Genomic DNA, 243,793 nt, shown 5'->3' with positions numbered 1-243,793 from the left:
GAAGTATCTTTCTTAAACAGACTCCTGTCCTGCTTAACTTAAAATTGTATAAATTAATATAAAACAATAGAAAGAAAGCGGAACATCCATTCTGTAATAGCGCACATTTTTAGTGCAATAACAAAAGTGTAAACAGAAAGTCTGTAGAAAACTTGTAAACATATTTGTGCCTCAAAGGCCATGTCTGTAGGCTGAAGTTGTAGTAAAACAAACTAATGAACTCAACAAGTCAATGCCATTTTCCATTGGCATTTTATGACTATTTTTTGACTCTCACAGTAATACGGGACAAAGTGCGTCCCTTTTCAGCTCAATATGGGACGCATACTTTAGTTTAGAAATACGGGACAATTCCGTTTTTCAAGGGATGGTTGGCAACCCGAGATACTGGACTTCGGCGGAAAATGTCCCTTATTTTTAAATCCCAAACTTGCCAGGTATGAACCGAACAGCTGTGGTTTTGTCCAGCCCGGTCCGTATGAGCAGATCCGGCAGCACCTAGTCCATGGGCCAGACCAGATATCAGTACCACTCAAGGTGACAACCCTTGCTTATAATTTTTGAAAATATCTATGTCTGTAGATGATATTTTGGTATGATAACTCTTCCTGAGTGGCAGCTGTATCATAGTTATCAGCTCCTGAAGTTCAGAAAATGACATTTTAGATGCTGGTGCATATCCTGGTTTAGACTCATGTACAGGATATCTGTCAATGTTTCACAATATTGTCTTTGGTATCATTTTAAAGGGGACCTTTTAAGCATTCATTCAAGCTACGATGTGAATCTTTCTGACCAACATAGAGGTCACTGCAGCTCTTTAAACAACCCCCATTTTTACACAAATCCTTTATCCATGTGTCATCTTGGAACAACAGACACACAAAATACAAAAACTGGAATACTCACAGGACCATAAGGATTCAGTAAATGTATAATATACCCCTACTATATCATTGTTGCAGGTCATTGTGAGCCTTAAACTAGAAGAGCATCATTAGGCTCCTATGAAACTATAACAGCCACTAGGCTAATGTCACAAACTGGTCTTTATCATGCAAATACAGGACATAAAGGACACCACAATGAGATAAGGAACCAACTTATTTTTATAAACAACATTATAAACATAACAATATTGTAAGCAAAATTAACATCGTTATTAATGGGAATATGTCAAGATCTGGTTAAAGTTAGGCTACCAAGTTCTATGTGTACTTAAAGGAGCCGTCTGTAAGAAATGGCCAAAACTGGTACTGCAGTCACTTTCAAAATATTGTTGAGCGGCGTGTACCCTCCCCCTCCTCCCCCCGACCAGAGGTTGCCAGGTAGGCTGCAGAATGCAGCAGGAACGTAGGCTGCCATGGCTGCGATAATTAGAGCCGAGCTGGCAACTCGGATGCCGAAACAATACTGACTTGGTGATTGGGAGATAGGTGGAGGGTGGAGCTTCAGAAACAATACTGACTTGGTGATTGGGAGATAGGTGGAGGGTGGAGCTTCAGAAACAATACTGACTTGGTGATTGGGAGATAGGTGGAGGGTGGAGCTTCAGAAACAATACTGACTTGGTGATTGGGAGATAGGTGGAGGGTGGAGCTTCAGGCCAAAACAAAAAATGACAACATAAACATCAGTTGAGGGCTGCAACTCCTCTTTTTAAACTGGAATATCCTGGCTTGAGTGCTGTTGTCAGTGACATAAGTATTTGAAATGAACATGATTTTTAAATGTCTGTTGACATATCGGGGTCATTTTATGATTCGTTTTATTATTGCTCTTACATACAGCTCCTTTAACATAGTAGACTAGACGGGATGTACCCAAAAAGTGAATGTAAGGAGCATTTATGGGTACAAGTCGGGAACCGGCCTACTTTACATATTTCAAGGGTGCTGAATCCAAAAAAAAATGGTACCCGAGCAAAATCTTTAGTTTTTGACCTTCTAATTTACATATCAAAATGGCCGCCAAACTGCCTGTCTTGCTCAGTCGTTGGACCATTTTCCCCAAGTTTTTTTGTAAGTAGGCATTCAAAGATGATGAATTAAGTGTCTAGATCTATAGTCTAGGGTCAGAGCAAGGATATAGTGGAGGCTCAGTGCCTTTTTATGCATATATATATGCAAAATACCAACTTTTAAGGTGAAATTAAGCATTATTTGTGTAATTTTTAAGGCCGACATAAATATTCAGTCAATATCACTCTTAAATGTTCCCAGTGTGTATATGATATGTGATGTATTCCATATTATAATAATCAAGAAAAACACCATTGCAAGTTGTCTGAGAATTCATTTTTTATATATAGTGTCAAGAAGGTTAACCAATAGAATGATCACATAATGTCACTCAAACTATGATACAGCTGCCACTCAGGAAGGGTTATCATACCGAAATATCATCTACAGACATAGATATTTTCAAAAATCATAAGCAAGTTTTGTCACCTTGAGAGTGGTACTGACAAGTGAAATGTTGGGCTCTGGCCCATGGACTAACCGTAATGCCTGGTGTTAACCCGCGGTGCAGTTCCCGTCCCGCCTGCGCGGCTGCCACCGGCATTACGGTAAGTGGCTGCGGCGCCGCTGTGTCCGACCGAGCCAGAGTTGAGCTGGAGACGCTGCGCCGAACAGGTAAAGATCTCACTCCGCCTTTACTACCCTGCATCTATCAGATCACAAAAATGAGAAATACTTGACAGAAAGGCGATTGTGACATTGGTGGTGAAAGGTAGCGACAAGAACAGACCGCGCACGGACATGTCAGTGAGGTGGAGCTGAAATGATGAGGTGCGCCTCTGTCTCTGATGGACGCATTGTCCGTGACCGGCAGAACTGGCTCCTGCTTTTGGTGAGCTGAGCTGCCGGCCAGGTTTAGGTGTTTTTATTTATTACATTTTTTTTTGTTGCAGATTGAGTCTGAAATTAAGTCAGAGCTGAGCAACAGATCTAGAAACCTATTTTTTTCAGGGCTATGAAAGACCTACTGATTGACCTCATTGCCTTGTGCGCTTTTGCTCCAATTACGCACTTGTTTTGTTCCCGGTTTGAATACATAATATCTGCATTGTGCTGCTGAAAGGCTTCACCTACTGCGGTGACTGCAGGAACTTGCCTCGCTGCGGTGCCGGTGTATGATAATCAGGCTGTAGACATCATATAGAACACTATAGAAAGATATAAGAATTGGTAATCATGAAAAAAAGAAAAAAAAATCATTATCCCCCTGTATAAATATGGTTGTCAGATCTAATTTCACTAAAGACAGAGAAAAAGAGAGGGATGCAAAAACAGGTGCTGAGTCATATTGGCGAGTCCCTTTCTTATTGATCAGTCACATTTTAAATCTATATATCTGCTATTATCATTTCCTTTGCAGTATATTATATGTTAAGTATGTCATTTCTGCATTGATGCTGCTTAGATTCATTACATTTTGAAATAAAAAAAATACAAAACATGAAAGATGGCATTGAGGCTTCTTGAACCTTCTGCTCCATCATAAATGCAGCTAAAGAAACTGGTGCTGTTTCACCTCTGAGATGATTTTTCTCTCTGTGAATGGACATGTATTGAGCTCATAGATGATGGATTTCTCACACAGTAAATGCAGGCCTCAGTCACATCTCATTTACATAAGGGGGGGTTGGCTATTGATTTTTCCCCTTGTGGAGTCCACTTGCTTCGGTGTGTGCACATACATTTAAACGCCTCATGCATTCAGGATGAGGCTGGAATTCATAGAGTCATGAACAGGCTGCCGGCAGCCGCTCGGCTGAAGGAATGTTGCTGGAGGATCTGATTGATTATTAGGGCAAAATTTTCTGATGCCTTTTCTTTAGCCTTTACGGAGCAGCTTGGATGATGAAAGGAAAGCTACTGCAAACATTTTGTGGGATTCACCGCATTTAGGATGTACAGCATCTCTGACGAAATGTCGTATTTTTGGTTTGATTGCTGATGTAGATGTTATGATTTCTACCATGGGAGTTTTATATGAGTGACGTCAAGGTTTTATGCGTTTATCTGAACAGAAATTAAATTTTTTTAGTGTTGAATACTACAACAATGCAGACTTTGGGAAATTCATTGTCTTTGATCGTCTGGGATGGGAGTGATTAGTGATTAGAAGGCCTTTTTTTTTTATTCAGAGCAGCAGAGCGTGTTTTTCCATCTATTTTTTTCAGCTATCCTAATTGAATCTGTACGTAGAAGTGTTGACATGACATGAATGTAACGAGTACTGGTGTTTACCGGTAATTGCGTCGTGTGTTTACTGTTTACCAAGTCAGAAGGTTAAGAGTGGCTTTAAAGACTGAATTTAAAGGTAGGGTAAGGGGTTTTCTGGATGACGTTACATTTGTTGATGCTTGGAACAAAACGTCATAAAAAACATGGAGTGCTAGCTCCTCCCATCCTCCACCCTCCGGTGCTCTCTGAAAAATCACGCCCCGTCATAAACAGTCCCCAGCCTCGCCAACACTACACATGCACAGGTGAGTCAATTGTTCTGGGTTAAAAAAATCATGTAAAACTGCTAACTCTATCTTTAACATAGTCAATAGTGGGGATATCCTAATAGAGATGTTTTTTTTTTAAATATTCTGTAGTATCTTATGGTTAACTATAACCAGACCAATATTTTATCAACATTTTTGAGATGGTAAGCACCTCCCACTCAAAATAAAATCCCTTCATATATTAAGAATCGACAACACTGCTTTATTTTTAGTCTCTTTAACTCTGGTGTACATTCAGTTGCAGCATGACAACATTTTACAAGCAAACTGTTTTGTTGCTGTATGGGTGACGACAGCACATGAACATGAGCAAAAAAGAAAAAGTGTGCCAAATAGCCTCAGTTTGGCCAGATACCCAAGATCAAATTATTGTACAAAGGGCCCCAAACTATTGTATTTTGCATAAAATGATCGTACGCTACAAAAAGGGCAAATGAGAAATGAGTTTGCTGATGGCGTGGGGCTGAGGACGCGTGGCTGTGTGTAAGAGAAAGTGAGGATGAAATAAATAAAACGTGACAAAACACCAGATCAATGGCAAACAAATGAAGCTGCTGAATCGGATTCCAAATCAGGCTAATAGTGAGTAACAGTTGTGAAGAAATACTCACTTTTCAAGTGGAAATTATCTATTGAACGTACATCATACAGCGATCCATATTATTGTACAAATATGGTAATTACGTATAATACATCTGCTAACACTGGTCTCAGTTTTGATGCAAAATGTTAGAGATGTTCAACAAAGATTCAATAAACAAGACAAAGGAAGTTATTTTTCTGGCCTTTTTTTTGCCTCTTTTTTTGGAGAAGAGCTCATTTGGAAGTCAACTGTGGATAAAACCATCTGCTAAATGAGTAACTGTAACTGCTATAGAAGTAAAGGGCAAGTTGGTTTTAGCTTGGCCATAATTGCTGGCTCTCTGGGATGTAATTTTTCACATGCTAATGTGTCCTCTGCACCATAAAAGAAATTCCTCATTTGACACTGTGACATAGTAACATCACTGTGACATGAGGCAGATCATCATGTTCATTTGTAAAATGCAGGTGTTGCAGAATAGATAACTCTGCTGGTGTTGTTTGGCATTTTTTTAATCATTGTCAATTGATATCCCTAATCCTAACCAAGTAGATTTTCTGCCTAAACTCCTGCTACTACAGGAGTTAAACTCAAGTCTTTTGGTTGGTAAAGCCATTACTGTATATGGTGGTGGTGGAGTAGTCACCCATGTAGTCATCTTAGCCACTCACCCATCAGTCACCCTAAATCATTTTTGTCATCGTGGATGTCGTTGGTGCGGGCAGACTAGGACACGGGGCTAGCTAGGTCCGTGACTTCCCACTTGTGTGGCCACACATGCTTTGGATCAGCTTTACGTAAGCCTCGTGTGTGAGCGAGTCAACTTAATCCTGATTCTTACAAGGATACTGAATTAGTTGGACAGGCACACACTCACGCACAAAGGGCCAGTCTTCATTTGTCACGTTTAAATCTCAACATAATGCTCTGTGCGTGTTTGTGGTCGTGTGTCAGACAAAGTCGGGGAGTGATAAACTGACACTCGGTGGTCGTTCAGGCAGCAGCTCAACACACCCGAGCACACAGCTGACATGTTTGCCAGCTAGCTGCCAATCTGAAATGGCTCTACCTTGATGGCTAAGACATGTTCTCTGTTTTTTTTCCTCAGGGATTAGTGCATTGGTCTGTGTTTGTGAACTCTCTCTTCCAAGCTCATTAGCACTCCCAACTGCAAGCATTGATTCATTTACCTGTTTCTTTCCTTTATAAATTAATTAAACATTTGGCCACTAAAATATTCTTAAATCATAATTTAATCTCCTTTAAACTGAAAACATTGTTGGTGTTTTCAAAGGTACCCTTTAAACAGTCTCATGACTCTCCACCTGACTGAGACATTTTAATGTAACTTTCTTGCTGATCTTTTTTTTTTTTTTGCAACCATGTCAAAGTCTGTCTTTTGTTTGCGGTTTTTCTCGTCTGTGTACTATTTTCACATCAACCACAGGTTTCAAGTGTTTGTCTCCCCTCGGCCGACCACTCACCACCTGCTGCTGTTTTGCATCCACCTGCATCCACTTTCCTAATCACCTTCAGCAGTAATTGGGACCTCAGGATGTTTTTGCATCTGCGTGTGTGTACAGATTTTGCTGAATTTTTGTACGAAATATATGAGAAGTACCTTGATGTTGTGCTACTTTTGATTCAATTTCCAGTGTGAAACTGACCCGTCTACGTCACATACAACATCCCACAATGCAATGCTACTGCTACTCAGATTATGGCTGTATCCGAAATCGCATACTAACGTGCTGCATGCTACATACTGCATCAGTATGTACTGTATACTGCCTACTAAATGAACGATTCAGTACGCCGCTCCAGCAGATCGTTCACGCAGCTGTAGCAGCCAAGTATCCCAGAATGCATTTCGCACCAAAACGACAGCGGAAGCCGAGAGCTAAAAGCTGTTTTAATTTCCGCTGTAGCGCTGTTAATATTCCACTTTATTAAGTTTTAATATTTTTTCAGGCGTAAAAGTAACCGTTAAGATCCCCAACCTGGGCTCAGTTTATCCAAATAACGGGGATCAGAAGAGCCGCCGGCCCCCGGGAACAGCAGCAGCTCACGTACAGACGTGATCGCCGGGTCAACCTGCGCCGTCGTCCCGGGGAGAAACCTGCAGCTCTGTGGAGAATTACCGCTGGCTGAAATAAATCATTTAGGAAGATAAATGTTGGTTTAAAGCAGCACAACGTAACTTTCAGCTTTTCTGAGTTTGGCGGCATCTTTTGGACAAAAGCGGTATTGTTTTACCAGAAAGAACACTACGTTTCCCATGAGCACCAGCGCGTACTGCCGGAAAACTCCTGTCCCGTCGTGTGCATTTGTTTTGATAGAGGACGGGACGCTTTTCTGTTTCACCAAGTGAACAGACGGAACGCAAAAAAAAAGATGTTAAACTGCTGGAAAGGAACTGGAATTTACCGGGATACCTTAAACAAGGAGGCCAGGGAGCGATATATGGAGAAAATAATGATTATTAACGGTCTAGATCCATATGAAATCACTACTAAAGAATGGAGCTCCTCGTTGGAGCTGCACTCTTTAGAAGGATTTACTGCCGCAGTTCTGCACAACCCACTTACTACCTTGTTTAGGAGTGTTTGGCAGCTTGTTTGGTAAATGTTTGACTCGCCATGTGTTTCAATAAATTAGTATAATAGTACAACATACAGTACATGTTTTGTATTACTCTTACTTTTTTTTCTTTTTTTTTGACTGCTATATTATGCTGAAGAGGCTCCGAGGCGTGAGCAATATTTTTTTTTTCCTCGTGAGATTATTTTTTTCCTCTGCAGCTACAAATCAAATAGTTAATATTTTTTCCTTAACAAAATTAATCGCACCGCAGAGAGCTGGCCAGCAACTGCGTTTAGCTGGAGTAGTGGGGAATAAAACCCGTTTGAATGATCCAACCCTGGTCTGTGAGTGTTTGTTTGTGGTTTAATAAACCCGTGTTTTGATCCGACCCCGGTCTGTGTGAGTGTTTGTTTGTTTATTGAGGAACGTTATGTTTGGTCGTTACAGCCGCGATCCAACCGAGCCGACGACTCTTTTACTTTGTTATCAGATACTTGGCCTCCGCTCCGTGGTTCTGCCTCCAAGCAGGAAAGCGGTGAAAAGTTAAACCATTAGCGATCTTTTCCCCACGTCTGTTATGTGTGGAGCTGCTGCAGCCACAACACAGCAACGGGTTACCAGCTTCTGCGGAGCTGCGCTCCAAGCCCCGCCCATTTTCGTCTCGACTACGAATCTGGTAGGAGGGGGAAGTGACCTATGCCGTCAAAGCCGTAAAAATGTGTAGTTTTTTAGTGTGGCAGGGTTCCTACCATGCTCCTCAAAGTTACATAGTGCCAGTGAAGGCGATACAGACCCCTCAGACCATGACAGAGGTGTCATTAAACCTGTTGGAAGTTGATGTACCATCACAATGACTCTGGAAATATGATATTAAGGTGGAAAAGTTACATAGTGCCGCTTTAAATCACTTTTATTTACCTAGCAAGCATGCTAAGATAACTAACAAAAATCTAACATTCTATTAAAAACCTAACTTACTCAAATCCTTTTTGGGCAGCATTTGGCCGCCCACTGAAGAGGCTTCGTTGGCGGATCGCCAGATTATCAGCTCTGTCCCTAATAAACAAAAAATAGATTTAAAGTTATATGTTGTTTTCTTCTTGACAGCTCGCTATCGTTAACGGTTTACTTTGGACCTGCTGGTCACGTTGAAATTTCTCCACTCAGCTTGTACCTTTTGATTTCTGTAAAATCAGTTTTATTACCTGCTGAAGTTGATTCCTTTTCTACCCATCAGCCTTTTTTTTAATTTAAATTTTTTTTTCTGTCACATCTTGCCACCTGGGATTGTCTTTTGTAAGGTGCACTAGAAGTGGTTCTCTCTTCAAGGCCAGGAAAAGGAAAACAAATAAAGAGGTTAGCACATGGACCAAAAATACCCACTATGTCACTGATACACATCTGGACTTTCCAGGTGAGGTGACAGCTTATATTCATTTTAAAAGTGGGCGTGCATGAGGCCAAGGATACAAACAACAATTTAATTGACAATGATGGGTTCAGGCTTTATATGTAGTTTGTAACAGCCTTGTGAGCGCCGTGTTGACATTGTGTTTCAAATGCCTGTGAGATAATGAAGTGACACACTTTCAGGTCACGGACAGTTGATGGGCAGCCATCTCCTGGAAGGTAGCGAGTGGCCTCAGGCAGACCGAGGAGATTTGAAATCAGGATTGGAGCTTTTGAAGTAACGGCGGCCCTCCAACTCATAGAGAAAAAAAGATACAACGATAACAGTTTTATTACGTTTTGTACTCAAATCTCTTGCCATTGTGTTCTTAGAGACTAAATTCTGTTTCTGGCAAGCAAGAATGGCTTATTAACAGTTCATCATGTCCACCTTGCGCTTTTCAAAATTGCTTTCAGCTGACCTGGAGTTAAGATCATAAACCCGGACTGGTCTAATCTCACATATCATTTTGCATTCGTAAAATCAAAACCACCTCGATCCCCCTATTATCAAAGGAAATAAAAAGCTTAAGTCATAATCCCTGATCAGATAATGGAGCACAGAATGCTGACGACGGTCTTTGTGTTCTTGACAGTCCTGTCAGAGGAAGATGCATCACACTGAAAGGTTTAAGTGAACTCATTTTCATTTGGACCGCTCTGCGGGAGGCGCATGCCTGACCTCTCATGACCTGCAGCTAATTGAGAGGGTTGTCCCAGCTGCACAGGGTAGAGATACTGTACATTCAGGTTTGTAGTGGATTTCTGTTCCTCCAATTTAATACACAAATAAAATTAGCACAAAAATTAAGGACATTTGTGTTTGGTAGATTATTTCTTTGTTGTAACAATGCTTCTTGGCAATACATGTTATACTGTTTATTTCCCTTTTAAATGGTGCCACATTTGTTAGGAACATGCATTTGTGGGATGAGCAGCAGAGCTGACATGACAAATTTGCCAAATCTTCTCTGCCAATGCCAAACAACTTATTTTGCCATTGGCTCTTGTTTGGTGGATTGGATGATTGAAGTTTGAAGAAACACCACATATTGGCAATTTAACAATTGATCCATATAACAAACGGGAGCCTCAGTAGTGTGTGAGAGAACCAAACACAGTCACAACAGCCTGGCACCTGCTCCTCCTCATGTTGGTCACACACTGCTGTGGGATGGCATCCCACTCTTCAACCAGCATTTGTCACAAGTCAGCCAACGTGGTTGTGTTGGTCACTCCGGCATGAACAGTACTCCACTCCCCAAATTATGGAGGTAGTCTCTGATAATCCCCGCTCTGTGGGTGGCGAGAGTTGTCATCTTGGAGAATAGAATTCGGTCCCAGATTTTGCAGATATAGGATTGCCACTGGTTGCAGAATCTCATCTTGATACCTTTCTGCATTGAGATTGCCTCCAATGATGATGAGCCTTGTTTTTCCAGTGAGGGGGATTCTGCCCCACACCATGACACTGCCTCCAACACCTGTTTTCTTAGCAGCACTGACTGCAGGACAGAAAGATGCCTATTATTAAATGCCCAAATCTTCAATGTGTGTGTGTGTGTATATATGATATATTAAAAGGGGTTCTGTCTTACGGTTAAGAGATTCAAACAGTTTTTTCGGGGGTGGGAATCTGTGGCCCAGATCAGATCAACTTGCATCTATGCAAGTTGATCTGATCACAAGTGGATAGTTTTACTTAGACATGTAAATGTGCCCAGGACTCATTTTAGGTTGTACTGAGATGTTATCAATCAAACCTCATTTACACTTTTATCAGTGTAATTGCAATGCCTCTTGGGCCAACACTTAGGGCAGGTGTTATTACCAGGTCTGAACAGGTCTAAATGTGCCACTCTTTCTTTTAAGATTCTTAAAGTGCATCCACTTAACTCAACATTATTTAAACAAGCAATGGTATTGACCATAGCTTTTGGCATATGAGAGCTCTCGTGTTAGATATCAGATGAAATGGGATCGAAGCACTTTGCATTTAAAGAGCTCAGTCCCTTTCAAGCGAGACATTAATTTTCAGCAAAGGACATTTGAGGTAAAGTTGAACTTGCTGTTTTAGAATTTTGTATATATATACTAGAACAAGAGGTTGGCAGACAAATAAAAGACAGACAGTATATAAAATATAACATTTTGTGGATATATTTGTTGTATTTGTATATGAAATGAGAGGTGCAGCCACAGTATTTCTGGCAGCTATGTCAGGATGATTTTTTTTTTCTTTCACTGCCACATTTTTTTCACCCAGCAGTGTACGACAGACCAAATAGATAGCAGATAGAAATAAATGTGTGGGCTGAACCGGGAAAAAAAACACAGCCCACTGTAACTGTTTCATTCTGTATCTCGTCTTCTCTCCAGTATATTCTCCTACATATGCTAGAATATTGGGAGGTGTGGAAACATACTGTATATGTACACGGTGTTATCGATAGCGTGTAGTTTTATACATCTTTGAGCTAAATGAAAATAAACTACGCCATGTTTTCCCGTTCATTTCATTCGTATGTCCAGCTGTTATTTTGATACACAACACCAGAATTTAGCATCTTTTAGATCCACCACCTTTATCCAGTTCAGTTCTTTCCTGGAATTTGCAAAAAGCTTTGTAACATTGTCCATAAGAGTCAAAATTTGAATTCAAGAAACATTGTTCTGGGACCAAAACATCAGGATTACGATAAAATATCTCAGCAGCATTAGCGTTCTTCCAGTCATTTCAGTTTACACATATGGACAAATTCTGCATCACTGTCCTTTTGATTGTTCATCAGCTCTATTTTCATAGAAGGAAAAAAAGAAGGCTTTCAAAAAGAGAGACACATGGAGGGGACTTGGTTATGTTTTGGAGCTGCTCTGCTCTGCTCATGTGTCTGTTAAGGGAACAGTTACGTTTCAAGATTATTAGGGAATGATTTATAGTGCACTGTACTTTTTAATACTCAATTTATTCAGATGAATTAAAAAAAATGCTTGAATATGGAATAACTTTTCAGGTTATTTCAGGGTTTTGGGGTCTCCTATTCATCGACGGTACCACCACGTCTTCTACGTCATTTGAGAACCCGTCTTTTCAGCTCGCCTATAACCACGATAGGTGTATTGATGAAAAAAGTAAAATAATTAAATTAACTTCAGTTAATATCATTATGGATGTCAGATATATACAAAAAAATATATATAATGACAATTATTTCGGTCAACATTGAAGTCTTGATTATTTCAAATAATCATCCACTGACTTTTGAAGCAGGGAACTTGACATCCAAATGTTAAAACTGGCACCATAAACTTAACTTACATAATAAATAAAAGTTCATAGGAAATAGAAATATTCCAGACCAGTGTTGGAAATTGTGGTTTAGGTATAAATGTTTTTGACCAGAAACACCAGTGTGACCTCAATATTTACTTGGTAATCACTCTCTCGGCCAAATGGACCGCCCTAATTTAGACAGATGAAAACCGTGTCGGAACCGTTCCGGATTAAGGAGCTCCTGTTCACAGCTTTGATGAGCGACATTTTGAAGCGTTCACCATTAAAGAGCCAAAACCCCTGAAATAATTCAAAGACCGTCATCGTCCCTCTGCGCCAATACAAATCATCAGGATCCACCGTTTCCTTGTTTGCAAGAGATTTTTGAATCGTCTCAGGAATATTTCTGAGTCTCTACATTTCCCTTTCATCTCTCAGCTGAGTAAGGATGCAGATAATCAAAGACAGAGTTAAACACACTGGAGGTTTTATGGAGTGTTATGATCTCCTCAGAATAGTTTATAGACGTGTTTTTAATTTTCCTTAAATGTAGTTTGAAACATTTTCTATGTTCATTCATCCCTCACTCGCCACCGAGTAAATCAGTAGGGAAAATAGCTAAACTTGCTGATGCTGAATGTTAACAAGCTTAACTTTGGAGACCGTCTTTGTCATGATTATTTAAATGAACATGGATTTAGTGGGCTACTTGGGGACATCCTCCAAGGTCTGCAACACCAAGCTGGAACACAAGCTGCTAAATGAGCACTTCACAGCAATGAAATCTTTGTTTCTTCTCCAAGCAGAGAGCACTTAAGTGAACAGCACATTATGAGCTTTAATCCACCTGCCCTGACACATTATAAAACAAAGCACGCTGTATCAGGAAAAAATCGAGTAGCCCATCAATGGCAGGTACAAAAGCACCTGAGATACATTAAAATCCCATTTATTCTAATGTGAAAGCCAGAAATGCATTTAATTACTTTAACAACAACGTTGTAATGTCATTCTGTTTTACAGAGTTAAAAAAATGCTGCATTTTCAAGAAGGTGAAACTGTAAATTATGTGGTTTTGCAATGATTCATTCGACACAAACACTTGATAAAATACTCGATCTAGACTCAATAAGCGCCTCCATTAGGGTTGAGCTGACTTAAAAACATAGCTGTTCATTGGCTGACGTGCTGGCTTTCTCCGTTTCCCACCGTGTCACGTCTTGTTGAGGATCTGTGGGATTTACAAACGGGAAAAGCTAACAAGTTAGACATGAGAGGAGAATATAAAATGTTTTGAAGTGTGCCGTTTCATCTTTTCAGCTGTTCTCTCCAGGGATGGAAGTGACTCGTCTTTCACTTATGTTTTAATATGTGGAAACCTCACACGGAGAGCCAAATCACCCACGCACGTCACATTTATACATAGACACAAACACATCGGCCATAGTTGTCTGTGACAGTAGATTACTCGACGATGCATTTGTTTTTGCCCTCGTGAACCCTTTTGAACTCGTGCTGTTGGGTTGTAGTACACTTTTCTTGACAGGATAGTCTAAATGAAGTCATTTCAGCTTCACTGCTATTAATAACGGATCTTTTCTGAGAGAACCGCCGGGTCATCTCTGCTAAATCAACAATGTTTTATTGTAAGTTTCAAGTGTGAATGTGAGCCTCTTAAGTTTTCAGTTGGAAACCAAACTCACTTTCTGTACTGTAAGTCTGTAATCTGTTTTTAGGCCAAATCTGAGTTCTGATATGACACGTCACTTCAAAAATAGACCTCGCTGTACTTATGCTGCAGTGCGAGCGCAGAGCACAGATGAATGTTATGTAAACCAATTATTCACAAAATTTAAACATCCTTTTTCTGTTGTGGTTTGTCAACCATCCACCTCGATCCTCCTTGTGGTCTCGCTGACTGAAATGGCCAGAAATAAAACAAACGTTGAGGGTTGCTCGGAGAGTTGCCATCGAAACAGACTACTCAAGAGGAATACAATGGACGGTATCCTCGTGCAAAACTAGCAAGGAAAGTGCTTTGCAGCCAAGAGGACCGTCACGGCCACCGAGACCTCGGTTCACTTTCACAGAGAGGAGTGTGCTAGGAGCATTTTTTATCATTACACATACTACAAACAGAAGGTTTTCTATATTTTCTCATACTTAAAACTCATTATAGCCTGGAGCCCCCAGGACATGGGGGGTAAATGCTATATAAGAACATAAGCCTGAGATTAAAGGGTTTTAAGACACTTCCTAGAGTATGGAGTTGTTTCTCTTCGCTGTCACTCTGCATACAATACCATAAATAACGCCATGAATACAAATCAACAGCAGGTTTATGGACTTTGTAGTAAAGGAACTTTTGGATCTCCCTGGTGATTAAGTTACTTTGTTTGGTCCATTGTTTTCTTTTTCATCATTCCTTTCTTGAGTTTCTTAGTGGCCCCTATCATGATGTTCACTGTCACTGTGGGAGCTAGTTGTAGTACAGCAGTTGATATGCACTTGTGACAAGCGATAACATGGTCAATTTGTTTTTTTATTGGGGACAGGAGACCATGAGACCTACAACACGCTTTCTTAAAGTAATCCAGTATCCCCCCGTCCATTATATATACGTGAGTCACAAGGATCTGCTTGGACTTTATCCCAGTTAATGGCCAAAGCTGTCTTTAAGGAAAAGCTGTATTTGGCCATTGAAGATTTCGTACCTGATTAAAAAGTATTAATTCAGAGTCTGAGCCAATGCAAAGATGCTATTGCTGAGGAAAAGTCATTCTTCTTGGTTGTTAATCAGGTTAAAAGATATGAAGTGCCTTATGGGCTCAGATGAACCTTAAAATCCAAATATCATCAATCAACGAGAAGCCAGTAAAAGGTTTAAGACAGGCCACTGAGGGGCACAGTTGAACTCCCATAAACTGAAAGAGATGGTGACCCGTTTTTGTGGTATACAAGAGCTGCCAAAATGTCGTAGATTGAGTAATTTGATACTTCAGAGGCCACTGTTGGCGTACGATATCCCATTGACCACTGTCAAGGCTTTGGGGGTAAGATTAGCTCTTCTGCGCAGGTTGTATAGAAACCCTGGCATCTCTGAATTCTGCTAAGCTGGTATAAAAGGTGGGGATGGGTATAAGGTGGATGTCTTAGGAAGCACGTGACCAGATTTGGCCTTGCAAGAAAGGAAGGCAATCCAAGTATGGGTGGAGTAATCCCCCAACGTCAAAACGCCGTTGAGAAGTGACAGAAAGGGCCTGGATCTGCTGGGAGGAGACGATGAGCTGGAAGGTCATGATCAGTTGCAGAAAGCTGAGCCACATCAGATCAGCCACATTTTAAAGTTGGTTCTGAAAGTTTTTGAATCAAGTAGATGTTTTAATGCTCTTCTTCTGCTCATTTTCTTCAAATAATAACACGGTGTAAAATATGGTGTTATTCATTGTTTGTTTTTAAAACGAGGCAGTCACAAAATTAATTCCCTCTTTATTTCCAGAGGTAATTTAAATATGGAGTTCTTTCTCTTGTTTTCCTTCAATTGTATAGATAACACCTGCAGAACTTGATTAACTGCCTAACTATCCAGACTAAAGCACTCCCTGGTGATACTTTCTCTGTGTAACCCCAGTTCACTCTCTTCACTCCATTCGATTCTAGTAATAAACTAACACCATGAGGTTCAAATAATTGCTAAAATTGTATATTGAGCCTTTCTCCAGCAGAATCCATTAGATCAAACCTCCCAGCGATCTCAGCCATACTGTATATGCACATTCACAGTATAAGGGCTCTTTTGAGGCCTCTAATCCAGGCTCCTCTTGCCAGTCGGCATGCCTTCTCTTTGATTTGCTCATTGCAGCTGTCTTCCATGATGCGGCACCCGATTTTATGTGCCATCTCTCGTTCTGAGCAGTAGGAGCTGGCGAGATGAGAAAGGATGAAAGACTTTCTGGAGGAAAGATGCTCACTCCAGCAGATCTGGCTCTTTAAAACACACAGTCAGTGCTTGCAGGGGAAAACCTCCACAACAAGGATGAAGAAATCATCACTTTTCTTTCTTTTCTATCACTTCTTTCCCCCTTTATGTCCTGCTATGTAAAGGCAAGTTACAGAGGGACGAGGTAGAGATACTGATTCTGATGAAATAAAAGGTTACCACATGTTTAATTCCAGGGTTTCTTAATTTAACAGATATTCTTGATTTGACATTAATTGGTGGTATTGCTGTTGGATTAGTACTTGGTGTCAGTTGATTGCCAAAGCTAAGGTTTCGGATTCACTCATAGAGGAGCATCTCAGAGTGACTATTCAAAACAAACAAGATGGCTGTCAATTGCTAATAACCCCTTGGATCGATGAGTTTTTGCTGCAGATCTAGCAACAGTCTTTCACAAGTGTTCCTACTCCACTGCATGCCGTTTTGGATGTATTTTGTACTTATTTAGTTGTCAGTCTACCTATTTCACATGTCGCTCTGATTGGTTCTACATCTACTCAGTTTCTTCTGTGTGCGTTGGTACATCCCCCAATTAAATGAAAGTAAAACCCAGAGGAACCAGACTAATGCCCCATTTGCATGGGGTTAAAATTATCTGGGGACCTCCGGTAATTTGTAATAATCACTCAGGACGTCTGTGATTTTAATCCCGTCTGAATGCGCCATGTTTGTGATTTGTAAAGTGAAAATTCCTCCACGGTAAGTTGCAAACTTTGCTTATCTAGCACAAATGCGCTGAACTAAATGCAGAAGTTGGGGTGTAATTTTACAATTACTGCAGGTCCACGGGTAATTTTAGGCCAGTTCGAATAGAACGTAAGTCTTGGTGATAATGAGGAAAGTAAATGGCAAGGCTGGCCAGACTAGCCAGACGTGGCAAAACAACACCCAATAATGAATACACCACTACCAGGCTTCAACAAAAGAATAAGGTTAATATGCTGGAATACAGTCAGTACGTTTACATGAAGCAGTTCAATCGGATTTTTGATCGTATAAGAGATCGTTCGGACTTTTAAACTGCATGTAAACACCTTAATCCAACTTCGGACCTATTTCGGACCAATATCGGACATTTAATAATCGGATCACAGCAACACCTAGATAATTCGTTCAGAGTCTAAAGTTTAACGCCATGTATACGGAGACATCGGATATTGCAGTCTGCGCATGCTCGAGAATTTCTTCTGGGGCATTCACCCGGAAGTGAAAGGAGACAGCACATGTTAAATAGTTGTTTAAAGACCTTTAAAAAAGATTGCGAAAGAGATGGCAGAAGCTTCATCAGGACACCGGAGCAGATCAAAATAAAGTGGAAAAATATGGAAGGCATACATTGGCGCCAAACAAAACAACCGTCAACCGGAAGTGGCTCTTTGTTGAAATGGTTACAATGGTTACAATGGTTACAGCGCCACATACTCAGTACGTTCACATGCAGCGATTCAACCTGGTTGCAGATCGGTTTGAGACTTTAAACCGACTTTAAAACTGCATGTGAACACCTCAACCTGGTCAAGTCAACCTGGTCAAGCCGGATTCATCAACCAGTTTGGAGCACCTATAAGCCAGTCGCAACCAGGTTGTTAACGCCATGTGTACGGGGACATGGATATTACAGTCTGCGCATGCTCGAGAATTTCCCCCGGGTGGGGTTTTCCCCCGGGGGAGGGGATTCACCCGGAAGTGAAAGGAGACGACGCGACGCGTGCTCAGCCCGCTCAGTAGTAGCACCCTGGGGTGTCGTTTGACTGCTTCAGGGGTGTCGTCAAAATATTTCCTATTCTGACATTTCATATATAAATACTGTATTTTCGCGACCATACGGGCGCCGTGTGGAAAGGCATAGCCTCAGTCTTGTGTCATTTCTGTATTTAAAACACACGGCGCACCGACCGAAAAGGCACACACACAAGAACACACACAGCACACAAGCGTGCGTATTTAAAAATACAGCGGGAGCAAAACTTTGTTTGATTGTAGGCTACTTTATTTCAGTTTTTACATTAATCAAACCCGTTAAGTCTCATCCTCTGTTTCTGCATTAAAGAGCTCCGCTAAATCAGCTGTGCTAGTCCGAAATTCCTCGCTGTCAGAGTCACTTTCCGTGCCGTGCGGCGCCTCGGAAATGCACGCTTTTGCAAAAGCTCGCAAAATAATCCCAGCAGACACGTTAGCCCACGCATCAACAATCCATCTGCAAACTGTGGCATAACTTGCCCGGCGCTGCCTTCCACTCCTGGAGAAACTCTTCTCCCTCTCAGTCATCCGTCGCTCACACGCCGCTGCAGCCTTAAGTCTGATTTATGGTTCTGCGTTAACCAACGCAGAGATTACGCCGTAGGTTATGCGGCGACGCACACGTACGGTGCGCTTTGCCGCGTACGTTACGCCGTAGGCTCTGCGTCGATTTAACGCGGAACCATAAATCAGGCTTCACTTTGAATGGCCGGTTCACACCGCCCGTTCAAAGTGAAGCCGGCTGGAAAAGTCTCTTTAGGCAGTCTTTCTTTTAAAAGTCACCATAGTTTCTGTCCATCAGCGTGGCAACTAAGCACAACAGTGAACGATGACTTCTACTCTGGTGCAGTTATCGTGTTCAAGTTATTGCTACAAAATAAACGGGACTTATGCATTTACAGTCAGAGCGATGCAGTGCGGTTTTTAATTATATTTTACTCTGGGGTGTCGTGAGATTTTATTCACTTTTGAAAGGTGTCATGACTGAAAAAAGGTTGAGAAAGGCTGTTTTAGACAGATTATTAATAGGAAAGCAGTTAGAATGCACTTTTTCCTTTCCTTGTTGTTAAGCGGAGGTCAACCGGAAGTGGCTCTTTGTTAAAATCGTTACCTTGGGTACAGCGCCACCTAGCGTCACGGAGTCAGCCATGCTCTGGTTACAGTGGCTTATTCAATCTGATTCAGTCTGATCTCAGAACAGCATGTGTAATCAGACAAGTGATCCAATCTTCTGCATGTCATTATCTGATCAGATCTGCAACCAGGTTGAATCGCTGCATGTGTACGTACTGTAGCGCCACGGAGTCAGCCATGCTCGGGCCATTTATCCGATTCTCTGAACAGCATGTAAACTCAGACAAGTGATTCGGTCTTCTGGATGTCTTTATCTGATACGATCAGAAATCCGATTTCTTTGCTGCATGTAAACGCACTGAATATTTTTTTTTTCTCTTCATCAAACACATCTTATTTTAACCCAAATTTAATTTTTAGGTTTCATCTAGTATATCAATAATTTTTGGGCTTCGTAGCTTGAGCATACAGTGTAGTTTTTGGAAAGGAATGGCTGCTACCTTGCAGCATTGTCACACCCAACAGTGGCGTTCGCTGTTGGCTGAGTCAGGAACAGTAACATTAACCAAAGTAGCCAAGGCCTTTAATTACTTAGAAGCTATCTCGGCTCTCTGGCCAGCTTTGCTGACTTTGTAGTATTAAGAATTAAACACCTCACTCTGAGAGTGATCTTTGTTGGTAAACGACTCAAAAGGAGATGAAACTATGGTCTTGAATTTCAGTTTTATCGTGTATGACATGTCTGATTTTGGATTTGGGAAATTAGATTTCTTTGAAGATGGTTTTATAACCTTTTAGTGCGATGTTTGTCATGCAACATTTACTTTTTTAGTCTCTTAAGACTCGTGATCTGGTGGTGTTTTTAGTCATATTTATGCAGATACAGAAAGTTAAAAAAGATAGATGATAGATACTCACAGTATGTACACTGCTGATCTAGTTCAGATAATTGATGTATGTTTTTACTTATTTAAAGGGGACCTATTATGGCATCTAATACCTATTTTAAACAGGCCTTGAATGTCTTAAAAACAAGCTTTTGATTGTTTTTGCTAAATAAATTAGAAATTCGGTCTCTGAGCCATGTCTTTATCTTCCCCGTTTCTAACCTCCTTCTCTATGCTGGATTCTGAGTGGGCGGGGCTATGATAATGAGGCTCTGTGCTGATTGGTTGCCTGACGCGATGACGTGAATGACGCGATACACCGCTACGAAAAAATGGCGGAAGGTCCGGCCGAGTTAGTTGTGGGCGTGGTTTCACGCATCACTCCTGTCGTTACGTAACGACGGGAGCAGAATCTGAACGGCTCGTAGAAGCCACGTGACACTGGATGGCTCATCCGGGCGGCTGTACAGACACTGCAGAATTTGGTTGCTTTCCTCCTTCTCTGAGTGGGCAGGCTGAGGGGAGACCACTTTATATATGTTAAAGCAAGAAAAAATGTGTTTTTCATAATAGGTCCCCTTTAAATTTGGGACTTTAAAGGTGGCTGGTCCCTCCGCTTCATCCTCGTTCTCTTAATTTACATCTGACTTCAAACGAAGGCCAGTCCAGTTGCTCCCTCTTCTGTTCTACTCAACAACAAATGCAGTGTAGGTAAAGGACTATTAAAAGTCGAGGCTCGGTTCTCCTTTTCAGTTAATTGTGTTTCCACTAACTGGGTTACAGAATAACCCAGTGATGTGGAAGAGGTGAATGGATAGCACTGCAACATTCATTGCAGTTTACGTTCAGTTTTATTAAAAGAAACACGCCCTGTTTTCACAAACTGACACACTTTCTGGCCTCAATGAAAGATCTGTGACATTTTTTGCTCAAAATATCACACAGAAAAACAGCTGTTTTCTTCACCCTACTTAAATAGCACATTTCTGAACTGTCCGGCTTACTAACTCCACTCCCTCTCCGAACGGTGCTTCTTATTTGAGATCAGTGGCATGACTTTGTGTTACCATGGCAACTGTTGATCATGAAGCCTGGGAGAAAAATGTCGGCCATACAAAGTTACTGACAAAAGCGGAGGAACTATATGAGACTGAAGTGGAGTCAGGTCTGAGCAAGAGGGAGCCTCCGAGTGTAGAGCACTTAAACATTCATTTCTAGACTGGAAATGATAACACCCTTTGCTTCCTACCGCAAATCCTTTTTGTTTTATTTTGTGCTTAAAGGTAGGGTAAGGGATTTCTGAGCGATGCCACTGCTGTTAGTATTAAAACAAAACAAAACGTCAGCAACACAGAGAGATAGTGTCTCTCTCCCCCTCCCTCCAGTACTTCCTGAGAAAACATGGCCCGTCTAAACAAGCCTCCTCCCCCACTGCACGTGCTCGAGCACGAACCCTCCCTCTGGTGGTGATCGCCTAAAGGAATGTTTGTTATGGTTTGGTGATTGGTTTCTCATGGTTCCTAGTTCATAGAGCCAGAGCTGGGATTTAAAAATACTTTTTTTTTTTTTTTTTCAAAGTGCACTTAAGATTTCTGCAGATGAATTTTTTCATGTTTTTAAAAGAGCGCAAATGTTACAAGATTTTTAAATATGATAGCGATACCAATATTTTGTGATGCATAGATTTGATATTCCAATATATTCCAATGTATTGGCTGATTATTGTTTTCATTCAGAATTATGAAACATTTCTTTAACATTTGTTATGTGTGATATTTGTTAGACCCTTGAGACATAATGCAGTTTAAAATAACTGTTTTATTCTCACAGCAAATATAATTATTTTTGAAGAATTAAACATAATAGAATTCTTTTTTTGTGTAAAATCTGTTACGTTCCAAATACACTCATAACATAGCTAAACTATGTTTTTTCCAGTCTCATCTTTCATTTTTAGGAAAATCATCCTGTTATGAATTGTGAGTTAAAACCGCCCAAATTGGTTAAAAATAAATACATAAATAAAATAAAAATAAACGTTCTATCTGCTAGGGTGTAATATCCTCTGAGGCTTGTGTTGCTGTGTGTGTATGTGTGTGTGTGTGTGTGTGTGTGTGTGTGTGTGTGTGTGTGTGTGTGTGTGTGTGTGTGTGTGTGTGTGTGTGTGTGTGTGTGTGTGGTTCGATGCTGCTGCCAACAGAATATCCCCCCACAAAGCTTTATTGTTTGAAAATGAAGCAGACCTCAGAGGGTCGATATCAAGCAGGAGGTTGAGAGGAACTGGTGAGACCGGGCCGATTGACTAGGAGATGTCAAAACGACATGCTACATCCCTACAAATCTGAATGGCATTCAAAACATAGGCTCCCCTAAACACAACAACAGTGTTCATCTTTTTATTTTTTATTTTTTTTAGGTATTGAGTGGGTTATGACTTCAAACACTTTAAAAACAAAAAACGGCACGTAAAAATTAATATTAGTATAATATAGCCCCTCTAAATTGCTTATCTTCATCTGCATCCGTTCTGTATTCTTTGGCTTTTCATCTGTATTTTTTTTATCCCACATTTTTAAACTTTAAAAACAAAGTTAACACATTTTTCACTTTTTAATGTCTAATTATGGTTCCTGGTGAATCATTGCCTTATCCAGCTGTTACACAGATGCACTCAACAAATTGTCTTATTTCATTTTCATTTTTGAGGAAATGAACCAGACTGCATGAATATGTGAAAACTGCTTTTACGTCTAAACCCACTTTCAGACTTGTGACACAGCCTACACCCAAAGGTGGTCTTGATATACCTAGTAGCCTCTAAACACCCTTTAGCAGTGATTTTTGAAAAAGAAAAGAAAATCCATTGGCCTCCCTCTGACATGAACCTTCATTTAGGCTGAATCAGCTAATGCTTTTATCAGTTGCCATGGAGACTGACTGAGTTACAGTGTTGCTGTGGAAACTGAGTGGCTGCTCATTACCACCCACATCAACCTTCCGCACTCCCTTGAGCAGCAGCTCACAAACACATGAATGCTTACACACTCTCTACCAGAACTACACACCAATCCCCACTTTCCTTTTGTCAGGTACCTGTTGTGTATGTTTATATTTACACGTAAAAGACAGACGGCAGCGGTGTATGGATACCCACGCAAATGTATAACAAGCTGTTTTTGTAATTATTTATGTTACAGTCACACCTATAATGAAGTGGGACCTACAACAAGATTGTCTGTTGATGTTCTTAGATGTATTGTTTATATAGCCTAAAATAGAAAAGCAGAACAGAAGTTAGTCAAAGTTGGTGACTTGTCATTTTGTTGGTAATGATATGGAGGTACTGAAGCCATAGGTGAAGAAACAAGAAGTGGTCTGTTCTGCAAAATAAGCTTGAAAGGTTTCCACAGACATTTGGTTGTGTATGAATCAGATATAGTGATTGGGCCCAAAGATCTTGGCCCCTACGAGCCTGGGGGCATCAAATATACCTGTCCTATTGTGAAAGGAATCTCCTACCCCTCCCATTCAGAGCAATTTACACCCAGTGCAAAAATGTATGCAAAAACCAATTGCTTTTTGTGGTGACTCATACAGGAGTCTCCACCAACTTACTTATGATTAAAGCCTTGGGTATGCAGGTTTTGACTGCAAAATCAACAAAAAGACTTGCCATGCTGATTCCGCCCCATCCAAAATCAAAATGTTGGTGCAGCACCTGGATTAAAGGCATTTAATAGCTCATTGTGAATTCATGTGATTCTGCCTTTTGAAACCAGTTCAGTAGTAAATCATCAAAGATTTCAGAGGAACTGTCCTCAAACCACTGGGAAAAGATGGTAATACCTTTTACTACTCAGTGATTTAGGCTCTGCCTGAATCTTGATAGTAGAGTTGTTGAAGAATCTCAAAATAAGACCACTTTATTGCAACATCCTTTAACTTGACGCTGCACTTCCCAGCAATACATCCGCCATGTTTGAGGTAGATTGGATGGTTTATGCAGAGACAAGATGGTCAAAGTAGTTATTATCTGGATGATTACTGTGTTGCTTAATCAGTAGTCACAATTACTTTTTTGATATCTTCATATCAGCATTGAAGTTGCAGATAAATCTGACCCACGCTCTTCAAATTCTTCATTATTAATTCAGCAGTTGCTTTGTTGCCTGCTGGGGCTTATCGCTTTCCTCCCCCCTCTGACACTTGTCCCTGGTACTGATACTTACACACAGCGACATACTGCACGCAGTCGGAGTCGATTACACAGGCTTTACATTGAGTCCCCTATGGTTATTCCTGCTGGATAGCACAGAGCTGGACCACATTCAAGTGTGTCAAGGTTGTATTCTAATGCAGTTTATGGGAACATGTAGGCTGGGCGACCAATATGATATAAAGGCAGTCAGGGTATAGAAATTACTTTATGAACTAATGTTGCTTATATACATCCCTGTGCATCTTGACTTCTGTTAGCTATCTTATTGACAATTTGGGATGCAATTAATTGACTAATACATCTATAAAAATGTGCCTTTCTGGACATCTATTCATCTATTATTGGGGCTATTCTCTTGTTTTGAAGGTATATGGTGCAGCCTAAGCCATCTGTCCCAGAAGGCTTTAGTTCAGATAACATACTTTTCACAGCTGCCGGATATAGTGTCATGACTTCATGAAAACATTTCCGTCTCTGCTTGTTCTTTCAATTTCTTTACCACTAGTCACTTGCTGTGTGCATGGTTGTCTGTCTGTATGTATATATGGCCCTGCGATAGACTGGCGCCCTGTCCAGGGTGAACCCCTGCCTCTCGCCTGTAATGAGCTGGGATAGGCTCCAGCAGACCCCCGTGACGCTGCAAAGGATATAGCGGGTATAGAAAATGGATGGATGGATGTTCACTTGGTCTCCTTCAGACACGGTAGGCACATTGTTGGGAGCCCAGCTAAGTAAAATCTTTATAAATTCAGATGGCTTTCTGCCATATTTAGACTAAAAGTTGTTTTTTATGACGCGTTCACGAAATATTTTAGCTGCATGCGATTGGAGCTCCAGTTGCGCCAACTGGGGAGATTAAAGGCAAACTGGATTTTGTGGATCAAAGCTATAATTTTGAATTCATGGACAATGTGATGTCTTGAGAGGAGTAACTTTGGTTACCACACAAGAAAAATTGAATCAGTGTAAGTCAGTAGCGGGATTCCCGTGTGGTTTTATGGGACTTCAACCGTTGGTGCATCTCTCCGTTATCAGGGACAGCCCCGCAGCAAGAGGTTTTGGGACTTTCTTCACATCCATCTTCGGTATTTTTTTTAAATCTCAATTTCCATCAACTGTACCTGCATCAAGTTTAAATTTCCAGTAAGTTTAAATGAGTTGTGTTCACATCATTTATGTTCATTTGAGAGTGCTGGACGTAATTTAGAAATCCTGATTAGCAGAGACCCCCCCGCAAGTTATCTCCTGTAGGCCAATCTGAGTACCTCTTCTACCACAGGAACGTTTTTCGCCCCATAAAGGTTCCTGAAGGCCACTTTTGCGAGGTTATATCTGGTAATGGAGACACGTCCCAATGATCCAGCCCTGAAAAAACTACCGGGGACCTCCAGTAATGGAAACGCACCTTGTGGTTACCACACAAGGGGAAACAAATGAGTGTTAGTCATTAGCAGGATTCCAGGGTGGCTTTACGGGGCTTTGACCATCTCTTCATTATCGGGGACATCCCTGCAGCCAGAGGTTCTGGGACTTCTTCATATCCAAGACATGTCCCTGCCATTGGGATTAGGTATTTCAGCACCATCCCGAAAAAGACTGCTGGGTGGAACCACAGTGAAAGTGGTCCTTTGCAACCACTAAATGGTATTGAGTGTTAATTTGCTAGATCTGTTTCTCTTACCAACGTCGATATTGTAATGGAGACACAAAAGCTCAGAACTCAGTACAATATTACCAAGGCAAGGTAATTCCTAGTTGTCCCAAATTCATTTAAAAACTGTGACTGTACTAATTCCAGAGAGTATACAGCTGGTAAATTTCACGCTCACACTCTTGAAAACACCAGAGCATTTGGTGTATCAACGCATAACCCTCCCATATCACACACGATAACACTTCAGGGAGTGGAAGCTGAATCCATCGGCACTCAAACAACAGCGAATCTTAGCAGTCCCAACCTGTCTCTCTATGTCTGACAGGGAGTGTTTGGTTAAATGTGTGCACTTGTGTGTGTCTGCAAGACTGAGGAGTGCTCATTAGCCTCCTGGTAACATACAGTAATTGAGCGGTGCTGTTCACAGTGCAGCCCACGCAAAGTCATATAAAAAGCTGTGAACAAACACTTGGGCTCCATCATCTGAAGCTACCCAACATCTGGCAGCGACAGGGCAGGCGTCTCAATCGACAGCACAAAAGGGTGTCAGACTGTCGAGAGACGGTGTTGAAGCAGACTGAAGAGTACCAGGAAGAGGCTGTAGGAAGGAGTGAGGCAAGAGAAGGAAAAAGTGTGAAAAAGAAATACACTTAAGCAAGGTAATTTATTCTTGAATGCGTCTGAAGCTTTTGTTATCACATTTACTCTTTTACCATTCTCTTTTTATACACAGTTCAATTGCTTCGAACAGAGAGGGGATGAAGAGAGGAGAATGACTTCCGTAATTTGATGTTAAAACAGCAAGTGTTCAGAGGCTCTCTTGCTTTCCCTCTTTTCTCATCTCCAAGTTGGTTTCTTTTCCACTGACTTCATTTGCAAGGGGAAATGAAGGGCTATTTTGGTCCACCGAGGAGAAAACAGACCGAAAAGTCCAGGACTTTTTATCCCACCACAGCATTCTCACATTATGTTTTAAGTGCATTTTATTCAGTATTCTTAGTATTTATTGGAATAATACGATCTAAGACTTGTTTCATTTGAATGGTTCCACAAAATTAAGCAAGGAAGCAGGCCTTGGTGGTTATTTGCCCTTAAATAATGTAATTTATCTACAAATCAGGAGGTTTATTTACAATTCAGGAGGTCAGCATTTCAGGACTGCAGCTCCTTCAGTGTGTTTTTCTTGCACCAAGCAGCATTAACGTGAGCGATTCCCGAGCTTTGGCACCATCTGCTGGCTGAATGACAAATTCAAATTATAATTAAAGCTGCAAGCAGCGATGAACGGGCCCTCGCACTCACGGCCACCACCCCCCATAAGCATATTAGAAACGATACCACCCACGACTTCCTATGTCAAACCATTCAAAAGTTATAGCAGAAAAAAGGAACAACCAATTAGAAGAAGGGGCGGGGCTAATTCAGGCCAATGAAGGTCAAGGACTCCATACAGAATCTGATGACACCACCCACGACTCTCTATGTCAAACCATTCCAAAGTTATAGCAGAAAATCGGAACAACCAATCAGAAGAAGGGGCGGGGCTAATTAAGGCCAACAAAGCTTAAGAACTCATTACAGATTCCCATGACACCACCCACGACTCCCTATGTCAAACCATTCCAAAGTTATAGCAGAAAATCAGGACAACCAATCAGAAGAAGGGGCGGGGCTAATTAAGGCCAACGAAGCTTAAGAACTCATTACAGATTCCCATGACACCACCCACGACTCCCTATGTCAAACCATTCCAAAGTTATAGCAGAAAAAAGGGACAACCAATCAGAAGAAGGGGCGGGGCTAATTCTGGCCAATGAAGGTCAATGACTCATTACAGAGTCCCATGACACCACCCAGGACTCTCTATGTCAAACCATTCCAATGTTATAGCAGAAAATCGGGACAACCAATCAGAAGAAGGGGCGGGGCTAATTAAGGCCAACGAAGCTTAAGGACTCATTACAGAGTCCCATGACACCACCCACAACTTCCTATGTCAAACCATTCAAAAGTTATGGCAGATAAAAGTATTGTAGGGGGCGCTGTTGAGCCGTTAGGCCACGCCCATTAATGCAAACCATGAAATATCAAATGTATCGCCAAGTCTGGCTTGCATGCAAAATTTTGTGACTTTTGGAGAACTATCAAATATGGACCAATCACATGAAGGGGGGGGCGCACCTTTTGGCGTCTAGCGTCGCCACGGTAACACTTTTGAAAGAGAAAAGTAATGCGTGTAGTCGCAGGATGTAGACGCACATTTTGATGTATAACACACCTGGGTGCACGTTACGGTTCGGGCTGAATTAACTGCCGAAGGAATGGCATAAATTTTGCCAAAATGACACAATTTATTCAAAATGGCCGACATCCTGTTTGGTTTCGGCCATGGCTCCAAGAGACTTTTCTTTAAGTTGTGCCATGATACAGGTGTGTAGCGATTTTCGTGCATGTACGTCAAACCGTATTGTGGGGCTTGAGGCACAAAGTTTTCCGGGGGGCGCTGTTGAGCCATTTTGCCACGCCCATTAATGCAAACCATGAAATATCAAATTTATCGCCAGGCCTGGCTTGCATGCCAAATTTGGTGCCTTTTGGGGAACTATCAAATATGGACCAATCAGATGAAGGGGGGGTGCGCTTTTTGGCTTCTAGCGTCGCCACGGTAACACTTTTGAAAGAGAAAAGTAATGCGTGTAGTCGCAGGATGGAGACGCACATTTTGGATGTATAACACACCTGGGTTCACGATACGGTTCGGGCTGAATTAACTCTCGAAGGAATGGCATAAATTGCGCCAAAGTGACACGATTAATTCAAAATGGCCGACTTCCTGTTCGGTTTCGGGCATGACGCCAAGAGACTTTTCTTTAAGTTGTCCCATGATACAGGTGTGTACCGATTTTCGTGCATGTACGTCAAACCGTATCGTGGGGCTTGAGGCACAAAGTTTTCAAGGGGGCGCTGTTGAGCCATTTTACTACGCCCATTAATGCAAACTATTAAATATCAAATTTTTCGCCAGGCCTGACTTGGGTGCAAAATTTTGTGACTTTTTGGGCATGTTAAGGGGGGCAAAAAGGCCATCACTTTGTCAGAAGAAAAAAAAAAATAATAATAATAATTAAAGCTGCAAGCAGCGATGAACGGGCCCTCGCACTCACGGCCACCGCCCCCCATAAGCATATCAGAAATGACACCACTCACGACTCTCTATGTCAAACCATTCAAAAGTTATAGCAGAAAAAAGGAACAACCAATCAGAAGAAGGGGCGGGGCTAATTAAGGCCAACGAAGCTTAAGAACTCATTACAGAGTCCCATGACACCACCCACGACTTCCTATGTCAAACCATTCCAAAGTTATAGCAGAAAATCGGGACAACCAATCAGAAGAAGGGGCGGGGCTAATTAAGGCCAACGAAGCTTAAGAACTCATTACAGAGTCCCATGACACAACCCACGACTTCCTATGTCAAACCATTCCAATGTTATAGCAGAAAATCGGGACAACCAATCAGAAGAAGGGGCGGGGCTAATTAAGGCCAACGAAGCTTAAGGACTCATTACAGAGTCCCATGAGACCACCCACAACTTCCTATGTCAAACCATTCAAAAGTTATGGCAGATAAAAGTATTCTAAGGGGCGCTGTTGAGCCGTTAGGCCACGCCCATTAATGCAAACCATGAAATATCAAATTTATCGCCAAGTCTGTCTTGCATGCAAAATTTGGTGACTTTTGGAGAACTATCAAATATGGACCAATCAGATTTCAAAATGGCCGACTTCCTGTTCGGTTTCGGCCATGGCTCCAAGAGACTTTTCTTTAAGTTGTGCCATGATACAGGTGTGTAGCGATTTTCGTGCATGTACGTCAAACCGTATTGTGGGGCTTGAGGCACAAAGTTTTCCGGGGGGCGCTGTTGAGCCATTTTGCCACGCCCATTAATGCAAACCATGAAATATCAAATTTATCGCCAGGCCTGGCTTGCATGCCAAATTTGGTGCCTTTTGGGGAACTATCAAATATGGACCAATCAGATGAAGGGGGGGTGCGCTTGTTGGCGTCTAGCGTCGCCACGGTAACACTTTTGAAAGAGAAAAGTAATGCGTGTAGTCGCAGGATGGAGACGCACATTTTGATGTATAACACATCTGGGTTCACGATACGGTTCGGGCCGTATTAATTCTCGAAGGAATGGCATATATTGCTCCAAAATTCCGCGATTAAATCAGAATGTTCAAAATGGCCGACTTCCTGTTCTGTTTCGGCCATGGCGCCAAGAGACTTTTCTTTAAGTAGTGACATGATACAGGTGTGTAGCGATTTTCGTTCATGTACGTCAAACCGTATTGTGGGGCTTGAGGCGCAAAGTTTTTTCTGTCTGAACCAATCAGATGAAGGGTGGGCGCGCTTTTCGGCGTCTAGCGTCGCCACGGTAACACTTTTGAAAGAGAAAAGTAATGCGTGGTGTCGGAGGATGGAGACGCACATTTTGATGTATAACACACCTGGGTGCACGTTACGGTTCGGGCCGTATTAACTGCCGAAGGAAGGCATAAATTTCGCCAAAATGACACGATTAATTCAAAATGGCCGACTTCCTGTTCGGTTTCTCGACTTGACGCCCAGAGACTTTTCTTTAAGTTGGGCCATGATACAGGTGTGTACCGATTTTCGTGCATGTACGTCAAAACGTATCGTGGGGCTTGAGGCACAAAGTTTTCAAGGGGGCGCTGTTGAGCCATTTTGCCACGCCCATTAATGCAAAACATTAAATATAAAATTTTTCGCCAGGCCGGACTTGCATGCAAAATTTGGTGACTTTTTGGGCACGTTTAGGGGGGCAAAAAGGCCCTCCTTTCGTCAGAAAAATAATAATAATAATTAAAGCTGCAAGCAGCGATGAACGGGCCCTCGCACTCACGGCCACCGCCCCCATAAGCATATCAGAAATGACACCACCCACGACTTCCTATGTCAAACCATTCAAAAGTTATAGCAGAAAAAAGGGACGACCAATCAGAAGAAGGGGCGGGGCTAATTCAGGCCAATGAAGGTCAAGGACTCCATACAGAATCTGATGACACCACCCACGACTCTCTATGTCAAAACATTCAAAAGTTATAGCAGAAAATCGGGACAACCAATCAGAAGAAGGGGCGGGGCTAATTTTCACCAATTATGGTCAAGGACTCAATACCGAGTCCCATGACACCACCCACGACTCTTTATGTCAAACCATTCAAAAGTTATGGCAGAGAAAAGTATTCTAGGTGGCGCTGTTGAGCCGTTAGGCCACGCCCATTAATGCAAACCATGAAATATCAAATTTATCGCCAGGCCTGGCTTGCGTGCAAAATTTGGTGACTTTTGGAGAACTATCAAATATGGACCAATCAGATGAAGGGGGGCACGCTTTTTGGCGTCTAGCGTCGCCACGGTAACACTTTTGAAAGAGAAAAGTAATGCGCGTAGTCGCAAGATGAAGACGCACATTTTGATGTATAACACACCTGGGTGCACGTTACGGTTCAGGCCGTATTAATTGCCGAAAGAATGGCATAAATTGCGCCAAAATTACACAATAATTTCAAAATGGCTGACTTCCTGTTCGGTTTCGGCCATGGCGCCAAGAGACTTTTCTTTAAGTTGCGACATGATACAGGTGTGTAGCGATTTTCGTGCATGTACGTCAAACCGTATCGTGGGGCTTGAGGCACAAAGTTTTCCGGGGGGCGCTGTTGAGCCATTTTGCCACGCCCATAAATACAAACCAAGAAATATCAAATTTATCGCCAGGCCTGCCTTGCATGCAAAATATGGTGACTTTTGGGGAACTATCAAATATGGACCAATCAGATGAAGGGGGGCGCGCTTTTTGGCGTCTAGTGTCGCCACGGTAACACTTTTGAAAGAGAAAAGTAATGCACGTAGTCGCAGGATAGAGACGCACATTTTGATGTATAACACACCTGGGTGCACATTACGGTTCGGGCCGTATTAATTCTCGAAGGAATGGCTCATATTGCTCCAAAATTACGCGATTAATTCAGAATGTTCAAAATGGCCGACTTCCTGTTCGGTTTCGGCCATGGCGCCAAGAGACTTTTCTTTAAGTTGCGACATGATACAGGTGTGTACCGATTTTCGTTCATGTACGTCAAACCGTATTGTGGGGCTTGAGGCGCAAAGTTTTTTCTGTCTGAACCAACCAGATGAAGGGTGGCCGCGCTTTTTGGCGGCTAGCGTCGCCACAGTAACGCTTTTGAAAGAGAAAAGTAATGCGTGTTGTCGCAGGATGGAGACGCACATTTTGATGTATAACACACCTGAGTGAACGTTACAGTTCGGGCCGTATTAACTGCCGAAGGAATGGCATAAATTGCGCCAAAGTGACACGATTAATTCAAAATGGCCGACTTCCTGTTCAGTTTCGGCCATGTCGCCAAGAGACTTTTCTTTAAGTTGTGTACTGATACAGGTGTGTAGCGATTTTCGTGCATGTACGTCAAACCGTATCGTGGGGCTTGAGGCACAAAGTTTTCTAGGGGGCGCTGTTGAGCCATTTTGCCACGGCCATTAATGTAACCCATTAAATATCAAATTTTTCGCCAGGCCTGTCTTGCATGCAAAATTTGGTGACTTTTTGGGCACGTTTAGGGGGGCAAAAAGGCCTTCCTTTCGTCAGAAGAAAAAAGAAAAAAAATTCCTACAGATACAATAGGGCCTTCGCACTGAAGGTGCTCGGGCCCTAATAATAATAACGCGAAGAATTCCTACAGATACAATAGGGCCTTCGCACTGAAGGTGCTCGGGCCCTAATAATAAAAATTCCTGCAAATACAATAGGGCCTTCGCACTGCAAGTGCTCGGGCCCTAATTATAACACTGGGCTAATTGGCTCAGCTTGGCAGGTGAGCAGGAAACTTGTAAGTTGTTTTCTTTCTTTTTTTTTTTACGCTTTGACAGTCCTCATTGCACAATGTTTGTTAAGCCAGTATTTTCTGCCAGTTTCATGAAATGCAACATTGTGCCACAAGAAGTACGAGTCATTAGAGCTCCATGTGGACAAAACAAATGAATAATCAACCATCACACTTGCTGGTGGCCGTCATTTCTGAAAACATGTCCAGCCTAAGAGCTGGGCCCACATCTTCCCATCGCCACCCAGCAGACGGGCTGAACCAACTGGATGTCTGTGCCCCACATTTTTTCCAAGATCTCAGCAACATCTGAGACATTCTGAGGATAAAATGGTGCAACGTGACACACGGATGAATGTTATCCCGAGAAAACACATGGAAGAAACATTCAAGACTCAAAAACACCACACAAAGTTTAACTTTGAGTTTCAACTTTGCAGCAAACCATAAGCCTACAAAAACATAATGTGTTCTGGTGCGTCGATGATGTCACAAGGCATCAGCGTTATGATGTATCCTCGGTCACCCTCTCGTGACATCCGTGTTAAAATGTTCTAGAATGCCGGGTTTGATTTTTGCTGCCATGTATTTGGCTTTGCTGTTGCCTAGCAACAAGGATGACATAGGCTCTGCTGATAAAGGCCCGCTGAGGATTCTGCTGTGGAAGGATCCCAGAACAGAGGGTCAAAGTAAAAATACGCTCATCTCAGTAAACACAGACTTGATTAAAGCTGTCCAGTAAAACCTTTTATGTGCCACGTAAAAAACGTTCAACTGGCTGTACCCTGATGTTTGTAGTTTTCTTTTCTTTTTTTTTTATATGAATGTAGTTACTGCGTTAATTACTTTGTCTTACACCCACTTTAAAGGGGTCGAACACACACATATCACATTAGGTGACTGGGTTGAAATATGAATTTAGATCTGAAACCAACAAACATTATTTACCAGCTTTGAACCAAGACAGGCCACACAGAGTTTTCCTGACCCCAACATGAGACTTTCATTCGATCTGTCCAAATGAAGATAAGAAAAAAAAAAACCAAGCACCTTGGGTTTCGTTGGTGACAAAGGGACAGAGAGCTACGCTGTTGTGCACTGGCTCCATGTGCTCTCTCTTTTTAGTTTCTACTTTCCTCTTGGCCTTTTCTTCACCCCAGTTATGTGTGTGCTTTCTTTGTCTCGCTGCCTCCTGTTGTGCGTATCCTCTTGCCGTAAGGAGCTTTGGTCCCCTTCCTGAGACGGCAGCATGTGTTCTTACCAGAGGGACTGTCTTTGTGCTTGACAGTGTTTCTCTATTTATTGTAATATGTCTTTTAGAAAAATACAGAGAATGATGACATGTTCTGTCTTGTTTTGACAAGCCTGCTTTGAAAGATACTTAGTAAATTTTCAGTAACAGTTCTAGTATTCTTAGAAAATAAGGTTCAATTTTAGTTAGAGTTTTGGAAAATTTTCTGTGATCAGAATTCATTTAATCATGTTTAAGCTGTCTCCGCTGCTCGTTATTGCATTCAGATTTTTTGAGGTTGAAGCCGGTATTCAGCACCAATCCATTCGAACAAAACCTAACATTTGCATTTAGTTTCTGTTAGCTGGCTGATTTTAGTCCTCATGGAAACCTTTTCTTTCTTTTGTCACCGATGGTATAAAGCAGTGTGGCCTTTGACATGATGGCAAATTATAGTTATTTCACAGCTGGCGAACAAGCGATGTCTCACAACCTGGAGTTGCAGTTACAGTACATTTGTTTCTTGTAGATGTAAAACAAGATATCTGCTGTGATTGTGGCTGACAGTAAATGCCCACAATCCCTGATGTTGAGCTTGAATAGTGGGGCAAGTAATTCCCAGCAGCTGTAACCCAGAACCCTTTTTTCTACATCAAGTGAATATCTCACCACCGTCTGTTAAAACCTTGTGCTCATACGCAGCCTCGGCTCCATAAACCAGAATCACACAGTGTGTGTGTGTGTGTAGGGGGCTAAACAATAACAAACATCGTTCCAGCCGATCACGGTCAAGGCGAAGGTCTGTGCTCATGCTCGTTCATATGATGTTGGAGGGGGGGATTAGGGAGAGTTCATGGTAACACTGGAGGGACGGGGAGGAAGGGGCTGACTCAGATGTGACGTCATCCAAAAATCACTTACCCTGCCTTTAACACTTAAAGGCAAGTGGCTAAAAAGGCTAGTTTAGGTTTTAATCCCTGACAGAAACAGCAATGCGTTTGGTTCTTAGCCGAAAAGATCATTACGGTTTGAAATGTCATCTTGTTCACAGGACCAAAATGAAATGACAAAATTCCATTCATCATTGAATTCAAGATTAGGTGGGTGAGGGATCATTAAAAGACAAGTGTCCCTTTAACTCATAGAAATCCATCATCTACAATTTGTAGACCTTTTTGAAAATCAAGAGAATTAAACACCAAATTCTACCTACGGTAAAACAAAATCCGCTCTCAGTCCTTGAACCTCGTGTGTATTTTCAAAACAGGCCCCCTTCTGCAGGTAAAAATTAAACCTTTCGTGTGGAGGAAATAATTTTTTGTGACACCATGACTGGTTTGATGGGTTAGTTGTGAGGTTCTTCATGTGTGGAATCCAGTGTCTTTGTCAAACTCCATTTAATCAGATTAAGAAAAGCTCCTGGTAATAACAGCATGACGGGCAAAAAGCTGTGCAGGACAGCTTACTGAGATGCTGTCACAGGGAAACTGTAAAGGTTAACACAGGCGCTGGAAGAGGGATCGCAGCCAAGTCACCACTAGTTTCTGTAAGCCATCGTGTCACATGAAGAATGTCCGACGGCTGATGTTTGCTCGTACAGCGAGTTCACATTACTACGAATGGTTTGAAATTGCACGTTTGTATATTTATTGTTCTCTAAAGCCTTTTGAGGTAAAAAGATGAGAAAGGATCCTGGAGCTGCTTTTCATTAGAGGTGAAACGTCAGGTCGCTGAAGTTTTCATGCAAGTGAGTGAAGCTTAAATGATGACTGAAATTTAGACAGACACTACGGTATAAAGAATATAAAAAAGAAAACTGTTGCCTTCCTGCCTCATTAAGCCTTCATTCTGGACAGATGCAGACTGGCATTTGATGGATGAGGGAACGTGCACAGACATTTAACAAATGACCCACTGATGGTTTTGACTGACACATTAGGTCTCTGGTTCAATTAAATTTACAGATTGAATGTAAAATCATGTCTGCCTTTTCTTAATGACAAATTAACTAATTGGTAATGTAGACTGATTTAATGCGCATTTCCGGCAAGTCCAGAGACTGCTGTCAAGATAAAGGCAGTGATTGATGATTGATTCCTCGTCCTTCTTTTTGGTTAATATTCCCTTCTCAGTATTTTTGAAGAAATCCTGACATGAGACATGAGAGTCTGATTAATCTGATTAGTACACAGAGGAAAGGTTCTTCTTTGCTTTCTTGTGGAGGGCTTGCAGCAGATTTTCATGATGTGGAATGATTGGGGAGCTCTGTACTCTTCCAGGCCAGATGTAGCTCAAGCTAAGGTCAAAGAGGGGGTGCAGGATCTCACATAACCGGTTCATAATACCATCAAATCACCTGCAAAACACAATTCCAACGCTGTTATTTTCCTAGCAGTTATTTCAGAAAATGGGGACACCCACATACGGTTGGTGGGGGTGTGGCTATCTTCCAATCTGGTCAAGTGCATGAATGTGTGAAAGAGAAACTGATTTTATGGGGGCTTTTTATAGAAACCAGGAAAAGAAAGGGGCAGGTGTAGTTCATCTAATTCTCGTGATTGGGTGTGAGACTTAAATCAGTGCGTGTTTGCTATTTTCTCTGGTTTTGTGTGATGGATGGCCCTGCTTGTTGTGAGAGTGTGAAGGAGAAGGGTAGAGCCTGTTGCCTGTTGGTGTTTGACTGCATTTGTGCATTTAACAGGCATAGACACGAACCCAGACACACACAATCTCACTGATAGCTCTTGTGTTCTTTCTGTCACTTGATCTTTTTTTTTCCCTCTTGTGTACTGTCACCAGCCTTTACTGGGCTTCCTGCCCGTCCCCAGCTGATTGTGAGCCACGGTTCATCATACTCTCCCGTCTCAGCTTCTTATTGGCATCTTTTTTCACACCTCTGCCTCTGCCGCTTCTTCTCCATCATATAACACATACAAATTGTGTGTGTTTGTGTCTTTACTGAAGTGTCACCTGCCACCGCATTACCACAATACTAGAAGCAATGTCTAATCTCTCTCTCTCTCTCTCTCTCTCTCCCCCCCGTCCTCATCCTTCCTTTCAGGTTTCAGATGTTGTCCTTTCTTCTGAGCCACAAGCATCATTTCATCTAGCCAGGTGAGTCTCCGAGCCCCCCCCCCCTTCTCTTTTTCTTTTGTCTCCTGTTTCCTCCCGTCTGCACTGCATGCCTCAGGGTGCAGTTGGAAAGATGCTGCGTCATTGTGCCATTTCATTTAGGCACAATTGATGTCTAATTGTAGCACCAGCAGCAGCAACGGGAAAGAAACCCCCCCCCCCCTTCCCAAAACCCCAAGAATTGCTCATTCGTCTCACCTTTTCTCTTTTTATCCTCGTCACCGTATGATGCTAGGTTGTCTTTTTACATTCCTGAAGATTCAAGTGTATTGGCGTAATGAATACTCCACAAGCCACATCCATGCAGACTAACTTGTTTGTTTCACCCGTGTAGTATTTCTGTATTGAGATCCTGAGTATGAAAACAACGGTCTCTGCCGGTAGTGTGTGCGTGTGTGTGCATGTCTAGACAGTCCCAGACACTCTTTCCCCCCCCCCATTTCTCTCTAATGGGCCAGTGCCACTTGCACTTGGTTCAGGTGCAGAGTGGAAAGGCACATTATACCCACCAACCGAGACCCTATAGTATCACTCTGTTTTCTCAAATTAATTTCTGCTGTCAAGTCTGGTCACCTCTCTGCCAGTTGGAACAGAAAATTCAAAAGGGTTCAGTACAACTTCAGATCCTTTGCATTTTTATATGTTTACGATCAAGCAGCATATTCTCTCGAGGTTGGTTAGTAATGGCTCTGTGCAGCTTCCTTAATAACTTGAGATATGTTTTTGTCTGTGTGTGAATACTAACACAGTGACATCAAATGTAAAATATTTAATACAAAACATTGTCTCAGAAAGGAGCTGCTTTCATGTCAAAGTGTCTCCTTCGGTACAACCGGAAATAAGAAAATATTTGGGACAAATAGTTTTAAAGCAGTAAAAAAAAACACAAAAAAACAATAATGTTATTCTTAGAGTTACTTTCATTTTTATTTCCTTGCAGTCAGTATGAAGCCCGTATATTTCACTTTTTCCTCGGGAGACCGGTCCAGAACCCGCACCCTGTCCTTCCTTAGTTATGCCTTTGTCATGGGTGCAGGTTGTGCCTTTTCATTGTCTGGTTTAAAACTGCATGGGTATGTGTGAGGGTGAGTGCACCCTTCACCAGTTATCACCACTCCCACATACACTCATGCACAGAAGAAAAAAAAAACTTGCAAGATCAAAATACATCAAATTCTATTCAAATGTGATGGTTTATTCAAGATGCCTCAGAACCCAGAGACGTTGATGCTGCCTCTAGAGGAGGTTTTGAATAAGGCGTTATTTTTGTATAGTCAGGTTTTGAGTGTCATTTGTGAATGTAACTTCATATTATAATAATTGACAAAGGTTTCTTGCAGTAATCCATTGACCTGCATATATGACTATATCGTTTTGTATAAAGGGTGGGTAAAATAAGTAATAATAACTACTACTAATACTACTGCTACTACTACTGTTGCTACTACTACTACTACTGCTACTACCACTGCTACTGCTACTTTTACTGCTGCCGCTACTGATACTACTGCTACTACTACTGCTACTAATACTACTGCTACTACTGCTACTACTGCTACTTTTACTGCTGCCGCTACTGATACTACTACTACTACTACTGCTACTAATACTACTTTTACTGCTACTACAACTGCTAGGCTACTACTACTACTACTGCTGCTACTGCTACTGCTGCTACTACTACTACTGCTGCTACTACTACTACTGCAACTACTGCTACTACTACTACTACTGCAACTAATACTACTACTACTGCTGCTACTCCTACTGCTACTACTACTGCTACTAATATTACTTGTACTGCTACTACTACTACTACTGCTACTTTTACTGCTACTACTGCTACGAATACTACTGCTAGGCTACTACTACTGCTAGGCTACTACTACTACTACTACTACTACTACTACTACTACTACTACTACTACTGCTGCTACTGGTGCTACTGCTACTGCTACTACTACTACTACTGCTGCTACGACTACTACTACTGCTACTAATATTACTACTGCTGTTGCTACTGCTGCTACTACTACTGCTGCTACTACTACTGCTACTGCTAATACTGCTACTAATACTACTGCTACTACTACTGCTACTAATACTACTGCTACTACTGCTACTACTACTGCTACTAATACTACTGCTACTGCCAATACTGCTACTAATACTACTGCTACTACTGCTACCACTACTACTACTACTGCTACTACTGCTACTACTGCTACTACTACAGGTACTACTACTGCTACTACTGCTACTACTACTACTACTACTACTGCTACTAATACTACTTTTACTGCTACTACTACTGCTAGGCTACTACTACTACTACTACTACTGCTGCTACTGCTGCTACTACTGCTACTACTACTGCTACTACTGCTGCTGCTACTACTGCTGCTGCTGCTACTACTGCTACTTTTACTGCTACTACTACTGCTAGGCTACTACTACTACTACTGCTACTGCTGGAGCTACTGCTACTACTGCTACTACTACTACTTTTACTACTACTGCTAGGCTACTACTACTACTACTACTACTACTACTACTACTACTACTGCTGCTACTGCTACTACTGCTACTACTACTACTGCTGCTGCTACGACTACTACTACTGCTACTAATACTACTACTGCTACTACCACTACTACTACTGCTACTAACACTACTTTTACTGCTACTACTACTGCTAGGCTACTACTACTACTGCTACTAATACTACTTCTACTGCTACTACTACTGAGCACTACTTCTACTGCTATTACTACTGCTGCTGTTACTACTACTACTACTGCTACTGTTGCCACTACTGCCACTACTACTACTGCTACTACTACTACTACTGCTACTGCTGCCGCTACTGCTACTACTACTGCTACTGCTACTACGGCTACTAAAGCCTGGATTATTATATTATATTATTAAATCGAGGCCGAGCGTGCACCGCAGATTGCGCCGCGACACGCACCCCACGCCACATGCCACGATGCACGCCATGCCTGACGCGCACCTCCCAAAAATTGTAACTACGCGTCGAGGCGACGCAGACCCAACGCAGACCGAGAGGGCTGTGATTGGTTTGCTTGGTAACAACGCATTTCCCGTTCCGGTTTGTGAAGCAGTCGTGAAACTTCAGCGCTCTTTTCTTCGTGTGTGTGTGATTTTTTTTGTTTGTTTTTTTTGCACAATAGTTGTCCTTATCTCTTTGATTCACTGTGACCGGAAAAGTCGGATAAATCATTCAGGAAAAGATCGCACCCCCCTAGCGCTCTCGGGGGGTATTGCACCGCCGCAAAATGGATTGACGGAGAAGCCCGGAGGGTTCACGACGGCGTCATGGCAACGGCGTGTGCTCTGCGTTGATGTAATGCAGAACCATAATCCAGCCTTGATATTACTGCTACTACTGCTACTGCTACTATCGCTACTGCTAAGACTGTCATTTAGCAGATGCTTTTATCCAAAGCGACCTTCTACTTTTTGGTCAGTATTTTTGCTTTTCTGTTATGCAATGAGATTCTGTTGTTAAACTTTGACCGTGTCTTGCCACCTTGAACTTACCAAGTGGTTTTTGAAATCCTTGAAATACATTTTTTAATTAATTTGGATCATTTGGACCACATTTCACCACATCCCCTCCCTTTAGCAGAAATGTGAAGCTGGAGGGTGATCCCTAAAACCTGACACGACCAAATAAAAAGTATTTTGGAAATCAAATATTTATTTAACTGTATTGATTATAGCATTCCCGCCTTGCAGAGACAAACAGTTTACCTTCGGATGATGGTAGCGGTCTGTTTTGAGCAACAACATGTACAAACACAACACTTCCAAGCCTTGCTTCTGTCTCTTCCTCTTGTTGTCTTCATGAGGCAAAACTTTAGCGACATTTCCCAGCAGGTCTGTTTGACCTTCTCCTGTTTGTTTAGCCTCTCCATGCTAATTTGCCCCTCACCCTCCATCACACAAGCTGGCCGTTGAACCAGAAAGGAAGGAGATCCTGATTTGGGTACATTTTTTTCTCTCCATTAGCTCTGCCATTAGCTGTAGGGTTGCCGTTAGTGGCACGGTTGATGGAGTATAGTGCTCCGTGGAAGTGAGGCTGAAGTAGGAAATTAAGCAAATTGCCAAGGAACTATCAGTCATCTGTTGTTTGGATTTAGATCCGGCTCTGTTCCCATTGAACCCAGTTTGAAGAACGTTTTACAAAGACGACAGTGACCCTCTTATTCATTTTCATTTCATTGATGTAGTTTCAACTACCCCACAAACTCTGGGTTTTCCAGCCATTTTTCATCACATTTTCACATCCTCACAACCAATTAGTTACTGCGGTAGCTGCGGACTGTATCTAGTAATATCTGCAGGGGTGCATGTAACAATAGAGAAACAGGCTTTTATAAAACAAGATTTTTATAAAAAATGTTGTTGCGGGGGGCATTTAGCCACGAAATGAAGACTTTTTAGGAAAAGGCACATGATCTTAAAGAAAAAAGAGAGTCACAAGAAAACCTGAGAACATGGCATGATGGGCTATGTTTTTAAAGCTGCAACTGAACAAACAACAAAATGTCTTAAATAAAGTCCTCTACAGATGAGACCAACCAAGATTTTTGGCCATAAAGCACTGGGCCATGTTTACTGTAAATGAAAATCATCGTATCAGCACAAATCACTTACTTGTCAAGCATGGTGGTGGATTGGTGATGCTGTGGGCCTGATTACTTCATGTCTTTGGGCCTGAGGACTTCATTTAAAGGTGGTTCTACAAGCGGTGGAATCATGAAGTGTCGCTTTAAGACCTTGACCAGAGTCCTTCAATTATGTTCTGACAAAAAAGTACAATTGCAAGACGGTGTTGTTTTTGATATTACTGTATACGTATGCTTTTGGAGCAGTGTATTTTTTACAACTAGAACTAAGAGGTTTTAAATGTCCAGATAAAACTGCATCTTAGACAAAGGAATGTGAGAACAGAAAACCTTCCAGTTGGAAAAAGTGATGAACCTATTTTGAGCTATATGTCAGCTTCATGGTTAATTTTCAATGTTCACTGTTACTCCAAAGTTATTAGTTTGATTACTAAATTATAAATTACAGTATTGCCTTTAATGAATATTCTTCAAATAATAAAACTGAAGAACTCAGATGGTATGATACGTTTCTCTGTGAAGAGACAGAAGAACAGAAGACAGGGGGTTGGGGGGGGGGGGGGGGGTAATGTTCATACTGTCAGGCACTGCAGCAGTGATGTAATGGTCCAGACTTCTAACACTCCTCAGGCTAGACTCCATCCATTTCCAGCTCTCCTCGTCTCTCCGCTCCTCACCATCCTTCCTGTGTGTCTTTTAATCCTCTTTTCTTGCTTAGTTTTTATATTTCTCAGGAGTGAAGGATTCTCTTTGAAACACACATTCATTTTTGTCTTTATGAGCTTTCTGACACCACCAGAATGATTTAGGGTGCAACAAGTTCTTAATTTTTGAAAATCCAGAGAACAATATTTCATATGATCATGGAAGGGTTTTTCCTGTTACTTTGCACACTTACTTTGCGGTTTTCTTGTTTAACCGCAACAGCATTGGTTAAGTCAAAAGCCTCCTGTCTAAATGTTAAAGATGTGTTCAAGGGCCGGTCTGCAGATGCAAATTCTGTCATGTGTGATTTGACGGTAAGACCCGCCCCTCGTTACACAAAACAAATGATTGATTTATCATTAAACGTATTGATTCAGCTTTAAATTTTTGATGAGCAAATCTAAGTGAGATTTGCCATTTGAATTGCAGACTCACCATTAATGGACAGAAATGTTGTCAGGGAGATCTGCCCAGAGAGAGTACCCTGCCTTTCTCCCATTGGCAGCTGGATAGGCCCAATCTTCCACCCTGTGTCCCTGTAAAGGATCTTAGGTTTTTGTGGCACTAGTGGCCTTTATTGAGAAAGTAGGTAGACGGGAAGCAGGTAGAGAGAGGGGGGAAGCATTGCAGTATAGAGCGACAGGCTGGGACTCGGACCTGCGCTGCCCGCACAAGGACTATAGCCCATAGTTCAACCCACTGAACTATCCAGGGTCCCTAAAGGATAATTAAAAAAAAAAAGAAAAGAAAAAAGATGGATGGATATCAGGCTTTTGGTTTCACAAAGTTCAGTGTTTCAACTGCATCTCACACATTAGACAGTGGTGGTGTTTACTCTTTTTCAGTCTCAGCTTTTCTAGAATCTGTATCTACATGCACACACAATATTCTCTTTCTGTCTCTCAGCATCCCAGAGGGAGAACAGGTTAATGAGGAATTGGATGATAAATGTGAAGCTATTGGAGAAGAATAATCACTTTTCCCCGGCTTAAACTCTGGGAAAACGGAACTGAATAGGGTAAATTTTTCATTTTAGGTCTCAATTACATTACATATTCCTCTTTGCAAGCGATTGTATGGACCATGGGGAAGCCGTTGTTGAACTGGCAGTACCATGCAGGGATTTATTTCTTGTAGGAAAATTTGCAAACCTGATATCAAAACATCCACACAGGTGCAAGCTAGTTTCAGTTTGATAACGTGTTTACGGTTACAATAGACCCTTAAGCAACTGATGTTAGCAAGTCGTTACAATGTTTGATTGACATAAAAAAAAGAAGAAAAAAAGTTAGGCGTTGCACTTATTGCCATACACATACGATTTTGGAAAACTTCACAAATGTTGACCTTTGGATGACAGTTGATGAAATGTCACAACAGTTTATCCTGAGGGTAAAATCAATGTGATGAAAAAATAACATGACAATCTTTCCGGTATCTGAAACAATTTTTCACAAAAAAAGAGGAAAATGTCAGCGTCATTAGGAAAAGTCAAAGGCTCAATTTTGAAAAAACCAAAAAAAAATTGATAAACAAAAACCCAATTTTAACAGTTATTCAGCGCTTTAAGTCAGTGGTGCATGAGCGTCTTATCAAAAATCCCCTCCCAGAATCCTCTAAAATGCTGCATGCTTATAAACGAAAGCTGAACGACTCCAAAACAGGCATCTTTAAACTGCAGCATTATACAGCCCTAGGCTAAAGCCTTAGCTTGCAGAGCATGCAATCATTTAAAATGAGCACTTTATATAACTGTATCATCTACAGTCAAACTTTCTAGGAGCTTATTTTACTGTATTACTGAATAATCCAAGCTCAAAACATATTTTTAAACTTCTCAAAGATTCAGCACATTTTTAACTCCTTGCATAGGTCACTTCACAATACATGGGGTGGTTGCATTTCAGAAGGCGACTGCTGGATGTGCAGTCTCCAGAGACAGAACAAAGCACTTTCAATGTGTGTGTGTGCTTAACAGGATGTGTGTTTGCAGGATCAGTTTGATATGTGTGTGTGCATGTGTTAGAAGCTGCATCAGGAAGGAGCAGAAAGGCTTAACACGGAAGAAGAGGGTATCCAGATAGAGGATTTGTGGCTAAAACATGAGCCACAGTTTGGTCTTTACTGAGTAGACCCAAGAGTGAATGTGTCTGCCTGAATTCAGCAACATGTCCACCTGAAATGGCCCATATCTGCTTTCTCGTGGGCCCTTTTGAGTCACATCTGTCCCACAAAAGTCAGTTTGTGATATTTGTACCATCACTACTATCGGGCCACATCCGGCTCAGATAACGTTTGCTAGTGCTGTAGGTGAGCCATAAGTGCTAGAGGTAGCCATGCTTGGCAAGGTGCAACATTCATGCCAAATATTGGGAGCACAACAAAACAAGCTCAGTTGCAATGTAGATTATTCTCATAGACAAATTTTGCTGTTGCAGCATCAACCCTCCCGTGAAGAACAAAACAGTGAGCTACCCACCAAGAGACCAGTCCACATGGTATTTTCTACATTCTCTACCTACGCAAGAGTCCCTTCTGTGCACACACAAGAGTATCTTCTTCTCTTCTGAAGTTAGACATGTTCAGTCTCATGAGTAATTCTGCTCTTGGTTTTGATTCCTGCTTGCTCCAATCAGTCTGATTTTTGTCAGTTTGGAGGTAGAGACTTCCCGTAATTTAACCTGGCAATCAAAGTAGTGTGTGAGCACACAATGCCCAATCATGAGCTGCGAGTGCAGTCATTGGTTTCCACTGGCAAAGTGACAGATGTCAGGGTGATTTAAGCACAGTCAAATGAACTTCAAGAGCAGAATTACCTGGGAGGGTTCAAATAGCTCACAGTGGGGGCCAGGAAAGGAGAAGGACTTCTGGCAGACATGGAGTCTGAAGTCCTGGGCAAGCAAAGATAGAAGCTTTTTCATGCCTGTGGCTGTCTCATAAGTAAGTTCTCCTGACGCAAGTGATGAACTTATCTGCTGTAATAATATAACTCCCTTGGGAGCAAATTGTCTTGCTCTCTTGATATTTCACATAAAAGTGACACCACACATTTTGCCCAAATGCACCTTATTCTAAGGTGTTTCTGAACAATCCACCTGGGACATAGGTGCTCTCATGGATGTGCCGCTAAATCTAATTAGTTTTATTGGGTTTCGCATTAGGCAGCATTGTGATTTGGCGTTAGATGCCATTGTTTAACAGCAAGGCGGTTCCCCCGCTGGGTTCTTCCTGTGTGGAGTTAGCATGTTCTCCCCATGGGTTTCTCCAACTACTCCAGCTGCCTCCCACAGTCCAGTCACTCTAGTGACAGTTGTAGAGTCCCCACGTTTCCATCTTCCACACAAGAGCACAACATCGTCTTAGATCAGTTCTCTGAGAATCACAGCCAATTAAAGGTCCTCCAGCAAGTCGGACTGGTTTATTTGTCCACTGATGTAGTTTAATACTATACTGCTCAACGAGGGGTTGTAATGCGTCCAATGACTCTCAGCCATCAATGAAAAATGAAACATTTGAAAAAGTATATAAACTTCTAATATGCTCACGCATATTACAGTAAGGGAAAACATTTCATGCCTCACTCTTTTCTAATAATCTCTGTAATGGTTCAGAAAAGTTTAATAGCTGACCTGTTGGCTAACCAGACTGAGTCTCTGGTTTCTCTTCACTGTCCAATGTCAGTCATCTTGTTTCTATTTTCAGTCATGTTCTACTTTTTCCTTTGGCTCTCGATTAATTATTACATTTCACTCCAAGGCATTTCATTTGCATTTTTATTGGAAACTCTTGGCCAGACATGATTAAAGTTAGCTTCATCATGGAGGGCAGCGTGGTACTTTTAATAATGAGCCTTTTCATGCAGATTTGTAAGCAGTTTTCTGGCCACATTTTAATCACTTTTCCTCCTCCTACTCAAGAAATAAAACAAAGACAATAGTGATGGCGCCATAATCCAGAGTTTGCAGTGTCATAAGATGCAGAAATGTGGAGAAATTGTTCTGTGGTGTCTTATGTACCATCTGTTTTACTGAAAATGTCAGTAGATTGATGTGACAGTAGTGTTTACATTTCAGTTATGTTTAGCAATTCAAATAGATTTATATTTCAGATTTGATGTTCATAAGGGCAGGAATAGACTGGTATTCATGTTTTCTTAGCCTCATTTCTCATTCAGAGCTCCCTTTTCCACGCTTTTATCGAGCGTGATAAACGAAGGTTAAGAAATGTCTTGTTATATGGTGAAAAACTGCTCTTCCAAGGTAAAGCATGTAAAGTATTTGCTAATAAAGATAAATCATGTAGTACATAACATTTGTGTTAGTTGTTTTGAAGTTGCCATTATTTATGAAATACATGATTGTAAATGAAATGATGAAGTCATCGGAGCAGAAGTAAGAGGTGATAGAATCATAGCTGGGGAGGAAGATATTAAAAATAAATATACAGCTGATGTGACTGAATGTTTCTGAGCCTCAATGAGAAATAGGGATGCATAAAAAAACAACTCTTCATCAATCCATGTATTATTTATCTGTCACAGCAGCCTGCTGGAGCCTGCAGCTATGAAACTGTTTCAGTTTTTTAATTTTAAACTCATTAAGCAATGTGTCTATGATTTTTATGATTCTGAATCACACTCTAGTGCAAGACTGCCAGGTTATTTCATTTTGGGAGGAGACATGCATAACTCATAGATGTGAAAAAGTCATCATTAATACATTAATACCCACTTGTTCTCTGATTTTTTTTCTAAGATTTTTCTTGGTGTGACGTCTTGCTGTTTAATTGACCTTCTGTTCTCCAGAGAAATGTTCAGAGGTGTTCAGGTGGGAAAATACAGGTTACATAAATTCCTGAAGTATTGATCTCCTTTGTCTTTTCTTTTATAATTAACAGGTGCAACTCGGACGTGGTCTCTCTTGGCTTATAGTACTCTTCTGACAATCTTAACAGCCTCGTGAGATCCGGCTTCCCTCGTCATCCAAAGTCCGGCACCACCCGAAGAGGTAAGGACATCACTATACAGTATCTGCATACACATGTGGCGTGAGGTTTGCTGGCTGGTTTCTAGTGACAGTAATTGACCAGTAGATACTTAGTTGCCAATGATTCTTATCGTCTTGCCAGTAATGTGCATATATTGCATCAGAACTGCGCCAAAGCATTGCTGCGTGCGTCAATGCAGCAATGCTTGAATGAATAAAGCCAGAACCTGCCAAAAACCTTATATAGCATCAAACTAATCCTGTTCAGACTCACATCTATCTGTCATAAAGCTTTGAAATGTGATGAATATCTGTCAGAGGGAGGAAAAGGAACAGCGAGTGAAAGAGAGAGACAGAAAGAATGGCTGCTACCTCCACAGATGAAATGGCTGTGTGGGTGGACGTACATGTGAGTGCAGGCTGCTAGGAGCTGTGAGTGGGAAGTGGGTACTGAGTGGGAAGAGAAGAGCTGTTTTCATGAGACAATCAGCACCAAGACCCACTGAAAAGGTAGTCACGCTTATGTGGCTTCTCAGTTTTGTGGATTTGTAGAAAGAGGGTTACAGGTATTGAGGTTGTTTGTGGTTGTCCTGATAAAAAGAAAAAAACGAGTATTTGCAGTTGCAGGTCATTAGATTTTTTGTTTTTCCATCTGATTCATGTTTCTTGTTCTCGTTACAAAACTCCTTTGAAACACAGTAGAATAGATGCTGGTCCAAATGTCGACAAATGCTTATACCACCCCCCCCCCCCCCCCCCCCCCCTTAAGGTCTGAGTTCCCGTCGTTCTGCAGAAGCTCTTTGACAATCATCTACTAGTTTATGTAACAGCATGATTCATATGCATTTGCATGAAAATAGCATGATATCAATCCAGATTTGCTCATTTACACCAAAAGAAATACAGTGGCACACTGTCATATGATCATTATTATTATTATGATCTAAAAAAAACGACATGTTTCATAGTGTGCTTTTATTTAAAAAAAAAAAAGAAGTGGAAAAGCAGTGTGTGAAAATTCAAAGTACACTTTACTACTACTATAAGTCTTCAGATGGTTTTTTTTTATAATCAAATACACTTTATCGGTTGCTCATTAGGAAGTTTGACCATGAGATGCTTTTCAGTTCATTGAACAGCAATGCTAAAAAGGAAGGATATCAGCAGTAGTCTTACAAAACAGAATCTGGACTTTGTCATTTTACAATAAAAAAGATTATTCGCAAGTGGCAAAACCATTGTTGCGAGTTGGGAGAAAAAACCTCTCCTTCCTAAAAGGAACATGGTAGCACGGTTTAGGTAAAACACAATATTTCTGGAACAATGTTCTTTGGACCAAAGTGGAGATATTTGGCCATCATTTTTAGTACCATGCTTGGGGAAAACCAAGCAGCCTTTCATTACAAACACGTCATTCTATTTGTCTATCATGGTGGTGGAGGGATGATAATTGGGGCTTGTTTTAATATCCTAGTACCTCGGCACTAGGGCTGTAATCTCCCAGTCCACTGGTCGATTAATTAGTAGATGTGGCCTGGCTCAACTAAAATTCTGATTGGTCAATTATTTAACTTAATTGAATTTAATTTCATCGGGAGGAAAGTACCAAGTTCTAAAGGGGGAGTTTACAGAGCACACCTCTTTCACAAGGAACTGTCTATCTTTGGACACCCCCTTGTTTTTGCTATTTTGGATTAACCCAACCCACTGACTAGAGACAGATAGTTTGTAAAGTAGAAGGACAAGGTCCGGTGATTTGTTGAACTCTATCATGTCAAAGACATCTGCAGTGTGGCAGAATTTCATAAAAATCAACAATGGAATAAAAGTTGAATGCAAAACTTTGTAAGCAACAGTTTGGATATCACAGCTCCACATCAAACATGGTGTATCACCTGAAAACGGTAAGCTGACTTGCCCCGTCTGTTTTGACAATATGAACATATCAGAAATTACGTATTTCTATGTTTTAGTCTAATAATTGTTTTGAACAACAACAACCGCGGCATAAGCCTCTCACTCCGACCCACCTGTGTGCTGTTAGCGTAACTAACGTTGTCTCTCGCCGCCACGTGTGCAGTGCAAAATGATAGTGTCGGTCAACTATTAAAACATGACAAAACAATTATTTTATAAAAATAATATTGCTCCTATTAATTACGACAGGCTGTATTGTGAAATTAACTTCAGTCTAAAACATTAGATCAACACCAATTAGATATATAGAAAATCGACAATGACAACCCCCACCCCCAAAAAAAAAAACAAAGTCAACTATGAACTCCTACTGTACGTACAGCGAGCCATTCAGTATTGGATGGATTGGGGACAGCTGCCGAAATGGAATCATGCGACAAGACGATGATTTGAACCCGACCGGAAACCCTGAAGAATGCCCGAAAAAAAGAAAAGAATAGACATTTTGCAGTGTCTGAGACAGCGACCAGACCCCCACCTGCTGTAGAAAAGCAAATCCCTGGAAAGCTGAATGAACTGATGCAGCACAAGGAAGTGCGAGGCCAAACTTTCTCCACGATAATACGAGGAGACACTATTCAGCACTGATAACGCATTACTGGATCAATGCTGCTTAGACACAGTATTTTAATGCTGCTCCACGTCTTTTCAGCCTTTCTTCCAAATGCATATTTTTCAGATGCAAAGCTTTTGAGGCTGCATTTCAAATACAACAATTACTCTGAAAGGAAGCTTAGCAGGGTGCGGACCTTAAAGCTAATGTAGAATGGGTTGCTTTTAAATGCTTTTTGAAGAACATCGTTGAAGTAAAAACATTTCAGTCACATGATTTTAATATTCCAAATTCTCCTATAGGTTCTTGTGAAGTTTATTCCATATTATATGAATTATTAATTCATAGATTTTCTGTATCAGCTGCACCCATGGCTCATGGAGGAGGACGGAGCCTATCCCAGCTAGCACTGGTTGAGGGGCGGTGGACACCCTGGACTGGTCACAAGACACAAATTATTCAGGAGAATTAATTTAATATTTATATTTTTTTCAGTTTGTGAAGATGAGACTCGTGGTTAAGCTATTTCTTACGGTAAAATCTGTTGGTTACTGAACTTCTCCGCTGTGTCAGAGCCACATATACAGTACAGAATGTTTCATACTGAAATAATAAACTGAAGAAATTTGAGAATCTTCTTCAACTATTCTTGTAAGACTGTACATGCACGACCTTGCTTCAAGTTCTTGCATGGCTGCCGATGTCCTCAAGCACTGATTATGAAAGTCCTTACTGAACACAGTGATCACGAGCATGTACACAATCACACCTGGAGACATGAGAACTTCCATGCCGAGTCTCTCTGGGTCTGTGGCTCCTGCAGCGATACGGCCCTCAGAGGAGAGCCCTGCAATGCAGCATCCCAGTGACTAACACACGTGCACACATACACACAGTGGAAAGGCAGCATATAAAGTGCTCGGATCGTAGGAGGGAGATGAGGCGGCAGAGAACGCGGCGAGGAGAGTGCTGAAGCCTGATGAAAGGTGGAGGAGTGAGTAGGAGGAGGAACATTGATGGAGGAAGGTGAAGAGGAGGGAGAAATACTGTAACAGGTAGGAAGACGATTTTAAGGTGCAAAGAAATCACACAAAAGAAGTAGAAGCAGATAAGATGGAAATGACAAATGGAGTTCTTAATTAGTGTGGTGGTTACATTGTTTAAGGAGGACTTTTAAGGCTGACATGTTCACAGAAAGTTTGTCAGCATTACCTCATTTTTTTAAGCTGCTTTTATTTTCTTAAATATTCTTGCAGAGGTATGGGGGAAACAGCTTCTTGAAACAAACTGACATAAACTTCATCTTTGGAATGTGCGGTTTGCTAAATAATCTTCAGAGAACCTTTGATAACTACATGATGTCACCATAGTGCTTTACTAATTGCTGTAATTATACTGAATAGATGTTTTACACAAAAAAAACCAGAGGCTGTAGTTACTGTTTGGTCTACTAGTTGAGTTAAAAAAAAAAAAGATAATTATAACAGTTTTGAAAGTCTCCAAACCTCTGCTTTGCATATCCATCCAACTTCAAAAAGAATTCACAACTATCAACAAAACAATTTTGAAGCATCTAATAATGCTTTATTTACTTTTAGGAGTAAAGTGATGCCAATCAATCAAATTAGGAGAAGAATTTTTAAATGTTTCTTTTTAATTGCGTTTGTTTTAATAATTATGATGAAACAACAACATGCAGTTCCACTCTGGCAGGCTTTTCTTGCTATGTGAGCAGAAACAGAATAAAACATTTCACAGTGTCCCTCTGCACGTACAGCCCACTTGCTATTTTGAGGTACTGGGTTTCACCCAACGCAGAGATGTGAAGAAGGAAATGCAGAATATCTTCTCCTGAGGCCATCTCTCTTGTTTGGGATGGAGTATGTCTCACTGGGAAAATAGAGATGGAAAAAGGAATTCTGTCACATTTTTGTCTCCCTTAACAATCACTTTGAGAATATGTTGTAAGTCATGCAGCGCTAGAAGTCCTCATAACCCTTGTACCCTTCCAAAAATGTGGAGCTTTTAAGTGATTAAAAAGCAGCATAAATGTATGAAACAGAAGAAAATCTAATTATGAACCTCTCTCTCTCTCTCTCTGTCTAACACACACTCTCTCTCTCTCTCACACACACACACACACACACACACACACACACACACACAAACATATTTTTAACCAAGAAAAGGGTTCCGAAAATACAAAGTAGAAGATTTTCAATTCTTCTTGACACATAAATGGCAGTAATGGCATACTACATGTGTACTGTACATGCTGCATGAACGTGTTGCATAGCAACAACTATAGTAACTGATTCTACTGTCTGCTATAAAGCAAGTGTCTTTAAGAGTGCCGGTTCTGGAAAAGCATGTTGTTTCTATTTACAACCCCTTCAACCTCACAGGAAGTGGATCCTTTTTCCTGGTATGGTTTTAGTTCATGTTGTATGTTTTGCTTTAAGAATCTTAAAGTGTGTGACGTGTAGATGAAGCCTTATCAAAATCAAAAGTGAAACTTCTGCATCTTTTAACCCACTCATGATCAAACTGCTCGTCTCGGGTTGGAAGGATGAGGAGTCGATCGACACTGCAGTTTTCAAATCATAGATGTTCACTAGGATTAAGATCAGTGTTTTGAGAGAGAGATTGTTTTTAATTACTCATTCTTGGTGCTTTTAGTTTAGCTGTTTTGGATTATCATACTGTGACCAGTGACCGTGCCCCAGCTTCCTGACGCTGGGGTAGCATGTTTCTCAATCTTGGGACGTCATGCACAAATTCAGGACCAGTCTTCTTCCATGGGATGAGGTCTAATTGCTTTTAACTTCTGCATAATTATTTCCAATTTTCTTCCTGAGCTCCTCAGAAAATGCATTCCTTTGCTTTGTCTTTGTTCAGCATGGTGCACACAGGGACACCAGTCTCAAGTGGTCACGTGTTCCCACTTTAAATGGGCTGAATGAACATATCGATCTGATTATTTTAAGAGTGCCAACACATTTTTTCAGGCTAGTTTAGAATATCCTTAAAAAATCAAAAAATCCTTTTGTTCGTGCTTTTATTGATTTGCTTTGTCACTCAGTACAGGGCAGTTAAGATCAGTGTACAGTAATCCCAAATTTTTTCGCGGGGGTTACGTTCCAAAAAGAACCCGTGATAAGTGAAATCCGCAAAGTAATAATTTTTTTTTTTTTTTACAATTATTATTCAAGGCTTCAGCAAGGCAAGGCAAGTTTATTTATATAGCACAATTCAACACAAGGTAATTCAAAGTGCTTTACATCAACATTAAAAGCGGCAAGCCATTAGACAGTAAATAACAAATAAAATGAAATAAAATTAGGAGAAAAGAAAGGTAAAATAATAAAAAGCACAAGTTGCTGAAAACTAAGGGCAGTAGAGTACTGCAGGTAAGTATTTAATTTAGGAGTATGCTTCAGTAAACAGTAATGTTTTAGGCCTGATTTAAAGGAGCTGACAGTTGGAGCAGACCTCAGGTCTACAGGAAGTTTGTTCCACCGGTGAGGAGCAGAATAACTGAACGCTGCCTCACCTTGCTTGGTTCTGGTTCTTGGGAAATACAATAAGTACAGTAAGACAAATTGTGACTGACGCGTATTTCACTGCTCTTCTGACTGCGCCGCTGCATCATGACTCGCTCTGTAGCGTCTTTTTCTTCTAAGGCCCCGTTTACACGGGGCAAAAACGGAGGCGTTTTCATGCGTTTTGGCCGTTCGTTTACACCAAAACGGAGGTCAAAGCCCCCAAAAACGATCATTTCTGAAAACTCCGGCCAAAGTGGAGATTTTCAAAAACTCCGTCTTCACGTTTGCGTCTAAACAGACAAAACGGAGGAAAACGGAGATTTACGTCACATTATGCGACAGAAACGTCACCAGCAGCGTCATGAGTGCAACCTGTGTTTACAATTTGTTTGGCCACCGTCAATATTTTATTTTATTTTACCTGTTTTAAATTCTCTCAGACTCTCGTTCCGTCTTGGAAGTAAAGCCTGAATTATGGTCCCGCGTTAAATCGACGCAGAGCCTACGGCGTAGGGTACGCGGCGATGCGCCGTAGGCTACGCCGTCGATTTTACGCGGAACCATAAATCTGCCTTTATTCACCCGCCCGAGACTCGCCTTTTATTCGCCCCACCAACCGCCCGTGCGCTCTTAAAAGAAACTCCTAAAAGAACTCCTAGACAAGGCGGCAGGAAGAAAATAGAAGCAGGTCTAACGTCCGACCAAAGTGGGGAAAAAAACGAACAAAATAACGGCGTGTGGTGACGCAATCAAACAGCGAACAGCTGGAGTGACCGGCGTGTTCGTGGTGTTAAAGCAGCAAACATGTCATTACTGGGATGTGGGGGAAAAGCAGAAGACACGAGAAATGATCAAATAGGTACCAGATCTTGTTGGATCCGGCACAAATTAAGCCCTAATAAGATTAAGATAAGATGATAAGATGATAATTCTTATTATATCTTATTATTTTATCAGAACCTTCCAGCTCTTTGGCGATCTCCCTCCAGCAGTTGCCACTTTATTGAGGTTCTTGTATTGAAATGACTGTTTCCTACAGCGCGTTCAACTTTTTTTTCAACTTTCAACCGGCTTTAAAAGCAAGCAACAGGAAGAAAAGAAAATAGAAGCAGGGCGTGCGACAAAAGTCCAGCTCAAAACGGCGCTGCGTCGCTCGCAACCAGTGTAGACAGTGCAAATAAAAAATAAAGCTCGCTCGCTCGCATGCAGTGTGGACATGGTGTAACGCGGAACCATAAATCAGCCTTAACTGGAAGTTACACGTGTCATTTGTTGATGCTCTTTCCAGGATTCTGATTGGCTGGCATGACGTTACCAGCGTTTTCATGCGAGTCCATGTAAACGAGGATATTTTTGAAAACGGAGAGGGAAAAATATCCGTTTTTGTAAATACCCGGCTACGTGTAAACGTGGCCTAAAGCTCGTGGTGCAGGTGTGTTCTTTTGAGAGAAGAACATGGGTTATGAGTCGTTGTTGTCCCTCTTTTTTCTTCTGGGCAAAAAGATTCTTATAAACCGACATGCCACCATTGGTTATATTTGAGAACTGTAATGAACGATTCATCAAAGGGTCCCGTTTTTGAGCTGTTCGCTGAAGCTCATTGGCCGTTCTCAGCATTGTTGCTAAGCGACCAACATTATTGACACAGGAAGTGAAGAAGCGGGGAGACTATTTAGCCAATCAGAATGCAGAACACGATGCACAATGCCAATCCGTGAAGCAGCAAGACCGTGAAAAGTGAACCGCGTTATAGTGAGGGGTTACTGTAATCGGTTTTCAGCAGGAAAATAAAAATGATTATCTGTAAGGTTATCGACAGATATATGCTCTTCTGTACACAGTATAACATATCTAGCGCTCACGTGAAGAGGAGTAAATTCAGACTTGTAACTATTGAAATATCCTTCAGGTGGCCACACCACACTTGGCCTGGCCTTGCCTCCTCCCTCATGAGCGATCCGTCACATCCTGAGCCCGGCCACCAGACCCAATGATCTTACTAAGTCTGGAAATTGGCCGCAGAGCTCAAAGTGACCTTCATCAACAGGCAGACAGCACGTAGACATGAGGACAGAGGGCTTAGCTTTATGGTTTATGGCTCTTCTAATATTAGAAGTGCTCTTGGAAGGAGGCTTTAGGAAGGGACACCGTGGGTTTACGAGCGGTAGAAGAGGTAGTGACAGAAAAAAGACAATCCAAATTATATGTGCTTTCAGACGGAAACAGGGGCCAGTGTTGTGAAACCGCCAGTGAGGTGCAGTGTTGTGAGTCTCTGTGGATAATTCATTTTGCCTTGATGGTCTGTTCAGAGTTGAGTCATGCAAAGATCCGCTGACTGCTGAGTCTAAAGCTTTCAGGCTGCGAGGGCTCACAGTCGGCTGCTTTCCTGCCCCCTCTGTCTCCTGTGACTTCATCAGAATATTGTAACGTATATGATACAGAACATCACATTACTGAATGTAATAATGATTCAAATCAACCCACCAGGCCAATGTGTCTGTTTGAGCACATTGACTCATTGACTCATGATACCTCGGAGATCATATGAATCACTTCGCACCCGCTGGTGAAAAACTCCAACAAGGAGGCCTCTGCAGCAGGAGACGAGATCGCTAGAAGTGAATCTAATAAATGTATTCAGTTGAGAATAGAGGTGGAGGTTGAGGTAAATCAGAATCTGGGTGCTGGAGGAGAGGAGAAACTGCCAGTCCTTGGAGGCTCCATAAAGAAGGCCATGTACTGTGATGTAGATCAGGAGGAAAGTACAGGAGCGGCCTGAATTATGGTACCTGGGATAACTTGGAGGTCAATCGCCAAAGCCGAGTGAACGCAGGAGTGGATACAGGACAGTCCTGCTGTACACCTGTACACCAGTGCAACATTGATGTGACTGTTAATAAATACAAGGTTATTAAACAACATGGTTGTTTACTGGTAAAGTGTAATTCATGTTCCCAGATAAAAACAAAAACCTTATAACTGTGATTACTCTGCAGCACCACCAGTGAGGAATGTCTGAACGTGTATCAAATGTATTTTGTACAGAGAGGGAAACACTACATTGTTTTGGATGGGGTTAAGAAGCTGACAAAACCCCCTTAAAGAGTGATGTGTTTTTTCTATACTTTACACTTTTGGTGTGTTGAGCAAAGTATTTAGAGAATGTGAACATTCCATGAAAATCTCAGAAATAGTGAGTCATGTTTTGAGAAAATAGCATCAAATGTCTCTTTAAATCTTTGTTTTTTTTCCTCACTTTCTTATACATCCAGTGTTCTGCCTTTCAAATGGATTCCCATTAATATTCAGTCAGCGTGAGACGATATCTTGAAAGCTGTGCTGGTGATTGATACTTATTTTTACAATAACCATTCATAATCGAATCAACTATTTGCTGTTTATTATCATACACTTATTCATATTTCCTGTGTTTATGTTCCTAATCAACAAAAACATGTGGGAGTATTTTTCTTTACCAGTAATTCCATGTTAGGGCATCATCGTACTGTTCCCTATTTAAGTGAATTCTGCTGCGTGCGATTCTGTTGTCTGGGATTGGTAGACTCGGCTGTGCTGCGCATGCAGTGACTAGTGTTCACTGTAGCAGCACCTTGGACTCGGGCTGCACTTATTGACTCCTGTTTTCTCCATTAAACTTCCCCTCATTCTCTGGATCTCTGTGGACTGCAGAGTTCCTTGACAAATTGCTTCTGCACACATTCTTCCACAAGAGACAAGACAGGTTGCTCTGCAAAACAAACGATTTAAGCCTTGCATCCACTTCCCCACCTGCAAAAACCACCACGGAGACCTTGTTTATCTCTACTTCTGTGTTTTTGTAGTTCAGCTGCGGTAAACTGAGCATTTGTGCTGTTATTGTGAGACGGAAGCTGGCTCCGATAATTATTAAGAAAGTGGGACAACAAAAAAACAGCCTTTAAAAAAACCTCAGTTATCCTGGCATAAAGGATAATTGAGGACCTTGCATTCACATTCTCCTGCCTCTGCCTAATGTCCACTAAATCAGTACATCTTACCTCCTATATCTGCTGCAGGCAGGTACATGGGCTGTTATCAGTATCGCACCCCCCTTTGGAACATGAGCTGTCCATCATCAGAAGTCTACTTCATCGGGTTGAGAATATTCCCACGAAGACAGAGGGAAAAGAAAAGACAGTGCTTCCAAACTGCAGACATTCAATCTGGGCCTTTCTTTGGTCAGCAAAGATTGCCAGAAAAATGACACTGCACTTAACAGAGAGTGGAAGAAAAAAAGAGGAGAAAAAAATGTAATCCCAGTGTTTTTGAGGACAATAATGTGCACAGTTTGCACAGGCATCACAGGTGGTTTGGTGACAGGTGGTGAAATGTCTTCAGGAACAAAAGAAAAAGAAGCCCATTGCCTTATCTGCTGCACATTATCTTTTGAAAATTGACCACATCTCCATCAGGAGCATTAGCCAGCCACTGGACTCTCAGACACAGTATTAATGCCACAGTAGTTAGCTGGTTCAGTTGGTCTAATGCTGGTGTGATTGATCAGAGCCCATCTTTGATCCTCCAAACCCTGCATGAGTCAGAAAAACACAAGGTTGGTCCTGTTCATTTTCAACCGGTTCCATTCCCACCTGACCCACGGGCTGTATGAGTCATTACACAAGCGTGCACACAAATCAATATGAAGCAGTTTATGTGGTGGTGGTTGTCATCTGCCTGCCGACATCCAAGGACAGTGATACACAACAACTCCTCACGCAAGCGCAGCCTTACGTTGAGGGCCGTTGCTGCTGCAGGGGTTCTGACTGACAGAAAGAGATGCCCAAATGTGACTGATGCAGCTAGGGTTGCCACCCGTCCCGTAAAATACGGAATTGTCCTTTATTTGAGAAAAAAATGTTGCGTCCCGTATTTAACTAATACGGGACACGATTTGTACCGTATTTTCATTAACTTTTACACCATATTGTAGTTGAATTATTGAAATAAATTAACTTTTACACCATATTCTAGTTGAATTATTGAAATAAATTAACTTTTACACCATATTCTTGACCTGTAGGCTATATTATACATCTGGGCTGATGTGGACATACAGAGAATAGGAGGCTATTTCAGCTGCTAGTATGGTTGGCTGTCTGTACGGTCATGAAAATTCAATGCTATTAAAGCACTTTAAACTTTAAATCAAAGCATTTTGTTTTTTCATATAAAATAAACACATTTTTATTCAGTTTAGAAGTTTTGGGGCTTTTTTTTGGCTCCTGCGCTGCTGAAATCAGGGCTTCCCTTATTTCTATTTCTGAAAGGTGGCAACCCTAGATGCAGCGCCTCCTATAATCAGCACACAGATGTTCCTTCATTTAACATTTCTAAAATTGTGGTTAATATCACAGTCGGAATCAGTTTTGATGACATTTCCCCCTCTCTCCTGTCTCTCACCCAGAAGTCGAGACTCCGTCCCGTTGCCCAGCCGCTCCAGCTGCTGACGAGCACCAGCATGGCCGACAATCGACAGCCAGAAGACAGCGCCCCCCAGTGGGACCCGTCAGGGGGGCGGGAGCCCGGCGGCACCCACGGAGCCAATGGCTACTCCTCCTCCGTCTACAGGGCCGCCGCTTCCTACGGCGCCAGGGAGAATGGCTTTAATGGGGAACTAACTGGAGCTCAAGCTATAACTGCAGGTAATATGCTCGTAATTTTCCGCAGTCATCCGTCACCGGAGGCTTTCATTTAGGCTCATGGATTGTAGAGAGACTGGATTTTGTACAAGGACAACAATCATTTCAAGAATTTGTTCATCCAATATGGTGTTATTTTGACTTGTTTATTTTACTTACCTATTTTAGTCCTATAATTGCCTTTAAATGCACATCTTAACAAATTGTATTAATTGCATAGCAGTAATAGCAGTTTGTAGTCATACATACAGTGAGAGTAAAAAGTATTTGACCCCTTGCTGATTTTGTTGGTTTGCCCACTAATAAGGACATGATCATTCTATACTTTTAATGGTAGATGTATTCTAACATGGAGAGACAGAATATCAAAAAGAAAATCCAGAAAATAACTTAAAATAATTTATTTTAATTTATTTGCATTTCATTGAGGGAAATAAATATTTGATCCCTCTAGCCAAAAGCACTTAATACTTGGTGGCAAAGCCTTTATTTGCAAGCACAGCGGTCAGACGTTTGTTGTAGTTTACCACAAGGTTAGCACACATATCAGGAGGAATTTTGGCCCACTCTTCTTTGCAGATCCTCTCTAAATCATTAAGGTTGGTGGGCTGTCGCTTGGCAACTCGGACCTTCAGCTCCCTCCATAGATTTTCAATTGGATTGAGATCCGGAGACTGGCTGGGCCACTCCATGACCTTAATGTGCTTCTTCTTGAGCCACTCCTTTGTTGCCTTTGCTGTATGCTTCGGGTCGTTGTCATGTTGGAAGACCCAACCGCGGCCCATTTTCAGCTTCCTTGCAGAGGGGAGGAGGTTGTTCCCCAGGACTGCAGGGTACATGGCTCCATCCATCTTTCCACTGATGCGGTGAAGTAGCCCTGTGCCCTTGGCAGAGAAACACCCCCAAAACATAATGTTTCCACCTCCATGCTTGACGGTGGGCACAGTGTTCCTGGGGTCATAGGCAGCATTTTTCTTCCTCCACACACGACGGGTAGAGTTCAGGCCAAATAGTTCAATTTTGGTCTCGTCTGACCACAGAACCTTCTCCCAATCACTTTGTGCATCTTTGAGGTGATCATTGGCATACTTTAGGCGGGCCTCCACATGTGCCTTCTTCAGCAGGGGTTCCTTTCGGGCACTGCAGGATTTTAATCCATTGCGGCGCAAGGTGTTGCCAATTGTTTTCCTGGTGACTGTGGTCCCAGCTGCCTTGAGGTCATTCACCAACTCCCTCTGTGTGGTTGCAGGACGATTTATCACAGTTCTCATGATCCTTGCCACCCCACGAGGTGAAATCTTCTGTGGAGCACCAGACCGAGGTCTATTGATGGTCATGTTAAACTTCTTAGATTTTCTCACAATTGCACCAATAGTTGTTACTTTAATACCTAGCATCTTGCTAATGTTTTTGTAGCCAATACCAGATTTGTGCAGGTCAACAATCCTGTCTCTGAGGTCCTGAGAGAGTTCTTTGGTCTTACCCATGTTGGAGGGTTTGGAATCTGTCTGATTGTCTGATTCTGTGAACAGGTGCCTTTTATACAAGTGATTAGTTGGAACAGGTGTCTTCAATTCAGGTAACAGGTTGATTGGGAGTGTATAACTGGTCTGTGAAAGCCAGAACTCCTAATGCATACTAGGGGATCAAATACTTATTTCCCTCAACGAAATGCAAATAAATTAAAATAAATTATTCTAAGTTATTTTCTGGATTTTCTTTTTGATATTCTGTCTCTCCATGTTAGAATACATCTACCATTAAAAGTATAGAATGATCATGTCCTTATTAGTGGGCAAACCAACAAAATCAGCAAGGGGTCAAATACTTTTTACTCTCACTGTATATTTATCATGTCATACATATATTCATACATACATGTATGTATAGTTAACTTGCTCATAGTAAACAATACTAAACATTCTCTTGTGTCTGAAAACACATGAACATAAACAACATTAGTTTTAATAGTGACATTAATAGATAGATATATATCACATATAGTCTAGTAATATCAATTAAAACATTCAAAAGACATCTGGGATGCAATTAAAGCTCAGTCACGATAATGAAAGCATTCAATACTCTAAAGTGGAAATAAAGCATATGACTTGAATATCATTGAGTAAAATTCATCTCAGACTTGTATTCCTCCCTGCAAATCTGCCAATCTGCAGGCCTTGGCCTCTTGAGTGGACGATCTGAACCGCATCTAGTTGCATATTCAGGTGGAAACACACACGGCTTCTGCATACTGCATGCCGTTACATATTTCATGTGTGGGACAGTCCAGTTTAGGAGCTGACGCCGTACAAACTGCAGCCTATCTCCAGATGAATCACCTGGTCTGATGTCAGCAAGATGACAGCAAGACACAGTTCTACAGGAACACACTCATGCTGTCATCACTATTTTAAACTCCTCCCTCAACTCATTCAAGTTAATGAAGCGTGTTTATAGGAGTGGTTTAAAGCTAAATGGTGTGGTAAAAGGCATTCAAACATTTAATGTTTGTATCATAAGAATCATCTGCTGATGTGAACCATACCTCCCAAAAAGGAGAACTCTGAAGACGTGCGATGCAGAATAGTTGATCTGCATGAAGCTGAAAATACATACCAGATCATCTACAGTATTTAGGGACCCATCAACCCACAGTTTAACAAATTGTCTGTTTAGTACTTTTGTTAGAAAAGGGCACAAAGCCAAGATGCAACACATAATCCCCTATGAGAGGTAAAGTAAAGCTGTAGAATCATGTTTTACTTTTATTATTGTAATCTACATAAAGAATAGAATACGTATTTCCCTGGAAAAATCTTCAGTTGATTAAACAGACTAAAGACTGGTTATCTGAGGGACGCTAACAGAGACACGTGGACGCGGCCGCATTTTGAACATCAAGGTTCACATTTGAAGGAACACAGCAGTGCAGCCAGTTTCATTCAGTCTGGTAATTACATTTCTGTTGTTCATAAACTTTGTGTTCAGCTCTTTGTGAAGACAATAACACAAAGATGGTGCTGAAAGAAGGACTTTATCAAAAAAGGTTGCATCAATACTTGAATCAAAGCAAATCAGTAGAGCTTCTGCATTTATAGGAAGTTGTATAATTTGGGTTTATAGGTAAGAATAAAGTTGTTTTTGTGTGTAACTTTTTAATGCTACGTTTGTATGTGTGTGTTTGCATGTGTGATTTTGTTATCATGTTGCTAAGTTTGTGTCCAGGATCATTTCTGTATAGTCTCTTATTCTATTCTCCTTCTGTGGGGTTACACTCTTTGCTGCAATCACAAACTGTTATTAACAATACCATAATTAACACATAATCTGTCTGTTTTACCTCCAACCCCTTCCCTCACTCACACCCCAAAAAGCAGACCAATAATCACTGGTGCCAGTATGGAGTAACCATGACAACAGCTCCCCTACAATTTGCTTTGCCGTGGGCTTTTGTTCTTTTTGGCTTCAGCTCGTTACAGATAAGGCGGTTTAGCGAGTGGTGACAGGAGCCCAATTAACCTTCCATATCCCGACCATTGGGGCTCCATAGATGCCGGTTTCTTTGGAGTGTAGATGCTTGTCACATTTTCATTCCAGCAGTGTCTTTAGTGATGTAGGATTGTTGAGTCAGCCAAATTACGGGACAAGTGATCAATAGTGTAGATGACAGTAAGATGATCATCTGCCTTCAGGACCTTTTTACAATGTATCATTTTCTACAGGTTGTTTTGTTTATTAAATGTTTCTAAATTCAGTTCGAATTTAGATGTAATATCAGATTCACAACAAATACTACACCATGCTATTCATTTAACAAGCATGTTTTGCTACAGTAATTACATTTTTTAAACTCACAATTTAGACTTGTTAAAATAATGCCAACTATGAAAGAAATCTGCAATGATCTTATAGAAACAGTTCTGGGCACAGTTATTAAACTATATCCAAACAATCTGGAATCTGTTGTTTGCGTTGAAAACAATTCTCACAAATGGAAAACATTCAAGGCAGAATTATATCTCCAATTCTACATTCTTTCTACAACTTTCAAATGCATGATGCGTGCATATTTTTGATGTCCTTTGCACAGATGACACTAGAATGAAATGTTTGGCCATAATTTAGATAATAAGTGTGAGGGGGGGGGGGACAACAACAAAACTCAGTATTATAAACAGAAATTATATCACAGCAAAATTAAAAAAATATATAGTAGTTTTATGCGTGGTGCCCTACAGTTTGATAAACAATATACAAATGAATTAGTCATCATATATATAAAAAATATGTGTGTGTTTGTATATATATATATATATATATATATATATATATATATATATATATATATATATATATATATATATATATTTATATATATATATATATATATACATACACACACACACACACACACATAGGACTGGCTACCTGTAATGGGTGTAATCCTGCCTTTTACCCGAAGAACGCTGGAAAATGTTTGCATGGAATAAGTAGGTATAGATAATGTATGGTTGGATATATATACACTGATAGTTAAATATGTTACAATTGAAAGAGAGTGTTCAGTTAGTTTTTTTTTATTTATTCATTTCATTTGAGGTATGAGCATGCTTGTTTCTCTGTTTCATCCATGTGATGGAACAGCCATCTGTCTGCCTCTTTCCTAATAGCAGCTAAAATAAAATAGAAAAATGATGGATGGGTAACCAAACCCATTATGTTGTGGCTTGTTGTACCCACTCACTGTTTTATGATGAAAAATGATTCAACACAAGAATTTGCTATTGTGTGCCTCATTAATCGTTCAGATCTAAGGGGCAAAAATTATAATCAGTATTAGTCTATAAAATACTAATTTACTTTGGGCTTATAGACAGATTGTTGAGTGTTTAAAGTAGTGGGCCATGTCAATGCACATAAGATTATTCATGAATAATAGAATAATAACACGTTTGTTTGTTCTCGGATGCCCTTATCAGACACATTTAGTTTAAATGAGAAAAGATGAATGTAGTGATTGGTTCCAAGTTGCCTGCAGGACTGATGCGATCTTCACTGTATTTTCATGGAGGAATCTTTTGGTTGCTTAGTCAGGATATTATCACGCACAAATTAAATTAGTCCACCGTGAATTCTTGTCCACCTCTGTTTTATAGTAATGTTTGCGTTCTGCAATAGAAGGAGACATTTGTCGGCCCTCTGTCTAAGAGACATCCTCTGTCAAATTTTGATCACAATAACGGTTCTCTGATGGGTCGAGCAGTCTGATGCCAGTTGGCAACTGTGCTCAGTACTTAAATTCTGCATTAAACGATTTATGCCATATCATGTCTAACTAAGTTTCTGGTTTTGAAGCTGGATAAAAGGCTGCTGCTGATTTGTGTTTTTAATGAGAGAGAAGCGAAGAAATCCCTGGTATTTGCTTTTTATATCAGCCAAGACTGAAATGACAAAAAAAACATTCATTACGATTATATTTGTAATATTTGAGACCTTAGTGAAGGTTATATAATATAATATAATATAATTAGTATATATAATAAGTTTTTTATACAGTGTGTTCAATTCATCAGAATTATTCAAAATTAATATACTTGATTGTGCTTACTGTTGTTATATTGCTGTTATATTAATGTGGTTTTTAGTAGCATTACTTTATAATTATAGTTTTACATTTCCAATAACTTTACAATTATTTTTGTGAATCAAAAATCCAATTTAATCAAATGTTTGTTGTCATTGTCCAGAGAACAATGAGACAGCAAGGCAATTTCTTGGCCACACAATGCAAACAAACAAATAATGTAAGACAAACAAACAAAAAATACAATATATATACGGGTAAATAAACATTATTTACAGTTGGAGCAGATGAGCTCTAAATGCAGCATAAGAATCCTAAAAGAATTAGTAGAAAGTGTATACATGGTATTCTTAATAAGTATGTAACAGCATAAACAGCAGCTTTTAAATGAGGCATGTCAGAGGTACCTTAGTGTGTGCGTGCGTGCGTGCGTGCGTGCGTGCGTGCGTGCGTGCGTGCGTGCGTGCGTGCGTGTGCGCTAGTTCTCGCTTTGATAGACCTGTGCCTTCTTCCTGAGGGGAGGAGGTGGAAGGGTCGTGGCCAGGGTGGAATGAATCCTTATTGATTCTGAGGGATCTGTGGAGGCAACGGGAGGAAATAATGGAAGAAATGGAAGCAGGGCTCCAATGATCTTCCCAGCCGTCCTTAACACTCTCTGCAGAGAGTGCTGCTCTGCCCTCGTGCAGCTGGAGTACCACTCGGACAGGGAGGTGGTCTGCACACTTTTGATCAGCCAGCGGTAGAAGTTTACCGTCAGCTTCCTGGGAAAGATGAGCTCTCCTGAGGCGCTGATGAGCTTTCCTGAGCACGGCCCTGGTGGTGTTGGCCCACTTCAGGTCCTCTTAGTAGGTCCTCCAGCTTAACGCTGGCAACCCTCTCCACAGCTTCTCCCTTAATAAAGAGGGGTGTGTGGATCTGCTGCCCTGTCCTGTCCACGGTCACCTCCTTCCTCTCAGAATCAGGTTGTGACCGTCGCACCATGCTGTCAACCGCTCTACCTCCCTCCTGTATGCAGACTCATCGTTGTTAGTGACAGATTATGATTAATCAACGTCTTTTACATAAGATTTTCTTGGCAACTGCTGGGTGAAACTACAAATTAATAATGTATGTATCACAAGAACAAAGTAATAAAAACATTTTCATATCGAGCTGAGAACAGCTTTTGAGTGGAATTATAAGCATTTGCATTGACTGTAGAATATCAGTGGTATATTGAAGATACTGCCTTGGTTGCATTTTTTAATCATTCAGTCAGTGGGTGGACTGTTTAAGATCAAAAATCAGTAGGTGGTGCTGACAGAAAAACAAAAACAAAACTGAATGTCCTGCAGCTATCCTGAGTCAGTGAGTGTCTGCAGCGATATTACAAAGACTGGTTTAGGAGGATTCATAATATTTGGTATTCAAAAGTAATGAAGAATTTAATAAGTTGGATTTATTACACCATGTAAGCCTCACTGGAGTTTACTGTGAAGAACTGAGTGAGTGAGTGAGTGAGTGAGTGAGTGAGTGAGTGAGTGAGTGAGTGAGTGAGTGAGTGAGTGAGTGAGTGAGTGAGTGAGTGAGTGAGTGAGTGAGTGAGTGAGTGAGTGAGTGAGTGAGTGAGTGAGTGAGTGAGTGAGTGAGTGAGTGAGTGAGTGAGTGAGTGAGTGAGTGAGTGAGTTAAAACAATGATGGGGATGTCCAACTGGTTACTTTTTGGAATTTAGTTTAGTATATTTAGTTTGTACAACCTTTTCTTTAAGACTGTGTAATATAGGGCTTTCAGCGTCTGCCTCTGAACTTTTAAATCTGAGTTCAGGTCCCAGCAGGGACTAGTGAGATTTCCAGTGAAGAACTCCAAGTTAATCTTTTTGATGAACAGCACGAAACAAATACAGTCTTTTCACAGACTCAACTTAGCCACTAAGCTGATGGTTATGTCCCGAGAACTTTTTAAAACAAACTGTTTCCCTGCACTGTAGTTAACTAGTGATATTTTAGGTTGAGGGTTAATTAAAGTTTTCCTTGCATATGAACAAGGGATGTCCCAAAATATCCTTTTATGGGCTCTGGAGCTTCAGTAGTGCGTTATGAGTATTCAGAGATTTAGTTTAATTTACTCCAACTTTTTATAAGGAGTAATCTTTCTCAGAGAGAATCTAATCAGATTCCTTCAGCAGCTGTGATTGTGTCAGCGTACAGTAGATTTGTTGGAGTGCAGTGCAGAGTCATGTCTAAGTGCTGGTGGCAGGGGAGCTAATGGTGGCTCTTGGTGAGTCTGCCCTCCCTCTCCCTGAAAAAGTGTTCAGACCCTAAAAGAACTGCTCAAGCACAAAATTGCCCTCTTGACTTTCCTTTGAAAGAAAGTTGAAAGAGTCAGTCAGCCATGTTAGAGGTGATCAAGAGAAAGAGACGGGGAGAAGGAGGGACAAACGGAGTGAGTTAACAAAAATCCACTTTCTAGTGAGCGGTTGGTTTGCATGAATAATCAAATATTAGACATACAGCGTTTAGTGTTGTCTGCCTTGTGTAGCTGGTTCGAGTAACAGAGTATAAGGTCAGGAGTCATACGCAAGGTGTGTGTTAGCCAGGTTAAAAGACAAAAAAGGAGGCAATTGACACATTCAATAGCACATTCAGCCTCAACACTAACTGACTGGAGATGATTGTAATTGTGGGTTTTTGAGGGCAACATGAGAAATTGAAATGAATGAATAAAGAATCTAAAAAAACATGGTATCTAGCCAAATAAACATCATTAAAATAATTAGCATAATTGGCAATATTTTAAACCCAACAAAGTCAAAACCTGATGCTGACAGACACACAAACACACACACTACATATACACACAGCCGCATACACAATAGTAGCAGAAAACACAGATTTTATTTTTGATATACAAATCAACATACTCAATATCAGACACAACCTCGAATGCACAAAGCTTTGCATGACTTCAGTGCGAACATGAGAGGAAATGCACAAATTGCACAAAACAGGGAAAGAGATTGACAGCCTGATGCCAGAAAAGTTATAATTATGTATTTAAAACACACGACTCGCATTGCAGACCTCTGCAGAGATCTGCGTAAATGGTTTTAATGCTTCATGTTCCCATTTTTCTGCTCTTTGTTAATGCCAACCGGATTGTACCTGCTATACATTTACCAATGTGTTATTATTTTAACATCTTTATAAAATGGTTAAAATTCTGCACTTAACTCTATCCAGGTTCTCCAAAGTACAGTTTAGGAGGCTGTCATGTACAGTAACTGGTCTCTTGACCTTACTTTAAAAGGGAAGAAAGCTTTTTAAAAAAATATTTTTTGTTGGAACAGTACTAAGAAAAGTAAAACATGGCAGGGCTGGGAATCAATACACCAACCTTTCAGTTGGAAGGTCACCTACCCAACCCACTGGTCCACAACTACCCACAAACCAGGTTTCCTCACTATTTTGGATTTTCAGTGGCAATTTCTTTTGTTGTTTGGTATTTTTTTTTATCGATTTATTTTTCTATTCAGATAATACATTCATGTCAGCTATCAAAGTCTAGTCCAGGTTTAAAAACCAGGTTTTGTTTCATCATGGATCTCACACAGTCTGTACACAGTGTTATTAAGGGCAAAAAAAGTGGAGGCTGGATTTAGTTAACTGTGGTAGATTATAGGAGTTGATGACTCTGCAAGTGACTGCTTTTTTTGACAGGCCAGTAACAAGGTCTCTCACTGCTGTGTCTTGTTGACCGATTGCGCAGACAGAGTTAAGCATAAGCAGCGATTTTTGGAATAAAAATCTTTTCAAAATGTTCTTTTTTTTTTTCTTTCTTTCTTTTTTTGCTTGAGCCGTGCATGTTTGTGTGTTCAGTAAGCTCCGTTGCTCGCTCAGGGTTTAGGCTCGGGTATTACAGTATACAGCAGAACCTCCCTAATGAGAGGAAGCTTGCTATGTAGGAAGTTAAAAAAGAAAAAAAGTTGTACATTTCTTGTCCTGGAAAGAAAAAAAATCACCTTAAAAATAAGACGTGGTTATAATTACCAATTTTATAATTTTTAAATTACCCAAAAAAAGAAGCCATCTGCTCCTGTTTATTGGTGGCTGCTGCCGACACAGAGACTGACACAGCCCCTTGACATGTGTCTCACTTCCGATTCACATATGTACCCAAGTCAGTGGCCCGCCAGTCTGTTGCTATGGCAACCACTTGCTTTCCACAGTTGGGTCGCCTGCTGGTATCATACCGAACACCCCTCCTGCTCTCTCCTTGCCCTCGCAGTCCCGCTGCGTGTGTGTGTTTGTCTGGATGTGCCGTGCGTTGACTCAAGACTTACAGCTCAGAGAGGCAGCGCTTATACATCGTCGGCGTGCAGGTAATTCACTACTCACTCAGAGATGATGTTGGCGCGTTTGCATGCTGTTACATTCATTTGCTGATGTAAAAGAAGGGGTGCGTTGCAAGTGTTCTGGAAATTGAAGCAGCTGTGTGCGCGACTGATTTATTCTGGCGTTACAGTTGAAAACGGGAAGCTGCTCTGTTCTTTTCACTCCTCAGTTCTGAGTCAACCAAACAAAGCTTGTTTTTCATCTCTTCCAGGCGGCTTTATGGATACGAGAAGCCTGTATTTTCTGTGCATCTGCTCTGTGAATGTGGATGCTTATTTATAAGGTTTCGAAGCAAGCTATTTTGCTTGCGGTTGACAAAGCATCTCTCTTTACAACTAATCCGGGCAACAGAAAACTTCATACAAGTGTTGAGGCATTCAGTCTTCACCAAACACCTAAGATAAAAATAAAATCAAGCAGCAGTGCTTATTTATCATCTCCTAGTGTATTTATCTGAGGGTTAGTTGCTATGCTGCACTTTAAAACTGTAAAGCTTCATCCAGGGGGAAGAAACTGCAAGTCATTTTGCAAAAAGGTGCAGTGGTGAAAATGTATAATTATCCTATAACCTTTTAGACATTTATTAGACATTTGGTCTCAGTCGCCACCCTCGAGGTCATTTTAACATCCATTTATGTGTCTGAAAGTACAGAGGGGTGTACTAAATAATAGCTGTGTTTTCACCTGAAAGATTGCTCAAAATTTTGCTTTGGGGATTTTCCTTGCATCCTAACCGGACTGCAATTTACAAGGACAAAAATAGCCTTTTAAAAAACGGTTGATTCAGCATTAGCTCTACAATGAGCTACTGATTTTTAGGGCAAGTAGCCTACAGCGATTCTGATGAAAAGTAAACAAGGAGGCGAGGCAACATCAATCCAAAAAATTGTCTTAAAAGCACAAAATTGAGGGAGTCCCTTCAGGGAAACTTTAATGAGAAGAGTGGCAAGTATTCAAGTACTGTATTAAAAAATAAGTTGCTCTTTGATGATTTGGCATCAGAAAAGTGTTGTTTCAATGTTATCCAACCTGCCTTCAAGCATTTTAGAAAGACAGTTATGATGCTTCACGAAATGTGTCTTCAGTCTTCTTTAAAAAAACATACAAACATCAATCATACATCTAATTTGTCAATCTTTCAGGACCATAATTACTTACAGTAGGTAGACATTAGTTGGACACCTGGTTTTCAGTTTTCATTTGAAACATTTCTTTATTGGCTTTCACACACAGCTGAACTCAGCATGTTATAAATTTAATTGCGCATCACCTGCAATAATGCTTGAGTTCACTTTGGCCATTAAAAGGAAGGCAACATGCTGCAGACCGCAGCTGCTTAGCAACGCTTTAAAATGAGCAATAGCAAATCAAAGGACGTCAGCCTGTCCTGGTAGCACAGCAGCCATGAAAAAGCACCTAGATGCCTCTGCTTCTGGCGCAATCATTAGATCAGCCCAGTCCACTGCTTACACATGCATGGCTAGCTGTTAGCACACTAGGCTAACACTTCTACAGCAGCGTGTGGTCTAAGTCTGACTGGACAAGAGCGGCGTACTGCCTTGTTTAGTTCATTTTGATGTATTAGTTTATTTTACTCAGATGCTGACATCGACGTATTTAATTAATGTGCTTAAGCAGTTTCAACGGTATAAAGACGGAGCTAGCTGCTAGCAGATTTAAGTTAAAGCTTTAGCAGTAGCAGTTGTAGCATGTAAGCAGTTACAATAAACATCAGTATCTCATACATTCCTAACCTTTTTCCTTTGTCTACACAAATTATGTTTTCATTTAGGACTAAACGGCGCACTTGAAGCAACGTGACAGCAGTCAGCGTAGTCATTGGTCAACATAACGGTTGTTTCCATGACAAACAACGTAAATTGAAGCACTGAAAAGCATGGCAACATAACAACTTTCGATTTTGACCCAAAGTTGGATTTTTTAATGTATTTTTTTGGTATCACTTTAGGTAAACTATACAGTTTGTAAATGAAGCGCGACTACGACTCAAAGTGGTTTGTCCTCGACTGTTTGCGTTACTTTCATATCCCAGGTTTGTTCATGAGCTGCCTCACAGCTTCCACTACCGAACCGTCTACAGAAGCTTTTTCAGCTCAAACCTGTGGAATGCATCAGGTAGCTGGATCAAAATCTGCTTGTTGCCAGTTGATTTAAGTTGGTTCTCTTTGTCTTTTTCTTGATCAACCTTCACTTCAGCGTTAACTGCTCTATGAGCAGAACCTTTTCCAATTTACCACTTTTAATGACATATTTCATTATCACTAACTAGTATTTTGTGTTATTACTGATTGATTGATTGATTGATTGATTGATTGATTGATTGATTGATTGATTGATTGATTGATTGATTGATTAAGCTATATAACATAGCTGTGCTTCTACTATGCTCTAATATTCTCAAAGTAGTAAATTTTCTTTTTAAAGGAGCTTGAGGCTCCTTTTAAGAAATGAGACTCTCTAGCGCCACCCTTCACCACGACGGCCGTCAGGGGTACTGCAGCCAACAGTGAAGCCGGCACGGGAGAACGGGGAGAACGCGCATGCAGCGTCATGTGACGTCACATCCGCAGCCCAGCGCGGAAAATTCCGGCCCGGAATTGCAGCACATTTTGCAGCACACAGCCTGTTCAAGGCAACGGAGAGATACACTAGAGGGCTCATTCGTTTTGGTTTGGAACGCTTCATCTGACATTATTACTAGAAAACTTAAAACATATACGAATTTTTTTCATAAATTCTGCCTCAATCCGGCCTCAAGCTCCTTTAAGGGTTTGTAGTGGCAACTCTGTCAACGTCCATATCCATTGGTCACTGTATAATGTTGATTTCTTTTTTTTAATTTATTTTAAGAAAAGCACCCATCAGATTTCAACTTTGAGAAGTAATTCAAAATATCTTAAAAGTCAAAGTCATGTCTAAGCTGTATAAACGTAATTGTTATTTCACTCTAGAGGCTGTTGTTAGGCAGAACCACTCAGTGGGGTTCGCATGAACAAATTTCCTCTTTTTTTTCACCATATGAAGGAAGGATTTTTGCCTAGAAACAGCAACTAGGTGTTGCACAGTTATTGCTCTTTGCTTTTGAAATCGGGAAATGGCTTCCTGAGGTTGGTGAGCCGGTTGTGTGAAGTGTTTCCAGAAGAAACGAGTGTATGTGTGGAGCCTGGTTGTGGGTGTGTGCGTGCCTGTCAGATTGTTAATGTGTGGGTGATGTTGGATGGAAAAAGATCCTAAAAGAGCAGCATTTAAAAATAAATCTCAGCGCCATTCAATCCTATAACCAATGTCACAGTTAAAATGTAGGCTTTGATTAGGAGCTGCTGCATGCCAGGGAGTTTTTAACACGAGGACATGTAAATGAAAGTGTGAATGCACAGACTGTCCAGCAGTTTAGGACACTATTCCTTTTTGTCTCCGTATTTCACAAATTTATAAAGGCACTGTAACTGAATTAAAAAACACATGCATACATGGATTTACATTTTTTTTTTTTTTTTTTTTTTTTTTAAACTGGTCAGTGTTGTTGCTTTTATTGGTTCATTTTAGGTTAAGCAACTGCTGCCAATTAGCTTTGGACAGATAGTGATATAAATGCCCTCAAAACCAGTATTCATCTAATATTAAAGCAGCACTATGTAACTTTTCCACCTTAATTTCCACCTTAATATATAGTAATTGTGATGGTACATCAACTTACAACAGGTTTAATGAACCTCTGTCATGTTCTGAGGGGTCTGTATCGCCTTCACTGGCACTATGTAACTTTGTGGTGCATGGTAGGAACCCTTCCACACTAAAAAACTAAAAAATTTCTACGGCTTTGACTGCTTTACGGCATATGTCACTTCCCCCTCCTTCCCAATTCGTAGTCGAGACGAAAGCTGGGCGGGGCGTGGAGCGCAGAGCTCAGAGCTCATGGCCGAAGCAGCGAAAAAAAGGAAGAAAATAAAAGTTTAATCGGAGGAGGCGAAAAAAGAAAGCGGGAGAGTAACAAGCTAAATCCCGGACAAAAAAAAAAAATTGCCCAGACAAGAATAAACATTGGTTCACTTGCTGGCGTGAGATGAAAGACGAAGAGGGATGTCCGACCGATGGGGATTTATGGGGATAAAACAAGAGACAGAATTGTTATGATACAAATGTAAATGTAGAGTTCTATGTTCAATAAGACTCAAAATTAGAATGTTTTCACATACAGGGGATTCGTCTTGGGTTCATTCCTTTCTTTTCTTTCTTTGGGTATTTTTCCTGAGAACTGTAAAATTGTGCAGGGCTGCAATTCTGCAAAATATAAGGAATGGGCATTCAGTTATTCACAGGTTATAAAGTTTTTTTTTATTTTGTCAGTAAGTATGTTGGACTACTAATTTATGACGAAGTCCCTCTAAAAAACGTGACAGGAAAAAGGTGCAGAGCGTATGAGTTTGTAGGGCGCATTATCTCGCTGAAACAACTTAATAAAACCAAGTTGAACTTAGTGTTTTTCAACATCGTCATTGTCATGGTTTGACACTTCCCCCCAGCTTGAGTTTCAGTTCTGTCCCTCCTGTTTCCCATCTGCCCTGATTGTGTCTGCACCTGTGTCTCGTCGTGTCTCGTTATCCCCTGTGTATATCTGGTCTTGTCATTCCTTTGTTCCCTGTCGGTCTCTATGTGTCTACCTCCATGTCTCCTTGTAGTTTTTGTCCTTCATGATCCTGGTTTTTGTGGATCCTGCTCTGCAGCGCTTTTAGTTCTTGTTTTTGTAAATAAACCCTTTTTGTTGAGAACTCCTGCCTCCGGCCTCCTACTCTGCTCTCCTGCGCTTGGGTCCTCATCTAACCCATCACAACAGTCATATTATATTGTTTAGCCAAAAATAGATACATTACCTCTTCGCTATCCATCCTGCAAACGACCGCTGAAAACAGAAAAGTAGTTTTGAAAGTCCGTCCCGTCTTCTCTCATCAAAACAAATGCACGCGACGGGGACAGGAGTTTTCCGGCAGTACGCGCTGGTGCTCATGGGAAATATCGTGTTCTTTCTGGTAAAGCACTACCGATTTTGTCCAAAGGAGCCGCCAAACTCAACAAAAGCTGAAAGTTACATTGTGCTGCTTTAAGTCAATTATCTTGCAGAAAAAAATACATTTAATGTTACATTTCTGAATCTTGAAGCAGCTGAAAGGATTGTCTGTTATTCCTAGTGCAGTTGGTCTGTTTACCAGTCTGGATGTTTGCATAAAGGTTTGTATATAAAAAATCCTATTAGAGTGATTCCAGACTCTGGCAGCCCTCCTTTTTTTGAGCGAATCAGAGTTTGAATGTCTTATTCTTCTGTTCAAGCATGCGCCTCTTCTTTTCAGTATAGATTGATCCAGTTGTAATCAAGCAAACTTATGTTTCATGTATAAAATTATGTCACTTACTTAGGTACGATTGAAGAAAGTCCTGCATCAATTGGAAAACTTCACTCATACAGCCTTCTTTTGGCTTTTCCATTCAGGGTCACCAAAGCAGATCATTTGTTTCCATCTTACCCTGTCTTCTGCATCGTCCTGTGTTACACTACCCATCTTCATGTCCTCTTTCATCACATCCAGTAAACTGACCTTCTATCAATCTATCTTCTATCAATGTTTTCACTTTTCTTCTCTTCTGTGTTCAAACCATCTCAATCTACTATCTTTCATGATCCAATCCATCCTCATCATTCCCAAATAAAATCTGAACATTTTCAACTCCATCAGCATTCTCAAAGCCAAGGTTAGATCTGTGGTGGTCTTTCTTGTCATGAAAGCATAACTGCTACTCATGATTCATTAATGATTTTTCTAACTTAGTTTCTACTGCTTTTTTTCTAGATCTTCAATGTGCATTTTCACCCTCCGAACTGAACAATCCAGCTAAAAACTCTATTCCCTCCTTTCCTCTCATACGTCCACTTGTATGTCATCAGGAACAAATGCCTTTCAACTCTTCATTCTCTTCAAAGCTGCTCTCACCTCAAACTTACTGATTACTTCTTGGTCTACAGCCGCTGCACTTTCCACCTTTCTCCCGCTCTCTTTTTCATCTTCATCAGTTCTCTGAAGTGCCCTTTCCGTCTTGCCCTCACACATTTCCATCTCTATAACCTGCTTCACATCCTTTCCATCTTGATCTCATTTCAACTTACTTTGAGTTTGCTATGTGCAGTTGTTTTAGTGTTGGTTGATTGATTGATTGATTGATTGATTGATTGATTGATTGATTGATTGATTGATTGATTGATTGATTGATTGATTGATTGATTGATTGATTGATTGATTGATTGATTGATTGATTCATTCATTCATTCATTCATTCATTCATTCATTCATTCATTCATTCATTCATTCATTCATTCATTCATTCATTCATTCATTCATTCATTCATTCATTTTATGAAAGCATGTTCTCTCCAAACTGAAACTGCATTTTTCTGTAGAGGATAGAGGGGGATCGAGCCTTTACTTTAAAGAGAAGAAGCTGAAATTTTAATATATACTGTACAGTAACAGTGATGCAGTCCTCTTTCATTTTGCATGAGTCGGTATGTGCAAACATTTGACTGTCACTAACTGCTTTGCTTCTGGCTTTTTCCAAAGGGAGAACAGCCCACCTTATCTCAGATTAAGTCAACATCCATGAAAGGATGCAGACTATGTAGCATCAGGAAAAAAAAAGATGCATATCTTTTAATAGACACTGAGCTGAAATGGTTTTATGTCTTTTTTATGATGTGTTATCAGACTGAGTTGGGATGTTTGCTCAAAACTGTTGTTTTGCTTTAGCCCTTCCTGAGCTGTGTTTGTGGTACGATGGTGGGCTGTACTGATTTTGCAGGAACCTGCTGCTTTTTCGGCAGTGCTTTTGTCCCAAGGAATGCTTGGCCTGCAGCAGACATTAGGTGGTTTCTACTGCACATGTCAAAGTAGCATCCATTAAAATGCCGGGCCTCAGTGTTTCCAGGAGGGACTTTTAAAGATGAATATGAGTGCTGTTACACCAACCTGTCGGCACTTTTAATGTTGTGGCTGAGTGATGTAAATACCTGAGGTGTTTTCTGTAAAGATAGGAGGAAACACGTTTTTGACACTTTCCAATAAAATAAAAATAAATAAATAGATAAATAATGTATAAAAAATAAAATATGTATACAACAAACAAACAAAATATTCATTCTTCTGATGTAGCTGAATGGAAAGTCAGTGTACATTTTGCATGGAGATAAAAAGCAGCAGTAGTGCTGAGCAACTGAAAGCGCTGCACACAGACAGTTCCTTCATGTATTCATGTGTGAAATATCGTCACGCCATGAATCATTAGTTCATAGAATTTCACGTATCCTCTTGAAGGATGAAAACAAAAAAAGGGAACTTCACATACTGTTTTTTTCAGAACAGTAGAGGCACTGGTGCAGCAGCAGTCATGGAAATGAATTTAGCTGCCTGTCACCACATGTCCTTACAGGTGGCATTGTTAAAAAGCTGTGTTTATACAGTTTTTACATCAATATGTAGTATAAAACTTGATATTCAGGTATCCTCCAGCTGTAAACCGCCTGGTGCAACTGCATTCCTCTTATTTACTCGAGAGGCTGCAGCGTCTTTGGATTTATAGCATCAGATGTATTCTAAGTCTTAAATTTGATTAATCTGAACCACTTGCTTTTAAGATGTTTTTCTACAATAATATTCAAATTGACTGTGTGCATCTGGGTGACTTTCCATTGCCAGAGCAAGTGTCTGCAAGGATTGTGCAGGAAGTGACAGCAGAGGCGGTGGCAGTACTGAAGGGAGAGCAGGAGACACAACGGCTGCCATCAGGTGAGACGCAAATCCAAGCGGTGGTGCTCGTCAGTCATGTGGAGGCAGCAGTTCACATGATTCTGTAATCCAGGCATTATTCCACGCCTGATGTTCAGAGGCGAATCACAGTACGGGGTATTGTGGAGTCACACAGTTCATGAAAAGACAGAATATTTACAGAGTAAACAACCATCCCCAGGAAGCTTACACTGGTCCCACTACAGCAAAGATTGTGGAGTGATAATCATAGTCCCCCGTCCTTGTAGACACAAATAGACTCCAAACAACCTGATCCTGGGGTTGAAGTGGTCTGCATCAGTGATCAGTCATTAAGTGGATTTGGCTGGATGTTCAGAGGTAAGAAGTGCAGAAATAGAGTAAACTATTGATCACCTAGTTTATTTAAAATAATTCAGATCCTGTTGCTCTTAGTACAGTCTGAAGTGTCTACAGTCGGGGCCAGAAGTGATACAAACGTTGTTCTCTGCAATGGTGATTCATATCGTTTCTAGATTGTTGCTAAAATGAGCAAAAATACATAAGATGCACTGATCAAAGGGATTAAGACATTGTCTGGTGTTAGAGATGGTTGTCTACAAAAAAAATAAAAAAAATAAGCCATCATCATCCTGCATCATAATGGATTTAAATGCAAGGATATTGCAAGGATATTGCTTAATAACCATGTACTGCATTAAGAGGCTCGATGAGGTGCTCATCTTCAGTGGAGAAAACCTCAGGAGGTTTGAGATTTTCCAGCAAGCACCAAGGCAATTTGCGAGTGGGAATCTGCACACGCAGTAGAGCCAAGACTTGGACAACGTCCAGGACGGACTCCATTTCTGATTCTGAAGAAAATACAAACATGAATTAGCACAAGACTGGTGAAGGTCGATGAAGGTCCCTTCCAGCTGTTTGGGAATCTAAAAAGCGATAGCCCACGGATGAAATGGTGTGACTGCCATGAGTCCTGCACCATGCCAAGGGCGAAACATCCTGAGAACATCCATGTTTGGGGTTGCTTCTCATCTGAAAAAGTCGGTTCACTTACAGTCCTATCCAGAAACGCTGCCATGATTAAAGTTGCATCGTCCAAGAGCATCTTGGCACAGATCGGATCTGGGCATTCGTCAGCAGGATGGAGCACTGTGTCACAGTTGATAACAACTCGCACTATGTGATTGTAATATTTAATCTGCGGCCAGGAAACTCACCAGATCTTAATCCCGGCAAGAACATTTGATCAGTCCTCAAAAGGTGTTTGACCAAGCAGAAAATCCTTGTGATCAACTTAAGGAGGTAATACAGTAATTTGGATTTCTGTCAGTCGGCATTTGGCCCAGAAATTGATAACCATCATATCAAAGCGAACTGAGGAACATTTTGAAGAAGTAAGCTCAACGGTGGAAGTAATAAATCTGATGTACAGACCAATAAAAAACTTTCATTCTTATAAAATACTCTAAATATTCTTCAGTATATCACAGAAACATGTGGAAAAACATCACCTAATAATACCAAAAGGCAGCATCCATCCATCCATCCATCCATCCATCCATCCATCCATCCATCCATCCATCCATCCATTCATCCATCCATCCATCCATCCATCCATCCATCCATTTTCTATACCCGTTTTATCCTTTGCAGGGTCACACCTACGGGCAATTTAGAATCATCAATTAAGTTTTTGGACTGTGGAGGGGAACGAAAGGCAGCAAAAAAACTATACCTGAATAACTACCAAAACCATTGGTCATGATTGCGTTCATCCTCAGATAAATGCATCTCTACTGTGTATTGGTATATGTATATGGAAGCAAGTTCCCAGAGTCTTATTTGATCTTACTTGTCTGATGAAACTGATTGTCTGTCTGCATCTCTTTGCAGTTGAAGATACCACCAATTTGCCTCCCTCCCCTCCACCCTCACCTGCAGCTGAGCACTTTGGTCCTCTGGAGAGAGGTAAGCTGAGAAAAACAACTCCAACTCTCTTATAAATAAGAGCGTGGCTCGTTTCTCTTCCTTAACTGTAGCGTCTGGACTTCTGTGATCGCCAGCACACAGCTGACCAGGTGTGTGTTGGCTCTGGAGGCCCTCCTCCATCCCTCTCGTGATAAACATTGAGAACTGCTATGAGCAGGAAAATGTTCTCTTTCTCCTGTCATCCATTTCCTCTCAGATTCTCCTTCATCCCTCTCATCAAACACAAAAACAACACACTTTCATTATCTTCACTGTCATCGGCATTTATCCTGAACACACCCACATGCATGAGCACCACGTTACACCAAGTGCACTCTTTTTTTATCATCCTCCCCATCCACTCCTCTTTTTAACCTCCACACCTCACTGTCTTCCCACACACTAATATGACGGTCAATTAAGATAATCCTGCAGCTTCTTGTTGTTCGTCCTTTCAGTTCTCTTAAATTTCGCATGTCTATAATCCTGCTGTTGTGTTTTCCGTTCATTGTCTGTCATCTGTTTTTTGGGGGGGATTTGTGTTACCATGGCTGCAGGTCAGAGGTGTAACTTTATAAATATGATTTGAAGTGGTGCTCAAGCTAAGACTAAAGATTGAAACCGAACAGTAGAATCTCAGTGGAATAGAGTAATAATTACAAAAAGTCCTTTTTAGAAAGGACATTTCACTTGATGAGTTTGTTGATTATGCTCCAGTTTGCAAGTTAGACCAGTGAAAGTTTGGTTATTTGTGACAGTAATTGTATAAAACTTACACTAACTGTGTGTTGTGCGTTTTGGACCAGAGACAGGTTTAGTCACTCAGGCTGTTGTTGTATTTTTGCATTTTGTATATTTTGTTAAACGTCTGTACACCCTTGGCTGGATCTGGGACTTGTACAAGTAAAGAGGTTTGTTTCTGTCGAATCTGGCAAAACACATTTATTCAGACTTTCTTGGCTTTGTCACAACTGCTGCTGCATTAGTCTTATACCTGTTGTTGTAACTGTTTATTTAAATGTATTGTCCTCACTGTGGAGTGGAGAAAGTGTCGTCCCTAAATGATGGATTATGCTCATTTTGTTGTTCTCAGAGGAAGGTTGGCCCTCAAAACTTTCTTATCTTTGAGTTGCTTGTTAATGTCCATCTGTTGCTGCCCTGTGTATGTTTTGTCTTCTTAATTTCCTCCTAAAGGCCCCCACATTTTTATTGTTTTATTTTTTTTCTTCCAATATCCACTTCAGGAAGCTACCTCAGGCTCTTCGTCTTTGGCCACCTTTTAACCACCTAAAGATCCACAGCCGGCCCCATGTAGACTAGTGATGCATTTATGCTTAGCATAGTGTTAATGAAGCGCTAACCAAAGGAAAAAAAACCCAACCAAAACCGACACACAAAAAGCTATGCTTCAGTGTTATGTTAACTGTAATTCAGACTCTTCAGGTTTATATATATATATATATATATATGTATATATATATATGTATATAAAAAAAAGGCAACACAGAAATATAACCATTACAACTCATGAATCCACAACTATTTAATATACACACAAAGATCTATTCCATCAGTTCCACAAACATGAAGACTATATTGTGTCAATTTTTGTGGATTCTTTAAATCTATTATAATTAGATTTTTTGAAATTGTTATCCATTATCAAAATCTGTACAAAAAACCCTTCTCAGCACTACACGATATTTAGGTACATTACGTTTAAACATATCACTTGCGTTTGGCCATCTTAAGTAAAACTTAAGTAAAACAATGAGCTCTGGCATGAGCTGTGTAGCGTGGAGCACAGTGAGTTTTAAAAAGGCAGGTTTTCCATCATCTGAATATGTGAAATTTACCTGATGCCAGTATATTGTGCATTCACACACATTCACAAAACATTTTTTGCTTGAATTTTCTAAGATTTTTGGTCCTGGTTTTTTAAAGTAACACCCAAAAGCACCACCTTTTTTGTACAAAGTGTTTACGTGTGATGCAGTTGAATGGTTTCCATTATCATTTGAGAGAAATGAAAAATGACGAGTGAAAAAAGACGTGGGCTAACGTTGCTCCCCCATCCCCGCACACAAAACAGATCTAGATCTGGAAACTGAAGATTACCCTGTGTGTTCCCCTTCGAGACTGTCATTCTTCAGTGTGCTTTCCATTTTTTTTTTTTTTTTATTATTGATTTTGTCTTCTTTATCTCTTCTTTCCTTCCCTTTCACTGTCTCTCTTTCAGTCTGTGTCCAGATTTCCCTGCAGTTTTTCTCCTTGTGTCTGTCTTGTTTGTAGATGTAGGGGATGAGGAAGAGGCGGGGCCTCTCCGCCGCTTCCAAAATTCTCGGGAGAGGTGCAAGTTCCTCGCCCCCTCCATCTCAGTTTCCGTGCCCGAGGACGACCCCTACCACTCCGACGAGGAGTACTATGAGCACCCATTGTTCAGCCCAGAGTGGACGCACTCGGGCGCTCGCCCCATGGGGCACGCCGTGGCCTTTAGACAGATTGAAGGTGAACCACGCATGGTTCCTCTTTGCCATTTCTCCCCTCATCCCTTCTCTCTTTCTTTCCTTTTCCTATGTGATTTGTCCTCCTCCCTTCATTCATTCCTCCCTCCTCGTGTCCCTCCGTCTCTTCGTCCGTCAGTTCGTCTCTTTGTCTGTATTTGCGTGAGGTTTGTGTGCCATTGTGATGTTCTCCACTCAAAATCTGATGTTTCTATCACTGTCATTTTTATTTTCATTATTTTATTTCATCTTTTGAACCCAATCTCCATTGCTACTGTGGTTCCCACGGCACATACTCCATACTCCACATAGCAGTGATGATTCTTGGATTTAACAGTGGTGTTTTGTGAGTCACTCGGTGAACATTGTCATCAGTAAGACCACATGGCCCCCAAAGCTGACTTTTTGAACACAATTCCCCACAATGCATTGCTTTCATAAAATGTCTCAGAGACGCTGTGAATATCTTTCGATGCACAAATAACGCCTTTTCCATTCATCACACAGACTTTTACTTTGGTTCATTCTTCAAGTACACCTCTCATTTCTTAGACGATGGTGTACTCCTCTCCACACATCAGCACCACCTCCAACACTCTCACTGTGGACACAAGGAAGACTTTTCAGCTCCCTCTTAACTCCATACTTAAAAAACAGAAAAAAAAAAAAAAACCTGAGCCTCATACATTCTTGTGTGTAGTCTCAGTGGGCCTCATTAAATCTTCGATAATTCATGTCCACGCCAATGCCAGTTAAAATAACCATCCTCCAGTGATTATGTAGTGTCATCAGCAGTGTGTGTGGGTGAGTGTATGTTTTTAAGCTCTTCTTAAACTTAACATCTCGTTGGAAAACAAGTAATCTGCTCAAATTGATCAATTGTGGAAAACTAAAGCTACAAAACTTAATGTTCCTTCAAATATCAAGCAACCATCATAACATAAACTTATCTAATAATTTACATCACGGTATTGTTAGGCAGTTGTATTTACTTTAAAGCGAAGTATTAAAGCATATGCACATTATTCTCACATTGGTAAAAATCCTGCTTGTCACTTTTTTATTTATTCTTTTTTGTATCACTACTGGAATTCTATAGTCACATGAAAAAGAAAGTACACCATGCTTTGTTTTTGAGATTTTATGTGAAGGACTTTAAAAAAAAAGCTCCATACCAGGGCTTAAAATTATGTAAATTTGACCTTTAACATCAAAAAAGTATGAACAACAGAGCGTTGACATATTCCCCTAAAAATTTATCCAGTCATAATTATTTACTTCGTGAAAATAGCACCTCTAACATTCACAGTCATTTATACTGATATGTAATGTACCGAACCAATCACAGCAGAGTGGAGGCGGGCTTTATGCAATGACTCATACCGTAGCATCCAAAAGACACTATTCAAAATGACTAAGATTGCTACAGAATTGCTAACAACATCTAAGCACCTATATGAAAAGAGCCACTTTCAGTTATGTTATTAACACAATGCCAAAGAGGAGGGAAATCAGCATTTTTTAAGTTCCTCATTCTGCAGTCAGATGTATTCATGAATGTGAATCATTCAAGTCAGTTGCCAAAGATTTCAAGAGTTAATGTCCCTAACCTAATTTCAGCCAAAGGTCTGACCATACAATACATTAAGAAATCAAAAAAGAAAAAAAAACTTGAACTAATTTATGAAACAATGTTCTTTGCACAGTGAATACTGAAGTTTTCGGTTAAAACGTGTGGTACTATGTTGGGCAAAGTCCAAACACAGCGTATCAGCACAAACAGGCTTCTGATATCCAGTCACTGATTACCTGAGGTTGTTTTGCCGTGTCAGGATCTGGGCACCTTGCAGTTGGTGACTCAACCTTGTGTCTTTTTAGAGTCAAATGTGGGGCAACCTGTCCCAACAGCTACAGATTGGCCACATGTAGCTCATGTAACTTGGAAATGATCCCAAACACTCCAGTCATTCTACAAGAGCTCCGCCTCAGTCCAGACTCAATTGAAACACTGTGGGAGGACTTCTTAAGAGGATTGTGCAAATGCCCCCAAAACTCAACAGACTGAAGCAATTTTGTAAAGAAAAAAAGCCAAACTTCCTGATAAGTGAAGAGAATATTTTTTTCTACTCAACGTTGTGGTTCTAGGAGGCATTCAGTACATTATTGTCTTAGTGTTTCCTATATAAATAATGACAACCTCTTAAATGTCACAATGATAGTCCTGATTTTAAGACCTGGTAAGGACCAAATTATCTTTTTAATACCATTCCAACATGTAAATTGTTTTTTAAATGACTATAGTTACCTCATTACAGTAAGGACAACATTTTTTGTCATCAATAATATTCAGTTTAAGTTGCAGGCATGTTGTGTGTATGGGAAAGGGAAAATGTTAAGACTTACAATTTTTTTTCTATTTTCCATTGGAACAATATTTATGGAATTGTATCTGAAAAAAAAACATATATTGACAAATATGCTCCTTTCGTTGATGCCTTAAACAAATATACCTTTATATTTTGATCCTGTTTGCAAGATGAAGCCTCTGTAGAAATTTAAGACCACTCACTTATGGTATATTTGTAAAACACTTCACTTAATCTTTTCACAGAGCTGAAAGTGTCCCCTCATAAGTTGTGTTCTCACATAACCCAAGTCTGTGTTGCCTGTAGTCTTAATGTGTCCCCCCCTTTCACCCTGTTTTTGAGAAGAAGAGACCATGGAGGCTCTTACAGCTGAATACGAGGAGGAAGAGGTGGAAGAGGAGGATGAGGAGGAGGAGGAGGAGGAGGAGGAAGAGAGTGCAGAGGCAACAGAGTCCGATGCTGCTCTTGATGAGCAGCAGTGGAGTGGGGAAGAGCCCGAGCTGGACAGCCCCCAAGCTGAACCCTTAAATCAGGCAGAAGCCATTGACCAGGCCCAGGAAGTACAACTGGAGCCGGCTGAGGCAGCTAGAGCTGCTGCAGAATGCTTTATAAACAGAAAGGAGGATGAAGCAGAGGGTGAGGAAAGCCCTGAGACGGATGTGTCCTGTCCTCTGCTCTCCCCGTCTGCATGCCATTTCATTGTTCACTGTACTATAACGCAAAATGTGTTAGAAGGAGGTGAACAGAACAAGCACTATAGTTCAAGAGGAATGGCCAGAAATGATCCCTGCCCTCTGCTGCGGCTGCAAGGCAACACAGGCTTGTTGGTGAAAAGAGCCACATTGTTCAACTTGGCCTGGTTTTATTGTGTGTTGCCTTTGCTTGTATTTTCTTTGACTTGCTGTGGTTTTCGGGGCCGACGGTGTTGTGTTGGTATGATGACGTGAAATGACGCTAAGCATAACATCGCTTCCATGTGTTTTGATTTTACCAGCTCATGAGCTTACTGGTTTCTTACTACTTTTAGACATAATAGCATGGGGCTGGTATCCTTGCTGTGTATTTTATGTTGCCAGTATTCATAATTAGTACACGTGTCACTCATGATTACTATTATAATTCTATGCCAGGGGTTCTGTGTTGGCTGTCTGTTGATTAGTGTGTCGCGGAATCATATCTGAACATATAAATGACCTTTTCAGCAATATTTCCATGAATTTTTATCTTTTGTTTTTGTTTTTGCCGCCTTTTGCTGGTGACAGCATATGGCATTTCTCTGTCATTCACAAACCAGATGCTGGTTGGATGACCCATTGGCATTATGAAGTCTTTGGTATCCCATCTGTTGCTTATGCTTATGAAAATGTAAAAACAATGGTTGTGTTTAAATAGCCAAATTCTCCAAAAAGAAATTGCATTGCATTCACAAAGAATGACAGAAATGCTATGTCCTTTGTACCTGATGTTGATGTTTGATGCATGGATGTTCCTGTTATAGCTTGTTTCCCGTAAATCAGCATCACAGTTGCCTCATGCCGGTTCCGTCACATATCATCCCATTTTTTCCATCCATCTGTGACTTGGTGGACCCCATAATCTCGCCGAACCTCTTCAATGATGGCCGTGTCATTGTGCTGTAAGTTTCTGAGGAGAGCTTTGCCTGTTTCTGTCATAGCTTTCCTTGACCCTGGCATAACGAAAAAAAGAAAAAAAAAATTATTCACAGCATGCTAAAAATAATGTTTTTTTATGGTGACAGAAACAGCCAACTCATAGATATCTTTTCAGCTTTGAAGATGGATTCGGACAAGGGGGACAGTGGGTCCATGAGCCCTGACAGCATTGGATCGGAGAAACGCCCTGAGGAGTTTTTTGAGCCCCAGATGCAAGGGTTCTTTGCTGGTGAACGACTTGTACCGGAGAGCCCTACCATGGATATGCCATCCTTTGCGCATCCAGATGTTCAAAACCAAGGAAAAGAATCAACCAAATCACTCACACTAAAGCCCACATACGGCGAGCCGATCACGGTGTCTGAAAAACAGCCGTCGGTGGAGGTGGTGGAGTTCAGCAGTATCACTGCTCCTTCAGATTTCTCTGCTATGGGAGTTAAAGTCCAAGGAGGAGACTCGGCAAGAGATGGCCAAGACAGGTCGGGCATGTCAGCATATTTTGAAACATCAGCCATGGAAGTTGAGGAAGGACACCCTTGCAAGGGTGAGGGTTATTACGAACTGAGTCGCGCTGGTGAGAAGAAGACCACAGGTGACTCCAGGTCTCAGGAGATCAGCTACAGCACACTCACTGAAGTCCAAGATAAACCTGAAACTCAAAAAGGTACCACTGAAGACACTGGAATGTTTAAAGCCCCAGAAAAGAGTAATGAATGCAGGCTTTCTCCTGGTAAGCTTGCCTTGGAGCAGAGGAGTTACTCCCTCAACATCACCATTGGAGCACTGGATCAGAGTGGGCAAAGCAGATCTAAGAACTTCTCCCCTCTGGCCACAGATATCATGTCCTATACCAGTGGAAGTCTGGACGAGGCAGCTGATTACCTCCCGGTTTCCACACCCTCTGTAGATAAGCCTCCATCATTCCCTCCTCTCATCTTAGAGACCGCAGCCTCCGTCACCTCAGATTCCTCATCACCTCCACGGACGGCTGAACCACTTTCAAAGATCAGCTCTGAACCAGCATCTCCAGAATCACCGCAGCCTCCTAAGACCGCCTACAAAAATGGCACAGTGATGGCACAGGACTTGCCAGAGATGCTGGATCTAGCTGGTACCCGCTCCAGATTGGCTTCAGAAAACACAGAGCCAGAAATAGGCCAGAGGAAGTCCAGTCAGCCTGACGTTCCTGCCTTCATGGATGATGAGCTGACAAGCCCAGCTTCTGGGGAACAAAGCCCTGGGGCTAGAAAGAGTGAAAGCCAACTGGAAGAGATGGGCTATTGTGTGTTCAGTGAATATTCAGGGCCCATGCCATCTCCTGCAGATGTTTTCAGCCCTACAGATACCTCTGCACAAAGCTTCACCCCCTCTGTCCTCGAGGAGAAAGTGGCTGAGCAGGCAAGAAAACTAGCAGTAAGAGATACATCTATGGAGGACAAAAATGAGTCATCTGGAGTTGCTGATGTTGATGAGAGAGTACACCTAGGGCAAGGGGAGAGAAATGACAGTATTGAACAGGAAAGCAAAGATGTTATGAAGGATCCATCAAGAAAATCTGCAAGCGAAACCCAGCCTGCCCAACTAAGTGAGTCCTTTGTGACCCCGACCGTCACTGTGACTCTAGAAGAATGTGAGAGGACTGCGAGCCTCACCGAACGCCAAGGTAGCGGAGAGGGTTCTGCATCAGAAACCGAGATCGCGGACTACGAGAGGCAGATTCGCAAATTGGAGATGGAGGACAGGCCTCTCAGTATAGAGGAGGAACGAGAACTGCGGGAGCTTAGGGAGAAGGTGAAACTGGTTCACCAGGAAGCCTACGAGGAGGTGGATGCTGAGGACGTGTACCAGCTGACCGGCGTGGCCAAAGACCGGATCGCTCGGCCCGTCAAAACGTCGCCTGCTTCATCCGTTGATAGCAACATCGATGACGACAAGCTGCTCTCCCCGGTACTCTCACCCTCCAAATACAGACAAAAAGAAGCATATGGATCCCCGAAAAGAGCACCGTCACCTGTGTTAGCGGTCAGCAAAGATGAGAGGGACGAGGCAGAGAAGAGAGGAAGGGAAGAGCAAGAGAAGGAGAGAATAAAGAAGGAGGCGGAAGAAGAGGCAGAAAAAAATAAAGAAAAGGAAATAAAAGATAGGGAGGAGAAGGAAAGACAAGAAAAAGAAAAGAAAGACAAAGAAGAGGCGGATAGGGTATTAAAGGGAGAGGAAGAAAAGAAGGTGAAAGAACTGGAGACGAAAGAGAGATTAGAGAAAGAGAAAGCAGAGAAGGAGTTGAATGAAAAGGAGGAGAAAGAGAAGAAAGAGAAAGCAGAGAAGGAGTTGAAAGAAAAGGAGGAGAAAGAGGCAAGGGAGTTGAAAGAAAAGGAGGAGAAAGAGAAGAAAGAGAGAGAGGAGAAGGAGCTGAAAGAAAAGGAGGAAAAAGAGAAGAAAGAGAAAGCAGAGAAGGAGCTGAAAGAAAAGGAGGAGAAAGAGACAGAGGCAAGGGAGCTGAAAGAAAAGGAGGAGAGGGAGAAGAAAGAGAGAGAGGAGAAGGAACTGAAAGAAAAGGAGGAGAAAGAGAAGAAAGAGAGAGAGGAGAAGGAGCTGAAAGAAAAAGAGGAGAGAGAAAAGAAAGAGAAAGAGGCAAGGGAGCTGAAAGAAAAGGATGAGAGAGAAAAGAAAGAGAGAGAAGAAAGGGAGCTGAAAGAAAAGGAGGAAACAGAGAAGAAAGAGAAAGAGGAAAAGGAGCTAAAAGAAAAGGAAGAGAAAGAGAAGAAAGAGAGAGAGGCAAGGGAACTCAAAGAAAAGGAGAGAGAAAAGAAAGAAAAAGAGGAGAAGGAGCTAAAAGAAAAGGAGGAGAAAGAGAGGAAAGAGAAAGAGGAGAAGGAGCTGAAAGAAAAACAGGTGAGAGAGGAGAAGGAGCTAAAAGAAAAAGAGGAGAAAGAGAGAAAGGAGCAAGAGGAGAAGGAGAAGAAGGAAAAGGCAGAGAGGGAAAAGATGGAGCAAGAAGAGAGAGAACGGAAAGAAAAAGCAGAACAGGAAAGAATAGAACAAGAGTTGAGAGAGAAGGCAGAAAAGGAAAAACTGGAGAAGGAAGCGACAGAAAAGGAAGTGCAGGAGAAAAAAGAGCAAGAGAAAGTGGCTGAGGTGGAAAATAAGGTCGCAGACCAGCCAGAGGAAGTGGAGTCAAGACAGCATGAAGACGGCGCTGCCATAAGTCCTGCGGCGGCAGGAGCTGCGTCCGTGAAAGAGAAAGAGAAGAGCGAGGAGGACGTGCTGCTGCAGGCCGGCGCAGCAGAGACCTGCACCGCCATCGAGTCAGTGGTGGTGGTGGAAGACGACTTCATCACCGTGGTCCAGACCATCGATGAGGCCGAAACTCCGGGCCACAGCATCCGCTTCTCGGCCCCACCGGAGGACAAACCCCTCTGTGTTGCTCCCCTCAAAGGAGGAGAAGACGAAGAGGAAGATGAGGAGGAGGAGGAGTCGGTGGAGTTGGCCCAGGAGGCAGACATGGAGGCTGCCAGTCTAGAGGAGATTGTTGATGTTCCCGAAGCCTCCGCTTCCCCAGAAAGGCAGGCTCAGACCGAAGAAACCGAAGAACCAACGGAAAGCTTTGACAGAGATGAAACCACGGTGGACGACTCCATCCTGGACAGCTCCTGGGTCGACACACAAGGTAAGAACATTTCACCAGCTGTCCTGTCACAACGCTAGGGATGGGCGGTATGGACTAAAAAATTTATCACGATCATTTCTGGCATTTATCCCGATAACAATAAAAATGACGATTAAAAAAAATACCAATTCAACTCCACCTCCATTCAACTCCGCCATGTTTGTTACACAAAAACATCATCAACTGGAATTTATCTTTCTTTCCTTCCTTCCTTCCTTCCTTCCTTCCTTCCTTCCTTCCTTCCTTCCTTCCTTCCTTCCTTCCTTCCTTCCTTCCTTCCTTCCTTCCTTCCTTCCTTCCTTCCTTCCTTCCTTCCTTCCTTCCTTCCTTCCTTCCTTCCTTCCTTCTTTTTTCCCTTCCTTCCTTCTTTCCTCCTGCCCTCTCCTTCCTTCTTCCCTTCCTCTTTTCTCCCTTCCTTCCTCCTTTCCTTGTTTTCTCCCTTCCTTCCTTCCTTCCTTCCTTCCTTCCTTCCTTCCTTCCTTCCTTCCTTCCTTCCTTCCTTCCTTCCTTCCTTCTTTCCTCCTGCTCTCTCCTTCCTTCTTCCCTTCCTCTTTCCTTCCTTCCTTCCTTCCTTCCTTCCTTCCTTCCTTCCTTCCTTCCTTCCTTCCTTCCTTCCTTCCTTCCAAAAATCCGACTTTGCACAAAAAGTCATCAACAGGAATTTATCGTTTTTACCGCGAGATGACAAATTCTTACCGTAGGGAATTTTTTTGACGGGAATTTCCTTCCTTCCTTCCTTCCTTCCTTCCTTCCTTCCTTCCTTCCTTCCTTCCTTCCTTCCTTCCTTCCTTCCTTCCTTCCTTCCTTCCTTCCTTCCTTCCTTCTTTTTTCCCTTCCTTCCTTCTTTCCTCCTGCCCTCTCCTTCCTTCTTCCCTTCCTCTTTTCTCCCTTCCTTTCTCCTTTCCTTGTTTTCTCCCTTCCTCCTTTCCTTGTTTTCTCCCTTCCTTCCTTCCTTCCTTCCTTCCTTCCTTCCTTCCTTCCTTCCTTCCTTCCTTCCTTCCTTCCTTCCTTCCTTCCTTCCTTCCTTCCTTCCTTCCTTCCTTCCTTCCTTCCTTCCTTCCAAAAATCCGATTTTACACAAAACGTCATCAACAGGAATTTATCGTTTTTACCGCGAGATGACAAATTCTTACCGTGGGGAATTTTTTTGACGGTATATTGTGAACGATAAAATATCGCCCATTCCTACACAACGCTCCTCCTCTTCTCCCATCCTCATATAAACTAATCTCTTTTTCATGCCTTTTTTACTAGATGAAGATAAAAGTATGGCAACCGAGCAGATCGAGCCCTTGCCCCTGGTGCCTGGTACCATCCAAAACTCTAACGTGGTCCAGAAAAAGCCGACTCAACAACGGAAGACGGAGAAACAGGAAAAGCCCGTTAAACCCAAGACCAAAGGAGGACGACCCAAGGGACGGATCTCCACACCCGAACGTAAACCTGCCCGTAAAGAACCCATCTGCATCCCCAGAGAGGAGGTCAAGAAGAAAAAAGGTTCTAATTTAAACTATGTTCATACTTGAAGAAACGATTGTGTTAATAATATCCATCATGTAATAGACTTAGTCTTTATCACCACCCTACTGTGGTCTAAACTGCTGTGCTGCTTCTTGTAGAAGGATTCTTACGACACACGTCTTTTACTCTGTTGTGCTACGATAATGCCTACGATTATGACCTTTTTTTAATTAGAAAACTGTGCTTAAACTTCACCAAAAAAGTACAGTAATTTACACTTAAGTCATGTGATTCGCAAAAGGTTTTCTGGGCAAGTTTGATCCCATAATAGTCAACGTTTGACTCAGCAGTTATTTCTTATTGTTGCATTCCTCTGCTCCAGTTCTCATCTCCTTTGATCATGTAGCTCTCATAAAGAAAACTGAACTCACAAAAAAAGCGGGGACTCCGACTCTGTCCCCATCCAAGAGGAGTGCGATGAAGCCGGGAGTCCGCCAGGCCCGACCCATCCAGCACCACTCCTGCCCCCGGAGGAGACCCACAGGTCGGGAGACTCAGCAGAACATTCATCATCACATCCTGCCGTGTTGCCGTTCCTTTGGTTTGGGATTCTTTTTTTGTTGTGTTGGCTCCATTTATTTATTTATTTATTTATTTACTTACTCACTTATTGTGGGGGGATTCTTTGTTTTTATGCACAAAGCTGTTCAAAGTGCTCCATTTGACTGATTGCATCTCTTTGTTTTGCTTTATTTTTTTACTACACTATCTTTTATTTGATCCTTTAGCGCATTCTGTTTATTTTGCTTCACCTTAAAGAATAAATAAACAAGCACAACAAGCTAAAACCCATAGCTGCACGATCATTTGTGTAAATATGCAAATATTTAAAATGTCATTTCTTCAGTCAGTTGAAAAAGTAAGTACACCCCCTGACAAATCGGAGGTTTTATTTATCATAGTAAATGTGTAATTAACATATATAATCCTACTTAATCACTACATCTTAAGAACAATTAATGTCCCTTACCAGCGATTAAGATTTAATGTAGCACATAATATGGTAATATACCACATTATTTATTTCAAGTAAAACTAAATCAAACTGTAGAGACTGTAGAAAACAAAGTATTCTCCATGATTTAGCAGTTTTTAATATCACTTTTAGCAGGCATTATCATGTGGCTGAAGTCACTTTTCCTCGCTGTGCACAAGGCAGATTGGGAGATAATTTATGCATTGATTCTCTTCTTTTTTGCTGTTGTGTTTTATCCTTTATTTGCCGTGTTGGGTCAGTCTCCTGTGGACTGGCCGACCTTTAACCAAGCTTGAGCCTTTGCACAGATCGGTTCATATTTGCCACTCGACTACTTTAGTTTACAGAGAAGTTTGTGGTCGACTCAATAAAGACGAGGCGTTGCGAACCAGAGCCAAGCCATCACCCCTCCACCAGGTTATACAAGGCATTCGTGCTAATATGTTGTGTTTGGTTCTGGCCGCTGTCCTTATTGTTTAAAAAAGTAATAATTCGATTTAAAATGTGCTGTAATATGTCTGTTTGTCGTAGCTTGTAAACCACTAGAACAGAGGGAGGGTGTACTTACTTCTCCAAACGCCCCTCAGCTGGTGTTCATTTTCCACTCAGTTAAAATACCATCAGGCTGGTGGCAATTCTATTAAATACTGTATATATGCTTTGCACTTTTGATTGTTTTGTTCTTTTTTCACTTATTCATTTTCAATTTAAATGCAACATATTTTGAAAATGTATTTTCTTGAACATATCTTGTATGATCTTGTACATATCCATTTTATTTAAGTATTTGTTCATTCATTCATTCCTATTCTGTTGTTAATTTAATTATGTTTTCTAATTATTGTTACTTGTGGACTAGACATGGTGCTATAAACACTTGCTGCTTTTCCCCGGAGGCTAATTGCACCCGGTTGACCCTGATAGACAGAACTCTGCGTCACCAGCGATGAAAGCTCAGTGTACTCTTGCATTGCCCCAATTAGATTACTTCCCAAGTTTGCCGTACATGAAACAAAATCCCCTATTCTGTGTGATTTCTTGTGCCAGGTCTTTACTGAATAAAACAACGGCTTTGTTTCTTTCTTTTGAGCAATTCCAAAAGAATTGTTTGATTTTCCTCAAACACCCGACAATGAAGTATTTATATTGGAGTCTCTGACGGTGAGGCCAGCAGGTTCTGTTCCAGCAAGCGATGACAGCCCAGAGCTTCAAAGCTGGTATGGCTTCTTGTGCTCATGATGTCTTTGGTTTTCACCAGGCATGTCCCCGTTAGTTTCCATAAAATTCAGCTTTAGATTGATGTATCAAAGGCACCTTGGGCCTGTACTGGTCTTTGTCCCGGTGCTCTACGAACACCTTCCCCTGATGTTCTTTTTCCACAGTTAATGTTTCCACTTTGAATCTCCCATGAAGAGGAAACTTTAAAGTCTTTAAAAAACGTCCCCATAGATCTCATGATGTGATTGGAACAGTGCTTGGAACATCTTGCAGTTCATTCTTGTGCCAAACTTGTTACGACTACCTGACCAAGGTTTATTTTCCAGATACCGGAAGTGCAGATTTCAGATTCTTTTGAGATCTTATTTTTATTCTTTTTCTCATCCCAGATTCGTAGCATCTTCTTCATGAAAGCATCAGAGAGTGCTTGTGATCTCACCGTTGTGATGTACCACAAACAAATAAAACACGCTTATCCAATATGCATCTTAACAACATTTTGACGAAGTGTACCTGACAATGTGCACCTGAGTCAGAGTCACTTCTCACTCAATTGCATTTCTAATAATATTACTCAACAAATAACTTTAAAAAGATATTCCTCCAGTGGTTTAGTTTAGTTTAGTTTACGTACCTTAATCCATCATTATTGTGAGAATCAAGATGAAATATCTTCACTTTTGTTGAAAATGATCCGATTTTCATGTGGCGTTCCAGTTTTTCATCCCCCATGCCTGCACTTGCGTCCTTAAAAGGACATAATTATGGCGATAATCATTCCTAGGTGGACATCTGAAATACTTTCACATCTCCTTTCATTCCATGAAGGTTACATGTACATGTACTGTACATGCCTCATTTCCTTCTCTTTGTGTCCTTCAGAGGCCCTACCAGACAGCCGCCAGCCTCTCAGCGTTGCCAGGCAATCGCGTGACAGAGCATCGGTGAGTATATGATCCAGCCTTTAGTGCAGACAATGTAACCTTAAACAACACACATTCAGATGCTTCCCTTTTCTCTTTAGTGGTTAACAAATAACATATTTCATGTGAGGGAGTTCTCCCACTCCTCCTCGAAGCGCTAATCCATGCATGATTGTTCATCTCTCTGATGACGCCTGTACGTTGTTATTTGTCCATAGCTTATGAAAAAAAAGCATTTATTTTGTCTTGTGCATGTTTAATGTATTTTTCACATGTAATCAACACAGATCCATTGAGAGTGTTTGTTTGTCTGAGTGGGCGTCGAATCACCCTGTGACACATCCCCGGCGACTGCGGTCGTGACTCCGTTTTACTCCTCCACCACGCTAATGGCAGTTATTGTAACTAAAACAACACGTTTCTGCATTTCTTAAATGTCATTTCACTTAACAGCGCGCTCTAAATGACTCCTAACACACCTATTATCATGTCTCGTCCTGTAACTTTTAACTGTCGCTTGGCCATGGTTTTTGTTGACTATTTGGATTGTTGTTTGTTTTTCTCTTTGTTTTTTGGGGGTTATTTTGTCATCTGATCAAAACAGCAACTCATGAGCATCGCTAGCTGTTTTGAAATGTCTGAGATCGTGTGCGCTGAAAATGCATGTTGAAGCTCTGTCACTTTCACCGCTCTTTGGTCACCGTGTTGTTTATTTTGGCGCCGCTGCATGCTGCTCCCCCACTGGACCCGTCCACGTCCCATCTCAGTGCCATGCACGTCGCCCTCCACTCACAAAGATTCCCACCTCCATATCCAGAGCAGCTACCAGATTAGATAGACCTCAGCTTTCCCCAGCAGAGCCTCGAGGCTCCGCAGAGTTACAGAGACACGTGGCCAAGGTAAGAGGACGGTAGGCAGGTGGTGTAGATGCACACGTTCTGGATCAACCAGCAAATATGTCCTTTTATTTCATAAAAGTTTGAAAATCCCACAAACGCTGACTCACTGTCCGATGGCTGTGTTGTTTTCCACCAGGATGGGAGGTCACGGAGTCCAGAGAAGACATCCTCTCTGCCGCGCCATCCCTCCATTCTGAGTCGCCGTGGATACCACGAGCACGAGGAGAGCTCTACCTCCATCACCAGCTCCGGCTCCACGGCTCCCCGCAGACCCACATGTAGGCTGATCCGCTTCTCCCGGCATGAATATTCTGATGGCAGAGGGCTGCTGGAAGGGATTACGTTTAGGATCAATAGTTTCCAGGGTCGACGTCAAAAACTTTCCCTGATATCTTCTAGGGCTGGGCGATATATCGAGATTTTAATATATATCGATATATTTTCAAACACGATATGGTACGAGACAATATCTTTATATCGATTTAAAAAAAAAAAAAAAAAAAATTTTTTTTTTTTTACATTTTTTTTTAATGATTTTGATATAGCTTATTTTGTGACAAATTGACTTGAATGTTTTATTTGAGATTTGCACAAATGTTTTGTTATTTGTCAACCTCAGTGGAAATGTCTGCCTGTTACTGTCTACATTGTATTAATTGCAGTGTATTTTAATTTAATTGTTATGCAGGAAAGGGATATTTGTTTTATTTTATTCAAGAAGCATTTTTATTCTATATATGCAGGCAGTTTATTTTTATTTAATTTGTTTTATACATTTTGATATTGTGCAGACCTCTGTTAATAAAGGAACCTGTGTGACATTTGGCACGAGGCATTGTATTAAAACTGACTGTTTTTTTAAGGGTTTGCCTCAGAAAAAAATGAAGCTAACAGAGATGCTATGCTATAATGCTTTGGGGGAAACCCCAATTAAGGCACAGAAAAAATATTGAGATATATATCGAGTATCGCCATTTAGCTAGAAAATATCGAGATATGACTTTTGGTCCATATCGCCCAGCCCTAATATCTTCTCACATATATATTTGATGCTGTTTTAACTAGCCAGGCTTCCAGCATGTGCTGTATCATTTCCCCGTATCTTGCATCACCTTCCTGTACCAGTCAGTTAAGCTTACGTTTTTTCCTCAGCTCACTCCCTCCTGCTTCTTCCCTACTTCCCTACTTTTATGTTCCTTTTATGCCTTTAATTCAGTACAGATCCAAGAAGCAAATTTGATTAAACTCAAACCCCAATCTTCCCCCTTTTTCTCCCTCCTTCCTCCTTCACTAAATCCTAAAACTTTCATCTCTCCCCTCTGCAGCATTTCACACTGAGATGAGGGCAGAGCACAGAATAGGACGAGCTCCCAGTATGACAGGTAGGGGGAGATTTTAGAAACCATCATTGAAACAAAGAAAGATGACATCAAAGCTGTTGCAGGGTATTGTATTAATTCATAACGCCTCATTATTGGAGACTTTTTTTAGTGTATTTAATCATTTTCGACCGCTTTTCCCTCCACATCAGCTACAGAATCGATGCGCTCCCGCTCGGCTCGCAGCGGCCACTCCACTCCCCGCACCCCCGGCTCCACCGCCATCACCCCGGGAACCCCTCCCAGCTACTCGTCGTCCTCCAGGACCCCGGGGACTCCGCGCTCCCTTAGTTTGATCTCTCAGGAGAGGAAGGTGGCCGTGCTCCGCACCCCACCCAAATCCCCTGCAACCACACCGAAGCAGCTCCGCATCATCAACCAGCCGCTCCCCGACTTCAAGAACATCAAGTCCAAGATCGGCTCCACGGAGAATATCAAGTATCAGCCTAAAGGAGGACAGGTGACCCGTCTTTTCTCATGCCTTTCCCCCTCAAACCTGAAGCTTCTGTCTTACTGCTTTGCTATTTCTGTTGCTGCTACATTTGACATGTTTTTGTTTTTCCTGTGTGGATGTTACAGACGTCAGAGACAAATTAAGTTTTTGGGGTCATACTCTTAAAAATGAAACATACATCAGCACTCTTTTAGTTCACATAAACATTACATGCTTGGAAACAAAGCTGGTAACTCTGCCGGACCACGACCCACTACTACTCCTTAACCATCAAGGAAGAGAGATTTGTAATGTTTCCATGTTGTTATGTAAACTTGTTCTTCTAACTTTGGTTTTTGACATGTTGTGTGCATTTTCTTTTGCCGCTCCTTCCCTTTGTCCATATTAATACCCAGATTTACTAACGCTTAACGGAAAGGTGCGTGGGTACTTCATTATCTGAGTACCAGCAGAATTTCAGGTTTTTAAACAAGTAAACAGGCTCATTGATACGGTGTTGTGTGCTACGTAAACAACTAATGATTGAACCACAGACTGTGAGCTTCTCAGAAATCCTGGTAGCTTACAGTAGGCTGCTAAGATGACAGGTAAATCCAAAAGGTTTACGTCTGTACTCTGATCAGTGCTGGCCGTGGTAAACTGATCCGGTCGGGGTTGAACTGGGCTGGCCGTGGCCGTGTTTGCAGAGCTGCAGTTTTAAACCCGCAACACTGGGCATTCCCATCGGCTCGGTTTGTGATTTGCAACCATTTGTAAGTTTAGTAAATCTGGGTCTATACAGCTTCTTTAGCCTTCTAGCTCCCATCACCCCAGTAGTCCATCAGTCCTGCTGCAGACCCTAAAAATGCAAAGAATACCAAGTTAAGGAACAAAAAAAGAAATATATGTTTATTTTCACAATAAATGATGAAAAACCAAGCCTCTTAAACCCTTCTGACAGCCCCTGTCTGAGATGTCTAAGTAACACCTCGCTGTTCTTTTAGGATTATAGGTGGATTCAGGACAGTGTTTGACTTACCAGTCAGTGAGGCTGGTTACATTTAATCAGCATCAAGTCCCAAATTGGTTGTTTTTTCAATTGAACCATTTGGGAAGTCCTCTTGAGGAAGGGTTTGGCAAGCACAAGTTAGTGGTTTTACATTTTAATGGTCTAACTAAAGATCAAAGGCTGATGAAAGAAGTTTTAACATGTACAGAAGGAAAAGGGCTTAAAGTAGCTTAGTACTCGCCTCGCCTGGATTCTGACAATCCTGAGGATACACACTCAGACGAATGCCTTTATTAGAAGGATTTCAAGGCAGTTACAGACTCCTGTTATATTTGTTGGTTTTTTTCCCTTAAAAAAACAAAACAAAGCAAAACTGCTGAACTGTAAAGTTCAATTCTGTCACACAACTTTGGCTTCCCAGTGACCGCTCGAACCGAGTGCAGTACTTGTTCTTTAAATTATCTCCCTGGTTCTGTGACGGGAGGCAGCGACTGCAGTTCAGTCAACATAAATACGCATTTCAAATCTTGCTCTCCATCGCCGCACAGAATCTGCATTAACAAGAGTGTCTGGGAAGTGCGTAACTCACGCTTTGGTGAATATCTTGTTATGGCTGGAGTCCTGAACACAAAGGCGATGCTTCAACATGCAGTAAAGTGGTGAAAAACAGCAGTGTGTTCGTAGCTGTCAGCTCCTACAAGCCTTCACTGATGACCTCATTAGGAATCTGAGCGTTTGGTCACCATCTTTATGGCTTTCCAGGTCTCTGAGCAGCTCTGCGCAGTCAGCCAGGAAATAGGGAGGGATCATGTTCCGATAGCTGGCCTGTCATCTGCAGGAGGAACAGAGGGCAAGTTCTGTTTTTATGCATGTGTGTTTGTAGGGGCACACATGATTGGTCGTGATTGTTCACAACAAAGCACTAACACGTACTTCAACATCTCCTCTCAAGCTGGAGAGGTTTTAGTTGTGGTCTTGTAAAGTTGGGAATTGATTATTCTTGCAATTATTTAATTTAACCTCAATTTATTTATTTATGACAAAGCCTTCTCATTAATTGTAACGATGTCTGGAAATGTCTTACAAATTACAACCTACAGTTAGAAAAAAAACTTACTGTTACTTTACAGTCTAACTATGGCAGACATTTTTAAAAAAAAAAACTTTAAAAATCTCTTCTTATTCTTATTCTTTCCATTCATTTTTTGCATTTCAGTCCATTTTCCAAAAAATACAAAACCTTGTCTCAGTAAGGCTTTTACCACTTTGAAATGTTGCTGTTGAACCTCCTGACATTTATAAGATGTCCAGATCGCAACCAGGGAACCGTTCCTGTTTTTATTTTGTCCCAGTCTTCCTGCAAACACAGTTTTTTACTTTAAAATTCTCCACACGTTCTCTGTTTGTGAAGATTCAGGACTGTGGGCTGGCCGGTCCAGCACCTGGACCTTCTCTGTCCTCGGCCATGCCTTTGTAATGTTTGCAGAACATGGGTTTTAATCGTCCTTAAAACACGCGGATGCTCCTGGAAATGTGCTGTATTTTTTTTGCATTAATGTAGTTATAACAGAAATAGAAGTGACCGCACAAAAACTGTGTATACGCTCAGAAAGATTTTCAAAGGGAGATCTTTTGCTCATGTTTAAAGACTCATCATTACAACCTGTTAATCGTCTGTTTGAAATATCACTCTTTTTTCCCCTTCACCTCTTTTCTTAAAAGCAAGGCACATTTATGTGTATAGTACATTTCCTGTACAAGACAATTCAAATAAAAGTTGATTCAAAATTAACACCGTTGGAGATCGGAGATCCAGATACATATAAACCGACACCAGGAAACTGAATAACTCCATTACCAACTTTATAAAAGTGTCAGTCCTGACATACAAAAATATAATAAAAGAAAAGTTGATGTATGTTTTCCATTTCGGGTGTAATTTCCTGGCAGAATGTTGTTATAAATGAGTCAACAACATTTCTCGACATGCTGTCGTACCAGCTCATGCAACAGACCTTTCCTTGATGGTGAATTTTGGAAACACTGGATAATAGATGCTGCTGGTAAACTCTGTCTATATTTTATTTACAGTATATCCCTCGATGAATGCCCCTTTGACTACTTTGGCTCCATCAATAGTCCCTCTCCAGTTTGAAGAGATTTAATCAGAAGTGTCTAGACGAACACTCGACCTAAATGTTCCTCTTTTGTGTCTCAAAAGTGGATTCAAGAGCCCTTTGGAGAGGAATGAATTAGTCCTGAAGATAATTAATCAAAAGAAAAGACAACATAGAAAAGCAACAAAGATGAAGCGTAGAAAACAAGCAGGACGTTGTTCGCTCTGCAGTTGTTTATACCGTGCACTCGGCGAATGTTTTTAACCAAAAAAAGCACATATAAAGTCAAGTTTTCTTTTTTCTTCTTGAAATGCCAATAAATAAAAAGATAACATTTTCCATTAGCTGTTCCTTTGTCAAATAAAGCAATTTAACACACATCAAGTATAACTATTCATTTTGTGGTAGTTTTTTCTGTGATTGTAAATAGTTCCTCTTCTAATCTTTAGTACAGTAGGTCCCAGAGACTCCAAGGTTCAGGTAGTGCTGCCGTAGTGAGCCTCCCTGCACCCGTCACACACCTCCACCCAGCTGCCTTTTGCCTGACCTGTACATTGACTGTGCTCTTAGAAAAACAAGGACCAAAATAAACCAGCAGAGGCCAAACGCAGAGGCTCATTGATCTGGAAGAAGGTGCTGCGCCTCATCTCCGTTACTGTTTGTCTGTTGGGGGTTCACAGTGTGACCTGCACCCACGACCTGCTGGTACCTCATCACTGCATCATTATTGATTATAGCGCACTTTATCAAGGACTAACGCTCAAAGTCTGCAGGGAAGAGCATTTATACAGTTCAGGTCTAAAGGAAAATGGCCGTTTTGTTCTCTTTGCACACAGTAAATTAAATGAAAGAGGAATAATGTAATAAAGAGAGCACCTATCAGGAACACTGCTGCTTTAAAACCTAAAACGCACCCACGTCATGCTTTTCCTGACTTTAAATAGCTCAGAAATGATTTGCGGTATCATATAGTCATCTTTTGTGTCATCTGATTGTATTTTAAATGATAGATTTACACTATCTAGAACCCATGTTTTTTTCAGTGTTTTGTTCTTGAGGTCATGATCCACATCAAACTGGTTAAATATGGCGCTAGTCAGAATACATGGACTTCAAAACTGCAAATTATTACAGCTTTAATACCTATTAGTCACTAGTTGGGACATTATCGTGCATTCATCCATGTAAGCTGTCTCTATTTTCCCATAGACTCATATTTTGAACAAGGAACTGGACTTCCCAAAATGCGGCTCCAAGGATAAGCTGAAGCACTCCCCCCGCCGCTCCAGCGTACGTACCGTCGTGGTAACCCTCCTCGACCGAGGAGGAAGGTCCTCGTGTTTCTCTCTAGTTAGTGCGTCTGTTCTGAGGTGTACTCTTGGACATTTTGATCACTGAAGTGTTGTGGTAGTTTGTGCTCTCATACTACATCCCAGTTACTTACTGTAGTTTGATCCTCGCCTTTAAATTCAGCCTCAGTCCTTTTTATTCACTCAAGCGTTGAGAAGCAAGGCATAGGGGGAAAAGGAGTAAAGTAGACATGATGTATCACTGGAATTTCAAACCTAAAGTGAAGTGGCATTTGGTCTGTGAGCTCCTAGTTTTACCCTGACACCCCCACCCCCCACTCCACCCACCCTCCACCCCCAAGTCTGCCTGTTTATTGAAGCTAAACGTTGTAATTTTCTGCTGTTAGAAAAAGAAAAAGAGAGAAAAAAAAAAGAATTGATCAAGTTTAAGTCCCACGAGCTGCTTGTGACAACAGATGTCAACTGTAGCTTGTATTTCTTTGGATGAATGTTATTTTAAAAGGGATTTTTCTGAAGTGGGGATTTGTATAAAATACAGCACTTGTAAGTACTTAGTGTCTCACTTGCTGCTGACAGCGGTCCTCTCTCGTTGGGAGGAAGTCAGACAGCGTGCGACAGCTACACAAAATGGGGAACCATAATGAAGCCAATCTTCACCGTGAGAAACTCAAACCTCGTAGGTTTCACAGCAGATTAACCAGACGCTGTATGTGGTATAACGCCCGTGTTCCTCTGCATCACATATCAGTGCACCACAATTCCTGGTTTTGGCAGTCTAATCCCTAAGCTATGGGATGGCAAAATTGAGTGATAGTCATACCAAAAACGAAAAGAATAATTTTGGAACGGTCTGAAAAAGGAAATCATGCATCATCTATGCTAAAATATATGCGGGTGTTACACATCCAGGTCCTCCAGGTGGCGGTCATCTTCAAACGCTTGAATCGAGGTGACTCAGCTTCCTTTTCTTTGGATCAGCACTTCCATCAAAATAAAATTTAAATAAAAGATTGAGAAAAAAATAGAAAACCCCTCTAAGAATGTTTATCCCTAACATCTTACTTTTTCATTGCCTTTATATTCAATCCTGTATTTTGTTCTTAATGTACCTCTTTATCAACATTGATATAAGATTTGTATCCCACAAAGTTATATAGCATGAATCTTATGAAGGTCTGTTGAAGGAATAAACAGTTGCCTCAAATGCGCACGAAAGAAAGTAAGCAAGTTGTTAAGATTATCTTTAATTTGTGTCATCATCATCAATGGTCTTAGTTAAAGTTGCTAGGCTATACAGTTGCTACAGTTGCATGTCCAGTTTAATAGGTTGTTCAGTACTGGTTTGTTGTGACACTTACCTGGGATTATCACACCAACCAAATATGAATTCACATAAACCAATTCCTTCATTTGTTATTATTGATATTGATGTAAGTAAGTAAAATAGAGCATTTTTTAGGTGTGAATAAATGACTGGTGCCGTTTTATTTTCAACAGGCTTTTTATCGAACTGAGACTTGGATATTGAAAGTTCAGTAAATGTTTCTGCATATTCTTGTTTTGCATGTCACAACATTGTTTTAATCAGCAAAGATAGGAAGTTGATGTTCCACACAGCTTTTGGTCTCTCCTGTTCAATCTTTTCCTCATGTATGAACAGTGGGATGTGTATGTACAAATGTATGTTTACCCATTGGTCCACATCCCATTGCTTTTCATGTGCTTTTCGATCAAATGTGTGGATTTATGGCAGCATGGTGGCTTAGTTGCCTCACATCAAGAAGGTTCCTGGTTCGACTTCTAGCCGGAGTCTTTCTGTTCGGAGTTTACATGTTCTCCTTGTTCTTGCGTGGGTTGTCTCCAGGTACTCCGGCTTCCTCGCACTGTCCAAAAGCATGTATATCAGGTAAATGGACAAATCTAAATTGCCCATAGGAGCAAGTGTGTATGTGTGAGACTGTTTGTCTATTTGTGGCCCTGTGATGGGCCGGCCACCCATCCAGGTTGTACCCCTGCCCTTTTCCCGGGGAGAGCTGGGATAGGCTCCCACGGAACCCCGTGACCCTGCATTGAATTAAGTATGTTCGTATTCATTTTGCGAATGCCAATTCTTTCCAATAGCGAGAGTTTGGATCACATAGCTGATATGATTGTGTCCCTCAGTGGAGTTGCACTCTGTCAGGGCGGCCCGTGCATCCAGGGGAAAGAAGTAGTCCATCCTGGAGTCCAACACTGCCTTTTGCAGATTACTTAATCCTGTTGGTCTCATCAAGCTTCTTCAGTTCTCAGCGGTATGCAGGCAGGTTTGAGGTAGACACAATGAGAATCAGTACCTTCAAATCTGAGGCCGTGGTTCTCTCTCCAAAAAGGATGGAATGTCCTCTCCAGCTTGGAAGTGAAGGGCTGTCTCAGGTCAAGGAGTTCAAGTGCCTCCGATTCTTGTTCATAAGTGGAAGTAAAGTGGAGCAGGAGATCAACAAGTTTGGTGCAACGTCCGCAATCATGCAGACCAGCAGACTGTCCCAGTCTGTTGTGATGAAGAGAGAACAATGCCAAAAGGACGAGGTCCCTGATATAAGCAGCTAAAATAAGTTAAAAAATAAGTTTCCTCTGCTTAGTTCCTCAACGCTTTTGTAAAGATAGGGTGAGGGGTTTAGTAATCTGGGAGGAACTCAGAGTTGAGTTGCTCCTCCTCCAAGACAAGAAGAGCCAGCTGAGGTGGTTCAATGTTTAGATGGGTATGCATCCATCCTGGACAACTCCATGGGGAGGTGTTTTGCGTGGGAACAGGTCCCTGGACAGACCTAAGACATGCTGAGAGAAGCCGGCCTGGGAACACCTCTGTCTCCTTAAGGAAGAGCTAGAAAAGATGGCCAGGGATAATGAGGTCTGGGCCTCTCTGCTTGGATGGTTGGATGGATGGATGGATGAATCGATTGTATTTTTTTGTATTATGTTGAAGTTTATTACAGTCTTTTGTCATAGATAGGTAGACTTTTATATGAAATAGTGGCTATTAAAGCAAAAGAAACCCTAGCAGGGAAAAAACCCTACAAATGTACTTATTTAAAGACATAAATGGTAAATGTATGTCTTTAAATAAGTACCTTTGTAGGGTTTATTCCCTCTTTGTATTCAGTTACATCAATCAGTTACCCTATGTAAACCCTGTATAAATTTACCTTGAAGGAAGGTTAGATTATGATTAGTTATTATTTTTTCGTAAAAAAGCTGAGGTTTAAATGTATTAATCTCCCTTGGCCTTTAATTTCCAGCAGGATGGTTACACTTACAAGGTCCCAAACACACACTTTTTTGTTCCCTGTTGTTGAAACAGACTCTGAATTAAACCAAAATTAGATTATTTAGCTGACCTGTACTGCAAGGAAATGAAAAGTTTTGTTGATGCAGCTGCATCAGGATCAGTGCTCCACTCAGTGAGCATACTACTGTCCAGGAGTAAAGCAGTACTGTACAGCTGTTAAAAAGACTTAAATGTTATTTAAAACTAGCATTTATCTCCAGTATTACGCAAGAAAACCTAAATAATGTCACGACTTTGAAAAGGATTCTGCTGGTCTGGTTGGTCTAACCCAGGGGTCGGCAACCCGCGGCTCCAGAGCCGCATGTGGCTCTTTAGCGCCGCTCTAGTGGCTCCTTGGAGCTTTTACAAAAATGTTTGACCTTTTTTTTCCTTTTTTTTTCCCTTTTATTCTCTTCTTTTTTTCCTTTTTTCTTTTTTTTCCCTTTTTTCTCTTCTTCCTTTTTCCTTTCTTTTTTAATCTCGACATTTTGGCTTTTTTCTCGAAATTTTGACTTTTTTTCTCAACATTTCGACTTTTTTCTCAAGATTGTACTTCAACATTAATCTCGACATTTCGACTTTTTTCTCTGAATTTCAACTTTTTTCTCGAAATTTTGACTTTTTTCTCGAAATTTTGACTTTTTTCTCGAAATTTTGACTTTTTTCTCAAAATTTCGACTTTTTTCTCAACATTTCGACTTTTTTCTCAACATTTCGACTTTTTTCTCAAGATTGTACTCCAACATTAATCTTGACATTTTGACTTTTTTCTCAAAATTTTGACTTTTTTCTCGACATTTCGACTTTTTTCTCAAAGTGCATAATAATTCCCCCAGTTATAACTAGTATAGATACATGCAGCATGTGTTGCCTTCTTTCTAAGGCTTATACAAGACTTTTCATTTTTTGCGGCTCCAGACATATTTGTTTTTTGTGTTTTTGGTCCAATATGGCTCTTTCAACATTTTGGGTTGCCGACCCCTGGTCTAACCGATATCACTGGTGTCAGTCGAGAAGCTAAAATAGGAACTGTTAGTCCTTTTTCAGTCGACTGAGTCACACATGTAGTCAGGGCTTAGGTCAAGAGTTACTAGAGTAATTTAAAAGAGTAATCGCATGTGCATTCTGCTGGCTCATGATTCAATACTAGCAGTAATATAAATGTGGTCTCCCTGTTAGCTTGTAGTGTTTGTATGTGCTGAATGGTGTTTTTCCAGGGCCGCAGGGGAACCACTAAAGCTCAAACAGCAGCCAAACAAGCTCTGAACTCAAGAGCACAATATTGAAACAACGGGAAGATAAAAAGTGTTTACAAGATTTGCCAGAAAGCCCAAGCCTTTTCCAACCTCACTCCTCACCTCCGCCCTTGCAGGTTCTCATCCCCAGTGTTAAGCTGGACTATAGCCATGTTCAGTCTAGGTGTGGGTCCTTGGACAGGCGGGGCTACTCAGCAAGAGGTGGAAACGTGAGTCTTGTCCTGCGAGCCCATTGTCTTTGTCTTACTGTCAGTGTGATTCAACTGTTTTGTGTTATTGCTATCTTGTCCACCTCACTCGACAGTTATTTCACTCAGCAGTGTGGGAGCTCTCTACACTACTGCTCTTCATCAACACCACATTGTCCAGTCGTGGTTTGTGTCCAGCAAATTTGGGTACCGAAGGCTGATTGTCTACTCCTGCAGCACTCGACAACAGAATGAAAGACCTGTTCTTTGTTGAGGTTACAATGCCTTATCGAGCAAAAGTAGTTACTGTGGCTCGAGGGTAATTTGGTGACTCACAGTGCTGTGCGGTGGGAGGATATGCACATAATGGGAACTTATCAAGTGGTGCCAAGTAATGTTGGTATCCATATTAGGTCCATTTTGTGTAGCATACTGTACTCCCTGCCACCTCAGGACAAGTCAGCAACACATTAAACCCAACAGGCCCATGTTCTGTAGCATTCGCTTTCATCACAGGAGGCCCACCTTTAAACTTTTCTCACATTTTGCTTGTGTTTCACATCCAATTAGTATTTTATAATCAGAGGTGTCAAAAGTATTCACATTCATTACTCAGGTAGAAGTATAGATACTAGAGTTTAAAAATACTCCTGTAGAAGTTGAAGTATCAACTCAAGTTTTTTACTCAAGTAAAAGTATAAAAGTACTGGTTTCAAAACTACTTAAAGTATAAAAGTAAATAATGTAAGGGGGAAAAAAGCCATTAAGGACAAAAGCCATTGAAAATGAATGCATCTTAGTATAATGCAAATATATTAAAGAACCATATATGTGTACTATTGAGCATTAACATGTGTTTCAGAGAGCAGGAGATATGATGACTAGTTGTAGTAAGTATTGTAATGGTGCAAAAAGTCAAACTTCAGAGGCATGTTATCATTTATCCTAACCTTTATTGGAATGTACATCCAAGTTTAGTTACAGGAATCTGAGGGCAACGGATGTAAGAACAAAACTGGACAAGAACATCTGTGCATCAACCACAACCAAATTCACTCTATCCTGATGGCGCAATTTAACTGGATAGTTTTTTTTTAAAGGCCGAAATGAAATAGAGTAACGAGCCTGTTTTAAAATGTAAGGAGTAAAAAGTACAGATAATTGGCTGAAAATGTAAGGAGTAAAAGTAAAAAGCTGTCTGAAAAATAATTACTCCAGTTAAGTATAGATAACCAAAATTTCTACTTAAGTAAGGTAACAAAGTATTTGTACTTCGTTACTTGACACCTTAGGTTCCAGTTTTTACTAGGGAGGCTGCTGCCGGCATGTTTATCCACAAAAGGGAGCAGACTGCATGAAGCACTTGCTAAGGTCCAATTACACTTCTCTGAAGACAGTAGGCGCAGATTATGCTCCATACGCAGTTCCTGATTTGAATGATGTGTTTCATCCATTCATCAGAACACAACCCTAATAACGATACGACAAGAAAGGTTTTTGCTGGACTTTTCAATACTTTACTCACACCAAGCATCGCATGATATAATGAAGCGCTTATATCTTGAACTTTTAATCTGAAAATACCGGTTTACCTGAGCGACAGCTGTGTTCAAACAAATGGATGTCCATATTGTACATCCATACACACACAGCATATTTAAAAAAGTTGTTTTATATTGTTTTAGAGTTAAAAGGGACATGCATTGCAGGAATAACAAGATGTCATAATAACAAAAAAATTCCTGTGTTAATCACAGATGCATAATGTAGCAGCTCATTACAGCACCTGACAATACAGGGGTTGCTGTTGTGATACCAACCAATCAGGTCGTTAGAGAAGTTTTAAAAATTGTCCCATTGTCCAATACAGAGTTTATGTTTCTCTTTCACAAATTGAGTTCTAATTTAATGCACTCACTCTACTATTCAGAATCAGAATCAGCTTTATTGGCCGAGTTTGAACATATCAGACAGGGAATTTGATTCCGGTTAACACCGTTGGCAACCATTTTTTGTTGTACGGCGCCATCTTGGAGAAAGGATATCATGTAACCCAAACCAATTATAAAATTTTTTTGATTATTTCAGTTTAGTTTTAGTAAGTTTAACAAGCTCATCGGTAGTTTTAGTTTTATTTAAGTTTTTGAAGTATTGACTCATAGGTATTGACAGGTATTGAATCCCAACCACAATGCCATACAGTACAAAAATCCTTTGCTCTTTTTTGTTAATTCGAAAAAAAAATTATGAGAAAAATGAAAGTTATTTTTACCTGCAATTCTATTTAGTATCAGCTATTTTTGCATTGTTAATTCTAGTTTTTATTTAGTTTTAGTTTTATAAAAATCTTTGGGTTTTATTTTTATTACAGTCAATTGAGTTATTTTTTCTCACTTAGTTTCAGTTTTAGTATTAGTTTTTATTAACTTTAATAACTGAATGCCACTAAGATCCTGCTTTTTACATAAAGGAAGCCTCTAGTTGTTGCTCAATGTCTGGGCTGTTTCCTTTGTCGTAACCTCTGCTACCTGATAGTTTTATGAAGCATTCAATCACACGAGCTAAAAGAAAAAATGTAAAACACCAACATCAGGATTTATCTGACTTTTAGAAGACAAAATCGCTGGAGATTTAATAAACTGCAGTCTGAAGTCTGACCACAATGACACAGAGCGCATCTCAAGTCTTGCCTTTAGACACATGCTGTATACCTCTACTAGTAGTAAGCATGCATGTCTCTACGTTGTCGTCCATCAGTCCATAACCTGGTTGACCAACACGTCTGTTTAAAGCTTAAAGGTGCATATTTTACTTCGTGTCGTTCCTGTTACTTTTTTTCCCTAAATGTTATTGTCTCTTTTTCTTGGTATGTTTATCGTAAAGGGCCTACAAGAGAGGCAACCATAGAAGACACTGATTGTACTTAGAGGAAGACCTAAATCTGTAACCTTGGACATGTCCAAGTGATTCATCTCAGAATGTGGTGTATTTCTCCATCATTCATTGTGCTGTGTCTGAAGCTTTATGGCTCCACTCTGTTTGCTGTCTCATCAGTTTACTCCTCGCGCATTTCTTTGTGGATTTCTCGTCTGACCCCCCCCCCCCCCCCCCCCCCCCAGATGTGTCACATGTCTTTATATCTCCGTTCTCCTTATGCCTGTGCCTACTTTCAACTTTGTGTTTAATTAAGCTTACACTTCTCAATGTCACGGTGTATCTGACAAGTTTTTAAATGTGCCAAAACCTTTTAAAGTTACAGCATATACATGTAGCTAGTAATTCTCTTTGAAGTCAAACGCAAAGACGGCAGAAAAGTACAACCCTTCATTTCCATCTGATACCAGTCATCTTCTTTGAGCAGAAGGTGTGGTTACAGGTGTAGTGTTGACCTGATATGCCAAAAAACTTTAGAAACATTTGGAAGTATTTAATGTGAGCAGAATTAGATTTGAATGTCAGCTGGAACCCCACATTGACTTGTGAGCTCTGACCTTGTGTCCCAACTGTGTTTCTTCCAGGTGCAAATACAGAACAAGAAAATAGATTTGAGCCATGTGACCTCCAAGTGTGGCTCTCTAGACAACATCCATCATCGGCCAGGTATGGTATGGAGAGGGTAGTACGTTTAAGTGATTTATGTTTCTGCATCAAACTGACCACCCTAGCTGGGGACCCTGTGCCGTAACCTCTGCCGAAGCCTGATGTGCACCTGCCACCAATTTTAAATATGGATCGGGCCCAGTTAGCAGTATTCAGTTCAATTCACTTCACTTCACCTGACTTTTATAGCGCCAATTTGCAACAAAATCATCTGAAGATATGAACACAAGAACACAGAAAGCCTTCTAAGTTTGTGATTTGTGATTTGTGATTTGTGATTTATTGATTTATTCCGAACATGCAATGATATATAACGTAAATATGAACAAGTAAAACAGAAATAATAATACAAAATGGCCGATCAAGACAATTTTACAAAACAAAACAAAATAAAACAAAAAAACAGCACAGTAATTTCACTTGCATGTCCGAAAAGGGGTAGGGGTATTAAAAAGTTTAAAAAGAAATTACATTTATTGTAATTCATGCATGTTTATGAATTCAAATTCATTATCCAGTTCATTCCAACTGGGTCCAAATTTCAAATTGCATGCAATCCCAATTCATGAAATTGTTGCTTAGTTGAAAAAAAAAACCCCAGCAACAATCAAACCTTCACTTTGATGCAATCGCCCATCCTGACCAAGCATGAGGTGACAGTGGAGAGTAAAAAAAAAAGAGTAAAAGAAGTACCAGAGGGTCTTCAGTGCAGTCCACATACCTTGCAGGATGACTTTATGCATGGGATGTCCTGCACTCCTTAACATTGCTGAGGTGAACTTTGGTGAGGTATCTATATTTCATGAGTTGATGAGTTCAAACTGCATTTGCTTTTGACAGCCTTAAAGGGTTATAGGAAATTGATGGTAGTGCATAAATTGTTTGGGGGAAAAAAAGTTCTGATATTGAATCATATTCCAGTTAACCAGGAACATCACATGTTAATACCAGTTTGAACAGGAGCCAATAGTCTCAAATGTAGTTCTGGGATTTGTTCACTCATCAGACAGTGAAGATGCACTCTTTCTATGAATGTTAAATGTATTTTGCAGTTTAATGTGAACACCTTAAATAGTCAGTCAGATACAGCTCCTGCCATCTCCAGCATCCTGGTGAGCTGAAGGAACAACAACAGCGCAATCAAGCCGTGAACTACATTTAGACTGACAGCTTGATGGATCTGTCCACAGGCGGCCGACCGTCAGAGCTAGTTTTGGTTCCTGGCAACATTACAGTGTTTTCTGTCATTCTGCCTTGAGTGTGTGAGATTGGAGAGGGTTACGGATTCAATTTGGACTTGTGTCAAATGATCAGGTCAGGTCAGCTTTTGTGGTTATGAAGGTTTCTCACTGAATAAAATTACTCAGAAGTATGCAAGTGGCAACCATGGCCATGACTGTGCCATGAGAGCTGGTTAAACCCTCAAAATCTTTTATTTTTTTATTCTTTATCATGTCCATCCTTTACAAAAGAAAATGTGAAGGTAATTCCGTCCCACAATTACTTGAAGATTCACCTTTAATATTTGTAAACAGATATGAGAAATGGGTGAACGTGAAGGAGGTTTTTTTTCTTTCTTTCTTTCAATTACTTACCTTGATCAATGAACTGATACTTTATAATATATTTTATCAAGATAACAGGATACTTTCAGGTATTTCTTTCATTTTCCCCTTAACCTTATGACCCTATGTACTGAAGTAAAAGTGCACAAAGTATTTTTCTTATTCAAAATAAGAAATTACATAGTGCTAAATTACACCTGCAGCTTTTCCCTTCAATGTGAATGGAGCTCTAAAAGAGCATTAACTTGATGGTTAACCTGTGCATGCACGTTGTTTAGAGAAGTTCTGATTAAGCCTTTTCAGGTTTCTTGCCCTGAGCAAATTATATGAATTCCAAAACTTTCAACTTATTTGTTGATATGACTCTTTGTAATGGTCGGATAAAAACAAAGAACAAATAAACAACTCTGAAATTAAAAGCTAAACCATTTATTACAAATCATTGTTGTATTATTATGTATTATTATGTTTATCTGGCTTTTGAAGTCAGACTGGCACATTTAGTTTTTTTAAAGGATTCCAAAATTCCATGTCTGCATGTCATGGCTACTGATCTGTTTTGTTTTGCAAAAAGACTAGTATCCACTATGCCTTTTTCTATTGCTTTGAGATGTGGGCACTTCTTTATTCCTGCCTCATGGTGTTGCAGTGATGCTTCATGCCTTTAGAGCTCCACCTGCTGGTCGGATTCTGTAATTTCTACTGTATCATTTTATATCCTTCAGCATAGATGGGTTTGTTTTTTTGAGGAGGGTCTCAGTTGTTGTCCACCTCCTAGGACTCCAGATAAGCATCTTTTTCACATGAATGTTCAAGCTGTCTAGTTTTGACCCACCTTTGCTTCTTCCTAGGTGGTGGTAACGTTCGTATAGAGAGCGTGAAGTTGGATTTTAAAGATAAGGCCCAAGCGAAAGTGGGTTCCCTGGATAATGCTCATCACATTCCTGGTGGAGGTCGCATCGCGGTGAGTGTCATACTCAAAATTGATCATTTAGAATAAAACATCAAATTTATGAGGGATTATTGAGAGAATCTACATCAATAATTTTTGAGTTTAACTTTAAATACTTAAAGAGATTGTAATGTATTGTAATTTGATTGTCAATGTATTAGGTCTTGTTATGTAACCAGACCAATCTGCAGTTGTTATAAATTTGTTTCATTGCCATAGGATTCTCACATGAACCCACTGGCCCTTTAACAGATTGAGAGCCACAAGCTATCATTTCGTGACCATGCAAAGGCCCGGGTTGACCACGGGGCTGAGATTGTCACCCAGTCACCCGGTTTGTCGGGCTCAGTGTCACCTCAACGTGTCCGGGAAAGCCACGTGTCATCCTCTGGCAGTCTCAACATCATGGAATCACCACAGTTAGCCACCTTGGCAGAGGATGTCACTTTAGCTCTGGCCAAGCAGGGTTTGTGAACAATGGATCTCTGGATTGACATTCCCACCCTCCCCCAACAGACATCCTCATCCTCACCCTTTTGAGCTTCTCTGCCCTCTTCTGTCACCTTGACGCAGAGTGGTCCCCACTCCTTCTGCAATACTCCACAGCCTCTAAACAAATGTATTTCAAGATCTATCTCTAAACTCCTGGTAGAGACTCAAGTTAGGATCTACAGCAATTCAGTCCTTTGTCAACTATTTCCTCTCTACTTTAATCTCCAAACATGTGCTTTTTTCTGATACATCTTGTGGATCTCCTTTTTTGGATGAAGTTGCATAGAGTAGATTGACAACTGATATATCCAGTAAAGGATGCAGACCAAACATCAGCTTTAATGATTTTGGATCAGTGTTTTAAAGAAGCTTCAGCCTTTTTTTCTACTATGAATAACAAATATTTTGACCCATACCATGCAGCGCGTATTATTCTTGCTAAGTAAAAGTGCATGGATGCCAGATCCCCTAACAAAACAAGCATCCATACATACGAGTCATAATTGTCACCTGATATATGATATATTTAACTAATATATATAGAATATGTGTATAATACAAGTTATTTGCCATCTCAATGTCCTTAAACACATTTTAAAAGGAAGTGACAATATGGCTATAAAATATAATAGTAAAACTGCATTTATGAAACCACTAGGTCATGTTATGACAAGCATGTATGAATTCAGATACTGAAAATGCTATTTTGTATTTTAAAACCAGGATTTTAGTAAGTTATTTCCTCATTTATTGGATAAAGGTTAAAAAAGGTTCATGTTTTGTAGTCAATAGTTGTTTACCGTGTAATGGCTTGGTAATAATGTCAGAGAGCTGGTTTAGTGTTGCTGTGGAATATATTTCAGTCCTGCCGAAGATCATCAATTCACTTGTATCTGCTCAGCAGTTAACTATAATGCCTGTTTGTGCATCACAAGAATGTAAAACAGTGGAAGTCATTCCACAAATGATCCATCTTTAAAGAAAAGGTGTCCAGTCTCTGCAGCTGCAAATAAAAAAGCTCATACTAATGAACAGCACAGATGTTTCTCCACTAAAACGGGATGACAGTACACTGACCAGGACTGACTATTGTTTGTTGTCTGAGCCACAGGGGAGGATGCTTTAGTAAAAGATGCCTCTACTTGAAATCTAAAGTGTGTGTGTGTGTGTGTGTGTGTGTTTGTTTTTGTTTTTGTTACCTCGTTGGGACCTCTTTGGTTGTAAAGACCGACCTTGTTGGGACAAGTAGTCACTGTGGGGACTGAAGCCTGGCACTAATAAGGCAGAATGTCATTTCTGGGGTCCTGGTTAAGGTGCCAACTAAGATGTGAATTAAGATTATGTTACAGTTAGATTTAAGAGTCGACTGGTTTTAGTTAAGTGTAGAGTTAACATTTGGGTTAGACTGTATGAAATGAAAAGAGGCCAATGCAGTTTCCTAATAGGGATAACTGCATGAAACTCTCTGTGTGTGTGTGTGTGTGTGTGTGTGTGTGTGTGTGTGTGTGTGTGTGTGTGTGTGTGTGTGTGTGTGTGTGTGTGTGTGTGTGTGTGTGTGTGTGTGGGTGTGGGTGTGTATGTACTTGTATGGATTCAGCGTAGACCCTGTGCCATTTCACAGAGGACACTACCATATGTGGATGTGTTTTTGCACTGTGTTGGATGAAGAAATCGGAGGAGAAAAATACATTGAAAAATACTAGAATATTAAAAATTTAAAAAAAAAATTAAAAAAGACACAAAAAAGAAAAGACAACTGACTAAATTCCTGCAGTCAGACCTTCTGTTTTATCTGTTAGGATGACGTATTTGGATGACCTAGTTTCTTTTGCACCCACTGTTTTGTGGAAAGACCTGCCTCCTGCCTAATTGCTGCCCTCATCTGCAACTGTTTGTTTGCTTCGGTGTTTTTTCTGCATCCTGCACCCCATCTCCGTGTGACCTTCCCCCACCTCCTGCTTTACCCTGCAGCAACTGTAAATGTATTTAAAAGGTCAAGTAGATGTATGCGATTTTTCTCTTGTTGATATGACATCAATTACAACAATTAATGACAATAAAAACTCCAGAAAGCGATACTGGATTTCTTGTCTCATTTTCAGATGGCCATACAAGGAAACAGGCACGACTGGTATGAACATTCTTGGTTCAGCTTTGATGTAAAGATTTACTTTACTATAGATGTGCAGCTCATTTGAGTTACCTTAGTTTAGCTGATACTAGAAGTCTGCCCTCCAGCAGCTGTTCACTATCTATCTATCTATCTATCTATCTATCTATCTATCTATCTATCTATCTATCTATCTATCTATCTATCTATCTATCTATCTATCTATCTATCTATCTATCTATCTATCTATCTATCTATCTATCTATCTATCTATATTTTTTAGTATGGTTAATGAATAGCTGATTGACGTAATCAGGGCCTATCAGGTGGGCATTTTCTCAAAATGTTAAGTTGTACTATAAAAAAACATCTGATTATATCTACCTCTCCTATGCCAACATAAGACTGAGTCAAAAATTGGATAATAAAATGGGAGTGTGGAAAGTTTATTGTGAAATGGCAGAGGATACAATAAGTTAAGACTCAGGGATGGGTTTGATGAGGTGGGAATTCATTTTAATGGCCAGTCCTGGGCCAAACCAGTCACTTTACCGGAAGATAGACAGCCAGCCAGACAGTAAGCGGGAGGGGATGGTCATCATTACTCCACCTCCTCCATCTCTGTTCCTCTGAGACACCAAAAACCCCAATGACGCCGGGGAACCGGATGAAGGTGAGGACCTTGTGGGTATCGTTACAGCTTTCCAAGTAGCAGAAGGAAGAGAGTGGTTGGGGAGGGGGAGAAAAAAGCACCATTTGGACAAAGGAAAGAAAAAAGTATAGGACAAACGAAAAAAAAAAAGGCTTCAAGAAATGACATCTCATAGTCCTTTGTTCCCCCTGATTCCACTGATGGTGCAGGAAACAGCGAGTGGATGTCGCGACACCATGGGGTCTGCACTTATTCGATGTTCACCACAGCAGTGGCAGGGTCCTTACACAGACATGATGTGCTTGACAAAGGCTACAGATGAGGAGCAAGGCAGCAGACAGAAACAACAGAGGAGCAGAAAAATGAGAAATGAGGTCGGTTAAAGGGCTTCTCAGACCACAGGACATGAAACGTAACTTAGAAAATACTGCATAAGAATGGGAAACAGCGGAAAGAGCTATATGAATAAAATAAAATTATGGTTGACTAGCGACTACCTGACGTGAGTGTGTTGCATAACATTTCTGAATATCTACAGGACCTGGTTGCTGGTTTTTAACCCTTTAGCAGGCAAATAACCATATTTGGTAAGTTCAGCAGACATGCATACTAGGAACAAAATAATGAAACTCATTTAATTTAGTGAACCCCTACAGTTGGAATTTTAAGTATTTTATATTCTATTCAATAGAACTGAACATGTTAGAATATGGTCTAGTATTGAATAATAATAATAATAATAATAATAATAATAATAATAATAATAATAATAATAATAAAAACGTTTAAAGTGGAAATTTAAATGTTTACTGCATAGGAAATCTTATCAAAAAGATTTATCTTTTTAAATCCAGCATTGCTGTTTTTGTTTTGAGCTATTTACTCCACTTAAATTGTTAGGCTTTGGGCTTTAAAATGAGGCAAATAGCAACCAAACTACACCACCAAACCGTTAACCTAGCCTTCATTTGACTTGGTTATTCTTAAAAGGATAAATATATAGTAAATACCTAGTTTAGTTCTTTAAATAGGTTCCTACGCTTCCTATAATATAGCTCAGCATTATATTTCCTTGCATTTATGTCAGTGGGATCATCATTACATCAGGGATGTTTCTTTCCAACTGAGGAAATGTACGATTCCTTAGGACTAATTTTAGAAAGACACCTTCACATGTTAAGTCGATGAGTTGCCCATTCTTGAAATAAAAGCTAAACTTGGTTTAACTGCTTAGCGGCTCACCCTCATAGTTGATACAGCCGTTCTCATCCTCCTGTCCCGCCATGAGAGCGTCAATCTCAGTCTCATTCATCTTCTCTCCTGAAGGAGGAGGCAGAATACTTCCCGTATTAACAACACACAATGTGAAACAAGCACACACAGATACGTGTGGCAACAGAATCCCAGTCTGACTCACCCAGTGTTGACAGGACAATGCGCAGCTCAGCGCCCATCACTGTGCCATTGCCCTCTTTGTCAAAGACACGCAGACCCTCAACGTAGTCTTCAAAACCTGCCTTGTTTGGGCTGTTGATGATGGTCTGGAGCATGGGAAGGAATCCCTCGAACTCTACTCTTTTGCCAGCCATGTCTGGATGAAGACATAAAGAATTTAGAAGGTTATATCTAGAGGTTAATGAGCCAGAGAGGTTGATGACAAAAAAAAACAAAAACAAAAAATTGTATGGCATTGAATATTATATCTACATAGTAAGTTTAATTCAAACTGATTAAATTCTCAATTCACATCTTAGTTGGCGCTTTAACCAGGAACCTAAAAAGGACATTCTGTCTTATTAGTGCCAGGCATCAGTCCTCACAATGCTTAGTTGTCCCAACAAGGTCAGTCATTACACCCAAAGAGGTATTAGTGAAGCACAAAAAACAAAAACACACACACAAACACAGATTTCAAAATAACCTCACTGCACTTTACGTTCATAGGTAGAATATCAAATTATTGTGAACTTTTTCACTTTTTTCTTTCTTTTCAACAACCTCTAATAGAGTCATGAAAAAACAGGTTGTGTGATAAAAAAAATGTTATTTTGGATGATTTTAGTGCTTTTTGTTCAAATGTAGGCTATAAGTTTCTAGTTGACATTTTGAAAATTTGGCACAATTTTGTCAAGTCTGGATTTGTTTGTATACCACTCTGCATCCGTGGCACCTTCATATACACATAATTATCTTCTCACAAACATTCAAGTAATACACTTTTTCATGCAAACGAACAGACTTTATTTATGTAATACTCTAATTGTCCACCAGATGGTGTTAGCAGCTATGCATGAAGCTGTTTAGGCTACCATCTCAATAGAAAAATTTATCTCATGACAGGAGTCTGACTGACACAGTGCCATCAACGTCAGGTGTTACAAAAGTGTCAGTGTCATAGATTTTAGTGATTATGATGATGTTGATTAAAAACTACCAAAAGATTGTATCTGTCTTAAACTAAAACTATTTTGCACACTCGTGCACCAGTAGGCTACACTACAGTGCAAATGTTGAACAAGAATTAATAAAATGGCCTTTATCAACAGCCTCTTGGAGAGGGACCTGCTCATAAGTAGGAGTCACAGATGCTGGCTTTTTCATCTTTGATTTTTACCAAGTCTGTTTCATTTTTGTCAAGTAGGACTCAGTTTCAGTTTTTTCCAGGTATAAGTGTGGTTGCACTTGGCCAAGTATCACAAGTCCATCATCTTTCTTTCCATCTGTGATGAGTTTGGGCACAGTTGACTCAGCGCCATTTCTGCAGTGTTGATATATGGCTTCCTCCTTGCGTAATGCAGTTTTAGGTTACATTTCTGGATGTAGCAGAAGACTGTTAAATGTCATTGGTTTGAAGCACTCCAAAGTCTATGTGGCTGTGTTGATCATGGTGTTATGCCTCAGGGTTCATAGTTCATTGAAAAGTCATCCCCAACCTTAACCTTCAGGGTTGATATTTCTCTGAATCTTCTCACAATATTAAACCACTACAGAATTTGAAAAAAAACAAAGTTATGTGTAACATTTGAACTGATTATTGATTATGGAACAAAGACTGGCACAACATGGTGATCCAATACTCATTATTGACTGGAAAGACTCAAGCCTAACTATGCTTCTGCGTAGCAGCAATATATGTAGGGTACACACAAGCCCCTACAGCCTCGCTGGAATTTATACTTATGCATTATTGGTTTCGTTGTTTTGTAATTAAACCACCAACCACTAGGCAGTGAAATCTACCAATCACATTTCTTGTGGTCCACATAGAGGCGATACATAGTCAGAACATTTTGAAGGGTCATGTCGGCTGACACAGAGCTCTGCGGAGGGGGGGGCACAACAGCTGAGAAGCATGAATTGTACTTAAGCCTTTCAAGAGGTGTTCCTTTTACACCCAACTCTGACACCCTCACCTCTTACCAGTTCATCTACTGATTGGACAGCTCATTAGTTACATAATCTGCAAGCGTTTCTTGATTTTTTGTTGAGTTGCTGACATGAAAATTGTTTATATTTCTATAACAGTATTAAAAATAGATATTTTATTTTTGCCATTATCCCTAACAGGAATAAGGTTAGCATAATTTGTTGTATATAACGTCAATTCAAATTAGACTGAGCTTATAGGTTGAAATAAAATTAATAAATAAAGGGGAATGCAACACATTGCCCAAAATGCAAACATCTATCCAAGCAAGTAAAGCATGTACATTGCCACGAAAACTCTTTGGGCAATTCAGGGATAAATACTGTACAATAAGAGTTACTGAACGCGTTACTTGCCATCAGGAGAGGGGCTCCCCAGCAGGTTGTTCACCTCCTTGTTGGTGGGGTTCTGTCCCAGGGCGCGCATGATGTCAGCGATCTGGTTGTAAGCCACCTTGTTGTCACCCACCCTGTCAAACAGACCGAAGGCCTCCTTGTAATCTGTTGAAGAAGGCAAGAAAATCATGACTTTCCATCTATTTCTTTCATCACCATCAACGTATGTGTGTGTATGTGTGTGTATGTGTGCGTTAGAGCTGTTCGTTTTCCTCTCTCATCTATTTCATCTGAGAGTCTTTGAACTATTCATCAATGACAGTATTGATTTCATTATCACAAATGTAACTTCAGTTACATAAACAAAGTCACCTTATAATGTTACTTCAGTGTGTTTGTTCTGCAATATTATTTTTAACAGTTCTTCAGAATCAGCTTTATTATAATCTTTTAAGGTGTAATTATCTGTGGCTACCACTTCGTGACTCAAAATATATTTATGTTACCTGACTAATGCTTTTTTTTTTCTCTCAAGTGGACTGAGTCTCGTTTTGACAAAGTTCTATCTGTAGCGGTTGCAAACATGCCAGCAGGTGGAGGCAGTTACTCAAGCTGACAAGGAAAACATGCAACAGGGCTAAGACATCCCACAAGGTTGTGGTATTATTGGCTGAATGGACTGGCTTCTGCAGAGCTCCATCACCCCCTCACACCATTTCCATCTCAGCTGTCTCCTTCTCTCACAGCGAGGCTCTTTTAAAAGACCACCTTGGAATTGATAAACATAGCTGAGCATGTGAGCCCCTCCTTTTAAAGGCAAAGCCTTCTGCGGGGGAGCTGAGTAAAAGTAAGGAATGCTGACGGCAGCGTAACAAGCAGCCAGCCAGACCACAGGTCTTCTCCTGCGGAGCCCAGTGGGATCCGCCAGTGCACAGGTGTTTCTTTCCGTCAACCACTACACTATCATTTCATTATTCTGCTTTCTCAGGTTTCTGTTTTGAGCTGCTTGCTTGGGCTCTTGCCTCATGGTACAGAATTTGATTTCACTAATCTCCAGAAAGTATACAGTCTGGAGTTCATGTCAAGATGCTGCAACGGGTTGTTTAGATTCGTGGCAACAGGCTCTTTGGTTATAAAATGAGCCCTTTACATTATTTTTTTTAGATATAATCTTGTGCTTTTTAACTTAACATCACCTATCTCACCACACTTCTTCTACCTGCACATGATAATTATTTAAATCAGCCTGCAGGAGCTTAGTGCTGGAAGCTTATTGTGATTTATTCAAACTATTTTCTGTGAACTGTTGCATAGAAATCAGCTGAAAATACTACTAAAATTATCAATGCATTCAGCAGGATTTTTCAAGTATGCTTTTTTTGTTTTTAACATCAACTGTTTTGCAAAAAAATACATTTTCTTTTCATTCCAACAACCCATGGGAACATTTTCCTCATTTAGCCATTCTCATGTTTCTCAAGGCATTTGATATTGTCAAAACACCAAAACGATTGAGGAGGCCACCTGCCACGAGCATTTCAACACGTTACTTCATCCAACGCAGGTTTGAATTGAGCAGTTTCTCATTTTTAAGCTCTTCACTCTGACAAACTTGAGTTTTTTACACTTTTGCCGAGAGTCACCTGACAACAGGGCAGGGCACGGGCAATAAGAAAGGTTAGTTTTAGGGGTGTGTGTAATGTCATGTGATTGCAAAGGTGAAACGAAGTTTACATACCTTCAATCTGGTCTGGGGTGAACTCTATCTACAAGCCAAAAAAACAACAACAACAAAAAACAGCTGTGTGAGTATAAAACAAACAGATCCAAGGTTTTAATCTGACATGTCATTATATACGCTGACATTTCCACTCAGAACCAACAAAGCCAGACACTTTCCAATTTATCTCCTGTCCACAATTCCAGTGAAACAGCCATTTAATTTTTGCCACTTAATTAAACGGCATGTAGTGGCACCTGATCTGTGGGAGTCCATCTTTAGCTACTTTAACATGTCCACATTTGGTGTCCCTGTGCACTGGCATCACGTATGAATCATCCATCTGATGGTCCAATCCTGAGAGACCTGGGTGTGGTCTTGAGATGAGCTCTCCATGGTTCTGCTCTGCTGTGCAGCTGTGCTGCTCTCGCTGCCTCACCCTGAGCTGTGCATCTGCTTAAGGATGTTCAAATAAAAGTGTCTGTGTCTCTCAACAGTCCTACAGTATGTAACTGTTGTGTAGAAAATAAATGCTTACACTGATACAAATATTGTGCTTGATCTACTTAAAAAAAATAAGTCAACTTTTTGCATGAGATTATTATGTAGATCAAGAAAGACTAGTCTTTGTATAAACTACTTCATTTTTTGTATGTAAATAATACATTTTGCAAGTACAGTCAACTTAATTGTGTTAAGTTTACTTTATTTATCAAAATTAAGTTGACTTTCCTTGCAAAAATTAAGTTGACTTTACTTGCAAATGAATTTTGTACATACTAAAAATTAAGTAGACTTGTCTTTCTTGATCTACATAAAAATCTCATGCGAAAAAGTTGCCTTAAATTTTTTTTAAAGTAGATCAAGCAAGATCTTTTTTACTGTGGTGTTCTACTTAAACAAATAAAGCATGTTTCATCTAAACGTTGGTTAATCTGCCCAATAGATTAAAATTGTTAAAGGAAAAGTCAATACAACAAGATCATTGCTTGTTGTTTGTGTGTAAATGAAAAGATTGCCTGGGGGATTACATAAATGCTGCTTGTTAAGGAAAAAAATGCACAATGTCTTGTTTTTTTTTTTAAATGCAGATTAAGTTCAAAACTAGATGTATTCATGTAAAAGCAACACACTTCTTTTTTAATTGTTAATATCACAGATTTAAATATGTTATATTTACATGCGCTTAGATTTATTTATTTTTTTCAGTGTATTTTAGGCAGGTACCTCCCGAGATGTTGTCTGTTTAGTCAACCAAAGTGCAGGAGGTCTGGCTCTGTCATGCAACTCTGAGTGGAAAAGTCTACAGGCTGATTTATGGTTCCGCGTTACACCAACGCAGAGCCTACGCCGTATGGGACGCGGCGACGCACACCGTACGGTGCGCGTCGACGCGTACCCTACGCCGTCGATTTAACGCGGAACTTTGACGGCCTCTGTACCTTGACGGCGGACAGGTCGACGGCGGCGGGCTTGGGAGGCGGTGCGGGCTCGGGTGCGGGTGCCGGTGCGGGTGCGGGCTCTGCCTTCTTGGCGGGGGCCTTAGCGTCCTTCTTGGGTGCCATTTCAACTTGGTTGTAGAACTAATTTGGCCCTGAAAGCACAGACAATTCCCGGTTCGGGGTGACACACACGGAGTGTTGCAGACTTGGAGGGGAGACTCGGAGCAAGAAGGCGCAGTTTGCGCTTATATGAGGCTATTTTCTCCTCTCGACCCCCGTCAGGGCTGTCCCCGGGTTAGGATTGGATGGAGAGGGTGAGAGGGAGGGCGTGCGTGTGTGCCCAGGGCTTCTCTCTAAACATGGAATATAAGGTGACAGGCCAGAGTGTGTTAATTCGTGCCACATAGCTCTAATCGCAGAAACGAAAACACTGGACGCGGTGTGGGGGGGTTACCTGCGGAAACTATGGAACTATGCGCAAACAGCGCGCTTTTACGCACGACCCAACTCCGTCTCGTTCGGATTATCACACTGAAGATGGGTTAACACTTTCAGGTTCATATCTGGGCTAGGAAAAATCAGTTTTGTCCATTTTCCCAGTCTATAAGCAAACGGATGAATAAGACTCAAATCGCAAATAAGGCCCAGATGGAGGAAGAGAACTCCTTCAGCCACTGTCACGCAAACATGAATGAATGAATGAGCAGAAATAAGATGCTTAAAGTGAGTTTATCATGGCATGATTTGCAATATCACGTGGGTTTCTATTTCCTCTGTGATAATCAGGACTGATAATAGTTCTTCTTTGACTGCAGTTTTGATTAACTCATTTGTGTCTCCATCTACAGTAAAATCATACATTTAACCTAAATATATTTGATCTATAGCCTATACAGAATGCTGGAGTTTACAAAAATGGGAAATAAAGTTTACCTGATAATTGTAGAATATCTGCATATATATGACAAGACATATTGACTTGACAATGATTTTTTTCATCAGACTTTAATGATTCAAAATTACTTATTAATCAGTGCAGAGTCTCAGGAGGACACAATTCCTGTGTGATTTGACTGGAATACGTGATTGAGTTGGAGTTACTGTTTGGGAATCTTTCTGGAGACCAAACTTTGTCTGGACAGCTTGTTAACTGATTATTTCAGGTCATTGTATGTGTTGTGAAAAGCAGCATGTGTCCAGTTTGAGACTCAGTGGGTGTCACCAGCAGCCCCCAGGGTGGATGTGATGTAAAAACACAGGGAGATGGAGCTGCAGGGCAGCGTTCAGCTGCTGGTGCCAGTTACCGCCTCAAGGCTAGGAGTGCAAATGCTGTTTCCTTAATTCTTGTCTATATCAGTCTCTCTGGCCCAGCGGTGCAGCCCTGCCTTCACCGCCACTACAGAGCCTGGTGACGAAGGAACTGCAAATTCCCCCAACCCCCCTCTGCACCCCGACCCCCCCACGCGCTTGCTTTCGCTGACCCCATCTCCATGAGGATAAGCCAGAGAAAGCCTCAGTGCCTCAGCTGTCATCTAGGCTCACCCCCCCCTGGCACTTCACTGCGCCTTCTGAGTTTGACTTCCCTTCCCTCCCTCCCTCTCACTATAGAAACCCTGGCCCAGATCTTGCACCTGTGCTGCCAGACCTCCACTATAGAATCTAAATGGAATCAGCGGCGTGCTGAAGTTTCACTAAGTCATGATGGTTAGCGTTTCAGAATGGAAAAGGAGCATGATCAAATATATTTGGCAGCAATGCAGGCAGTTTTCATCTGTTCTACCAACAGTGAGCACGTCAGTTTTATATAACCCAGAATTATGAGCAAACTGAGCGCGTTCTCGTGAACCGTCATAATCTTTTACACAAACATGCTGACATGCTGTGATCACATGAGTCTTCTCAGTACATATGTAGCCCTGCATCCATCATCGGTGCCTCAACTCTTACTGTACTGGAGATGTGAGGTCAGATCTTTAATAGGAGACGACGGGGTTTCAACTGTTTATCAGAACGTCAGAGACCTTTTAGAGTCAAGTTCAGCAACCTGCAGCAACCAGGGCTGCCCATGAGAAGAATTAAACAATAAATGGGATCGGAAATTCAAATTAAAGACATACGAGTTCATAATGTCTCCAATATTTTGGTTACCGAGTGATACTGTTGCATGTAAGGTGGATATTTTCTGCAGCGGGCTTTATAAAGGGGGGAAAACATAGTTAAATCAAAGAAACGCGGATTCCAAAAGTTGTTAGAATTCTCTCAATCAAAAAGACTTGTGTTTCATCTTTGCAAGCTTCTCAGAGGCAGATGTACAGTGGTGTTTAGCGAAAAGGGAGAAAAAGGAAACTTCATCTTCTTGTAGTCACATCAAAGTTAAGTACACAGTCACACAGCGTTTTAGGTTTTACGTATGAGAACAAATTGACAAAAACAAAAAAAGAAATCTGGTCCTCAGAAGGTCTTAAAAGGTAAATACAGTCTCTGATGAACAACAATGCATGAGACAGAAAACTCACATTATATAATTACAAAAAGAATGAAGGAACAAAAATTCAAAAGCTGTAGGTGAAAAAAATCAAATCCTTGCTGTTTCCTAAAGAAATAAACTAAGTGTTGTTTGAATGTATGTGAATTGTTAAAAGGGCTTGTGTTGTAAAGCCACATTCCTTCAGTGTTTAACCAGATTAACACTATAAAAAAATGCTGATTTCACATTAAATTGTCAAAAAAGCAGAGGTAGTGCAACATGATAAATATGGAACAGAGAAAATCAGTCAAGGTGCCCTCAACCCCCCTGAAATTGTGTTTCAGCACTTTAAGAGGATTGTACAAACATAAATGCCAGTAAACTTCACTGAACTGAAGTAAAATTACTCCAAAATGACATCATACAAAAAAGAAAAAAAATTGGTTATACAAGCTATTGAATCAGATGGGGTTTTTTTTTTTTTTTTAAAGTCTGCTCCTGCTTTTTGGATTGCTTAGATTTTAAGTAAGTAGGTAAGGTTGCAAATGTAAGTAGAGCCATGATCTTTGGCGGCATTGCAGTCTGTGGTGTTGACGGCTAACTATCATCACTTTGGGTACTTAGTGCCTCTCATTTTTCTTAGAATTTGACATCTGAGCTGTGATTTAAGGGCTAAGACCGCATAATGGCTCTTATTCTAAAGATTTTATGACCTGTGCTGTTTGCTGCATCTGACTCAGGGTTGGCCTGGAGGCTGATAGTTGAGCCAGCAGCGAAAGGCTAATCTGGACTTCTGAAGGCTGTAACTGTCAGGAACTAGCTGGCCGTTGTCCACACACCAAGGTCTTCCTGCTTCAGGTGCTTCCTCTGGGTAAAAGCTAACGTTGTCTCTGGACAGCTCAGAGCCAACGTCTAACGGCCCGGGTCTGGTTGGAGTCCGACAGCTGCTGCTCTGCAGAGCTGGACTGAGGGGACACCAGCACCGGACAGCCATAGATAGATAAATAGATCAATACCTTATTGATCCCCAAAGGGAAATTCAAGTTAAGCATAATGTTTCTGCCCGGTTTCGAACCGGGGACCTTTCGCGTGTGAGGCGAACATGATAACCACTACACTACAGAAACTCATATGAGGCACTGCAAGAAATGGAGCACTGATTTCAGCTCTGGCAGTTCCTGTTTCAGATGTTTCGGCAATAGCTATAATGAGGACAGATTAAATTAGAATGAATTTACGGTAATGTCAGTTAACACCATTACTTTACAGGAGATAGGTAGCCCATGGTAAATGAACTACGCTATGGTCCTTGTTCACTCCACCTCTTTCACCATTTTTGGATTAATAAGGTTGCTTGGAGTTGCTTCCTGCAACATGGCATCCCCTGTTGGCTTAAAACTTCAAAATGTTTCTTCAGAAAACTATGTGTGATGTCACCGAGGGTTTGACATGTTCTCTTTAAGCAGTTGGTGGTTTGATCCCAATTGTGTCTAACTACTGTTTGAGATTTCCCTCTTCCCGTATACCCATCTTATGCTTTTCTTAAAGGGGACGTATAATGAAAAACACGTTTCCTTTGCTTTAACATATATAAAGTGGTCTCCCCTCAGCCTGCCAACTCAGAGAAGGAGGAAAGCAACCAAATTCTGCAGTGTCTGTACAGCCGCCCGGATGAGCCATCCAATGTGATGTGGCTTCTATGAGCCGTTCAGATTCTGCTCCCTTTCGTTACGCAATGAAAATGCGATTTACATAGGTTGGTCTCCGATGCGTGAAACCACGCCCACAACTACAGTAACTCCGCCGGCCGGAGCTTCCGCCATTTTTTTGTAGCGGTGTATCGCGTCATTCAGGCAGCCAATCAGCACAGTGCCTCATTATCATAACCTCCCCGCCCACTCAGAATCCTGCATAGATAATGAAGTTAGAGAATGGGATGCTAAAGACATTCCTCAGAGGCTGAATTTCTAATTTATTTAGCAATAAAAATCAAAAGCTTGTTTTTAAGACATTCAAGGCCTGTTTAAAATAGGTATTAGATGCCATAATAGGTCCCCTTTAAGCTGTTTCATGCCCTGTACCCTCGTCTCATTATTAATATTCCTTTTTGATGATAAATAATTGTTTTATTTGGGGTTGAATGCAATCTCACCTTTTGCTTATTTGCTTTCTTGTATTTATTTCACCTGTCCATTTCTAGACTCTTTAAAACGGGAAACTCAACAGTCACATCCCTACATTATATCAAATTATAGCATTCAGATATTCATTGATTGATCCTTGCAGTAATTTCCAAGAAAGGTCATTAAATATTTATACATGGCTCTCCTTGATTTTGCAGACCATCTATGTGGCTGTGCACGAAAAAAGAAAGAAAAAGCACAAAAAAGCTCAACAATTTTAAGAATTTTATTTGTAACTTTATATTTTATTACTTTGACTCCAAATCGATGTCTGCTTGGAGCTCTGTGTTGCCCACATGGGAGCAAATCTAAAGGACCAACTAGAAAAACAAGACTATTTTAGAAACCACATACAATAATGTATACGGTATTACTAAGAGAATTATGACTAGCTTATAGTGTGCCACTGTAACAGCCATTATCCTGAGGCATAACCACAAATGAGCCATGTGAAACTGTGATGCTTTCACTGTAGTGATCTTAATATTACAGTACCTGAGCTGGAGACTGGAGATGTTCCTGGAAGCAGCACATCGGAAGTGTTTTTCACATACTGAAGATATAGCTATTGCTCGCATACTGTAAACTGCATACTACGTCCATACTGGTATTTCTAAACATAAACCGTCTTAGTATGTGATTTCTAAAAACAGTGTAACTCAACGAGGTGTAGCCCTCTACATATTTCTTAGACTGCCCCCCCCAAGTGGCAGTAAACAGGTTAGAACGTGTTTGCAGAGCGCAAGTAGAGAATTTTTAGAGACATTTACGTGGCTAAATCTCCACATGTGTGTATCTCATGCTGATGGCCACATTGTGCAAGTTTTATGTTTATATAATGAAATGTTGCATTTCGGCTAGGTGACATTTCTATGCAAGTTCACCTGGAACTTTTTGCACCGTAAATCTTTACAATCCACCCTGTTCTGGTTAACTTTTATCAATGTGGACAAACCACACCACACCAAGAAAACTAGAAAGTTGAAAACACACTTCAATATCCACATGTCATTGGAATAAAGGTAGGATACACCTGCAAAGGTCACCTGCGTCTTAATAAATTGACAGCCACAGTATAAGTCACAAATCAAGAAATTAAGCAATACAGGCTTCAGATGGATGGTTGTTTACTGAAAAGCATAAAATTATTTAGTCTGGAGGAAATAAAAAAAGTATTAATACTATTAGCTAGTTTTATTGTACCACTTCCCAACCTTTTACAGCTTTACACTTGCATGATGGGGTGGGAGGTGAGGTCTAGGAGGTGTCTTACAATTTTCCCTGCTGGGTTTGCACAAATACTGTCACTTGAAGCGCTCGCTGAGATTCTGCACTTCTCGCTCCTTCTAACTCAGATTCCAGTCAGCGAATATAATGTGTTACCGGTAGGAGATCTGAAACTGTGTCCATGGAACAGTGAGCTGCAATTAAGGCGGAGAAATGGCCGGGGCAGGCACCGATTTGGAGACACGGCGTCTGTCTGAGCCTCGGGCCACTCCTGCTTCAAGGTTGATTAATGAAATGTGAAGAGCCTGAGCTTGAGAGAAAAATAATGTGATGAGTGGAGTGTGGTGTAAGATTCCAAAGATGGCACGAGCTCCGTGGTCGCTGACATTTTGCTTCTGCATTGAGCCCACGTGCCCAGAGAGAGCAGTTGTACAAAGTGAGATGACAGAAGCATACCTATAGACTTCCGTTGCCACATGGCTTGCAGCACAGGTCACCCATGTGTAATGACTAGACAGGGGCTTTTGGACTCCGGGCCTGTCCACTATCTCCCTTTTTAAACCCCGAGTGGTTCCTTCCCTGCCCTCTATCCATACCAAAAGGAATGAGGCTGTAACCGAGCCTGGGGGGACAGATGGTGCCTATTTATAGTCCTTACATAGAGGTGTGAAGTTTCTTGGGATTTCTGAGAGCGGGGGCCATGACTCCTTAAGGGGGCTGATGCTGCCTCTGTGGCCTGGATGGTCCTGTTCCCTCCCTCACACTCAACGGGATTATATGGGGGTGGGCTAAACAAAGCTGCCCTTCTTACTGGGGCACAGTACACTTCAGAGGAAGGACATGCGATACCAGGGATAAAGGACACTCTTCACCTCCTTTTTCTCCAGCTCGTCACATGTTCCCTCCTTTGACAAACTGAAAGATGAAGTGCGTCACGGCTGTACAGTCTTACAGGCACGACAGCGCTAAACGCAACACTGGTGACTCTGGTTGCAATTCTATATAGATAAAGGGTGATTCACAAATTGCGTTCCTTTTGCATTGGCTTACGCACATGAGAAAACAGACAAAAAATGTCAAGAATTTGTCAGCATATGTCAGTGACCAATCATCTGAACCTCTTTGAAAATATTACCAGTTATCAGTGCAGATACTGTACACTCAAGTGACACATATTAGTCAACAGTTAATCAACATTTTTGTATTCTAAAATCTTTTCTTTTTTATCCAAACAGTCATATGGAATATTTGTACACTCCTGCACTAGTCACACCTTCAAATGGATAGGATTTGTGATTCCAGAACACCTTTTACAACGGACAGGAGGACTGTGCATCATCTATTGAACATCTGGCATGTACAGTAGGGTCTGCTGGTTTCTTTGCTGATGAAATGTGTGACGCCTTCAAGCCTTCAAGCCTTCAAGCCTTCAACCAGGGGTCTAAAGAACTCTCCAAGTGCTCTCAGGAATATGGTAGTGAATGCTTATGACTGGCAGAGGATCTCAAAAGTGAACCCCGTGACTTAAAGTGAAGCATTTCATCGTACGTAAAAATCACCCCCAATATCTGGTGATTTCCAAGGATGTTGCCCAGGGGATTCATTGAAAGAACGGATAGTTTGATCTGCAAAATGAAATAAGAAAAAGAAAAAAGAGTCTTTGAGGGCCCACTAGGGGAGTTTTTTACGTTTATGTAATAATTGCTCGGGGGTCATGTTCTGGGTCTCTGGAAAGCGCCTAGAGACAACTTCTGTTGTAATACGAGCTATATAGATAAAACTGAATTAAAAAATGGAATTGAAGGGCTGATATGTACAATTACAAAGAGATTAGTTGTCCTGCTATAGGGATTGACTAAAGAGAAGCCACCAGTGTCCAGTGTCTAATGGCCAAATAGCACAGGCCATTAGAAGGGATCAGGGATCAACTCTTTTATTATCACATGCTTTCAACGGAAGAATCAAAGATGGAGTTTTTCAGCCACAGTAATGTTAGTTCTATTTGGTGCAAGACATGTTTTCAGCATGAGGAACATCCATCCATCCATCCATCCATCCATTTTTTATACTTGTTTTATCCTTTGCAGGGTCACGAAGGTCTCCTGGAGCCTATCCCAGCTCATTACAGGCGAGAGGCAGGGGCATGAGGAACACGATTCTTTTAAAAGTGAATCATGTCGAGTACAGATAAGCTAAGGCAGGGCAAGGCAAGGATTCTTAATAGGACTAGCTGTTAATATCCCTAAAATATATCAGCACAATAACTCCTAGCGGACATATAGGTGGGGTGGAGTTTGGACAGGATCGCGGGGCACCACCACCACCGCCTTGTCTTCATCAGGTGTTTCGGCCTCTCATCACAATACACCCTCTTCCAAGGTTGGCCCGCCACAGGCAAGTTTATTTATATAGAACAATTCAACACAAGGTATTTCAAAGTGCTTTACATCGACATTAAAAGCAGCAAGACACAATTAAACAGTAAATGACAAATAAAATGAAATAAAATTATAAAAAAAGAGGTAAAATAATAAAAAGCACAAGTTGTTAAAAAGCAAGGGCAGTAGAGTACAGCGAGTAAGTATTTAATTTAGGAGTAAGCTTCAGTAAACAGTAATGTTTTTAGGCCTGATTTAAAGGATCTACAGTTGGAGCAGATCTCAGGTCTACAGGAAGTTTGTTCCACCGGTGAGGAGCAGAATAACTGAACGCTGCCTCACCTTGCTTGGTTCTGGTTCTTGGGAACCACAACAAACCAGATCCAGATGAAGCTCAGGGGTCTGGGAGCTTCATAGGGAACTAACAGATCAAGCATGTATATCAATCTAAGACCAAAAGAAGAAGATGAACCGGATGTGGGTCTTTGAACAGGACACTGAAACTCAGCACATCAATGAACCAAACAAAAAAGAAAAGAGGTCAAAGTCCAGATCTGAATCCCAAATTGCAGCCCAGCATTGTGGCTGGGATTTGAAACTATTGGTAGAACCTTGCAGCTGAACGAACTGTGCATACAAACGCCTTCCAGAAGTTATTCCTGCTAAAGAGAAGAAAACTTACTTGTATGTTCAAGGTTGTTCTTTCTTTTTCCAAAAAAAATAATTTGTCAATTTTTTGGGGGGGTATTTGTGCTAATGTAACAGATATAGTGACATAAATAGAGTATTTTACCAGTAAAGACTCAATAATGGTAAAAATAGACGTGCTTGTTTGTGATCTTCAAAGCACTTCATCTGATCAGCTGTGCACAGAACAGGCATTTTCATGCATCCTTGAAACCGCCCATCTATTATTTCTCACATCTCGGGGGGCCAAGACTGTGTTTGGAAAGCTGCCGCAGAACAGTGAGGCAGCCTGCCTGACTATTTGCGTCCTCCCTTAAGCTCAGTCACCATCTGAAACTTCCAGTTGACGCCCCAGACAATGTGGGATCCCTCCACGGAAGACAGGCGCTGGACCTCATTAGAGCTTGCGTCAGCCAATCATTGACGGAATTTAGGAGGCAGCTTTGGACGGGCCTCCAAGCAATAAATGGCCAGTCGGGCACTGCAAGGGCTTCTCGTGTTCTCCAAATGTTCACGTAACAATTTTCCAGTCTATGGGATTCCATCAGTGGAGACAGCAGCTCTCCAAGGCTGAATTTGAAGATTTAAACAAAAAAAAAACCTTAGAAAAAATAAAAAAAAACATCTTCAACTTTAACAAAACACTCAAGGAAATCTGAGATGTCCTGAGGTATTTGCTTTGGATAGAATCTATGGAAATATTATAAATTATTTAGATTAAACCGAGCAGCAATGAAAGGTTAAGTGGTTAACTGGCTTAATTTTCAAAATACCACAGGTTCCCTCTCCCCCCACACTGTGTCTCTGCCAGAGGCCGACTGTGCTCCTGGCCTTTTGTGAATCTATCTTCTGCATCATTTCTCATCTTTGACTTTTACTTTTGCAGCCAGTGTAAAGTTCATGTGAGTGGACGTGCGCTCCAGCCAAATTCTGCAATTGCTTCTCGCTTTTATTTGTTTAATATGAGAATTAAAATTATCTAATGATGACAATCATATGACTTTAAAATGCTGTTTTATGTTTAATTTTAAGCGCAGAAGAAAAATAATAGTAAATGTTAAAATTCTATTCATCAGACCAGATTTTAAGATACTGCCTTGGATTTGAGATTTCAAATCTCCAGAATATACTGTAAACATAGGTTCTGCTCTACAAAGGCATTTAGGTAACGGTGTCATGTCAACTATAAAAAACTGTTGCAGCTTCGTCTGACAAGTTAGCAGCCAAATTATCACCAGGGGCCTCTAAAGTTGAGCCTGAACAAGTGTGCTGTCATCTTACCGTTGAGACAGCTGCTGTACAGTTGCAAGTGGAAACACCAGTAGTCTTATTGTTAGGTTAAAAGGAAGTTACATAACCGTGTTAAAGGGAGCTGCATAATTTGGAGGTAGATTTAATCAGTTTCTATAGAGCGTCTACTGGTGCCCAGCCAAACAATCACATCATGCCCTGGCAAAGGGTCATCAGGTCAACTAAATGACGTATTATCATCCCTCGAAACAAATAAGCTTATTTTAATGGAAGCAAAATGTCATAATAACCACCAAAAAGCTGAAGAAAGTAAGTGGTATTTCAAAAAAACACCTGTAGGATCATCCTACAACTAATTTGGTTAACTGGGAACAGATCAATGACATGATTGGATATAAAAAGAATATTTCAGAGAGGCAGTCTCTCAGATGTAAAGATTGACGGAGGTTCACAATAGTGTGAACAACTATGTTAACTGATTGTGAAAAACTTTCAGAATACTATTCTTCAAAACAAATTTACAAAGAATTTGAGTGTTTCATCTACAGTAAAAACAATTTTCAAAGATCCCCAGAAATTGGAGAAATCTCTGTGTATATAGGAAAGGGCCAAAAATCAACATTGCAGCATCCTACAATCTCATGATCAGGTGGTACTGCATTCTAAACAAATATAATTTTGTTAAAGAAACCACTGCATGTGCTTAGGAACACTTCTGAAAGTCACCGTATAGAATACAATTGGCCAAGACATCAACCCATTTCAGTTAAAGCTCTGCCATGGGAAGAAAAGCCTGTGTGTGAACATGAGGAAAAAAACAAAACACTTCTTCTCTGGCTCAAAGCTAATTTAAAATAGACTGTGCCAAAGCGGAAAAAAGGTTTTATGGACAGCAATCTGAAATTCTTTTTGGAAACCATAGATATCATGTCATCCAAACTTATTTAGTGATAGCACATCAAGCTTGTTTAAAGTGCCCAGTTCCAAACCTGCATCTCTGATTAAATGAGGTTATGTTAGTGTCTGTAGGGGGGAAGCTTGAACATCTGCAAATGAAACAACAATAATAAAGGGTAAATACAGTTTTTTTGGGCAATTGTGCCCTGAAACAGACACCTTTCTTGGGGAAGGCAAGACAATGCTAAATTATATACAGCATTCATTACAAAAGCAAAGCTTCACAGTAGAAGAGTCCAGGTACTGAACTAAACTACCTGCAGGCTAGATCTTTCACAACCAATTGCATTTGAAGTGTCATAAAACTGAGAATACTAAAAAGAAGACCCAGATTGATTAAGAACTTTTAATGACAAGAATTGGACAACATTCCTCTCCAAAAACGTTCCCACAGTTCCCACATGAATATGGACGCTCGTAACAAATACTACTCCATCCCAACTTTTTTTTAGACATTTAGCTTCCATCTAACTCAAAACTTTTTTCACTTTGCCTTATTGTACTATGTTTTTCTTAAGATGTAAAATGCCCTCATTTTTTTTTTTTTTACATTTGGTATGTTTGTTTTTAACTCTTATTTAGTTTTTAGATATTGTACATTTTTACTTTCTACTTCAACCTCACCACATTTAAAAAAATGCAGTATATTGTACAATCCCAATCTCAAAGCAGTTGGGACACTGTAACTAAATTAGTATAGTAGTATGTACGTTTTGATCACAGTACTTAAGTGAACACAGTAGCTACAGTAATTGTTTGTTTCCTTATTAAATCCCAGTGGAGCCTCTGAGAGAAACCTGCCACTGGATGTCAGCAGTGCTCCACAGATCTTCAGCAGAGGCACTGCTCTATTTAACCAAGTGATATCCTCCTGACTACCACTAGTTCAAATTTGTCCTCTGTGGAGGACATTTGGAAACCGGAATATCTCCCACCCACTGCATACAACTGAATGAACTCCTTTTGTTATCTATAGAGGACATATAGGGCTTTTCAATGATACCAAATGTGAAGGGGTGGGGCTTTGGTACGTTCTCTTCCTCATTCAGGAAAATGGCCTCCATCAGTACAAGCGCATTTTATGGGAACAGGAAAAGTAAGTATATAATACTTTTTATTGAGCAAATTTTGGCTTGAAATGTTGTTGGCATATTTTCTATTAGTCTCTTTACAACACATTAAAACATTGTTTGAATTATTTTAACTATATTTGAGCATAGTATTTAAGTGTTTAAAAAATGTCCTTCGAAGTGGACATTTGTAGTTATTTTCTCCATTTTGTTGTTTTTTTTCAAATTACAAGAAAGGGAATCATTCTCAGAAGCAGATAGAATTTTACTGCGAATTGTTGATGGACACTCAGATTTTGAGTTGTCTGATCTTGACTAAAGTAAGGCAAGGATGTCTGAATCTGCCTAGAACCGGCAAACTGTGCATTGACGAGCAAATGGTTCCATTTACTGGTCGATGCCCAGTGCACCAGTTTGTACCGGGCAAACCAAACCCAACTGGATTGAAGGTGTTTGTCTTGGCCCCACCAACTGGTCTGGTCTTTGACTTTGTGGTCTACCAAGGCAAGACTACCTTCAGCGTTACAGGAGGAAAGGGCATTGGAGAACAAGCTGTTTTTCACTTGGCAGAGTCTGTTCCCCAACGAACCCACCTGTTCTTTGACAGGTACTTTACAACGATCAACCTCCTTGACACCCTGATGACAAAAAGGCTGGTAGGGACTGGAACCCTCATGACTAACAGGGTTCCAAAGGAGTGCAAGATCATAGGGCAGTGGTTCTCAACTCCGGTCCTCGGGACCCCCTGCCCTGCATGTCTTAGATGTTTCCCTGCTTTCAGCACACCGTGATACAAGGAGCTGTGTCATCAACAGAACTGTCCAGACTTTGATGACAAGCTGGTGATGACTGTTAATTAGAATCAGGTGTGTTGATGCAGGGAAACATCTAAGACATGCAGGGCAGGGGGTCCCGAGGACCGGAGTTGAGAACCACTGTCATAGGGGATAAGCCCTTCAAAAAGAAAGGAAGAGGCGCATCAGAGATGGTAGTCAGACGAAGCCCTCCTGAACTTGCTGTCATAAGTGGTTGGACAACAAGCCAGCTGTCATGGCATCCTCTGCCTATGGCATTGAACCTCAGGACACACGCAGAAGATGGTCCAAGAAAGACAAAATGTTTGTCCAGGTGTCAAGGCCACTGGCAATTGCTGAGTACAACACCAACATGGGTGGCGTGGACTTGGTTGACCGAATGTTGAGTTTCTACAGGACTAGGAAATGGACAGTGCATGCAGTTTTCCACTTTTTTGACCTGGCAATCGCCAACTCGTGGCTTCAGTATAGGAGTGACTGCCAGTTTCTGGGGAAGAAACCACTGAAGTTCCTTGACTTCAAACTGCTCCTTGGTGAAGAGTTGATTACTCGGGCCCAAGCAGGAATCGCAAGTGACAGCGAAGATGACTACACTCCCCCACGTCAAAAGTGGAAACCGCAGCCAAATGCAGCTCTGAGGCACTATGGCACCATCCATCTTCCAGAGATGGTGGACGAAACGCATGCATCAAGGTGTCGTAGATCCGGCTGCAAGAGCAAAACGTATGTGATGTGCACAAAGTGCAAGCTATTCCTTTGCGTTTCTAAGAAGAGGAATTGCTTTTTGAAGTATCATGCCAAATAAGCACAACAAAGCAAAACAAAACACAACAAAAGAGATGATGGACAGTTATGTGGATGTTAAACTGATTCTTTTGGTATTTTCTTTGGGACTAACTGTTTGCCATCAAGGTTCAGTTTCACATGTATGGCGTTCCGATGTCCACTGTAGTGGACACATGATATCTTAAAAATAAAAAATAAGATTTCAAAAAAAATGTTTTCAGTATTCTAATTACCTTCAAAATAATGGGGAATTTAAAAAAAATTGTGATTGGGGCATATTTTTTTTGCTGGTAGTCAGGAGGATATAAATCAAATGCAGGGGACCTACCCAAAGCTAAAACATAGTAAAAATCAAGCATTGCAATCACATTGAAACATATGTTATATTCTATCATTTAATACACTTAAATGCATGAAAGCTCAGCAGATTGCTGCACTGGGGAATGGGTTTCCTTTTTCTTCTTTAACGCTTATGATTCACCAATAACTTTTACAGAGGTACCACAAGACAATAGACTGTTGTTTCAAATGCAATTTGTGGATTGCGGAGGTATTTCATGATCTACTCAGGTCATGATACTCAGTCCCACTTTGTTCAGACTGCTGAACGCAGCAGAGTGGCAGTCAGACAGCCTTCTCCACAGAGGGCCAGTCTTGCAGCCATCAGCAAATACACACACCGCTCTAATCCTACCACCATGCAGCCTGTTCACGGACAGTTTGCGTTTTTCTGTGCAGGCAATTGGCCTCAAAGAAAAAAGGCTGTAAAGAGTTAGTTGCACAGAAAGCACTCTACACAAGTTTGCCATCAGCAGGTGCAGTCATTCCCATGGGGCGTGCATTTTGCTTTTGTTCCTTTTCCAACTTCAGAATCTCAGTGTATTTAATAATTTGTTACTCTTGGCAAGATGTATTTTAAACCTTACAATAAATCTGGAGAGGTAATATTGTTTAAAAGGGACATTTTTAGTTTCCATCTTGGTGTACCAAAAGGCATATGGCATCACAGAAACATTCCTATTCAACTGATAAACTGACAGATGAAGCAGGATTGGTAAAGATTTTTGTTTTTAAAAGGTAAAACATGTTGATGCACGTCTTATTCGTTGTAAGCATTTAGACACATTGGGTTCTGATGTCTTTTGACACAAAAATGGGCGTTTTCCTAAGAGACCAATCAAAACCTGGTGCGCTTCATGTGTTGAGAAAAGCACCGCTCCGGCGGCCAATCCGCGTGAACATATCAAACGCCCACTTAAACTTTTTGCGTGGCCGCTTTCCACGAGGGCAATTCACGGGTAGTTCATTTTAAATCAATGACTTAATTTAGTAGCTAAAAATAGATATTTTTTTATTCATCCTGCAAACCCGTGCGAATTTACTTCAAACAATAACTTCGGCTAATATGACAAACATCCTCTCGGTTTACGGAGTTGTTAAATCTCTGAGGCAAGGATGCATGGTTGGCAGAAAAGTGGGGAACATTGGCTGGATGAGACTTCAAACTGCCAAATATTTCAGCGTGAAGGTAAGCAATCACACAAAAGTCGCTGTTTTCGTGCATAAATGACACGGTTTGGTCAGCCGTAAGACTTCTTCGAAAGCGCTGTTAGTGGAAACCCGCGCCGCGTCAGGCCAGACTTCATGAGAAAAACATTCAAAATTCAGTGGCACATGCAGTACTGATAGTTAGATAACCTACAGTCGGTGTTTTTTGCAGTTTTAAAAAAGAGCAAGGACTGCTCCTATATTCGGCATAGAATAAAATACAATAAAAGTTTAAAAAATGAACATAAAGATGCTTAAAGTACGAAGTGTGAAGTCTTTCCCATCAGAAATGGGCCTCATTTCAGAATGACAAGATAGTGGGAAAAAAGTTGAAGTATTTAAATACACTCTGCCTGCTGGGCTGTCATTAGAAAAATACAAGTGAGCAATGGAAATGTAGTGCATTTTAACCAAGAAACAGTTTATAAGCTCATAGTTCATATGATTTATAGACAGCAGCTGCTTAACTTGCATCACAGAGAGTTGCATCATGTTTGGATCCAGAGACACTTTCTTCTTGCATTTTGTCAGAGATGTACTGGTAGCTGATCCTGTCATTGTTTTCAAGCACCATTTAGCCTACTACATCTTTGAGCCATAATCCCTTCATCATTTCATTCACATATACATATACATAGTACTGGAGTTGAGGGGGGATGAGGGGGGATGGCATCCCCCCCCGAAATAAAAACGGTCAAAATCACCCCCCTGTAAAACTGCCATCCTGCCTTTCCATCCCTTATGCCATTTCATCAATTAATGTGGTTTTACTGCTATTTCAACATTTAGAGTCATCACCAGAAAAATAACACCAGAAAAATAACTTATTTGACAATTTTCACCTGTTTCAAGTAAACTTTCACTTGAAATAAGTAGGAAAAATCTGCCAGTGGGACAAGATTTATCTTCTTATTACAAGCAAAACAATCTTGTTCCACTGGCAGATTTTTCTACTTATTTCAAGTGAAAATCTACTTGAAACAGATGAAAATTGTTGTTTTTTCCAGTGATGAGTCTTGTTTTAAGTGTAATGAGATTTTTTTTTAATAAAATGAGACATTTTAACTAGAAATAAGACAAATATTCTTGTTAAGATTTTGAGTTTTTGCAGTGATCCATTTTACTTATCCTGTGAAGGACAGAGGAATATCGATAAGTTCAGAAAAGTGTTTTTTATTGTTGTGTTTTGATGTATTTGATGTAAGCCCAGTGGATATTTAAAGCTTACAGAAGGCTGCATTTAACTGCTGCTATGTCATTCCTGCAGTATTTCTGCAGGTGTTTTGGTCACTGCTATTATTTGTAATATATTTTATTATTTGTAATCAGCGCAAATTATTTGTCCCCATATGATAAAATCCACCATCCCCCCTGATTTTCTTTTACAACTCGAGTACTGCATATACATGTCAATATTTGATGTATTTGCACCTCTTTGCAAGGTACAGTAATTCTGGAGGGTGCAGTTGCACCAACCTTAACGTTCACACGCACTCTCACCAACTCAAATACAGACACGCACTAACGTGCACTAACGTGCACACGGGACCGAAGAAAAAGACATTTGTCTGCCTCAGCATTCACAGCACCTTGCACAATGACTTGCAATTTCAGCGCTGACTCACTGGTTACCACCTTTACACACAAAACCTGAAATGCATCTTATTTCAAACTATTGGCTTTGCTCCGTCCAAACTTGGTTCATAAAAAGGGAATATAAAATTCCTGGGCGAGGATCTACTTGTCATCTTTCTACTGTCTTTTTTAACTTTCAGGCTCAGACAGCCCACCTGGTGTTGGGGGATGGTACCAGGATGAAAGGGTTTTCCTTTGGGCACGATGTCTCTTCAGCCGGGGAGCTTGTCTTCAACACTGGCCTGGTGGGGTGAGAAGACTTCCCGACTTGTCCTGTAACACTAATAGATCTGGAACAAAACACGTTAACAAACTTATCCCATATTTAAAAATACTTTGGAAAATTGTCTGACTTTCCCTGCTCATGTTAACCCCTGGGAATAACCTGGTTTTCTGCAGCAATTTGCCTGTAAATGTGATCAGATTTTCACGTAAGTCACAATAACAGACAAACACAATGCGCTTAAGCCGATAACGTACAAATCCTCTTAATTTCACGTGGCTTTATCCGACACAGCCATCAAACATTCACATTGCTGTTGGAAAAAGTAAGTTAACCCAGAAACTAATTATTTAAATAAAAGCTGATTGTACTTCTTTCAACTAGAAAGAAGAACTCAAAAGTAACAATTCAAATGTTTCACTGGAAATGGCAAATGTCTTCCCGAGCGCATGAGGTTAACATGTGCAAGTTATTGAACAGGCAGGGCGTCCATGGTAGAACTCCATGAACGACGATGATAAGCTCAAAAAAACACTAATTATGACACTAATAGGACACAGCTTACCGATGTAGAAACATTACCCAAACAGTAAAGTATGGTTGAAGGAAGATCATGGTTTGGGCTTGCGTGGCCGCCTCAGGGCCCAGACCCAATGCCATCATCAGGAAAAAAGGAATTCAAGATCTTAGAAAAATACACTGCAGGGTAACGTCAGGGTGGCTGTTGGCCAGCTGATATGGCAGGACCATGACCCCTAAACATCACAGCAAATCCCCCACAGTAAGGCTTCAGAAAAAGAAAATCCACCTCCTGGATTTCTTCCAGTCAGAGCCCAGACCTCAATCCCGTAGAGATGCTTTGAAATGACCTCAAGAGAGACGTCCACACCAGAAATCTTATAAATATGTCTCAGCTGAAGCGGTTCTGGGCCCGGGAATGGTAAAAAATAAATTCTTTGTGAACATTGTGCCGATCTGATCCAGTGCTGCTGAAAGCCTCTGCCTTTTGGTCATTGCTCTCAAAGGAGGAAGCTGTTAACACCAAGCGTTTGATTACTTTTTTCCAAAAGTGCTGTGAATTTTTAAAAGGTGTCTCTAAAAAAACATGATAAACAATCTTTTTTTTTATTATTGACTTAAACACACTATGTTTGGTCATTGTTGCTACTTAAGCGTCTTTGAGATCTTTTAAAAGCGCTCTATAAATAAAATGTATTATTATTATTATTATTATGAAGTGAATATTAGATCACGTTTTTGTGCCAAATTAATGTCAAACACCAGTTAATCCCAAGGGGTTCACAAACTTTGTCTTGTCATTGTAAGTTTATTCATAGTTAAAGGGGACCTATTGTGAAAAACATGTTTTCTCTTGATTTAGCATATATAAAGTGGTCTCCCCTCAGCCTGCCAACTCAGAGAAGGAGGAAAACAACCAAATTCTGCAGTGTCTGTACAGCCGCCCGGATGAGCCATCCAGTGGGATGTGGCTTCTACGAGCCGTTCAGATTCTGCTCCCGTTGTTACGTAACCAATCGATCGGTTGGCCTCCGATGCGTGAAACCACGGCCACAACTAACTCTGCCGGCCGGAGCTTCCGCCATTTTTCCGTAGCGGTGTATTGCGTCATTCAGGCAGCCAATCAGCACAGTGCCTTATTATCATAGCCCCGCCCACTCAGAATCCCGCATAGATAATGAGGTTAGACACTAGCCCCTTTCACACAGCCAGTTCGAGGCGGGAACGTTGCGCCTTTAAGCCGCCTCGCTGTTCTGTGTGAAAGTCACGGAGGCGGAATGGGGGGGCCAAGTGGCCCCACCAATAAGCCGGCAGCGGAGGTAGTCACAGAGCCGTCACAGAGACGAAACGGGGTCTGTGTGAATGACACAGCCGGCATGCCGCTGACATGACGGTCGGACTGACGCTGTCGTCACGCCTCTGATTGCGGAACGCCGGCATGCTGTGTGAATTTACAGACGGGAGCGGCGTTATGCCGGCGTTGTATGGTTCTGTGTGAACCAACAAAGGCGGCGTATTGGCAGGACTTCTTTACACCAATATTGCGGAATCTCTGTGTGAAAGGGGCTACAGTGATGATAAACACATGGTTTAGAGGCTGAATTTCTAATTTATTTAGCAAAACTTGTTTTTAAGACATTCAAGGCCTGTTTAAAATAGGTATCAGATGCCATAATAGGTCCCCTTTAAGTTTGTATTCATAGCACAGAAATGTGCCGCACTTCAACACCACGACATCTTGCCATGTTGGTCCTGTGGTTTCCCTGACTTCAGGTATCCTGAGGCCCTGACGGACCCCAGCTACCGAGGTCAGATCCTCACCCTGACCTACCCGATTGTTGGGAACTACGGTGTACCCAACACCCAGGAGCTGGATGAACTGGGGCTAAGAAAACATATAGAGTCTGACCGCATCCAGGTACGTTTTGGGGGGATTTATGAGAGCCTCAAATCTCCTATAAATCTGCTAGACATACTTGTTCTGATTCAATTTTGTTTTTGTTTTCACTGCTCTGATCGTAGTAATCACAGCACAGTGTTTCATTACATAATCAATTAATTAGTTTAACAAGAGAAAATTGAGCATGTCCCTGAGGAATTAATTAAACCCCCTTGATAAGTAAAAGACAGATTTTTTTTTTTTTTTAAATTTAATGCAATTTAATTTCTGTTGTCTGCAGGTCGGCCAGACAATTGCTACTGATAGAACCTTTATGCAAAATCTTTCTAGTTGCGATAAAAAACAAAATACCAGTACTGTGCAATTAACTATATTTTTTCCTTGTGAAAAAATAACTTTGTAACTGTGTTGAGAATTTTCTGTTTATAGCAAAAAAAACAAAACAAATTGAGTGTTTTAGCCTCTAAATCAGTGGTTCTCAAACTTTTGGTTGATAAGAATTTCTTTGTTTTACTGTGTAACAATATTCAACATTGCTATCAATACACTTTTCAAAAATGCTTCTCTGTGGAAAATGTGTTTAAAAACGTGAACAACTCCCAATTGAAACAAGCCCCATCAAAAACCCGTCCTTTATGCCCAGAGGGGGTTCTAGAGTCTCTTGGGGCCCTGGGCAAAAATTCACAGGGGGCCCCTCCAACTAATTAATCAACCTTATATAGTAGATAATCTGACACCAACGAATAATGTGAAAGAATTTTTTTTTTTTTTTTTAAATAGTGCACATTTGTATTGTTTCAGAGTAAAAATATAAACACCACTGGCACGCAAGGCACAATTACTTCCATCCCTGCACCTGAGAAGCACATTTTCTAAATTTCCTGCTGATGAATTCACTAACTTGGAATTCTTAGCTTGACAGTTACGTTTAGTTGGACACAGCTTTGATTTGATAGCTGAAGAGAGAGTTTTAGCCATTTTATTTGCTGCCTACCAGCTGAGTAAACAAGTTGATTGCAGGTGTCTTTACTGTGACGCTCAGCATTAGCAGGACAGACTGAGCTGCTCTGAGCTAAATTAGTGAAGGTATTACCTGCACTACTTATTTTTGCTCCTCCTATGGTTTTTCTTTCGTTGGGTTCGTTTGACTGACCAGCTCTCATCAGGTTTGTCTACGTAACACACAGCCAGAGTGAGAGGTCGAGGCGGGGCCCTTTCAGGGCGTTCTCCACTGGCCGAACACTATCATTGCAAATTCTCCTCATCACTGCTCTGATGCAATTCAAAGTTGCTCAGCACTCGGGGCCCCAAGCAGCCCCTCTGATTATGCTATCAGTTTCCAAGCATTTATTTTTTCATTCATTCATACCGCCCCCCCACTTTGGGAACCACTGCTCTAAATTTTGATAATTAAAGGTGGAATGAGGGATAATTTTATTGGTTAACATTAATGTTGTCCCGATCGATCGGGCCCGATCACGGCATTTTGAAAACATCGGTATCAGCCAAAAAAGTATCGGGACATACCTAGTTATTCATGTTTTTAAAAATGAATTGGCAAAAACTGAAGGGGCCGAAGTGTGATGCTGTGGTAACTTTGTGTCTGTTCGACCTGTAATTTTACACGATTGTCTGTTTTATCCATATTACATACAGTTCAGGTGGTTCAGGTAATTAAATCTGTGAAAAAGACATGAGAAAGTGTGCACTGATTGAAGTGAGTGGAGTTTTGCACTGAAATATGATTTATGATGGTGAAACTTCAATGTTTAGCCCAAATACAGAATTGAGCTGTAGGAAGTGATCTGGTTTTTTGCTCTTCTTTAACGGGCTCAGTGAGTTTTGTTAGAGTGCTGATTCCAATCTCTGGGGTCTTTGCTTTCAAGCGATAAATGGCTTGTTTTTTTTGCAGCAGCTGATCACCACTGCTGGCTTTCTCAGGCCCGTCATGTTCTGGTATTCTATTCTGCTTTCACTTAGCAGTGTGCTGTTGGAATTGTGTTTTGTTAAGATGAAAGTGGCCGTTAAAAAACAGTGTGCTGGATCGCTGTGTCATCTCCGTTGAGCTGCTTGTTAGCAACAGGTTGACAAAATCGGCATCAGCATGTTTTATGTGTGATGAGGGACTTGATTCTGCAGGTGTGATTTGTGATGGAAGTTGAAAGGAAGGGACTCAGTATTTTGGTTGTATACTTTCAAAATTCATCTCATCCGTGCAAATTTTACAGGCATGGCCTCTTTCATCCCTTAAGGCACCGAGAGGTATTATTTTCCATCTTGCCTAAGGAGAAAGATATTGTTGAATTTGGTCCTATAATAAGTTGTACAATTAAAAATTTCAGAATAGTAGAAAAACAGGCTAAATGTGACATTAGAGCCCAATCTCACACTCCTCTCTGGAATAATCATGGTTTTACCTCAATATCAGTCATGAGCTTGTGGTGGTTTTCATGCACTGGGGGACATACTGTATATGGCTCAAATGGACTTATGAGTTTTCAAGAACTATGTAAACCTTTTGATATTCCCAAATCCTCTTTTATTCTTTATCTTCAATTGCGGTCAGCGTTACGTACTTACGGAGTGCCACGGATGTCAAATATGCAAATGCACCCAATTATTAAAAAGCTATTCATCTCCCCAAATAAAGGATTTATCACTTTTTAATATCAATGGCTCTCAGAGGTAAACAACTCTACAATCCAAATACAGACTAAAAGGGATTTAGTAGTAGATTCTTTAGACTGAGAAGCAATGTGGGATAATGTTTCAATGGATCAAAAAACCCAAATCACCAATTGATTCAGTTCAAATTCTGTCATAGAACTGATCAATGGGTTGGACACCAATTGATAGGTTTCATGCCAAACGAACAACTACCTTGGATTGTAATTTATGCCATAATGTTTAAACGTATGGTTTTAAATGTATGGTATGGGACTGTGAGGAAGTCTCAGTCTTTCTGAAGGGAGGTAACTTTGATTTTGATTTTGATATTCCTTTACAACCAAGCTTATTGTTGCTAAATGATGACTTACAGATTGAATGTAATGAGAAACTAGGGCTGGGCGATATGACCATAAATCAATATCATGATAATTTGGGCATTTTTACTTCGATAACTATAAATGCACGATAAACCAAACTTGAGAACTTGAAAGCCTTGTTATTTCGTCAGCAGGTATGTCAGCCGCTTCTTTGTTTGAACCATCAGCCATTTTCTTGGGTTTCCCTTCTCGTTCAGACGCATGGAGTCACGTGATTAGAGACACACACGTTGTATACCGCCTAAATGACAATAGCCTATCAGCACACACAATCAAAACAGACAGTTTATTTTTCTTTTTTTAATCAAAACACAGAATTTATCGACATAGGAAAATGTATGTCGGTCATCGCAGTGAAAGTCCGTAACGGTACATTTTTGGTTTATCAAACAGGCCTATGAGAAACTGCACAGAGATGGCTAACCCCACATAAGCTTCCTATTAAGAAGTGGTTGTCGTACTTTCAAGATATATATATATATATATATATATATATATATATATATATATATATATATATATATATATATATATATATATATATATATATATAATGTTGGTGGTTTCTGGTGCAAGGTGGGAGAGAAGTGCAGCGGTGGTTACACACTTGCTTGCTTTGTAATCTGTGCACCAAAATCTAAATAACATGCTTTGAATATTACAGGTTCTACTTTCTTCTTCTTCTTTTTAATGTATGTCTTGAGTCATTGGGTCAGATGTTTGGTATCTGAGGTTGGTTGGTGGTGGTGTCACTGATAGGTTGTTTTCCCACCCTGGGATCCTGTCAGGGCTTTTACAGGCATCAAGTCAAATCATCTTTGCAACCAAGTGCTGCTGATCAAATCCAGTTCATAAAATGATCATCAAGTACCAGCACTTCTATAAAAAACATAACTTGAATCAGTTTGTGGATCTGAAGTAGGGATTTTTTTAAAGGTAGGGTAAGTCATATCTTGATGAGAGCATGTCTCTTGAACAAAACGTTAACAGAAAGCAGAGAGGTAGCCCTTCAATGGCCCTCCCTGGCTGATGAAAAGAAAAGTACCATCATAAAGTTTCTCAAGCCTCTCCTTCCATCCCCCACTTCACGTGCACCAACATGAGCACAAACCCGCCCCCTCTCAGTGATTGGCTGGAGTAATGTTTATTATAGTTCAGAGGGCGGGCTGCTATATGGAGCCAAGCTGGTATGAAGACCAGTTTTTCCCACACGGTGCCCATGAGATAGGCAGCTAGTGGATGGTGGGATTCTCTGAATATGACAGAAACTGTTCTGGGTCAGAGCGTGGAATCCCCTACTTGACTTTTGGCACATATTTCCACAGAAATAATCTTATAAATTATTTTAGAGAAATAATTGTTGCCACTCATCAGTCTGGAAAGTACAAGGTCAGCAAAAATGTAGCATTCATTATTTATCCAATTTGTGAAGATTATTCATAAATGGAAAAGTTCACAAGTTCAAACCCTGCAACGCTCAGAATGACTGCAAAACATCCAAACTGTAAGCCGAGTTGTAAAGGAGTGATGATTTGGGCTCGGAACACGGCACCTCGTAGTGAATCAACCATGAACTCCTCTGTATAGTAAAGTATCCCAGAATAAAATGCGTAACCTGGTGTTCAACAACTAAACGTTTGGTCATGCAAAAGGATGATGATGCCAAGCGCACCAGCAAATCTACAACTGAATCGGGGAGCTGCAATGACCCCGTCAAAGTACAGGATTTTGAGGAAAAAAGAGCCAAAATGAGAGGAATGGAAACAGATGGAAAGTGGACAGTGCGAAGGCCCTATTGTATCTGTAGGAATTTTTTCTTTCTTTATTCTTCTTTCTTTCTTCTGACGAAAGGAGGGCCTTTTTGCCCCCCTAAACGTGCCCAAAAAGTCACCAAATTTTGCACGCAAGCCAGGCCTGGCGAAAAATTTGATATTTAATGGTTTGCATTAATGGGCGTGGCAAAGTGGCTCAACGGCGCCCCCTAGAAAACTTTGTGCCTCAAGCCCCACAATACGGTTTGACGTACATGCACGGAAATCGGTACACACCTGTATCATGTCACAACTTAAAGAAAAGTCTCTCGGTGCCATGGCTGAAACCGAACAGGAAGTCGGCCATTTTGAATTAATCGTGCAATTTTGGCGAAATTTATGCCATTTCTTCAGCCGCTTCAGAGCCCGAACCGTAACGTGCACCCAGGTGTGTTATACATCAAAATGTGCGTCTCCATCCTGCGACGACGCGCATTACTTTTCTCTTTCAAAAGCGTTACTGTGGCAACGCTAGACGCCAAAAAGTGCGCACCCCCTTCATCTGATTGGTCCATATTTGATAGTTCCCCAAAAGTCACCAAATTTTGCACGCAAGGCAGGCCTGGTGATAAATTTGATATTTCATGGTTTGCATTAATGGCCGTGGCAAGATCGCTTAACAGTGCCCCCTAGAAAACTTTTCTCTGCCATAATCTTTGAATGGTTTGACATAGAGAGTCGTGGGTGGTGTCATCGGACTCTGTATTTGGTCCTTGACCTTCATTGGCCTGAATTAGCCCCGCCTCTTGTTCTGATTGGTTGTCCCTATTTTCGGTTATAACTTTTGAATGGTTTGACATAGAGAGCTGTGGGTGGTGTCATCAAACTCGGTTTTGAGTACTTGACCTTCATTGGTGCAAATTAGCCCCGCCTTTTCTTCTGATTAGTTGATATTTCATAGTTCCTATTTTCGGCCATAACTTTTGAATGGTTTGACATAAAGAGTCGTGGGTGGTGTCATCGGACTTAGTTTTGAGTCCTTGACCTTAATTGGTGCAAATTGCACATGCGAGGGCCCGTTCATCGCTGCTTGCAGCTTTAATTATTATTATAATTTTTTTCTGACGAAAGGAGGGCCTTTTTGCCCCCCTAAACGTGCCCCAAAAGTCACCAAATTTTGCAAGCAAGCCAGGCCTGGCGAAAAATTTGATATTTCATGGTTTGCATTAATGGGTGTGGCCTAATGGCTCAACAGCGCCCCCTAGAAAACTTTGTGCCTCAAGCCCCACAATACGGTTTGACGTACATGCACGAAAATTGGTACACACCTGTATCATGTTCCAACTTAAAGAAAAGTCTCCTGGCACCCAGGCCGAAACCGAACAGGAAGTTGGCCATTTTGAATTAATCGTGTAATTTTGGCGCAATTTATGCCATTTCTAGACGCCAAAAAGCTTTCTGCCATAACTTTTGAATGGTTTCTCGTGACTCGTGGATGGTGTCATTGGATTTGGTTTTGAGCGTGAGGGCCCGTTAATTTATTTAGAGTTTATAGCTGCTAATGCCAGTTCCACAAAAACACTGCCATATATATATATATATATATATATATATATATATATATATATATATTATTCTTAGGTTACTTTAGCGCGAGCCTTGGAGGAATACCTAACATAGTCCGCCTTTAAATCCCAGTGATCACCTGAATATATTCACCTAAATTCCTGATTTAATTTATTAATAAATTACTGTTAAATACAGCCCCGTATATTTGAAGTCACGCTTTCAGAATTGGATTTAATGGGCTTTGTTATTGGACTTGAATGTTTCTTGAATGGAACGTTGTTTTTGAAGGTTTACACTGTGTTTTTCTGCTCCTGTTAGGTTTCTGGTCTTCTAGTTCAAGACTACAGCCACGAGTACAGCCACTGGAACTCTGTCAAGTCTTTGAGTCAATGGCTACAAGAGGAGAAGGTTTGATTTCAGATTACCCAGGACCTGGTGTGATGTCAGAGGTGAATGGGACTCTTCTGTAAATGATCATTTCGCTTTCCTTTAAAGGTTCCCGCACTGTTTGGGATTGACACTAGAATGCTGACCAAGATCATCAGGGACAAGGTTCTTGCAAAGTTCTGCTCTGCTGCATCTTGAAACGGATCAGTTGACCACAAGCTGATATCTTTATGTTTCTCCTCAGGGTACGATTTTGGGAAAGATTGAATTTGATGGTCAGCATATAGAGATATGTGACCCCAACCAGAAAAACCTTGTAGCAGAGGTTTCAACCAAGGTAACAGCTGCAAGATATTCATATTTCACATCATGATAAATAAAATTGGACTCAGAAAGAGTCCCGTCTACTAAAAGAGTATAACCTCTATTTGCTGTTTCACTACTTTTTTAACCAGGAAATCAGAGTTTTTGGAAAAGGCAACCCATTCAAAGTGGTGGCTGTTGACTGCGGGATTAAACATAATATCATTCGGCTCCTGGTCAAGGTGAGAGTGCATGCTGTTGGAGTCACAAAACAGGCTCTTTATTGAGTCTGCATCCTACCTAAACTACACAGCTGGAGACAAACTGTGTTGCTCTGCTTTTGCACCAGTCAAGCAGAGAAAATCAATTTTAGTGTTAGTTGAGAATCAGGGATTAGATACTGCATGGTGAGTGAAAATTTGGGGCTTTGGCTGATCATAATGCAGCATCTCTGTAGGAGTCCCAGCTCTAATGATGACTTTTTGTGTTTGGTGATGTCTTCTGAAGTAAAGATGCTTGTGTGCACTGCTGGGGTGATGATGTTCTGTGTGTGTCGTCGCTGCAGCGCGGTGCGGAGGTCCACCTAGTGCCGTGGGACCAGGATCTGCTGAGTTTAGAGTACGACGGCCTGTTCTTATCAAATGGACCTGGAGATCCATCGCTGGCTGAGACACTCGTCCACAACGTGCGCAAGGTATGAGGTTCCAAGGAAATTACATCTTTCACCTTTTTATTGCAATATATCATATTTGACCATCTCACTTGAAAATCAGCACGAATTAAAAAATTATTTCAATTTTAATTTCATCTGAAGGAATATTTTACAAGTTTTCGGAACGGTCAGCTAACTTACTTTCGGTTTGCAGAGTAACTTGACTCCTGTCTCAGCCATCTTTTGTGATATAGTGTATGTAACTGTCTTTACGGCAGTAAGTCACACATTAATGACAATGGTAAAAACGTCAAAGCAGAAGTAAAAAGAAAGAAAAAAAAAAATTAAAAAGTGATGACAGAAGAGAAAACAAGAGAGTGACCAACAAGAAACCAAACAAGTAAATCTTCACGCTCCCTGAGCTAAATATGTCAAAAGTTCCTTTGTGCCGTTTGACAAAGTCAGTTCACTTTATTTTTACAACGCCAATTCACAACAAAGGCAATCCTCACAGAAACCCCCCCCCCCCCCAAAAAGCATGTTGATGCATTCCAGTTGAGTCCAGTTCATTGTACTTCAGTAACGTTCAATTGATTGAAATTGAATCTAAATTCATAAAATTAAAATTTGTGAAAAAAAACACCCAAAAAGTCAGGAAAGGTGGCTTTTTCCCTCAACTATTAGGGATTTTGGCTGATGGTTCAACTGAATTCTTCAAAAAAATAGTCTCTTCAGGAGAAATGCCTGTTCAAAAGTGTTGTATTTAGTTTTTCTAACATCGATTGGTTAAATACTTGTGTTGTGTGAAGGTGCTGGAGAGCGACTGTCCACAGCCGGTGTTTGGGATCTGCATGGGCAACCAGATCACCGCTCTGGCTGCAGGAGCAACGTCCTACAAGCTGCCTATGGGCAACAGGTGAACTCCTCAATATCCAAGCGTAGACCAAGGGCCAATCCCAATGTTCACCCTACTTGCTACCACTAGCCCTCACCCACTACCACTTCACCCTCAAAATGAAGCCACAAGGGGTAGGGCTTTGTAATCTTCCCTAGGGATTGGGACACCACTTGCTACGTCACTGCGTGGTTTACGTTTGGGTACGTAAGCGACTGTGTAGTTACGTTTGCACATACGTCACACCATATCAGGAAGCCGAGAGCTAAAAGCTGTTTTAATTTCCGCTGTAGCGCTGTTAATATGCCACTTTATTAAGTTTTAATATTATTATAATATATAAGTAACCGTTAAGATCCCCAACCTGGGCTCAGTTTATCCAAATAACGCCTGTTAAGAAATTTGCTCCGATGTTTTCGGGGATGAGAAGAGCCGGGAGCAGCAGCAGGTTCTGCGTTAAATCGACGCATAGGGTACGGCGTAGGGTACGGCGTAGGGTACGGCGTAGGGTACGGCGTAGGCACTGCGTTGGTGTAACGCGGAACCATAAATCAGCCTTTATTCTGGCGAGATCTGAAAAAACTTTGCAACAACAAGCAAGCAAGTGATTATGTACATTCACTGAGTGAATATTATGAAAGTAAAATATATATTTCTCGCTAGAAATGTAATCAAAACGCATTTTTATGCAGAAACTAACTCAAAATATTGATTTTATTCACTAAAAATGAGAAATGTCCGCCATGTTTTTTTGTTTGATTCAGTCTGCAAATGATGACGTAAAGCATTCTGGGAAATTTTCTCTAGCCCTCGGACGGCGAGTCAGCATCTGAAATCCCTCGCGCTCAAGGGCTAGATTAATACCCCCTACCCCTCGTTATGCCCACTACCCCTACATGCAAAGAGGAATTGGGACACCACTACCCTCAAGGGAACGCGCAAAATTTAGGGGTAGGGCTAAAAAGTAGGGCTAGGGGGTGTATTGGGACTGGCCCCAAGACATCTCCGTGAAGGAAAGTACAGATGGTTTAAATGGGATGTGCTATGTTTTGGGTGTTTGAAGTCACTAGAAGAGGCCACATGAACTATCACCTGAACTATAATCATAGCAGCTGGTTTTAGGAGGTGGAGTAAATCAAGTGGCTCAATCCAGTCCCCCAAAGCTTTTGTGCTTCATCTATGTGGTATTTTGACTAAAGCAGGTCACTGACATTTAATTAAAACCTCAGGAAATTGTGCTAACTTTTGAGAAAAGGTCATAATACGTATCCTTTGATATGCTTCTCTATCCTGCGAAGACATTATCTATTTTTATAGATTTCAGGATGTAATCTCCCCTGAGGAATATATTATCAAAAAGGAAAAGACAAAAAGCTTACTTTTTAATGCATGGCTGTGGTTCCCCAGGGGCCAGAACCAACCTGTGCTGAATGTGATGACAGGCGAGGCCTTCATCACGGCCCAGAACCACGGTTACGGCATTGACAGCGAGTCGCTGCCCCCAGGCTGGAGTCCACTCTTCGTCAACGCCAATGACGGCACAAATGAGGTTCATTTTACATTTTTTTTTATTTTATTTTGCACATTCATTCTGTTTCAATATGACAGTCCTGTAGTTTTCTTCTGTCTTTGATTTTAAAACCATAAAAAACAGCTTTTTTTCAAAAGTAACATTAGTCAAGCAAATAGAAGGAACCTACAGATCTCTTTAGACAACAACACCTTGGAAAGACTCACTGCTTTCAGTTTTTTTATGTCCTTATATATAATATGCATAATTTCCAGGGCATCATGCACAACAGTAAGCCTGTTTTCACGGCCCAGTTCCATCCAGAGGCTAAAGGCGGTCCCACCGACACAGAGGTAATTAAAGACTTTGATGGTGCTGCATAAAGTATCTGAATACTATACTGCCACTAATTAAAGGTGTATTCACAGGATGCAACTGAGGTAAAAGTTAACATATTCTGGTGAAGTAGCACTTGTGCGGATGATAGCGTTGAAAATTAAAGCTACGTTCCGATAACAGAAGTTTCCAATTAGATAAATGAACACCGGTGTATTTCCGGCAGGGGCTGGTCTAAGACGCTTTCTGACAGAACGTACTTTGTAAGAAAGGAATTGGCTTTAGTAGGGACGAAGCCGCTCCGTTTGATTGATTGTCGGGCCATTCCCAGCTGACACATTAAAGTTGGTCCTTGGTTGGATACAGGTTGCAATGGTAGATAACTAATTATGTAGCACTGCAAGTAACCATCATCCAACATCTAATCAATGTTAACTTAAAGGGGACCTATTATGGCATCTAATACCTATTTTAAACAGGCCTTGAATGTCTTAAAAACAAACTTTTGATTGTTTTTGCTAAATAAACTAGAAATTCAGCCTCTAAACCATGTCTTTATCATCCCAGTCTCTAACCTCATTATTTATGAGGGATTCTGAGTGGGCGGGGAGGCTATGATAATGAGGCTCTGTGCTGATTGGCTGCCTGAATGACGCGATACACCGCTACGAAAAAAATGGCGGAAGCTCCGGCCGGCAGAGTTAGTTATGGGTGTGGTTTCACGCATCGGAGGCCAACCTCTGTAAATCGCTCCCGTCGTTGCGTAACGAAAGGGAGCAGAATCTGAACGGCTCGTAGAAGCCACATCACACTGGATGGATCATCCGGGCGGCTGTACAGACACTGCAGAATTTGGTTGCTTTCCTCCTTCTCTGAGTCGGCAGGCTGAGGGGAGACCACTTTATTATGTTAAAGCAAGAAAAAAAAACATGTTTTTCATAATAGGTCCCCTTTAATATAATTAGACGTCATTTTATCATGCGCCTTATAACCCCCAAAATACGGTATTCTCTCTGCTAACTCTGCAGACCTCGCTGCGCCAGCATGATCTGCAGATGTCTTTCAGGGAGGGATGGGGGAGCTCCTGAGTGACCTGGTTCAATTTATATCTTGAATCCCAGTCCGCCGTGTCAGACTATTCTTTGGCAGTGTTCTGTCTGCAGGTCCAGCTCTTATTATCACAGAGATATCATCAGAAACTGCTCAAAGAGGAACATTGATCTTGCAAGCTCGAATCATCATTGCAGTTATTATCGTCACCTTCTTCTCTGAAAGTGTCCACCACTTTGCTTGTGTATAGCTTCTACTGTTTAAATGTTCTTTTCATCCAACAAAAAAATGCATTTAAAACCAACATAATGTATTTTTTTTCCGGTTCCATATGTTTAAGTCCTTTCAGCATGATCGAGTGATGCAATCTTACTCTGTAAAGTATTACAACATGCTAAATTCCTGCCCTCCCAAGTATTTGGACAACTCAGCTAAACAGCTTCTAACTCTGCATGGCACTTCTGTGGAGCCACTAAGTGTTGGGTATATCTCAGACAAGACTCACCCGTTCAAACATTAGGGCCCCTTTATCTCAACTCAAAAGCCTGAATGAATCAGCCAATGAAAGAGAAAACTCAATCTAGTCCTCATCAGGACTCAAAATGAGGTAAAAACAACTGCAGATGAACAAAACTTGATTATACAATGTCAAGCCAAAAAAAATACCAACCTTTAAACATGACTGAACATGCAAACAGAAAAATATTCCATCATATATGCATTAGATTTATATGTTGGCCATAATTATAGGATGTAAATGCTTATTATAACAAAATTCTGCAGAATTCTTAGACTGTATAAAAATACGTAGCGTATTATGTGGGGGAAAAAAGTAAAGTAGGACTCTACTGTGAATAAAACTTCCTTTGGACTTGACATATGGCTATTACGTCATTCTGACGTCTGGACTGACCCGGATGTGAGCTGCAGCTCGGCCGTGTGGAGGCAGCACACAACAAGGACTCATTCCAACGCCTGCTTCGTCTCAGTCACCACAAAGTCCTGCAGCAAGCAATCAAGCAACCAGACCATAACAAAGCTTTTACCTTTCTAAAATCTTTTGTGCTACAGTCAAACGGATGTGAGAGTTTTGATTTTCTTTGTTTCTGCAGTTTCTCTTTGATACATTCATATCCCTGATCAAGAAAGGGAAGGAAGCCAGCATCGTGTCGGTCATGCCCACAAAGCCCAGCATCCCTCCCAGAGCCAAGGTACAGCCATGCTGAACAGTAATGACACTGACAGAAGACAGGATAGCCTCAGTAATTAATATTCTTACAGATCTCCATGTGACTGTTTAGACGTTTTTTTTATGCTTAATGAAAATGAAGCTCACTTTTACACAGCTGCACTTCAGTTTCGTGTAAATGCTATCATTGCTGTGTTCATTGACTACCGACTTTGTGCTGACGCAGGTGTCAAAGGTGCTGGTACTCGGGTCTGGAGGTCTGTCCATCGGTCAGGCTGGAGAGTTTGACTACTCTGGATCTCAGGCCATCAAGGCCATGAAGGTGAGAGAGTTTGCTGATTTTCTCTGGTCAGAACTGAAGCTAGTTGGAATCAATTATACTGAAGTTGGATTTTTTCCAAGTGTGACCGACCAGCATCAATATAAATACATGACTGTATTTTCACAGAGCAAGACTTTCTTACTCTTGTTACAGTGATCACAGGCTTTTTAGAAGACTTTAATATTCTGTGATTCATGATGAGTCTTTCTTCTCTTCTTATTCATTTGGCCCACTGGACATAAAAATGTCCAGCGAGCTTCAACATCAAACTAAAGTACCAGGTTGAACTCTCTGATAACTAGATGATCGTAATAATTTTTACAGAGTCCACACTCGTCTGTGGCCGCGCTTTCCTCTGTGTAAATACCACACATCCTCCCTTTAATGCTTCTGTCAGTACTGGTTAGTATTTAATTCACCACTAAACGGCAGATTCACTGGAGAAAAACATCCTAGTAAAGCTTCATTTAGAAGTTACTTTTATGGAAGTCTTAAATGAACACTATTTACTCTCAAAGAAGTTTGAATAATCTGCCGTGCGGACAGTATGGTTGCCATGTGTTTTTGCTGCAGGTATTATTAATGCATTTCTGCACAGATGCAGCTGGGACATTTGGCAAAAGCCCGGGGGCGGGGGGGGGGGCAGTGCTCGGTCACCACTGCAACAAGTCAAAACATATGGATCATTATTCAAAAATATGTTTTTAACGACCCTGAAATCAATTACTGACAGAAATACATGCTTTTGAAATAAAATAACAATGCACTGAACCTCTTTTTTTTTTTTTTTTTTTTTTTTTTTTTTTTACTTCCTTTCCATAAATATATATATATATATATATATATATATATATATATATATATATATTACTAGTGCGGTCAAACGATTACATTTTTTTTGAGCGAATAATTAATTAAGATCTGTAATTAATTAATCTAATGAATTGCTTTTTTAATTGCACCTAAAAATTGATGAGAAAAGCCCTCAACTTGAGGTGTTTTCCTTTGAATTCATCACCTTATTGTGGCAGATCAAAAGATTGATATATATAACAACAAAAAACAACGGGAGCCTACCAGCGTAAAGGCAACTCGCAAACAGAAAAAAGTTAAATTAGAGATTAAAAAATAGATTAAGCGCTAAACCAGCCTGTAATTAATTAATCGCAATTAAAGCGCTAATTTGACACCCCTAATTTATATTTATTTATTTATATATATATATATATATATATATATATATATATAATATGTATGTATGTGTGTGTGTGTGTGTGTGTGTGTGTGTATATATATATATATATATATATATATATATATATATATATATATATATATATATATATATATATATATATATATATATATATAATATGTGTGTGTGTATGTATATATATATATATATATATATATATATATATATATATATATATATATATATAATCAATCCTTATCAGTCATCGGAACGTGCATATATATACGTTCCAATGACTGGTAAGGATTATGATATCAAAGAAATGTTTTTGATGTCGTTTGATGTTTTCAAATGAAACTTTTGCAATAAAAGTTCAAAAGCATTAAAAAATTCCAACCAGCTAAAAACAACAATGCTCCATCTGAACAGAATAACTAACGGGAGGATTTAAAGCTTTGAATTTGAACAGAGTTTCTGATCCCTGCTGACATTTTGATACGTGGTCAGTGAAACATCCCAGCACAGCCCTCAATACAGATATTGGATCAAAATGATCCCCTCTCTCCTGTGATGCTTTCAAGTTTGTGGAACCTTTGTGATTGATTTACTCTTTTGTAAGAGTAAATCTGTGTTTTCTTTTGCATCATTAAATGTGACTCTGTTGGACATGCAGGAGGAGAACCTGAAGACCGTGCTCATGAACCCAAACATCGCTTCGGTTCAGACCAATGAAGTGGGCTCCAAGCAGGCAGACCAGGTCTACTTTCTGCCCGTAACTCCGCAGTTTGTCACTGAAGTCATCAAAGTGGAGCGCCCGGACGGCATCCTCCTCTCCATGGGTGGACAGACAGCCCTCAACTGTGGTGAGATGTGCAGAGTGGTTGGCTGTAGGGATGGGCGGTATGGACTAAAAAATGTATCACGATCATTTCTGGCATTTATTCCGATAACGATAAAAATGACGATAAAAAAATACCAATTCGACTCCATCTTTTTAACTATAAATCACCACATTCAGTCTTTGGAGCCCCCAAAACACTGCTCTAAAAGAATACTAAAAAAACTACACCAATTAAATTGAATTTTTCTTTCTTTCTTTCTTTCTTTCTTTCTTTCTTTCTTTCTTTCTTTCTTTCTTTCTTTCTTTCTTTCTTTCTTTCTTTCTTTCTTTCTTTCTTTCTTTCTTTCTTTCTTTCTTTCTTTCTTTCTTTCTTTCTTTCTTTCTTTCTTTCTTTCTTTCTTTCTTTCTGGCTCATTTCTTTCTTTCTTTCTTTCTTTCTTTCTTTCTTTCTTTCTTTCTTTCTTTCTTTCTTTCTTTCTTTCTTTCTTTCTTTCTTTCTGGCTCATTTCTTTCTTTCTTTCTTTCTTTCTTTCTTTCTTTCTTTCTTTCTGGCTCATTTCTTTCTTTCTTTCTGGCTCATTTCTTTCTTTCTTTCTGGCTCATTTCTTTCTTTCTTTCTGGCTCATTTCTTTCTTTCTTTCTGGCTCATTTCTTTCTTTCTTTCTGGCTCATTTCTTTCTTTCTTTCTTTCTTTCTTTCTGGCTCATTTCTTTCTTTCTTTCTTTCTTTCTGGCTCATTTCTTTCTTTCTTTCTTTCTTTCTTTCTTTCTTTCTGGCTCCTTTCTTTCTTTCTTTCTTTCTTTCTTTCTTTCTGGCTCATTTCTTTCTTTCTTTCTTTCTGGCTCATTTCCTTCCTTCCTTCCTTCCTTCCTTCCTTCCTTCCTTCCTTCCTTCCTTCCTTAAATCAGCTTTACACAAAAACGTCATCAACGTGAATTTATCATTTTTACCCCGAGATGACAAATTCTTACCGTGGGGAATTTTTTTGACGGTTTATCGTGAACGGTAAAATATCGCCCATTCCTAGTTGGCTGTGTCAGAAAATATGGAAAACATTTGCATCCCGGATGAATGCATTACAACAATAATGTTACTTACTCGCATTTGCTCTCAGGAGTCGAATTATTCCACAGTGGGGTCTTGGAGCAGTACGGGGTAAAAGTCCTGGGAACGCCGGTGGAGTCCATCATGGCCACAGAGGACAGGCAGCTCTTTGCTGACAAACTGATGGAGATCAATGAGAAGATTGCACCCAGTTTCGCTGTGGAGTCGGTAAGAGTCCACATCCAGTCGAGTAAAAACCAGAACATAGTTTTAGCCACTTTTGCAACTTATTTTTTGTATTCAAAGAAGTTAATTCTCCCTCCAGATTTATTAGTAATAGGTTATGTAATGAAGGTCAGAAGCGTGTTGTGCAGCGGATGTGCTTGTTCCAGGTGTCTGATGCGCTGCAAGCTGCAGAGCGGATAGGCTACCCGGTGATGCTGCGGTCTGCTTACGCCCTTGGAGGTCTGGGATCTGGTCTGTGTGCGGACAAAGACAGGCTGGAGGAAACTGCCCAGAAGGTCAGACTAAAACACAAACAACCGGGCATCGGCGAGGCATTGCTGAGACCTTTTCATCTACATTCATTTCATTTACTCGATAATTGATATTCATTATGAATCATTCATATGAATTAGTCACAGCCATAAACTCAATCATTGTAGCCTTAGAGACTTTTTCAGAATTTACTTGCATACCTAAAACAAACTCAGGATGTTCAAACAACTTTGGTCTCTTGCCAATAAAGGAATCCTTTGCAGTTGCTAGGCAACTTTCTTTTTTTGTGCTTTTCCCTCTTTCCAACATTATGTCTAACGGCTCAATTGGTTGTAATATCTGCTCACAGACGGGGCAGGTTTGTATAGATTGCTGCATATCTTTTATGTGCCTTACCTTTCCTTTATAAACTGTTTTTATACTGCTTGCTTTGTTTGAATAGTTCAATGGCAGATGCCTCTTATGCTCTGCAGCTGCTCATCTCGCTAAGTTTCTGTCAAAGGACAAACATTTATGAAAAATCCAATGCAACCTTTCCTTTAACCCTGTTGATCCTTGTCTGCTATCACAAAGAGATGTTTTTCTTTTTTTTTTTAATCATGGAATATTTGGCAGTACAAATTGTCCTTCAAACAAGTTATTCAATTTCATTTAACTCAACAAAACATTTCGGCTCTCAATGATTTAAACAAAGTATTATTGCTAGTCTTGTACAGTATAATAGCCGACCTTTTTATACCCCTTTTTTAAGTGGTAAATTTTCTTTAGGAGTCTACTTTGGATGTTGTTAATGTAAAACCACCATAATAATGAGAATGTTACATAATTCCTCCCTGCAATGGAAACAACGGCCTTGTTTCCGTATTGCACATAAACAGACGTGAGAACTCTGCACTGGCAGTAATAACTACTTCATAAATGAACATGCAACTGTGAATCTTTAAACGTCCATAAAAGATTCCTGGTGGAGGGCAGCAGGGACGTTGTTGAGCTCCTGCGATGAATATTGCATTAATGTGGATGTGTTGTGCGTTTATTGCAGGCTCTGGCCATGAGCAGTCAGATCCTGGTGGAAAAGTCTTTACTGGGCTGGAAGGAGGTGGAGTATGAGGTTGTGCGGGACGTGGCTGATAACTGTGTTACCGTCTGCAACATGGAGAACTTTGACCCGCTGGGCATTCACACAGGTGACTGACTGACTCTCTAACTTTGGGGCGGCTGCTTTTGTTCCCACCATTGACGATGAAGCCTGGCACGGCGTTTTGCTGGCGGCTCTAGTTTCTTTTCTTTGTGTTGTCTTTTCTCAACAAATACAGAAAAGCAATGAAAACTTGATATTTGAACTGCAAACTGGAGTGTTTAGGTTACGTTTATATCGTACCATCAAATGACATGGATAAGCATGTTTTTGTTAACCTGGCGTGGCTCGTGTGCTTTCCTTGTTCTACAGGTGACTCTATCGTAGTAGCACCGAGTCAGACGCTGTCCAACGAGGAGTACCACATGCTGCGCGAGACTGCTATCAAGGTGGTGCGTCACCTCGGGATCGTGGGCGAATGCAACATTCAGTACGCCCTGCACCCATCCTCCCTGGAGTACTGCATCATTGAGGTCAATGCCAGGCTTTCAAGGAGCTCAGCTCTGGCGTCTAAAGCGACCGGGTAAGAGTATGTAGATAGATAGATATAGATAGATACAGACAGAAGACAACATATGACGTGGGTACACTGGTGTAATTAGCTGAGAAAGGATGACACTGGTAAAGAGGAGGGAGAAAAAGCCATCTTCACACTGTGTATACACTCACCAGCCACTTTATTAGGTTCACCTGTCCAAGTGCTTGTTAACACACATTTCTAATCAGCCAATCACATGGAAGCAACTCAATGCCTTTCGGCATGTAGACATGGTCAAGACCAGGGGTCGGCAACCCAAAATGTTGAAAGAGCCATATTGGACCAAAAACACAAAATACTAATATGTCTGGAGCCGCGAAAAATGAAAAGTCTTGTATAAGCCTTAGAATGAAGGCAACACATGCTGTATGTATCTATATTAGTTATAACTGGGGGAAGATTTTTTTTTTCATTATGCACTTCGAGAAAAAAGTTGAAATGTCAAGAAAAAAGTCAAAATCTTGAGAAAAAAGTCAATGTTGAGAAAAAAGTCAAAATGTCTAGGAAATAGTAAAAATTTTGTGAAAAAAGTCAAAATTTCGAGAAAAAAGTCAAAATGTCGAGATTAAAAAGGAAAGGAAAAGGGAAGAAAAAAAGAGGAAAAAAAGGAAAAAAAAGAAGAATATATAAAAAAAGGAAAAAAAAGGTCAAACATTTTTGAAAAAGCTCCAGGGAGCCACTAGGGCGGCGCTAAAGAGCCGCATGTGGCTCTAGAGCCGCGGGTTGCCGACCCCTGGTCAAGAGGATCTGCTGCAGTTCAAACGGAGCATCAAAATGCGGAAGAAAGGTGATTTAAGTAACTTTGAACATGGCATGGTTGTTGGTGCCAGACGGGCTGGTCTGAGTATTTCAGAAACTGCTGATCGACTGGGATTTTCACGCACAACCATCTCTAGGGTTTACAGAGAATGGTCCTAAAAAGAGAAAAAACCCCTTTGCGGCAGTTCTGTGGGCGTAAATGCCTTGTTTATGCCAGAGTTCAGAGGAGAATGGCCAGACTGGTTGGAGCTGATAGAAAGGCAACAGTAACTCAAATAACCATTCGTTACAACTGAGGTATGAAGAAAAGCATCTCTGAACACACGACGCATCGAACCTTGAGGCGGACCGGCTACAGCAGCAGACGACCACACCAGGTGCCACTCCTGGCAGCTAAGAACAGGAAACTGAGTCTACAATTCACACAGGCTCACCAAAACTGGACAACAGTAGATTGGAAAAACGTTGCCTGGTCTGATGAGTCGATTTCTGCTGCGACATTCGGAAGGTAGGGTCAGAATTTGGTGTCACCAACATAAAAACATGGATCCATCCTGCCTTGCATCAATGGTTCAGGCTGGTGGTGATGGTGTGATGGTGTGGGGGAGATTTTCCTGGCACACTTTGGGCCATTAGTACCAACTGAGCATCGTGTCAAAGCCACAGCCTACCTGAGTACTGTTGCTGACCATGTCCATCCCTTTATGATCACAGTGTACCATCTTCTGATGGATACTTCCAGCAGGATAACGCACCATGTCATAAAGAATCATCTCAGACTGGTTTCTTGAACATGACAATGAGTTCACTACTCAAACAGCCTCCACAGTCACCAGATCTCAATCCAATAGAGCAGCTTTGGGATGTGGTGGAACAGGAGATTGGCATCGTGGATGTGCAGCCGACAAATCTGCAGCAACTGCGTGAGGCTATCATGTCAATATGGACCAAACTCTGAGGAATGTTTCCAGTACCTTGTTCAATCTATGACACGAAGGATTAAGGCAGTTCTGAAGGCAAAAGGCGGTCCAACCCGCTACTAGCAAGGTGTACCTAATAAAGTGGCCGGTGACTGTAAATACACAGTGTGACAGTGCAAAGAACACCTCAGAACCAGAAAACAACATACGTTGATGATGTATTGTGAAAGTATTCACCCCTGTGGCACTTTACTTGGAATTAAAATTCTTGTCCGGGCTTGCAGGACGCTTTGGGAGGAAATTCTTATGCGGGTCTGAGCTTGAATCTAAAGGTTTGATACATATGTTAATAGGGGCTCCTATCAATTAAACACCATGGTCAGAATCTCTTTGATAGAAACATTTATTTGTAGAGCACATTTCACAGACACCAGTCACAGAGTGCTTCACGATAAAACCATGATTGAAAAAAAAAAAAAAGCAATGGTGTTTAGTTTAGTTTTATTTAGCACATAACATAAAAAAATAACATTACACAAATAAGTGCAGTTAAAAGAAACTGTGCAGGGAGGAGCGAGCAAGCCAGTAGGCTTATGAGGAGCCCCCTCCTAATAACATTTAACAAAATAGTTATGAGGATACAAAATCATAAAAATAAAAATAAATCATATATCATAAAAATTGCATGTAGAACATGAATGAAAATAAAATAATAATAAAAAAAAATAAAAAAAATTACTGTAGACATGATCATGAAAATATGAGTATTATGCTGAACAAATGGCAACACAGAATATGAAGTGCAAAAGAACATTAACAGTGGGAAAAGCAAGAGCTTTCTTGATTACATTGTTGAATTAAATGCTCTCTTGAGTGACTTTTGAAAATGGATAGGGACCTACAATTGTTTACAATATGGTACCAACTATTCCAGACTTTGACACCTCTAAATCTAAACAAAAATTGGCTTCTTGATTCCAGACATTTAGGCGGATGTAGGGCTAGGGCCTGCCGAGTTGAGTAGGAATGATATCGAGAGTTAGTGGCAAAGTATGACCTGAAGTGCTCAGGAACATTTTTTTCTGAGGTGTAAAACAACACAAAACATCACTCAAAAGCCTGTTTGAATAAAAATGTTTTCAACTGTTGTTTTTTTCCCCCAAAGTGTCCTCTGAGGCTATAAAACGAGGAAGAGGTGGTGGAGAGCTCCAGAGTCTCTGTGACACCACCCCTAACAGAACGGCCGCGTGTTTGAAGAAGAAAACAAGGCACCTCCAGCAATCTCTGCTCAGATGACCTGAGAGATATACTGGGGGGGCCATACCACTGCCAGCTTTTGAGTGTTAAAATAAGGGTTTTAAAACGGATCCTAAACCCGACTGGAATCCAGTGGAAAGTTTTTAAAATCGGAGCGATGTGGTCTGTCTTCCTGGAGCTGGATAAAAGCCGTACAGCTGCTTTTTGAACAGACTGCAGCCGATTCAGGGATCTTTATATTCTGCCGCGTAAAAAGAGCATTACAGTAATCCCACCGTGAAGAGATTATCGCATGAATGACAATAATGAATGTGGGTGAACCTCAGTTTAATTTCTCTGGAAGACTTAAACTGGTTTTCCTGGGAAAGAAAATCTATATTGAGACCTGACCAGCATTCATTCAGTTTGGATCAATTTTCCACACCCTACTGATGAAAAACAACAACATTTTGATGACCAAAAGATTTTTTGAACAAATATCTCCAGAAAGAACCTTGTTTCTGAGTTGTCCTTGGTCTTCCTTGTTCTGCTTGCTTGCTTGATTCTTTCCATTGCGGTGTTCCAGTCTGTGCAGGCTATTTCATTAAGAAACACCAAAAATTCATGTTCATCCATCCGTTTGCTTTACTCACTTAATCCCACAGGGTCGCAGGGGTCTGCTGGAACCTGTCCCAGCTCATTACGGGCGAAAGGCAGGGTTACCCCCAGGACAGGTCGCCGTATTTTATTCCAAAAAGGTTGTATTAACCTTTGGTTGTACCCGTGGGGCGCGGGTCGCTTACTCACAAGATGCACCTTCCTCAACACAAGGGACAAAACATGCTGAGCTCTGACCTCCTCCACACATCACACACTTTACTCTGTGGCTTTATGTACGTTCCTCATTTCTGAGTGAGTAATTGGAAACTAAGTGCACACAAATATATCGTGCAAGCACATGAATCAGGTTTTGAGCAAAATCTAAACAGGAGCAAACTTTTACTCAGTTTGTCTGGATGCTCTCCCATAAACTGTTCCTCCCGGCAGGGGTGATGAATTCTGCTGCGGCTTCAGTTAGATTGCAGCATCCCATAAGTTTGAGTTAACTACAGGCAGGACTGCCGCAAGGGGTGTGCGAACCGTGCGACCGCACGGGGCCTCGCGCTATGGTTCGTTTTTGAAAAAAAAGAAAAAAAAAAAAAATTTGAATTTTTTTTTTTCCTTTTTTTTTTTTTCCTTTTCCCCCTTATAAATATTAACATTCCATTCCATTACAGACCTAAATGTGTACTAGTCTGTGCATATCAATAAATATATGTGCAATGATGCGCGTGTCTGTTGTTCAACACAACTGCGTCAGACCAAGCGCAGACACAAGGTGCTCTGATCCAGACGGGTGGAGTTGGAACAAACTGTCACACAATGTCGAGAGAACGAGACAGAATCAGGAAGTTTCCATCAGGGGATGAAAAAAGAAAAAAACTAAAGACAATGGAAGAGTTTAATGCCTCTCTGAAAGGCTTGTTTGATAAATTTGTTACAAAAATCACCGATCCGACCGGGTCTCAAGCAGCCGTGGGGCCCCGCGTCGAGGCAAGAGATGATGATGAGGCAGGGGAAGGTATCCAGTATTTTGCTAATTGGAGAGTTAAAATTGCGCATATAGACACCCGATCCGACCCGAAAAACCCAAACATTTTGGGTTTTTGGAAAAACCCAAAAATTTCGCGTACGCTCACGCGCGAGGGCCCCCCCCCGGCCATTTCGCACAGGGCCTCGCAAATCTCCCAGACGGCTCTGACTACAGGTGTATGGAAATGGCGTAACTGCAACTCCTGATTTTTCAAAATCAAATTTTAGGAGGAAGTGTCATTAAATTGTAGATTTATAGAATCAATTATACATACAAGTTCCCTGTCTGAGCCACGAGGAGATCGTTGGTAACTTTCACCAGTCCAGACTTGAATTAGGCTCAAGATTTTCTTGATTTATAATAGATAATCAATGAACGTACTAATATCTGGTCAGCTCAGGCCACTCCAGTCCCCCTCCAAGCAGGGACTGGAGTTTATTGTAGTTTTAATCGCTCAAAGAACCTGAATCCAGAAGATGGGAAGCTTCTTGAGATGTTTCCTGTTCTTGAACATGGCCGGTGGTTTGCGACATGTCGTAAACTTGAATGCATCTCTTGATTGTAGATTTTGACGACGACGCGGCTACCTCTTCCAGAGTATTCTTAACTTCTGTTCATGTGGCCAGTGGCCTTTTCTTCAAAAAGGAAGTGATTCTGCGAACATCCAATAGGGTTGAATTCTGTGATGATCTTCTTTTGATGTTCCTAAGCTCACCGTCACTTTATTTATTCCTTTTTATTTCTTTAAAGAATGTACCTATGTTTTTTTGTTTTTTGCTCTCGCTCTTAGACTTAGATTGTTCTTCTTTTTTTTTTTACTTCCTTCAGCCCAACAACAGCTAAAACCAGTTAACCAAGTTGAATTGTTCTCACACTGTTGTCCCCCATTGGTTGACACCGGTCTCCGTGTCCTCGTCTCCCGCAGGTACCCCTTGGCGTTTGTAGCTGCTAAGCTGGCTCTGGGAATACCTCTGCCGGACATCAAGAACGCGGTCTCGGAGAAGACCACTGCCTGCTTTGAGCCCAGTTTAGACTACATCGTCACCAAGATTCCCCGCTGGGATCTGGACCGCTTCCAGGGCATGTCCCGAGAAATAGGCAGCGCCATGAAGAGCGTCGGAGAGGTGCGGATGAGCCAAACCAGCCCTTTCTGACTCCCTTTATTACCACGTCAACACAGCCACGCTAAACGGACGTATCTATTCCTCCTCTGCATTCAGGTCATGGCAGTGGGTCGGACGTTTGAAGAGAGTGTGCAGAAGGCCTTGAGGATGTGTCATCCATCTGTGGATGGCTTTGTTCCCCGGCTGCCGCTCAAGAAAGCCTGGGCTGACACCCAGGACCTGAAGCAGGAGCTGGCTGTGCCTTCCAGCACACGCATGTTCTCCCTCGCCAAGGTGCACAAATCCTGTCAATGATAAATAAGATATACTGACTACAGTTTGCTCCTTTTAGAATGGTATTTTATAGTGTGAGTGAAAAATAAGAGCCTGTCTTTGAGACATTGATTTAACTTGATAGATGCACAGAAGGATGTAGTGGCTTTTTAAATCTGTCAAAATCTCATGATCTGAAAAAGGTTTGTGCTGTATCCACTTTAGTGCTTTACCAGTACATTAGTCTGTATTTTTGAGGTAAGGTAAGACATCACTAGTACTCGGGGTCAAGATCTCAAACGCGGAGATTTTTCTCGAGTTGTCGCAAAATGAAAAACATGTAAAGGTTCGGCGCTTCAACATGCTTTCGTCACGAGCTGAGAGAGCAGAACGAGGTCGCGTCACTGTCAAATCCTTCAACTCTGTGAGCTCGGTGTCATGGGAGCGAAGATATATTTCCTTTTAGTCTGGAGTGAGATCATCAGGGATGATGACACTGCGTTACAGGGATTAATGATCCTCATCCTATCTCCGGGCTATCAAAAATTCTGCAGGATGATCAGCACTCTCACTGTCACTCTACGCTGAGCTACTTACCGTCTCTTTCACTTCTATTTATAGGTAAAGTGCAACAAAATAAATCAGTGCGAACTCCAAACACAGACCTACTTACATAAGCAGGTATTCAGATATACATATATGCTAATTAGGAAAGACATGTAATGAAAGACATCTAATTAGTTGTGTCACTTGCTGAAAAGCAACACCGTAAGCACATTTCTCAGTCGCCTTATGCTTTTTAAAGTTTAAAGTTATCCCTTAGAGATTAATTGGGGGGGGTTCAGTCTTTTTCAGTAATACCTGACAGAGATTCCAGCTTACATCTGAAAACATTTTAGCTCGTTATTGATCAAATATAAATACAGTATAAAGAATATTTGGAGGGTGGAGACTCAATGGATTTTACCCAGGATAGTTGTTTAATGAAGGACTTAACAAAAGCGTGGAATTAATAGTGATCAGTTTTAAAGGGAATGTTGACAGGGTCTGTTTTGTGTATTCGCCCTGCAGGCCCTCCATAATGGCACAAGTGTTGACCAGATCCACAAGCTGACACACATAGACAAGTGGTTCCTCCACAAACTCCGCAGGATTACGCTGCTGGAGCAACACCTGGGGAACTTCAACAGGTAACACACTCATGATTGAGATGCCAACCCTGGACGAGCAGCGGAAACATTCAGCAACAGTTACGTTTATTCTGTTTATCCTTCAAAATCCGATGGTAAAAAGAAAAACACCCGCCAGGCGTCTTCAGTTTCATTCAAAGGTTCTAGAAATAGATAAAACTATCACAGTTGTACAATTGAAACAATAAATGTAGGAGTTACATGTTTGAAGAAATTATTGGTAAAATAATATTTCAAGGTGAAATTTAGTATTTGATGTTGTGAATCAGAGGGATGATAATCAGGAATGAATGAGTTATTCCTTTTATTGAAAGAACTGAGCAGAGGAGTGTGCGGTGCCATGAAACAAGGGATTCTTTGAGCACTTGACAAAGAACAAAGACCTTGTCAGAGCAGCCCGCACAACTCAAATGCAACTTGTAAATCCAGAAGGTTATAACATTTATAGAATAATCTTCTGTTAAGATTAATATATTGCCACTGTCCAAGGTAAACATACGACTACTGGACCTTGAACTACCTGGACCTTGTGAACGGTCTTACAACATACAGTATGTGCTACTTGGGGTACTTTTAGAAACCTTGCCTGTTCTGGGCGTCGTTGTCCTGAATCCTTCGTTTTTTAGTGAGTGAGCAGCGGCAGGGTTGTCGCCCGGACAGGGAAAACCAAGTTTTCGCAGCGTCGCGACTGTGCACGGTTATCTCCTCTGTTTACATAGAAATGGCAGAAACAGACGAGATGGTGCTGGCACTAACTTAGCATTTTAAATGATTGCAAATATTAATTAGTTCCCAAACATTAATGTGTACATCGATTAAACATTATCTGCAGAGGAGCAAATGCTGCACAGATTTCACAAATCATAGAGAGCGAAAAAGTTTGATCTCTTGCTCGTGTTGTCATGCACACCGTGCTATCTAGTGATGGGACATGCTTGAAAACAACACCTTTGTTTTGCCAGAAGAGGTATCTTGGGATAAAGAGTATTTTGCATTTTTTCCATTTCTGTTTCAACAGTTTCCTGTCACTTGTGTTTTTGTTTAGAAAGAAAGCACATGTAGATTAGATCTTGAACAGCGTTAGCATAGCACAAGCTGAGCGAGGGTGTAAAGGCAGTTCGCTTGAGCAGGGACTACACGGACCTTTACGGAGGGAGATCTTAAACGTTTGACAAGTGATTGGTTCAGCACGGGGAAGCCAACTCCTCAGGTCACAACTCACAAGTCCAGATGCATCTAAAGAATAAGTTAGAGATGAATGAGGAGTAGGGCTGCAGCTATCGAATATTTCGGTGATCGATTATTCTATCAAATATTCCATCAATTAGTCGAGTAATCGGATAAAACTTACTTTTGCTTTATTAAAGCCCAATTATAAATATGCAATAAAAAACAAGACAGATCACTTCATAAAAACAACCAATTTGTTTCGTTTATGATAATAATTGACATTTATTTACATAGTATGCAAACTAGTAAACTGTTTCTTATATTTTCCAATAAAAATAAACAAAATTATTTCAAACTTAACATTTCCTGACACATTCCAAAAAAAAAAAATGTTTTTCTAAGTATCAAAAATAAAAAATATTCTTAAACACTGCTTTTAAATTTTGCAACTTCGCATTTAGAACCAACACGTTTCAACAGAATTGCTTGGTTGTGGACCGGGACTCGGAACAAGAGTCTTATACCATGCGGACCTTCATTTTTAATTTTAAATGATTACACACCTTCGACATCTTCTATCTCTTCCTCTTATTTCTTTCGCTTTGCTGCGTTTTGTCATTGCCACTGTCACTGTTGTCAGTCCCGGGCCGGTGTCTGTTCAGCTAAACTGTTCACACACGTTGACACGCGTGACGCCGGTTTCTTCCGCTTTATAAGGGACACATTAGCACATTAGCACGTTGTGTCACATTAAAAAGAACCCGTGCGAAACGTGAAGTTTAAATTCATTTTTTATTAGTTACTCAAGGTACTTGAGGAATTATTGCAGCCCCAATGAAGAGTACAAGAAAAACCATTTAATGTTGGGTTACCATGCAGCTGCACATTAGATAAAGATAAAGCTTTATTACGCTATAGTAAATATTGAGATGAGTGACCACTTGCATCATCCATTTATATGTAACAATCAGCCAAGCATAATCACAACATTGTTTATTTCTTTATTTAAATTGTTATTAGTGGGTATGTTCCACAGGTGGGATGTGAGTTAGAAAAGAAGGAGAAATGATGGAGTCAGGTAGATGAAGTGATGAGATCACCACAGATGACAAAATGGTGATTGATTCAGGTTTCAGCGGACATGTTGGAGAAGGCAACAGAGGTAACGAGGAGGTAATGGGCCGGTTCGGTATCCAGGGTAGAAGATGTTGGAAGACCTTTCAAAAAGGATGGAAGTGACTGTAGTAAATCTTTTTTTCCAGAATAGTATGTGTGGTGTGTAGGCCTGTGACACAGGAGGGGGTGGCGCTCTGGAAACATGTTATACATATATAACTTTACATACTTATTTACATACTTACATATACTTACATACCTTTTTACTCATAAGTTTATATACAGGAAACAAGATCTGCCTATTACTTTTCACAATTTCTTTATTCTGACAACAGACTTTCACTCATATCAAACAAGGTTTAGTAACAATAGCTTATCTATACCGTCCTCCCGAACCTCAAGTCACCAATTCAACATTACTTATAGAGGCCCCAAGCTCTGGTCTGACTTACACTCTTCACTGAGGTCCACCTCCTCCCAATGCATTTTCAAAAAAAACCTAAAGGAATTTTTACTTTCCACAGGAACCTAATTTACTTTCTCTACTCGACCTTTAATTTTATCGACCTTTAATTATATATTCTTTCTCATTGTTCTGCTTTTGTCACATTTTTTGTTCTTTCTTTGTGTTTTTTACTATTAGTTGTTTCAAGTACTTGAATTCCTGTTGCTATTGATCTTTGTCTTTTGTTGTTGTTTAGCTCATGCATGCTGTCTGCTTGTCCTTTGTTTTGTTTTTTTGACAGGGGTGGAACCTTGTACAAGTTCGCTATAGAACTTCGTTCCCTCCTTGCGCAGTGCTTCATGCATCTTTTTGTGCAAAATTAATAAACGAACTAAGTAAACATATGTGAACGTACCAATATGAATGTTTTCAAATGCAGTCAATAATTCATATGTAATTCCATACCCATTTATATATAGACGTATCCAGATGTATAGAAGGTGGTGTGCAGGATGACTCTGGTGGTGAGGAATATGAAGAGGACAAAGGAAACGCAGAGGACAGCGTGGTGAGAGGTTAAAAAGGAAGGTGTAGTTTTCAGAGTTGAGACAGGCTCCGGGTAGTCAGGAGGCGGTTCCAGCTGACTGGACGACTACAGCTAATGTGATCAGGGAGAGAGCTAAGAGAGTGTGTCAGAGGTTAGCTGAGAAGAAATGGGACGTTGAGAAAGTAGACAGGAGTACAGCATAAGGTGAAGGTAGAGGTGGCAAAGGCCAAACAAAGGGCTTACACTGATCCGTATGCTAGGGTGGACAGCGAGGAGGGAGAGAGAGCATAACTTGTACAGGTTGGTGGGGCAGAGAGAAGTTGGAGTTGGGAAAGACATGCAGCGGGCGAAGAGTGTTAACGATACTGGTGGAAATGTACTGACAGGTGGCATCAGTGTGGCGGCAAGATTGGAAAAAGTGCTTTAAAGAGTTGACGAATGAGTAAAATGAAGGAGAACAAAGAGTAGAACAATTGACCACTGTGGACCAGGAGGTGGCAAAGATTAGAACGGTTGAGGGGAGGAGGGCTTTAAAGTAGTGATGCACCGAAATGAAAATTTGTGGCCGAAACCGAAACCGAAAATAATAATAAACACTTGGCCGAATACCGAACAATACCGAACATGGTTCTTCGCAGTTTTTCATTTATTTTGCCAATTTTTTCACCATTGCATAAATCAAATAAATTTGATTTAGGCATGCTTTTAAAAGAAAAAAATCTTTTACAAAATTACAAGGTAGAAAACATTTGTTGAACATAAAAAACTGAATTTTTTTTTTATTTCCCAGCATTTCTTAAATATTCCAGCAGACATTATACCAGCAAAGAACAATACCTTAAAATAAATAAATTAGCAAAATACATTTTTTGGCCATGTTTGAGCTTACGTTAGGCTTAACTTACTGAACATTGTAACATAGGCCTTAAAACAATAAAAATGCATTAAAGCGCTCAGGGTTTTTTATCATTTCAAATGATAAATCAAACTTGTTGTTGGAACGGGTGGAGAAAAGTGTCAGCAGTAACGAGTGATAAGAGTATCAGCAAGAATGAAATGAAAGGTCTGCGAGACAGTGGTGCGACCAGCAACGCTGTATGATCTAGAGACTGAGGCACTGAAGGAAAGACGGGACACAGAGTTGGGGGTTTCACAGGTTAAAATATTAAGGTTTTCTGCAGAAGTGATGAGGATGGATAGAATCAGGAATGAGTGCATGTTAGATCTGTTGGAGAATAAAAGTCAGCGAGGCCGGACTGGGATGGTTTGGACACGCACAGAGAAGGGATGGTGAATGTATCGGTGGAAGGAGGATGAGGTTGGACTGGAGATGAGATTTCTGAATATGGTGAAAGAGGTTGGTGTGACAGAGGAAGACGTAGAGGACGGGGTCAGATGGAGGATTATTCAGACTACTGTTACTCCTGTTATTGGGCAAGACTGCCATTCAAAAATAAATAAAATGGTATTATGTGGAGCTTTTTGAAAATGAGGTGCATTATTTTGTTTTGGGGTGATAAAATTAAACTAATAAGGGAAAGAACCTTCAATCTATAATGAAACAGAGGTGTTATAAAACTCCTAGGCGTTGAGTTTAAGCTTGAGTTTAATGTCGGGGGTTTTTCAATTCCATGCAACACGAGTCCTTCCCAGAATCCCGCTGAAAAATGTTCTGAGAGCTTTTAAAGTTGCCACTGCAGCTGTGATTCCTGTAAACACGACAGCTTGAGCGCATAACAATGTTAGAGTAACAGAAACTATCAGCAGATGAGTAGGAAACGTTGTTAGAAGGTTGTTAAGAGCCTTTAAGAGATTTCTGACACTCTTGTTGTTGGGAGAGATCCTTTCTTTTCCTGTTTGTTTTTTTTCTGAGTAACCCTGGTAATTTTATTCAAATATTCTGAATGGACTTTTATAATTGGCTCATTTGCATTTATTCCTGAAGAGATTCTGAATTATGTACTTGAAATTCAAGGTGCAGATATTCCAGACAAGGACAGTGTGTCTCCCCCGACACACTGTTTCTTGAAAATCCCTCTCTCATTGACACATTAAGAAGCTTCAACTGGCGAAAAGCTGAGACAAAAAAAAAACATGTTAAAAGACACAGATTAGCATTCTTCACCCTGAGAATATTGGTCCTCACATATTAGATGAGCCAAGGTCTTTTTCCCATGCCGCCCTCTTCCTCTCTGAGGGTTCACCTCCTCTTCATCGTCTCTCTTCCTTTGCCTCCGTCTGCCCTCCGGCTCTTACCTGGACAGCTCAAATCAAAGCCACAGTGAATTATCGGGGGTCAGCCACAGGTCAGCGTCTGCTGTCTTCTGACTCTGCTGCTTAATAATTAATGGCTAACCATCCGGTGGGCTCCCGCCGCCTCACCCTGACACACCGAGGGTTTTTCCAGCCCTCACTGCCCGCGGTGCAGGGGACTATGGGATGAGTGCACAGCATTAGGCTGCTGTCAAACTGATGGACCACGGACCTGAATACAGGTGGGCTTCAAGCTCTGTTGGTCAGCGGCTCTGTTGTGGCCGGAATACACTGGCTGTAATTAAGACGGAAGGATAATTACTATAATGTGGATAAAAATTAAATAAGGAGATTTTTTTGGGAGTTATTTGTATGTGTATGTGATTTATATGTGAGCAGTTGAGGGGAAAATGAGCTTTTGGTCATGGAGTTACCGTAGTTTTGCTGCAATGACTCATAACTTAATCACTTAATCTTGTGTTTTATCAAAATAGTTAATAGAGTTTTTTTAACCCATTTTGTTAAGGTATGGAAGCCCAAAAGGGTTTTACATACATACATTTTCTCTGTTTTCCCATGATAACAATATTATTTCCCCGTGATATCGAGATAATTCCTTCGTTTTTTCATTATAACAAGATCATTTTCTAAGGGAGAACGAAGGAAATAAAATGTATGTACTATGTATGTGTGTATGTATGTATGTATGTATGACCCTTTAGGGATTCCGTATTAAGGTTAGAGATAATGAAAATCTTCTTTCGTACCTACATAAGGACAAGAGTCAGGTAAATAAGGTATGTAACTGATTAACTCATGTTGTAAGGACATCATATTTCCAGCATCATTCTAATAAACTCAGAGGTTAAAATGAGACGTTTGACCAGATGAGGCACTACTTTTATTTGATTTATTCTACATTTTTTGTTTAGTTTGAGTTTATTTCTGTGTGTAATTGAGAGTATCTAGCACTATAAGGTCATAAATAATTCAGATGAGAACGAGAGAGCAAGAGCCAGTTTTGTTTTAACGGTTGACTACCTTCCCCTGGTTTTGTACTTTTAAGATTTACCGATTCTGTTGAATTATAGGAAATACGTTTGCCCTGTTTGTGGTAGTTGGATGATGAGATCAATATTAATATCACCTCTGTGCGATCATGCGTTCACTTCCACTTGGAGCTGAATCAGAAAGCGAAAGAGGAGTTTGTCCCCTCCTGTCCTAGAAACCCTTTAAGAGCTGCATCCAGGAGATTTGATATTTATTGAACGTAATTGACAGAATATTTATACAGAGAGCTGTCACTTGGTCAGTGAAAAGGAGTCCAAAACGGTTTCAGACATGTCATCCAGCGTTTGGCAAAAGATGGTGGTTGTTGTCAGCCAGTTGGCTGCGTTAATTTCTCTGTTAACGGAGGGGCTTCATGTACAATGTGGCACTGACGAGTTCCTTATTCAGGATGCTTGGCCAACAAAAACATCTAGATTTAATTTAACATTTACGGTGTAAATTGATTAAATGTAAAGTAAAGTTAGAGCCTGACTGATGCAGAATATTGTTTTCCGTCTCTTAAAGTTCATTCCTCAAGTAATTCATGTTGTCATTAAAGATGCCGGAGTTGTGATTTTTGTTTTTTATTATTCATAACTTTGTCCTCATCATTGAGTGGGTCAGTATTTTTTTTTTTTCCTCCACAAATGTACAAGAAATGGCAATAATTAGAAAACATATCTATCAATATAACTGTTGTTTTTAGGTGCGAAGTCAGAAAGTTCAGATGTTTATATAAAATGGTTTTGCTTCACAACTGGATTTTTTCCACAAAATTAAATAGCTGAAATAATATCCTCAGAGAGATGGGGTTTTTTTTGCCAGGTTTTGTAATGTATTTGAATGATTACAAATCTTTAAAGTAAATTTAAAAATAAAACAACAACCTACAAGAGCTTCACATCTTTTAATGTTCAATAAACATGTTATTGTTAGTAAAAATAGACTTTCTTTGGTCAGCAAAGGCCAACAAGGTGTCATTTCTGGATACAGGATGTGAACAATTCATTCTCATAGACTAAGTTGTTTGTTTACACGTCTGTTTTTTCTCAATAAGATAAGTTGTTAATTTGGTGCAAACATAGTGAGAAGTTTTTTGCGTGTGAGCCTGAAGACTAAAGTCAAATACTGCAATAGATCAAACCGCCATTACTCAAATCTACTGACTGAAAGTACGTCTCATCAGTTGACGTTTGATCTGTTGTGTCTGGTTCTGCATGGTTCTCGCTGAGTTGGTAACATTTCTTCTTGTTTTTCTCTCTGGCAGTGGCACCGTACCCAGGGAGCTGCTGCTGAAGGCCAAGCAGGACGGCTTCTCGGACCAGCAGGTGGGCCAGATTCTGGGCTGCAGTGAAGGAGGAGCCAGAGAGCTGCGGCACGGCCACCGTATCAAACCCTGGGTCAAACAGGTGAGCAGCTGCTTCTCAGTCAGATGAGTCACAGATACGAATGAGGGTGGTAGAATATGTAGAAGCATTGTCTCCTAATGTAAAGACATGATATTAAAATTATACTAACAATGTTTACATTACCTCAGTTATGCTAGTCTATAAAAGGTAGACCATTTATGGATTCAGGGTGTAAAATTTATTATTTTTAAAGTGTTAAAAACTGTGGAATTGGGCAGAAAATTAACTTTTTGTATGTTTTCCCTACGTTGAAAATGATTTGTTCCCGGTTCTTTTGGCCAAATGAGAGCATCTTCAATGTCCCAAAGCTGTTGTTAGAGTCCAAACAGTACCTTTGAATATGTTGCCAGGGGCAACCTAGACTACTGTGAAATAGAGGTGGGTGCAATTCATCGATGTGTCGATGCATCGCGATGCGTCACGTGACGATTTGGAATCGATTAATAAAAAAAAAATAAATAAAAAATGTTTTTTTTTTTTTTTTTTTTAAGTTATCTTATCCAGATTCCAGACTGAATAAGCTGCTGAATCATTTCATTTTCAAGAATGCACATTTCTTATTGTTCACTTGAAATATGGCAGATATGTTTACACTAAATAAATTTGATGGAAGTACATATCTTGTTTACTTGAATTAATGAACTCATTAAATCCAGGGCTTGACCGTTTTCAGTGTTTTCCGCCAATAGAGGGGGCTCTCATGCAAGTGCAGCTTTCCCTGGTCAAAGTTAAGTAAGTCAAAGAGCAAATGTTTACATAGGCATAAAATAAATTATTTTGTGTCTTTGAAAAATACATGTCAAATGTTCAAAAAACCTTGTAATTTACTTAATGAGTGTTGTTAAAGGAACTGAGTTAATTGATTGGCTATTTATTTACAAATGACAAAATCAATCTTGTATGGAAAAAAGCATAAAAAATCACAGTAATCGAAGAATCGTGGCACCAATAATCGAATCGACAATCGTTATAATCGAAGAATCGAAGAATCGATGCTCCAATAATCGAATCGACAATCGTTATAATCGAAGAATCGATGCTCCAATAATCGAAATCGAATCGAATCGTGAGGTACCCTTGTTTGCACACCCCTACTGTGAAACCTGACCCCACAGAGCAAAACAACAGCCCCAAATAAAACTGCTCTTCAACCAATAGTTCCCAAAATGCATGGGGCACCTAATGAGCACCCAAGAGATACAGCCTAACCCTTCATCTCAAGATAGATGCAGAATCAAAACTCCACCATTTATCAGCATGTTATTAGTGGAAAATAAAGAATGTAAAATACAATTAGATGAATTTACAAACTTCTTTAACAATTTACATTTATCTAATTGTAATATTTTTTTTATATATATATATATATATATATATATATATATATATGAGCTTAAACACAACCTTTTTTGTGGTCTTTGAAACGGCAGTTGCTTCTTTGAGATCGTTGCTGATGACCTTTCTCCTTGGCGTTGTGTTAACAGACACCTGAATGTCTCAGACTATAAATCTGTTCAAACTTCTGATTTAAGTCGGTCGCACGTACCGATGAATAATCAATCAGACATTTCATTAGCACTACCTGCCTGCTCACCCTCTTACACTTATTTCACCTCCTTGTGACTTTTCCACACACTTCCTCCTTTTTCGTTTAGCTTTAGTTAAAGCTATAATCTGACTACATGTTATGAAATATAAAATTTGCTGTTTTTCTTTTGAGGTTGTTTGTCTACCTAATTTAATATCTGTTAAGGACCACCTGAAAACTTTAATGACCTGATAAGTCTGAAAGAGGGTGAATTTTCTCTTTCACTAGATTGTACTTTACTGTATTGTCCTGTCGTGCTGTCCACCTCCTTTTGTCCACTTTAGGATGCAGGCTGCTGCTTGCTGGATTTGCGGACTCCACAGGCAGTTTTCTTTTTTTATTGAATTTATCTTTGGTCCTAAGTATAGCCCTTTTATTGCTGTCTGCCTCGCCAGATTATTGCTTCAGAACATACGGAGAACACCGGGAGCATAAATTAAATATTTAGGGACTTGAAAGAATATAAAAATAATAAAAAGCAGACACGTCAGAACCTTGTTTTCATGCAGTATCTTTGACAATATTCCAGAGAACTGGAGAGCACCTCCAAAAGGAGATCCTACCACAGTGGGGGAATCTGAACAGCTCCTCCGAACATCTCCGTGTGGACAACGGGTTCGCTTAGGTTTGGTTGTCTGGAGAAGCAGAGAACAGACAGAAATGCAGAGATGACACATGGTGACCTCTCAAATCTCTCTTTTTATAGATCGACACCTTAGCAGCAGAGTACCCAGCAATGACCAACTACCTGTATTGTACTTATCACGGTGAGGTACGTCTCAAAAACAAAACTTTTTTTTAAAATTCATGCAAAATGTCTGCACATGTGTATTTAACAAATTGTGCTATCTATACAATTATTAAAGCAACTAATATATTTGCTTTGAACATAATGTTTGACAGTTTCACCCCCATTTAAATGATTAATACGATTGTTTTCCTGCTTAAATACTTAAAAACTACAGATATGCTCAACATTTCCTTATAAACATAGTTCTGTTCATCTATCCATCTCACCAGGAGCACGACCTGGACTTTACAGACCAGGGAATTATGGTTCTTGGTTGTGGACCGTACCACATCGGTGAGCAACACCAATACCAACTTATGAAAACAGACACTCAATGTATATTTGTCTTGTTATCTTTCTTGGAAATTATTACAAATGTGTGTTTTTGTATTATATTTATAAATGCGTTCTCACTGTGTATCTTATACAATGAAGGTTTTAATCATCGCAGCTTTTAAAATATACAAAAGTTATTTGTTTGCGGTTATTTGAATTTTTTGACCTGCATCTACAGTTTCATGGAAAAAAAACTTAAGTTACCTGCACCGTATGTTTTCAAAAGTTAGTTCTCAGCTTTCGTTCAGAAGCATTGGTCAATAATCAGTAGGATTGAAAAGACATCATATTTCAACATAAATTCTTTTACCTAGAAGGTAATTTGGATGAAAAGGCAGCTTTGCTTTGGATGCTGAAGCCGTCAGCTCCAATAAGCTTATCTCATCTCTGCTCTCTACATCCTCCACCAGGCAGCAGCGTTGAGTTCGACTGGTGTGCCGTGTCCAGCATCAGAGCCCTGAGACAAATGGGCAAGAGGACAGTGGTGGTCAACCACAATCCTGAGACCGTCAGCACTGACTTTGATGAATGCGACCGCCTTTACTTTGAAGAGCTGACTCTGGAGCGAATCCTCGATATCAGCCAACAGGAGGTCAGGACAATGCACTCTTCCAAGAAAATATAGCAACTTGGGGAATTTCGTCTTTCATTTCCACCATGGAAATGAGTATGGATCGGTACACCGACCCTGAACACGATTATAGGAAAGGGAGGTCACTGCCTGTATAGAGCCGGTTATGTGTGATCATATCCTAACCACTGAGATTCAGGCAGAACGTTCTCTCACAGGGTTAAATTAATGCAATATTCATGTGTTTCAAATTGTGCTTTGATGTCACGTGATTCCAGTTTGTGATCCAGAATTTATTCAAGATTCAGGACAATTATTGATTCATAACAATTCACGATTCAGTGTAATAGAGCAGGATTTCAATCTAAATGAGATGTAAAGTCGTGGTTTTGCGCTAAACTGTCTAAATGTACAAAGGTCTTTTTCAAAGAAACAAAGTGGTTGCTCGATATTTTCTTTGAAAACAAAAGAAAAAGCCATCACCCAAAAGGTGTAACCCAACAAGCACTACAGGATGGGCGGATGGTGCGTATGAGGTAGCGATAGTGTCATCCACATGTTGGGAAAAACATGAGAGAGCTGAATTTTAATTTATTTCAAATTACAAAATACTTTACTAATCATCAAAGGGAATTAATTAAAAAGGTGCTAAAATTGGGAAGTCGCCTCTGCTGAACAAACAAATTATTTAGATTTTTTTTTTTTTCTTTTAATATAAGTTGTGGATCTATTCGGAATCAGGCAGAACAAGAACTGTGATCCTTCCTTCTATTTTCCATAAAATCAAGATGTGGAGCTCAAGATTTGCAGCATAGATTTGCTTGAAGTGGACATCACATGGCCATTTCCAGCCATGTTTGTCCCATCTAGGGTACTTCTACATCATGATCGCAACCCCAGTCATACTTCCAAACACTTTGTAATATTACATCTTCTGTGAGAGTCAGTGGGGGTTCATGCTTGCGAAAGAAACAGGGCTCCAAAATAAACAAAACTTTGAGAGATCAATGTTTTTTTCCAGGAATTACAAGTTCTAGAAATACAGTGATACATGTTTGAGCTCGAATCGGATCAGGAAGACGGAAGGAACAGCAGCGATTACACACGCGTGTCTGTTGGGAACGGCTGCTTCTAACACTCAGTTTCTGATATAGTGTTTTTGAGCGGTTTATTATTGAAGCATCAACACTTTTGTTGTCGTCTGACCTGCCTGTTCAAAGTTTTTCCACTTTTTCACAAATATACACAAATATTTTTACATCGCTGACTTTTAGTCTATTTTATAAGAGTCGCTGTTGCTGTAAGAAGTAATTTGTAAAAAGTTATACTATAAATACGCCTTCATGTGTTGGTAGAATTAAGGGGTCCTGCCTGACCCTGAAGATGTCTCAACATCTTCAAGCAGATCACTATCCTCATATTGTCTGTGTTTACATTTGTCGGCGTGGCATTCTCATGTCCACTAAATTTCCTCGGCAGAAGAATTGCATCCAGTTAAGGTTGTGATGGGATCACAGTGTGATTAAGTGTTTGTTTGCCCAGGTAGATAGCCTCACTATCAATACCTCTCCTACAGCTACATTTGACTCTTGTTTTTGTACATACGCGCGTGTGTGTGTGTGTGGTGTGTGTGATAAATTCGGCAATAGAGCATGACGATAAACCCTGGACAGGAGCAGGGGAGCAGGCCCATGAATAATGAAGAGATATAACCTGGCATTGCCATGGAAACAGCATCCCCTTTGGATCACCCAGACAGGAAGAGGGGCTATATGAAGTTATTAAAAGGCGCACACACGCACAACTAATCGCACACGGATGCCTTGACTCACATGCACACACGGTCACGTTTTCATGATTGAGAGAACATAACATTGAAAGACATTCATTTCTTGGTGCCAATTGAACCTTAACTGTGATAGTTAGTAGCTGAAATGCCAAGTTCACATGACTGATGCAAATGTATGCTTCTGCAGCGTTTTCCACTCACAAGTGCACAAACATTTCACGAATTGTATCAGCAGTGCTGATTATTATTTCTATTGTGAGTGAACAGCAGTCAGAGTAACTGGTTTATGGGAGAGCGTGTCCCATCCTGCTGTCATTTCTCCCCCTGACTCTTCTTGTTCCGGTTCCACATCCGAATGCGTGACCTTTCCTCTCCTTGCAGGGCTGCTCTGGTAGCATTGTGTCGGTCGGAGGTCAGATTCCCAACAACTTGGCCGTCCCGCTGCACACGAATGGGGTGAAGATTTTGGGGACGAGCCCCCTGCAGATCGACCGGGCCGAGGAGCGCTCCGTCTTCTCCAGCATCCTAGACGGCCTGGAGGTGGCCCAAGCCCCGTGGAGAGCGCTGAGCTCCCTGGTGAGAGGAAACAAAGATTTAAAGAATGACTGATTTATATAGTTGCTAAATATAATTCAATTCAATTTTATTTATATAGCAGGGCTCCAGACTAACTTTTTTCACTAGGAGCACAGTAGCCCCTAACTGAAAATTTTTAGGGGCACAATCAGAAATTTTAGGAGCGTTTATCGACACGCTAACCAAATTTTTACATTTCTACTACATTTCAGTGTATTAGTAATACGTATTTCATAATAGATTAATGAATTACCACGATGTGCTGTTTCAAATGCAGTGTTACATTTTATTGTGCACTTTTAAAGATGCTGCAACATAAAGTAAACTGACAGCACCACTGCTGTCATTATATATATAAAAAAAACATACATTCACATGATAAAAAAGTGCTTGGTAACAAAGTGCTTAGTAACCTTTCAGCCATGAATTTAACTGTTAAACACAGTACTTAACAAATGTACAAATATTGGGGGTACTGGCCAATAACATTTCCCTTTTGTGTCTTTACTAAAACCCTGAACTTACACCAGTCGACCAAATTCACTGCCTTCACTCAAATAACTAAGGATCTTACCAAGAAATATTCTTATTTCTAACCTAAAAATGCCATTACACCTGATATCACACATATCTTAAAAGGTTAGGTGTTTTTCCCACGTGTTAAAATTTAACTTTCATTTGTGTCAAGCAAATTTTAAGTTCTACTTACGTTTTAAGTTAGAGTTTTGGCAGTGTTCAAAATAAAATTATGAGACCTGCTGTATTGGAGAACATTTCTTTTTTTTTTTTTTCTTTACCGAGTGAAGGCTGATTTATGGTTCCGCGTTACAACAACGCAGAGCCTACGCCGTAGGCTCAGCCCCCGGGTCTGGCACTCAGAAGGCGCGCCGATTTTTTCCAGTGACCAACCGCGGTACTGCAACCAAAAATCCCATGCGGCCCAGAAAGCTTTTTTCCCATAGACCGCAATAGTAAAAGAGAAGCCTCTAAAACTGTTCACAGGACACCTCCAGCTGTAATCCCCGGCAATTACTAATCTTTGTATTCTATATTTTTAAGTCATGGACTTTATATCCGTCAAAAATGTTTTATAACGGCCAGAAAAGTAAAAGAAAAGTCTCTTTCTGGGCGTGACGTCACGGCTGACGTCACAGCCGTGTCCGTGCATTCCACAGATGTTTATATTAATATATATTATATAATTATATTATATTAATACATTAATAATATATGTAATGCTATACATTTAATAATATACATTAATTAATATATTATATTAATACATATTATATTAATATTCGCGTCATTGCCCCGGGGCATGATGGGAGACCCCAGAGCATCATGGGAGGTGACTCAACTGCGCATGCTCTATGGGCCCGTGTACCAGGAAGTAAACCCGGAAGTCAGAGATTTTTTCGGCGGATGCGCTGGCTGAGCAGAATGCATTGAAATGAATGGGCGGCCATTTTTGACGTCCGATCCAGTTTTATAATAGATCCATGCGTAGGCTACGGCGTGGCTCTGCGTCGATTTAAGGCGGAACCATAATTCAGGCGGGGGACATATCGGAGAACAACCAGAAGAATATAGAGTGGATTAAAAATAAAAGTTAAGCACTGAGCTACATGTGTCTCCCGTCTGGGCCATTGCAGACTCATTGTCTGAGCAAGATGTTACTAAAACCAAACATACCCGCCGTCTCTTTCTTATGTGCGCGCCGCGGCGGCAGCGTGTTGTGTCGCATTAAATGTGGTCCGGGCGTAATACCTGCTTTGAGCTGGTGAAATTAAACGAAAAAAATAAATAAATAAATAAATAAATAGATCCCCCAACTCATTCCCTTTCACACTCATTGCCCTGCAATATGCGGGTTCATTGACGCACCCCTTCCACGTTTAACGTGTAAAAAAAAAAAAAAAAACTGGCAAATTTACTGGTCGCACGTGTGCGAGTGGACATGAAATTCAGTCGCACATACTCAAATTTTGGTCCCAAAATGCGAGCATTTGGTCGCAGTCTGGAGCCCTGAATAGCGTCTATTACATCACAAGTTATCTCTAGGTGCTTTCCAGAGACCCAGAACATGACCCACGAGCAATTATTACATAAACATAAACAATGGCAGGTAAAAACTCCCCTAGTGGGAGAAAAACCTTAAGCCAAACGGTGGCAAGAAAAACTCCCCTTTAGGAGGGAAGAAACCTTGAGCAGGACCTGGATCATAAGGGCGGACCCTCCTGCTGGAGGCCAGCTGGACAGAACAGGAAAAGAGAGAACAGACAGAGAGAATGAAGAACGGAGACACAATGGCTAACTGGTGCACTACAGGGATGACTATATAAACAGATGCAGACAGCAGACACTGAGGGGGTCAGAAGCGGTGGGGCGATCAGTGGGTGGGACTGCAGGGCAGCATGCAGCTCCTGAAGCTCTGGCCTGCAAACATGCACAGAAGAGATAAGGGGGGGGGGGCAGACCAGCACAACAAACTACAAGAATAATGGAGAGCAATTATGATTATGAGAAACTTATAATTAATATTTGAGGGTAGATCTACGGAAAGGAAAGAGAAGGAGGGGTGAAGGGCACCGCTCAGTGGATCAAGTGTCTCCCTCCAGCTTAGGTCAATAGCACCATATCTACAAGAAGCTGTGTTTGAGATGAACTGTTTTAGTTTTGTCTTGTAGCTGCAGCTATGACTACTCGCCCTAACACACTAGAGTTTGCACTAACAATAAGCTTTACTGAACACTAACGTTTTAAGTTTGGTTTTAAAGGTGGAGGTGGTGTCAGCCTCCTTAACCCAGATTAGAAGTTGATTCCATAGTAACGGTTCCTGATAGCAGAAAGGCTGCCCTCCAAATCTACATTTGGATAATCTAGGAACTACAAGTAAACCTGCACTCTGAGAGCGGAGAGCTCTGTTAGGAACATAAAGTTATTTTAGGTCTTGCAAATATCATGGAGCTAGGCCGTTTTGGACTTCATACGCAAGTAATAAAATTTTGAATTTGGATTCTTGAGTTTTACGGGGAGCCAATAGAGGGAGGTTTCCACTGGAGAGACGCGGTCTCTCTTGTTGATTCCTGTCAGCACTCCCGCTGCTGCATTTTGGATCAGCTTGAGGATATTCAGCGAATTACTTGGACATCCTGCTAATAATACATTACAGTAATCTAGTAGAAGATGCAAACGTGTGAATTAGTTTCTGCATCACCGTGGGAGAGGATGCTCCAAATCTTTGTGATATTATAAGGGTTATGTTTTGTGAGAATACTGCCAAAAACAGCTTAAAAGCGGGACCCGATACTCAAAAACTGCTTTTGTGTTATTGTAAGTCTTGCAAGAATAATAATAAAAAAAAAAATGAATTTTTTTTTTTTAAATCAGTTAACATTGCCTCTTATTTACATGCACTATGTGATTCAAATGTTTCGGGCTTCCTCACACTCCCTTTCCCACTCAATGTTACGAACTCGCCGCTCCTCTTCACGTCTCTTTCCAGCACTTTCTTGAACTCGGCTGTCTGAATCCGCTTCCGGCTCCATGTGAACGCAGCAGACCCTGTAGAATATGCGGAGCGCTGCGATGCTGTATGTCTACAGTCTGCTAAAATATGCCTCTTCCATTAATGTTGTTCACGTGTCGACATACCACCGAGGAGCGATTATCTAGTACACACAGATAAGTTCAATGTCTCTCCAGAGTCTGCCGACAGATTCTATTTCCATGCCATTTTTGAAGAGGCAGTTTGTTTTTAATGGGCTGGAATAACTCCGAGAGAGCCGTGGGGAGACGGTTCCTGCGTCTCCGAGAAGCTGTTTTGTGTTTATAAATGGTTCCTCGTCTGGTGAGTGAACAGTGGGTAATGATTGAAAGAAAAAGACTAGACCTGAGGAGATTCAGAGCGGGGAGAAGGAAAGATGGTGCTAATGATAATGATGAGAAGGAGAACGTACAGTCTTTTTCTAACCGCTCGACTCTTTCTGCAGCCGTACTCTTTCTTCTTTTACTCTTCAAGTTAAGAAAGTGAGATGAGGGAAAATGTCAAAATCCAAATGAATGACCCACTCACTAACATACTTTTACAAGAAACTTCTTCACGTTGTTGTAGTCATATGAAGTAGAGGGTTTTGGTAATTAAGCTATCAAGTTGAGGAATCACACTTCTCTTAAAACTGCCTTGATGACCATTCATCTTGTCTTCCTCGGTCCTTTGGAGCTTGTTTGATGGAGATTGAGTAAATGTAGTGAGGAGAGGTAGTCTCTTTTACCTCTTCTTTGTGATTGTAGCGATTTAGGATGGAGTGTTAGTCGATCAACAGCATGGATTTTAGATGTAGCGCCCGTCTGTTTCACTGAAGGCACATGCTACATCTAAGATTATAGCCTTAGATCCAGGGGAATGTTGCTTCCGTCTTATTTGGGCTCCGTTTACGGGGAAATCGCTTCACGTGTGCTGATAAATGACCGGGCCGTGACCAGAGCAGCAGGCACCCGAGGGTCAACCGCATACACGTACGCCTGACATCCTAACTAGTGCATGTGCCTGATGTCACAGGGATATCATCTGAATTGACGGCATGACTATGAGGTCACAGAGGATTCTGGCATCATGTGTGAGGTCACAAGCTGAGACTCGAGTGTGACGTCTGTTAGGTCGCAGGAGGAAAGGAGGAACCCAAACATTATACTATGCACAACACTTATCCAATCCCACATCAATAGACCGATCGGACTGATGGATCAGATTTAGTCACTGTGAATGCCGTTGGAGAAAACAGTCAGGTCACCAGAGATTCCTAGGATTTATTACTAAAAAAAATTAAAAAATCCAACATTCATTCCACTGAGAGTGAATGTGATATTTAAGTCGGAGAAAAAAGCAAAACTTTTGAAAGATATTTAAAGTAGAAGCTTCATTTGGTGTCCATAGGAGCCTGAAATGTGTGTTTTTGTTTCTGGGCTCATAACCGATGAAGTTTGTATCAGGATGATACTCGATCTTATTAAAACACCCGTTGTTCCTTCACAGGAAGACGCCTTCACCTTTGCCAACCAGGTGGGATATCCCTGTCTTCTGCGGCCCTCCTACGTACTCAGGTGAGTGTTTTACAGCTCACAGCAGATGATCATATTTATCTTTTCAACTCGCTGGTCTGAGGTGCTTCAGAAACGCACACTTCAAGGACAAAGAACCTCATCAGTCATTTTATCAAATACAGTTAAGAAGATAATCCTCCCCTATTATGCCGAGCCATTTATGAGCCACACCTCTACAAAAAAGTATTTGTTGCAGATCTTTAGACAAAGTATTAGAGGAATGTATATATATATATATATATATATATATATATATAAATTGTTTATTTTGATTAATCAGCTTAGTGCTCTCCGGATGCTCCTTCCCATGCAGCGACACTTTTGGCCAGTAGATGTCAGGAAGACTGCTCGAATGAGCAGGAGGGCAGTCTGCATCATGGAGCTTTGACTGTTCTTTGCTGTTTTTGTTTTCATGTTCAGGATGTGGTGGGGAAAAAAAGGATAAATATCCTCAGTTCAGAAAACTGTGAATGACCTTGAGTCACAGGTAAAATGGAAATCTTAACAATATTAAAAGCTGCTGAAGTCAGTGAACTATTGAAGTTCAGTGCTGTTTCAAAAGTAAGAGTAATCACGGTGTTAAAAATTTCATCCGTACTGTCAATCCTTTATTTATACTGACTGAAGCTGAATACTGTTAAAGAGGGAGTTCCTCTCCTCCTCTGCCTGCCATCAGAGCGTAGTGAACCCTCTGATCTTTGCCATCCTGGAGCTCTTTTACTTCTTCTCTTTGACATACTTGGTAATATTTTTTGAATGTTCCTCTCATCCTCTGCAGATATGCACAGTTACTCACACATTTACACACCAAACGCCCTCTTTCTTGTCACATTCGTGCTTCACATTCTCCAACCAGTGAAATCCGCACTCGGGGGAAAAAAAAAGGATGTTATTTGCATATTTAAGTCATTCTTTCCTTTGCTTATGAAAACATTTACAATCATTAATATTGCTGTAACATGCCACGCACTGCCAGACGCAGCTGTATAATGGCAAACACCCGCATGAAGACAGGTTTCAAATTTCAGTTTTTAATAAATACTTAACCTGCGTAACCTCTTTTATAATTAAACCAGCTTTTTACATTTTCGCACTATGTTACAAGTGTTAGGGGGAAGCCGTAGTCGATGCGACAGAAATCATTTGCAAAGTCGCTCTGAGGAATTTCCATGTAAGGTGTAACCGTGTGGGTGTTTACGATCCAACCCGAGTGATAAGGTCACAAAAAAGTGACATTAATAAAATTTTCATTATGTAAGCAGATAATATTCTTATCCGTCCAAAAATAGCCGTGAAAACATCAGCCAGCCAACAAAAATGGTAATCGTATAATAAAAAAAATGTAATTATTAGGAGATATTCCTGGTAACTTCTTTTATTAATTCAACAATAATGAAAAAAAAAAGTGTAAACGTCTTTAAAGGAACAATAATGGGATCAAAGTTATTCATAGACTGTAACATCTGGCCTGGTCAACCAAGTACCCCCCCTCCCCCGTGTCGTTACTCATCACATTTATATTATTATAGTTTATATAATTTTCGGTCATTTACTTTTGGACATTTATACATTGGTTCATTCGTGCGTGCGTGCGTGCGTGCGTGCGTGCGTGCGTGCGTGCGTGCGTGCGTGCGTGCGTGCGTGCGTGCGTGCGTGCGTGCGTGCGTGCGTGCGTGCGTGCGTATTTTCAGATAGCAGTGGCCAGTTACTATTAAGACAGCCAAGGTGTTAAAATAAAAACCTGACATTTTCAGGCAAGCGTGATATCCCGGTCGTACTGTTTCGACCTCCATCATCCCTTTAATCTCCGCTAACACCTTGGCCAGCGGTCCTGCTGGACAGCTCCGGAACCTGCATTTTACTGATAATCATATTATAGCACACTCATTTTACTCTTATAGGCTTTAAACATATAGTGCTGACTTCACAGGGACCAACACGGGACCATATTCTTGATTTGGACTTGATGGTCAAATTGTAAAATAGCTGTGCAGACGATTAATTTTGGAATTTAGAGAACGCTTATGCAGAAATAAGACGGCATCCAAGTCGAGTCAGAGATATGTTTTGATTCAGATGCATCATGAGTCTCTCACTAGAATTGAGATGAGTGGTCAGTATTCCTCCGGGGTTTGGCCATATGTCTGCCTCTGAGCTGAGGAATAAAGAGATGACCAAACCCTGTAGCCTTGCTTTGACCCGTTTCTCTCAACCCCCTTTTCCCCAACAGGATTACCCAGATTAAACCCAAAACAACAACAAAACTAGCTTAAATCTGTTTTGTTTTTTTTGTTTTTTCTTTAATGATGAAGTTCTGAACTCGTTTTCAAAAGCCCGGAGTGCTTTCCGACCTAAATAGCTGTTCCTCTCCCTCTCTTTCTTACTCGTTATTTTGAGTTTCCAGACCTTGTTCCCCATGGAAATAGTGATGCAATGGTGAGATAATGAGGGTTTTGAACAATCATTTGAAGCTTGTGTCTTCTCCTATTGGCTGGCTTCTCTTCCCTCTTCTGTGCCCTCTTGTTTTCTCTCCTACATCCTCCTTCACTCCCTCCCTCTTCTGCTCGAATCTCACCAGTGGCTCTGCAATGAACGTCGTGTACGGAGACGAGGAGATGAAGCGCTTCTTGGAAGAGGCTACGCAGGTATCCCAGGTGAGATCAGTGGTAAATTCAAGTGTTTATGTTGACACTTGTGGGACAGACGTACTTCTACAGGTTTGCTTCCTAATGCGTCACCTTCTCTATATTGTTTTAAATCTCTTGAATTTGGATGTGATGGTCTTTCAACATCCATATTACAAACACACTCACTCTCATTTTTAAATCAAATATATAACAATTGTGTTTCCAACCTCCACTTTATGAAACAATAAGGTTGTCTGAGGGCCTCTTCACTGGTAGTATTACACATGTATGATAAAAATGTGTCTATTTATAATAGTTTAATAACTTTTAAACATATACAAACAACTTAATGGTGTGTACCACTCCCTGGTGATATTATATAATGCATACAGTATCAACAAAGACTCTTTGTAGATATGAAAGATTCAATCAAATTCAATGACAACACAACTGTGCAATTTGATAAAGTTGGACACATTTAGGGACAGCTGGTTAACGTATAGAGTTATTTTTTATAATGAATCACAACAAGGTATTTTAGATCACTTTTAAGTATTTCATCGGTTGCTCACTTTCAAACAGATTCCATTAAAAGAAAAGGGTAGGTGGTGTTTTAGAAATAACACCCCATTGTTCATTAATCCCAGCAAACAGAGTTAGAGCAATGTAAACAAAGATTTCAACAGAAAGATGTAAATATATGCATCCAATGCTGTAATTCCCTCTGACCCTGCCCAGTTATGGGTGCAATATGATGATTGCAAGTGTCTTTATTTAGTGTGTTTTCCTCACTTCTGCTGGCTCAGGTTTCACCATGCGTTCCCCCAGATTTGTACTTTCGATTTTGGATTTCATGGTGCATTAAGTACATTTCAGCAATGGTCATAAGATTTTTTTTTTTTCCTTATATCCACCAAGCAGTGACACTCTCATGAGTTTGTGCAAGATCTGAACTTAAAACCTAGAAAAGCATCTTTTCTATTAAAAAAAAGGTAAATTCACTGATCTATGATACGTTTTAAATGCATACAGATGTCTGCGTATGGATGTTATAGCAGCTGTAATGTTAAAGCTGGGTTTGGGTTTGTATCTGTGAGTCTCAACGCCCCTAATATTCATAAATATAAGCTTGTAGCTGTGCTATGTCTCTCCTTACTTTCATTCTCTTAATACTGACTTTGATGTTTGACATCACCTTTGATGTAACCCAGTAAGTATGGGTAATGCAGGGTAAGTCACTGTACAGAGGAACCCCCATCAGATCCTTTTTTCAGTAAATTACCAGCAGTTTGAAGTCTATGACCCAAAAATATAAACCAAAAAGGGAAAAGCTTTTCAGGGCACCAGTGCAGTGATCTTGCGATGCCTTGGTTTAGTCTTGAACTGGAAGTTTATTGTAAGCATTTTTAAGTATTTGTTTGAAACACAGCATGAAGAAAATAATACTTTGCCAACACAGCCTGAAAGTGATGTTCAAGCTTTACTTTGAAGCTAGTGTAGTATATATTTCATGTAATTAGAATGTACAAAGTGGCTGTATGAAGACGGTGCCATATCGTGAGAAGTGCACTTGACGTTGATGTCGTGAAGGACCTACGCAGAGTAAATCTGCTGCTCCTGTTGGCTTTAATGAGCTGCTTTACTGAGTTTCATCTTATTGTTAAGCAGTCTAGGCAGTAATAAAGTGTTATGGTGAACTGTCACCGCTCTAAACAGCATCATTTTCAGCCACAGCAGAAATCTGAGAAAGCTTATAAACAAATTGTACACTACTGGTTCTGCCCATAGGCCCAATGCCAGGGTTTTTTCTTCAGGTTTACAACAAATCAAATTACAACATATAATTTACAACACATCACAGTTTACAGAAGTCTAAAAAATAAACTAAAGGCAGAAAAACAGAGAGAAACAATATCACGCTTTTATAGTTGGACACCAAAAACTATATATTTATTTTTTTATCTTCATTTTTTTTTTTTTTTGATCCCTTCCTTTTTTCCCCTTTTTACATTCTGCCCACATCAGTAAGAAGTTACACCCGTGAGATAAATGGACACAGCTCATCATAATCCCTTCTTATTCCACTTTCTGTATCATTTCAGTTTAAAGGTAGGGTAGGAGATTTTCTGGAAGATCAGTTGGTTGATATTTTTGCAAAACATCAAGATAACATGGAGAGCGAGCTCCTCCCTCCCCTTCCCTAAAGAACATACAGCATCATAAATTTGATCAAACTTGAGTACGAACCCTCTCCTGTCTAGGGATGGGAATTGATACGATTTTTCGGTTTCCGATTCCATTTTCGATTCTGCTTAACGATTCGATTCTTTATCGATTCTCTTATCGATTCTCATTTGGAAAAAAGGAGAACAAACAAAATTATTTGTAATATAAAACATGTATTTAATATAAAATAATAATAATAAAATAAATATTCTTCTGTAGAAATTAACTAAATACAACAAATTATTTTGTGGCAATTACACAAGAATGTCCAGTAACATGTTCAACACCACAAACTTAGTCACTGCTGGTGACATTCATCTATTCTGGCCTGATACTCTTCCCTGCTGATGAAAGGAGAAGCTAGCGGTAAATGCTCTTTAACTTCTCCTATAGATGAGCTGACAAGCTGCAGCTGTGTCAGGAGCGCGCTCCGCTGTCTGCCGGAGCACCCGGCACGTCCACGTGGCCGAGCACGCAGCTCTTCTAAAGCATGATTTATGGTTTCGCGTTAAATTGACGCAGAGCCTACGGCGTAGGGTATGGCGTACGGTGCGTGTCGCCGCGTACCCTACGCCGTAGGCTCTGCGTTGGTGTAATGCGGAACCATAAATCAGCCTTACCACACGCTGGCTGACTCCGCGCTCCCAGCGCATCAGCCGGCCGAGTCTATGGCTACGTTCACACTGCAGCTCCCAAGTGACCCAAATCCGATTTTTTGCTCATATGTGACTCAGATCTGATTTGTTTATGACAGTGTGAACAGCACAAGTCACATGGAATCTGATCTTTTCAAATCAGATTCAGGTCGCTTCCATATGTGGTTCTAAATCGGATACAGGTCTGATGTTTTGCAATGCGACCTCAGTGTGAACAGGCAGGTCGGAATTAATGCGACTTTGACATCACACGCAGAGCCCCGAGCCGCGGGGGAGAGACACGGGAGACGGCGGGGGTCCCTCCGGGCAGCATCCGCCTCTCCTCCTCCCCTCCCCTGCGCTCACCTCTTTTTCCCCTACGACCTCAGATCAGACGAGACAACCTGCTGAATTTAAGCACATTACTAAATAAAGAAGCTATAAGGATTCAAATCAGCGAAGCGGTCGTGGTCGCATAACCTGCCCGTTTTACAACGAGCTGGACCGTGTGTTAGGTGATAAACCAGCTGAACGCCGGAGAGCAGAGCTGACACTCCGGGGAGCAGAGCTAGAGCCCTGCTATAGCGGGACTGTTTTCTTCATCCCGCTCCCGCTGCATTTCTGACCGTTACCGCCCGCACCGGCGCACCTGCAACGTGTGTTACACTCCCGCCCGCGCCCGCAGTGTTTACATCCGCTCCCGCAAAACTCTGAGAATTCATGCCCGCATAATGATAGAGATGCAAGAGAAACGTCCTTGACAAATCTATCTGATTTAATGTTAACATGAAAATTGTGGAGCTTGATGGATAATTGGCAGTTCACAGGCACCTGTTGGATGCAAATCCATCATTGTCATCATCACACGTCTCTGCGCATGCGGGTCAGTTCAGGCCGCGATGCGTTCACACTCGAGTCGGATATAGGACACATTTTAAAAGATAATGTGAACAGCCACACAAAAAAATCGGAATTGGGAAAAAATCGGAATTGAGCATTAAGGACTGTAGTGTGAACGTAGCCTAACAGTTTCCCCCCTTTGTTGAAATGTCCACATTGCAAGTATTGTCGCCCTGTTGTCATCCTTTTTGTTAAATGTAACCAAACTTTCGAGCGTTTATGCCGCTTTGTCCCCGTGTTTTCCTGCTGGGCGCGAATGCACACATTGCGCAACGTGCTTGGTGACGTCATTCGCGCCCACTGGAATCGATAAGGGAATCGTTTGCGAAAAAGGCAAACGATTCCAAGGAATTGAAACACTGGGAACCGGTTCTTAACAAGAACCGGTTCTTAACAAGAACCGGTTCCCATCGATTCCCATCCCTACTCCTGTCGGTACTTAGGTGGAGCAAAACTACTTAGTTTTTTTCCAGCTTATTAAGCCAAGGTTGATAATGAAGCCTCTGCTATTTTTTATTCTTAAATTATACTCTCAAGATGGGCACCTATCAAATCGGAGGAGATATTCACTGAATTTGACAAAAAATGTTTGGGTTAGAAATGTCATAGGATTGCTAAACCAAACTTTACATTTCTAAATTAAACCACGTCAGTCTCATTTGAACCATTCTACTGTCCACATCATGTGTTGTTATTGAGACACCAAGACTCCAAGCTCAGCCTCAGACCTGCAGACCCTCATGCTAACTGCAACACCAGGTTGTGTCTGAGTCACAAAGTCAGAGTCTGAGGCTTTTAATGATTCTGCTCTGACGACGAACCCAACACACCCAGAATATTCTAATTCGCGTGAATTGCCAGTGATTGCCCGGCGGCGGCTCCGTGGCGGGACACCTGGGGCGGACGGGGAGACTCTGCCTCCCTACTGAGAAGGAGACGTGGCTCCCGGGGGAGCTGTGCCACGGAGGCGGGCCGGCCCGAAGGCCGGAGGAGCCGCCGATCGATCGGCGGGCTCTGTCGTTTACTGTTGAAGGATTGTAGATGCATGGGCTGACGTGTCTGCTGGGTTGAACTGTTGTTTGGGCTTTTGCAAAAGCCGGCATCATTTCCGAGGGGCCTCACGGCACGAAAAATGACTCGGCTGCTCAGCGCGGCCAGAGAGCTGCCGCCTGGCTCGTGCCTGTCGCAGCGCGCAGCAGTTCTCCCGGTCTCAGGGCGATCAGGCTCGGATGAATGCAGAAACGGAGGATTAAGATTTTGATGGGTTTGATTAATGTAATAACTTAAAGTACAATCAAACTAAGTTTTGCTCCCGCTCTATTTTTAAATATGCACACTTGTATGCTTGTGTGTGTGTTGTGCGGCGCGCACGTGTGTGTTGTTGTAAGGCGGCGCTCCGTGTGTGTAGACCATCCAAAATTAATTCCAAATGTGTGTGTGTATGTATATATTATAAACAGTATACCAGGTGTACCCAATAATGTGGCCAGTGAGTATAAACCGTATATATGACTTTTTTTTTTTACATTTCAAGAAATGTTCCTTTTTATATTTATTTTCTAGGAGCATCCAGTGGTCATCAGCAAGTTCATACGTGGAGCCAGAGAGATAGAGGTGGATGCTGTGGCTAAGAGTGGCAAGGTAGTATAATCTTGATTATTGTTTCTATTATTATTATTATTATTATTCACTTCAATTCAATTTTATTATATAGCATCTTTCACAACGCAAGTTGTCTCTAGGTGCTTTCCAGAGACCCAGAACACAACCCCTGAGAAATTATCACTTAGGCATAACATAAACGATGGCAGGTAAAAACTCCCCTAGTGAGTGAAAACCCTTAAACCAAACAGTGGCAAACCTGGACCAGCTCTATACCCTCTGCAGGGTGCTCGAGGGTTCATGGGAATTTGCCCAACCAGTCTACATGTGCTTTGTGGATCTGGAGAAGGCATTTGACCGTGTCCCTCGTGTCATTCTGTGGGGGGCGCTCAGTGAGTATGGAGTCCGGGGCCCTCTACTAAGGGCTGTCCGGTCTCTATATGATCAGAGCAGGAGTCTGGTTCGCATTGCTGGCAGTAAGTCAGACTTGTTCCCGGTGCATGTTGGACTCCGGCAGGGCTGCCCTTTGTCACCGGTCCTGTTCATAATTTTTATGGACAGGATTTCTAGGCGCAGCCAGGGGCCAGAGGGGATCCGGTTTGGGAACCTCAGGATTTCATCTCTGCTTTTTGCGGATGATGTTGTCCTATTGGCTTCATTGGACCGGGACTTTCAGCATGTGCTGGGGCGGGTTGAGGCCGAGTGCAAGGGTGGCATGCCTTCTCCGGGTGGGTGGAGAAGTCCTGCTTCAGGTGGAGGAGTTCAAGTATCTCGGGATCTTGTTCACGAGTCAGGGAACAATGGAGCGTGAGATTGACAGACGGATCGGTGCAGTGTCTGCAGTTATGCGGTCGATGTACCGGACCGTCGTGGTGAAGAGGGAGCTGAGTCGAAAGGCGAAGCTCTCGATTTACCGGTCAATCTACGCACCTACCCTCACCTATGGTCATGAACTTTGGGTAGTGACCGAAAGGACGAGATCGCGGATACAAGCAATTGAAGATGAGTTTCCTCCGCAGGGTGGCTGCACGCTCCCTTAGAGATAGGGTGAGGAGTTCGGTCACCCGGGAGGAGCTCGGAGTCGAGCCGCTGCTCCTTCACATTGAGAGGAGTCAGCTGAGGTGGCTTGGGCATCTGTACCGGATCCTCCTGGATCCTCCCTAGGGAGGTGTTCCAGGCATGTCCCACCGGGAGGAGACCCCGGGGAAGACCCAGGACACGCTGGAGAGACTATGTCTCTCGGCTGGCCTGGGAACACCTCAGACTCCCCCCGGAAGAGCTGGAGGAAGTGTCTGGGGTGAAGGAAGTCTGGGCATCCCTGCTGAGGCTGCTGCCCCCGCGACCCGGGAACGGATAAGCGGCGGACGATGGATGGATGGATGGATGGATGGATGGATGGATGGATCACTCAGAGATTGAAAAAACGCTGTCTTACAAACCTGATTAATATGCTATTTAAACAAGAAATCCTGATCAAAATGATTATCATAATTTTATTATTATTTATGCAGCAGTTAAATTCGGTATATATAATTCTTAAGTTTTGGTTCTCTGATAAACTGCACAATTGATGTGGAAAAAAAGCTGCAGCTGTTTTTAGATACATTTTGTTAAAAATGTGTAAACAAGGGGCCACCTTTTTATATAAAGAGTAAACTCTGTATGAAGTGGCATGTAATCTGTTTACACAGCTTTGTGGCTGTTTTAACAGAAGATATTGAAAGTCAATTGAGGAAAAAAAAAAATAAAAGAACACTACATTGTTAAATTTAAGACGACCTACCAAAAAGTAAATTACCAAGTGTGATTTTTAAAATGACTCAGACACACAAAACCAGAAATGACCATCTATATTATAACACCGTTAACTGTAAGGTGGCATGAGTTCTGAATACTTGCACAGGTGTATGAATGAGACAAAGCCAGCGAGGTACTTATTCCGAACACCTCATCTCTTTCTCTATTGTTTAGACAGCGAGAGTCATTTCAAGGGTGTCAGTTTGTATGTGGGCTATCCACTTCCATAGTAGATTTTCTCCATCTGCCTTCTCTGAATACAGCCCCCTCCTTTATCTTCAGTATCACATTAACAAGCCATCCACTCAATGAATACCAAACAGTCCTCATTACTTACGGCTAAGCTGCGTGTGTAGGAGACGGCGAAAGCCTGAGATAATACGTATTAATTACAGGCTCTATCTGAAGAGTGCTAATGAATGCTGTGGTTAGTAGCAGTTTAAATGAGCTAATGACACAGCAGCTCATTTACTGGCACGTACTCGTGCAGAGTTGCTCGGTGATTCACACCCTCTCTCCTTTGGGCGGAATGTATGAAGTTCTTCTTTTGACTCCAGGATCCATGGATGTTATTCCTTTCTCATGGCAAGGGCCAAGGAGAAGCAGGTTATTAGATTTACCAAAAACGTACCTGCATTACAGATGTATTATGGGGAAAAATGAGGGTAAGTGTCGATGCAAGACCTAATTTTTACGGTCCCTCGTTGTTGAAACAGCCACACAATACACCGCTTTGGAACAAAGGCGGAAGCTCTGGCCGGCGGAGTTAGTTGTGGGCGTAGTTTCACGCAGCGGAGGAAGACCTATGGAAATCCTTCCCGTCGTTACGTAAGGATGGGAGCAGAATCTGAATAGCTCTTAAAAGTCACATGACACTGGAAGGATCATCCGGGCGGCTGTACAGACACTGCAGAATTTGGTTGCTTTCCTCCTCCTCTGAGTTGGCAGGCTGAGGGGAGACCACTTTATATATGTTAAAGCAAGAAAAAACGTGTTTTTCATAATAGGTCCCCTTTAACCGAGACATGGGTCACATAAAGCTGCGTCACAAATCCCTTTAAAATACCACGCTGTGGGGTAGGAGTGTGAGGTGGAGTCGAGTGGCTGATCCCTCAATCTAACCCCAGCTGCTATGAACAGAACAGGAAAGATGTGGTTGAGAAAGGAGCTGTTGTACCATCTCTTGAGTGGTAACTTGACCAAAGCATGTCACAGTCATTTTTAAAAAACATTTTTATTTAACCTTTATTTAACCAGCCAAGCAATTTAAGAACAAATTCTTATTTACAAATGCAATCATGAAGACTGTTAGGAAACTGCATCGAATTGTGATGGAAAAAGGGTTAATGTGTGTAGCACCCTATAATGTAATAATTTCCCGAAAATGTAATAACGCCGGAAAATGTAATAAGATTTGCACTTAACTCAATCGAAAATGTAATAAAACCCAATAATGTAATAACTTCCCCAATAATGTAATAAAATATCCTGATGGATATTGTAGTAACATTTTTACCAATAATGTAATACCTTATTACGGATGTAATACCTTATGACATTATTGGGAATTTATTACATGGTACTCAAAGTCTGCAATTTAACCCAATAGTCATTCTGGTGTTTAAAATCCAGCATATATAACATTCTTAGGTACTTAAAACACAAAATGTAGAACTCTGGACTGAAAATTAACATATATATATTACATTATTTGTCAAGTATTACATTATCAGTTTTGGAAAAAAAAAAAAAAAGACCCACCTGAAAATGTAAAAAATTCCCAATCAGGTATTACATTGTCGGTAAAAATGTTATAACAATATCAGTCAGGATATTTTATTACATCATTGGTGAAATTATTACATTATTGGATTTTATTACATTTTTGATTGAGTCCCACATTTTATTACACTTTCAGGCATTATTACATTTTCAGGAAATGATTACATTATAGGGTGCTACAATGTGTCTGTTTTAGTATTATAAAACTTACCAAAGAAATGTAGTCGGGACGAAGAAGAACAGTTAACATATTTGTCTGAATGTAGAATCCTTTCTTTAAGATAATGAAACAGGACATTGGTCTTGTCAACGAACAAATGAAAGGCCTTTGGAATAATGACCTTTTTGAATGCGTCACCTCTAAATGCACAATAAGACACCGACTGATCTCGACACACTTTACTTGTCAGAGGTTTTTTTTTTTTTTTTTTTAGACAGGTTAAAGAATTTTCTTTAGTTACTTTTTTTGACTACACCTGTCATCTATCTGAGAAGATGTCAGGTGATGTTATTGTGACAATGTCTTGCTCTGTGTTTCATGGAAAATGGTCTGACACGAGAACACCACGTCATAGACTAGGAAAGAACGTAAATCAGTTGTGCCAAAAGCAATAAACACCATCGCTGGATCGAGGGAGCCGTCAGAGTCGGAAAACGGGCCCCGAGAACCATTACCGGGGATGAGGAAGCTCACATCCGGTCCCACACCTGGGGGTGGTGTCAGCAGACGCCAGGGGGCGCAATCGTCCTCTGCTGTTAGACCATTTTCTATAAAACACCGACCAAGACACAGATGTACAATATTATAATATTTGTACGATAAATTCGCTTTTCTGTACGATGTACGATCAATAGTTGGAAGTGTACAATAATTTACAATCACTCTAAAAAAGTGAGTATTTCTTGACAACTAATTTTATTAGTCTGATTTGGAATCAGATTCATTCATACGTAATTGATCTGGTGTCAGCTTTTATTTATTTTCTCCTCACTTTTTCTCTCATATAGACATGCCTCCTTAGCTCCACGCCATCAGAAAACTAGTTTTTTCATTCTACGACGATGTAGCGTACAATAATTTTATGCTAAATACAATAGATTCTGGCTCTCTGTATAATAACTTGGTTTTGGGTATCTGGCCAACCCTGTGTCACAACATCATCGCGACATCCTTTGAAGTGTAGTCGAAACATCTCGGCGTAAAGAAACGTTTTTAACCCATCTGGGGAAAAAAGAACCTTTAACACACACTTTACCATAAGTTAACATGTCAAGTCTCATCACTTACTGTACATATAAATGCACGTTGCTAAGCCTTCAACTTTGTTCATATTCACCAGAACTAATCTGTTGAAAGATGGGATATTAGCAGCCATTCAAATCATTGCTTCCCTGAAAGTGTGATTATTCTTTTTGTGTATGCGTGTGTGTTGTTGTCCACGTGTCTGCCTAGGTTCTCGTTCATGCCATAACGGAGCATGTTGAAGATGCTGGCGTTCACTCAGGCGATGCCACCCTAATGCTCCCGACCCAAACCATTAGCCAAGGAGCTCTGGAGAAGGTCAGTTAAATCACATTAAATATTCACATGATGTCACGTCTCGGTTTCTGTCAACAAGAATACGATGATGTAGTATTGTTATGTTTATGTTTGTGTTTTAGGTAAAGAGACAAGATGATATTTTTGTTGTGAATTGGCAATATAAAATATAAAGTGCATTTTTATGCCTATTTTTCTCAGGAAACTGGATATTTTTGCTCCCTTTATTAGAAACAGAATCTGGAAATGTTTACGGTGGATATTGTGGAGCTTAGAAAAAGTTCATAACTAAGAAATAATCATCTTTAATTTAAGAAGGGGAAAAATATTTTGTACATTATTCCAGTGCCACTTTTTTATGTTTTTTATTTAATGTCAAATGTACCGTTTTAGCAGTTATCCCTTTTAGATCCCCAGGTCTCTTTTCAGAGGCCCAGTCTGCTTTGATCAGTCAGAAGTGACAGAGTCAGCCAGCCTCTTATTCCTTGTTTGAAGTGTGTCAAACATGCCACGAGCAGAAGCAGAAGTGATTCACTAGCCAAAAAAAAAAAAAAAGTGAGTTATGTTACACAAGTGGCTTCATCACTCTGTTAAGGTGATGACACTGAGAAAATGAGACAAAGTGATGACTCGCGAACATTGGTCGCTTTTATGTTAATGTTCCTCATGGCTTCGTTCAAACACACCCACTAGAGTCATAATCACGGTATGCTTGAAATATCTGCCATTCAGCCTATAACGGCTTTCCATAATGTCAAAACACAACAGCGTGAGGAAGCACCTAACTATCGCACGGAAATCCAAGCTGGAAAGTTTGGGCTGCTCTGGTATTGATTTTGATAATGACATCTGTAGGATTCCTCTGAAAAAAGCAGATCCAGTGCCTGAAGCTGTTTGTGCTGCAGCATCCATGCAGATAAGCCACGCGCCACGTTAAGAGTGATACTTAAACGTTACTTGGTCCGGCCCCGTCAGATCGCTGTTGCAGTTCGTCTCGAGGATTGCAGCACGCTGCTCATTCAGATATGACTCTGGCACATTCTGGAACTTTATGTCTGATGTACATTTCAGCTGCAAAAGCTTGGATTACAAATGAGGCAGTTCAGGAGCAGTAATTTCTACAGAAGAATAATATATTTAGTTGCCTATTTTGGCCTCTGCACTAAATTCTGCATGTTTTAAAACATGAGAAAAGCATCACACAGTCTCTTTAAAGCGACACTACGTAACTTTTCCACCTTAATATCATATTTCCAGAGTCATTGTGATGGTACATCAACTTCCAACAGGTTTAATGACACCTCTGTCATGGTCTGAGGGAGTCTGTATCACCTTCACTGGCACTATGTAACTTTGAGGAGCATGGTAGGAACCCTGCCACACTAAAAAACTACAAATCGTTACGACTTTGACTGCTTTACGGCATACGTCACTTCCCCCTCCTTCCCGATTCGCAGTCGAGACGAAAATGGGCGGGGCGTGGAGCTCAGAGCTCCGCAGAAGCTGTTGCTGTGTTGTGGCTGCAGCAACTCCACACAACAGACGTGGGGAAAAGACCCTAATGGTTTAACTTTTCAACGGTTTCCTGCTCGGAGGCAGAACCCCGGAGGCCAAGTATCTGATATAACAAAGTAAAAGAGTGAAAGAGCCGTCGGCTCGCTTTGGATCGCGGCTGTAACGACCAAACACACAGTAAAGCATGATTTATGGTTCTGCGTTAAATCGACGCAGACCCACGGCATAGGGTACGTGGCGACGCGCAACGTACGGTGCGTGTCGCCGCGTACCCTACGCCGTAGGCTCTGCGTCGATTTAACGCAGAACCATAAACAGCCTTAAACCACAAACACTCACACAGACGGGCGTCGGATCAAAACACGGGTTTTATTCCACCACTCTCCAGCTAAACGCAGTTGCTGGCCAGCTCTCTGCGGAGCAATTAACCCCAATCTTCAGATAAAAAAACTAGTTTGTTGAGGAAAAAATATTAACTCTATTTGTAGCTGCAGAGGAAAAAAATAATCTCACGAGAAAAACAAAAATATTGCTCACGCTTCGGAGCCTCTTCCACATAATATAGCAGTCAAAAAAAAGAAAAGAGACGTAAGAGGGATACAAAACATGTAGTGTATGTTGTACTATTATACAAATTTATTGAAACACATGGCTCTTAAGGGATTCAGGGATCTCTTAGGGATTTCATATGGATCCAGACCGTTAATAATCATTATTTTCTGCATATACCGCTCCCTGGCTTCCTTGTTTAAGGTATCCAAGTAAATTCCACTTCCTTTCCAGCAGTTTAACATCTTTTTTTTTGCGTTCTGTCTGTTCACTTGGTGAAACAGAAAAGCATCCCGTCTCCTCTCATCAAAACAAATGCAGCGACGGGACAGGAGTTTTCCGGCAGTACGCGCTAGTGCTCATGGGAAACGTAGTGTTCTTTCTGGTAAAACACTACCGATTTTGTCCACAAGATGCCGCCAAACTCAGAAAAGCTGAAAGTTACGTTGTGCTGCTTTAAATAACTGCAAAAAACTATTTTTTCCCATTTTTACTTTCTCCGCTGATAAAGTATATGCAGTGAGCGGCACAGAAAGTGATTGATAATATCATACATTGATGATGAATATTAAAATATTTTGTAAAAGACAACAGTCATTGTAATGGCCATTTCAAGCACACACAGATTTGTAATTATTATCGTTACTATTTTGTATTTGTGGCATAAGCATGCATAAAAAAGTCTTCCTTCAAAATATAAAAGATGCTGCATGTATGGAAGATGTGCTACATTAATGCATAAACTCCCTTCAGGGATGACTTCAGTGTAAACAGGCACAACTTCACTCACGATGAAACTTAAAAAACAGGATTTAATCGGCCTCATTGATCGACCACACAAGATCATGAGAAGAGATGCTGGATGCCCATTTAATCTTTTTTCCCTGGAAAATTCCAAGTGCAACATGATGTGTTTGAAATTCTAACTTCCACAGCCTGATAAAGCGCTGCAGCGCTATCTAAACAGTCATGAACGCTCTAAACACAGCAGTACATTGCTGAAGTTTCAGTGCCAAAAAAAATAAATAAAAAAAAGTACTTAAATGAATCTACGGCTCACACCACTTCAGCTAATGGCCAGTTAAACACTCCAAGTTAAATGACAGTTATCTCCCTTGGGCTAATGAATATTTTCCACCCATTGCATTTTGTAAATTCTGCAGTTTCAGGCAAGGGGTAAAAAAAAAAAGAAAAGATCATTTCTTCATAGGTTTGCAGTCACTTTGGGTCATTTCCTGGTCTTTGTTTTTCATGAGGTTGGAGTGACTGCTGATATTACCATCTCAATGAGATTTTGCAGGAGCATTACACATCATATGTTGTTATTATAGTGGTGCTATTTCCAAAAGAGTCTGGTTAGACAGATCATACACAAATCGATAAACTGAATTCCATCAAAGGGATCTTGCACCTTGTAAAACATTCTTCTGCAGGTTCTTTGTCTCCTTGTGAGGCATCATCTGTAGTGATGGGAGGAGGAGATCAATTTCTGGGTTACAGAGGAGCAAAACAGGAAGTATGAATTCATCAGAATGCAATCCTCTTTGCGTAGTCCTTTTTAAAAATATCTATTTAATATTCCCATGAGAATTAAAACTGTTTAACTTGTGCTGTGTGCTTTAAAACCAAAAGTGCCCCCGACTAAAATGTATGTGTGTATGTACAGTATGTATGCAAAGATGAGATGTTGCGTGTGAAAGACAGCCTCATATTTCTTCTAAATATGTGTTCTCTTTGCTTACAGGTTAAAATTGCCACCCGAAAAATTGCACAAGCATTTGAAATTTCAGGCCCCTTTAACACTCAGTTTCTGGTTAAAGGCAATGATGTCATGGTAGGTAATGTTTTCCTGGGTCTGACTAAGTGACGGATTGACATTTTCACACCTGATTGCAGCAAAAAGCAATTCACTCACAAACTGAAAGCGCCTCATGTTAAGAATAATTTGTAAAGCTGGATGGATTTCACAATCAGCGGTGCTTTCATTTTTGCTGCCCCAGCGACGTTGCAAATGCAGCAATCAGCCATAACAGTATGACCGCTGACAGGTGAAGTGAGTGACTCTTCTCATCTTGTTAATGATGCAATGTCCTGCTTGGAAAACCTGCATCCTGGCGTTCGCATGGATGTTACTTTGACACTCGAGTCCCGCCCAAACGTCTAAACCTCCATCTGGCAACGGCGTTATGCTACAATAAAAGCCCCGCCCCCCTCCAGGACAGCAGGCCGCCTTGCAAAAAAAAAAAAAAAGAGTACTAACTGAGGAAGAGTTCAAACAACTACAAGAGAGGCGGAAGTGTTCACCCGGCCTCCAAACTCCCAAGATACTGGTCTCATTTCAAGCACCCTGAGCTTTAAATGAGACGGTCTGATGAGATCTGATGGAACCGATTTGATAAGATTTGATGGAACTCGGATGAAAAGCAAGTCCTTGCAACACAGACGGCACCCCACACCCCACGTAGCTCAAAGGATGTAGTACTGACGACCCGGTGACGGACACTCCAGGTTGCCCAAAGGTGTTTTTGGTCCATGTTCCGAATGGTCAGAGTTGATTTGATGGCATGATGGGAATTTATCCAAAATTAGAAAGGTGGTCATAATGTTATGGCTGATTGGTGTACGGTGTATATGTGTATATGTAATTATTTGGGGATTACTGGGATCGAAATTTGTATAAATGTAAAAAAATGAAGCCAAGGAAAGCTGAAAAAATCTCCAAAAGGCATCAAATTACAGATGAGACATTACTATGGCATGTCAAAAAGAGTCAGATCTTATTTCCATCATTTACACTATTAAATAACAGAAAAAAAGGCACCCTGCATAGTTTTTTTTAAAGTCTGTTTATTAAATTTTTCAAAAATTTTTACAATTGAAAAAGTGGAAAATACAAGTCATATGTCAACAATAAAAGAGAAACGTTCAGGAGTGGTTACAGTAGTGGTATTAAAACAGATTAAAATAAAAGAAAGCAAAAGAAAGAAACACACCTAACATACATACACGTTAGACCACAATCAGACCAGGACAGAAACAAAGACAAAGACACGCTCACTAAGACAAAGACAAAGACAGAGACAAAGACGAAGATATTGACAAAGACAAGGACAAGGACAAAGCCGAAGACAGACAAAAACATAGACAACTGGCTGGAGGGAGCATGTACCCGCCTAGGTCAGACGGACGGCACCAGGAGCGGACGCAGCCCACAATTGTACAAGTCAAATCATATAACAGCCGAGCCAGCGGAGAAGAGTAGAGAGATACACTATTTCAACCCTGCAATCATAGAAAGTAAAGGGGCCCATATTTTCTCAAACTGTGGCACCCTGTCGGAGAGAACAAATCTGATACTTTCTAGATGAATAACATTCCCTAGCTCCTTTATCCACATTTCAACAGTGGGAGGGCTCTCCGATTTCCAGAACTGGAGTATTAACTTCCTGGCCACTAGAGTAGCAAGCTTAACTGCCTGGCCTTCAAACTTGTTCCGTGCCCAGCCCCGTTCCACAACGCCAAACAGCGCCGTCAGCGGTTCAGGGGGAAAATCTCTCCGAAATGCTTTAGACATGAAATCAAAAATGCCACTCCAGAAGGCTTGTAATTTACGACAGTGAATAAATAAGTGAGCCAAAGTGCCTTCCTCAGTGATACACTTGCAGCACATAGGAGAACCATTGTGAATTTTGTGCAATTTAACCGGAGAGAAGTGTAGCCTGTGGATTATTTTAAATTGGATTAAAGAATGCCTGATGTTAATGGAGCTCCTATGAACATTGTCAATGCATTCTTCCCACATATCTTCCGGAATGTCTACACCTAAGTCTGCTTGCCACAGCTGCTGGAGGTGAGATGATGATGGGCTAGAGATATTCTGCAGGGTATCATAAACTCGGGAGACCGCACCCTCACTAAAGGGTAGGATATCCATAAGGCAGTCTAAAACAGGATGAAGTGTTTTCTGTTCAAAATTATCAAGATGGGATCTAAAAAAGTCTCTGATCTGAAAGAACCTGAAATGATGCGTGATCGGCAGCTGGTACATTTCACTGAGCTGTTGAAAGGAAACAAACTGATCCTTGATATAAAAATTATCTAACGAGTCGATGCCCTTGTCTCTCCATGTTCTGAACACAGAGTCAGTCAAACCCGGTTTAAAGGCGTGGTTGCCGCATATGGGCGTGTGTAAATACATTTTAGGGGCTTTCACAAATGAAAGTAATTGAGACCAAACCTTCAAGGAGTTTTGGATGATCGGGTTACAATTAAATACTGTTTTGTTAACTTTGACGGGGGCGTTTAACAATGCAGGAAGACTAGTGTTTACGCATGATAGGTGTTCCAAACGCAGCCAAGAAGGCATATTCTCTATGCTATTGCCGACATAACAGTCATACCAGTGAGCCAGAAAGTTCCAGTGAGCCGCAAAGTAATATTGTCTAAAATGAGGGAGGCCAAAGCCCCCTTCATCCTTACGCTTGATAAGATGCGACATCTTTATTCTTGGAGCTTTATCGAACCAGATGAAGGCAGAGATCACAGAGTCCAAATTCTTAAAGTAGTATTGCGGAATACTCACTGGGAGTGACTGAAAAATATACAGGAATCTTGGTAATGTAACCATTTTGATTGCGTTTATGCGCCCCGCCATGGAAATGGGCAAAGTTTTCCAAAATTCAATATTGCTTTTCAGTTGCTTCATCTTGTCCGCCCAGTTTAACTTCAGCAGCTGATCTAGTTTAGACGTCACTATAATACCCAAACTTTTAAATTTGTGCAAAACTATTTTGAAGGGAGTGGACTCCAAGTGAGACATGTCTACGACCTCAGATAAAGGCATCAATTCGCTCTTAGACCAGTTGATACGGTAACCGGAGAAGGCACCAAACTCATTAATGAGGTTCAGTAAGGGTGGAATGGAGGTTTTTGGGTCGGAAATATATAGAACCACGTCGTCAGCGTACGCTGATATTTTGTGTACAGTGCCATTTTGCACTATTGGACGTATAGCCTCGCTAGAACGTATGCGGGAGGCCAGGGGTTCCAGCGCAAGAGCGAAAATGTATGGAGATATCGGGTCCCCCTGCCTAGTCCCCCGAAATAGTCTGAAGGGGGCCGATTCGGTTCGATTGGTGACTACTGTAGCCGCTGGTTCCCGATATATAATACGCATCCAGTTAATGAACGCTTCGCCGAAACCAAACCTGGACAAAACAGACAACATATACGGGTGCTCAATTTGATCAAACGCTTTCTCCGCGTCTAACGAAATAACGATTGCATCTTCCGAAGCCCGCATGGGGCTATACATTAAGTTAAAGAGCCTTCTCATATTGAACTGAATATGTCTGTCCGGCATGAAACCAGTCTGGTCCGGATGAATGATTTTGGTAATATGTTCTTTTAGGCGCGACGCCAGTATTTTACTCAAGATCTTAGATTCAACTGGCAGAAGGGAGATAGGTCTGTATGAGGAGGCTAGCGAAGGATCTCGATCCTTCTTAAGTATAAGTGAAATCCTCCCAAGGTATGCCCCTCTAGGCATAGCTCCCTGCTCTCTGGAGTGATTGAACATACGAAGCATTAAAGGCGCTAAGGAGCTCTTAAAAGCCTTATAGTATTCGGCTCCAAAGCCGTCGGGGCCAGGAGCCTTATTGTTGGGCGATTGTGCAATAGCCGATTCGACTTCCCCTATTGTGATATCCGCATCCAAGGCAGCTACAGCTTCCTCATCTAAGGAGGGAAGATCACAGTCATCCAGGAAGTCGTCAATCGTTCCCTGACTGCTCGAAGTCTTTGAGCTATATAGATCTCGATAAAATTCCTCAAAGCATTTATTAATATCCTTCGGTGTGGTTACTAGTCTTCCGCTTTTATTTTTTACTGAACGAATGGAATGAGAGGCTTGTGAATGTTTCAGCAGTCTGGCTAGTAATTTATGTGGTTTATCACCAATCTCGAAGATTTGCTGCCTATAATTTAACAGCTGAGAACAGACTTTTTTTGTTAAAATTGTATTAAAGTCATACCTTAGTTTTGTGATTTTACCCAATAATTCGGACGACGGGTTATCTACATATTCTTTATTTAACCGTATTAAGGTGGCTTCAATATCCCTCAGAGAAGCTTCTTGCAACTTTCGTTTGGCGGCCGCATGAGCAATAATATGTCCTCTCATGACAGCTTTACATGACTCCCACAGAACCGAGTCACCAACCTCGCCATTATCATTTGCGTCCAAGAAATGGGAAATGTTACTCGCCATTTCTTTCTGGAAGACTTCGTCTTTAAGGAGAAGAGGATCAAACCGCCAAGACCTATTAGTACTGTTATCGAGTTCCGCAAAATGTAGATCCAGAGTCACTGGGCTGTGATCCGATACTAAAATTGGACGATAAGTGCTGTCCGTAACCGCCGGCAAAAATTTCGAATCAATAAAAAAGTAGTCAATACGGCTTGATGATTTATGTACAGGACTATAAAACGAGTATTCTCTGCCCGTGGGGTTAAGTAAACGCCAGATGTCTACAATATTTGAGCTTTCCAACAAGACTTTTAGTCGGCCACTAGCTTTTGATTGAGAATACGGGAGAGCTGAGCTCCTGTCCAATATTGGGTCCATCAGACAGTTAGCGTCGCCTGCTATCAGGATATGAGTGGAGTGAGCATCTGGAATACGATTAAACAGTTTTTGAAAGAACTCAGGACTGTCAAAGTTAGGACCATAAATATTCACTAGTGTAACATGCGTAGATGCCAATTGACCTTGAAGTATTAGATACCTACCTTCATTATCGGATATAGTTACAGAGTGAGTGAATGGTACATTTTTCCGAAACAGTATGGCTACACCCCTGGCTTTCGCTCCAAAATTAGCATGATATGCCTGGCCTAACCAATTGGCTCTAAGAACTGATGGAATGTTACGTTTAGCATGCGTCTCCTGCAAAAATATGACATCTGGTTGTATTGATTTTAAATGCGTCAGAACCTTAGCTCTCTTAACTGGATTTCCCAACCCTCTAACGTTCCAACTTATGAACCTTAGGGCTCCGCTGGTCGGACTGTTTACATTTTTATGTGTCATTGACACAGTTAACGGCCACGCCACTCCCCGGCACCGCACTCACCCTCCCCCGGAAGGCACACAAACCCCCCCAGCCAGCAACACAGAACAAGAAACACAAAACACACCACCACCCCGTCCACCACCCCCCACCCCTAACAGAGGGACTAACCCTTACGGAGCCCAACTCTACTCTCCCTAGTACTATACAGGGCATAGTATCCTCCCCCTACTACCCCGCTCTATAATAAAAGCAGTGTGAGGAATATTAACCGTAAGTATATGTGGTGTTGCCTCAAAATAGCCACAAGTAACCAAAATCCACAGTAACGGATATACAGATCGAACGGCTCGCTCGATCGAACAAAAGACAGGCCTATAGAGAGCCCTTTAAGTGGGGCACCCCATCCCACAGTTGCCTCATAAACAAAGACAAATGCGGTTTAAATAAAGAGTGATAATAGAAACAGTTGTAATAGCGGTAAAACGGCGAGAGAACCTATAACAGCACGATAGGTGCAGGTTCTGGCTTTCTGGACAGTAAGCACAAGTTGGCCTCCAGGAACAGAAAGCGAAGTGCAAGCCACCGACTCCTAACGCAAGATGACATCAGCCTTGGGCTAATGGAACCTATAGCATAAACTGCACTAAGCTAGACCGAACGTAGGTCCCTCTGAGTTCCCCGACCAAATCCCAACATCCACACATATACAAGACAAGGACAACAACCAGCACAATGGCAGACAGCCCTTTGTAACCACTTTAACTAGAAGCCTAAATTTAAGAATAGAAGGTAGCAGCGCCACAAACAAGCATATTAGAAGGATAATCAAAGGTTACTGAACGAAATAGAATAGATAAATAACTAATATAATGTAAAGAGAAGAGGAAGAAAGAAAGAGAGAAAAAAAAAAAAAAAAAAAAAAAAAAAAAGGGGGGGGGAGAATAAAAAATATTAATATTAAAAATCACAGTAGCAGTAGTGACAGAAATCACAAGTCGAATTATTACGAAACGAGCGATAGGAAGGAACAGGTTTAGAGTTATAAATACCGTTAAAATATGCTATATATGTTAATAAAGTTAAATAAAGACCAGTTGTGCTTAAGGAACGAAGGTGTAGAGGAAAATAAATAAATTAAAACAAATAAATAAACAATAAAAATAAATAAAATAGTTAATCAAAAATTAATGGTAATAATAATATTAATAATAAAATATATAAAAATAAAAAGAATAAAAACTAGCAAAAGAAGTAGATTGAACTAAACCATTTGCAGAGTTTGAACGTAAAGTAAACGTATAGCAAAAAATAAATAGCAATAATCAAAGTAAATAGCAAGGAGTGCACGCGTAACCTTATATTCACATTCTCCCACAGGCTGGCATACACCATTGACAATAACAGTCCAGTGTTCAGGCACAAACAGGTTCACCCACACACACAGTCACGCCCACTCACGCCCCCACTCTCAGCAACCATCCACACTAAAGCCAATACACTGCAAGCATACTCAAATAAACAGGGGAGCCAAACGCAAGCCTAGAGCAAGACCAGAGACCCTCAGTAGGCTATGCTTCACAGAGCAAGAAGCAAAACAGCATTATAATTAGGCATTTAAAATAAAGGAATTAAATCAGACAGTGCACCGGTAACTTAGCATGAAAACCCAGGCTCTGCTGTGATCAGAAAGGACAGACAGCCACACGCGCTACTACACAGGCATTCCAAAGTAAACCATATAGTTATAACAACATTGCTGCACACGCTCACACGCACTCTAGTTGCACACGCATTCAGCCGCACAGACATCCGCTCACGCGCACGCGCACAAGCAAACACACGCACACGTGCGCACACACACACACACACACACACACACACACACACACACACACACACACACACACACACACTTGGAAATGGCGGAGAAACGTGAGAAACCACATAACAGTCCAGCTTACTCAAAGATGAATAAAATAACATGGCAGCGATGCTACGAGCTAAACCAATGTCCAATATAGTCCAAGAAAAAACGTAGAGGCGTCCCGCAGCCCGGCTATGTTTTGAAACTAGGAACCGCAGCGGCAGTAAGATCAGCCGGGCTACCGTGCCTGTAAAGTCATTAAGCGCGTAGGATAAAAGTCAGTGCAGGAAAAAAAAAAAAAAAAAAAAAGTAAAAACAGAGTCTTGAAGAGGCACTTCACTCACAGTTGGTCGGAGCACCAATGGTTCTGTAAACTAATATCACATACCTTTAGTCTTCAGCCACCGCCAGAAAGCCCCCAAAAAAAACAAAAAAAAACAAGAATAAAACCGCATTCACTGGCCCTCTTCGTTGTCCGCGTCTTCAACGATAACGTTACCGTCTCCAGCTGCAGAAACCGCCATAGATCCAATATCACCTACATCCAGGTCGCCGCCCGCGGGCGCGCCGCCAACGGCCCCGCCAACGGCCCCGTCACCCCCCCGGACTCCCACGCCGTCCTCAATGACCCGCGCCGCGTCCAGGAAGGCGTCCGCCGCCCCGGGGGTGTCGAAGTACCGTGTGGTACCATCCCGAGTGATGCGAAGCCGGGTCTCGCGCGTCCCCACGAAACCAGACTGCAGCCCTGCAGCCTTGCACCTTCCCCGGACCTCGTAGAACTTCTTGCGTTGTTGGAACGTTGACGTCGGTAGATCCGGGAATATAGACACCCTTGTGCCGTTGTAGCTGAGGGGGGCCTGCTTGGCAGCCAGCTTGATTATAAGCTGTTTCACATCAAGATAATGTATCCTAGCGATGATGGCCCTGATGCGACCTCCTCTCTCAGGTTTTGGGCCAACCCTGTGTGCTACGTCGACGCGCACTCCATCAGGAAAATGCTCGGGCCCAAGTAGACTAGGAATTAGCCTGGAGACGAACCCCGTGGCGTCTAATTTTTCTTTTCCCTCGGCGATCGGCCCGAGCCTAACGTTGAAACGTCTCGATCTTAGCTCGTTAGCCAGCATGGTCTTGCGTGTGTCGTCGTGGGCGGCTTGAAGTGCTTTGATCTTGGCGTCCTGGGCTGCTAGCCGCGCGTCGTGGTTAGCTACAGTTACCTCGATGTCCCGCACCTTGTCGATCACCGTGGACAGTGTAGCCTGCACGGAGCACAGGTTGTTGGAAACCACGGTGATTTTGGTTTCCAGTGAGCCCTGTAGCCTATGAATAGCGTCCAACAGGTCGGCATTAGTGGGGCTAGTCACCACGTTAGCTGCCTCTGCCTGGCTGGCAGCCATGTTAGCATCCGTTGTTTGGCTAGCTAGTTTTCCACTCGGCAAACTTCTGACTTCGACAGACTCACTATTTTGGGCAGTGATAGGCGTTCTAGTGGGATATCTGCGGTTTGTGTGGTCCTTAGACATACTTTAGGGCATGTGGCATATGGAATTATTGCGATTAAGTTCCTCAAAGTATCAATTATATACCATTAAGAGCGGAGCTGCTCGAAAGTACGACTCACTCCATTGTCAGTCGACCACGCCCCCCGGCACCCTGCATAGTTAATACCTTGTACCGCCCCCTTTGGAAAGCTGAGAGCTGAATTAACTTGACAGGGTCATGTCTCGTTCTCAGTCATCGCTAGGAACGACCAGGTGATGTAAATTTCAAAGGTTTTTAAATACCCAGACTTATCTGACCTTGCCCCAACAATCAGCACCACGGGTTCCTCTAAGCAGTTGTCTAGTACCCTGAAACTGAAAATAATTGATGCTCACAAGGCTATAAGAAGATTTCAAAGCGTTTTCAGGTGCCAATTTTCTCAGTTTGGAATGTAATTAAGAAATGGCAGTCAACAGGAACAGTGGCAGTAAAAGCAAGGAAGACCAAGAAAAATATAAGAGAGAACAGCTCGCAGGATTGTGAAAAGCTAGTCAGAACCCAGGTTTGACTGCACGACCCCTCCGGGAAGATCTGTCAGACACTGAAGTTGTGATACACTATTCAACTATAAAGTGATACCTGTAAAAAATATGGTCTTCATGGAAGAGTCATCAGAAGAAAACATCGCCTACGTCCTCACCATGAAAATCAGCGGCTGGAGTTTATAAATGAACATGTCGACAAGCCTGATTACTTTTGGAAATAAGTCCCGTGGACCAATGAGGTTAAAATAGAACTTTTTGGGCGGAATGAGCGTTTGGAGAAGAAAAGGAAAAGAATTTCATGAAAAGAACCTCTGTCCAACTGTTAAGCATGGAGGTGGATCTATCATGCTTTGGGTTGCATTGCACCCGGTGGCCAAGCACCAACCATCTCACTTCCACATTGACCCTCATGCAGTTCGTCGACAGACCGGTAGAGGCGGTCTCCAAAAGCGAGTCCGTCTCTCCGTTGACTTGCTCCATTGACCATGTTAAAGGGGACCTATTATGGCATCTAATACCTATTTTAAACAGGCCTTGAATGTCTTAAAAACAAGCTTTTAATTGTTTTTGCTAAATAAATTAGAAATTCAGCCTCTTAGCCATGTCTTCAGCCTCCCATTCTCTAACCTCCTTATCTATGGTGGATTCTGAGTGGGCGGGGCTATGATAATGAGGCACTGTGCTGATTGGCTGCCTGAATGACGCGATACACCGCTACGAAAAAATGGCGGAAGCTTCGGCCGGCGGAGTTGTTGTGGGCGTGGTTTCGCGTATCGGTGGCCAACCGATGTAAATCTGCGCCCGTCGTTACGTAACGACGGGAGCAGAATCTGAACGGCTCGTAGAAGCCACATCACACTGGACGGCTCATCCGGGCGGCTGTACAGACACTGCAGAATTTGGTTGCTTTCCTCCTTCTCTGAGTTGGCAGGCTGAGGGGAGACCACTTTATATATGTTAAAGCAAGAAAAAACGTGTTTTTCATGATAGGTCCCCTTTAAAATATCCGACTCTAGAGCAGAAATAAATATATTTACATCCTGATTCAAAAAAACATTTTGATCTCAATCGTTTGGTTTCACATCAATGACAACTCTGAGGTGGGTGAGTTTTTTTGTACCACACTACGAGAGTTTATATCACGCACTAAATTCATTTCTAATATGATTGATTGGCAGTTGGCTCAGCCAATCGCTAGCCGTTAGTCCTTACTTGAAATTGCGTTACCGCCCTTCATGAAGCAAACATCCGTTTCTACGAACCCAGCGTTGGCTAAACACCATGGTTATTTTTGAATTTGCCATCGAATCAACATATGAAACAATATATCCCTTTGCCGGTAGCTCTGGAGATATTTTGGCGAGGTGTGACATGGAGTGGGCGTTTTCCCATCGGCTTGCTGAGCAGCAGCTTTGTCCATCGTTATATAAAGTCTACGTAGTGGCACAGGGAACATTTCATAGGTAGAAGGAAGAATGGATTCAATTAAATTTAAGCAAATTCTGGATGCTAAGTTGATGCCATCTGTGGAAGGTGAAGTGAAAGAGAGGATGGTTTCTTCAAATGGATGATGATCCTAAACACACCTCAAAATCCATGATGGAGTACATCAAGAGGCGCAGGTTTTACCATGGCCGTCACAGTCACCTGACCTCAACATAATTCAAAATCTGTGGATAGACCTTAAAATAGCCGTGCTTGACAGACAGCCCAGAAATCTCTCAGACTTGTTAGGAAAAATGAGCAGAGATATCTCAAACTACAATTGAAAGACTCTTGGCTGGTTATGAAAAGCATTTACAAGCTGTAAATACTTGCCAAAGGGGCCACGGCAAGGGTTTATGTGCACCTATGCAGGGTGCCCAAACTTTTGCAGTGGCCTTCTTTCCCTTTCTGTTATTCTGAAAGTGTAAACGATGGAAATAACACCCACATTTATTTATTATTTTCACATGTTATGAGAACGTCTCTTTAATTTGTTGCCTTTTGGAGATTTTTTCAGCTTCATTTGGCCTCATTATTCACATTCATACAAATTTTCACCCGAGGTGCCCAAACTTCCGATCCCCACTGTAGTCTTTATTAATTGGTAATAAATAAAGTCTGTATATTTTTCTTCTGACTAGCATACATTTCAATTTGAAAAATTGTGAAAGAGCTTTGAGGTTTTTTTTAATGAACACTTGTGTTACGTATCGCCGTAGGTGATCGAGTGTAATCTGCGGGCGTCGAGATCCTTCCCTTTTGTGTCAAAAACAATTGGTGTGGACTTCATCAATGTGGCAACCAAAGTGATGGTGGGGGAACCTCTGGATGAATCCAGCCTGCCCTCGCTGGAGAAACCAATCATTCCTGTAGACTACGTAGGAATCAAGGTGAGGAAAAATAACAATTAGAACTGGGAAGAGAATCATGATATGTTCTGTTTTTACATGTAAACTATTTATAAAGTATGAAGAGTGAATGGAGGGAAATGATATACAAATCCAATTTAGAAAAAGATTGGGTGATTATAGAAGATGTATAATATTTGGGGTTTTTTTTGTTTAAAAGAGGTAATTAGATTTCATTAGATTTCACTTTTTCTTTACAGACACCATTTCCTTATCAATTTTATCTAATATATAAGTAAACATTTTTTTAATGTCAGGCCTGCAACATATTTAAAAAAGTTAGCACATCAACAATTACAAGCTTCTAGGAGGATAAAGATCAAAGTTTAAAGACTGAGACCAGCAAAGATGGGCAGAAGATCTCCACTTTGTGAGCAAAAATATGCCCTCAATGAATATTTGGTAGCGATTTACATGTTTCTCCCTTTATATAATGAAATATCATCAAACAATTCAATCGGAAGGAATTCCACTGCATAAAATGTCAAGGAGACCTTTGATTTCTGATACCTATGTAGACGCCAATGCTTTAATAACTATTATTATTATTCAATCCTTGACAGAACCACATGGATAAGGGATTACACAAGGAAAACTTTGTCTTTACGTATATATGCACTGTTGTACAGAGTACATTCGCGGATAAAAAGAAGCTTTATGTCAACGTTTGCCTGGAGGAAACATCCACATTCTTGGCCTTGAAGGCATCTGGAATGCACCAGCACATAGCTGAGATTTGTTTTGTGATAAGATCAATCAATATTTCAGATTTTGTTTGTTTTTTTTTATTGGAAGAAAAGAACTTCCTGTTCTATAGACCAAAAAAGAAAAAGGCCATAGTTGTTATCATGAGCAACAAATCCAAAAGTCAGGGTATCTGACAGCATGATATGTGTGTGTGTCCTTGGGAAAGGTCGTTTACTTTGTACATTGCAGTTTCAGAGCAACATGTTCTGCCTTCAAGTTGTCTCCTCTTCCAAAAGCATCCATGCACTTTTCAGCAAGAAAAATGTAAAAACACATTTTGCATACACCACAAAGGCATGGAAGAGGGTAAGAGGGGTAGGAATGGATCGACTGCAGTCCTGACCTAGTGCCATTAGGGAATATATAAAGACCTGTAGTTAAGTGTGCAATGATACAGGATTTGCAGGAAAGATTAACAACAAAAACTACTTCACTGCGCGGCATCCTTACTGTCAGCACATTTTGAGTGTGTTGGTGAGAAATGACATTAGAAATGTTAGCCTTGAACTATAATAACAGTATATTATCTAATTGTCTGTCTACATACAGTACTGTGTGTGTGTGTGTGTGTGTGTGTGTGTGTGTGTGTGTGTGTGTGTGTGTGTGTGTGTGTGTGTGTGTGTGTGTGTGTGTGTGTGTGTGTGTGTGTGTGTGTGTGTGTGTGTGTGTGTGTGTGTGTATATGTATATATATGTATATATATATACACACACACACACACACACACACACACACACACACACACACACACACACACACACACACACACACACACACAGATCATATCTGATCATTGAAACAGGAACATAATGAGACTTTTGTAATATCACAGGCCAGTTGTTGCCCTGTTTTCACAATAAAAGTACCTGATGGAAAGTGAAGCATTCAAACTATCCTTCTGATCTAGTCAAACCTTAGAAGAGCTTCTGTGGGCAGACAAATATTTTCTTACTGGCCCTTTGTTTAGTCCTACTGCACCCTTAAATTCTCCTTTGGCCAGGTCTAGATACATACTGTACTTTGTGAATACATACTGATCATCAAGTGTTTGTGTAAAGGACCAAACAGACTCATCTTCTTTGTTGTGATCCATGGTGGTTTTTAAAATAGGACTAATTAAACTGGTATATGTAACCCTGAGTTGGATCCAAGTTACTTCTAAAACAGCAAAAGTCATTGTGTTTTGTTAGCCATAGTTGGGACAAGTTGGGTTGGATATTAAACCACACACTGGATCACGTGCTTCTTCTAATTTTATTATTGCCATCCCTGCTCTTGAGACAATTTGTGCACACTTCAGTAATAGAGCATTGTTTAATTCTACTCATGGATTGAATTGTTTCTGGTTTTTGTGTCTGTGTCCAGCTGGGTTCAAGCCATTGAAAAAAATATATCCTTTAATTGTAGTCAAACTATCGTAATTAAAAATTGTGTCACTCTAAGGTAAAACTTTGATTTTATGATTAGGCTTCGACAGAACTTCAATTAGGAGGTCAACGCAGCTGTTTCACAGCAGCCTCTGAGTTTTGTAGACTTACATACACTGTAAGTTCGAAAATATTTTTATTTTGTGCATCATTGTTCTGCTTTTATGGCAAATTTCTATTAAACTCCAAGGACTCCAGAAATTTGTGGAAAATATTACCACATCATCTCTGCATACAATGACAGTGCTCGAAAAGATTTTGTGATTTCTAGATTGCCTGAACTGTTTTGCCATGGATTGCACCCATAAACGTTTCACAGGATACAGTTTAAATAAATTAAAGTAAAAACCCATAAAACTCAGCTTTGAATGTCCTATATTGTTCTTAAAAAGCTGTAAGGTGTGTTTAAATTCATGATAGAAAACCTGCTAACTCTGATGATACAAAATAAAAGCTATAGCACGTCTATGAAAAATGTCTTTCAAGAAAAATGGCTTTGTGAAGGTCGTAGAAAGTTTTGGTTTAGTGGTCTAATTTTTAAAGAAGGCACAACAGACTTGAATATGATTGCCTCTATGTTTCATGGATAGTTTGAGCTTTGAGTATGTTTTAACCCATCCCAACCATTTAACTTTTGGTTCCCTCCTGGACGGAGTTTGGAGATGTTTTTTGTCCTTTGGGACCACTACTAGACAGTTGTTTTTTTTTGGCTGATTGGTTGTGCATTTTTATGCTTTCCTGTCTGTTAAAAAATGTTATAAAGCTTTGTGTGTTAATGTATAATTACTTTAGGGCATTGGATCCAACTGATTTTGTGCCAAGAAAGTTCCTGTTTGCATGGTATAACAATTTAACTTAAACCCTCTTCAAATCTGCATTTTTTTTACCAGTGAACAAAGTCAATCTATTTTTATGTGTTGTAATTCAAACTGGCATGTTTTCTATTGGGGCAGCCAGTTTGATCATATGTGAAGGTCAGACTGTGAAGAGTTCCTACTTTAACATACAGCCTGACTATATTGAACATATAAATTTTCCCTTGGCAAAGAAGCAATAATCTGCTAAAAAGTTTCCCAGGAAAGAGATGAATGTGAAAAGCCCTTGTGAGCTATACTGGATGGCTCCAAATTGGGTTCCAATTTTGCTGTAATATGATCCAAATGTATCAAGAAATGAGCAGCAGTGACACATCAATGTCTGAATATCTTTTCATTTTAGAACCATACAGCTCTGGTTTTTCCTGCAACTCCACCGGTTCCCGAGCCCCCAAATATGTCATGATCATTGAAATTAACCTTGCTTCAAAAGGACCAATAACATATAGGTGGAACAAGTGATATGCTTTCAAGGGATTTATTGTTGTACAACCACCGGCCAAAGCAAACAACACCAGAACAGATGACAAAACAGCCACGCAATGGGCCGTCACATCTGGGCTGCTCTCCTAACCTAAATGCCAAAAATCCAACCTAAATAAATCAAAACCTTGTGTTTAAACAACGAACGGTACCTCCCAAATCACTTCACAGTCAGCCAAAAAAAACAACATAAAATACAAAGAATCTCCTGCCATTGATGTGCTTTGGGCATTAGAAAGAAATGTCAGAGACAAATTAGACAACCACAAATCAATCGCGCCTTAACACAACAACGCACATAATAACGTTGCTCACACAGAGTTTCGTGTTCTTATTTCACCATTTTACAAAGCCTTTTGACTTACCGTAAAACACCAAACAAAGGCCTGGGCGTTTATTTGCTTAAATCGCTCAAATCAACAGGCGTTTATTAGGGACCTGCCTTTATTAATTGTGTGTCGTGTACAAAAACGGGTGGATGAATGATGTGCTGACCGCAGACTGGCTGCAACGAGTGGTGGAGAAATGGAACTTTGGGCATCAACTGCTCGTGTACAGGTGCCGCATCAGCACCGCAAAGAAGGCCAAGCTCAAACCGGGCTACAACGTAACCCAGGTGGTCATTCCTGGAGCTCTGATACAACTCAACTTTTCCCATTACTCGTATCATCTTCCATGACAAACGCTGGTGTCTGCCACACTTGTGAAGCCTCTACCTTTTTTCTCCCCCCACCATGCAACCTCTCGCGCTTGCTGTTTTCCGTAGCTAACTCTGTTTTTGTTTGTTTTTAGGTTTTTTCCACACTCTCTCGCTCTTTCGCTGCCCACCCCGAATTCTCTGGCCGCTGCTTCTCCGCTATTTTGCTCTGCATATCGAACTGCATTTAACTTAATTTGAAATTCATATTTCCTGTGAGAAGCCGTGACGCTGGCCATGGTGCTGGAAAGCGTGCCTTTCTCTTTGATACACAAGCTGCTCAACTTCATCAGTGAGGTCCCTCTAAAATTAAACAAATAGTCACACACTTTTCAAGTCGTTTAAGGTTATTTGTTTGTGTTTAGGTAGGCTATATTGGCATAAGGTAAAATATTTCTTTGGCAACCAGAAATACCATGTTTTACATGTGTTTAATATAAAAAATATTTTGCTACACCCGGCGGAGAATTGAGACTCTGCCATTATTTAAAGTTTTACGGTATATGTATTTCTCATGAAGCACATTAGTAAGACTTAAAGAATTGCCAACCTACTATATATAAGACGCTCTTAACGTCCTCAAAGTTCCCTGTTAACCCTATCTCTAAACCGCTTTAAATGTGATGCACTATGTACATAGTTTTGAAAATCTTACATTTATAATATCTTCAGAGCTCCTGTAGGTTCCATGAATACAGCTTCCATTGGATCTTCATCCTTCTACGTAGCCCTGAAGATGGGAGTAGTTGGTAGCTTCCCTAAACCGACTGGGAGACTTACTTCTTAGATTGGGTATGAGAGTGATTACTTGTCACCAGCTGCTTTAAAGCTATTTTTCCGAAGTAATTTCTCATCCTAATTACAACAGAGCTGCTGTAACAATGGTTGTAGTTTGGAGTCAGTCACGCAGGTATAATCCTCCACTCTTCCCCACCACCTAAAGTTTTCAATTTCCACTCTGCATGTTGGTGAAGAATATTAATCAGAGCCCAGGATTCTCCAGGCAGCCAGCTTTTAAGGCTTCCAGAGTTTACTTGGACTATATGATACATACTTTATACTTTGACCGATAAAGGCCTCTTTGGGAAGCCTGCCACCATGTAAGGGAAATGATTAACAGAGGACTGCTAAGTTTGTTTTTCAAAATGCGTTATTGCTGGCATAACGTTGGGTTAGTACTGTAAAGATTCAGCGACGTCTGTACGTAGCCTGAGGTGTGTTCATTCAATAATTCACCTGTCTCAGCCTTTACTCCCACTGTATTATCACAAAACACAAGTTATTTTCTTATCCTCATCTATTTCCTCTATTCCCTCACAGCCTCTGTGCTGCTGCCTATTTTGAACCTTAATTTGTTTTCCTTTTCACTAACAAGTCCCTGTTGTTTAATTTCTGTCTCGTATAGAAACTCTTTGGAACAGTAACAGGGTTGGATTTATGATACCAACAGGAGAAGCAAAACAACGTGTGAGGCGGAGAAAGTTGATATAGCGGTCCGGTGTCCATCCCTGAAGCAAAGTTAACAGCTGAGGAAAAATACTGCTTAACTGCTGGATTGATTGTCCAGTTCATCGTTGTGACATCTGAAAACAGACCCGAAAGAAAAATACGATCTAAAAACCATATGACTGGAATTTGGTTCAGTCTGATGTTTCGGCCTCATGTGCTGCTCATATTGGTTTTTCACTCAACAGTAAAAGTACATATTGAGACATTTTATTGCATTTTTAAAATGATACATTCATAATAAATAAATAAATAAAAAAACAGATGTTAACTTTATTTTAGCTGCAAGCAATATTGACAGTATGAGTTGTTGTAATTTACCGTTTAGCGTTGCTGCGTTTAATACTTTTCGGTAAAGAAATCAATCAAATGCTATTTGTTTTGAAAGAAAATTTATCAAAAAATATAATCAAGACATGGATGGAATTATATAATTATATTATTAGGAATATAGCCCCACTGGTTCAACTAGAATGTCCCTGATCCTGCGTGGGTTTTCTCTGCGTACTCAAAACATGCATGCTAGCTTTTCTTGGTGATTCAAACAGACCGTAGGAGTGATAATGCATCATGCATGCCTGTTTGGTTCATTTTTCTGTGTGGAGTCTGTGGACTGGCTATCTGTCCAGGTTCTAGCCTGACTCCGATGACAGCTGAGATAAACTAAAGTGGTTTAGAAACAGGTTTAGAAAAATGTATCTTAATGTTTTGAAATAACGCTTCAGGAGTTTCTCCAAAACAATTTGTGCTTGCACATTGCATTGGAAAGTAAACTTCACGGAAATATGGGTTCCAGAGGTGTTCTTGCAATATAACAATGTTCCTACATGACTTAGGTTGCAGGTTTGCAACCTTAAAGTATGCTGCCTTTTATAGAAAGAGGTTTGTTTTAGTATTTTGTTTTGTTTTGATTGTATCGTCATTGACTTCACCTTGGTAACTGAGGCCGGTAGACCCCACCGTTGGGTTTTCTGTATGCGTTTCAGCATTCAACTGACTGACTGGAGTGAATTTGCTGGGATGTTTTGAAGGTTTTCCACTTGTGAACAAACGTTTCACAAGATTGCTGATGTCTTTCCTCTTTGGCATGTTGTTACCACACACACCAGAATTAACGAGAGAACTGCAAATATCTTCGCTTTCATAGAGGTGCTTATACTTGATGACTAATTAATCACAGGTATTTTATAGGGGACTATTCATCCTCATAATTCTTAAGGACCCAGCAAGGACGTACTTTTCTGCATGTTCTGCATTTTGGTCACTCAATAATGACCCTGTAGAATTTAGTTATTATTGTTGTGAAGTTATTGTTCATCTGAAGTTGTATTTCCTTCATTTTTAGACCAAGTACAGAACAGATGGCTTTTTTCCTTGTACATAAAGTACATAACATCCTTAAAATGAAATAGTCCATTTCCTTTTTTTCACGGAGCTGTACATTCAGTCCCACTGAGTCATTATTTAGACTGACAAATAAACTTTGTTGCATTTTTTTTCTAAGGGTTATCGTGTTTCTCATGTTCGGCAGGAGTTTCATCTCCACAGGTGTCAGTGATTTCATTTTCTAACTGCTTCTCTTTCTGTCCTCGTGCTTCTTTTCTCCTTACCTTATATTTCCACTTTTGTGTCTTTTCCATTATTTTAATGACTAAAAAAAAAAGACTCCTCCAGACTTGTTTCAAAACTTTATGTGGTTGATAAAATGTGTTATTTTGGACCATGCACCAGTAAGATGCTTGCATGTGTCTTTCCATCACTCATTTGTATTTGAATCAGCTTTTATCTCTTTCATTAAAAGTTCCTTCTCATTGTTATTCCCTCTCGACATGTTCTTCTTCCTGTTTCATTTTTCTCTCTTGGTTACACTCTGTCATTTTATCTCCACATACTTAACCGTCTCTCCCTGACTCTTTGAACAAAAGGATGATAAGCCATTCTGGGTCCCTGTGTGCATTCCTTTCTCTTCATCCTTTCGTACATTAGTATGCTAACATTACATTTGCTGATTAGATAGCCGGCTTCAAGGGTGAACCCCCCCTTCATTGGCCCTTCCCTGTACAGTATGTGCGTGTGTGTGTGTGTGTGTGTGTGTGTGTGTGTGTGTGTGTGTGTGTGTGTGTGTGTGTGTGTGTGTGTGTGTGTGTGTGTGTGTGTGTGTGTGTGTGTGTGTGTGTATAAGCGCACTTTAACCACACAATGCCAGACCATCTCTTGCTCTCGTCAAGGCGATGCGCCTTTCCTGCTTTATAGATGGAATAATAAGAATAGCTTCCCATATGACACTGCGTCATTCTTAATTTCTCTAATACAATAAGGAGGAGTTGCTGTCTCCTGCTCACGTTTTTGCTCTTTTTACCTTTCAACCATTTTCTCCCTCCTATCTCATCTTTTAATTTTCACAAATGTATCTTTTCCTCTCCCTCTCCTTGTGCATTACCCCGTTTTCAACTTCCCTCTAATTATTCCTCATTTTATCTCGTTCTTATTCACTTATATCACTTTTGTCTTTTCTCATTTTATTTCTTATTCCTTCTTGTGAATGTATTCCCATGTGGGACTAATAAAGGAATTCTTATTCTAATTTAACATTTATTTATTTATTATTTATCGATTTTATTCTTGTCTTCTTCCCGTACCTGCTCCTTTTCTCTTTGCTTTATCTCGATATTGCTCTGTCACTCAGGCGTCCTACCTTTTTGTTTTCTCTTCTGCTCAGTGTGCCGACGAAATGCCAGAAAAGCCTACTTGCTTTTCTGATTTTCTCTTCAAGACGGTCTACGTCTGCAGCTGCAGCAGTAGTCTCTTCAACTCTGTTGCTTGTTGCATATCTTTAGGCACCTCTAGGGGGGGCTGGACCGCCCTAGTTCGGGTCGCAAGACATCGGCCTTAGCAGAACGGCTCAGACTTCTCTTTTCCCAGACACCTCCCAAGCTAGCTGAGAGATGTAATCCTTCCAGCGTGTTTATGGTGATGTGGAGTCCTTCAGAAATGGCGGAGATTCTCTACCTGTCTTTAAGTCTGGCTATTCTATAGAGGAAACAACTTTCAGCTAGTTCTATCCACACTCAGTCTTTCAGACAATACCCACAGTTCCTGACCATGGGTGAGGGTGGGAACGTTAATCGAGCAGTAAACAGCCTTGCTGTTATGTTTCAGTTCAATATCGTAATGAAAAGAGAGATCTTGGCAGCTCCTTCACACTCTGCTGCAAACCGCCGCGGTGCAAGCTCAAGATCACGATTCAGTGAGGCGAACAGGAGCACATCATCAGCATCCAGCAGAAGTGTAATCCTGCGGTCAACGAACCAGACCCCCCTCTGGTTTTCTTTCATCAAACTTCACAACCAACTTGAAATAAACTAGCTTTAAGCCCTGGTTTATTTTGAATGTAGATTTAATACAGTTTCACTTTAAAATATGGATTTTCAACCTGCTCTTTGCCCATCTGGTATATCTTTGATCTTGATTTGTTCTACTTCAAACAAGGTGAATGCTTGCTGGGGACTGAAACACAGGGTTTTCTATTGTTCCATGGTTTCAGGTTAAGGCTTGGGAGTGACGTAGCTCACCCTCTTTTGAAAGACATGTTCACAGGCACTGTGACATAGCCTCATACACAATCTTGCATTTAATAAATTAATAATACATGAGAGGACCTTCCTGTGGATCCACCACCTCCACCTGTAGGAGACTTTAGAAGGGTCTGAAATGATTGGGCAGCAGGGTTTTTATATTCTGAAAAACTCTTAAGCAGAAAATAAATGTAAAAAAACTGGAGTAGCCTGGACAGCAGCAGATTGCTTTTTTATTTTCATAATTTTTATCAACTGGTTCGACCTTTTATTCTAATCTATTTCCACTGAGCAAATGATGTCAAATGTTAAGAGTGGAGCAGTAGCTCATGACTGAAATCCTTCACTCACCCCTCTTCTAACAGGCGCCGATGTTCTCCTGGCCGCGGCTGAGGGATGCAGACCCCGTGCTACGCTGCGAGATGGCTTCCACAGGAGAAGTAAGCCCCTCGCAAAAACACCACCCATCGCTATGGTTATTTTGCCAAAATATAGATATGAATTTGATCTTGTCTTTGCCTAAGTTTTAAAAAAAATATCTGTGTTTCTCATATGTGTCCGTTCGTCGCAGGTCGCGTGTTTTGGACCAAACATTTATTCCGCCTTCCTGAAAGCTATTCTCTCCACCGGCTTTAAGATGCCGCAGAAGGGCATCCTAATTGGGATTCAGGTAAGACTGCAGCCATCTGGAGCTCTTCTTCCCTCCTGTTCCTTTTTCCTTTGGTGCTTCCTTCCCACAAGACACGGAACACCAGGTGAATATTGAGCGCTGCTCTAACCCTTTTAAGCTATTAGCTCCATGTTAACAGCTCAACTTTAACCAATCATTTAAAAAAAAAAACTTGTTTTAATTAAAACTGTGACCAGGCCTTGAGACTCTTTGATTTGATGTGGTTACACCTCCGAAATAAGAACTACAACGGTTCAAAACAATTTACAAGCAGTACAAAAACAATTTTCTCATCAACCAAACTGTCTGTCAAGATGACGGTGGAGTATGGAGAAATTGATTCATCCTCCAACCTCCAGCCACTAAGAGACGAGAGAAAAATGGCTGGCAAGCTCTTGAGGCAAAGCTGACAAGTTTTACATCCGATGAAGTAAAAATAGAAAATGAAACCTAAAAAAGTATTAAAACTAATTATCTAGCTTGATTTTTACACATTTCTACTGCGGGGGGTCAGTCTCACAGTTGTGAGCAGACAAGGATTAAGGATCAGAGCTACTTCCTCTGCTAAAAACAGCAGACTTTAACTCTTCAACTTAGAGCTTTCACAGTTTAGTTGAGAGCAAAACATCCTAAAGGATGTTGAACACTGGACTCAGATCCAGTGGAGTGGCAATGTGGCTGAAACCAGATATGAAACATGAAATTGGGAGCCTGGAAAAGCTGCAGAAATGAACCGCGGGACAAAATGTATGGTCCCAAGACCAAAAAAAGGAATCATGAACCTCACATGATCTGGATAGGCGCCATTGATTACAAGTGTTTTATATAATCTTGGAGGTATGTTTTATAAAGCCAGAGTCTTTAACTTCCCCCCTCCCCCAATAAAACAACAGCTGAATGAGCATCCTTTTTTTGATAATTCCTCTTTTTTTTAATATAATTTATAATTGTTTTAAAATAATTTTGATAATATTTTTTTAATTATTTTATTTTTAATGATCTAATATAATATTTTTTTAATATAAATATATATATATATATATTTTATTTTTTTATTTTTTCCTGCTGTTGGAAGATAAACAATAACCTGTAATATTGGGGAAATAAACAAATGTGGCAGCAGTCGCTCACACTTTCTGCCCTCATGGTCCATATGTCACATATGTTCATTAATGTGAGATTTTGTTTAGGATTTTTTTTTTTAAACCCTGCATAGACTCAATAGAAAAACAACGTTTGTATAGATCTCTATAAACTAGAGCAGTGATGCAGGAATGTCCACATGAATGTTACTTGCAGTGTGAAAGTGCTTTGAGTGCTCAGTGAGATAAAAATAAATAAAAGCTCTAGCCATATAGTAATAAAGTCCATTTACCATTCCCCTTCCTCTGAGGGTGCAAAGCTGGTTCCCGTTCTCTTTTGCTAAAGGTTCCTTCAAGTAACCACAAAGCATATGCTATGTAAATGTATTTCATGGTAGTGGTAAGTTAAAAAGAAAAAAAAGTCTACAGATAATAGTGTAATAATACTAATAATAATAATGTATGGGGATGCACATATTTGAACAATTAAATGGAACTAAATATATAAGCGGTGTCAGAGCCGTCATCTAGATATGACAGTATGAGCTACACACATGCTTATGATTCTGAGAAAAACAGCTGGGAGTCAGTTGAAGTCAAGGTTACTAGCCAACTTTTATAAAATCGGACTGGAAATGACCAAAAAGAACCAAGACACGTCTCAACTAAGCTACATTAAGATAAATCACTGATCTTTTCAGAAGAAAACAACAAACATGCCAAGGACAAGAATTTGAATCCCCAGTTAAAAGGTAGGCGAAGAGATTTCTTGATAATGTCAAGTCTGTTCATATATGAAACAGAACAGTTATTAAAAAGCATGGAAACGCTTCCTCCTCTGCTCCCTGCCCCATCCCGACCTCTCCCGACCTCCCTGAAGCCTTGCAACTATTCTCCATTTCATGTGCATCAACTCCCCTTATCTGTGATTGGTTTGACCAATTGCTGTCACGGTTTTGGAGGCAGGCTGGATATTTTCTTTTTTTACAGTCCGCTTACATCATTTGCAGCTAGTGGATGGTGACAATGGATGATTAGAAATTGCCTACCCTACCTTTAATAATCAATAGTGTTGCGTTTGTGATTTACAATCGACAGTGTCTTATGATGTCAAAAAGAAGACTAAAAAAGGAAAATGGAGACCTCACCAAGGGAAATAAAAAAAGACACTAAAATAAGAAGCAATATAATTAAATTGAAAAATTGAAAAAAGTGTGAACTTTACTCACAATAGTCCTTATTTAAGACTGTTAATGGTGTCACTTTTAAAGTCTCGGATGTCAAGTGAGCGCCCGTCCTCGCATGAACCTAGTTAAAATCTGAAAGAGCCCTGGAAATTGCTTTTTCTCTTCTGCTCCTCTTCAACTTTATAGTACAATTAAGTCAGAATAAGACAAGCCGCTGAAGCGCAGACCTGCTTGCATCACACATAAGAAGAGTCATAGGTCTAGTGTGACAACTGATGAACTACCGAGTATTCAATCCATTAGTACAGACAGTTATTACCATTATTATTATTATTATTGATCACAGATTTAAAGGTTCATTTAGCTCACGATTTAACACAATACATGTAGGATTCACAGTTTCATGTATGAAAATCTTTTCTAGGCTGATTAAGAATAGTCCGTGCAGCAGATTGCTTTTTATCTCCTTGGGTAACAACAGATATATAAAAATCAATCGCACATACCATTTTTTGCTAATAGAAAACTAGTTCCATTTCAGGGTTTAGACGTGTTGCACCACAATAAATTACAGAAGACAACAAAACCCAGATTTGACATTCTGACATGGCCAATCCTCTCCTTAATTTGTATTATAATCTACAAACAAAGCCACAAGTTTGAGGCGCACCTTCATCTGGTTAATGGAACGACGTCAAAGAACAGGAGAAGCAATAATACAACAAAAAGTAAAAGGAATGAAAAAAGTCTGATTTTCAAAATACCTGGATATGATCCAACATCCTTCAGTAGACATCATCATATCGTATCTAAACTAAAAACACACTCTTACAAAACATATAGTACTGTGTCAAATACTTAAGCAGGTGCGAGGAAATGCTGAAGAGTAAGAATGATTTAAAAATGTAACATTTGTTTTTCTTATCAATTTGGGGGAGTGGGTGGTTCCCAGGTCCTGCTTTGGGCCCCTGAGCAAGGTCCTTAACCCTAACTGCTCCTCGGGCTGCTCTCTGCTACTAGTCTCACTAGTGATCAATTAAAAGCAGAGGACGAATCTCCCCTTGTGGGACGAATAAAGGTTTAAAAAAAGGGGGAAAAGTGAAGAAAAATCTCAGTCAAATCAGTATTTGGTGTGAGCATCCTTTCCCTTCAATAATGCATCAGCTCTTCAAGGTAAACCTGCACAGCCTTGGTTTTTTGCAGTATCATAGTCAGATGTAGGATTATGCAGGTGCTAATGGTCTGCACTGTCATGTATAAGTGGGAACACAGTCATTAACTGAAACAGAAACATCTGTCTTAAACTGGCCGGGGAGCGGGCAAACCCTGCAAAAAAGCTGAGATTGAGGAAGATAGTTTAATCTCACCGGTCATACAACACGGCAAGACTGAGCAGAGCAACAAGACACATACAGTATGGAGACGACTTCAATGGCTAATGAGCTCAAAACTCTCCACCAGTCAGAACTGAACAAGCCTTCTGGGCGGAGGTTGAAAAGTCTCAAAGTACAAAGAAAAGGAAGTCCAGGCCTTGATTCAAGCGTTTGGGGAGGACAGAAGGTAGTTGTACTGCATCAGCAAGGTCTCTCCCAGGCAAATAGTTCAAAGTAGACAGCAGTGTCAAGATGTACCGTTCAAACTCTTCTGAAGAAGCACAGAGAAGCGGGAAACATTAAGGACCATAGACGCTGCGGTTGGTCGAGGAAACTTAGCGCAGAAGATGAAAGAGGCATCAAGCTTCCTTCCCTGTCTGTGCAGCAGTGTGAACCTGTTACACCCATCTACAGTCTGAAAAAATAAGATGAGAACAAAAAAGCCCTTACCTCTGATGTGGAGACAAGGCCAAAGACTCAAGTGCGCATGTTAACGTAATAAGTGGGTTACTGAATAATGGCAGGAGCTACTCCGGACTGATCAGAGTTTTAAATGTTTGGCTGTGGCAGAAGGCACTTTATTTTCCGAAGGGCTGAAGAACAGAACGAGTATTTTGGGACTGCATTTCATCAAATGGAGATGGGGGTGATGTTGAGATTAATGACGTCCTCAATGCTAAATAACAGTTAGATCCGTATCCACAGTACTCAAGTTGAGGGGGGATGAGGGGAGATGGCTTCCCCTCTGAAATAAAAACGGTCCAAATCATCCCCCCTGTAAAACTGCCATCCCCCCTTTCCATCCATTATGTCATTTCATCAATTAATGTGGTTTTACTGCTATTTCAACATAAATAACACGAGAAAAATAACTTATTTGACAATTTTCACCTGTTTCAAGTAAATTTTCACTTGAAATAAGTAGAAAAATCTGCCAGTGGGACAAGATTTATCTTCTCATTACAAGCAAAAAAATCTTGTTCCACTGGCAGATTTTTCTACTTACAAATTGTTGTTTTTTCCAGTGATGAGTCTTGTTTTAAGTGTAATGAGATTTTTTTTACTAAAATTAGACATTTTAACTAGAAATAAGACATATTCTTTTTAAGATTTTGAGTTTTTGCAGTGATCCATGTTACTTATCCTGTGAAGGACAGAGTCATATTGATAAGTTCAGAAAACTGTTTTTTATTGTTGTGTTTTGATGTATTTGACGTAAGCCCAGTGGATATTTAAAGCTTACAGAAGGCTGCATTTAACTGCTGCTATGTCATTCCTGCAGTATTTCTGCAGGTGTTTTGGTCAGTGCTATTATTTGTAATATATTATATTATTTGTAATCAGCACAAATTATCTGTCCCCATATGATAAAATCCACCATCCCCCCTGATTTTTTTTTTTTACAACTCAAGTACTGCGTATCCATGATGCAAAAATATCAAGGATCTGTTTGATTGGCTCCAATTTGATTCTGCAGCAGGACAACGACCCCAAACACTCAGCCAATGTCATTATGAATTATTAATATTAATAATATTAATACTGTCATTTAGCAGACGCTTTTATCCAAAGCGACTTACATCTGAGAGAAAGATGGTCCGGCCCCCTCAGAGCCAGAATCTCAACATCATGGGGTCGGCCTGGATGACATGAAGAGACCGAAGGATTTAAGGCGGCCTGTGTTTGCACACGATCTGGTTTTAGAACGACTGAGTTTCTAGCAAGTGAACCTAAAAAGATGAATGCTGTTTGAAGGCAAAGAGTGGTCACCGAATAGTGACTTGATTTAATTTCTGTTCACTCACTTTACATTCTAGAAACTATAATGAAAAATGAACATTAGCATTCTTACTACAGTTTCACAGCACTGTATCTTGCTAGGAACTTGTGACATTACGAACAGAGAAACAGTGAACTGCCTAATCATCTGTATCGGGTATGTTATCTAAAATGTTATAACATTTAACGCTCTTTTTTCCCCCCATCCAGCATTCTTTTAGACCACATTTTCTAGCTACAGCACACCAGCTGAAAGAGGAAGGCTTCAAGGTGAGTGTGGAAAGTTCATTTATTTCACACTCTGCAGCTCAGACATCTATTTGAAACTTGGAATTGCTTTTTGGGGGGTTTATTTTAAACTTAATTGATTTGAAGGAATAAAAAGCAAAAGTTCTCCTCGCTCTCTAATATATCTATTTTTTAATTTGTTTGTGTTGTAACGTTGCCAGCTCTACGCCACTGAAGCCACCTCTGCCTGGTTGAGTGCCAATGACGTACCTGCCATTCCAGTAGCCTGGCCCGCTGAAAAAGACGGAGAAAGCGCGTTGCCCAGTATAAAGAGGTCTGAACCGGTCTTCGATTTCAGAATGAGCTTTAGTTCTCGCACAGGCTTTGAGGCTAACATGTCCCTCTGGTTTACTGTGAAAGTGATGCATGTATGTGATATGAATTCTGACTGATCAGGGCTACATTTGGATGTCTAATTAGCATAGCATACTGCACTGAGACCCAGAGCCAAAGTCCTTTCATTATCTCCGTAAGGTATAGACAAGATCAAAGAGGGTATGGCAGACTCTGGAGTCGGGAGACATTTCATTTGCCTGAAAATGGCTTAAATGGGATCAAGACAGAAGCCAGGATCATTCAAAAGTCAAGAAATATGACCACTACGTTTTAGCATAGATTTAAAAAAAAAAAAAAAAAAAAAGTATATTTCTATCAATTGGGAAATACAGTAAAGATAAAACTTGGCTTGCATGTCACAAAAAGAATATAAGTAAAACCCACAGACAAGGGGTGCATTAGCAAAATGTGCATTCCCAGTAAGAACAGATGGGCAGGATAATGTGATGGTAGAAACTGGGTATAGGATGGATTGGAAATTTGTTTAAAATCAAATATGTTCACTTTTCTTTGGAAGCTGACGTATAAGCAGGCCGACTTTAAATAACTCCCCCAACATAACTGCCCTCTACGGTTCAAAGATTTTTTTGTTGCAATGCCATTTTACAGTATGACACCAACTCTGACAACAAAACCTTCACTCTAATTTGCCGTAACTTCAGTTTACCAGAGTTTGTGTCGCAAGGGCTGCAGTTAAAGCAAAAAGACCCGGACCTCCCTCTCCCTAGGCGCTTTTTCACTAGAACTTACTCGGCTCGACTCAACTCGGCCTGGTTTCTTTTCCATAACAATTCAGCACCTGGAGCAGAAGTAGGAGGGTTGGAGCGAAGCTGCTGTGACGTATTTGATTGTGTATCTAAACGAAGAAGACAACAACACTAAAGATGTAGAACCTGGAGTAGATGATATATGTGCTGCTGGGTCTGTGACTTGTGTTCGATATCAAGTTAAAACATGAGAGTGAGAAAAGCTTCAAGCGGCGACGCTTTTTAATTTTTTTGTTTGTCTGTCTCTGCGCTACTGAAAAGTCAGCTGGAGGCGCGAGCAGCTATGAAGGGACAGAGCTCCTGGTAGATCTGGTCGTTCCTTATCGCCCATCTAGATCCCTTTTTAATTCTCTCCTCAGCCACCAGGTTTATGAACATCTGCACCTCAGAGTTCATGAAACAGACTTCTGCTGCCATTGCCTGATAAAATGAACAAAAAGCCGTGAGTCGCTTTTTCGCTGATTTCCGCCTCTTGACTCAGACGTCCCGACCCCCCCGACCAATCGGTGGCCTGTAGTGTGATGACGTCAGATACAGCCGACTCAGCCGCTTAGAACCTCGGCAGAATAGTTAGAGAAAAGATATCTACTCGGCAAGTAGACCCCTAGTGGAAAAGAACCAAACCGAGTCGAGTCAGGCTGAGTAGGTACTACTGGAAAAGCGCCACTTGTCCCTGCCCACCTCCTGCAGCGCTACCAGAGGAACACCTAAGGTGTGCTCCCAAAACGCAGAAAGGTGTAATCCTCCCAGTGTGTCCCGGGTCTGCTTCTAGTCGGTTGGACATGCCCAGAACACCTCAGTGGGGAAGCATCTACGAGGCATCCTTAACACATGCCTGAACCCCCTCAACCGGGTCCTCTTGATCCGGAGCAGCACTGGCTCTGCTCGGACTCCCTCCCGAATCACTGAACTTATCTCCGAGCGAGAGTCCAGCCTCCCTGTGTAGGAACATTTCAGAGCTGGAGATCACAGCTCAATGAAACCCACAGGAGAATATCATCTGCAAAAAAACCGAGATGGATACCACAGTGGTGGGGCTCATCTCCGGAGGCGACGAGTCCGCCTACAGGGGTGAGGTTGTCAGGTTGGTGCAGGGAGAACAATGTGATCCTCAACACTTCAAAGATAAAATAGCTCCTAATAGACTACAGAAAAACAATGGACCTTACACAACTAACCATCCGGGGAGACTGTGTGGGGAGGGTAGCTGATATCCGTTTCCTGGGGGTCCACATTGAGCAGGGACTCACGTGGAACCTGAACACCTTTGGGCTGACAAAAAAGGCCCAGCAAAGACTGTACTTCCTGAGTGTCCTCAGGAAGTACAATATCGAGGACAAACTGCTGGTGTCTTTCTAAAAGTGCTCCATAGAGAGCATACTGACGTCCTGCATCCGTCTTTATCCGGTTTACCAGCAGCACGGTGGCTCAAAGGAAGGCTCTCAAAGGGTTGTGAATTACAGCCCCAAAAATGATGGGCTGCCCTCTCCCCTCACTGGAGGACTTGCACAACGACGCCTGTATTAAAAAGGCACAACAGATCACAAAGGACACTTCTCACACTCTGTGTTTGCACTGTTGCCCTCAGGTAGACGGTACAGAGCAAATAAAAACAAGAACAACCCGATTTAGAGACAGTTTTTATCCTACAGCTGTAACAAAACTCAATCCACTCAAAAACAAACTGTTGACTGATATGAGGGATTGTGTGCATGTGTAGGCTATTTTTAATGATTTATGGATTTTAATCAGTTATTTGTTTTATTTTATGTTGAGTGTACATGTTTTATATAGTATAGTATTTATTTATTTGTTTTTTAGCACTGACTGATGGCACTTTTCATGTCATTGTTATATAACTGACAAAATTAAGATTTAATCTAAAAAAAAAAAAATTGAATCCATATGGACACCTAACTGGATGTCTCTGCCTCTTAGCTGCACATAGACATTCTCTCTATAGAAGTCTAACAGACTCAGCACCCCGTGCTCCTGCAGCGCCACCTGCAGGATGCCTCCAGGGACACTTTCAGATGAGTTTTCTAAGACCACAACACACATGTAGACCAATTAGACCAACTCCCATGCCCCCAAGGACCCTAGTGAGGAAACAGTGGTGGTCCGGTGGGCCACGGAGGAACTCGCATCCTTCCCCCTGAATCTGAAATCCCACCATCAATCAGACTGTCCTCCAACATCCTTCCACAGGACTTACCCAGAAGACCGAGGATTGTGATTCCCCTGATACTGGAACAAACGCTCCACTACACCCCCCCCCCCCCCCAAGGCTGCCAGTCCAGAGGCCTCGCCCCGGGTGTCCACGTGCTGCGGCTAAGACATCTCAACCAATACGACCCTCATGCCAGCCTTCATCCACTCTCAGGAAACATTTAGCTGCTTATTAAGATATTCAAAAAATATTTAAATATCAAATATATTAAAATAGCTTTTTTTGGTTTGAATACAATCAAAATTATTCTAAAAAATAAATACAATAAATAGAAAAATAAATAAAATTACCTTATGTGTTCATGGAAGTACAAAAATATTCATTTTAAAACTGTTAAAGCCAGAATTGGGAGTGTTTTTTTTTTAATTTCAATATATAATAAATACAAAAATATATAATTTTCCGTGTATTATTTCATATGTCAGATATCAAGGAGATATATGGAAAACGTTCATATTTTACATAACCAAAAGCAACCTTCAGACCTTAGTTTGCCTAACTGGGTTGTTTGGCAGGCTGTGCTCCACCTCTGGCACGGTTACAGGAGGCGTAGCCTCCAGAAACTGGGGATTCAAGGTTGAATTTAATACTTTACATCACCTCTGACACTGTTTGTGCATGTTGACAGATTGATTAGGGAGGGACAAATCGACCTGGTGGTCAACTTGCCCAATAACAACACACGCCACATCAGGGATAACTTCCTCATCCGCAGAATGGCCGTCGACCACGGCGTTCCACTCATCACCAATTACCAGGTCAGTTAACGTCATGCTGCCGTTGCAGTTTCTAGACTGTGTTGTAATTGATTGGATTCTGTTGTTTATTTCTCGTTTGTTAGGTGGTGAAGTTGTTCGCTGAAGCTATCCTTTACGCAGGTGAACTTGACACGACCAGCCTGTTCCACTACCGGCAGAAAGAAAAAGAAAGATTGAGTCAGCAGAGCTAGATCCCACTCGCCCCCTTGGTTAATGTTGTAAAACAAACTCACCATGGCCTAAAAGACCATTTTTTTATCAAGAAAAATTGGTACCAGAATCCGATGATGTCACAGAAAGAAAAGATAAACACCTGTAACTTATAATTTAGCTCTGCTTCATGATCAACTCCCCATATTTTACGGGATATTTGTCATCATTGAACCACTTTTGTAGGCATCCTCCAACCGCACGCATGTATTCATCCTATGAGGCAAAGCCTCTTGCATTAATTAAAGTCAGTCAACTGTTAACGTTGAGTTATATGAAAACAGATTTTACACCAGATTTGAATCAAGTTTAAAAAAAGATCAAAAGGTCCTTTTTAAGGAAAATTCATAAACTTAAAAAGTTAATCAAAGTGATTCTTCTCTACATGGCAGTCTAAAGAAAAGAAATAATGAGTTTCTGGTAAATAAATATTTATGTCACAGCATATAACCAAGTAATTAAAGGCTGACTTATTCTAAGATATTTTAGAGAGAAAGTCTTGCAGAAGATATAATAAAATACTAAGTTTGAATATTAATTTCTACTGTTTGCCCAAATAACTTTTTGCTCATTTAATTTTTTTTTTAATAAGTGTTACAAATTCCCTACAAGTAAATATGTATTTTTAGCGTAACATATATGATGAGATGAGACATTTCAAGGAAAGGCCTGGAACACTGATGTAGAGGTTTGGTCGATGAAGGCTGCTGCGTTCATATTTTTGGAGTCTTCTCTGTTTACAGTAAGTCTCAAACTGAACGCCTCTGCATTTTAATGATCACAGTGCAATTTTGACTTTTTTCTTTTTTTTTTTTTTTTTACTAGACACTGTAAAGGAATATTAATACCTTACAGGTTCACATTTTGTTGCTTCTTTTCATATTTGTGTTACAAGAATCTGTTGAACCACAGCAGAATCGTCTCTCACATGCTCCGTGTATTCATTTTTGAGTCTGTTCATTGTACAGTGGATGTGCATTAAATTCAGGTTACTGTGTCTGACGTCTCCGTTCTGAAGGTGTGTTTGCATGTAACACAACTGCACTGGAAAACTAGTTGACCTGCCAGACTGACACGACACCTTATTATTAAACAAGTAATTGTGGATGGGTTGGGATTTATAACCCAGCGTAGCTCAAGTGTCAAGGAGGGACTCAAATCGACCTTCAGAGGTGAAGATTTATTCACATCTTTCTCCATTTCCATTTGTTGAGATCAAACAAATGATTAGAAGCATAAACAATGATTCATTTGTGAAACTTCTAACAAAGTCCTCTGCCCTCGAAGCACATTTCCATGTCCGCCATAGTTTGTAGCTGTGATATTAAGAATTAAGAAAATGCTGGACTGCTTCGTCCTGAACACTTTTCCTGCATCATGAGTCAAAACAAAGGAACAAAGTGTTGAGAAGTCTGAACAAACAAGCGAACGTTTCAGAATCCAAACCTACAAGCCAGTAAAAGCAGCTGAAACTAACTCATCTTTGTTGTAAACCACAAATAAAAGTACCTCCAGAAGTAAGGATTTTGCTATTATGTACCACCATGATGAATATGAAATTTAACAATCATTTCCGGCTTTAATTTAAGATTAAAATATGGCATTTAACTCGTCTGTTAGATCAGACCAAAATCTAGAAAGATGTACCTGCAAAGGAAATCAAATGTATATCTAGATTTCTAGACTAGCATTTAACATTTCAGAATTAAAACCATCCAAAGCAAAGTACCTCAATTTTCAGAGATGACTGTGAAGAAATTAATTTGTCAGTGTTCTGGTCGCAGATAAAATTACTCATGTTGATTTCAGGTACTGATTTGGCATTTGGCAGATGTTTGACCGGATCTACTAATATGAAGTCCAGAGGCATCTCAGTGTAAGTGAAAGAGGCCAGATTTAAGTTGAAAAAACATAAATATGTAAGAGAGATGGCAAAAACCTAAGGTATGATCCTAGCAACTGTTTGGTGTAGTCTTAAAAAAAAAAAAAAACTGGTGAGAGCATAGTACTGTATGTTATCATAGTATGTTATCCTTGGTAAAACCCCTTTATATATCAGCAGAAATCAAGAATACTTTAAATATGATCTAGTGTTGTTTTTACATGAAAGTAAATACTAAGTGCAGATGTTTTACAACACGATGGAAACAAACTTGACTGTTTCGGGGAAGTAAAGGTCGTAACAAGGTTTCCGTAGGTGAAACCACAGATAACGTTGAAGTACGGTAAGAAAAAGAAACACTCAGATTCCTCAGACAGATGAATCAAAGATGACATGGATCAGGGTAACTGAAGGAGTAACGTATGGAGAAAGAAGGAAACAGCTCATGAGCCGAATCATGCCACATCAAGTGTCAAACATGGCGGAGCCACTACTATGCTAAGAGTGGGTTCAACCCCATTAAACACTTGTGGGATCAGCTCAGGCGTGCCGGAGTGACCAACACAACCACGTTGGCTGACTTGCAACAAATGCTGGTTGAAGAGTGGGATGCCATCCCACAGCAGTGTGTGGCCAGTCTCCCATTTATTAAATGGATTCATTGTTAAAATGCCGGTGTTTTTTTTTCTTCAAACTTCAATCATTCAGAGTCGACCAAACACCAAAAAAGAGTCAATAGCAAAATAGGCAGAGAAGTTTTGGGAACAACCTACATACTCAGCTCTGCAGCTCCTACAATTGTATGTCCCTTACAAATGTGGCAACATTCAGAAGGGAAATAAACAGGCTTTCCAACAGCATAAGATTTATTGGGAAGAAGCGTTGTTACAACAAAGAAATCTACCAAACACTATATATATATATATATATATATATATATATATATAGTGCTGGCCAACGATTACAATTTTTAATCTTAATTAATCCATGATTTCTGTAATTAACTGCGATTAATCACATATTAATTGCAAATTTATTCACACATTTTGGGTTCTAAATTATCTCAAGGTATTTTTTTAAATGTTTTTTAATACTGTTAACAACATGAAAAAGGGCAAATATGCTGCTTTATGCCAATGTTTATTCAACTTTCCACAAAAAAAGCTTTTGACCTGAATTCCTTCATAAATAAAAACACAATGTAGTCCCCAACTTTACACTTGTAAAGACTAACTTAAGATTCCTTGTTTTTTTAAGCAGCTCAATGTAAAACAATGAACCATATGCATCACGAACATTGTACAAGAAGTGCATTGGTCAGTTAAATTTTCCATGTAATTATGTCTAACCTCATATGGAGGAAAATAAAAGGCTAAAAAAATATCCCCTTCGTTAAAATAATTGACGGCGTTAAGTCTTAACGGTTAAGAGAACGTTAAGTTTTTATATATATATATTTATATATATATATATATATATATATATATATATAAAATGAAAAAGCACGTACTGTATACAGAAAAGAGTGTAATGTGTAAAAAGAATAAGGGGACAATCAGTGGGTAGAAGAGCGTGCTCAAACTTTGTCACATGCTCGGATAATTAAATAACTTGCATCTTACCACTTTTTTCGACTTCAAAAGGAAAACATCAGATCAAGGAAAGATGTAGAGTGGATCGTTGTAAGAACTGAGGAAAACGCCATTTGCATTGCACAGGGAAGAGGGTTCATTTGCAATGAACTACATTCGTGCAACAGCTTTGCAAAGATTATACTGATGAAAGCACAATGTTCTGAAGATGGTCTCCTAAAGCACATATTGGATAATGTGCCTCGTGATTTCTTTGTGTGTTGTTTCATGTTTGATAAAGTTTGTTGCTCCGAATGTTTTCATGTTTGTTTTTTCCCACTCAGCAGCTCATTTTAGCCTCAAAGGTCCCACAAATTGCGAAGCCCCTTATCAGTTCTCAGAAGGAACATTCACAGTGATGATGTTGTTAATGTGTGTAGTGTTGCTCTGTGTTGCTGCGTGCACGATAAGCTCATGCTTTAGATTTAACCAGCACAGGATTGAATATAAAAGCTGGTCAGCCAGTCCCCAATCATGACCAGTGAAGCAGAAAGGAAAAATATTCTGGTCACCTGCCAAAGGATTTATGATCACCGTCACTGCAGGATCTCCTAAAAATGGTAGTAAAATAGTATTATAACCTTATTAAAACTTTTTATATAATGAGGATTTTACCTTTTTTTTTCTTTTTTTTTGGCAGGACTGCTGAAAGTATCATTCAGTGGGTAGATCCCACTTTTTAGGAAACTACTAAAAAGATGTGGCACTTACTGTTTGACTCTTTCACAGATTTAAAGGAACATTATGGAGTTAAAACAATTAAGATGTCTGTTATTTGATGGTGTCAATGAAAACTTGATTTGTAGCAAAATGGCAAATGATGGTAGCACTCGGGGCAACAACTTATATCAAAACCAAAGTCATTTGAACTTTTTAAGTGTACAAAAAGTGTATAAACAGGAACATCTGTACAGGTGTTAGCTGTCATCTCCGCCTGTGTTGTTTATAAGTCCATGAAGGTCACACACACCATGTCAACACATGCCCGTTATTGTCATAAATAACCATGTTATTCAGTGCTTATAAAAGCTAATGCAATAACTTCTCCTGCATCGAATCACATGAGTTGTAAGGATTTATAAGGAGATGGTGACGACTGGAAGGAAGGCACTGCCTGCTAGACAGTTCTTTTATACAATTACAAAGTTAAAATTACTTTAGTTTTCCTGTAGGGGCCCTACCCACAGTAGCACGTAAGTGAAGTAATATGTTTGAGTCTAGTCAGAGGCTTGAAATAGCAATTTATTTTGATGTAGGTCGATTGCCGCGAGTGCTACCATTAATTGCCATTTTGCTGCAGATGCATGTTCCCCTCTCACTCAATACTGCTGCGATTCATGTCATTTGGGTCCCGAATGAAGGTTTATACTCCTTACCATCTAATAATAGAGTTGTTTTAACCCTGGAATGATTTTTTAGGGAACACTACATGACTGCAGTCAGAGGAGCAGTGTGAGGGAGGAGTTTTGAATTTTGCTTTTATTTGCTGCTACTTACAGTGATTTGTCCAAGGTTTTCTAAGGTCACAGCTAACACATTTATTATATAAAATTTGATTATATTCTCGACTGGTGGTGTTATAAAACGGTTGCATACAGCTGCAATTTTACCCTTTCAGCAGTAAAATGAGTATTTCTTTTTTTTTTCAAATGTTTTACAAGGTATTGGTTTAGTATAACTTCAAGGGGTACAATTGCACTTTTCCAGTCTGCTTTTGGGCCATGTTAAAGAAAAAGTCAGTCACTGAGAGTATGAAGGTACTGACTATTTAACTTTTTTCTGTGTAAGGTGGTTTCCTCACACAGACAGAAAAAAGTACCGTAAACATCAACAACATCAATTCCTGTGTAGTTGAGCTAATTCTACCTGGGAGGCCCGGAGCCATAAGAGTCATGATCCACTGCAGGTGTTAGTAACTAAGCAACAGGGCTGCATGTGGTTTTCATTACTGACAATGACTCTCAGGTAGACCTGTAAATCGTGAACCCTCAAATCCAGTTTTGATTAAAGTCTAGACTGTTAAATTGGGACCTATTCTCTCATTATCGTAATAAAACTGTTGATATAGGTGTGATACAGTTTTCAAGCCTTAAGGGCTGAACCAATGTATTCTGAAATTATAGTCAATTCCTTCTTGGGTGAATTAAATTAAACAATTCAGTATGAACTGAAAAACTGACATAAAATCCCCAGTGGTTTGAAGAAAGGACATTTGGTGAATGTCTCTCTGCTACTCTCTCTTGCAGGAGTTGATAATAAAGCTGCAATATCATATCATATAGTTTTTTGGGGTATAAAAACTATCAAGAATCTGGATCATACTTTCACTCAAGACTTAATGAAACATTTAACATTTTAGTTAAAAGCATATAACTGCGTTGATTGAAAGTCGTTAAAATCAACTCAAGGCTAAAAGCCAGACTAACAGCTCTTTGATGCTATTGTCACGGTCTAGTTGCAGGGGTGTCAAACTCATTTTCATTTAAGGCCACATCAAGATCATGAATGATCATGATCCTGAATGATTCTGGCAGTGAGGTTGCTGCATGATGGAGAGCGGCTGCTTTGATTTGACAATTATGACTTCCAATCTCTAGAGGGCCACATAAATTGTTATGGTGGTCTGAATTTAGCCTGCGGGCCTTGAGTTTGACACATGCGGAAGAAAGAAAGAAACTGAAAACCCGTTGTTGGGTTTTCGGTTTCTTTCCTTGTGTTTTTTTCATGGATCTTTTGGTTTTGTTTTGTTTTACTCATTTCCTGTTTTATTTTGAGAATCTGGTTCCTAGTATGTTTTGAATTTACTTTGACTTCCCTTGTCCAGTCTGCCCTGATTGTTTGCACCTGGGTCTTGTCAGCACTGTGTATATTTTGTCTTGGCGCTCCCGTCGTCTCTGTTGGTTTCATCATGGCTGTTTTAGTTCACAATGCCTCTCAGAAAGCCAGTATTTCTTCATGACTATTATTCACTATTAGTTTGATCTCAGACAGATACGCCTCCTTAAAAGGAACCCTGGCTATTAAGACATGTAGGTCTTAAAAGATAAATGTTGGTATCAATTATAACAATGTGATATATAAAAAACCTTGTTGATGTCTTCGTTTTTATAAAATTTGAAAATATAATTTAACATGTAGGTCGCCATTGTTGTTTACATTCTGGGTAGTGACGTCAGACGGTGGCTCCTGCTAGCCCCCGTACACTGTTTTGACACCCAGAAACAGATGAAAACACAGCTAAACAGGTGACGGCGCACCAGAAACACAGATCAAAACACAGCTGAACATTAAGGTGACGGCGACCTACAAAAAAGTAAAAAAATAAATAAAAAAAAGTGCCGCACCATAAAGCATGAACTATAAAAACACCATAAAACTCAGATAACTAACCGACCACACGTTTCAACTAGCAGATAGCCGATGCTACAATAAAAACCCCAGCCAGATCTGGCGACATTAAATTAAATAAAGATATTCTTGCCTATTTGACGCGAAGTCTGCGCCTCCCGTTTCGTCAAAGTCCCGGGCCAGTCCCCTCAGCCTCTGGTCTGTCATCAAACGGTAAACCAGCACCGAGACCGGTTTTAGGGGGGGCAGGGGTGGGCTATGCCCACCCAAACCTGCATCCTCCCCACCGCTGCTCCATCCCGGCGAGAGCGGAGAGCGGATGGCGGAGCGCCGCAGGCTCATAGAGCCACGGCTACGCCGTAGACGGCTACGTAGGCTCCTGCGTAGACGGCGTAGCCTACGCCGTCTACGCAGGAGCCTACGCCGTTGACGCCGTAGCCTAATGCACTGGTAAGTGTGGGATTAATCCAAGTTTAACATTGTGAAACTGCCAGAATCAGAATTAGAAAACTACCTGTTTATTCTCATGACATGCATTGGTAGTTCAGTGGTAGAATTCTCGCCTGCCACGCAGGAGGTTAAAACTGCTGACTTCCTGGTTGGTCAAATGGACCATTGTTTTTAGGCACATCTGTTCCAAGACCCCCATCACATGCTCTAAACAGATAAACTTCCTTGGCAGCCGTCTCATTGTCTTTAAGGGTTTAAGACCATCTCATGACAACAAAACCCCCTTGACCAATTCTAAAAGGATGTCTGTTGCTCTGCACACCACAGATAAGTTACTTACTAACTGAAAAGTCATAAGGTGTGACTTTTCAACTATCATCTGATACCATGTCTGTGTGACCATCTGTTTCCTGTTTTTGTCAATTGACCATCTATACATTCACTGTTCCAAATATGGTCAAGTTTCCTGTCAGCTTACTGAATAAAAGCGCCAGTTCTGCAGAGAGCCAGTTGGGAGAAGTTTGACGAGCTCTAAGAGAAGGGCCGTGTTGCCCACAGCTCCTCAGATTCCTCTCCAACCTTCTGCAGAAGGCCATTGAAAATCATTCCATAAGTCTCCGGTGTCTTTTTCTAAGTTAATTAATGTATGTTGATGACTTTTTAACCTAACAGTAAGATGCACACGACTTTGATCATTTTTGCAGATCTCCCGTGCATCACAGAACTTTGATCCAGTTTGCCTGAACCGAGGCGTCTTATGGGCTCCGTCGTCAGCCTCCACGGCCGGGAGAGTGCTGCTCATCTATGTTTTAGATACCTGTCCCAGTTAAACCAACGCAGCTTATCTTCCCAGAGCCACCGTTGTACGTCATCGCCCCCAGAATGCATTGCGCAAGTAAAACATGGCGCCTCCCGCAGGTCAAAATATGTGATAAACATTGTAGATTTTTAAAGCAATTAGATTATTTTATGTGTTTCTAACAACATATTTTAGTATAAGAGAACAATTGTGGCTAATTAGGGACTACAAGTCTTAATAACCAGGGTTCCTTTTAACCCCCTTCATGGCATCAGAATACATTGAAAACTCATCTGTTGTTGTTCATGCCGTGTATGATTGTCGTGCTAATACAATAGTTATGAGCTCTCTGTACAAGTTGATTTCGGGTATCTGGCGACACTGCTTCCCAGGTGGCAGCTTGTACATGTTCTTTTTCTTTGGAACCTTATATTTATTTTGGGATGTCTTGTCTAGCAGTGCTTTTTGTTCATAATAAAGGACTTTTTACACTCTTGCTGCCTTGATCTCCTGCACTTGGGGCATCACCTCAAAATTCCTAACAACTATTGTGAATATTGATTTGTATCTGTGCTCCTTTGATGTTTCTTTAAGGATGTTTGTCCACTATTCTTTCTTTACAATTCTCCTGTAAAGTACCTTTTGTCTGTTATTGTATTCTTCTGGGGTGCTCAGCTCCTGCCCCACAGACTGGCCGCCTCTGGCTACAGCAGTTGTTATTCGGCTTCCCAGGAGAAGTTCTCTGAAATGCAGAACTACCTCAACAACATCCTGGGAGCATGAGGAGAGGTCATTCATGTCCTGTACAGACAACTGCATATCTGGTGGAACTGTGCTCTATGTTCAGGGAGCTGGGTCACTGGAGAAGCAGCTCGTTACTGGTGCTTTACATTTACCTTCAAAGTTGGAACTCGGATCTGAGAATGAAGTCACATCTGAACTTATTGTGTTCTAGACGGGGGAAACCGAGAACACGGATGCAGCATGAACCTTTGCCAACATTGGACTAGATGTTGCTGCTGCAAGTCATTGTTTGCAGCAATACTAACTTGTAACAATGTTGTAAGTTTTGATTTTGAGATAATAAATGCCCCCACTGATAAAAAAATGAACCACACCATGTGCATATTTGACAGAATGTAAATTAAATAAGACAGCCCTAATAAACAGTAAAATTTGAGTGGTTACTTTGATGTGAGTAGCAGCTACATTGGATTCTAAATTTGGGG

General features: G+C 40.8%; 3 protein-coding genes and 1 non-coding gene across 20 annotated transcripts; 2 read left to right on the top strand and 2 right to left on the bottom strand.

The window, feature by feature from the left end:
- Positions 1–2,583: 2,583 nt before the first annotated feature.
- On the top strand, positions 2,584–114,555 carry map2 (microtubule-associated protein 2). Of its 16 annotated transcripts, none has more exons than XM_061723739.1 (22): positions 2,584–2,636; positions 37,205–37,257; positions 47,535–47,644; positions 59,142–59,379; positions 77,095–77,184; positions 79,057–79,131; positions 81,424–81,639; positions 85,790–89,341; positions 90,596–90,838; positions 91,209–91,346; positions 93,939–94,000; positions 94,747–94,878; positions 95,015–95,156; positions 96,204–96,260; positions 96,410–96,717; positions 100,387–100,521; positions 101,026–101,106; positions 102,991–103,032; positions 105,803–105,895; positions 109,393–109,474; positions 111,891–112,003; positions 112,244–114,555. In XM_061723739.1, exons 4-22 carry the CDS (start codon positions 59,196–59,198, stop codon positions 112,463–112,465), a joined length of 5,967 nt encoding a protein of 1,988 aa, XP_061579723.1. In that variant the 5' UTR covers positions 2,584–2,636; positions 37,205–37,257; positions 47,535–47,644; positions 59,142–59,195; the 3' UTR covers positions 112,466–114,555. The 16 variants fall into 16 exon arrangements, with proteins under 16 accessions (XP_061579723.1, XP_061579729.1, XP_061579732.1 ...); XM_061723745.1 differs by having other exon boundaries at positions 112,211–112,381; XM_061723740.1 differs by lacking the exon at positions 2,584–2,636 and adding an exon at positions 35,855–35,890.
- A 468-nt stretch (positions 114,556–115,023) lies between these two features.
- Positions 115,024–122,399, bottom strand: myl1 (myosin, light chain 1, alkali; skeletal, fast). The gene is made up of 6 exons (XM_061723757.1): positions 122,170–122,399; positions 120,746–120,773; positions 119,029–119,172; positions 116,663–116,836; positions 116,488–116,565; positions 115,024–115,557 (listed from the first exon to the last, which is right to left on the bottom strand). The coding sequence occupies exons 1-6, from the start codon at positions 122,290–122,292 to the stop codon at positions 115,529–115,531; spliced, it is 576 nt and encodes a 191-aa protein (XP_061579741.1). The 5' UTR covers positions 122,293–122,399; the 3' UTR covers positions 115,024–115,528.
- Positions 122,400–125,690: 3,291 nt separating this feature from the next.
- On the bottom strand, positions 125,691–125,763 carry trnav-cac (transfer RNA valine (anticodon CAC)). Its single transcript has one exon. It is a non-coding gene; the product is annotated as a tRNA-Val (tRNA).
- An 11,505-nt stretch (positions 125,764–137,268) lies between these two features.
- Positions 137,269–235,447, top strand: cps1 (carbamoyl-phosphate synthase 1, mitochondrial). 2 transcript variants are annotated; one of them, XM_061723737.1, is made up of 38 exons: positions 137,269–137,518; positions 139,314–139,423; positions 141,689–141,833; positions 148,501–148,590; positions 148,678–148,734; positions 148,814–148,906; positions 149,025–149,114; positions 149,438–149,566; positions 150,334–150,440; positions 151,827–151,968; positions 152,205–152,282; positions 154,428–154,526; positions 154,731–154,826; positions 156,695–156,884; positions 157,977–158,134; positions 158,299–158,427; positions 159,447–159,591; positions 159,855–160,065; positions 165,554–165,752; positions 165,849–166,025; positions 167,076–167,194; positions 175,043–175,184; positions 177,479–177,544; positions 177,793–177,856; positions 178,309–178,490; positions 180,640–180,834; positions 185,870–185,937; positions 188,516–188,591; positions 193,889–193,966; positions 198,960–199,067; positions 202,855–202,944; positions 214,276–214,446; positions 224,140–224,214; positions 224,346–224,444; positions 230,076–230,135; positions 230,315–230,427; positions 234,115–234,244; positions 234,328–235,447. In XM_061723737.1, the coding sequence occupies exons 1-38, from the start codon at positions 137,396–137,398 to the stop codon at positions 234,433–234,435; spliced, it is 4,512 nt and encodes a 1,503-aa protein (XP_061579721.1). In that variant the 5' UTR covers positions 137,269–137,395; the 3' UTR covers positions 234,436–235,447. The 2 variants fall into 2 exon arrangements, with proteins under 2 accessions (XP_061579721.1, XP_061579722.1); XM_061723738.1 differs by lacking the exons at positions 137,269–137,518; positions 139,314–139,423; positions 148,678–148,734 and having other exon boundaries at positions 141,702–141,833; positions 148,501–148,631.
- The last annotated feature ends 8,346 nt before the right edge of the window (positions 235,448–243,793 follow it).

This window comes from Cololabis saira, chromosome 6 (genome assembly GCF_033807715.1).
Source record: "Cololabis saira isolate AMF1-May2022 chromosome 6, fColSai1.1, whole genome shotgun sequence".
In the NCBI taxonomy this organism is placed as follows: Eukaryota; Metazoa; Chordata; class Actinopteri; order Beloniformes; family Belonidae; genus Cololabis; species Cololabis saira.
The sequence above is the reverse complement of the archived record's forward strand: the minus strand, read 5'-3'. Positions and strand labels throughout refer to the sequence as shown.

Coding starts and splice junctions, on each gene's coding strand:
- cps1 (XM_061723737.1), top strand. CDS start 137,396: ATGACAAACATCCTCTCGGTTTACGGAGTTGTTAAATCTCTGAGGCAA. Junction 154,827..156,694: donor AGGCCATCAAGGCCATGAAG/GTGAGAGAGTTT, acceptor TTGGACATGCAG/GAGGAGAACCTGAAGACCGT. Junction 199,068..202,854: donor GCCAAGGAGCTCTGGAGAAG/GTCAGTTAAATC, acceptor CTTTGCTTACAG/GTTAAAATTGCCACCCGAAA.
- map2 (XM_061723739.1), top strand. CDS start 59,196: ATGGCCGACAATCGACAGCCAGAAGACAGCGCCCCCCAGTGGGACCCG. Junction 59,380..77,094: donor AGCTCAAGCTATAACTGCAG/GTAATATGCTCG, acceptor TTCCATTGCCAG/AGCAAGTGTCTGCAAGGATT. Junction 96,718..100,386: donor ATCAGCCTAAAGGAGGACAG/GTGACCCGTCTT, acceptor CTGTGCTCTTAG/AAAAACAAGGACCAAAATAA.
- myl1 (XM_061723757.1), bottom strand. CDS start 122,292: ATGGCACCCAAGAAGGACGCTAAGGCCCCCGCCAAGAAGGCAGAGCCC. Junction 119,173..120,745: donor CACCCCAGACCAGATTGAAG/GTATGTAAACTT, acceptor CTTCTTCAACAG/ATTACAAGGAGGCCTTCGGT. Junction 116,566..116,662: donor CATTGTCCTGTCAACACTGG/GTGAGTCAGACT, acceptor CTCCTCCTTCAG/GAGAGAAGATGAATGAGACT.